The sequence below is a fragment of the Ochotona princeps genome, chromosome 1, assembly GCF_030435755.1.
Source record: "Ochotona princeps isolate mOchPri1 chromosome 1, mOchPri1.hap1, whole genome shotgun sequence".
NCBI lineage: Eukaryota > Metazoa > Chordata > Mammalia > Lagomorpha > Ochotonidae > Ochotona > Ochotona princeps.
Window position 1 is genome coordinate 39,688,886 of NC_080832.1, and position 288,358 is coordinate 39,977,243.

At 36.4% G+C, this 288,358-nt stretch overlaps 1 protein-coding gene and 1 pseudogene across 1 annotated transcript; one reads left to right on the forward strand and one right to left on the reverse strand.

Moving 5' to 3' along the window:
- Positions 1-14,744: 14,744 nt before the first annotated feature.
- Positions 14,745-32,039, reverse strand: LOC131481238 (anion exchange protein 2-like; annotated as a pseudogene).
- A 63,370-nt stretch (positions 32,040-95,409) lies between these two features.
- TRDN (triadin) lies at positions 95,410-210,071 on the forward strand. Its single transcript, XM_004587308.3, has 9 exons — positions 95,410-95,679; positions 137,570-137,779; positions 162,885-163,046; positions 164,156-164,188; positions 177,138-177,197; positions 188,773-188,832; positions 197,221-197,280; positions 202,205-202,384; positions 209,337-210,071. The coding sequence occupies exons 1-9, from the start codon at positions 95,658-95,660 to the stop codon at positions 209,429-209,431; spliced, it is 882 nt and encodes a 293-aa protein (XP_004587365.2). The 5' UTR covers positions 95,410-95,657; the 3' UTR covers positions 209,432-210,071.
- Positions 210,072-288,358: the final 78,287 nt, after the last annotated feature.

The window sequence follows — 288,358 nt, forward strand, 5'->3', positions numbered from 1 at the left end:
TAAGGGAATTGTATCTTAACTCTATCGGTAGGTCTGTAAACTTTTTTATCATAAGGTTGTGTCAGACACATCCCTGTGACCCCTGACACAAATACACACAAAATAAATGAACACAAAAAGTAAAATTTGGGAGCTCCGAGAAAGATTCTTGGATTATATCATTATCAGTATCCTGGTTATAATATTATAACACAGTTTTGGAAAATGTTATACCTGAGGGACGCAGTAAAAGTACGCAGAACATTTTGGTATTGTTTCTTACACGTGCATGTTTGTCCGTAATTATCTCAGTAGAGACTTAAATTAAAAAGAAATGTTTCTTTTAAGGAAATTTGTAGCTGACATGTTGATTTAACATGAAAGACAGGCTCTGGATTTAAAGCGTTGATGGAAACAGTTGAAAAGACATATCTTCAGACTTTTTAACCCCTTCTTTGCAGAGGCCCTGGTGCGAGGTTATTTTCAACTTTCCCTTTTCCCGACTCTGCTTACCTCTATCCTCCAGTAGCTTTTTTTTCTCTTTCTCTAAATGCAAATGGTTCCTTAAACTTCAGATTCTTCTTATTTATATTCATTTTCTACATTGTTTCCCATCAATTGAAACACAACTAATCTCTAGATAATAATTCTAAGAGCTGAACCAGGGACTTTTAAACTTTGTTGCTTTTTTGACATGGCTACTTGAATAATCAATCTTTCACTGCATGATGGTCAATTTTGTTCCCCAGAACTGCTCCTCTGCAGTGATCCCAACAAAAGACATGGTATTATTATTATTATTATTATTATTATTATTATTGATATTAATCTAAGTACAAAACTGAACATTTGACTTTGATTTCTCTTTCATGCTTTTCTGTCATCTAGATTTCTCTTGGTTCCATCTTCAATAAGTACTTCACATTTAACTTTTTGTTACAGTCTTCCTTTTTGTCTGCCCAAGCTGCTGTGATTTGGACAAACATCATCTCATACATTCGAGAGACTAGGAAGTCTGCAAACTATAGCTCAGAGGCGCAAACCTTGCCGATCTCTTGATTTTGAAAATAAAGCAAGATGTCACAGATTCTAAGCTTGGCAAAGGGCCTTTTCTGAGATTGAAAAGGGTCATCTAACTGTATTGTAACATTGGGGAGGTTGGGGAGAGAAAGAAACTCCTGAAATGGCATTACTCCCCTCATACGAGTTGGCTTGCACAGTTTCATCTAAATGTACTTCCACATCAATGGACTCACTTCTCAATGTCATCTTACATGGAATTAAGGCTACAGGTTATGAATTTTGCACGGAGATGCTGGGATAGGGGTCAGGGAGAGGAGAACATAAAAAATTAGTCTACATCACCCTTCTACTACCAACTTATTATAAATTATTTCCAACCTTCCCTAGTCTCAGTATAAATCATCTCCTAACTGGTCCCTTGCTTTCATCCTTGATCCTCTGAAACTGATTCTCCACATGACAGCCAGCGTAACACTTCATCTATATATGTCAGAAAATTTCACTTGAAACCAACCGAGGGAACATGTGGAAATAACCTACTTCGCTTTATTCACATGGTTATCAACACTGGTGGCATATATTATTATTCATGGAACTGATCTTTACATAAAGCAATTAACTCTTCTGCATTATCAGACTCATACTATCTGTGGTATAGAAAGTTGTATGTCATAAAAAAAATCCTCTTTTCTTGGGAACATTGGAGCAGTTGGTCACCAATGGGCAGGGAATGCCTAGACCAAAAAACTGACTCTTCAATTCAGGTGTAAGTCAATTTAAAAAAAAAAATTCTTAGATAATAATGATGTATCACAAAGTTTCAAAAGTGTTGCTTTGAAAGAGGGACGTGCAAACTATAGCTCAAAGGCCCAAACCTTGCCAATCTCTTGTATTTGAAAATTAAAGTGTCATTGAAATTCATTGGGTCCATTTGTTTATGTAATGCCTATGGCTGTTTTCCAACTACAAAAGCAGAACTGAATAATTGTCCACAATTATTTGCTGAAAAACAAGCTGAAATATTTACCCTCTGGTTTCTTACGGGAAAACATTAGTAACCCTTGCCTGAATGATGTAGCTGGTGACTGGCCACTCCCACAAATTCTCTGATGAAATGTTTTTCTGCAGTGACATCTCTTAATGGCCAGATGTGCATTAAATCAAAAATATTTCTCATACTTGTTTCATTTTCTGTTAGTGTCCAAAGTGAAACTATATTTAGATTTCTCCTTTGTTTGTTTCTTCTATTAGGATATAAACTCTGAGGCACTGTAGTTCAATTTACAATACCTAAGATATAGAATTAACCCTGATATCCATCAACTGATGATTAGACAAAGAAAATATTGGCATTATGGAATATTAGTCAGGTATCATAAAGAAAGTAATTAAGCCATTAGCAATAAAATGGATGCCACTGAGCATCATTACGCTTAATGAAATAATTCAGGCTCAAAAGGCAAATATCTGCTTTCTCTAATATAAAGCCATTGATGTAGACTACAAAAAATAAGTGTAGGAATGAAACCGGTAGCTTGTGATATGATCTCTCTCTTTAATTCTTGCTTATATGCCTGTGGAGCAGTGGTCTTTCGCTTCCTATTTATTGATATAATGGTTCGCAGTGAATTAAGTAAAGTCTGTGAATATAGAGTGAATTAAATTCTATTTTGAAAAAAAATTAAAGAGGAAAAAAGGAAAAAGGAAGGGGAAATACTTAAGTTATTGGGGGAAAGAAGAGACATACAGTTATCTTTTTAGAACTGCACCTATGGAATATCTGAAATCTGTTCTCTTTATATTGAGTTAAAGTTAGCATTTTATTATGTTACTATTATCTTTCTATACTAGTTCATGCATTGCAAATTTTCTTTCTCTCTTTTTTATTTTTCATGATACAATTCCCATTTCTTTCTCCCCATCTTCCTTCCCTCCCACTGTTCTCCCCTATATTATTCTTGGGAGTTTCTGGACCAGCAGGCTCCCATGACCACCGAGAAGATGAGGCAATGGTAGTGTTGCTCAGCATGAATCACCAGAGACAGTCTGATTGAGCATGTCCCTTTATTGTAAAGCGAGCACAAACTTCCTTAGACTAAGAAAGGGGAAGGCAGAACAGCATCTCCGGACATCCTTTCTACCCAAGAATGTAGTGCAATTGACTAGAAGGCATGTCTGTTTCTCTAGACCCTCTGAACATGTAAGAGATTATGTATAACGTGCAGAGCTGACAGGAATGCTCACCACGTGTGGCTGTGGGTCAGCTGAAGGTCATGCACATCATATGTGGCTGCAGGCAATGTGGGATGACATGGCTTCTCAGAGTTCCTTATCAAGGAAGTCCCAGCACAGCTCATCCAAGGCAGAGAAGAGAAACTGGGGATCAGCCCACCACCCCCACATGCATGGACAGTGATCAGGCCAAGTTAAAGTCTCAGTGAGCCGAGACCATGGTCAAGGGTTTCCCCCAGGGACACGGCGTGCTGCATGCCTATGACCTCATACATAGGCCAAGAAGGCCGACAGCTGGGGGAATCTCCCACATTTTATATTGGCAGTACAGTCCTTCAACAACAGTCACAAGTCCATCATTCTGCTATCTAAGTGTAAAATGACATTGTAGGTATAGACATTGTTAGAAATTTCAGCTTTCCATTGTCAAGATACATTTAACAGTATCATGATTTAATTTTACTAATTTTTATTTTAATGTCTATAACCAATTAGGAACATGAGTTCTCCAATGGATGAAATTTTAACTGTTTTATTCAATATGATCTTCCTGCATATAAAACAATACCTGATACAAGGTGGTCACATAATATATTCCTCAATATTGAAGGAGTAAGCTTGATATTCTACTTTAGATATTATAAAATTTTAAATGTTTTATATTCAATAAAATATAATTTACTTAGATAGTGTTTCTACACAAACAAACCCAAAATAGTAAATTTTCTTTCCTAACAATGTCTACCTACAAAATTTTCCTGATAGAAACTTGGATATCCAAGCAGAAAATTAGAAAAAAATATTTATAGGGAGAACTTCTTGATCTACTGAAATCCATATGAATAGTAAAACAAGCAATAATTGACAGAACATTTATGAAACCAAAATGCATATCAATTTTAAGTTTTATACTGTTATCATTTATGAAAATTTTACTATTAGTTCTTGCATTTTTAAAAACTAACAATATTAAAATCAACACTTGTAGGAAGTATTCAAGCACATAAACAGAAAACAGGAAAAAAACATTTTAATTTTTCATAGAGGCAAAAGAAAAATATGTTAGTCATCTTTTTCACAGCCAAGAACACGAGTTGAAAAAGAGTTCAAAGACGAAAGTGACAGGTAATGCTGACTCTCATGCGAGCCTACAGGAAAAAAAACAGCAAATTCTTCCTATTTGTATGACATTTCATCAATATTTAGTATAATTTAGTGTGACATGAATACACATCTTCATATTTTCCCTCTCTGAAAAAGCTCTATATTGTTTAAATATCATGTTGAATTAAGCTGTGCAACTCTCTAAATTGGCTAAGCGGCTCTACAATAGTGCAACTGAATCAAGCCTGCCACGCAAGTGCCAACTCAGCATGATATCTGAATTGCTGGAAAATGAAGCCTCAGGATTCTGGGGTTTCAACGAAAGCTATTTCTTCACAAAAATTATGACAGAATCATATGTCTTTCATAAAAACAGTTTTATAAAAAACACTGACATTTGAAAGAGAAAGGGCAAATATTCCATTACTCAATGAATAGGCGTTATTGAATATGTTCAATTAAGATAGAACTCAACTACATCACCTGTTAGGCCAAATACAGAAAAATATATAGAAAGGGATCACAGCGACCCTTTTTCCTTAGCAGTATTCTAAAAATAAACTAAAGCATGGAGAAACTGTTAGGAAGGATCAGGAGAAACTCCTTCATTCAAGTTTTCCACAGTATCAAATTCTGTCAGGAAGCTGTAAAATTCCATTTCATCTGGAAACAAAGTGAACTCATCAAATCATTTAGCGCAAAAAATTTCTTTCTGATAAGTAGTCTTCACTCTTGAAAGTAGGATAAATGGCTTAGTCATGTTGAGTTATTTATGATAAAATCCCTGGGATCGGGTGCTCAATAGTATAAGCCTTAATTGATATAAGCCTGACCTACGTGCTTCAGTAGAGCTTAGCCATCACTGTTCCTTGACAATCAGCAGCTGACTGTGGAGGGGACGGATCATGGTGAGGGAGAGCCAGAATGTGTCTGTTATCACAGCTTAACATACGGGAGTCTCAGAAGGGGAAAAATGGAACTGCTTCAATCATGACAGAAACAAAATAATACTCCATAAATGTACAGTGAAGAGCGAAGTCTGACATATTATAGTGTTGTTGGTGAAAATGTAAGCATGCAAATCTTTCATCTACACACAAACCAGAAACAAAGATAAATCAATAACACCTTCTCTGGAAAGAAATCTGTCACATTAGTGAACATACTGTATTTTAGCATTGCTCCTAACCTTAATACTTATTACTTAATAGGTAATATTTAATGGTTCACAATAGTCAGTTTTTTTATTTAGACTAGGCCAAGTGTGTTCCATATTTTAAAAAGCATAGGTACTGTATATATTCTCACTAAATGGGCAAAAATAAAAGAAGGAACATTTTCGTATTAATCCTTCATTTTAAAATAATGTGAATTACTTAAATACTAGCAATAACCAATGAGGACTGCATAGGCATAACCAACAGTGAATATCCACAAAGCAAATCAAAGCTAAGTAGAAAATTGGTTAATAATGACAAATTGATCATTAAGGGCTTTTAATTGTTACATTAATGAGAACTAAATTGTAAAACGTTTCATAGCAACTGATTGACATTTAGTAACTAGTTAATCTGTTTCTTCACTAATAGGACAATCACAGAACTTTCCAGGGTACTGTGTTTATTATGTAAGCCTTGAAAATATTTTCCATTTGTGGAACTTGGCTTGACGGCTCAATTGGCAAATCCTCCCTTTTTAAGTGTCAGGATCCCATATGGTTGTGATATGGGCTTTGATTCTTGTCCTGGCTGCTCCACTTCCCATTAAGCTTTCTCCCTGGGGACTGGGATGACCCAAAGCCATGGGACCCTGTGCCTACATGACAGAAGTGGAGTAAGCTTCTAGCTCCTGGCTTTGAATCAGCTCAGTTCCAGCTGCAAGCACTCGGGGAGTGAAACAATGGATGGAGGATCTTTCTCTCCTTCTCTCTGTAAATATGCCTTTGCACTGTAAAAATTAATAAAAAATAATATGAAAGTATTTTCCTTTTGGAAATGTTTGTGGAATTGTACTTAATTTGAGATATAGTCACTCAGTACTATTATGTATGTTTTTATAACTTAATTTTATTAAAATGTTGGCTAGTAAGAAAAACCATTTATTAGATTTTATTCTAATTCACTATTTTTTCTTAACTATGGATGAGGCAATTGTATCTTTGGATCCATGCAAATAATTCATAAGCAAAGAATAAACAGATCTTGTTAAAAAATGCTTGGTAAGCTATTGTTGACACAGAGTACTTAGTATGGGAGGCTACTATCATAGTGTGCTCTTTTATAAATTTCTTTAAAAGATTTATTTTTATTTGAAAGGCTGATTTTACAGAGAAGAGAGATAGAGGGAAGGTCTCCCATCCACTGGCTCACTCCCCAAATGACTTCAGTGATTAGAACTGAGCTGATCCAAAGCTGGGAGCCAGAATTTCTTTCTGTGTATCCCACATGGTTGCAGGGGCCCAAAGCCTTACGCCATCCTCTGCTGGCTTTTCAGGCCATAAGCAGTGAGCTGGATTAGAAGTGGAGTAGCTGGGGATGCGAGCATCACAGGACAGAGAATCAGCCACACTGATTCCCACAGGGTCCTCTTCTCCAGGAACATACTTCAGAGTAAAAAACAACTGGCTGCACATAATCGCCTCCTTTTTTAAAAAATTAAATCTCCAAATCACATAGAATTATTTCCTTGTATATATATTTGAAACTTTTCTTCACCAGTCTACATCCAACAGAGTCACAAGGCAACAGTTTTATGAATTTTCTTGTTATCGCCATAAAATATTTTTTCCCCTTTGGCCATCACACTTTGTATCTTTATATTTCTAAAGATTTATTTGTTTACCTGAAAGGTAGAGTTATAGAGAAAGTGAGAGAAGGAGACACAGAGATCCTCTGTCCACTGATTTATTCCCCAAATGGCCTCAACTGCTAGGACTGGGTCAATAGGAAGTCACAAGCCAGGAGCTTCTTCTGGGTCTCTAGTGTTGTTACAGGGTCCCAAGCACCTGGGTCACCCTCCTTTGCTTTCAGAGATCATTAGTAGGTGGTTAGATCAGAAACAGAGCAGCCAGGACTCCAGCAGGTATCTTTAGGGATGCTTTTTCCGCAGGACATGACTTGTTCACTATGCCACATGAAAGTCCCTAATTTGTATCTTATGTAGTCAATTATTCCATAGGATTGAAATGATTTTGTGGATTTTTTTTCTTTTTGAAAAATATAGGTGCTAATTTCAGTTGATCCTATTATATGTATTCATATGCATACACTTACATGTACATATATGTACACACACATGCACACATTCCAAGTTCCAAACTTGTGAGCTACTTTATACATAGGTAGCATCTGTTGGCACATTACAGAGATCTAATTTAGGCACACTAAATTATGCTTTCCTCCTCCTTCTGTCAATCCTATGGAAAGTTAATTTCCCATTCTTCTGAAGCTATTTCACTTATTTTTTCCTTTAATTTAAAAAGAACCGTTTCAATCAAACTGGAAACTTATTTAAGAGACTGACACCATAGGCTTCTTCATTTTTTTTTAAAGAAAGCCCTGGTTCTTCACATTTTTAGTCTCACAAATAGACATGATAAGCTTGTTCTGTACTTTATATTTAATATATGGGAAAAGGGGATTTGATATATGTAAGAGATAGAGTGTAGTTGCTACTACAACTTATATATGCAGTTTCCATTAACTTTGCTTTATTTTCCTCTTGGTCAGTGAAAACAAACACTAATTTTGTATTTTAGCCAAAGAAGACTATGAATTATAAGTGGATGTCACCTAGGTTTAGAATTCAGAGACGCAATTCAGTTCTACTTCTACTATTGGGCAATTGTGTAGCATTAACTTTATTTGGGTTCTTTGTGACTCCATTTTTGGTTTAGAAAGAAATGAAAACAATTCATGTAGGCAAATGGCATTGTATGTTTAACATTGTGGATGCTGGAGCCTGTCACCCTGATTTTGATTTTTGTCACTGATACATATCCTCTGTTCCCATTAATTCAAGACAGTACCATTAATTTGAATAAAGTTATTGTGAAGATTCAAGGAATTACTGTATGTGGCCTAATGTCGCTGTAATATATAAATCCTGAATGAATGGTATTGTTGTATTTAAAATACAGTTTATATAGATAACTATAATAATTAATAAAACATTTTAATAATTCACTGTTTCAGAAAGTAGCTGCTTTCAGCAAAGAAATTTATAGCATATGAGTTATTTTGTATAACTTATGAGAAATCTTTTATTGAGCTTATTTATACAATTTAAATATCACATGTGAATTCTTAAGCAATGTATTATGTTCAACATTTAATTTTCATTCATCTCTGAAAAGTTAAAAAAAGCTTTTCAAGGTATAAAATTTCTGATTTTGGCATAATTTGTCAAAACCTGAAATTAATTCACAAAATTTGGCATTCAACCATGAACTTTTCGAGAATAATTGCAAGGCAAGAACCTTCAGCTGCCTGCAAAATAAATTCAGCTTTCTTCCTAGAGGGGGAAAATTTAAAATAAAATGCTTCCTTTTTATCTTTAAAATAATTTAGAATCATTACAAATTCTGTTTTTTAAGAATCAATCAGACATAATCTGAATTAACTATATATAGAAATTCCAATAAGTAGGGCTGAGTTTTAAAAATTACCATGTTGGTCACCACCAAAAAAGCCTCTCCATAGAATTAGATACGTCTCTGCACAATATTATAGGTTTAAATATACAACTCAAATTCCAGAGCTATTATTACAGACTCGAAGTCTGAGGCTGTAACTGAAAGATGCACTTCAGCTGCAAATATGTAGCAATTATCATGAAATGAACTTCATTTCACATTTTTTGTTAATCACCATGGTAACCAGCATTCAATGGATTCTTTCTGGGAAATATTCCAGACTTGATCAGACATTTTTGGAGTTGAGGTTTAGAATATTTTCACTTACTTATATTGTCATTTTTAGCAATATATAATAGCATTATAAAAAGAATGTTCTAGAATATTGAAGTAGTTTGAAAATCCCAACCAAGAAATATATGTTGTTTCCTGGGTTCAAATGACAAGAATGATTGACTAATGATACTACAAGGATTCACCAAATATTTTGATCAATCCATGAACTTATAGCTTGAAGCAGTTTCTTCTTTATAGGATTTATTTATTTTTGACAGACATCTTCCATCTACTTGTCTGCTCCTGTAGCTGAGATGATCTGAGGTTGGGAGCCAGGAACTTTTTCTGGGACTCTACATGAGAGCAGGTTACCACAGAATGGGACATCATCTGCTGCCTTCCCATGCCATAAGTAGAAAGCTGGATCAGAAGTGGAGCAGGCAAGTCACAGAGCAATGTCATAGGGAGGAGGATTAATGTGCTATGCCATCATGACAGCCTCTGAAACAGTCTCTTCAATGGTTTAAGCTTTAAAATTATTTTGACCACTGTTAATTTATAAAACAACACAACTGATATACTTTCAATTTTTAATAATTAAACATTGTGTGTAACATTGTAGCTAATCAGTAAGCAAAATGAGATTATCGAAATTCTCCTGAAACAGGCTTTTAGCCTATTAAGACACCTATATCTCACTGCAGAGTACCTGGATTTTATTCCCAGCTACAACTTGGGACTCCACCTGTAGGTCAATGCGGACCGTGGCAGGCAGCAGTGATATGCATGGTCATGAAGTTCTTTTCTTTTTTTACATAGCTTGTATTACTTATAAAAAAATGAATAAATTTTAAAATATAGATTTAGCAGCAAAGTCATATTTTCTCACCTTACCCTTCTCTTGTTCATTTTCTTCACTTACTCTCCTTCTTTATTACTTTTCTTCTCAAATTTTTATGACATAGTTCATTTCACCTCACAATCACATATTTAACACTCTTAGGTAAAGATTTCAACACTTAGCAAGTAAAAAAGAAAAACCCTACTCTTCTTCAAGACTATAAGCAAAGACTGCACCCAACCATCAAATCGCAGATTATCAATTTCATTCATAAAGATTTTTTTCTAATCTGCCTATTATTTACACCAATGAGAGGAAACACATTTGCCTTTTGGGGACTGTGTTATTTCATTAAGCATAATGGCTTCCAGTTGATTCCATTTTGTTGCAGAGACAAGATTTCATTCTTTTTCCATGCCTGAGGAATATTCTATAATGTATTTATTTCACATTTGCTTTATCCATTCATTTGTTGATCAACATTTGGGTTGATTACACATCTTAACTATTATGAATTGAACTGTAATATCCAGATACTTCTAAAGTGAGGATTTAGCTATTGAGCCATCACGTTGGTTCCATTTATAGGTGTTTTGCTTGAGATTGTATTGAATCTGTAAATTGCTTTTGATATTGGGGACATTCTAATGACATTAATTCTGCCAATTTCCATAAAAGGATGGTTTTCTCATTTTCTGGTGTCTTCTTTTACTTGTTTAATGTTTTGAAATTTTCTGCATAGATAGCTCTCACATCCTTGGTTAAACTTACTTCAAAATATTTGAAGCTATTTCAAATGGGACTTAGCCTACAAGTTTGTTTTAACCAGGAATTGTTTATGTATATAAAGGCTATTTATTTTTTTTAAAGAGTGTTGATTTTGTTTTCTGCAGCTTTACAAAACTCCCTAATGAGTTCCAGTGGTCTCTCAGTAGAGTCTGTTGGTTCCCCTTTGTAGAGCATCATATCATCTGCAAACAGGGAATAATTTCCTTCTTTTCAATCTGTATCCCTTAATTTCCTTCCGTCACATAATGGTTCTGGCTAAAATCTTGAATATCATAGGTGAGAGTGGGTGTCCTCGTCTGGCTCCAGATCTCAGTAGAAATGCTTCCAACTTTTCCTCCACTCATTGTGATGTCGGATACTGGTTTTATCATGTATTGCTGAGGTTGTGTTGAGTAATGTATCTCCAATCCCCAATTTGCTTGAAACTTCTTTTTTCATTAGCATGAAAGGATGTTACATTTTATCAAATACTTTGTATGAGGTCATGGGCTTTTTTGCCATCCTTTTGAGATGTAGATTGCCCTCCCACTTCCAATATGTAGCTCAAATCCAGCCTCAGCTATTGTGCATATTTGGAATGTGAACAAACGGATGGGAGTACTCCCCCCTTCCTTCTCCTTCTCCTTCCACATCTTCAAAAATATTAAACACTTCCTTTAAAAATAAAAAATGAAGGGTAGGAGTTTGGTTTGGAGGCTTGCATTCCATACAGAAATTGTGGAGTCCAATCTTTGGCTCTCTTGACCTGGCATGGTAGCCTAGCTGCTAAAATCCTCATCTTGCACACCTGGGATCCCATATGGGTGCTGGTTCTAATCCAGGCAGCCCTATTTCCTATTCAGCTCCCTGCATGTGGCCCAGAAAAGCAGTGGATGATGGCCCAAAGCTTTGGGACCCTGCACCCACATGGGAGACCTGAAAGAGGCTCTGGACTCCTGGCTTCAGGTTGGTTCAGCTCCAACCATTCTAGCTGCTTGGGGAGTAAATCAACTAATGGAAGATCTTCCTCTCTGTCTCTCCAACCTCCCTATATGCCTCAGCCTTTCCAATACAAATAAAACACATCTTTAAAAATTTTTTTTGGCTCTTCTTCCCATTTTAACTATTTGCTAATTCAAACCCAGGGAAGCAGAGGGTAACATCCCAAGTATTAGGGTCCCTACTACTCACATAGGAAGCCCAGAATGAATGGTGTGTCTTGGCTTTTTTCCAGGATCACTCTGGGCATTTAGGGGGTAAATCATCTAATGAAAAATTCTTCCCTCTCTCTCCCTCCTCAGCTACAAGATAAATAGTCCATTTTGGCAAGTAAATGTTTTAAGTGTATTATCTTAAGGAGTATTTCAGATGAGTGAGCTTTGGCAGTAGATAAGTATCATTTCTGAGCACTGTGCATATATTCTGTGGAATAACACTTTTGTCTAAATCTGAGAGCAAGGGCATATGCTTACACTTTGGGAAGATGGCCACTAGTGTGATCATGCTGGCATAGTTTCTGAAAAGAATATCACAATGAACTGTTTGCTTTAGGATTAGAAGGAACACTGGGTTATAAAGCAGAAATGAGATTGATGGTCAGGTACCAAAATGATATAGCCATGAACATTTGGAACCCAAAAGTACACCTTCATTCATGTAGTATATCCATGGCACAGAAACATCCTGGACATAAAATTGAAGCACTCAGCCTTGCTTCTAATATTTATTGATATTACCTATAAAGGTTCTTACCCAAATCCTAAGGTGTTTTGCCAAAATACTAGATTTTTAATTTTAATAAGCAACATGGCATACAGGAATGTTTTTGTGGCCTGTTTTCAAGCAACTCAGATCAATGGTATTTTGAGTGTGCATCTGTATCACTGTAAATGGAGGGTTAGTAAGAACTCAGATTCAGTAAGAACTTAGAATTAATTGGAAGATTTTTCTGGAGCACATTTCCTTCTCTCCTAACCAAAATACCTATGACTCCAAATGACAAATCTCATTCATCTTTGAGAATTATGAAATAGAAAAATGAGATACCATACACAACTCTGGAATGACTAAAATCATAAAAAACAAGCAACAATAACTGACAATTCCAGCTGCTGACAAGGATGTGGAACAACATCTGATTACAAGAACTCCAAAACACAGTTAGTCTCCAGCATTCTGAAGGAAAAGTGAATGAAGGATTTTGCAGGCTGAATTGTGTGCCTCCAAGTATATAGTTTGAGTTTTCAGTTCCCCTTTCCTGATTCCAAAGACATTTGGGTTTGGAGTCTTTAGGGGACAGGCCCTATTGGGGAATGGAGTCTTTAAAGAGGTCATTAAAGACAAACGATATCAAAAAAGTAAACCTCAATTCACTACAGCTCCTGTCCTTACGGAAAGAGTAGATTTGGAGCAAAATTCACAGAGGGACAATCGTAGGAACACAGTGGAGAACAGCCATTGATCAACTCAAGACTGAGGCTCTGATGGAATCTAGCCTATTCTCTAACTGCTTTCAGACTTCTACACTCCAGTATTATGGTGCACTACTGGGAAAACAAGCCAGTGCATGATATTTTACTGCAGCAATTTTCTTTTCATTTAAATTTTTTTTATAATACAGTTCCATAGGCTCAGGGTTTCCCCCTACCCTCTCTCCCTGGATTTTCCCTATATTACTACAATAGCATAGTCCTTTAACAACAGTTACAAGTCTGTCAATCTGTAATTTAAGTGTAAGCTGACATTGTAGTTTTAGACAATTGCAGAAAGTCTGGCATCCTACTGCCAATAGGTATTTAATAGTTTCATTGGAAGTCCATCTTTTATTCAGAAGTTGAGATGCGTGCTGCAATGTATCTTAGCATACCTAATTCTTGGGATTTAAACACTGTATCATAGAAGAATTTTCATCCTGTTTCCCCCCTTTAGTGAGAGTAAATGTGAGAGAAAGCTCAACTTTTATTATGATTAGCATTCCCAGGCTAGAAGCCTATTTACTTTAGTTCTTATTACTGCATACACAATGTTAACCTTTTAACATAAAGTTATGAATCTTGAAAAAGAAAAGGGAAACACAGAGAAGTAAGGTAAACATCAGAACCAGAAGCCTACCTGCCAAGACATTAGGCATAATCACACAGGGAAGTAAAAACACCCTCAATGAATGCTTCAGGTGCCCTCAAGAAAAAAATAGAATTCTGCAGGAGTATGTGGGCAATATGAGGTAATATATAGAAATTATAAGAAGAATCAGAATGAAATGCTGGAAATAAAAACTGTAGCATAAGGGAAAATGGTATTGATGAGCCCATTCAAAGAAACAGCATGACTGAGAACTGAATTGGTGAGCTTGATACACAAGAGTTAAGAAAACACTATATCAATAAACAGCATGTGAATGTCAAAACATTTAACAGCTCTCTATTTGAAATACCAGGAAAAAAAGAGAAGGAGCGTTAAAAATGGCCATAAACTTTTAAAAATAGGTGACAGGCACTGAACTATACACTGGAATTCACTGGTGGACTGCCTGGTGCAAGTTCACTCCAAGTTTGGGCTCCTGCAGGAAACTCTCTACCTGTGCGTTGCCATCATGGATCGGTTTTTACAGGTTCAGCCAGTCTCCCGCAAGAAGCTTTAGTTGGTTGGGATAACTGCTCTGCTGTTGGCTTCCAAGTAGACATTGAGGACTTTGTTTATATCACAGGCAATGCTTACTTACACCAGTGCTCAGATCCGAGAGATGGAGACATTGATTCTGAAAGAGCTGAAATTTGAGTTTGGTAGACCTTTGCTTTTACACTTTTTAAGGCGAGCTTACAAGGCGAGCTTAAGGTGCGGGAGGGGGGGAGGCTTGAAATTATTCACTTATATAAAAACAAGGAGGGCCTAGGGGCTGCATCCCACCATCCTCTGTTCCCTCTGTCCCTCTAGGCAGCAGCTACACAGGCAGGGCATCTCGTTGTATTCATCCATACCCTCCCGTTCATCAAACACCGGCTCCGCCTCACTAGCATCCAGACATTTCATCTCTCGTTCAGTGAAGATGCGGGTGAGCACCACCATGCAGAGAGCTCTGTGAGGATGAGGATAAATGGGAAGGCCAGGGACGCAGCTGTGGACATGACTGCCTGGAGCAGGGCCAGGCAGAGCAGCTGCAGGGCTGTGAACAAGTGCATCCTGAGGGTCCGAGCCTTCTTGACATAAGTGACGTCAGGGTGGTGCTTGGGTGGCATAAGCAGCAGGTGCAGCCGCTCATAGAACTGAATCTCATTAAGGTAGGTGACTCCCACATACAGGAAAATTCCAAACAGCACAGCCAGGGGGATCTGCCGGAGCAGGTCCCCAATAACAATGGAGAGGTCTACAAGCATGGCTACCAGCAGCTCAGTCACCCGCTGTTCCTTGACCTCCTGAATCTTGGGCTTGTCCCCAGGCGCCACAGCCTTGCTCATGACAGTGTGTTGGCATGAGTGACGGAGAGGACAGTGGCGGCAGCCAACCGGGGCAGGCCAAAGAGGGCACAGATGCCACCCATTGGTCACTATGAGTAACAGGTTCAGGCGAAAGCCGGAGCCCTTCAGTAGCATGCGCTCCTTCTTGGAAATGATCAACGTGGTGATCTGCGTCTCCACGAAGATGAAGATAAAGACCAGGATGGCGGGCAGCAGACTGGCCAGCATATCCACACGGGGGGCGCTTTTCTCTCCCAGGGGGTTGATGACCCAGCCCCGATTGTTAGGAGCTGTCACTGAAAATCCACTGGGCACACTCAATTTCTGGGGGTACGTGTCCTCAATGCTATAACCCACAAGCACCATGATGAGGATCGTAATGGGCACTCTGATGTCCCCAGTGACTCGCCAGATCCCCAGGGAAGAAGCTGTTGTTCTTGAATTTGCGCAGCAAGAAGGCGATGAAGAGGTGCCAGCCGTTAGCACCAGTGACAGCAGGGCTGTGTTGGGCTGGCCCCGGGGTCTTTTCTGCCCAGACTGTCTGGCTGAGCTCCTGTTGCTTGGCCCCAGGGTGGTTTCCAGCCCAGCTCACGTCACATCCTTGCTGCCATCCACCTCTGAGCTGTTGGAGACCGAACAGCTGTGGAGTGGGTGCTCCTGGAAGATCTTGATGAGCTTGTGTCGATTGACAATAAGGCCAGTTAAAAGTTTCTAAAATTTATGTCTGTAGCAGCTTCTGATCCAGAATATATGCCAAAGCAGCACCAACTCCCATCAATAACATAATACACCTGCATAATGTATTAAAACTCAAAAGAACAAATGCAAGGGCAAATTCCTGAAGGGAAAAAGAGAAAAAGGTTATTATTTGTGGAGGAGTAAAGAACAATAATTATAATAAGCTTCTCAGCAAAAGCTGTGTATGCCGCGACACTACAGAATGAATCATGTGATGTGGTGAGAATCCACCAACCTGGGATACTATAGCCAATGGTCTTCATTTCAGTAATTGTGGGGAAATAAACACTTTCTCAGATAAACAAAAACAAGGACCTCATCATTTTCAGACCTCTTCTGCCCTAAATGTTTAAAGAAATTGTTCAGGTATTCAAAAATAATACAGCTCACAAACTTGGATCTCTGTAAGGAAAGGAATAGTACTCACTGGGAAGTGAATAAATGAAAAATAAATTATTTACATTTCTTCAGATTGTATTTTAAAACTACCTATGCACAGTAATAATATTATTGGATTATAAAAAATGAATAACTGAAATGAAAAAATAATGTCATACAGGATAAGAGGAGTGAATTTGATATAACCAAGATTATAGAGATATTTAAGGATGGATTACATTATATAAAAGCATAGAACAACTATGAGACATTTAAAAAAAGATTTATTTTTATTGAAAAGGAAGATTTATAGAGAGAAGCAGAGACAGAGAGAAAGATCTTCCATCCAATGGTTCACTCTCCAAACAGCCACAATGGCCAGTGTGAGCTAGTTCAAAGCCAGAGGCATGGGGCTTATTCTGGGTCTCCAATTTGGGTGTAGGGTCCCAAGCCTTTGGGACACCCTCCACTGCTCTCTCAGGCCACAAGCAGGGAGTTTGAAGGGAAGTGGCACAGTGGGGACACAAACCAGTACCCATATGAGATGCTGGCACTTGGATGGGATGGATTAGCCAACTGAGTCATTGTACCACCCCTTTTAGTACAGAATTTTTAAAAGAACTCTAATTGATATGATAAAGCTAGGTAGCCCATGAAATATACTCAAACAGATGCATCTGTGGCAGCAAAGACAATTCAGTAGACAAGATAGTCTTTACAACAAATTACACTCAATTCACTAGACTTTTATGCAGAAAAAGAAAATCTAGATACATACTTTATTTTGCAATTAAAATTAATTCAAAATAGATCACAGAGATAAAATTAAAATGTAAAATTATAAAACTTCATTAAGAAACCAGGATAAAATCTGCATTCTCTTACATTTCAAAATGAAAGCCATTGCTAGACTAAAAAAAGAGGGGCTAGTGCGGTGGCATAGTGGATAAAGCTGCTGCCTGGAATGTTGGCATTCCATGTGGGCTTTGATTTGAGTTTTGTTTCCTCCACTTCCAATTCTTCTCCCTGTTAATGCCTGGGGAAAAAAAAGCAGACCACAGCCCAAGGGTCTGGGTTCCTTCCACCCATGTGTTGAGATCTGGATAAAGGCTTGGGTCCTGGCTTTGGCCTGGCCCAGTGCTGGTCATTGCAGCCACCTGGTGAGTTGACCAACAGTTGGTAGTTGGGAGAGCTCTTTCTCTCTTTTTGTGCAAATTTGAATTTCCAAATCAATCAATCAATAAGTATTATAAAGAAAAGTAAAACAGAAGAAGTTACTGAAGGGAAAAATACTAAACATATTACGTGAAAAAGTTATATAATCAAAATATATAAAGTATTTTTTAAATAGGCCAAAGAATTAAGTTTACCTTCCAAATATAATGCAGATTTAACGTGAGTGTAAAGATAAATGATGATTCATTTTTCTTTGGGATTTGCAATATAGAGGAATGAGATATTTCTACTCAACTGTTAGAATGTCTAAAATAAGAAAATCAAGCAATAAAAACCCTTACAGTTCCATCTGCTGACAAGGATGTGGAGCAACAAGATCACGTCCCGTATCTGTTACCTGCGATTGAGTCTCACTTTGCTTCTGCTACAGGTATTTCTGCTAATAACTAGCCTGGGAGTCAGCAAGTGATTGCCCAAGTACTTTGGGTTCCTGCCACGTTTTTTGGGAGATGCCTCTTACAAACACTGCACTCCATATCAGGTTCCCTGGTCCAAACCCTGGCCTGGTAGTCAATTCTAGTTTCCTGTTAGTGTGTGCTGGACTGAAATTGGGGCCCTGTTACCTACCTGGGAGACCTGCCTTGAGCTGTCAGCTAGTGGGTTTGGCCTGGAAGAGCCCAAGCTGTTGCATTTCAGGAGTGAATGCGTATTTGAAATATTTTTCTCTATTTCTTTCTGTTTGCCAGATTGAGGAAGACATACTTAGAGAGAGAGGGAGAGAGAGAAACTGATACTAGGATTCTTAATTGTCAGTTTGCATTAATATTCAAAATAGATGTACAGTTTGGATTTGGACAAAATATTTTTAGTTTGTGTTTTTTACTCAGGGGATACTGTTACGCACTCTGATTATCAACTCTACTAGTTGATTTTTAAAGTAAATTGTGTGGGTTTAATTTCTTTTTTATATTTGAATTAAAAAATAGTATAAATAATGCTTAATTTCTTGTTGATCTAACATAGCATAAAAATGTTATCCTAAGTCAAACAGTGCATAGCGTGATTTCTTTTTCTAAAGAATAACAGTTGGGTAGGTATTTGGAACACAGCTGAGATATTTATATTCCATGATGTAGTTAGTATCTGTTTACACTTCTGCCTCTTCTGTCTCCAATCCACCTTCCTCTTGAAGGCAGCAGATGACTCAAGCACTTGCATCCATGACATCTGCATGGGGAATCTGGGTTGTTTTCACTTCCTGGCTTCAGTCCGGCCCAGCCTGGCTGTTTGCAGGCTTTTAGGGAAGGACCTAGCAGATCGAAGCTCTTTTTCTCCCTGCCTGTAAATAAAATCACAGCATTTTTTTAAAAGCACAATTTATTTATAGAATAGGGAAGGGTGAAATCTGTTGTTTGTTAAAATAACAGCATATCTGAAAAGTGATGATGAAAGGCATATTTTCTTCTTATACAACTCTTGACTTGTTGCTCAGTACAAAGAAAAGACATGACATAAGGTTTGTAGAAAACAGAATTAAAAACAAGTGTAATATATACTATTGTCATAATAAACCATATATATATATATTTAAGTAGACATTTTAAGAAATATGCTTTTATTCAAGAACCAGCAGAGTGTCTATGTGTAAGTGGGACTTGCTTTCTTTACAATTTTGTTTTCATAAATATCACGGGTATCAAGAGAGAATATCTAAAGAAACAATCAAGCAGATTTTAATGCTAGAAATAGAAACTTATTTAAATATTTAGCCAAATATTATTAAATCCAGGGATTTAAGTGTTCTTTGTAAAATTGTTGAATATGGTAAACCAGTAGTTTTCAGGAAATGTAAAGACAATTTTGAGTGAAAATATGTGAATTCATTCTTAAACTGAAATTAAAAAGTAATATTCAATTTTTTTGCTGACATACAGTTAGTAACTGGATTTTCAAAATTTTAAGAAATGAGTAATCAAAATAAAACTGAGAAATCCAAGGATGTGTAAGAAGCAAAATCAACCTCTTTTTTCTCATAGTTGTTCGCTATTTCCTAACTACTAATTTTACATTTTTAATTCTTACACTACAAATGTAAACGAGAAGGACAGAAAGAACTTCCATCCTCTGGAAAAGATGGAAAGAACTTTGCATCCCCAAGTGGTTGCAACCCCTGAAGCTGATCTGATAAGAATCTGGGAGTCAGAAGCTTCTTTCTGATTTCCCACATGGGTGCAGGGTCTCCAGGAGTTGAACTCTCCTCTGCTACTTTCCTAGGCCACCAACAGCACCCCTACAGGATTCTTGCACTTGCAAAGCAAGGATTAGCTAAATGAACCATTGTGCCAGGCCCATAAAATATAATTCTTTCAATAAATAAACCATGACATGATTTTAGCCTTATATTGAATCAGTTCACAATTTATTCCTCCAAATGTATTTACATTAAGATGCTCTTAATACTTTGAGTATCAAGTCATATTGAAACCTGAAACTATTTTCCCATAAGGTACAATAGATTTCCAATATTTTCAGGAAAAGAGATCAATAAATTCGGAATATTCTACATTATGGTTTATATTTTCATATAATAAAATATTTAAGTATTTTGTAGCATTTAAATGAACAATTTATAGTTGCAAAGGGATTATCCTAAGCATAAAACTAACTCACCATTGCTTTTTTTTGTTGTTGTTTACTTGGATATTCTTGCAAACTTTTAGTCTTACAAGCCTTTTTTATCTGAACAATTATATCCAAGCAGTGTAGCATTTCTCACAATTCCCTTTCCAAATATTTTCTTTACAATCTTTTTAAATACTGTGGAAATGAGGAAACATCTTTCTCAGAGTGATAGAATTGATAGAGGACTACTCGTAGATAATTTCAAGTAAAAAAGCATTGATCCTGTACACTAAAGCACTAAATTAATCATTTTATTTTGGCTTAGGTTGAATAATAATTTTCTAACCACAGGTAATATCCTCACACTTCCAAATGATAAATTTATTCTCCTTTTCACTTTTGCATTAGTATGTGAAATTCATTGACTTTTGTAACATTACTCCTTTTATATGCAACTTGGAAATACGCAAAAAAACAACCAATTATGTGTGGGTTTGAAATTAATATTTTTATTTGCTCAGTTATTTTAAAATTAAATATAATTTAATATGATCCTATTTCATTTACCTAAGTATTAACCATATAATTATAGCTCTTACAATATAACGTATGATTAAACATTTGTTTACCACCATTACATTCTTAATCTTCACAACTTGCTCTCAGGGCTTATTATGGTAACTTTTAGCATTTCTGATTTATATATGGGGAAAGTGAAATAGACAGGTAAGATTATTTATTAGTAATAGATATTGACTGAGCTGGGAATAAAGCCAGTACTCTGGAGCCTTTTTCATTCTCCATTTTTGTACTTCAGTCATGGATGTTAATGATTCATTATTCTAATTGAGTTACAATAACATAGCAAATTATCTGACACCTGACATTCTGTCAAATAGAACCATGTGCCTACAGTTTCACGATCAATGGAATTAACACTAGCATCCCTAACACATTTTAAATCTAAGACTTTCTGAATCTAAGCAAAATATATTAAACCAGAGCACTAAATGACAGTGATTGTATATGTAAAATATCCTCAGTTACCCACTCAAGATGTGCACTCAGACAAAGGAAATACAGTCTAAGTGGAATTTCATTACTAGTTTTGCAAGACTTGGTGTCTGCCGAGAAGGCATAACTGCAGCAGTTGCAGCAAGCAGTTTTTTTTTTTTTAAGATTAATTTATTTTTGCATGAAAGGCAGAAGACAGAAGAGGAAAAAAAAAAGAGAGAGTTTTCTATCTACTGGTTCACTACTCAGATGGCCTCAGTGGTCAGAGCTAGGCCAGTCTGAAGATGGAATTCAGAGCTCCCATTTGGGTTCAGCAAGATGACTTGGGTCATCTTTGCTTTCTTGGGCACAGCAGCAGGGAAGCGGATCAGAAATGGAGCAACCAGGATTTGAACTGGCACTTTCAAAGAATGCTGGTGCCACGAGTGGTGACTTTCACTGGTTACACCAAAGCTCAGAGCCACAGAGAGCAGTTCATATCATGGAATATAGGTCTCTTCCTTGGTTTCTGTCTGACTGGGATATGCTGCCTTCCCAGGTATTGCCTAAGTTAAAAACTTATCTTCCTTCTTCCTTCTCTGTAATTAATTTCCTTTTGTGTATTAATTACTTTATAATATCCTGTTCAATTTATGAGTTTTCCTATACCTGCAAGTCAGCTAACAGTAATTTTTGATTACGTGTTGAAAATGGACCACCATTTTTCTACATATGATTGTATACATTTTATTTGATTTAAATAAAATGGAAAATTTATAAAAATAGAATGCCTTGTACAAAGGCCCTTAGTCAAACAAAATTTTTACACTGCAGTGATTGCATGCATGCTAAAATTTCTAAATGCCAAAAGCCATGTTGAATAATAGCAGGCTGGACCAGCATTTTGTACAGCATGCAACTAATTCATTGTGTTAAAGAGTAAGCATCCAGACACAATCAGAAAATGCCAAAACTAGTAGATTTCATTTGATTGCAGTATGTAACAAATATTGGGTTGAGATTAGTAGGTAAGTAGCTCTTCTGTGTCAAATACAAATATGGATACTGGCCATGTGAATAAAACCAATTCAAAATGTATAATGCATTCAGTGTTTCTAAAAGCAGATAGCTATAGAGATAAGTATTAAAATGGGTAAAACAGATACAGTGTTTTTTTTTTTAAGATTTATCTATTTTTATTCCAAAGTCAGATGTATAGAGAGGAGGAGAGACAGAGAGGAGGATCTTCCATCTGATGATTCACTCCCCAAGTGACCTCAAAGGCATTAACTGAGCTGATCCCAAACTAAGAGCCAGGAACTTCTTCTAGTCTCCCACGCAGGTACAGGGTCCCAAGGCTTTGGGCCGTCCTCCACTGCTTTCCCAGGCCACAAGCAGGGAGCTGGATGGGAAGTGGGGCTGCCAGAATAAGAACCGGCACCCATATGGGATCCTGGCACTTTCAAAGCGAAGACTTTAGCTGCTAGGCCACAGCTCCAGGCCCCAGTGTTTCTTATTTTATATGTAAATGCACACATGTTGGTAGGACCCACTTGTTCGAATACTGAGATCAGCTTGCCTGTCCTATGATTCGACTAAATCAGATGATCAGACAAGTTTATATGAATGTGTTCTGAAAGTTATCATCTATTATGGGCTGTCATGTCAGCAGCTTTGAAGCCAAAGCTTATTATATCAAAAGTAAATTTTGTAGAAGTCAAGTTTCTTCACAGAATCAGAACCAACCATATAAATTCGGGAGAAACACAACAAATACATATCTATATTGGTATAAATACATACATGTGTATGTGTATATATGTACATGTATGCCCACACACATATATGTGTGTATGTATATTGTATATTCTGTTCTGTATGGGTGGACTATCAGCACAAGCAAGTGTAACAGCCGTAGTCCTACACAGTAGGCTAGAAACTCTGGCTTGAACTAAGGCTGCATTTAGAGACACGAATTTTTCTTCCTTAGCAAAGCATCAGACTTATCCTTAAGACCTTTCAATTGATTTGAAAAGGCCCACCCAGATAATTAAGGACAATCATCTTTACTTAAAATTAACTGACGACAAATCTTATCCACATCTGTGTATGAAAAGCACACTTACAGCAATATCCACTTCTGTTTTAATGGATAAACTGGAGAGTGTAGGTCACCCAACTTGACACAAAGTTCCTAAATCCAACTGTAAATTTTCTAGTATAAAGAGTATATTCATATGAAATGTTTTCTTTATATTATTATAATTTATTTAGGATCCATGGGAAAGACCTGGGCATATGCTCTGAGAAATAAAACTCTAGTGAGAACAGAATTTTGGGTGGGTTTTGAACAAGAGACTTCCAATTCAGAAACCCAGAGAAATTGTTATAACGTCTGATGGCAGCTGGAGACCAGGCAATAACTGAAGATACTCAACAACTGCATTTCGATGAATGAAATATTTCTTGCAATGAAGGTATTTGTCACTTTTTAAGTATTGTATTTCTATGTTGGAGTTCAAATATTTCATCAGGAATGTTGTACATATTTGTAGTATGAATTACAGTGATGCTAAACTGTGAAAAGAAGATTCATGAATAATTGTCAAGCCAAAGGAGTTTCTTTCCTGACTGCCTGCCTTTGGCTCCCTACTCTTATAGTCCCTCATTTAGTTTCATAATATGTTGATTTGTTTCTGGAGAGTTTATTGGCTAGTTTCTGTAAAAATGAAGTTTAACATAGTGATTCTAATTGATGTATTTATAATGAGACAACTGTCAGGAAAGAGCATTATACAGCAGAGTTGGTCTTTGGGATGTATATTCTCTCCCCAAAGTGAATTATGGGGGAAAGTATACCATAGATTTAATCTTTGGTAAAGTCCTGCTGCAGGAGGCCAGATGGAGATCCCATGCAGCAAATCATTTAGTCTTGGGAAATGTTGCAAGCAGTGGAGCAAATAGGTGTGAATTATTAATGGCTAATATTCATAACAGCTGGTGCATATGTACATCTTTCATATTTGGGCATTAGTATGTGTTATAATCCTTTCCATGTATAACTCAGTTGCACTTGGTAGCCAACATCTAGCTCTTTTAATCTATACACAATTTCTCTAGGATTTCTGGCTTGTCATAGCTTACCAGAAAAGAATTTAAGAGCAGTATTTAGGTCTGTTATATCTTGCTGCAGTTGATACCAACATAATAATGAATACTCAACACAAACTTATCATTATTCCATCAGATTCCTTCTGCCTTTGCCTGGTATTTAGCTCATGTATGTTTCATTATTGGTTGACTAGGACACTTTCGAAATAGTAAGCATGTTTGATTCCTGCTTGCTACGGTGGAGTCAAGTCACAAAGCTTGTAGTTTTAGAGTTGTGCATACAAGTATCACAAATAACACAAATGACTGATAAACTTATTTTTCCTACACCTATACTACGGAAGCAGCACTATATTCTCACAAATACCAGAACTGGCAGGAATAATTGATTTCTCTATATATGAATCTCATCTGTTTGCTTATTATCCTAAACACATACTGAGCATAAATCTAACTAGTAGCAGGTATATTTTTAAATCAGGAGAATATAAATATCTGCCTTGTATTAAGATAAACCTTTCGGGAAAGAATTTCAAACCAACAAAGCCTGGAAATCAAAATCACCAAGAAATTTTCTAAGAATGATAATGAATATAATCCCTCTTAAATCCCTATTATTTTCTGAACCCAGGTCCCCTACCTACAGTGGATCAACATAGCAGGATGCTTGTTGGTATTAAGTGCATCATGCATCTAGAAGATGAGGACCCCATACTTGAAACTCATCTCCATGGAGCCTCAGTTTCATCAACAACAAGTTGTTTCATTGCTCACAGGCCAGCAGTTTTTGACCATGCATGTTTTATATTGCTATAGCCAAATGCCTGAGACAGGTTGTAACTCTTCACTACAGTGAGCATTTGCAAAGGTTATTTCTGTCTGACTCAGTCATTGACAATCTTGGTGTCATATTTCCATGTGTTGATCACAGGTCTTAGGAGATTGTGTCCAGAGCATATTTTCGGTACCTAATAAGTACTCTCAAAATCGGTAATTTTATAGAACAGTCAGTCCAATGAGTATGTTCAACAGTATTCTTCATTCTCACTCCTTCCATGGGTAAATTTCTTTCCATTTCTACTTTCTTGAGACCCCTCTGATCTACTTTCCCATGTGATATAATCAGAGGAGAGAGCCAAACCCTGGAACACAAGGTACACAAGAACAATGTGCTTCTTATCATTCCTAGGTAAGTCTTTAGCAATGTGCCATCATTAATTAATTCACACAGTATATGGATGCTAAACTCTTTATCAACCCATGTTTAAATCTACCTTTTCTGTGTTTATCTGAAAAATAATCATGCAGCAAATGTAGTATAGAAACAGTGACAAAAAAGGAACTATCACTGGTGTTTGTATGCATGTGTGTGTGTGTGTTGCTGTGTGTGTTGAGTTTACTCATTTATTTATGTGAAAGCCATCCATTACTTGCTCTCAAAATCTACAAAACAGCCTGGGTTGGTTCAAGTCAAAGTCAGGAACTCTACTTTGTTCTTTCACATCAGTGGAAGAAATCCAAGTAATATGGTCATCTAATTTTGGCTCCTGGGACACACATTAGCAAAAACTAAAGTGGGAATTGGATCTCAAGCATTCTGATAAATGTCATAGGGCTTAACCCTCTGAACCACATTACCTGCCTCTAAGAGCGGCAGTCCTAATTGGCTCAAAGTCACAAGGGGGCGCTATGTTACACATTTTTTTCCTCCTCAAATTATCCAGTAATAGTATATAGACAGCTGGTAAATAAGCAAGACTTTAATATTTCTTATCAGGATAAAATACATCAGATAATTTCACCCAGTATTGGTCTTTAGTCAAGGTAAAACTGAACATAAATTGGTTCCAGCAACATCTTGCTCTGAGACGTTCTTATGAGAATAATGTGTTCATGTCCTTTCCTAGAGTTGGGATCTGTTAGTGATTCTTTCTCTTTTTCATGATCTTGATGGCTATTTTCACCCCATTTTATCTTGTACATATAGTTATTTAATTTAACCGTACCTCTTATTCTGAACACAGGACTGCCGAGGCCTCTCCCTGGCATACCATGATAAAAGCTGTATTTATCAAAGGTATGCAAACCTCCTCTGAAAGTGACAAGATCTTTCTAAGGACAATACTGTTCTAAATCGTGATCCCCCATGCAGCATCTTCACACTGCTTTCTTCATGCTACGACTTTGTAAACAAATGTTTTAATCTTACCCAGAGCTAAGGCTGCTTGTGTGGGTGCTTAGATTTTCTGCACAGACTTTTCCTGATCTAGGCTCTATTCAGAGTTAAACTCATGTTGCACCATTGGGACATTATTTTGGTTTTCCACCATTGTTTTGGTTATTAATAACCTTTGGGTCACTAATGAAATACTTGACACAGACTACTTATGAAGAAACATGACTCATTTATCCCACAGTGTTGGGGATTCAAAGCCATATGGTGGAACACAGACCTGCAGTGGCTACACCTTTGTGGCATGACTGTGGTGTAGACAACAATGGAAGGAGCAATTGATAACACACCTAACTGATTCCGTTTTGAACCAGGAGCAGAGAGAACATTTTTGACCATGTTTGTTCCTCTGGTAACACTCTACTCACTAGATCTCACAGAGTTTCTCAATGCTCTAAAGCATGACAGAAAGTCCCAGAAGTCTTCATGTCCTATATATCCCATCATCTCAGAGAGGCGATATGCAAGTGCGCAGGGGCATTTGCTGCAACACAGTGAAGCCATATCCAAACCACAGTGAGTCCCTCATGCCAGAACATCTTCAATATTTGTTTAGAAAGAAGATTTAAAACTGAAAGCCCATACTAAATTTCTTAATTACTCTGGTGCTTATCATATCAGACTATTGCTAAAATACTGGTAAAATTTCTAAATTGCCTATGTTGTGAATAATGCTTTATGGTTAGGGTTTAGCATTAGAAATAGAATAAATACTACAACAGAGAGGAATAGATAAGGAAGAAAACTTTACATTCAAACAGGGAGGGGAGCATTTTGGCAGGCTAAGGGAATCTGGTCAATAGCGACCAATTTTCAGTTTTTCCTTGTCTACTTCCTGTATGTATGATACCAGGAAATTTGTCCAACTTTCTCACTTGACTTCAAGTCCAATTTAATCAATCTAAGCATTTTCATTATCTCAAAGACAGGCGTGTGCTAGCCAGTTGTAGGCAGGGTAGGGTATCTTCAGCAGCTAACTGGACAAAGGACTAGAGGAAAGACAGGCAGGCAAAGGGAACACAACCTGCTGACTCAACCCTCCTTGATTGTGTCCTAGGACTCCAATCCACCCATGGCCCACAGGATCAAGTTTCCCCAGAAATCCAGTGGGGAAACAAGGGAGAGTATTTACTGCTGTTCTTTGACCTCTCCTTGCTGTGGACACATTCTGCTGCCTTAGGTATGCCTTTGTTTTACTTTCTTCTTATGTCAGATAGGCAAAGCTGTCTTTGGCATATATTTCTTGGGATTGTATTATGGGTCATTGGGGCTTTTTCAAATCTTGAAGAAAAATGGTAAAATAATTTTACCCGGTTAAAAATGCCAGTTTAGAAAATAACTAGCCCGGGGGGGCCCGGCAGCGTGGCCTAGTGGCTAAAGTCCTCGCCTTCAACGCGCCGGGATCCCATATGGACTCAGGTTCTAATCCCAGCAGCTCCACTTCCCATCCAGCTCCCTGCTTGTGGCCTGGGAAAGCAGGAGAGGACAGCCCAAAGCTTTGGGACCCTGCACCCGCATGGGAGACCCGGAGGAGGTTCCAGGTTCCCAGCTTCGAATCGGCGCAGCACCGGCTGTTGTAGCTCACTTGGGGAGTGAATCATCGGACAGGAGATCTTCCTCTCTGTCTTTCCTCCTCTCTGTATATCTGACTTTGTAATAAAAATAAATAAATCTTAAAAAAAGAAGAAAACAACTAGCTCAAAACAGAGTAATTTCATTCGTGAGTTAAAAGTGAAACCCTAAACTAGTCTGAAATATCCCTAATATACCTGGGTACAACCCTTCATCTTGTTAGAAAGATGGGGGGAAGCACCTGTCAGTGTATGTCCTCATGTCCCCATTTGACAGAGGACTGGCAATGTTGACGGATAAGTGCATTACCAACCAGTGGCAAATATTAGGAGAAAGCTTGCAAAACTGGTTATTGGATCTGACAGTATCTTAGAAAATCTGTTGAGGGTTGTCACTTTGATTCTTTAAAATCAGGACCAGGAGGAGATATAACAATGGGAGAAAATGAGTCAGAAAGCAGTTTGCTGCTCTAATATAGTGGTCTTTTGTGGTCACACCAACCTGAGAGCCTACAGGCATTCACAAAGTGGTCAGGCTGGCTACTTCAAGAAGGAATGTCCACATTCTCATAAGCAGAAGATTCCCACATCCCTATACAATTGACGTTGCAATGCTTATTGTCCCTGGAGACTAAAATATTAGGGATCAGACTAGCTTCCTTAGATGAACTCATGGGACTGAATGGGGCTTCCGGCTCCTCCCACCCAGGCCATCTTCATTCAAGAGCTTCAGGTGGTCCTAACCAATCAAAAAGGAATGAAGTGTTCATTCAGTCATGCATATGGTGAACTCCCATTGAACATTAGCTCAACTACATAATCATTAATAAACATTGTATTTTACTACTGAATTCTATTCTGTTTTTATCTCTTTATTGCTTCACTGATGTTATTCAAATCTTGGTCAGTAGATCTAATGTTTGATGGTCTGTATCAGGAACGGTTCAATTAGCACCAAGCAGCAAACTGACCATGTGCCTTCTTTTGTGAGTTCTATGTAATGTATTGCTTTTGAATCCAGCAGTTTCCAATGAGAGTATTCATGAACTCTTTTTGCAGACAGTTTTAATATTAAGTTAGCATTGGGTTGAAAGCTGTTGGAGAGGGCAGAATTATGGTGCAGTAAATTAATCCATCACCTGGAACACTAGTTGCTCTTGTGAGCCACAGTTCAAGCCTGGGCTACTCCATTTCCAACAATTTCCACACCAACTCTTCCTAATGTGCATAGGAAAGCAGAGGAAATTGGTTTAGGTACTTGGATTCCTGCTTCCATTGCAGAATATTGGGTTGGAGTTCCAAGCTCCTGGCTTTTAGCAGCTTCAATCCTGGACATTACATTCATCTGGGAAGTAATCCTGTAGGTGAAAGCTATTTTTTCCTCCCTTTATCTCTCTCTCTCTCTCTCTCTTTTTCTGTCATTGTAACTTTGATTCTCAAATAAAATCATTTTTAAAAAAAGCAAAAAGAGATTTTAGAAATTATACTTGTAGCACATACATTTATTTACCCTCTAGCCTTTTCTTTTCTTCCTCAGAACATCACCAAAGGGGGAATTCTTAATTTTATGTGTGCTATTCTACTGTCAGGCTCCACATAGGCCGTTAAACAAATTGTCTTGTTTGTAGACCAGATGGGACTATTTTTAAAGGCATTAATGTGAATCAGTTCTTTGGTTTCCTTATTCAAGAGCGTGATCTCTTGCTGCCTTCCTAGAGGTCTATGTGGCTTGATGTTTAGTAATAAGAAGTGTTCAAAAATACAGAGTTCATCATTTGTCATGCACAATTAAAACAAGACAAAGGGCAGATTTTGATGTGTCTTATTTAATAATGAATTAGTAGGTCTGAATATAAACAAGTGAGGATATGTGATGCACATTTAACAAAAACTTTTGCAAAGCACAAGGGTCAAGTCTAGCTTTAAGATGTTCTCTTAATTTCCAAATGTTATTAGAGCGTTATGAGTTCTTTAGTAAAAATTCTTTCAATTTCCCTCTTTTTCCACACTTAAATAGCTTTCTAAAAATGTATCCAACAAAATGAAATAAGCATATAAGATTATTATAAGCATTCAAGGTAATTATTTGTTTACCAGTGTTTATTGCAGCACAGTTTACAGTAGATTAGATAAGAACTCAAAACAGATGTCTAAATAAAGAAAACAAGATACACAATCACCACGGAATACTACTTAGCCATAAAAAATGAAATATTGTTTTTGGCAATGAAACAGAAGCAACAGGAAACCATATGGCTAGCTAAATAAGCAAGCTCCACAAGAAGAAAAGTCATGTTTTCCCTAATCTGTGGTAATACAAACATACAAAAAAAATGTAATCTATATGAGCGAGATAGAGATTTTGCAAGTTGATGATTGTTATATAGCCTTTGTTTATACTGTTGAGGAATAGGCTATTTTTTGGTTTCTACCTTCTATGTGCTGAAATCTTTACCTGATGGAGTGTTAAGCCTATGAAATCAAAGTGAAATGCAAATATGCCATTGTGAAAGTTTAAAGAAAAAGAAAGAAGGAAGGAGGAAGAATATGGGTGGGTTATGTGGACACAAGGAGGGCATGTTGGCAGGTACCACTATTCTCCTAAAACCATATTGTGAAATACATGAAATATGTCCAGTTTATATAAATGAAAGGTTATAAAATAAAAATCTCCCAGTTAGCAGATTATAAATCCGTTTTTCTTTTTGTGATTTTCCTTCTACTTAGTATAGCCTCTTTCTAACAGGACAAACCTTTCCATTATTTAGCATCATCAGTGCCAAATATTTTATTAAATCAGCATGTCAAAGCTTTCTAATATTTTGAAAGCTATGTAAGGAAGCAGAAGGGGGCATGTGGAGAGAGTGAATTACAGACTCACTCTTTTTGCCTTCTGTCAGGATGTTGCTCTGTTGCATCTTCATCTTCTTAGGCTGCTCTTGAGATGCAGACCACTGGCAGCCTTTCCTCAAACCCATTCATTTTAGGAACCACCATCTTGCACTTCTACTCCTATCCAGATAACTGCTGCTGTATTTCATGTGGCTTGACTACATCCCCATTAACTGATACATAAACATTTCTAAAGCAGTTCTCTCATTTAACATTGCTATAGACCCACAGGATCTATTTGCTTTCTCTGTTAATATGCCAGATACCTGATTCTTTGGATCATCTTTGCCCAAAATCATCAGAGGATAAAAACCATTTAATGTTTCTGAGCAGAAGGGAATTCAATTCTAGAATTAGAACTTTAAATACCTCCGGTAGAAGAGAAGTCAGGGATTAAGAAATACTGCTAACACTCACAGTGTGGAAAGTGCTACACCAACACGAAGCTGGCACCTCCCACCCACCCAGGCTTATCTTATTGATGTGTCAAATGGGCTGTTTGAGCAGATAAAACAGCTCCTTGATCCTTCATATCGCTTTTACAGTAAAATACATAATTTCCACTACTTACATTTTCTGAAACTTGAATGAATATATTACATTTGTAGAAGCTCATCTCACTCTGAAGCCAGTTTCAGGAGAACCTGAGAGATGTAGCTTTTTTGTCATATGGTGTCTGTATGGGAAGCATGTAGAATGCGCCACTGATTATCATGTAATACCTGACACATACTCACTCACTAACGTTCCCAGTCAAAGCAGCTCATCTGTAGTCACCATTCTAAGTTTGCACATGATAGGATGCATTGTTTCTGCTTCATCTCAGCATTTCCCCATCATAGCTTTCCAGTAATTCATGTCATTTAAGTAACGGCTTAAACTATATATAATTCTTGAAAATTAATTATTGTAACTTAGTATTTCCAATGCCGGTGGAAGGTTGGAGTTATTACTGAGGCTTTCTGGAGTCATTAACTTCACTGCTGATGATTCCACTGTGAAGTTCAGGTCCCATGCTAGCAGACATGGAATATGTATCTCTTCTACTACTTTGGATTTGTTCAGCACAGGGCATCCATGAAATCTTTTTTTTCTCTGTTCCCATAACAGGATGAGGACACTTTGCTAATAAATATGACAGTGTAAATCACAGAAGTGATACAGTGGGAAGTTTTAGTAATCATGAAAGCTAATGAAATAATTCAGAATTACAGAGAAAGTGACAGAATAATGTGTGCCTATTTACTTTATTAACTATCCAATATGAGAATACTATACAGATGCAACTTTAAGGCAGGGTAATTAGTATATTTGCAAGACTGTTAAGAACTATTTAAAACTGTGTTATTTACCAGACTAATAGATCAACATGAAAAATGTCTGATAATGTCTGTATGAGTAATTTCCTATGAAAAAGTTAAGTATCCTTATACAAATATTGCTCTGTTTATGTTCAAGGCTACGACAACATTTTGTTCAACGATAAGGTCTAAGATATTCTAGTAAGGAATGAGCCACTGTGGTTGTTATTGACTGGCTTTAATTTGGGGAAATCGGATTGTAATGGTCAACTCCAAATATCGTTTTAAAAGTCACATCTTCTTTGTGCCCATACTTAATTCTGTGCATGACACAAATTGCTTCTCGTGTTGTGTTAAATTAATATCTGATGCTTCTATACAATCCTAAGTAAAATGTTAATTATATGGCACATAGATTATATTACCCAGTAAGGATTATATAAAGATTCAGTTGCTACTTGGTCCTACTTGTGCCAAACTGCGTTAATCTCTTTGATAGGTATCATTTCATTTACTTCTTGTTCATGAAAAAACAAGGAACAGTTAATTCCAAATGGATTTCATGACATTAAAATAATGAAAAGTACTCAGAAACATATCATAAAGTGATACAAGATCCTATCAGGAATTGTTGACTAATCTAACAAGAAGCAATCGATTTTGATGAAAGAAGTGCTGTGTCTTTGAGAGGTGTCCCCATGACAAGCAACACTCTGAGTATGTTCATGGTACAGATTGTGGCTGCTATCAATCCCTGAAACTCTTGTTCCTAGGGACCAGTAAAGTAAGACAATTCATTTCCATAGCAACAGAGAAAATTTTGCTGATATTTAGGAAATAGAAGTACTGATCTTAGAATTAAGTAAGAGGATGTATAAACTCTGGTTATTCATTGAGTATACCCTTTCACAGATTTAAAATTCCCCTCAGAACGAGAGTCCCAGGAGAAGCAAAGAGGAGTTTGCCCCGTGTGTGTGGAGAGGTACAAAGGATGGACAGTATGGGAATGGAATAATGTGCCTCCTAGTATCCAAGACCTTACCACAGGAAGCAAAATTTATGGAGCATCTCAGCTGTGTGATCTGAATAGTTACTGAAGGTTGATGGATTTACATCTACTCATGAGTATGGAAGAAAATCAAAGGCAGTTATGTTCCTGGGAGAATCAGGAAATTTGGATCCCAAATGATGTAGCACAAGTATCCTTTCTAACTTCAGGCTAAGGTATTTCCACCCAACCAAGCTTCATTCCTTTCCCCTTTTCAACTTTCAGGGTTGAAACTGAATCTCACTTGGACAGATCTCCCTGTCTCCTTTGGCCCTGCTATTTTCCTCATACCTTGCTTTCTTAGAGCTTAGGCTAACGCACATACTCACTGGGGGAAACTTCAATTACAGGGCAGATTTTTGTGTTGAGTTGATAGCCAAGAAAACATGAGATTGAAAAACCTAATGTGTTCCAGGAACTAACACATTTTCAGGCATGTAAAGAGGTCATTCAGTTTTTGCTACCCCTGCAAATGATTGTCTTATGATTTTGTTAATTTCTTGGTTAAGTTGAATGTGATGTTGATATACAGAATGGGTAGCAAAATGAGGGAAGAAAAAGAGGAAAGCGCTGAGAAAATAAAAAGCTCTCAGGGCCCGGCAGCGTGGCCTAGCGGCTTAAGTCCTCACCTTGAATGCGCCAGGATCCCATATGGGCGCCGGTTCTAATCCCGGCAGCTCCACTTCCCATCCAGCTCCCTGCTTGTGGCCTGGGAAAGCAGGAGAGGACGGCCCAAAGCCTTGGGACCCTGCACCCACGTGGGAAACCTGGAAGAGGTTCCTGGTTCCCGGCATCGGATCGGCACGCACCGGCCCGTTGTGGCTCGCTTGGGGAGTGAAAACATCGGATGGAAGATCTTCCTCTCTGTCACTCCTTCTCTCTGTATATCCGGCTTTCCAATAATAATAATAAAAAAAATCTTTAAAAAAAAAAAGAAAAGAAAAAGCTCTCTTTAATAATGGTTACTGTATTTCAAGTAATAAGTTGCATTTTTTCTCAGTTTTAATTGCCTGACTTCCCATAGTAATTTTCATACACACTTCTGTTTATTTTTTAATTTCTGAAATCTAACCTGTGTTAAGTAATCTCAGTATGATTTTCCCCTCAATTTGTTCTCTTCCCATTTTCAACCCACTTTAAAATGCTTCTTTTTAAAGATTTATATATGTTTACTTGAAAGACAGATATATAGAGAGATGGAGATACAGAGAGAAAGATCTTCTGTCCACTAATTCACTCCTCAAGTGGTCAGTATGACCAGAGCTGAGCCGATCCCATGCAAGGAGCTCAGGGCTTCCTCTGGGTCTCCCATGAGGGTTCAGGGTCTCAAGGCATTGGGCCATCTGCTTTCCCAGGCTGCAAACAGGGAGCTGGACGGGAAGTGCAGCAGCAGGGACACAGACCTGTGTCCATATGGGATCTCTGCAAATGCGTGTGGAGGTTTTAGCTATTAGGCCAAAGCACTGTTTCTAAATACTTCAGTTTTGTATTTAGGATTTGTAGCTTTGCTATGGTTTGGGTGCAAAATTTTCTGTAGACATTTAATCTCAATGTGATACTCCTAGAAGGCAGGAAGTGTGGTAAGTGACTTCAAAGAGGCTGGATGGAATCAGCAGAGTGTGTTTGTTCTGCCCTTACATGGCAGAGTACATGGCAACAAGGCATCAACTTGGAAGTACAGACTGCCCCTCAGCCGAAATCCCACCTGCTGTTGTCTTTGACCTTCCACTTCCTAATCCTCAAATTCTTATAAAAATTATTTACTGTTTTTATATATTACCCACCGTCAGATATTTTGTTATAGCAGCATAATATGTCAACTAATAGGTATTTAACAACTAATAGGTATATAACAAGGATTTTTCTACTGAAAATTAACATTGTACCAACCTCAAAATGTTTTAGAGCATTTTAATAGCAAAGGGACACTTAAGAATTGTGCTACCCAATTTCTTGACAAAGCTCTCATACTGCCACTTTGGGTCCATGTTGTGCTTGGATTCAACTCGTGACCAACTGAAGGACCTACAATCACCTTAAAAGTGTGCAACGTTATGTTACTGATGAAACGCAAAGGGCAATTTATGCAAGTGTTTCACAGAGGTTGCTCTAGTAAGCATATTTTTCCAGTCACTTTTTGGTAATCATAGAAAACTGCTTATTGTGAGCACTTATTACCCAATTGAAACGATTTCTTCTAAGGATGAGTGTGATTGAATTTTACCCAGTTTGAATCTTATTATGCAGCATGATTGCCTATCTTAATGAATTATATACAATCAGAAAATATATGTTCGTTCTGGCAAATTCTGTGCAAGTGTTTATGAACTGCTGAAATGCAGAAGACTTTACACTCAGAATTGATAAAGACATCATCTCAGAGATAAGCTGCAAGGCTGAAAGAGTTTTTAAAATAGATTTGTTTTATTTATTTATTTTACAATTAAAAACCAAGAAACAGACCAGTAGTGAGCTATGTCTGTAATTGTCCCTGTGGGTAACTCCCCTGTTTGTCTTCTACACAGTTTTCATTGTCTTCCAACTAAAGCTCTACCTCAGAATCTGTTTTTCATATTCATCTCCTGGTGATGAGACCCTTTATCACTTGATATGTTCTCCTTGTCTATCTCCTATTGTATCTTTATATAGTTAAATATACTGTTCATCCATTAAAATGTAGATATGTTACCTGTAAATGAAAAAAAATTAAATAAAAAAAAACCCTTAAAAGAAGCAAATAGAAAAACAAATGTGTATGGCATTCTGATGCTGAAATGTTATGCCTGCAACTAACAATCCATCTGGCCTAAGGATCTCTTTTTCAGCATTATCAGGTAAGCAGAATTCAGGCTAACAATAGCCCACACTACTACCAGTAGTGTAAGTAGTGTATTTTTCTCCCCACATCCACATCAGTAGGTGATATCAGTAGATTTTCACATGTAGGCCAATCTTAGATGGGACCTCAGCATGCCTTTTATTTGTGATTTCCTGATAGCTAGGAAACCTGAGCATTTTCTCATATGTCTATTATCCATCTGAATTTGCTCATTTGAAACTCACCTGCTCATTGCCTTCATCTGTTTCTTCACAAGGTTGTTTGATTTGCTATCATTGAGTTTCTGAAGCTCTTTGTAATTCCTGGGCATTAGTCATCTGTCAGTTGTGCGGTATGCAAAGATTGTCTTACATTCTTTTGGTTCCTTTTTCAAGAATGTGGGACTCACTATATTTATTTCCGTGTTCTTGTAGTTGAACCTCATAAATATTACAAATTCTGAAAAGAAGGCTGTAGTAAAAATATCTTAATTTATAGAGCTCATTTCATGGACTATTATTTTATTACATTTAAACTATTACAAATACTCTCTCCTGAATGTCATACCTTCAATATGCATTAGCAGTGGCAGAGAGCAGGGAAAACCTGATTCTATCCTATGGGGAAAAATGTAGGTTGAATGTGCGTGTTGGCGTGTGCACCATCATTCATTGTATTAAAACATGGGAGGCCCGGGGCGGTAGCCTAGCAGTTAAATTCCTCACCTTGCACATGCTGCGATCCCATATGGTCGCTCGTTCTAATCCTGGCAGCCACACTTCCCATCCAGCTCCCTGCTTGTGGCCTGGGAAAGCAGTCGAGGATGGCCCAAAGCCTTGGAAGCTGGCACTGTGTAGAGATTCAGAAGAGACTCCGGACTCCTGGCTTCGGATCGGCTCAGCTCCAACCATAGCAGCTGCTTGGAGAGGGAATCATCAGGTTGAAGATCTTCCTCTCTGTCTCTCTTCCTCTCTGTATATCTGCTTTCCAATCAAAAGAAATAAATCTTTTAAAAAAGTGGATAATTTAACATAAAAATTCAATTTTTGAAAATAATGTCCAATTAACTTTTTCAAAAGGGTTGCATTTTCAGTATTAGGAAGTCAATATTTTTATTTAATACTCTAATGAGTGAATTTAACATTATTTTACTTACTCTCAACAAGGTGAAAATCAATTTGATTTATTTGAATTTATATATTCTTTAAGTATTTTCTCCTTAGAATGGGGTTTTCTTGCCTCAATTTTGTTGGTTTTTCAGAATTGTCTGTGCCTTCTTCATTATTCTGTGTCTAGTAACTTCAACTGATTTAATCGCTTCAACAATATTTCTGCTGTTGAAGGAAAGGACAGTTTTCATATTAGTGACATGTCCTTTTCTGTGCATCCAAATAAAAGTCTGTAAGCCCTCTCTACTTTGCAATGCAAGCTTTCCTAGTTATCAAGTTTTGTTTTGTTTCTGATTATGCTTAATGTAAACCCTTTATGACCTGTCTAGAAAGCCCTCGGGCTTCTGAGTATTTTCAGGAATTCTTCTCATGCTTACTTGTGCTCTTGACATTGGTTTAGTTTGTCCCTATCTTCTCTGAGCTTCAATGTTGATCATTTCAAAGTCTTCATCCATATGCCGGTCACTGCTTCCTTCCTCCTGTGCAGGGTCATTAGGACTTTCTCTTGCTGCACTCTGACTTTTGCGATTTTCCCCTCTTGATTTTAGGAGAGAGATACAGACTCTAATCCCTCCATCTTTTCAGGAGTGGGAAATGCTGAATGCTCCTTTTTCCTCACCTGTTTGTATTCCATCTAAAATACACTTAACTGCACTTAGATTCCCTTATATTTTTTTGAAGCAGATGCTGAGAAAGGAGTGTATTTATTTTAAGCTGATTTCTTTCTCTCAGTTCTGTCGGGTGTTTATTTATCTCTACTTTCCTCTAGATCACTTTGGATAAACCACACTTTACTTTTATGCTATTCTTTTCCTCAGGGCTCCTTTTGACTTGCATCCATTGTTTTTCTTGGAGAAGCAACTTTTTTTTGTCATCATTGTAACATAGGGTTCCACTTCATCAAATCCTGAAGCTCTCAACTCTCACTATGCATTACAATTACATAGAAACTTCACAGAAAATATCCATTTTTGGTGTCATACCCAATCAAGTAAATCTGGATCCCTGGTGGTGCATTTAATGACTTTCTAGAGGATCTTAATGTGGAGTAGGGAAGGATAATTCACAGTCTTATTTTGGGCAGGATTGTTTTCATTAACTTGCCTGCTTCAAGCAAGAAAATTTACAGGAAACATGTTAGATGTGCTGATTTTTTTTTCTGGTGCTAAAACCAGAGAGTATTTACAAACAGTATTGATAATCACCATTAGAATAGATTGTCATATTCCTATTCATTGATGAAAGCTAGGAATGATGGGGAAAATTTGAGACAGAAAAAGGCAAAGAAGATGATGTCATGATACGTTAAGTACCAGAATGTTTGGCTTGGGACTGGTGAAGGAAAATACGATTGTAATAATATGGAATAAAGCAGGGTAAAGAGTAGTGGAATGGTGGAGGGGGGAATCTTTATGACTATGAAAATATATCATAGAAAATAATAAAGAAAAATAGATAATTAAGCGCTGTGATGAGCATGATGAAATGCATGGAGGAAAACGAGGAAGAATAGGGAACACAGATTGCTATTACATAATCAAATTTCTCTTCATTTCTAATGAATTGGATAAAATATTCTTAAGGGGCTTCTGAATTTTTTTAGTTAAATGACTTCTGAGTTGCTTTTGTGTCACCTAAAGTTTGAGAACAACAAGATAAGCCAAAAACGTAACTAATAAATCCTACTAGAAGTGATCATTCTTTTAAAAAATAGATAAATTTCCCTTTACACCGCCAATAAACAATGAATGTGAAAAAAAATCATTGAAACTGATCTCTAGGGCCCAGTGTGGTAGCCTAGTAGCTAAATTCCTGTCCTTGCACATTCAGGGATTCCATATGGGTGCATATTTGTGTCTCAGCAGCCCCGCTTCCCACCTGGCTCCCTGCTTGTGGCCTGAGAAGGCCGCCCAGGACAGCCCAAGGTCTTGGGACCCTGCACTCTCATGGGAGAACCAGAGGAAGTTCTTGGTTCCTGGCTTTAGATCAGCTCAGCCCAGCTGTTTCGGCTACTTGGGGGTGTGAATAAACAGACACATGATCTTTCTCTCTGTCTCTATTCCCTTCTGTATATCTGGTTTTCCATTAAAAAATAAATATTTAATAAATAGATAAGTGACATAAAAAGAAAGTGAACTCTAAAAATGTATAAATACTCTCTATAAGTGTTGAATCAGGTGAATGGATTTATAGCTGTGTTCAATATACACTGTATAGTATTCCCTAAATTTGCAACATCACAGAATTAACTAAATCATTTGTTTAAGATTTAGATCCCCACGTCCCTCAAAAGCTTGCAATTAAGATTTTGATTTACTGTATATTTAGAATGGAAACCTGGAATGAGTATGTATCTGTGTGTTTGTGTGTGTGTGTGTATTTCCTCATCAATTGTGTAAATGATTACTGTTGTTACATGAAATGTATGGGAGACCATTATAGATGACCAGTATCTGTACTAAACCTGTGTACTGGGCCCAGTTTATGAGTCAAGCAATGTGTTATCTAATTACGCTCACCTTCTAGTCTTTCAAAAATTGAAAATTCACAGCGCCCAATCAAGAGACTTCACTTACCTTACCTGCCATGATAAAGAAATAGCCTCTATTTAATCCCACACTGAAATTAACCTTGAAATAATCAAATCAACTGATAATCCCTATTTCTGAAGCTCCTTTTGTTTATAAAGGCCCCTTCCTGCATCCAGCTCATTAGAACACTCATTCTATTCCATTGAATGAGAGTTTGACTGATATGACAATCACCAAAACAAAAGCCACTTACTACAGCTAAATTTGTTATCATTTTGTCCTTTGACGTATGTAAAGGAAATGTAGACAGCAGCAAGTTGGGCATCTTCAGAGAAATTAGGAAGTTCCTTCTGAATGCTAGATTGAGGCTGCTTTCCAAGGTCCTGAAAGATCCCAAGGAGAGGCAACAGAGGCCCTGTGGAAGACTGCTGGAGAAAGGAGACAACCAGGAGTCAACCAACCAATGTGTTTAGTGAGTCGAACAGTGAAGTTTACATACACAGTGATAAACAGAGAGTAACAGTGACCTGATTTGTCCCTCTACCCTCCATATCCACCAAATTAAAGGTCAGCTTCAAATACAGTCCTTCCTGACCAGAGCAATCTTTAAGTCTGATCTGAGCGCAGTGGCTCCTTATTAGTTCCTTCATTTCCCCACTGTAAAATAGGGCCCTTCCAAGCAGAGGAAAGCAGGATATGTGCATCCAGTCCTGGGCCACCTGTCAGCCATCAGGTCAAAGCAGGGTCTCAGTTTGTGCACCTTGTCACTTTTCTGGGAGCACAGTGTGCTGTGCCCTCATGACTTCCTGTGTAGGCCAGGAAGGCCTAGGGCCCATGATGACTACCCAAATAAGGCTGTTACCTGACACCAGAAATATTTTTTACAAATTATTGTTCCTTCAATGGTTAGATATAAAAATGTAAGTACTTTAATGTTTTTCAATTATTTAATTTAATGTAAAACAAAATGGTAAAGGCATAGAGACAATTTACACACATGTTTTAATTTCCTTGGGCAGTTTTATTGGGCTAATTGTAAGTTAAGTATCCACAGTGATATTCTGGTTAAGACGACAGGATTATGAGGTCTGTGTTGTTGCATGAGAAATGTTTAAGATGCGATTTCATTTTCAGACTTTTGTTTCCAGTAAGCATGAAAGCTTATCCCTCCAGTTTTCTTCAGCTTGAAGTTTTCCTCTCTCTGGGGATCTGACATTCTAGTAAGCTCTCTTTTCCTTTTCTTCTATTTTCTTACGTCCTACATGAAAATTGTTTCTAGGAGGCATCATTTTCTTCAGAATGTAGACTGATTTTATTTTATCTTGGAAATAAATGCAAATCATAATAACTAATGTTTCATCTGTGAATAACCAGAGAATCTGTTAGACCAGCCAGCTACGTTTCATGGTTTGTTAACTGCATGGATAATAGCACCTGAAAGCCAAACCTATTTCAGTTTGTGAACTTACAACAAAGAATATTTCTGGTTCTGCTCCTACCCTGGCTTTTCCAATGTTTTCCTACTGATCACGTTTTAAGTTTATGGGCACCTTTATTCATGTTAAGCCAATACAATGTATTGAGGTTTCTTAGGAACTGAATCACATCCTATATGATTTTCAAATCCATTCTGTAATTTTCAGAGACTTTCTTGAAGATGAAAGCAGACAATATGAAACCAATTGGCTGAGGCGGAACATAACAGATATGGAAAAAATCAATTATATAGTTTATTAGTAAGAAAGAAGAAACAAAAATCAATCTCTGATTATTTCTGCTGAAGATCAAAGTCTTGAGAAGATATCAAGAAGCTTTCACGATTGCCCTAAAGCCTGCAGAATCAACTTTAGCCATCTCCATGGCACCCATGCTCCAGAATCAAGAGACTAAGGAAATAAAAAGTAAAATTTTTAGTATCACTTGTGTCTTGTTTGAAATCATTTTTACATTTATTTTAAAGGCAGAATGATAGGGAGAAAGAGAGAGAGAGCCTGCTGTTAAGGCTTGTGCTTGGGCCAGGTTGAAGCCAGAATCAGGAATTCCATCAAGGTCTCCCATAGGTGTGGTGAGGTCCAAGTACCTGAGCCATTTTCTGTCATCAGTAGTTTCCAAAGGCTCTTTCAGTCACCTCTTGCTTCACCTTTCTGCTAACATGACCCTTATTTCCCAGGAATTATCATTCCCTCCTTAAAAATCAATCCGTATTTAATTTTGCATGATTTCAACTTGACAATCTTCAATAGTCAATCACTCTACCATCCATTTTCAAGCTTTATTCCCAAGTTGCCAGACCTTGCTGGATAAGCTTTCAATGTTATACTGATAGGAAATTCATGCTAACTTCATTCCGCGTCATTAATTGGGCTGCTCTCCGTTTGGCCCTCTCTGTTTCTTTTCCCTCAGCCAGATGAGTAGTATCAGCAATGGAGAAAACTTAGCAGCACTATCTGATTTTAATTCTCGTTTATATTACTTGTTAGCTGTGTAATTTAGGGAAGGACTCTTCATTGCACTCTGCCCAGTTTTGTCTGTGACATGGAGTTAATAATACCCAAGGATGTTTGTGATGATTTAAATAGGTGCGATGGTGAGATTTTTCTTAAAAAGTCTAGGTTTCCTTATCATTATCAGTATGCAGTAAAACCAGTGGGTATTTCAACCCTTGACTGATACATTTCTCATGCATGGACTTTTGGTTCCATATCAGTCACCCTGTGATACTACCATCCTGTCTTTTTTTTTTTAAAGGCCAATTGAAGAGTAAAGGATGGTTCAGGATCTCAGGGCCATGAACGAGACAGTTGTTTTACTTCATCCAGTGTTTCTGAACCCTTGCCTATAGGATGCTTTCTTCTACATCCCATTAATCCCAGAATCTAGGCATACAGTGATAATGAGTTTCTCCATCAAAAACTGATTTGTACACAAGAGGTAAATGGCCTGGGATAGTTTCTAATCCCCAGAAGGAATATTCTTTCCCTGGAAGGAAAGGGACATATTTTATCCTTAGAGCTATCACAGATGAGTAATAGTTACAGACATTTCCAGGAATGTTAGGATTTTGTAGAATGCAGATTTAAGTATTTGAGTTAATCACCTTAATCATCAAACTTTTATATGATACTTTAAAGGGTCCGGACACAGACCCACTTTACAAACCCAACACTTTACAAAGATTTAAAGAATTATTATCAGAAGCTCTAGCCATTCACAACCATGTTTATAGCAGAGGAAAAGGGAGTAGCTCTAAGAGTACTGAAAAATTGAGTCCACTTCCATAACCAGTGGCTTACTTTTCTAAGCGGTTAGATTCAGTGGCTGTAGAGCCGCCTGCCTGCTTAAGGCTTTTGGCTGCTGCAGCACTCTTGGGGGAGGAATCCATGAAGCCTTACTTTAATCCTGCCACTTGAAGTTCAAATTCCACACCAGGTGCAAGGTGTTTCAAAATTAAAGCGGCTAACAAGAGGGCCTCTCACAAAATATCAGACTCTGTTGTTAGACTCACCTGAAATAACTTGCAAAGTGTGTTGCCATCTGAGTGTACTGAAGAGTTAGCTCACTCATGTGTAAAAACTATAGAACAAATGTATTCTGACAGACCTGACCTATGAGAGGAGTCTCCAGAGAGTCCAGATGTTGAGTGACTTATTGATGGAAGTGGTACGTGAAAGACATAACAGGCAGAATGTGACATAGTGAATCTTATCCGGGTAATATAATCTCAAGCATTGTCAAATAATAATTCAAAAAGTGAAACTTGACTGCTTCAACTAGAGCTTTGTATTTAGGAAAAGGCCAAAAGTTAATATCTATATAAATTAGACATGCTTTCTCTGTGATACATGCACATGGAGAAAATTAGAGAGAAAAATGCCTATTGACCGCCAAGAATCCCTCCATGAAGTGTGAAAAAGAGATATTAGGTATGCTCCAGGAAGTACTGGAAGCGTTGGAAGCACCTGCTATTCACTGCAAGGAACACTAGAAGGAAAATAGCCACATTAACAAGGAAAATGCACCACCAGGACAGACAGGAAAAAGGGCCAGCTGCGTAAGAGACTATGAAAACACTCTAATATCTCATCCTGTAACGATAACCGACAGGCTTCACTATCCTGAGCCTCCAGTTGAAGTGGTAAGTAGGCTATAGATCCCAAGGTTTGTCTTCCTCTAAGCAGGAAATCCTATCTACTTTGGAAGGAGAGCGTTGATAGAAATAGTTTCCCAAGTAGTTGGAGGGAAGAGACTGCATGCTGTCATAAGAAAAGGAATTTGTTCCTGTCTTTGTTCTGTTAGACCTAGTGGTTCTGTTAGGCCACCCTGTACAAATAAAAGGAACATGCTCAGGTGAAGATTGGTAGATTGATTTTACAAACATGCCTGCAGCAAATGACTACATATGTTTTCTAGTTTTTGCTGATGCTTTCACAGGCTTGTTAGAAATTTTCCCAACATAAATAGGAAATGCATAAGAGGAATCCGAAGCCTTATAAAACGGCATCGTAACACACTTTAGACTTCTAAGGTCACTCCAGAATGACCCTCATCTCTGTCTAAAATAACTCGACTGTAGCTACTATTCTAGGAGTTTCTTATCATCTCCATACCTCTTAGATACCTCAGTTACAAGATAAATTCAAAAAAGCTAATGACAGTCTTAAGAAATGTCTCCCCATGAGACTTAGTTTTATTGAAGTATTGGAAGTAAGGATTTTTCTCAGACCAGCTACATCCTAAATAGAAGGGATCCTATCATGTCCTGCTGAGCATGCGTATCCCAGTGAAATCACAGAACATTCCTAACTGGGTAGGTCTTTGCAGGTGTACACGGAAGATAAATTTTCCTATTCCTATGAACCAATTAAAGAGCTTAAATACTTCTTTAAAAGTCAAAAAGATAAGTAAAACATTTTGCTTTCACATTATTAAGGCGGCTGCACTTCTATCAGACATGTTTTACCTATCTCTTCTCTTGATCCTCTCCGGACACTGCTAGTGGCAGAAAAATTCCACAGTAGTTCTTCCTTTATATCAAAAGATCCTGGTATGTCACATGAAGTTAATTTTCAAAACTTGAGCACCGCTTTAGGTAACTTGGCCTGTGTTTGAGGCCAAATTTTATCTGTTTCAGAATCCAAGAACTTCTAAGAGCATTAATGATGGTCGTGGGGTGGAGGAGATGCGCGTCACAGTCATTGGCTGTGAATGAAAATGCTCTGACCCGTGAGAGGGATTTATTAGTTGAGGCAGGAAAGATTGATGAATGCAGGATAGGCAAGGCATATGCCCCCAGTCAGCAGTAAGTAAATGCAGAAGATATGATGAACCTCCAAGCCACCTCCTTTAGCAACTCCTTACACTGAAAATCAAAACTCTCTGAGGAAGGAATAAGGCATATGCATGTAGCCCGGGTGGGAACAGAAACTGGAAGCCACACCACCCCTGCCTCATGTAGTCCTATCCATCCATTTGTAAATCAAATGATTCTCAAAGGAAGTACATCTTCTGAATTGAACATTGCTATACAACCATTCCCCTTTGGAACTTCTTAGAACCCCACAATGGGGGGAGGGGCTCTCTCTCAGTCCCTGATTGGACAATTCTTGTTACTTGCGTATCTTTAGTATTGGAAGCCATTGTTCATTTCGTTTGTCATGCTTGTAACCACGCTTTGATCCCGAGAAATATACCATGTCTTGTCAGTGTGATGCCACTAGTGAGAAGTTGGAAACCTTATTTTAATGTTCTAACTTGCCACCTGGAATATGGCAAAAACTTTAGGTGGAAGACAAAAATATTAAGAAATTCAGGTTACCTAGTCACTTCATTTACTTTTTTAAATGTTCCAATAAATTTCACAGTTCCAGTAATCATATTTATTAAATTTTGTATTTGTGCAATACATACTATGTTTCCTTCTCAAAGTAGATCATGCATGATTTTATTTGTTTTCTTCATGTAGTTTTTGTCATCTCCATCTTATATTGCTTCAGTCTAACATTAGTGTCTTAAATTAAGGCAGCATCATTTTAAAGAATTCTCTGCTGTTGGATGCTGACTTTTGAGTTTATTTTCAAAAAGCACCCCTGTCCCTCGGCCCCTTGCTTCAGGTTCTAGATTGTGTGATATTTTCTTCCTGAAATCATCTCATTGACTCAGAAAAATGATGATTATAAACCAACTGCAGAAGCAGGATTGCTTTTCTTGTGTTCACAATTGAGAGAAAAAATTCTGCTGCAATGTAATGTTTAGTCTTTTCTCTTGTGAGGGTACAGATGGAGATACAGCTGCTTTCCTCCAAATCAATTTCCTCTCATTGGTGCTCTGTTATCCATTTTCCCAGAGAAATTTCTTATTTTCTAACACTGTATTTTCCCACACAATCTGAATTACTTTTATGCAGTCAATTCTTGAGTTTTAATTTAACACTTCAATAACATCCAAACCTGCCTTTCTTCCACTTCAAATTAATTAAATATTTTCCTTTACCTCAAAACAGTGGATCTGAGATTTCCAGACTATTTGGGGGCAATTATTCTGTAGTAATGAGAATTTGAAATAAAATTACCAGTTTAGAGAATCAGCAGTTTTATTTGCTGTTAGTGCCATGACACAATGAGTCAAGCTGCTCCCTGCAACAATGGCAGTCCGTATCAGGCCACTGGTTTGAATTCTGGCTGCTCTGCTTTTGATCCAACTTCTTGCTAAAGCATCTGGGAAGATGTCCCAAGTTCTTGGGTTCCTGCAAACCCTGTGGGAGATCTGGATGGAGTTACTGGCTCTTGATTTTGACCTGGACTAAATATACCTATTGTAGTCAGCTGCTAAGTGAATCAGCAAATGGAAGATTCTCTCTCTCTCTCTTTCTGTTTTTCTCACGCCCCCTCCTTCTCTGTGTTGCTGTTCTTTCTATGTAACTCTTCCTTTCAAATAAATGTTTAAAATGCATCTGTTTGATAGAGATTCTGATCAGGGATGCAAATATTTAGCACACCTTAATGGATTAGCAAAAACCCTTTGAATGAAGTAATTACAAGTATTTTTATAAAACTGAATTGACGTAATATTGCTTTTCCCAGTTTTTACTTAAGCAAAGTAGCTCAATAATATAGTCTCTAGCTATATATTAGTGTGTGATGCAGTTTTGGTAGAAAATAAGTGTAACGACTTCGATAGTTTGAATTACACATATGTGTACTACCTCAGATATTTGATAATTTTAGTGTACATGCATGGATATTAAACTAGATGAATATTTCTTTTTCTCTAAATATCCCTCAGAAAAAAGAGCAAGTAAATATGGCATTTCTCTATAAGAACATTATATATAGGAATGATTTAGGAAGAATTATTTATCAAATACATATTTTTTTAACAAAGGACTCATATTTACTTTAAAAGGCAGGGCAACAGAAAGAGAGGGAAACAGGCAGAAAAACAGAGGGAACTCTTCTTTCTGCCGAAACACCCCCCAAATGCCCATAACAGCCATGCCAGGGCCACATTGCACCTGGCTCTGCCACAGCAGTTTCAAGGCCCCAAGCACTTAGGCCATCTGCTGCTGCACTCACCAGCAGTTAGCAGGAAGTAGAATTGAAAGAATAGTCGACAGGTTTGGAACTGGCACCTTGATAAGAAATGTTGTCCCATACTGTAGCTTAACCTCATTACAAGAGACACAGTATATTTAAAAATAATAATAATTATTAATTTTTAAAAAATCTGTGAAAAGAGAAAAGATAGCACAGCTTAGCAAAAGCCTAGCCTTCAATGTTGCAATTGAACTATTACTGAAATGGGGTCAACCTCTGTTTTCTGATACCTCTGCGTGGGTCATGAGAGCTACAAACATGCATTCCTTCCAAGTGTTGTGGATAGCCAAGTAGAACATACACAGCCCTCATTCCAAGTAGGTGCACTGCTTGAAGGTAACAAATGGTAAAACTAGAAATAAATAATTGATTTCAGACACTGAAATGTATTATGAAGAAGATGAACAAAATAGGGAATGACACTTTAAGTAAGATGATCATTTGCTGAGAGGGTGTGCTTCAACTGAGATCTGAAAAATGATGATGTAGGGAAAGGTTTCCAAATGTAAAAGTTGTCATTCAAGAAACATCGTTCTATTTTTTTTTTAAGAGTAATCATTAGTCACTGAGGTTTTAAAAAGGTGGTGAAATGACAAAGTATTTACGAAGACCACTCAAACTGCTGAGTGCAAACATCATTAGGGGACAGGATGGATCAGTTCAGTGGTGCCACTGAAATCTACAGAAAGATGACAAAGAATTGGAGCAGAGATACATTCACAAATGGGAAGTGAGTGTTTGAAATGCATTTGGTGAAAGAGATCACAGGTAAAAAACAGGGTGTGCGTAAGAAAGATCACCACCATTCGCCTCACTGTTACTTAATCTCCCCCAGCAATACTGTTTTGTTATAAACACAGAGAAGCAGCCTGTCTGCCCTTCCTCCCCACTTTTAAATTCCTTTTGAACTACCCCTCATTGCCTTTTTTCTTAACATTGCATTTTGCCATCACAGTGCAGAATTCAAAATGAAACAACAAACACACAGCAGCAAGCAATTCCATACTGTCTTGGCAAAGGAAGTTGTGTTTGTCAACATGCTTTCTCTTTGAAAGTCTGTTTTGCTTCTCGTCTTCCCTAATGAATGAATAGTAATGCTTGAGGACATATGGTTATATACGTAGTATCCCCTATCTATGTCCATGTTCTAACATCAGGAATGGAAAGAGGATATTATATTCCTTCTGTAAGTGGAAGCTAATTGCTAGCTTGAAGCTAAGAAAACTACAGGAGAAATAATGGTGGCAATTATTTTTTGTTTGAATACTCACTCTGTGCCTGGTATGGTTCCATATGTATGTTTCGAAATTTTACCACAATCACATGGTGCATTTTAGAGGAGAAAAACTGAAACACTGTGGTACACAAAGTTGCCCAAGTCATAGACAAATGCATTGTAGAGAAGATCTCCGTTCTGGACAGCCAACTCTCCAGCCCGAGCCCTTCACAGTATGTGCTGAATTCTTATCTGCGTGCAGTTTTATCAATAAAAATGCCTGCCAACTTTGCCACCTTTCCTAACCATGAGCAAATAAACCACATAACATCTTTATCTTTAAGACAACAGAAAACAGGGCCCGGCGGCGTGGTCTACCGGCTAAAGTCCTCGCCTTGAAAGCCCCGGGATCCCATTTGGGCGCCGGTTCTAATCCTGGCAGCTCCACTTCCCATCCAGCTCCCTGCTTGTGGCCTGGGAAAGCAGTTGAGGACGGCCCAATGCATTGGGACACTGCACCCGCGTGGGAGACCCGGAAGAGGTTCCAGGTTCCCGGCATCGGATCGGCGCGCATCGGCCCGTTGCGGCTCACTTGGGGAGTGGATCATCGGACGGAAGATCTTCCTCTCTGTCTCTCCTCCTCTGTGTATATCTGGCTGTAATAAAATGAATAAATCTTTAAAAAAAAAAAAAAAAAAAAAAAAAGACAACAGAAAACAACACAAATTTCCGTTGATCTTTTTGATGGGTAACATGGATAGCAACAAATATGATGGTATTCCTAAAGTCTTTATGAATGAACTTAATTACCCAGCATGAAAATTCTTTAAAAGTTTTTATTGAAATTTCAGATGTAGGTAATATGATAATATTTGTTGTACATTTTAGTGTATCAAAATAAAAGTACATACATCTTATAATGTAAATATTATTATGGCTTATGAAAAGGATTCAACAAGATTATGATATTGATCAAGGTCATATGGACAGATATTTTTAGAATAAAATGATTATTTTGTATACCTCTATGCATTTTTCAAAAACATCATATATTAGAGATTTGCAAGAGCCAACAAAACTTCAGCCCAATAATGATATGGAATGGCACCATGGCATAGTAGGCTAGCCTCTTCCCACGGTGCTGGCATCCATATGGGCACCTGTGATCACGCTACTCTGTTTCCGGTCCTGCTCCTCGCTTGTGGCCTGGGAAAGCAGTGGAGGCTGGCTCAAGTCCTTCGGCCCACTCAGAGACCTGGATGAAATTTTTGGCTGCAGTTTTCGCAATGGCCCAGCACTGGTGGTTGTGTTCATTTGAGAGACTCTCTCCCTCTCTCTCTTTCTCTGCTTCTCTCTTTCTCTGGCATTCTCTGTGTGTGTGTATCGGTCTACCTATATTTCCTTATTTTCTGTAGCTCCGCCTTTCCAATAGAATATTTTGAAAATAAATATTTCAACAATACTGTAAAGCTAATAGAACTTTGTTACAAAAAAAAATGAAAATGGGGCCTGGCGGCATGGCCTAGCGGCTAAAGTCCTCCCCTTCAACGCCCTGGGATCCCATATGGGCGCCGGTTCTAATCCCGGCAGCTCCACTTCCCATCCAGCTCCCTGCTTGTGGCCTGGGAAAGCAGTCGAGGACGACCCAAGGCTTTGGGATCCTGCACCCGCGTGGGAGACCTGGAAGAGGTTCCTGGTTCCCGGCTTCGGATCGGCGCAGCACTGGCCGTTGCGGCTCACTTGGGGAGTGAATCATTGGACGGAAGATCTTCCTCTCTGTCTCTCCTCCTCTCTGTGTATCTGACTTTGTAATAAAATAAATCTTAAAAAAAATGAAAATGAGAGGATATTTAGTTTTATTTTCTCGTTTGTAAACTTTGTAATAAATACTTGAGAAATTCTTCCAAAAGCAAAATCACAAATTGAGAACACTAAATACAAGTAGGGGATTAGTGTTGAAGGCCCACAAAAACAATTTGAATTCTATGTTTTGTTGTGGTTTATCAAGAGCTTTATTTAAAAAAATATTTTTTGCCTTTCTACCACTATGATGTGTATATTTCCTGTGCAGAAAACTGATGTCTTTTTCTGTATTTTATCTCATCTTATGGAACTTTCTTGGTTGATTTGGTGTTGTACAGATATATGAGGGTGTGTCTCTTCTCTTTGAAAAGATAGAACCCTGCTGAAACAGCAAACTGATAAACTTAATTGAATCCTACCGAAAATGAAATCTTCCAAAAACATAGACAGAAGCATTAACTCAATACAATGAGTGTTCAGTCTGAACGTGAGCTGACAAAGCTAGGCAGAATAAGTCTACATCAGATAGTAACATGTGAGCTGCACTGCTTATGTCAGAACATGTAGACCATCAGATTTCAGTTGGTCAGTCGATTATGTCTTTATAGCACATAAAGCTGATATCTGATGCCCGGTATGGGAACATATTGATTGGAACAAATCATTTCTAGTTGGGGCTATGACAAATACATCTTTAATAGATGTAAGAGTTTTGTATAGACACTACATTTATACAGTAGACTTATTTTTTATTTTTAAAATAAACTGGAAAAATATTTTCCAACAGATCTGAGCCATTTTGCACTCTAGCCAACATTGTTTCATATTTTCATACTTAGTATGGTCAACATATACACACACATGCATATATACATACACACATGTGTATTACTTATACATACACACGTATATTATTTTACCCCTCTAATTAAGTAGTGTAACAATATTTACTGTGTTTTTTATTTTAATTTTATAGTGACTAAAATTTCTGAAATCTAAAAGTTGGTTAATTCTTTTGATGTAAGTTTAGTTTTAAATTCTTCATTAATTATGTAATTTGATTTTTTCTAGTATTAATATATAAGAGTTCTTTATATATTCTGTTTTGATAATATTTGTGATAAATGTGTTTTGAATATTTCCTCCAAGTTTGCGTTTTCAGCATTTTTTCTAATGGTATCTTTTTTTAAAAAGAGAGTTTCAAATTTTGGTGAAGTCAAATATACTGGTATTATTTTTCCTTAATAGTTCATGTTTGTTTTTGTTGTCCTAAGAAATCAATGTTATACTTATCTTCTGTTATGTTTTCTTCTGGAAACAAACCTTAAAATGTCCATGAATGATGTGAAGTTGGACTGCTGTGTTTTAAAAATGCATGCTTGCATGCCAGGTATTGTTTGTTGATAAGACATGCCTTTTGCTTTAGTTACCAAGGGATAATTGTTTTGATTATTATGGTTTTGTTTTATCTCAAATTTTATGTTGCATTAATATAAAGAGGCACTTCAGTGTATTTGACAAAATCTTAAGAATATTATGATACTTTTCTCCTTACTTTCTTCCTCCTTTCTTCCATCCATTTTCTTTCAATTGCTGCAAGAATATATTTTCATTTTATTTTGTAATCACAGGCTTAATGCTGTACTATATCTACTGTTCAACAAGTAAAGAGTAGAAAGACCACTAATCTTTCCCATTTCTTTATTGTTGATGAATTTCTTGAATTCCTTATCCAGTTTTTCCCAGATACTTTGCTTGCAAATATTTTCTCCCAATTCTATCAGTGCTCTTTCACTTTATTGGGTATTTTCCTTGCTGTGCAGAAGCTTCTCAGGTTGATGTAATTCACATTGAAACTGAAAAGGGGTATCTTCCAATTTTGTTGTTCCTTTGTGTGTTTTAGGTCTGTCTTCTATGCTCTCCCTGTTTGAGGGCATTATATTCTACTATGGCCACAATTCGTAACTGAAAAACTCCAAATATCTTGAACTGTGTCTACAAAATATTTCTCTAGATTCATAATCTCTCGTCCTTAAGTCAGGATTTTACAGTGAGTGGTCTTTACAGTTCTTGTATTTTAAAAATTATACTTAACCCTATTTTTGATCAAGGATGGTGAGTACTATAGATGAACAGAGAATTATTAAGAGATTCAACAACTAGGCAATCACCCTGGGATCTGTGCTGAAAGAATTCCCTAAGAGACTTTGGAGAACACAAGATCAGGCAAAATGGACAAATAAACTTTAGAAGCCAAGATCAGGAATGAAGTGTATTACCAAGGTAGATGGGAGTGGATTAGAGCCTAAGAATTAGGAACTAACATGAACATATCCACAGAAGATAACAAAAGAACAAAACCAGGCAAAGAGGAGAGTGTTGCTCCTACAACAGCCTTTTATTTGTTTCCATTTAGGATAATTATTAGAGTAAACACTGCTTCTAGAATAGCAGTATAGACACTATTGCTTACATTTATCAAATATCCACCAAAAGCCAAAGGATGTTTTAAATACCTTATATAAATTGACTAATTTAATTTTTAGAACAACTAAATAACATCAATTAGCTATGAACTCCATTTTAGAGATAAGAGTATCAAAGCACAGGCAGACATCAAGTAATTCTATCAATTCACAAAACAAGTCCTAAGCCAAGGTTGCTGAGACAGTGGTGTCCACCAGTTAGTCTGTTTCCAAGGTTCCATGTTGTTTTTATCTGCTTTGTTTGACCTCTGCCAGACTGGAAGAAAGCAGCTCTCATGCAGAGGTTCTGCTTTACCGCTACCGATGGTTCTTATATGGACCAATATTCTAGTAGTTTTATAGTGGTGGTTGTGTATTTGAAAATGACACCTCCCAAGAAAAAGAGGTTGTAGAGAGAATCAAGTCACGGAAAAGGTATAACTTTAAACATTTTTTAAGCTGTACATTTCAAGTTAAGCTAACAGCTCTCTGTTTACAAATATTTTGTGAAAACTTCTATACTTCAAGGATTTTATCCTTTTCTTTGCAAGAACATTCATAGAGTTTACAAACACGCATTTATTGCACATCATTTGATAATAATGAAACACAGGAAATGTGAATTTCTGTATTTCATTTGACCTGGGCATAATGTTTTCATTTTTCAACATCAGATAAAGTTTTATATGTTTTCTATGCTATTCCCAAGTTGGAGTCATCCTAAAATTTTATTATTTTTACAGTTTTTACAGCATGTTATATGAATTTTCTCAGCAGGCTTATTTATGATTGAGCTTATTTTCTTGTAACAAAAATATGCTGAAGAAAAAGTGCTTTAGATTTCATTAAAATTTATGAATGCAGAGAAGTTAGAGAAAATAACTTTACTTATAGGATATTATTTGAATTTTTCACTAGGGATATTTATAGTGGTACTTTTCTGGTATTTGGAATTGAGCTTGATTCATGATTTGGGGAGAGACAAAGAGAAAGAGAGACTTTCTGGGAGTTAGTTCAACTTTGAAATTAAATGATTTCACATGTTAACAAAGAAGAGTGCTAAAGTAATGACATTTTCACTCTTAAAGTTTGATGTGCAAGCATTCGTAGAAGATACACTATCACTCAGTTTAAAAACAGTTTGGCAGACTGAGCAATTTGGGAAGGAATCTGTTTTTACTTGTTCTTCATATGGGATAGTTGTCAAATATCCCTTTTTATGATCATGATGATGATAAATAGCTAATAATAATAATAATAATAATAATACCAGTGATGAAGAAATCTACTTCCAATTTTACCTTAGAAGTTCACATAACTAGTACCAAATGAAAATTTTTTTAACCTAGGCACCGCATACTTCCCCTGGGCAAAAAAAAAAAAAAGGAAATTAAGCTCAAAGAGGAAAAGAAAGGGAATCAAAAAATATACCTTTCCCAAACCATTGTAAGCCTTGGAGCAGAGCCAGGATTTGAACTGAGGCTGGCTGACTGTAGCATTTTCTTAACTAAATTGTGCAAGATTGAACATACAATAAAACTCAAAAAGTGGCTTTGTCAACAAGCTAATGATGCTTAAGCCTTAAAATCCTCAATTATGTAGACACTTTCAAACCTCTGTACCTTAACTTATATTTGCATAGTAATATTTTTCTTGTTAATAGCCACACATATTGGTGAGTTTTAAGGTTGACTATACCTGTATTTATCTCAGAAACACAGTTAATAAACATTAGGGTTCATTATTGTAAGTACCCACTTACTATTTTCAATTATAATATTCATAAATGTTGTGTGGCAACTGTACCTTCTCAACTAAACTGTTCCTTATTTGCTGTTTACAGTTGCATGCGTTTGTTGTTGATTATTGTTTACCCGTTCTTTTTAAGCCTAGCTGAGTAATAGGCTAACTCATAAATACATATATTAATCAGGATTTGTCAGCTTTGATGGGCAATATGTGTTTTTGTGTATGTACATGTGTGAGAGAGAAGATAATTTTTATTACCATCGTGATGAGAAACACCATTTTTTTAAAGGATTTTTTTTTCAAGATTTATTTTATTTTTACTACAAAGTCAGATATACTGAGAGGAGGAGAGAGAGAGAGAGGAAGTGGAGCTGCTGGGATTAGAACCAGCGGCCATATGGCATCAAGGCGAGGACCTTAGCCACTAGGCCACACTGCCGAGCCCCAACACCATTTTTTTTGAGAAGTGAAAATATGTTCTGGAGATTATCATTCCCATCCTACCCCGAATTCCCCCGATATACTTTATTTTTTTCCACAGTATACTTTTAATAATGAATAATGTACTAAATATTCTATAAATTCACTATCTTGAAGTATATATACGGGGAATGATAAGCAAGGGGACTTAGCTCCCCAGTTAAGATAGCAGTTTAGGATGCCCTCATTGATATGATGACACCTAGGTGTGGTACTGGGCTGCAGTGCCCAACTCCAGTTTTCTACCTGCAAAGAGCCTGGGAGCAGTGGTAATGGCTGAAATAAACAGGTTCCGGCTACCCAGATGGGGCAACTATACTGAGTTCCAGTCTTAGCTTTGGCTTTGCACAGTCCTAGATTTCACAAGCATTTGGTGGAGTGACCTGGAGAACAAAATTCTTCTTTCCCTTTCCTTGTCCTTATCCGTGTCCCTCTAACTCTCTCTTCCCAGATCCCTTCTTTCCTCCTTTCTTCTTTCCCTCTTTTCTCCATCCCTGCCAGCTTCTCAATAAATACAGTTTGAAGGCACTGATAAAAACATCAGATGTCATATCATTATGTAATAAAAATATTAGAAAATGAGCACTCACCTAATTATGTATTGAATTTGCAACCTATAATTATAAAATGTAATTTAACAATTATACAATTATATGAATTTATTTTTTTTTTCAAATTATAGATAAGGAGAGAAATTCTTGGAGAGACTGACTGACTTGTCCAAGGTCATATGATAGGTTTTTAGGGCACACTGGAACTCAGATCTGCAACCCCAAAGCCCTTTATTCTAACCCACATATCCTGCAGTTTCCCTCTAACTAACATTGTTCAGACCACTATCACCTTGATTCAGCCACATTAAAATGCAGGTAAAAATAGTAAATTGACTTAGGGAGGAGAAAATTTCAAAAAATGAAACTCTGTGTCTGGAGTGATTCAGACCAATCAGACTCACTTACATATTCCAGAATTATGTAAATTATCTTTTCGTTGTGAATTACTCAATGTTAATCACTTGAAAATAGCTTTTAAATTCTTTTTTTCCCTTCCTTTGGAGATACATCAGAGTAGTGGAAATTCTTTCACGGTGGTTGCTGTTTCAGAATTCCAATTTTCCTTGAAAGGTGAAGACTCCTTGAGTTATTTTTGTGTTGAGTAACAGTCACAGCAGGCGATTAAATCAGAGGAACTGTAAAATGCTGAAGAGTTGCCTGGCCTCCATTTTGGAGGATTATGGATCACCAGTAAACGTCTTTGTGTAGCAGGAAGAGATACTAATGTGATCTGCTACTGAGAAAGAAGAGTCAATCAAGAATAGAAATAAAAGTGAATGTGGAAGATATGGTTCATTTGCTTATTTGAATTAGAAAGCAACATATTCTCAGCTCTGATTTTTCAATAAAGTAAATGAAATGAATGGCAATTCTATTTTTTTATCATGAAAAGTAGGCCCAGTAACTCTCCACTAATTTTTTAATAGACTTTGATCTGGTGATGTTGAATGAAGTTCCTGGAGTGCCTCTGTTTACTAAACAGTATTACTTGAGAGAAAGCTCTGAACTCTTCATGCATGGGAGATTAGCCTTCAGTTTCTGGACTTCTTGAGATATTATTATTAATATTTCCAAATATGGTTAGGCATGTATTTTGAATGTATATTTGGCATTAAAAATATATACTTCTCTCCCCAAAATAGTATAACAAAGTGCCTGAAATATAAATTTCACAAAATATTTTTAACATGATCATTCCTAAAATTTATTATCCTTAGGCATCTGATGAAATTTTGAATATCCATGATATTTCCTAAACGTTTCCCAAATTCACATTTGTGGGGGTGGAATGTTCTTAAATGCAATCTGTTTCAGAGCCAGAGTTACGGCACAGTGTGTTAAATATCTGATTGATGTGCTGGCATTCCCCTTGGAGTGCCTGCTTAAATCCTGGCTGTTCTGATTCCGATCCAGTTCCCTAACATTCCTGTGAAAGCACCAAAGCATGGCTTTAGGCCCTGGCTGCCCTGACACCCATACAGGAGACTTAGATAGAGCTAAAGATTCCTGGTTTTGCTTATTTATTTTGTGAGTACCAAGTTCTAACATGGTTTGGCTTCATTACCAGCTATTTCTAACTTGAATGCAACCACGGAATGATTATTTCTGGATTTCACTGAATCATGCTGAAATATATGCAAATGGAGTTTTCCATCTTACAATATAAGAAAGTTCCTTGCTCATAATTGGTCCAGGTTTGCCAGATTTTAGCTGCCAAGTGTTAATTGTTTTAAGAAAATGCTGCAAAAATATATGTGAAGAATTAGGCCTTACACAAATTTTCGAAATAATTTATTAGTGTATTCGTACTCCAGAATGTCTTACATACTGAAGGGACACATATGTATTAAAAATCCAAAGTATGGCATGGGAATTTTGTGTAGTGTAAAATACTCTATGTCCATTATCAGAATGACTGCATCTTTGTCCTGGTTCCACTCAGACTCCAGGAAGGAGCACGTGATAGCCCAAGTGTTTGGGTTCTTGCCAACAGCAGGAGAGACCCAGACTGACCTCTGGCTCCCGTCTTGCCCTGGCTCCATGCTGCTGCTGTGGGCATTTGGGGAGTGAACCAGCAGATAACAACTTGCTTCTCTGACTCTGTTTCTGATCTCTCTGTCTCTCTATCCTCCTCACCACCATTTGTCTCCAAAAAGAAGCCAAAGTCAAGGTTTTAAGACAAAAGCTAATGAAAAATTTAGTTTTGGAACAGATGTGGCTAAATATATCTTTTTCTAATATAATTTTAAAGGATTTATTTATTTTTATTGTAAAGTCACATATACAGAGAGGAGGAGAGACAGAGAGGAAGATCTTCTCTCCCACAATTCACTAGCCAAGTGGCCACAGTGACAGGAAATGAGCCAATCCAAAGACAGGAGCCAGGAGTTTCCTTCAGGTCTCCCACCTGAGTGTAGGGTGCAGAATCCCAAGGCTCTGGGCCGTCCTCGACTGCTTTCCCAGGCCATGAGCAGGGAGCTGGACATGAAGCAGGGCTGCTAGGGTTAGAACCTGAGCCCATATGGGATCCTTGAGCATGCAAGATGAGAACTTTAGCCACTAGACTACCGTGCCGGGCCACTTTTTCTAATATTTAAAATAAGAATGATATTTGGTTATAAAATTACTGAGTCATGCCTGCTTTTTAAAATAGTTTTCTTTTTCAAAATTTTTGAGAACATTTTTTTTTAATTTATTTATCTTTATTGGAAAGTCAGATATACAGAGAGGAGGAGAGACAGAGAGGAAGATATTCCTTCCAAAGATTCACTCCCCAAGTGATTACTTTAGAAGTCTTTTTTTTTTAAGATTTATTTATTTTATTGGAAAGGTAGATGTACAGAGAGGAGGAGAGGCAGAGAGGAAGATCTTCCATCCAATGATTCATTCCCCAAGCGGCCGCAATGGCTGGAGCTGAGCCAATCTAAAGCCAGGAGCCAGGAGCTCATTCGGCTCTCCCATGTGGGTGCAGGGTCCCAAGGCCTTGGGCCGTCCTCGACTGCTTTCCCAGGCCACAAGCAGGGAGCTGGATGGGAAGTGGAGCTGCTGGGATTAGAACCGGAGCCCATATAGGATCCCGGAGCATTCAAGGTGGAGGACGTTAGCCGCTATGCTGCCACAACAGGCCTGAGAAGGTTTTTTTTAGTGTACATTACAATGAAAAGCTTAGTGGTTTACTAAATGAAAAGTTCAACAAGCAAAAAATAAAATTAAAAAAAAGTCAGCACTTCACCAAGAATTTAGCCATTTTTTAAATATGGTTTGTAAAACCTTAAAATTTATATGTGCCCTGTTATTTGACTATCTACTGCGTATTGGATGTAGTGTGATAAATGCTAGTAAGACTGCTATATTTCACATTCCCACATAGTCCCACTCATACTGCAGTCTTTAAATGAATGCCCCTGTATTGTACAAATCTTCCTATCTTTCCATATGATCATTATATTTCAAAAACAAGTGTGTAAAAATAAACTGTAAATGAAATGTTTAAACACAACTGAACTCACTGGAGGAGCGCATTTGATTTGGCACTTAAGATGCTTCTTAGGATACCTACAACTCATATTAAGGTCCTCGTCTGAAAGCCAACTAATCCATCTACCATCCAACTTTCTGATAATATATACATTTAGGAGGCATTAGAAAATGGCTGAGGTACTTAGGTATCACTCTTCTGTATGGGAAATTTAGATTTATTTCACAGCTCATGCTTTTAGCCTTTTGTCATCCCTGATGACCATGGACATTTGTTGCATTAAACCAGAAATAGAATGCCTTTTTGCATGTCTGTTTCATCTCTCTGTTTCTGTCTTTAAGTATAATGAAAACAAAAAATAAAAATTTTTAAACAAAAACTTTTAGGTTACATTTACTTAAGAAGTTGTGCATGTTACACATATAATATATGCAAATTCTCAATCTTTACTCATTAGAGACTTGATGACTGAAATGTACAGAGTAACATAGGAAATCAAATTCCCACATTTTGAGTTCACATAAAAAAGAAGATCCATTCCAATAAACAGGTGTGGACTAGATTTTCCCCAGTCTAGTTAGACTAAGTAATTTCATCTTCTTAGTAGAGTTACTAAGCATGTCAGTTATGCTTCAAATGACTTAAAATTTATCTTAAAACATTACAAGCATACACTGTTTCAATTTCATTTAATTTCTCTTTTAATATTGTTAGCTCACTTTCTTCCATTTTTATGTATTTAATTATTGCTTTGTTTTTGAAATTATGGAATAAAATAAATTAAGATATTATGGTCAAAGATAAGATATGTTCTAATGCCTGAAACTGATTAAGTAGTTTTTTTATATATATGTGTAATAACATAGAAAAAATATAAAATAGATAAAATCATATATATATATATATATGAAATAGAAAACAAGAGGAACTTGGGAATGGAGTAACTTTCAGTGGAGGTATTTACTGAGATTTACTGGCCCCCATAGACTGAGTTTTATGATTCATAACCTGCGTCCTCACTAAATACCTCTGTTTTTCTGCCTGCATGAAACTCCTATGACCTTTTTCCTGTAACCCAAGATGAAAAACCCTGCTTTGGATCATAACTGGTAACTCATAGACAACAGATTCGAATTAGCATTAGACAATAGTAAAACTACAAAGGCATATGGGGGAATCAGGAGTAATCTTAACAACCTCTTAACAGGAGGTCATATGCAAAGAGCAGGGGGAACCCCAGAGTGGAGCAGGCGGACAGGAGGAGGCTATTATCCCAAACCTGAAGACTCCAGAATACTCAACAAGGAATATCAGTACTAAGGAGCACCGAGGACTACATCCCTACTGCCAAGGAGACCACAAGGAAATGGAGTGCCTTCGGAGGCCAAGAACTCTGAGGTCAACCACACCCAATTGGATCTACCACATGGGATAGAAGAAGCTCAAGTCCTGCCTTGCAGGATCCAAGGTCATCGGAACAACAACCAGGAACCCTGAGTGGTCCGCAGAAACAGAAGAACAGTAAACTTCTTTCAGGACTAGGGAGAGGAGCTTTCTCTGGTCCTTGCCTGCTTCCAACTTTGGATCCACACCCCCTCTCGTAATAACCATCAGTAAGCTCCAGAAACCCCTCAAAACAAATAAACAAACAAACAAACAAACCAAACTAGAATAGATAGAGGACAACAAGGAAAGCTTAGAAACAGACAGGAAACGGTCAGCGTGGATGCACTTATAACTCACTGGGTGGGACACAAAGATTAGTTACTCCTCACTGGGGTATGGAAGATTTCTCTGCAGAACCCTCCTAAACATGCTCACCTAAACTGTTGACATATATCCTGTTAGAATTATAGAGTTAGACCACCTGAAAAACAGCCAGGTTCAGCGAAATCATGCTTCAATGCTATAAACTGCTAAAGACTAAAATTAAAATAGGCATGAGACAGCTGAATAGCAATCTAAGCCATTTTAAGGTGTATAGAACACGGTTGAATATAAACCAAAATTGAAATGTCTATGAAGAAGTCACAGGTTGTGGTTGAGAACCTGCATTTTCCTATTAACATATTGGTTAATCAATACCATGTCAATTAATGCCACAATGTTGTAAATGGTTGAAAATATTATGTTGGGGCTTTTAATTGATTGGAATGATACTCTGCCGGCTCTACCTTCAGACCAGAGATGGTCTCACCAAGAAACCATTGAACTTACCAGGACAATAAGATGCTGGACTTTATGCTTGGTAAATATCTCCAATGAAAGAATCTCAACTGAATTTGAACTATGGAAATGCAACAAGGTGGAGCAATCCACTGTGGGGGGAGGGTTTGGGGAGGGGCGGGGGGAATCCCAGCGCATAAAAAGATGTATCACATAATGCAATGTAATTAATTTTAAAGACATGAAATGCAATAAAAATATATGTTTTTTTTTTTAAAAAAGAAAAACCCTGCTTTATCTTTTGCTCACATTATGAATAATCAAATCTAAAAATCCAAAATTGAAGAAAACATTCTCATTATTGGAGTTCATTCTGATTTTCCTAGACCATTCCAGCTTTAGATCATAAAAGATCAATATTTTCAGGGAAAAACTAGAGTTGCTGATCTCTGAAGAATCTCATATTTCCTGCTCATAACTGTAGAACCATAACAGAAAAGATGGATTCTTTTCAAGTTCAAGTTTAGCGGAGTTGGAGGTTGGGGTTTTATTGGACCATTGCCTGTTTCCCTGTGCATGTGGAATTGTCTATTTCCTTCCACAGTTTCTCTTGTAGTTCAATGTAGCCATATGACTTAGTGGGATTGACAGAATGTAAATACAAAGCATGTCATGTCCAGCCTGGTCCTGGAGATGCTGCCGTGTGGCATCTCCCCGGTCCTTCCATTCTCTGGTGAACACAGGCTCCTTGAGGCACACATGTTGAAGATGGTACTGCCTCAAGACGGGAGGAAGACAGGGTCACAGCAACTACTTAGAGAAAACCTTCTTGAAAAAGAAAATCCCTTTCAAAGTATGCTTTCATGAGAAATAAATTTCTATGTCAAACTAGCAATTTTTGGATTTTATCTACACAGTCCCTATATCTTAAACAACGCACTAAGTACTTAAAGACATATTCCAGACCACATCTACTAGGGTTTAAAGCATTCATTTTTTAAGATTTATTTATTTTTTTATTTATTTCAAAATCATATATACAGGGAGGAGGAAAGGCAGAGAGTAAGCTCTTCGGCCTGATGGTTCACTCTCCAAGCAGCCGCAACGGATGGAGGTGAACCAATCCAAAGCCAAGGAGTAGGAGCTTCTTCCGGGTCTCCCAAGAGGGTGCAGAGTCCCGAGGCTTTGGGCCATCCTCCACTGCTTTCCCAGGCTACAGGCAGGGAGCTGGATGGGAAGCAGGGCAGCTGGGATTATATAGGATTCTGGTGCATTCAAGGTGAGGTCTTCAGTCGCTATGCTATTGTGCCAGGCCCCAAAGTATTAATTTTTAATTCTTTTGGTAAGTTTTTGATAATCATATATTTTCTAAGCCTCACTTTTCTTAAAATTAAAGTGAAAATAATAATGACATTAACACAATGCTGCTTCTGATCAAATGAATATTTACATTTAAAGCACTTAGGATGGAGTCTGCTATATGATACTCTCTCAGTATTTTTTAAAAGTTTTAAGTTTAGTTGACAGGTGGAGTTAATGAGAAAGAGAGATTTTCCAACTGTTGATTCATTCCATAAAATAACCAAAATGTCACAGTTGGACCATTCTGAAGCTAGGACCAGGAGCTTCTTCTGGGTTTCCCACAGAGGTCTGTGGTTCTAAGTACTCACCTGGGATGCCAATGAGCAGGTAGAGACTTAGTGTACTATGCCACTGCAACTGGCAGCATTTTTTTGGAATGACCATAATGATTACAAAGTTCTCTTGCAAAGACTGTTTCCTCAGTGATCTTCATTTTTCAGTGCCACTGCGTTTGCTCGTCTTTGAGAGTCAGTTGTACATGTAGTTAATTTTTTTTTCAATCGGACACTTTAACGTGTAATTCTAGAATCCTCTCGTTATTGACTTGACTTTTCCACTTTATGAAAGAACCTTGTTTTGATATCATTCAGAAACCATACAATTCAGTCAGCACCAAGTCTTCTCCTGTGAATGTGGAAGTTAAAAACAGTTGATCTGAAATAAGCGTAGTGGTAACTGACAAAAACCTGAGTCGGTGACAGTTCAGCCATCATTCCTCCCCAGACCAAGTGCCCATTTGTGGAGCACAGCTTGGATAAGGATGTGTGGCAGTGCACTTAAGTTCTATAATTGTCCGTTTTCTCAATTGTGCAGTTGTTTTCGTCCATATTTTCTGATAGACTGAATCCAACTCTTAGTAACATAATCAGAAACTGTGTACCAAGCTGTTATGTTTTCTTTGAATGTTTGTGTAAATAATACAGCAAATAAAACAACTTAAAAATTGTGTTGATTTACTTTGGCAGTGTTATGCAGCTTTGATTCCTCTTTGTTACTGAGCGCCTCTTCTTCATAAACTATAACAATCTGAAAGCTCTGCTATTCTCATGGAAGCATCAATGCTACAAATGCAACTAGTATTTGTGGACATTCTAGCACACTGCTATGACTCTCATGAAAGTCCTGCAGCCAGGGATACTATTACAATGTCCACAAAGCCCTCTCATTTGTAGGGAATTCCTGTAAAAAAAAATGTTATTAATAGCTAATAACTATTGTCTTAGATCAGAAAAATTTCAAATATTTTGAATATACTCTATACGCTGCAGGCATTCTGTGGTAAAGAAACAATGAACTAAAAAAAAAATCTTTAATGTTATAGAGTTAAAAAGCCTAGGAGATCTTTTGCTTTATGTAAAAATGCATTGTATGTTAAAAGATCAATTTTGGATTTTATTACTGTTATCATGATGAAAAATGCCATTAAATATATCATTGAAATTCAGTAATGAAATGATGTGACATATGAAAGAACAATTTTAAATAGTCGTTCTTTTTCCAACTGTCACAACTCACTTAGGTACCAATTGTCTGCAGTTGTGGATCCCTGAATCGGAATGTCAGCAAGAGGCTGTCTGTGGCAGGGAAAGGTGAAGATGAATATTAACTGCTAGAGCTAGATAAAGGAAGAGACTTGTCATTTTTATTTCATTTGTTGGATATAAGTATACACAGACATTGGGGATTTGGATAGAAATAAAAACTCAAATCAAAATCACTCTCAAGAACACTTTAAGTCCTGACCAGGTTGATCATTTGCTCCTGTACCCAAATAATTTCCCTACCTGCTCAAAAAACCTCCCCAATACATTTGTTTCAGGCAGAATTAGATAATTAACTTCTTTTTGTTTTTGCTTTCGCAGTATAGTTTAATACAAGAAAATTACTATCAAAATGTTTGAAAATGATCTTGGAAAATCTTCACAACCTTTTGTAAAGTAAGTTGCAGAGATACCCCAAGATAGCCTTTTGAGAGTTGAATTTGTTGTAATTAAAAATACAGATTTATAAGTTAAACAGAATGTTAAGACTGTTACGTCTATGCATAAACATTCATTCACAAGCAGTTTAAAAATTAGAAAATATCCATATACTCACTAAGTGTAGATAACAGTAAATTCTGTTAGCCATCAATAGTTGCGATCAGGAGTGCAAATAGGGCCCTGTGTGATAGCGTAGTGACTAAATATTCACCTTGCAACAGCCAGGATCCAGTGTGGGTGCTGGTTCATATCGTGGCTGTCCCACCTCTCATGCAGCTCGCTGCCTGTGGCCTGTAATGGCAGCTGGGGACAGCTCAGGGTTTGGGATCCTGCATCCACATGGGAACCTGGAGGAGGCTCTTGGCTCCTGGCTTTGCATTGGCTGAGCTGTGGCTGTGGCCACTTGGGGGGGTGGTGAATCAATGGATGGGAGATCTTTCTATATTTCTTCTCTCTGTAAATCTGACTTCCCAAGGAAAATGAATAAATCTTTAAAATATATGTATAAATAAAACAAGTTTAGCATTAGAATAATGGATAAAGAGTGTGGAATTTGTATACAGTAAAACACTATTCAGCCTTAAAAAAATAATGAAACCTGTTCATTTTTTTGACAAAATGTGGAACCAGAGGGTAGCATGGTATATGAATTAAATTGGACATAGACAAATAACACATATTCTCCATCATTTGTGGGCACCAAAAGAAAATTTGAAGCTCAATTTGTATACAAAATTTTGATTGCCAGAATCTAAAAAATGTGGAAGGAATTGAGGGAGGTTGGATTTTTAAAAATAGATAAAGATATATATGGCTTTTGTGATGACAGATGTATTTACTTATATGAAAATTTACAACAAGGGACTATGGTGATGATTTACAAATTGTGACAGTTATTTCATACTGCTGTAAGACACTAACAGTAGTTAGATGTGGGGTGTTTGGGAGCACATGCTACTTCTAAATTTTTGCTTTACAAATTTACAACTATACCAAAGCAAAATAATTTTGAAAAAATGAAAAGGAGAGATCATTTTGGAAATAATCAAATAATAACTTTTAAAAATGATCAGTGTATATAAAAATGAGATAAAATTGTGTTGCCTTAATGATTGCATCTTGAGTAAGAATTTTATCGCTAATGCTGTGGGTGGACAACTGAAAATGGAAAGAGAAATTGTCCCTCAATTAATGTTCTGGCTTTAATGGTCATATACACATTCATATGTATGAATAAATTTGCATATATTCATATATAAATACATTTATGCAATAGAAATCTGATTATATAAATACTATAGGTAAACTATAGATAAACAATAAATAAGTATTGCATTAAAATAATACAATGTAAATGCATAATTATATGCAATATGTTTATATGCATATTTTCTATTTGTTTATAATATTTATGCAAATATTTATTACACACGCATATATATATATACACATATTGCTGAAAGCATTAATAGCCTCAGATAAATTTAAAACTTTCAATAAAATCCCCTGTTCAGAAAAACTCAGAGAAATAAGCCAGTTCCCAAAAGACAGGTATCATACGTTTTCTCTGATTTTTATGGGTTAATATCGGCTTCTTGAGATTTGACTATGATTTACTGCCTTTGTCTATACATCTGATGAATAAGGCTTTTCTACTGTTTGTTGAATTCTTTATTCAATAGAAAATTATAAAATAAGCTGAAAGTACGTCACTACAACAATTTAAAGACAAATAAGAAAGGAAGGAGGGTGGGAGTGAGAGCTGGTAGGTTAGGGATCACCTCCCCTCCCTTACATCAGAACTACTCTTCACAGTATAAGCCCTTTGAGAACCGTTGGTAGATTCCTTCTTGTTTTGAAGGAGAGTAACTGGATATTTGCATGTATTGTAAGGGCCTTGAAATACTGCTAGAGTAGGCAGAAAGGCAGTTGCCACAGATACCAGATTTTTTTTTCCTCTGGGAACTCGCGTGTGTTAAACTTACATGGCAGAGCTTTTGCAAATGAAGGATTTGAGATGAGACTGGCAGTGGGCTGTGATTTAATCACATGGGTGATTGTGTATGTGAGGCAAAGGAAAATCTGGTGTATATATAAAGGGGAAGGAGATGTGGAGATGGAGGCGGAGAATTGGGTGATGCAGCCACAAGCCAAGGAGCTTTGGCTGCTAATCGATGATGCAAGACAAAAGCAACTGATTGTACCTAGAGAGCCAGGAATAGTATGACCCAGGGAACAGCTGTTGTTGATTTGACGAAATTGCTTTTGGCCTTTATGTACTAGAAGAGTGTGAGAAAAAATTCTATTGTGTTAACCTCCCTGGTTTCTAGTAATTTCTTATTGCATCCTCCGAAAACTCAGAAAATTACCTGTCAAATACAATACAGAAGTTTTTATATAATTTAGTTACTACTATATTTTCGGAAGGCCACCTACTATTACTTAGAATATTTCTTTATTAATCATTCTTTTTCAGTCAGATAAATAACCAAGAAAATTAACATATGATTAATACGTGCCAAAATGGGATTTTTGTGGGAAGCTTTGTTAGCAATGTAGCAGTCACCTTTAAAACAAAGATAGGCCACAATTTGTATTCAAATGTGTAAGTATGATCCAGGCATGCACTAACACTTTAACATGTACAAATCAATACATGTGATACACCACATCAACAAACTAAAAAAATAATTTCAATAGATTCAGAAAATGCATTTAATAAAACACAGCACAATTTCATGCTAAATATCCTAAACAAGATTTGTATAGGAGGAGCAGTTTAATATGACACAATCAAAATAATTTACAAAAATCCACATGCCAATGTCATAATAAATGGGGAAAGAATGGAAGATTTTCCACTAAGAACTGGAAGTGGACATGGATGTTCACTCTCAGTACTGCTCCTTGATAGTATTGGAAGTGCTTGCAGAGGACGGGGGTTGGTCCTTTGTGCATCTGAGGAGTGAAACAACAGACAGAGCTTAAAATAATACACAATAGATAAAATTATTATTTTAGAATTCAATTAAATAAAATAAAAATTCTGGCAAACATATCTTTTAATTTGTAGGAAAAAAAGAGGGGCGTGGAACTTACCGAAATAGAACAATGGATGTAAAGCTTGTTAGGTTGATGAGTTTTTAGGTAGAGTGATGTCAACTATTCTATTCACACTAGATACCGGACAAATGTTCAATATTAGAGGCATTTGTAGAAATGAATCTTTATAATGTTTTTCACAAAGGTAGAATAACTCTTGCAGGTGGAAAACTGTGAATGCGATTTCTTCTAGATCAAGAATATCCACTAAATAAATATACATATTCACACAGTAATGGAGATCAATAGAAAACATTTAAAAATGATTAAGATGTCCCACTTTCAAAGGTAAGTAGATGACTTTCGTTTAGCTTCAAATGTTTTCTTTAAATAGTGTATATTGCTGCTACATAAAGACTCCTAGGAGAAATTCTTTCTGGAACTCCATTATCTACATTGAGACCAGATTCCCAAAACACAACACAATGCAATTCATCTTGGCCTGGTATCTCATCATCCGTCTAGAAACTTATGCAGAGAAATGTAGCCAAATCTGGTTGGAATTTATTCCATCCATTGTGTTTTTCTCAGATAATTTGCCAAGTCAGCTTGCATCATATTTCATACATTTCTATAATAACCACTTGTAACCAATAAAATTCTCATATTGCCTGTCCCCCTCTTTCACTTATGAAGGATACACGTATTGATTATCTCCCCTTCCACTGAACATCTTACTTTGTATATGGCTTCCTTGCTGTGATTTTTTTCCCAGGGAATGGTCATGGATTTGTGTCCTTCTCCTATATAACCATGCTTTTAGTTATTTCATTTCAGAGAGCCTCAGAGTGCCAAAGGTGAATTTTCCTCTGCCTTCATAGATCCGGGGATTCTCATGGGTCATCAACGCTGCTCTGCTCCTTTGGAAGCCAGGACCAAGGGAACGTATAGCCTGACAACCTGGCAAACAGGTGAAAAGAACTCTCAGCAGTCAGACCCTTGCACGTCTCTCTGTGACATCTGGTAGACAAGAAGGTGGAAATCTCTACCTGTCTCTTCCCTTCCTAATTTATAGTTATACAAGAAACTTTCTGATTTGTGTGGAGAGTGTCAACTCTCATGTATTTTCAGCATGAGAATTTATTTGCTTTCCTTTCCTTCCAGAGTAAGTGTGTTTCCCTGCTTCTCCTATTTTTTGTTTTGTTTTGGTATGAAGAGAATTGCAGGAAAGATTTGTTATCATACAAGGTATAGGTACACAAAGATCAACCTGAGATATCTGTATTTTGAGATGACAAAGGCTTTTTGTGAATGGCTGACAGCAATGGTGACAGGACACATAACGCAAATTCATTTCTCTGGCCAAGGGTCTGTGGAAAGTGTTACAGAATAGGAGGGTAAAGCTGGTATACAAAAGTGTTTAGTGAAGCAAGTTTGTAGCAGAGGGGATTGAAATCAAGTCATTCACAATATTTAGTGAAAATGGGCCCTGGTACCAGATTTCTTTCATCAATAAACCTGTCATTTCTAAAAATATTCTGGTTTCTGAATTCTGGCCATGAACCATTCCCTTGAGCTATTTATAGGTAGGTTTTTCTTCTTGCATGTATGTAGGTTGTGTAACTTCCAATTGTTGATTCTGTATTTCTGTGAATAAGCCTTAAACAGTTCCCTTAAGTACATAGGAGCTTTAAAATGTAATCAGAGATCAGACAAAATTGTGAATAATTAAGAAACAAAGAAACTCACATTTCACATTGTAGTAGCTGGGCTCAAGTTTCAGTTCCATTCCCAATTCCAGCTTCCTGCCAAGGAAGACTTTGGGACACTCCGATTGTTGGGTCCCTACCACTTCCAACATTTAGGGAGTAAACAGAAGATATAAGCCATGTCTTGATCTTTCTCTCTTAGTCTCTCAAATAAACAAGAGAAACATGATTAAACTCATTATTAAAGCGTAAAACAAGGGAATATAACAATGTTTTGTTTATTTTGTTTTATTCATTTCTGACCTTGGGAGAGAGGAGGAAGCCGGCGGTTACGACGCATCCACATAAGATACCAGGGTTGTGTTTTCAACTTCTGGCTTTTTCATAGACCCAGTTCTAACTGTTAAGGACATACGTGGGGAAAGGAAATGGGAGTAGAAGGATGGGATCTCTTTCTCATATAAAAACAAAACAGAACTTTGAGTGAAAGTGAATTTAAGTTGAGCAACTAAACTCAGAGTAGGATGCTGTTCAATTCTATAAAAGAAGTAGCTTTAGAAAGCTGGACGTAGACTGAAAAAAGAACTCCAAAATTAAGGTAAATGAACGAACCAAAGAGAATACTAATCTTCCCTTGTTAAGAACCATCACCTAGGGCCCGGCGGCGTGGCCTAGCGGCTAAAGTCCTCGCCTTCAACGTGCCAGGATCCCAGATGGTCGCCGGTTCTAATCCCAGCAGCTCCACTTCCCATCCAGCTCCCTGCTTGTGGCCTGGGAAAGCAGTTGAGGACGGCCCAAAGCTTTGGGACCCTGCGCCCGCGTGGGAGACCCGGAAGAGGTTCCTGGTTCCCGGCATCGGATCGGCGCGCACTGGCCCGTTGCGGCTCACTTGGGGAGTGAATCATCGGACGGAAGATCTTCCTCTCTGTCTCTCCTCCTCTCTGTATATCCGGCTTTCCAATAATAATAGATCTTTACAAAAAAAAAATAAAAAAGAAAGAACCATCACCTAGTTATTAGAGAAGGAAAAAATTTATATCAGAGTCCCACTAAAGGATATTTTTGCCAATTTATTATATTTTAGACTTAGAAGTGAGTGAATTTTATTTATTTATTTATTTATTTATTTATTTATATTGGATGTGTAGATACACAGATAGGAGGAGAGACGGAGAGGAAGATAGTCCATCTCATGATTAGCTCCCCAAGCAGCTGCAACAGCTGGAGCTATGCTGATCCAAAGCCAGAAGCCAGGGACCTCCCCTGGGTTCCCCATGTAAGTGCAGGGTCACAAGATTTTGGGTTGCCCCCGACTGCTTCCTCAGGCCACAAAAAGGGAGTGGATGGGAAACAGTGCCACTGGGGTCAGAACCGGCACACCTGGGATCCCAGTGCATGCAAGGTGAAGACCTAGCTCCTAGGCCGCCACAGCGGGCCCAAAATGAGCATCTTAAAAGCATAAATATATACAATTCTACTTATAAGTTTATGTATACATTGTATATGTATTATATACATGTATCTATTTGCATGTACGAATTTATAACTCACACATCTTCATAATCTCCTTTGATTAAAATAAGGTAAGAATATGGAGTCAATTTTGTTTTACCGATTTTTGAAAGAATTACTTTAAATCTTAATAAAAACTAAAAATTAAAGAAATATTTCGTAACTTGATGGATCTATTAGTAGAACTTCTGGGAATCTGCTTTAATAAGCAACACAGAATTCTTTTGTGCAGTGAGCAGAGAAGATAATTATACCTGATGAGAAAGCATATTATGGCTATTTATTCCTGCATGAAATTTTAAGTGTGAAGTCCAAAATGGCCATCTCTTTTCGCTCTGTGGCTGCACCCTCATTTCATCATGGATGATTTTTGATCTTTATTTTAAAATTTATTTTATTTATTTGAAGGGCAGAGTTACAGGGAGAAACAACAAGAACACACTCTCACACACACACACACACACACATCTTAAAGCACTGGCTCATTCCCAAAACAGATGCAAACCTGGAGGGTTGGGCGGAGCCAACTCCAGGAGTGCAGAACTCCTGCTGAGTCTCCCATGCGGGGAGCTGAATCAGAAGTGGAGCAGCTAGGAGGTGAACTATTCATATGAGATACTGGATTATAGGCAGCAGCTTAATCTGACACAACTCAACTCTGGACCTCAGGAGACATTTCTCTATTTCTTCATGTGTGGTCTTTAGCCACATAGTCTCATTCCAGGATGGTGAACATCAAGCTAGACTCTAAAGGAATTTACATTCTTTTTTTTTTTTTTAAAGATTTATTCATTTTATTACAGCCAGATATACACAGAGGAGGAGAGACAGAGAGGAAGATCTTCCGTCCGATGATTCACTCCCCAAGTGAGCCGCAACGGGCCGATGCGCGCCGATCCGAAGCCAGGAACCTGGAACCTCTTCCAGGTCTCCCACGCGGGTGCAGGGTCCCAATGCATTGGGCCGTCCTCGACTGCTTTCCCAGGCCACAAGCAGGGAGCTGGATGGGAAGTGGAGCTGCCGGGCTTAGAACCGGCGCCCATATGGGATCCCGGGGCTTTCAAGGCGAGGACTTTAGCCGCTAGGCCACGCCGCCGGGCCCAAGGAATTTACATTCTTATGCCTAAATTTTGACAGGAAAGACAGAAGCATGGAAGGAGGGGGTGGAATACCTTCTTGCTAATCACAGCAGAATACAGGAATCATTAGGTCTATCAGACACACACACACACACACACACACACACACACGCCAAACCAAACCAAGCCAAAACAAAAAACACTGATTCCTGCCATCTTGGGTGAGTATAATTCCTCAGCTTGTTTCTTGCTATGTAAGTGAATAAACCAAAATTAAGTAGCTGTCTTTTTCTGCTTGGTTTTGGCAAGTTTGTCTTTTATTGTTTACAACCTAAATATCTTGAATTATTATAACTTTGATAAAGTTTTCATAATGTGTTTGTTGGAAAGCGAAGATTCCAGTCCTAGTTGTAACACTTGTTTTTCATCAATTATGTAAGGCTTTCCTTCTCACGTAACAGCATGCTGAAAACTTGGAACCCAGAATAACCAGATTCCTCTGTGCTACTTCTTGAAATAAATGCTCTCATCAGCTCTCAGGGTTTCCAGTTTGCTTCCAATAACAGTGGCATACAACGCTACAAAGATACTGTCAGAATGAACAGATTTTGTAACACTCTAATGCTGAGTGTGTACTTAGTGCCTCCCCATTAATTAGATAGCCCTCAGGAAAACACACTGTTCAAAGAATGGAGGAACATCACTGGAAAATGGGGTTATAATTAAATCCCAACTTTTAGGACATTTGAAAATGTTAAATGATACCTGCTAATTGACATTTTCCTTAAAATGGTAATATAGAAGCAGAAGATGTGTTTTCTTAGACTCACACAGCTTGTTAATATTAAGGAGAAATTTCAAAATTTTAGTACAACTCTTAAGGTTCCAAGGGCTCTAATCTTGTATTAGAAAATCTTTCAGATAATACTAGATTATTTTTCTGATGGTGATTTTGTGTTTGCTAATATCCGGAAGTCAATACATCCAATGATATAGAATACTCTCAAAATTGTTTGGAGCAGTTACTATAGAACCCACACGCCCCGCCCCCCCCCAAACTGGATCTACATGACCAATGTTCAGAGAGACAATCACATTATATTTGGGTGGTGGAAGAAAGTTATTTTTTGCAACATGCAAAGCAAATGCTGAGCAACTGTTGTTTGATTCCAAGGCTCCAGGAGGGGTTAGTGGCTGAGATTTTCTTTCTTTCTTTTTTTTTTTTTTTTAAGATTTATTCATTTTATTACAGCCAGATACACAGAGGAGGAGAGACAGAGAGGAAGATCTTCCGTCCGATGATTCACTCCCCAAGTGAGCCACAACGGGCCGATGCGCGCCGATCCGAAGCCAGGAACCAGGAACCTCTTCCGGGTCTCCCACGCAGGTGCAGGGTCCCAATGCATTGGGCCGTCCTCGACTGCTTTCCCAGGCCACAAGCAGGGAGCTGGACAGGAAGTGGAGCTGCCGGGCTTAGAACCGGCGCCCATATGGGATCCCGGGGCTTTCAAGGCGAGAATTTTAGCCGCTAGGCCACGCCGCCGGGCCCAATGACTGAGATTTTCATAAATTGAAGTTGGGGCTAGAAATGTAGTTTCAGCTCATTTTCGTGTCCCTAGTTGGTCTCCAATGCTGATGACGCTCCTTTGATGTACAGTCATATCATTCGTTTAGGACATTCTGATGATGATAAAGCAAGTTCTAGTCTGTTTAGGAGCTAGATGCAGGTGGTAGTTACCTTTGCTCAGAGCCTTGGATATCTGCAAAGGAAACCTTTTGCAATAAGTCATCAAGATGTAATCTACAGGCAAAATAAATGACTTTGTGAATCTGATGTTGAGAGACTTTGAAGGGGCAGCTGCACCATTCTTTGAGCTCAGTGGGTTATTTTTATCAAGTGGTTGGTTTGCAGTCATCAACAAAGGTCAAGGAACCTATAAGAGACAGGAGTGTGAGACTAGGGTCTAATGGCATCTTGCATCTAAATGCAAGGCACTGTTTAAGTGGCGTGGTTTCACTGAATATCTGTATAAAGGACTTCAGAGAAAATTAACAAAGTACAATTGTTTTTGCTTTAAAGAAACAAAAGGGTTGCCAGGAGGCAAATGGGATTCATCAATTTAAGCAGCATAGGAAGCCTTCTTCCTCTGGAATATCAAATTCAAAATTGAACTTCTGAATCAGGTCTGTAACATTTCAGGTCAGTCATTTGGTGAATAACTACTATAGGGTCCAGCGGGATGGCTCAGTGGCTAAATCCTCACTTTGCATGCACCAGAATCTGATATGGGTGCTGATTCATGTTCCAGCAGCTTCACTTCCAATCCAGCTTCCTACCTGTGGTGGGAAAACAGTGGAGAATGCCCAAGGGCTTGGGACTCTGCATCCATGTGTGAGACATGGAAAAAGGTCCTGGCGCATGGCTTTGCATTGGCTCAGCTCTGGCCATTGTGGCCAACTGGGTAGTAAACCAAAGGACAGAAGATTTATTTCTCTCTGTGAATCTACCTTGCCAGTAAAAGTAAATAAATCTTATAAAGAGTGAGAGAGAGAGAGAGACAACTAAGAAACATGACCGATAATTCCCTTTGCTTTTCTTAAGACTGCTAGTATTTCATTGCTCAAAGTATTGTGACCATGAAGGTAGCTAGGAAAGAGCGTACTGAGGCCTGGCAGCTCCAGCCAAACTGCAGTTCTTTTTCATTTTCTGTCCATAACCCAAGCCTGCCTTTCCCAGTAGTAGAAATTACAAATTCCACACTGTTGGTAACAGGTGAAAAGCCCTATTTGGACATATCCAACATGGTTGCAGGATGAATTCTGTTCCGACGTAGCTGTGGCTCAGTGGCTAAATCCTTGCCTTGCCGTGCCAGTATCAATGTATGTGTACCAGTTTATGTCCCAGCTGCTCCATTTCCCATCCAGTTTCCTGCTTGTGGCCTGGGAAAATAGTAGAGGATGGTTTAAATCCTTTTGTCCCTGTGTTCCTGTGGAAGACCCAGAGTAAGCTCCTGGCTCCTGGCTTCAGATCTGCTCACCTCTAGCCTTTGAGGCCACTTGGGGAGTTAACCAGCAGATGGAGAATGTTTCCCTCTGTAGCTCCTTCTCTCTGTATGTCTGCCTTTCCAATAAAAATAATTAAAACTAAAAAAATAGCCATGGGAGCATGCTTGCTTGTGTCATGCATCTGATACCATGACAACTTCAACATTTCCTTAAAAAAAATGCAGTGACAGCCAGTGTCCCAAACTCCACCTCCTTTGGAATATTTGATGAGTTCCAATGTGGATGTAACCTGCTAAGTCTCTGAGGGTACGGAGGGAACTTAACCTGGTTGAGTAAGCTTGTTCTTGGTTGGAGATTTTCTTCTTAACTGATGGCTTTTATGCTTTCTGATGTTTTCCTTGGAAAAGAGCTTTTTTTTGTAAGCTTTTGCATTTTGTCTGTTTATTCATACATTACTTGGTTACTCTTAGTACATACTGCTTTCCTAGACATCTTTTTTTAAAGTTTTTATTTTTAATTTTGAATTTTATGATACGATTATGTAGAGTACATCCTAATTCCTTTGATTCTGAATTCTTTAATGCTTGGAGGGAAGAACCTGCAAAAGTCCTAGCCAGAAGCTCCATAGACCAAAACAGAAAGATGTCAATGGCCAAGGTCAAAATAGCAAAGTACATTCTGCCCACCATAAGGGTATGTAAAGTTGAGGATATGAAAAATTAACCAGAATGAGTAAAGAGTTGTGAAATATTATCAAATCTACACCTTCAGTTTAAAAAAACCTGAAATTTATTTTAAATTTTATGTATGATTTAAAATAAGAGCAGTCAATGTTGTAAATAATTGAGGAAAGAATGCATCATGGTTTGGGAACAGCAAATGTGAATATTTCCAAAGAGAGACAAATTGGAAGAAAAACAATTTGTTTATGTATGTGGTACAAATGGGGCAAATGGAAAGAATAGTAATAGAAGATGAAGTTAGTAAGCAGTTAGTGAAAATCATCGTAAACCTTTGAGTTCATTGATTGAATTCTGCATTTTTTGGAAAGATCTGAATAGGAAATATGTGCAACCAAATTTTTCTTTGCAAAAGAACCCATGCTGTTATGTAGGCAATTGATTGTAGGGGTCAAAAATGCAAAAGAGTAATCATTTGGAAATTTCCAGAGATATTAGGAAGAAATGATTAGTGCTAGGTTGCTAATGATTCAAGTGTTAAAAACTGAATTCTGAGAACATATCTTAGCCCAGAATTTTATCATGATATTTTTCATACAGTTGTGGTTGAAAGAAGAATCTAAGATGACTGCTACATTTTTTATTTCAGCAATTGGTAATTGGCATGTCATTTATCAGGTGAAAAAGACTGAAAGAACAATGATTGGGTGGTAAGGATGGAAATTTCTTTTTTTTGCACAAATTAAATCAAATATATTTAATTTAAGATCGATTGTTAGTGATACATTATTGGATATATCAGAAACCAGTGTTAGTATTCTTGAAGTTGTATGAGATCTCAAAATCTCTTTTGGGGAAAAGATGCATGTTTCAATGATTCAACTCTGGATATTTGTGGGTAATTCCAAAATCACCATTTATAAAGGGGAAGCAGAGTGGGAAAATGAGATTAAAGAGTGACTGATATGCCAGAGTAAATACAAAAATGTAGAATGACATGGACCCCAAGTAAACAAATAATTTCAACAGATTAATCTATGATTTCAAATACTGCTAAAGGATCATGAGGATTGAAAATGTTCATTGTTATGTGGAAAAGTAAAAATAGAGTTCTTCTTGCACAGATAGTTTCAATGCAGTGGTGGAGCAGCAGGGTCAGGGCTGTAGGAGTGGGAAATCTTATTGGAAAAAAAAAGTTAAAAAGAAACAATCAGAAGTAAAATAAACCAGAAAACTCCTTGGAGTTTCAATCCCTTGAGTATTTATTTTCTGTTTATACTAGAATGCTCAGTCAGAGTCCAATTTAGTTTCATTACTATCTTGCTTTTTGCACTTAAATATCTAACAAGCCTAGTATTGACCAATGTAACTAGTACCTTTTCTTTTCTATAGTGGATCAATTGAACTCTGACACAATAATCAAAGGATTACACAGACAAGCACCTTGAAAAAAATGATAACATCAATACCAACTGTATTGCATGTATTGCTCTCCATGTGTTCTAGTTATTTGTCCTTTTTCATATATCTGTGATTTACTTGACTTATCTGCATTTCCTTTCATTGTATTATCAAGGAGGGACAAGTGTCTTTTCTTATAATGAACCTTTCTCAGTCCTACATTATCATTCCCTCACTCTCTCAGTAATAATATCCATGAATTCTTTTCCCAGATCCTTAATATCCATGATTCTTTTCCTAGAATCTTCAAAACTGCCTTTCTCAATTTTCCTTTCTGTGTATAACCCAACCTCCCTTTCCCATGCATTGGTCAGTCCGTCTTCACATGCAAAAGCAATCCTCCCGTTTCTGTTTAGAAGAATTGTCAGATTTCACAGTGCTGGAAACAGGCAAAAAGCCTTATCTGAATCATCCAACATGGCTGTGAGGTGTATTTTGTTTCTTCTTCACTTTCCCATAACACTTAGATCACAATAACATTATAATAAAATGGCCATGGGAGCATGGCTACTTGTATCACGTACTTGATACAAAATAATATCAGCATTCCCTACGAAAAAGGAAACAAAAATGGACAGTGTCCCAAAGTGTTCACCTTTTTTGAATATCCATTTTGGCTAATCTGTGGGCATCACTCCCTCGAGCTTCTGAAGGATATAAGGTTTAGTATTCCATCAGCATTTAAACATTCTCAACAACTTTCATTTTAGATTTTTATTTTTGTTGCAAAGTCAGATATATGGAGAGAAGGAGAGACAGAGAGGAAGATCTTTTCGTCTGATGATTCACTCCCCAAGTGAGCAGGCCGATCCAAAGCCAGGAGCCAGGAGTTTCCTCCAGGTCCCAAGGCTTTGGGCCATCCTCGACCACTTCCGCAGGTCACAAGCAGGGAGCTGGATGAAGAAGTGGAGCTGCTGGGATTAGAACCAGCGCCCATTTGGGATTCCAATGCGTACAAGGTGAGGACTTTAGCTGCTAGGCCACTGCGCTAGGAAAAAACTTTCATTTTAAAATTCAATATTTTTATTTCCTTTTCTGCTCCAATTTTCACCTTTATCTTCATTCATAGGGACATATTTTGCTTCTCATTTCCTTTTGGATTTTTGCAGTCTGGAATTCACTTTTACCTTCATCAATCCATTAAAACTTCATTGTGATTATAACCAAAAAATTTTCTAAATTTTAAGGACAATTTGAGAATTGAATTGAACTTGATCTTCCATTCTAGTACTTGACTATTGATTACTCTTACTGAAAGTGCTCTGTTTTTGTTTCATTGTCTTTGGTCTGTTTTTTTCATCTTTCTGTCTTTCCTAGGTAAAAATCTTTGCTGGCTCTTTTTTCCCCCACTCTTAATGAATTATATACAGGTATTTCACAGGATTCCATTTGGGTTTTACCTTCTGTGTTCTATCACTGTATAATCTCTTTACTCTCAACACTGTAGTTGTCATCTATATTCTGACTTGCTAGTGCTTACTTCTATACATGGATCATAAATAAGTTCTTGTGTATCTCCACTAACTGCTTCGATGACTCATAAGTCAAATGTTGTCACAAATTTGTCTATGTCAGTGACTGGAGCCACCATGAATCCAAATGTCTGATAAAGATTTCAAGATGAAAGTCACACACCTTGTTTATATTCCTCCTAATCAATTTAGAATTGTTTTATCCGACTCTACATCTCTTATGAGTTCTACAACGCTATCATCTGTCTCTTAGCTCCCTTCTGTGTCTTCAACAGCTCTCTAACTCAGCTCCACGGTTTCAATCTTCACCTTCCTCAGTCGTATTTCTATAAAAAAATACTATTTCACAATTTTCAGAGCCTTTTGGCTGTTAACCAGTTTTGGTTTTATGGACGTTACATACTTTTTACAGGAACACAGTGGAAGAGCATTTTTCTTCATTCATCTTTTATCATTTTAGTAGTTATCTATTTTCTATTCACTTCTGAGCTTTTGAATAAGATGTTACTACTTCCTGGGAATTTCCTACCTCTCACAAATTCTAACCTTCCCTTTTAACAGTTAACATAATGAATTATGTAATTCTTAGATATATATACAAATTCTCTTCAAGTGAGCATTAATGCATGTCTCCTGTTTCTATGCACCACTTGCACTCTACTGCTTGTTGTCTCATGAAAATTTTGGGAAATCCTTGAAATGAATCAGTGCATCCATCAGCAAGTATTTTTTGAAGGCTCACTGTGATGCCAGACAATATTTCAGTCTCTAGAATGGAGAACTGAGAAAAAAACAGAATGTCCACAGGATTATGAAACTTTAACAACACATCAAGACAATTATGATGCCAAGTACAGAAAAATGCTAAATAAATACTCTCAAACAAACACACAAAAAAGTCTAGGATATGAAGAACCAAGCTGAGGGCCTGAGGGCGAGAGAGCCTTGAGTTCAGAGAATTATGAACTGACTTGAAGGAAGAGGAAAGGGCAACCATGAAATTATCTGGAAAGAGAATTCTAAACCAAAGAGCAGGCTAATGTTCTGACATGAGAAAAAGCTTGGCACTTTTCAAACAGAAATTGAGGCTCCTGTAACAACAGCGTTAGGGAGATGAAAAGCGGACATCAGAGAGCTTGTCTAGGCATACCGGGCTTTGTATGTGTGGATGAAGACATTATTTGGTAATGTGTGATTATAGAGGGGATCAAGTAGACAGAGATCTAGTTTTATCATTGGTTCATTAATTTCTGTGGAGTGAGTGAACTAATATTTTCTTAAAAAGTGTATTCATCCACATTACATTGTCATAATGAAATATCTGAGGCAACTAAGTTATAAAACAATAATGGTTGTTTTGTTCAAAGTTTTAAAGTTTCATAGTTGGTTTGGCCCCTTGTGATGGTGCTCTTGTTGACAGAATCCCAGCAAGGCATGAAATATCTCAAAAAAAAAATGGAGCAATTATATGAGTATGTTTTATATAGCTGCCAGAACTTAGTCGTGGGCTTTGCCCTAGCGACGAAACATACTCTAATCAGCCTACTTGGATTAAATGCACATCCTCCTAACACCATCAACATAAAATTTGGAGAACTACATCCTTGAAGTCCAGAGCTTTGGGAGGAAAACCTATAGCACCAACCTCCCCCAAAAAAGTCAGTGAAAAAGTGAAGCTCTAGGTTTTCTAGAGTCTGCAAATTAAACAGCTAAAAGCTCACATTTACAACCGGTTGCATTTGAGAATCATTTTGCTGTGATTTATTTTCCAGGGGCAATTGAGACACAAGGACACTGAGGCTCTCACTTTGTTTCACCACTTTTCTAGTGAGCTTTTGCACATGACCACTTTGAAGCTACAGTTGAAACATTCCTTCATCGTGTCTTCCTAAGCAGAGCCTTCTGCTGAGTAGGATGCAGAGTTACTTTTTGAAGGCAGGAGCACCTATCAGTTGTAAAATGGAGAATTTGAATACCTTCCCTGTGTGATGATGACTCTTTTGCACGTCATGTGCGTGTCACAGTGACCATTCCTCAGTTCGCTTAAAGAGTCGTCCACAGTTTTCTTCAGTTTTCCTAGATTCAAGGCAGATTACTGGGTCTCTCTAGATTTGTGCATTCATTCCTCGAATGCTGAATAACTGGGAAGACTGTATGTCTTGCATTTCCTTGTATCCTTATGCAGGAAACACACAAACAAGGGCAAGAATACTCTAGTTAGAGTGAACTTGAAAATTTGCACTGAAAAACTGTATTTTTAAAATTTGCTTTTGGAAATTCAAATGATAGGATCTAGAAAACAGTGGTGACTGACAGTAATGAGTAACACCTTAGAAAAGAGAAACATATCGCTGGTCTCACAAGACCTCTGACATTCCAAATATTCTCCTTCTTTTTTTTTTTTTTTTAAAGATTTTATTATTATTGGAAAGCCGGATATACAGAGAGGAGGAGAGACAGACAGGAAGATCTTCCATCCGATGTTTCACTCCCCAAGTGAGCCGCAACGGACCGGTACGCGCCGATCCGAAGCCGGGAACCAGGAACCTCTTCCGGGTCTCCCACGCGGGTGCAGTGTCCCAAAGCATTGGGCCGTCCTCAACTGCTTTCCCAGGCCACAAGCAGGGAGCTGGATGGGAAGTGGAGCTGCCGGGATTAGAACCGGTGCCCATATGGGATCCCGGGGCTTTCAAGGCGAGGACTTTAGCCGCTAGGCCACCCCGCCGGGCCCGCAAATATTCTCCTTCTTTCAAAAATTGGCCCGTTTGGTATTTTTAAAATTTGCCTTAAAAGTTATAGTTGCCATTTTCTTTCTTTCTTTCTTTCTCTCTTTCTTTCTTTCTTTCTTTCTTTCTTTCTTTCTTTCTTTCTTTCTTTCTTTCTTTCTTTCTTTCTCTCTTCCTTCCTTTCTTTTTCTTTCTTTTTTTCTTCACAAATGCTTTAGAAGAAACCAAAACTACAAACACAAGTACTCTACACTTGTATTAAGTGAGACACTGAGATCCCAAACACAGAGGATGTTGACAGTTCTGACAGATCTCTGACTTTAACAGACAAATATGGTTGCATAGAAATACTAACAGTAAAAAATAACTCTTATGAAAAGTAAGTACAAATAGTAATTTAAAGACATTGTGAGCCTAATTGAATATCATAACGAATATTCTAAAGTTACTTGATATTGTCTGATAAATTTAATTCTAAGAAATTCAAAATTATCTGTACAGAAATGTATTCCATAGATTGCTAATATAGAATACAAACTGTGATTTTTCTCATGCTGTCATTTTAAAAGAGTTAATTCAGCTTCTTTCTATTGTGATCGATAATCTGAGTCTTTCTTCACCATGGTCTTTCTTGATGCTATGCTTAGTGTTACACTGCAGCTTTTCTACTACATTCTCGCAATTCTATTGCCATCATTGCCACAACCAGATCCTTCCTTATAGAGAAATTTTAATTTTTTTAATATTTGGTATATAACTGAGAAAAGCAAAGTCAAAAGAGTCAAAAAAATTAAGAGTATGAAATTTTTCATAGAGTAGGAAAGTAGATCAAGAGTTTTGTGAAATATTTTTCCTGGATGAGTGAGACACGCGGGTAGATTACAGCAAGCATTATTTCTCAAAGTCTACAGCAACTACTATTTCTCAAGGTATAAATTTTGAAATTGAAATAGAAAAAGTGGACATTGCCATGTTTTAAGAAGGATTGTAATTCAGCAGGATTTATTTTCCCATCCTTACAAAAAACTTTTTTTTTGGAATTTACCCTCCTGCAAATTCTATTTTCGTTCTGCTTACAAAACTTTTCCTTAAAATTACCTGTCTTTCATTAATATTCACTTGGACTATTTAGTTCCCTAATTTGTTTCTGTGTTTTTCTGTTTACTAAGCATGATGTTGTATCTCAAGGAAACTGAGAACCATTAATTTTAAGCCATCTTTGAAATGTCAGCAGCCTTGTGCACTCTTTATCAGACTGATTCTCCGAACTACTCCTCAGGCCCAGGCTTAGTTTACAGTGTACAATAAATTAATGATGTGAGTCACTTAACAAATTAGTGTTTCAGACGGTGAATAAAACTCAGGCTACACATTCCCTCCATAGTGCATTTTCCTTACCAAATAAAAGTCATCAGGAATTTTTCTGTTGTCTAAGCTATCTTTACAAAGTGTACATGCTCTGTTAAAATGATTGAATTGACAAATATAAATGAACTTTTTATTTAGCTACATTTATCATAAAACTGCTTTTGTATTGAACCTGTCTATCCCTCCTAGAGCTCTAGAGCATATAGGTTACAATCGTGAGGGAGACTCATTTAACCTAAGGAGATTTTCTTGTTTGATGCACATATCCGTATCAATGGAATATGACTTAGATAAATTTTAGACTGCACAGAGGACAGCTACACTGCTGTCTTTCTCTTGAGATTGTTGCTGTTATACAGCTGTGTGTGGATCTCTGCCTTCATGTCTTTATTCTCTTTATACCTGCAGGCCAATTTGAGGATGCACTATGATTGGAGCCTAAACAAGGATAGTCAATACCCTAGGTAGCTAAAGACAAGATGTCACTGTATGGATCTGAAGCTAAAAGTCTACTTTGGATAGCTTTAGGATGGAGAGTTTCACTTCAACAGTAGAAAACAAAGATATACAATAGAAAATTATCATTTTCTTAGATTTGGGGTGAAGGTTAGGTGGTAAAAGGACAGAACCCTCATAAACGTGACTGAAAATAGTTTGCTGGTCACGGCGGTGTGGCCTAGCAGCTAAAATCTTAGCCTTGAATGCCCCGGGATCCCATATGGGCACCGGTTCTAATCCCGGCAGCTCCATTTTCCATCCAGCTCCCTGCTTGTGGCCTGGGAAAGCAGTGGAGGACAGCTCAAAGCCTTGGGACCCTGAACCCGCATGGGAGACCCGGAAGAGGTTCCAGGTTCCAAGCTTCGGATCAGCACCAGCCGTAGTGGTCACTTGGTGAATGGATCATTGGACGGAAGATCTTCCTCTCTGTCTCTCCTCCTCTCTGTATATCTGACTTTGTAATGAAAATAAATGAATCTTAAAAAAATAATAGTTTGCTGTAAGAGGATTCAGATAACTCTCTTGCCCTGTCTACCTTGTAAATGCATAGCCAGGAAGTGCTATTCATGAACAAAGAAGCACAATTTCACCCGAAACGAAATGTGCTCTTAAACTTCACAGCATTTACAATTGTGAAAAGGAAGCTCCTGTAGCTCATACGCTACCCAGTCTATGGAAACTTTTTACAGCAGCTAGATTAGACAAAGACTGTGAGGGCACATGTTTTTCTTTTACATTAGTTTCTAATAAGGCTCAGCAATGAACTTGCAAAAATGTATGACAGAAATGACAGTGGAAAAGAGATGGATTTAGGTACTAAACTTTTCATTGATCATAGGTTTCTGTGGTACAAAAAAGATGTCACTCAATACCATGTCAATTAACTTCATGATGTAAATTGTTGTTGAAGTTGTGTTCATTGGAGGGGATGATATTCTGCCAGCTCTCCTTCAGACCAAAGATGGTCTACCAATGAAAGTGTTGAATTTATCTGGACAACAAGATGCTGGGCTCTCTGCATGGTCCATGCCTTCAATGTAGGAATCATAGCTGGGTATGAACTGTACTACTGTGACAATATGGAGGAATTCAGTATGGGAGGAAGGCTTTTTGGAGGGGTTGGGGGAATCCCGGAGCCTATGAAACTACCTCATTACAAATTGAGTATAGGTTATTTACAATTTCTCTTTTAACTTTACACTTATCATTGAGTTCTAAAACATGTCTATAGCAGATGACAGGTGCTATCTATCCATGAAGGAAACATCGATTGACACTATTTTGTGTTTAGGTCCTTTGAGGAGGAGATGGTCCTGTTTTTCATTGTATTATGAATAGTTGTGTTGGTAATATAGGACATCACACTCTGAAGTATATAGGCTGCTTATATTTGCATGCAATTATGTGTGTGTTTTTTCATATGTGTAGTCAAGAATGTTCTAAAATATACAATTAATATATTTTCACTGTATTCTAAACACTATTGTTTTACTCCTTGGGCTGTTGATCTTTAGTTCCTATTGTCTCCATTTAGTATGATCTTTGGTAAGGCTGCCCAAATCACTTCACTGTGCCTTTTTTTTAAGAAGAATGATATTGGCTTAGGTCAAAGCATTCCCTTTTCCTAGTAAAAAGGTATATTGGGAAATACACTCATGTATGTCAGATTAGTAATATTTATATACAAAAAATGGGAAAGGATAACTTCCTTTAATGGGACCATACTCTTGATCGATCTGAGTCAGTCCCCACCACATATACTACCTACAGTCACGTTCGTATCTTCCACTACCAAATGGAAAATGTCTTTTGAAAGTAGGAGAGAATGGAGCAAATATACAGACAGGAGCAGAGTTAAATAATGGAGTACATACTGATGATATTATTCATGTCCCTGGCTTCAAAGATGTGGAATTCATGCACCTCCTTTTAGGATTTGGGTTGGGATTTATGATAAATGAGGTTTTTACTCACAGACTGGTTAAGGGAAGCAGGGAACAGCAAGGTATAATGTAAGGAGCACTGAACTCAGATTCTAGTTCAGGCTTCTCAATAATTAATGTTACTGTGGGAAAGTCATTTAACCTTCCTGAGTCTTAGTTCTCTATGTAAAATGATAGCTTTAATTACATCTGAAATCCTTAAAGCCACATATTTGTCCTAGCCACTTTGAAAGTAATCACACTTCAGATAAGTGTTCCATCTGTGAACTGCTACATGTATAATATTTTTGACAACATTTTTATCTATTTCCTACGCTTTGCTTTGCTTTTAAGCTTTTCACTTAAAAAAAAAAAAAAGGAACGATGCCGCCAGCTTAATCCAGTGGCATGTAAATGCAATCAGCAGCTACATCAAACATGCCTGTAGCCCACAACATTTCCAAAGCAAAAGCAAAATTAGAGATCCTTCTAATTTGAACCAGCTGAAGGAACTGCTGATTTTTACAGTTCCAGTGAAATAATGAATTGTCAGAGTTGATTGTGTTTGCAGATTATCACACTGGGTGCTTTTGTACATACACAGCAGTCCCTACCTTAATTTAGAGGTGAAAGATTACGTTTGGCTGTACTCCTGTTTCTGGAGGTCTCCAGAGTTCCACTGGATATCAGTGACTTTCTCCAAAGTTCACACAACTTAGGTTCATCCCAGTTCATCCTAGCTCATACCACAGGGTACGCTGCATGCACTGCAGCATTGCGAGATTCCTCAGTTTGCTGTGATGAGCAAGCGCTGTTTACAAGGACACAAGCTTTGAAAATGTGATTTTTGTGTGAACAAGAGCGATCCAGTTGTTAACTTAATTTCATATTTCAATTGCTTTTTGCTTTTAATAGAAAACTGTCAAAATTAGTTTCTAAATTATAGGACAGAGCCTATGCTTTTTACATAACTGGCTTCCCCACTGGACGGTACATTTTGGGTGCATTTAGTCATCTCTTCTACTTGCTGACCATGACAAGAAAGCATGGATTTATATCCCAGGTGTCTTTCACAATGCTAATTTGTTCCCGGTATGAAATGCCACTTACAGTGGTTTGAAATTCTGTTCTAAACTTAAAGCCCATGACTTCTATGTGGGATATAAAGTAGACAAAATATGTCTCTTTTTTTTCCTAATGCAAAACCTCCATGCATTTGCTTTCAGCTAATCAGGCTGACACTGGCAGGGGCTGCTGAAACAGAAAATAGCTCCTGCTGAAAAAAAAAAAAAAAAAACAAAACGAAACGAAACAAACAAACAAAACCAAAAACAAAAATAAAAAACGGTCAAGGAGTAAGTGAATAAAGAGAAGCAGGCTTATTTTGTTAGGCAAATGTTTTAGATAGCTAGAACAAGTGATTCTGTTGTGTGTCAAAAGAGATTAAAAATAAAAATAGAATGTTAAAAAAGAGTAAATACAAATTTAAAGTGAAAAAAGGCTATGATCTGCCAGTTGTGACAACATTTTATAATATCCAAATTAATTATAATATTGCAAATAGAGAATTCTGACTTCAAATGAATAATAAATAGCAAACCCAGACAGCTCTGATGTAAAATGTGATTTTCATAAAGATTGGAACATTTAACATTTATACGGCAGTTCATATTATCAAAGTAATATATCAATGACATCTTTAAAATACTTCTTTAATTTGAATTGATGGAATACTCTTTAGGGCTACATCCAGGTGACAGCAAACTCTTCTCCCCCCAAAAAGGAAAGAAACAGAGATGACACATGAATAAAGGAAATTTTTAACATCTGCTTCTAAATGTGAACGTTAAATACCCTCTAATTCACTAATTGTCAACGGGCTACTTCTTGGTACTGCTGTGTTTGTTCTTCATTCACATGAATACTCAGTGTTTCACAGCTCTTCATTTATTTAGAAGTTAAATGTAATTCATATATTGAATATGTACAGAAAAGAAAATATCTCCTTTACAAACAAGCAAAAACTGAAATGTCTATATGTCTATACTCTTTTTCACATATGTTGCCTCTGCTAGATTTTAACTTTTCTTAAATATTATACTTGCCGAAAATATCTGTCCAATCAACAATTCATACTCCCACAACCAAGTTCTAAGCTATGCTAACACTGATATTGTCTTGTGTAGAAATTTCATACCTGGTATTCAGTTTTCAGTAAGATTGCTATGTTCTCACAGGTCTACCTTCTGGCTTTCATTTATCAGTTATGATGAAGAATCAAGTTTACACTTGCGAATAAAGCAGGCATGATATTTAATGTATATACCCTGTGCTTTTCAGATTTGACCCATGCAGCCGTGTAGAGTATTAGGTTTTTATCAGCTAAGTGGTAACGACCAGGAAAAAAAAAATGAAACTTCTTCAAGCACACAGACCAAACATTATCCTAAATCTCTAATTGATCCCATGGTGGATACTTGTCCAGTCATTTGGAATTCCTCCTTGGACCACCAACAGGAGGGAATTGGTTTGTTATGTTAGTTGGGTGGTATATTTGCAACTCTTTTTGTTTTTTCTCTTTATAATTACCTTAATTAACAAAGTCTGGATTTGTTGAAACTTGGATCTCTATGTGGCATTCTGCTGTCACTCTGAAATTCTTACAACAGTGTCTCTATTTGCAGCGTTCTGAAGCCTTTCTCATCATATTTATTTATTTGAGAGTCAGATTTACACACAGAGAGAATGATAGAGACAAAGAGGGAGGAAGACAAGGAGAGAGGGAGAAGCAGAGGAAGAGGAAGAAGAGAGAGAGAGATTCTACCTCTACTGGCTTCACTCCCCATATGGCCACAATGGGCAGGGCTGGGACAGACTGAAGCCAGGAGCCTGGAGCTTTATTTAGGTCTCCCAAGTGAGTGACAGGGACCCAAAGATTTGGGCCATTTTTGCTGCTTTTCTCAGGGAATCAGCAGGAAGTTGGATCAGAAATGGAGCAGCCAGGACAGGAACTGGTTCCCATATGGGATGCAGGCATCACAGGTCACAATACCATCTCCACTGAAGCCTTTAAAATTCTCCACAAGATGTTATTTGAAACTTAAGACTTCATTTATCAGTAGATGGTGCTGAATCCAAAAACAATGTTAAGCACTAGTTCCTTAAATGCACCTCCATCACAACTAAAAAAAATATTCGTATTGCATCCCACCCTACTTCTTTTATTTTTGCTAAGATTTTATTATTCTTTAAAAGCGTTCCTTATATGAGCTCTAATTTTGCCAACCATCTGCTGCAAGCTTGCTATTATCAATTTTTTTCTCTTATATGATTAATCTCTCCACTGTGTTTCTGTATTTCTTCCCTCAAAGGATAAACATGTTGAAGACTCTGATCTCTTAAAACAAAACAAAAACCTACTAATTAAGCCTGTTCTTCTTTGTTTATCAATAAATATTAAAGTATGTTTCAGGTTCACTGTTTTAATTGTCAGCTGCTCCACAATTTGAAATCTGGTTTTTATTTCTAAGACACCATGGAATTTGCCTTAAGGAAATTTAAAATCATTTTCCTGTTAAAACTAGTGTAGCTAAAAGATTTTTTTTTAAGTTCATGCTCTTTTTAAAAACTTTCTTTAAAGATTTATTTATTTTATTGGAAAGGCAGATATACAGAAAGGAGGAAAGAGAGGAAGATCTTCCGTCCAATGATTCACGCCCCAAGTGGCCGCAACAGCCAATGGTGTGCCGATCCGAAGCCAGGAGCCGGGAACTACTTTTCCAGGTCTCCCACGCGGGTGCAGGGTCCCAAGGATTTGGGCCGTCCTTGAATGCTTTCCCAGGCCACAAGCAGGGAGCTGGATGGGAAGGGGGGCCATTGGGATCAGAACCGGCGACCATATGGGACCCCTGCGCGTTCTAGGCGAGGACCTTAACCACTATGCTATCGCGCTGGGCCGTTTAAAAACATTTTTAAATCATTCAAAATTAAGTCCAAATACCTCAGTTTGAGATAAAAGTCAGAAGAATATATGTCACATTTTCATTCTCTTTTTTCTTTTCATTGGCTTACTAAACAAACACTCTGCAATCAAATTTTAGTGAACTATTTTGGGTTCATGATGTTTAGGCTTCTGTATTTTTCTTTGAGTTTTTCCTCCACTTAGAAATTATGTGCCAAATGGACTCATATTTTCCTTTTATTTCAAGATTTGAAGTTATAGCAATTGTTTTCCTGAAAAATCTTTCCTGTTCTTTTTTTTTTTTTTTAAGTTAATTTTTTTATTTGGAAGCCAGGGAGTGTGATAGAGAAATCTTTGATTTGCTGATTACTCCACAGATGTCCACACGAGGCACAGCTGGGTCAGGCCGAGGCAGGAGCTAGGAACTCTGGAAAAATTTCCTGTCGGAGCGGTTCCTACCTCTCCCCTGAACAGGACACTGGATCTGAGATGGCGGCAGGACTCAATGTGACACATTTGAGTATGGAATTTAAGTATCCCCAGCGACAACTTAGCCTGTTGAACCACATTGTCTGCCTCTCCTGTCCGTTCTGTGGGAATTCTCTTTTGCCTCGCAAATGCATGCAACCATGCGGGTTCCCCTGTTTCAACTCCCTTATCAGAATATGAGACCCTTGAAGACAAAATCCTAGTTAGATTCATCTTGACATCTCTGGAACCTATCCTAGCGCTCTGAGCTGTGAGTTAATATGTATTTTTTTGAGCAATGGAATTAATCGTCGTAAGTCAATTACTTATGGATAGGCAAGCTCACAGAACTGGTGTCTGAAATTTTGTTTTTAGTCATGATAAACCAGGCACAAAGATTGTATTACTGAAAAGATTGTATTACATCAAAACACAAAGAACTGTGCATTTTTATAAGGGTAAATACATATTCGATAAATTCTCTGAAGAAAAATGAGACTTGCATTGAAGAAGTTATCGGATATTTAGTTTTCTATAAGAGGGGTTTTTGTGCTTTTAAAAGGAAAAAAAGAAAGTGTAAGTCATAAATTGCTTTTGAATAAAAATCAGAAATATAGACTGAAGGTTATACTTGATAAACTGGAGAATAGAAAGAATAATCTGAAATGCTAATGTCAAAGGAACCCCCCACTTCAGGATAGTGTAGATATTCATGAATAGGGCTGAGGTAGTGGACAGCCGGCAGCGCTTTAGCAACAGAATCTCTGACAAGGAGGAGCTAGTCACAGCCTTTGTTAACTGAAGACTGGATTGACGCAGGCACATTTCTAAGAGAATGTTTGACAATGTCAAATGTGTGTGAGGAAAGAAGCCTGTTATTGGAGACCAAGCTATTCGTGAGTCAGAGGTAAAGAGAGGAAAGTTTTTAATTGCCCTGGAATGCCTTCTGTCATTTGAAACTATCTGGATTACACAGCTTCTAAGTAATCAGATGGTAAGCCAAACCTATGGAGTGGCTTTCAACCTTAGATAAATGAGCACAGGCCATTTAGAGAAAGCAAGGAGGACAGAAGGGATTTTCCATGACACAAACAGAAAACAAAGCATGTTAAAATGAAGAGAGCAGCAATGATGAGATGAAGTAAGATTAATGGACTAACAGTTCAGTTAAGGCTTTCCTTGGGATTCTTGTGATCCTTGTGAGTTTAGCAAGTATAAACATCAGAGAAAGTTCTAGGTCATGTTTCAAGGTTAAATAAAAACAAGCATCCAATTGTCTTCCCGTCCAATTCCTATATTCCCAGTGTTACCTTATATTTTTTATTTTAAAGTTTAATAAGCCAATATTTCTTCTTTCTAGATCTAACTTTAAATTTTTTTTATAAAAGAGGAACAAGTTAAGTAAATTTCACAATACAAATTGAGGAGCACTGTGATGCCTCCAATCCTACCCTTCCATATACCCTCGTTTCACAATCAGCATCCTTATTCTTATTTCATTTAAGTGTCTATAATGACATGCTTTCAGTTTGTGTCATAATCATAGCCTTAATACTCTATTAGGTAAAAATTCAACAAATAACAGGCAAAAAATAAATGTTCCTCAGGAGAGTAGATCAAGGTTATAAAAATAATCAAATATCAAAATGTCAATTTTGCTCAAATAGAATACATTTTTGTACTCTGAGATCTGTTTTCCATAGTTCAGGGAAAATATGGTATTTCTCCTTTGATGACTAGCTTCGTTTACTAAGCATACTGATTTGCAGTTGCATCCATCTTGTTACAAAAGGTGGGATCTCATTCTCTTTCTTTTTTAACAGCTTCTCTTATATACAAAATGTAAGGTTAAACTTCTACACATTTTTCTCTTGCAAACTAATTCAACTGAGGCACGGAATCAGTAGCTTATACTTTGCTTACAATTATGAGTTTCTCTCAATTCTTTGAACCATTCTGGCTGCTATTTATTTTTATGTCCTATTAAAATTAATCTGAAAACTTTTAAGTGGAAGTTGCACCAATTACTATTATAAGATCCAAGGAAAGAATACTTCTACTCCTCTTGAAAAGCCTGAAAATTTACCTGTGCTGTATTTCAGTGTTCTATATTGTACAAATCTGCATTTACTGTATCATTTATGTGAGGAATTTATGTACATGAATTGAATGAGTAATTTGTATCTAAATATAAGAGACAGAGACATTGAGAAGCAAACCTTAAATTTGTTTTTTTCAAATATACCCATTACTTGAGAAAATATTCATTCCTAATTGTGCCTCTTCTTGCCATACAGCAGTGTATAAACAAACTTGTCACTTAGTAAGAGAATGCCGTGTAATGTTAACAATGTTTATCTTATTTTATTATTATTTAATGTCAACCAAAGTCACCAAAGTTTTCCTGATTAACTCCTGAATACTTACACATGTTGGGTTTCAGGATGGACAAGAATATCCTGTTCATAGTCAAATACAGTAGATATCTTCCCTATTAGTTTATGGTAACAACAGACAGGGAAGCAGGTTAAAAATACTCTAAGGATTAATTTTTTAAATCTGTTTAAAATCAACAGGGATATTTACCCATACAGACAAGGTGTAGAGGCAACTGCACTTGAAAGTAACTTTTAATACAATGAATTTTCCTGGTTTATCACAGACTTATATAGACTAGGTCACCTACTGATGTCCTAGTTTCATAAATGCTCTTGTAGGCAGACCTTTGTTAAGTCTACCAATGCTGATGACAGTAAAATGGAAATTGTGAGATCATATTAGAATTCAGAGGAGAGAGAATTACTCTTTTTAAATCATATTGGAAGAGCCCAGTTTATGCTTAGCATTTCTTTAAAGTGGATACATTTGAAAGAAGAGGGACAAATGTATATTTTGTGATGATTTGAACATTTTTCAAGACCCTGAAGAAGGTCTTCAAGTAACTTATAATGGGGATCATTCTAATTTATTAATGTTTATTAGGATTTATTAATTCTGGAATAATTTTATCCTCTTTCTTCTGGTATGAATGGACTTAGTGATTGGGAACTTAAAAATAACATCAAACACTGCAAATTTAGTATTCTTGTTATGTAAACTCATTTCAAGTTTTTACTGAACATGAGTTTAAACCTGAAATTTCTTTCTCTAAATTAGCTAGATGTTTTTTTTGTTGTTGCTCACTAAATTAGCAGTTTTATTTAGTCCTAGCCCTTTAAATTCCTCGTAAGTATTACAATATGTTACTTCTTCAGTTAATGGGAGTGAATAATTGTGAAAGTCACTGGTGAGAGCAGATATAAAGTGCTTTGATATGTCAAAATTGAAAGCACTGGTAGTTTTCAAACAGAACTGTTTTTTGTTTTTGTTTTGTTTTGTTTTCATTTTTAAATATTATTATGACTTTATGGTACAGTTCCATAGGCCCTGGGATTTCCTCAAGTTCCCCCACATCATTACAACAGTACAGGTCCTCATAAATAGTCGTAAGTCCATCTTTGTGGGCATGAACCATGGCAGAGAGTCCAGCATCTTATTGTTATGCCACATCCAACAGTTTCACTGGGAGTCGATCCCTGATCCAGAAGTAGAGATGCACACTGGGCCATATCCTCACATCTGGACATGACAGTCTCCATCACACAGTCACTATACATACCCTCAAGTGAAAAACTACAAAAGAAGACACCTCTGTTAGTCTCTTCTAGACCTAGCTAGTACTCAATGTAACTGTTTCAAGCTGTTGGACCCATCTTGCAATACTTCCTTTTACCGCAAAAAATGGTATAGTCAACTTTCCATATCTGTGGGTTCTGCCGTCAAAGATTCAACTGACTGGATAAAAATATTTCATAGATTGGTATCGTGGCATAGCAACTTTGGTCATTCACATCCCATGTCAGAAGGCCATTACACTCAGACCTGAGGGCTTCTGACCCAGCTCCGTATCAATGCACCTGACTGCCACAGTGTTTGAAGCCTTGGCACACATGTTGGAGACCCAGATGCATTTGCTGATTCTTCGTTTTTGCCTGGCCCCAGGGCTGGCTGTTGTGTACATCTGATTACTAAACCAGCATATGGAACATCTATCTCTGCCCCATACTCTTTTCTCTGATACTCTGCATTTTTCAAGAAGACAGGCGGAAGGAAGAAAAAAGAAATCTCTTGAAACATTTAAAAATATTTGGTTATATCAAATATGCATATGTCTATCAGCATTGCCTCTAAATAATATAGCATCATAAGCATATGCGTGTTATTTATATTATATTTGGTTTTCTAAGTACACTGAAAGTGAAGTATATGGGAAACTGTGTGTAGATGCTATGCAAAATGATGCCATTGTGGATAAAGCACTGCAGCATCCTGCAGGAACCCTGAACCCAATCCTTTGTGAATAATGGAAAACAACTGTATTTACAATGAAGCCTCACCTCCTGAGAAAGTCATCACTTTTTGTCATAATCACATAGACCCGGTCCAAGTCCAGGAACGTTGTAAAGATCATGCGTGTTGCCTGAAATTATAATCTTTTTGTTAAATTAAGCATACTTACTAATTTATTGATGTAGCTGATAAATGAATACTCTCTACTGAGCCAAGAATTGGGGCAGTAAATAAATACAGAGCTACTGACCAGGAGGTGATCATTGTCGGTGGAAGCAATTTTCCACTTCTCTAGCATCTAATCTTAGAGTAAGAAAAGGGGTTTGCATAATGATCTATCCAAATTCAAGAGATTCTGAAAAACTCCATAAGACTAGAAGATGAAACTACAAGTGTTTATCAGGTTGAATATGAGAATCCCATAAGTTTGTAAATGTAGTCAACCATTGATACTCAGTTAATGGTTGGAGTTTATGAGTTTCAATGTCTTTGATTCTCCTTCTCTTTCCAGCCACTGACTACTAAATATTTTTCTGCTCATTAACACTCGGAGTGGAAAGGTACAATGCTTACCAGCCAGTTTGACTAATTGTTAGTCAGCACTGTGATCTTTTTATTTTTTTAATTTGCGAGGGGGAAAAGTTGCAATCTTTTCCAAAAGGGATAGTTGTGAATAAGCTTCATGCCATTTTTCCATTTTTTCAATTCTATAGCAAATTCAGGAATTTTGTTTTCAGTGAAGTGTTAAAAAAATGAAAAGCATAAAAAATGTATCTATTTCGTGTCACAGCAGAACTTCAAATTACATATTTCTTATTGGCCCTTTTGAGAAAGTCTTAATCTCCTGCAACATGACTACTTGAGAAGCAAGTTTCAATACTTAATAGATATGATTTTAATTATTGTTTATAAAAATTACTGCATCTGCTAAGTGGATCTGGACCAATAGGTAGTCAAGTTTGAGAAAAAATTATTTAGAAGTTCCCTCTGATTTGCCAATTACACATTGCAGGTCCACCCCAAAACCAAATAAGGGAGCAAGGAATGCTCTCCGCACTAGGGCACTAAGAATAAATCTGAGCTATCACGGATAAGATTACTTCCAACTCTTTATTTCACGGTTTCTGACACAGACCTCAAGATCTGTAATTCTCTTTAGAGGAACTGGGGGGGGGGGTCTTAGCATATTTTCTGTTTCAGTTCCTTGGGCTTCCCCCTACCCTATCTATCTGGCAAGTGATAGTACTGCTGGTGGTGGTGGTGGTGCTGTGTGTATGAGAGAGAGGGAGAGAGAGAGAGGGAGAGATTCCCTTGAGTGCCAAAAAAAAAAAAAAAAAAAAAAGTGCTGAAGAGTCCTAGGGAGATGAGGCTATTTTTGCTTGAAGCTGATACTTCTAGCTGAGCCACAAGTGCTGCTTGGAAAGGGCTTAGGTTGTTTCCAGGGGGAGAACTCTGCAGAGAAGAGGCAAAGTTCAACAGGACAACAAAGAAGCTGCAGAAACAGCCAGGAAAAGGAAGAGCCCTCACATTTTATCTCAGAACCTCCAACCAGAGTTCTCTAAAGTAATTCTGCAAAGTACAGCTTGACTGAAATTTTTTACCTGGGTTTTGCTTCCCACCACGACCATGACGGAGATCACTGCTGAAGGTATTGCTGCCGTTAGTCAGTAGTATCAAGTAGGGGGAAAACGTATAAATTGACAGCTGCACTCTACGCCCGTTAAAATGTTGCTGTGGTGTAATTCTGTATTGGAATGGATTTGAGAGCTAAGAGGCGGTGTGAGATGAAAAGAGATTTGTCTAGACTGTTGCATGGGGAAGCTATTTTCTACTATAACCAAGTCCTCCCTAGTTAATAATTGTCTCCCACACCTCTATAAATAGTTATAGAGGTGACTTGATGGCTGGTATCTTATCTAGCAAAAACAGCAAGGTTTATAAGGATGGAGCTCATAATAAGCTAAAAAGTATTACTTTTTAAGTTCAAATAGAAACATGATTTAAGGAATTTTTTTCTTTATGTTAGGTTTAAATGGAGACCTTAAATGTGTGCTTACTTTCAAACTAGAATATATGAATGTACACATATATTTGTAAGTTTTACATATAATTTAAAATGAGATTATTATTGATGCTTACCCAGAGACAGAATTCCACTTTTCTTTAATTCAATGTAATTATTAAAAATAGAATAATTATGTATCAGAATTTCTTCTCATCCACCTGCTTTTCTTTTCCCACTAAGTGATAAATTCCGTCCATTATATTAAAGTATTCTCTTCCTTAACATTTACACTGGAAAACTGCAGCATGAGCTAAAGTCTATAGTATTCATTATTTAACTGTGGTGGCAGATTTTATACATACACTCAAACATACATAATTACTTATATTTTTCTTCTTAGAGGTTTTGTTGGAAATGAAAAGCCCTTAAAGCTACAACATTTTGAAAATGTCTTGTTCTAGTTAGTGTAACAATTTGGGCAGTGTATCTAAAATTTGATCTGACAGCTGAAAGAAAATCAGACAGGTGGTATTCCTGACACTTTCAAGCTTTAATGTGGTGCTGGTTTGTTTTGAATCTAACTACCAAAAAAGCAGAATATGTAGTTTTTGATTTTATGGATGTAGAAATTAGTATGGACACAGGCATTTCTGTTGGAGTTTTCAGCCAAAATTTGTAAGAATTGCTTTACTTGTGCTTTCCAGAGAGAGAGTCTGTCTGGAATCCCAAAGTAACAATACAAATCACAGAGAGGGTTCTTCGTATTAGGTGTTTTTTCAGAAACATCATGTGTATCTGCTCATTTAGATCTTTAACAATTCGATTAAGAAGCATTATTATCTGTGTGTTGTAGAAAATGAAAGCATAATTCAGATTTTCTGTGAGTTGTTCAAGACCACAGAAGTGGCAAGAGTTGAATCTAGCTTTCTTAAATTAGTCTTTTTTCCCCCCTGAAATGGGATATCTGGTTTACTTGATACCAACTTTAGTCCAGCATTTGTTAACTAAATATAAACATTTTTTTTTTCTATTCTGTAGGTACTCTAGCTCTTGTGACCTTTAGTTGTCTTAAAGAGAGCCATGTGTATAAAACTTCCTGCTTAGCTCTGCACAGGCTGTAAGGATCTGCTTGCCTGTGTTCTCTACCCCTGCCCCACATGTGGATTGCCAGCTGAGTCAGGAGGTTGGCCTGCTGAACCATTCTGGCTTGCCTGTGGGGTACACTAACTTTAGGCTTTATTCAAAAAACTCTTTCAGGAAAATCCTGATTTTGAAATAAAAATCTGATTTTCACTGTATCCCTATGGGGAACATAAAAGAATATTGGGAGGCCTCTTAGAGTAATTAATAAAAATAGCTGAATGAGTAATAATCAACCAGTGCCTGACTCCTCTGTGGTGATCATTTGCCACACCCTGGCCTTAACACTCATTGGATCTTGGTCATCTAAATATCACTTAGGCATTTCCTCCTTTTCTAGACTTTTAATAGTAATTCTTAAATGGTAATTAGATTGCTAGCATAAGAATAACTTGAAGATTAGTTTTACATTCATTTTCTGTAGAAATTTTGTCGCATGCTGATTTACTATAAACTTTTATTTTGGCCCCATGACTCACTTTTTTATATCTTTTTGTCCATTTTGTACAGGGACTTTGTATCAGTTATTCTCTGGAATAGTCTTTTCTCATACTTTTTTGCACAGCCACTTTTGGATATGTTACTGAAATCTAAGCACCACCTTAGCAGTCTTCTGCCATCTACAAATTACCTTTTCTATCCACTAACACACACACACACACACACACACACACACACACATTTTAAGAAACAGCTTAACTTGAGCTCTGAGAGAGATCTACTCTACTGTCCTTCACTCAAGTTTTGGGTTAGATGAATTTCCCATAGTTATTAGTAATTTGGGGCAGGTGGTTACGTAAAGGAATGGATGACTCTGTAACTCTGAAATGGTCATTGATAATTAGGGGATGTGAGAGACTATGAGTCACAGTCTATTCATTTTGCTCAGTGTTAACTCAACTACAATACATGGCATATCAATCAACATTACCATGTTCTTCCTGTATAATTCCCTTGCATGCTCCAATGTAGATTATTTCATTTTGTGTGATAAAAGAAACAATGCTATTCATATACTTGATTTTCAAGAACATAATAATAGATAAATTCGAATTTGAATAAAGTTGAATTTCTCCCCCCAAAAAATGAGATGAGAGAAACAACATCTGTGATTGCGATCATGATCAATCAACTAAATATAGTGACAAAAACAATTCAAACTTATTTTGAGGACATAAAATGTCCAGCACTGGATTAAGCTTTTTACATACTGATTTAATCTTCACGGCAACCATATGGGATAAATTATCTTACCATTTCTACTTATGCAATAGGAAGATAAAATTTAGAGGTTTAGAGTGATTATGGCATATGCTCAAATCCACAAGGTTATGTATGTTATGGCTTGTATTCGCATCTAGGTCTGAACACAGGGTCATGTTGAATATTTCCTCTTGTAATGAGACTTGTAGTGAGCTCAATATCAATTCAGTGCTCATTCGAAGTGTTTGCTAGTTCCATGCTACATTGCGTGGGTTGGATATGACCCCAGGCAGGGGTAGGTTCCAATAGCACTTAAGTTTGGGATTATAAATAGCCTAGAACTTTTCTTTCCACAGTACCAGTTATTCCTAGGAAAGTGTCAAAGTTTGTAATGTACACAGAATACTTATAACCTCCCATTTTAACATCTATTAGACAAAAAATACCAATATTCAAAAATATGGTGTGTTTAATTGAAAAGCAAAAAAATGTAAAAAATAAAAATAAAAAATATAAAAAAAAGAATTCACATCAATTAAGCACACTGTTTACATCAGCAAGATGGAGAAATGAGAAGCAGGAGACCAAGCTTGCACTTCCATGCTTACATAAGCGAAGTCAAGAGGAGGCTCACTGAGTAGGTGACGATGCTGGGAAGATGAAGATGTCCCAGGAGTTTCCATTCCTAATCATTCTAGCCCATATTCTCTGCTCTCTTGATTAATAAAAGCAATAGGTCACATGCACTGTATAATTTCAAATTCTAGTGACACTTTTATAACGGATACTGAAAATTCAGTACACTAGGAAGAGGAGGGCTATGACAGATTTTCTAATTAAATGTGGAGATTGCACATTGCTGAACTACACAGGTGATTGTTTCGTTATATGGCACTTGAGAGCAATGGATAAACATTTAGAAACCACAGAAAGAAAATCTTGGAGCAAAAGCTGAACAAAAGGTATCAATAAAAGATATGTAGAACTGATACTTCTGACTCAAGAAATAAGAAGAGAATAAAAATAAAAGAAGGAATAAGAGAAACTAATACTGACCCTAATATTCAAGAAATAGAGAAAAAATGAAAATATAAGAAAACACACTCCACTATGTTGTCAACAAAGTTGAGGCTATCAGTACTGTTACAGTGAAAACATCTCAGATCTTTCAAATGACAGAGATGCACGGGAATCTACAGATTAAAAAAAAAAATGTAGAAGAGCAATCCATCATAATCCATGGTGTTATTTGAAGGTGTTGCAAATCACCTTAAAATATTCCAGTGATTTAATTCAAAATTTGACACAACACTGGAAGATATCAGTGAATTGTTGCTGTATTTTTAATGGGACAGTCAAGTTATGATTATGTTTTAGAGCCTGTTAATATTTAGAGATATTTAGTAAACTATGTATGATTAAGGTGTGTTGATACTTGCAACTTATTTATTTATTTTAAAGACTTATTTGTTTATTTTTATTGGAAAGTCAGACATACAGAGAGGAAGAGAGACAGAACGAACTATCTTTCTTCTGCTGATTCACTCTTCAAGTGGCCGCAAAGGCTGGAGCTGAGCTGATCTGAAGTCAAGAGCCAGAAGCCTCTTCCAGGTCTTCCAAGGCTCTGGGCCAGCCTTGACTGCTTTTCCAGCCACAAGTGGGGAGCTGGGTGGGAAGCAGGGCTGCCGGGATTAAAACTGCTGCCCGTGTGTGATCCAGGTGCATACAAGGCAACCACTTTATCCACTAGGTTACTGCACTGAGCCCAATAATTATTTTTAAACATATAAAAAGGGAAAATGGATAAAATATGTGTAGATTGGTCCCAGCATGGGAACCTCCTGGCTGAATTATTGCCTTGCATCAACTGGGATCTCACATGGGAAATGGTGTGTGTTTAAGTTGCTCCGCTTCCCATCCAGCTCCCTGCTTGTGGCCTGGGAAGTCAATCGAGGATGGCTCAAAGCCTTGGGTTCCTGCATCCATGTGGAGTACCCAGAAGAAGCTCCTGGCTCCTGGCTTCAGCTCAGCTCCTGCTGAAGCGGCCACATGGAGAGTGAACCAGTAGATGGAAGATCTTTTTTTCTCTCTGTTTCTCCTTCTCTATGTCTGTCTTTCCAGTAAAACATTTTAAAAAAATTAAAGTGTGTGTGTGTGTGTGTGTGTGTGTGTGTGTGTGTGATTGGAATGCCTCTTACTTGATTGTTATGGGACTCATGATAAGCACATGGGGTTTCATTATGTTTCTTTTGTAGATATATATAAATTGACTCAATACACAGTTGATAGTTTAGTAAAATAACTTTTAATATAAACCCACTTTTTGTTATTTTTATAATATAATGACAATATATTTTATGTATTTCATAGATACAATTCAAGCAGGATAGCCTGCTTATTTTCTCTCCTCTCTCAATTCCCCTCATTCCTTTATTTTCTTTCAATTAGTTTTTAAGGCATAATTTTAATGCACTCTGTCATCCCTGGCTTACTTCACCATAATCCTAATATTTAACAAGTAAAATGTAAAGCGCATATGGATCAGTGAGTCCACTGGTTACAAAATGTATTGGTACAAATTACTCTGTAAATTGAACAGTCTTCAGTATTAAAAAGGTTATGTTTTCAGTGAACTGATTCAGAGATATATATTTTGCTCCAAACAGCACTTGAGTAAATAATTATTTTTAAAATATTCATTATATGTTAAAGTCTACAGGTGTCATTATGATTTTAAAAATTATTAATGATATTAGAGATACTTATTATCAAGAGTTAATTTTTGTAGTGGTCCTTGTAAAAACCTGAAAACAATTTAAAAACCTGAGAAGTTAATTTAATGGATGGAAAAAAAGTTCAAAAAAAAAGTTTTATGCCCAGGAACATTGTGGTTCTTAACTGGATATTAAGTATCAACTGCACATGAATAGCTTTTAAAAATATCACTCCAATTCCTAAGTGCAGATATTACATAAAAGTGGTCAGGTTGCCTCTAAAATGTTTCAATCTTTTTTACTGTTCATGTCGAATTTACAGAAAGAAAGGAAATGCATATGTAAAAATCAGTGGGACCTATTTTGTTGAAATTCGGGGGAAAACACATTACAAAGCTGAGGGAAGATAGCCTTAACCAAACCTGACAGTCTTGCCATGAAGTAGAGGATGTATGGGTTTCAAATCAGAAGTTGGAGTGCAAGGGCTAGTTCCACACCTAGTGGTCGGGGAAGTGAAAGGACTGTATGTTTATGAGAGGGACCATGAACTACTAGATGAATCATGGTTAATTGTGAAGAATCTGACCAGAGGAATATTTTCAACTTTTCAATATGATAGTTTTTACACACAAATTCAGTTTATGCTTTTTGAGTCAAGTATGCATAGATAACTTTAAAATTGCTTAGTTGCACTGCCTTATGTTTCTATCATATTAAATATTCAGCTATTCTACAACGGTATAGAAATCCATAAAGACTTATTGCTTCCTTGCACTGTTTGCGTTAATTTTTAATCAATTAACAATATTTAATATGATAGAAACATAAGGCAGTGCAACTAAGCAATTTTAAAGTTATCTATGTTGACCTTTGGGTTGGGTGTATCAATCTGAAAATAGAATGCACAGACAATTAAGACTTCCCCCACTAAGCTATTTGTAGTAATGTTTATTTGGAGCTTAAAGCCAATTTTAAAACATTGTTACTACATTTTCTTTGTTCAGAGGGAAAGAAATTCTTCCCAGGCTCGCTAATATGTAAAAATCCATAATGCCTAATGTAACATAATTCAAAATAACAAACGAGAGAAAAATCTGTAGCTGACAAATGTGCGTTCTTGTCAGATAATAATTCCAAATATTTGAAATTTAAGTTCTGTTTAACTTAAAACTATAAAAGATTTGACAAAGTTAAACTTTTTGTCCTTCCCAGTTTCTGTCAGCTCTGGATAATACAAGTGCCCCGCAGTTTCTAATAGGAAATGTTTAAGTGTCGCATAACCATGTATTGCCGCAAATGAAAGTTATGCAGAGAATGATGAAGTTCCTGGCTTGAAAAGATAGTAACTTCCATATTCAAAGGAAATTGAAAAGAGTATCATTAGCAAATGTGAAATGAATAACGTTCTGCTCTCTATATGTTATGGTTTCTAAACATCAAACATCTCCTCATCTCCTTGCCTAAAGTCAAGCTGTCAGATAGAGATTCTTTGGTATGTAAATGAGTTGTTTCCTCATAAACTGTGTAATCCATCTCACAATATATTTCAAGCAATATATTTAACTCTAAATGGTTCAGATATTTTCTAATTTTTTAAACTGATCAGGGGCTAGAGCTTATGGTCATTACCTATACAACTTGAAAGTGCAATCTTTAACCCATAATCTAAAGGGCAACCTATTCAGTACACAGCTGAAACTCATTGTGACGTACTGGTCTTATATCTGCTCATTTGCTGCATCACTTTCTTCCATGAGAATCGGGTGACTGAGAAACTAGGGTCAAAAAAAAAAAAAAAAAAAAAAAAAAACCTTTACTATTTCCACCATGGTTTTAGTAACAAGGGCATTGGTGAGCTTGTGGATGTGAGTCACTTTCTACTTCTTTATGTTCAAAATATAGTTTAAAAAGGTTTTCCTAGAGGATATATTCTTTCATTGTAAAATATTATCATTCTGTGATTAGGAGAATTTTCTGTCAACATTCGATATAATGTCCATGCCAAAGTGACTTACAACTGAAGTGGAACTTCTTTTGATATTCAAAGTTAGAAAAGTTTTATTTTTTTGTGTGTTCGTGTGTGGTTTTTAAGTCTTGCTAAATATATAGCCTTGAGGAAAAGAATTTAGCATAAAAATTTAAGCCACTTGTATGATAAAATATTAATCTATTGAATTTAAATCTGCAGAAATAATAGGCATTATATTTAGAGAAAGGCAACTTAACTTCTATCTGAAATATAACAAAATTTGGGCTGTATGGTACAAATTAGCTGCCTAGATGTGGATTTATAAAAAAGTATGTCATGTCAGAGATCTGGTTGTGTTCAATATTTTAGCACCTATTTTGTCCCAGACTGAAGACCAGATAATGGAAACACACGATGAATCACACAAGGTCTCAGCCAATAATGTAACAGATTGAAAAGCAAGCAGGGAAGAGCAGAAAAGCATGAGAATGAACTAGACACATTAAAAAATATACCATTCCAATTTGGGGTTCTGAATGGTGATGTTTAATTTAGTTGAATGATGTTAATGCAACATATTCATGATTTTATGAAGACGGAATACACGTTGAAACTCGGTGAAATAATTCTGGGCTGAATAAAGACTATTCTATCTTTGATGCAGATAACCGCATAATGCTGCAGAGAGAAAGTAGCTGACAAATGAGTAAAGAGATCAAAAGTTAGTTTGATAAATGTAGAAGTGAAGAAAAACAGACAGCAGGTAGATGAGAATAAGCAAACCATTATTTGAAGTCCTAAGATGCCCATTTTAAAGAGTTATCTGGCTAAAAGTGTCGGTAAAAGCTCTCATTTAAATAGTCTTGATTTTGCTGCACTCTTGTGCTACTCCATTCTGTGGAGAAGCACTTTATTTTCAAATGGCTTGGATTTCAACATTTTTTTTTACTAAAATCAAAATTCTTAAAACTGTTTTTCCACAAACTTTTTAAATTATCTTTTTATTTCTGAGAATTACTAAAATCTTACATTATCCCTTGAATTCAGCAGACCATGTTTAGATACTCTGTTGCTGCTTTGTCCGTTGGGATTTGCATAATATTTTCATCCTGGAGAGAATGGTTAATTTTACACATTACTTTTCATGGAGCCCTGTTTTGAATGCCATGTGCTTTTAATACCACGGTGCTTGGGGACATAGTGTTTTATGACTTTCCTGCTGTCATGTCATTTACCTGTGGATGGAAAAGAGGTGCATCCAGCATCATGAAAGACATTAAAAAATCCACAAAATCACTATCTTGTATATTTTTGTTATTTATTTCTTCTAGTTATTGTATTAAATCTGGTAATGCAATTATATATATATAAATCCTATATTTGTTTTATATATATATATCCTATTTATCTGAGATCAATTTCTTATTTCTCATCACTCAGTTTGATGGTATAAACACTTACACCTACAATTCATATAAAACAAATAGAGGCAAACTGTGACACATTGACCGAGTCACTGTTAAAGATGGTCTCAATTCAAATTGGAGTGTTTATAACTGGGTGTTGCCTTCGTTTTCTGTTCAGCTTCCAGTTAATGCACTTGAGATGCAACAGGTAAGGATTCAAGTATTTGAATTTCTGCCATCCTTGACACTTATGTGAGAGAGTGGGTAGTGTTCTCATCTACAGCCTAGTAAAGTCTGGCTTGTATGGGTATGTGAGTGTGGCAGAGAACAAGCAAATGAAAGATTCCTCTGCTTGTCCCCCTGACTATGATATAAGCAAACAAAACTTCAGTAGAAAAGGATGATTCATTGTCTAGTATGTTTATTAGACAAGTCTAGTATGTAAGAGAAAAAAATGGACTTTGTTGTTTTAAGGATTATCAAAAAGAACTGAAACTCAAAATCTTGAAGGATGTTTCTAAATGGATGAACAGGTATTTGGAGCAGGAGAAACTTTCATGAGCTTTCACAAAATCTCACAAAAGACATTTTTTGGAGGTAAGATTCATTTAATTTGTTTAAAATGCAGAATTACTAACAGAGAGAGAGAGAGAGAGAGAGAGAGGAGAGAGAGAGAAGCTAGAGAGCGCACCTTTCATTCCATTTGCTGGATCATTCCCTAAATGGCCACACCAGCTACGCTAGGGCAGATCTAAACCAGGGACCTGAAACTTCATCTGGTCTTTCACATCCAAGTACTTGGGCCATCTTCTGCCGCTGCCTCAGGTGACATAACAGGGAGCTGCAGTGGAAATGGAGCAACTGGGATTGGAACCGGTGTTCTTTCAGGATGTTAAAGTTTAAAGAAAGTCTAACTTCCTGTACCACAATGCCGATCCCTCTCAAATATTTTCTTATGAGAATGCTAAAATACACCCCAGCTAACTACGAAGAATGTAAGACAAAGGTGAGCATAGGTGCTGGTAAAAGTTTTCAAGGAGCTGTATCAAAGAACATAACTTAGATAAACTCCCAAATTTAGTTGTTATCCAAATTTTATATAAGATTTTTTTAGCTCAAAATGGAGAATTTTAATCTGTGGAAAGATGATTTTTTTAAAGATTTATTTATTTTTATTACAAAGTCAGATATACAGAGAGGAGGAGAGACAGAGAGGAAGATCTTCCATCCGATGATTCACTCCCCAAGTGACCGCAAAGGCCGGTGTTGAGCCAATCCGAAGCAGGGAACCAGGAAACTCTTCCAGGTCTCCCACATGGTTGCGGGGTCCCAAAGCTTTGGGGACATCCTTGACTGCTTTCCCAGGCCACAAGCAGGGAGCTGGATGGGAAGTGGAGCTGCAGGGATTAGAACCGGCGCCCATATGGGATCCCGGGGCATTCAAGGCAAGGACTTTAGCCGCTAGGCCACCGTGTTGGGGCCGTGGAAAGATGATTTTAATTTTATCCATCCGTTACCAATTTAAATTTAGTATACTAAGTATAGTATATCTGCATCAATGATTAGACAGCTATTTAGAGTAGAAGAAAGTTGTTAATGATACATAATTACATTTGTCAACCTTGATTTTCTATTTATAAGTTTGTTGTGGAAAAAAATAATGATGATTTTAAGAGAGTATAACTCAAAGAGATGTGCAGGGTTACATGAATTGCACTCTTCCCCCTTAAGAAAAATCAGTGAAAGACAATGACTTATTTCCTGTGTCTTTAAACAAATGACTTGAGAAGGGATCACATAATTTGATCAGAGGCACACATGGGAGTGGTTCCAATGGGTAAAATGAAAGACAGAACTCTGAAAAATTGCTTCATATGGTTTTACAGAAGTGAAATAACATGCTTCAGGGTGGATTTTATTTCCTTATTTAGTGGTTAGCATATATTGTGAATATTGAACTCCACGTGTCCAATGTTTTTCCAATTTTGGTAATTCTTCTACAGTGGCACATATGTTTTCAGTCATATAGAAATCACTTGAAGTGATTAGTTAACACTGAGATAAAGGCTGAAGTGTAAAATAACTGTATCCAAAAGAGTAAAAGAATTAGAAAATGTGATGATTACTAAACAATTTGAGCATTTGATTTTCAGGAGACTAACCATCATTTTGGTTTAGTTAAAAGGTTTATTTATGAGTCATAAACTTCTATAATTTGTATTTTTTTTTACAAATGATTTGTGTTGTGAGCTTGTGTGTCTGTATGTGTAATATAGACCTTGAAAGGTAAATGAATCACATATCTTTATATATCATTTATTTTTTTACATTTTATTATTATTTTTATCATTTTATGATATAGTTCCATAGGCTCCTGGTATTTTCCTTATCCCAGCCCCAATTCCTGCCCCCCCATCTAGTTCCTCTATATCATTAGTAAAGTATAGTTCTTCATACACAGTCGTATGTCCATCATTGAGGGCATGGACAATAGCAGAGAGTCCAGCATCCTATTGTCAAGATATAGTGAACAGTTTCATTGTAAGTCCATCTTTGGAAGTAGAAATGCATACTGCATTGTATCCTCACATCTGGATGTTAGTCTCTGTTTCACAGCTACTGTACATCCCCTCAAATGAAAAGTCATAACACAAAATCAACAATAGAAAGAAAAGTAGAAATTTACAATGCCATGAAGTTAAATAACATTTTACTACCCATTTCTAAAATGACAGGACCAAAATACGACTCATACATATTAACCCTGAATGTAAATGGCTTAAGCTCAATCAAACGGCATAGATTAGTAGACTGGATTGAAAAACAAAACTCATCTATTTGTGGTCTAGTAGAGATACATTTCACCAACAAAAATCAACAGAAACTATATTGCATGGGATTTGATGTTTTCAGTTAGTTTCATCTCTTCAAAGCAGTTTCTTCTGATTAAATCACTCAGTGACTCATAGATCATAGAGTAGCATCATTTTCTTCAAGAAGGTCCTTGATTTTCATTTCTTCAGCTACACGTTAGTTATTCAGTAGCATGTTATTTAACTTCTTGGTGTTGTTAATTTCTTTTTTCTTCCTGATGTTGATTTTGTTTTGTGGCTCTTCATTTAAGGGGATGTATAGTAGCTGTGTAATGGAGACTGTCATATCTAGTAACATGTTATTTAACTTCATGTATATCATTTATTAAGTAGTAACTGGGATGGTATGCACATAACCAACAGTGAGATCAGGAAACTATTTCTCTTACCTGTGAAGCACTTCACTCTCTCAAACATGCTCAATTTGATGACACTTTTTTTTAGTGACAGAGGGAGAGAGATTTTCCATCAGGTGATTCAGTCCTTAGATGGCTTCAATGGCCAGGACCGAAGCAGGAAGAAACACGAAACCAGGAGCTTCATCAGCGTCTCCCATGTGGGTGGCAAGGACCCAACATTTCAGTCATTTTCTATTGCTTTTCCTGGGCCATTAACAGGGAGATGGCTTGAAAGAGTGACTGTCAGGACACTACCCAGCACTCATACCAAACAGCATTGCAGGAGGCAATTTTACTCACTACCATAATGGAAATCCCCAATGTCATTTTTCAATCAAAGCTCCTTTTTCTCCAAACCTTTCCGCCCAAAGAACAATTTCAAGTTTTTTTTTTGTTTGTTTCTTTTTCTTTTGCTGTGCTCTAGTTTTGCAAGCTGTATATTTATTAAAGATATGGGTTAGTGTTACCAAGTTTTTGTGTGTGTGTTAATGGAACGACACAAGATGCACTTTTCTGTCTTCCAGCTGCATTAATTACACTTTCTGCATGTAAGGATTACCTCTGCTACTATTTCTACAGTTAGTTATTCCTTTTTTTTTTTGAAGATTAGAATTGTCATTTGATTTTTTTTTTTAAAGATTTATTCTATTTTTATTACAAAGTCAGACATACTGAGAGGAGGAGAGACAGAGAGGAAGTGGAGCCGCCGGGACCAGAACCAGTGGCCATATGGGATCAAGGCGAGGACCTTAGCCACTAGGCCACGCCGCCAAGCCCAGAATTTTCATTTGATTTTAATTTTTATTGGAAAGGTAAATTACAAAGAGAAGGAGAGAAAGAGAGATTTTTTTTGTCCCCTGGCTTGCTCTGCATGTGACTCAAGGGCCGGAGCTGAGCCAATCCAAAGCTTCTTATGGATCTTTTATGTGGGTGCAGGTTCCCAAGGTTTGGGGCCATCCTCGATTGCTTTCACAAGCCACAGGTTGGGAACTGGATAGAAGGTGGAGCAGTTGGGACATGAACTGGTGCCCATATGGGATCCTGGCTTTGAAAGGAGAGAATTAGCAAGTGAGTCATTGCATGAGGCCCAATAATTTGCTTTCCTTGGTAAACAATATTTCATTAGGAAAAAACACACACAATTTGTTTATCCATTGGACTTTTTCTTCCAAACTGGGATGCCATTATAAATAGCAGGACTGTGTATGGTCATTTCTCTCGTCTTTAGTTTCACTATCCTATGTCTCTGTGGTGAATGGATTTTTTTGTGATACTGTAGTCTTTATTTTGTGTTCACAGTTGCATTCTGCAGGAAGAAAATACCTAGCTCACTCAAATTGAATATCAATTAAATCGAATTTAAAAGCATGGGGAAAGAGTGACCTTGTCACTATATAGTAGAGATGTCCTGATTGACTTTCACAAAAGAAATTGACCTAGTCCTATGAGATAGATAAAATGAGTATTTAAAGGGGCATAAAGCAAATGAGGGGAATATTGAGATTTCCTAGAGATAATGGAGTAATCCTCTAAAACAGGGACCATTTCTGGGACCATAGAGATGCAAGCATAAAATTTAAAAATTGACAGTGTGCAATTTTATGTCTTTTTATTGGTAAGCACTGTACTTGGACCTGAGTGAAGAGCTTGTGAAGAGCAACAAAAATCCCTACTATGTCAAAATGTATGCTGCTCTTAGAGCACACCTGTCCCATGAGGCAAAGCTCATTGTCACCCCACTTCTGCCCTTTACTACTCCTATAGCATTGGTGAGTGCAGTGCATTTCTCACTTTTGTGTATCTCTTTGTATAGATTTTTGTAGCATCCCTATTCACTGGATATTATTGTTAGGCATGAATGGCATTTATCCTGGTACTGTTGTTGTTCACTTCAGTTAAGATTTATGCTTTTATTCCTATTCTTGATGCTTTTATATTGAAACCTCCTGCTTAAAATGTGACCACTTAAGACAGTTAATTTTACCCATTTCGTATTCATTTTTGCAGCTTAAACTCTCAAATATAACCCTATTGGTTTAGGTTATATGGGGAGGTGGTTTTAACAGGATAGAAAGGTTAACTCTGCCTCAGTGAAAATATGGTTTATGGGAAAATTTGTGTTACCTATATTTAATTACCACTAATGTAAATAGAGAAAAGTTCTACATATTTGTGAAAACCTAAACATCACATATACGATAGACACATGTTTCCTGCTTTTTAACCTGGATGTAGGCCTAAGAATGCAGTCAAGGTTTGTGAACATTGCAATTTGAGAAACCAAATGAGTAACAGAGGATCTCAGACCATGGTCTTTAGAGCAGTAACAATTATAGCATCCGGAAACTTAATAGAAAAGCAAACACAGACTGTCCTCTGTATTTTTAGACTGCATATGCAGATTCAACCAAATGTAAGTTTAAATGATTTCTGAAAAGAATTGCTTCTACAGTGAACGTGTACCATATATACCATATATAGATTTTGTTAGTTTGTTTTGTTTGTTTTTCATTTCTTTTTTTTTTAATGGGGTTGCTTAGCAAGAAAAAAAATCTCCCTAGTAAACAGTGTATTTAGTCACTATTTCTTCACAAATAGATATTTGAAATTTCACCAGAGGGGCTGTGGTGCATAGCATTTACTTTCTAATGTCTCAACATTTAACCATTCTTCATTTGATTTCATGAACTGTGACTGATTCTTTAGTAAACAGTGTTCCTGAAATAGTCCCCTACATACAATACGTTGAACTTAGACCCACACTATCTAGAAGACAATAGAGTAAACATCTTTGCAAGATTCCTCTAGTTCTTCATGCAGGGCATCTTGTCCTTCTTTGGAATAGGTATCATTCACCTTGGTAGGCTTGCACACATCAGGAAAGTATGTGCAATTTTTGCTGGATAAGAGCCTATTAATAGAAAGCTGACACTGCTGCAGTTTAAAAAAAATTCAGGTCAGAGATTAATGTCATGGAACCCACAGTCATGTCAGCTAAACATGATCTGTTTGAGGTCAGTGACAGATGTGTGATCACTCTGCTTGCTCTTCCAAGCAAAATAAATATGTGTCTCCTTTATCTTCCAAACCTGAACATTCTTTTGTCTTGGACTTCTAAAGTGACCTTGCGTAATGTTTAGCTTTTGAAACAGTCTTTGTGCTTAAACAGAATCTTCCAACCAGACCAGTTAGAGAAAAAAAAAATATCAGAAGATGAGATGGAGGAAGAAAATCTAACAAATGCTGCAAATTAAAACTGTTAAAATAACAAATGAAAAGCTTAGAGCTAAATATGTAGATTTACATACAAGCAAAATTAGCTTAGTCTGACCTAAAAACACTGGGGTTCTTCACAAGGAAGAATGCAAGTACACACGCTTTTGTTGATGAGTACTAAAGGAAATAATTCAGAGGAAGAAAACTGCAATGACATAGCAAAATAGTAAGTGATGAGAGATCACGTACAATTTTAGTATTGCACTCACACAGTCAAAATGCATGTGAATATATGTGTATATATTAGAAGATAAATGCTTGATTTGTGATATAAAGAATACATGTGAAATTAAGATTTTTATTTTATTAAACAGTGAATTAATGCATTTCAGACCCTGTGCAAGAAGCACTGAAAGTATCAAATATTGTCATTTTAAAGATTTATTTTAAAAATTTGACCTTGCTACAAAGAGTATTACTATAGAAATTCTTCTTTGTCAAACATTTTTTTCTTTTGAAGTGATACTAAGTTAAAGTCTGTGGTTACTAGTAAAAATGTTGTGCTAGAGTAATTTTGCAAGTGTGTCTTGTTTTCAAAATTCATATTTGTACATCTTTGAATTAGTACTTAAAATGTGAAGTAAAGCATGAGTTTAATATCAAAATCAAAACCCCACACACAGAGTTCAGCCAGAATTCTTGCGTAAGTCTGAAGCGGGAAGCTATTGATATATACTTGGACAAATTTTGAAACTTTCATGTGGGGATGAATCACTGGGGATCCTGTTATCTTTCAAGGCACAAGCATTAGAGCATTTTAAGGGTGATTAGGGTTACCACTGTTTAGTTTTAGTTTTTCAAATGTAATGATTAAAGCAGTGGATATTCTGAGAATGAATCAGGAAGAGAATCTTTTTCTTTGATGTGCTATATTTTTATTTGACTTTTGAAAAAAGTAAGAGACTTTTTATTTGATTTTATATTATTTTATATAACATTTTTGATAATTTTAAAATGGTTGATGAGAGTGATAAGAGTCAAGGCCTACAATAAGGTGGGTGAGACCATTATTTGCACATGCTCTTTTTTTGCTTCCTGTATCTGGGGACAGAGGGGAGATAAGGAGAGAAGCCACATCTAACATTCCAAACATTTCTGCACCCTTAGATGGTGGACAGCTACCCAGTACCAGCCCAGGGTCCCGATGCGGGGCATGCTCTGAGGGTCCTGCTCATGAGGTTTTTATAGTTCAACAGTCCTGAATTACTGTCAATCTCACCACTCCAAGTACAATGAACTCTCTCCAGAATCCACTGGTTGACATAGTCCACCTTAGAGTCTCTGTTTGCCCAGATATTCATTGCCAACACTTGGCTGGAGTAGTTGATCAATTTGTTCTGTGGCCTGTCCTCTGTTGTGGTATTACGTGTCCTCTGCACACTTCAATGTACTACCACATATCCATGTGCACCTGGATATGCTGTCCAATGATCCATCTAAGGCATTGATGAGGCCCAGCTCTGACACATATACTCCACAATCGGACTATGGAACCTGCAATTCTCTCCATGGTTGGGGTTCTGAATTCAACAGTTCATTTGGGGGGAATCCTCAAAGAAACTTCATCTGAGGTGATCCCAGACCTGATTCTTATGTGTGCATGCCAGTTCAGGATCTGGCACAGTATATTGCCCAAATCGGCCTTCGTGAACACACTTAGTTGCAATTCTTGGGTCTTCAGCCCTGTCTTCTACACGAACCAATGGGTGTTGCAATCCAGCCTGATCCTGCCCACCACACACTAGGCCCTCAAGCAAATCAATGGGAGCTGTAGCCTAGTCAGAGTGACCCACAATAACCCCCACCAGGCCTGATCCCTGCTCTGGTTCCCATACTTGCCAGTATGTACAGCAGACTGGTCTCATCTGTCCCATATCCCATTAAGCTCTCACACATGACAGTGGGCATTGAAGCCTACTTCAACCCAACCAGCCCCACTATCCAGCTCACATACATGCCTGTGGATGCCTTTCTCTGTCTAGCTATGCCTGCTCCCATCCTAGTTCTCATGTTCACCAGTCAGAGTGGCAATCCAAGAGGGAGGTGCCCATTGGTGCCCTCCTGGGCCCACTCCCACTCCTGGATCTTGCACTCTTCAGGTGGTTCTGCAGTTTAACTTGACATAATTTACTGTCATGCCAGCAGCTTTCAGCTGATGCTGCAGCAAAGCCCAGCCAACCCACACCCACTCCAGCTTATACATGCACCAGAAGGAACAGTCAACTCAGCCTGGCTTTCCCCTATTCTAGCTCACATGAGGCCAACAAGTGTTATAGCCCTGTCTGGCCTGGGCTGCTCACATCGCAACTCTCACACTCTCAGTGGGAGTTGCAGTCCAGCAGGGGAGCCCCCTTACTCAATTTTCCCCCTCCTCACTGGGTTTCATGTGTGCCAGTTGGGTGCTGCAGTCTGGCATGGCCCACCTCACCTCAGCATTTGTCAGTGGGTGCTGTAGTCTGTCCGGGCGCTACCCATACCCAGTTCCAGCTCAGGCTGGTGGGGACTACAGCCTAGCTCAACCCAGCTTTCCCGCAGTCCTGGCCCTCATGTAAACTGGCTTGTGTTGCGGCCCAACCCGGCCTGACCCACACTTCATTCTGGTGCTTGGATTTGCCAGAAGGTGATATGAACTGGCCCAGCCTGGTTCGCCCCCGACCTGCACCAAACGTATGCCAGTGGGTACCTTTATCTGGCCTGAAATGGGCTTTGCCTTATTGTGGTTTTTGCACTCATACGCAGGGACCATGTTCCGACAAGAGGAGTTCTTATTTCTAATTTTTATTTTAATGAAATTCTTTCATTGGCTCAGAGATTTCTGCTTTTCGACCATCTGTATTCCCCTCCTCCTCACTGTTTTCTCCCATATTATTACAATAATGGAGTCTCTCATCAACAGTCACAGGTACACCATTCTACTATTTAAATATATAATGGCTCTGTAGATGTAGACAATGGCAAAAAGTCCAGCATCCTATTGTCAAGATATATTTAATAGTTTTATTGGGAGGCCTTCTTTTATTCGGGACTACAGATGCATATTGAAATATATCTTCACTGCTTGGTATGCTGTTAGAGCCTTTTTAAGAAGAAATATTTACAATGTTGGATTACTTGGATGCCAGTTAGCTCCTATTCACTATCAGATAGTTTCAGTTTTCCAAATATTAAACTAAACATTTTTATTATTTATTTATACCTTCATTATTATCTATGACAGATTAAATTTGTCAAGGGGATAAACTGTGTAATTTTATTGATACTTACAATAAACAAATTAATTGTCTTGTAATGTGAATTTATTAAAATTGCTAGATATCCTGAGTTAAGTTTGATGATCTACATTTGGATATGTTTGTCTCTTGTGCACTCTAAGTCCCTATGCATGACTTACAAATAGTTTTGGGGACTGTTATTGTAGTTCAGAGGGTGATTCTGCCATGTGGGAGATCGCTATTCCCTATTGGATTAACTGATGGTTAGACTTGACCATCTTTCCCAAGCTATAATCCAGCTTTCTGCTAATGTACCTAGGATGAAAGAAATAATAGCCAAAGTACCTAAACTCCTGCCTCCTGCATGGGAGATGTGCATTGAATTAGTGGCATTTAAAGGATGAATCACAGACGAAAGATTTCTCTCTCACTCTGTCTCTGTTGCAGTAAGCTTCACATAAATACATATATGAAAAATATTTCAACAAAACTGTCAATAATCAAGTTTCTTCAGCATGATAGTTGATTTTTCCATAACACTGATGACATTCAATTAATTAATGTTGTAAGAGCTTATGATGTAAAGGTTATGATGCATTTTGAATTCCATGTAATCAAAAACTGTACGTCTGTAAGTACATACATAAGGCATGCTCGTTAAGCTCTACAAAGTCTGTAAATTTATTACAATCCAATTAGAACTGCAAATGTTACTTGATATTTTGGTACATTTGGGTCTTACTCAGGGAAGTGCTGCATCATTCTGAAGTCATGAGTTTTTGTTGTTGTTTATTTGTTTAATAGTGTGTATTCTGGCACATCATGACTCCTAAGATTCTTCAGTGTGTGATATTTTCCAATGCCTTGGCAAGTGAATGATGATGCAACTGACTTTCAAATTTATTTTAGGTTATTATTCACCAAAGCATTGCCTTTTCTTGTTTTTAATTATGTAACTTTTATCTTCATTACATATTGCTACTGAATTTTTTGCGTGTGATAAGGAAGACATAAGATAACCAGCTATGTGGAATCATGGGATTATAGAGTTAGGCTCAAGGTCATTCAACCAATTGATGCTAAGATTTAAAATGTAAGAGCTATTCATGTTATAAAATTTTATCCCTGTAAACTACTTCCAGTTTTTCTCCAGTTTCTTAATAGTAGTATTCTAACAATGGAAGAAGTGCCAAAGAAAATGAATTATCTGTTGTGCAGGTGAATATTTCTATACACCTGTACTTCAACACTTGCCTTAAAGAGTTATTTGTGTCTAACCATGCTTATGTCAAGATGTTGTCACCTTAATCTCTCCTGTTAAGATTTAACACAATTTTTTCTTTTATTTCTAAACTTGAAAGCAGCAGGTCAGTACTCTATAGTGAATCTTTGTTTGCTAGAACATCAATCTTACATCATTTCAGATTTTTACTTAAGTTGAAAGAACTGAGAAAAAAAATGTTCCAGTGTTTGGTACATTATTTTCAGTCTTTTAGTCCTATTAAAGTCTTACTGAAAATCTTACCAGAACTTACCAGAACTTGCAGATGGGATATTTTCAAATTAATTAACAGGGAAGAGACTGAATATCAGAATATCAGCCTTGACTGTGTTCTTGTGGTTACTGACAAAATCTCAGATCTGAGTATCTGGATTGTTTTTGTAGAAAATTATATAAAGCCACAGAGTAATGACTTTAGTAAGTTTGCATGTGCGCATCTACAATGTGACATTATATCATCTCTAATATCAGTTAATAATGCATAAAATAGCTACTTGTATGTAATCATATGTAAAGATCTAGTATTTCTCTTATTTCGAGTAAGAAGGAGCAACTATTTCACTATTTGTCTTTCTCCCTTCACATCTTGTGAATATGGAGTGTAATTTATTCTTCCCAATCCAGTTCTTTTAATGATTCTGAAATTAAATTTTTATTTATTGTAAATTTTACAATAAAATTTTATTTTATACATATTTTTAATTTTTTTAGTTTTGTATCATGTGGTATTTTTTTTTTTAGCAATGATGCCATCCCTAAGTAAATTAATTCTTTCAGGTCTAGGAACTTATAGAAATAACTAAGATAAAACACCCTCCCAAGGTTAATTTAGCATGGTGGATTCATGTATTATCATTTTTTTGTTATTATATAACATTTTTATTATCAATTCAGTGACTTAAAATGTCAGGCATTGATTTGCTGTTTAAAGCAATTAAGTATTTATTGAAAGGGAGATATGCAGGCAGCACAGTTGCCTAGCAAGCTAATAAATTTCCTGTGAGCCATCATCCCATGTGAACCCCAGTTCATGTCTCCACTGCTCCACTTTCCATCCAGCTCCCTGCTTATGGCCAGGGAAAGCAGTGGAGGATGGTGCAAAGCACTGAAACCTTGCATCTCTGCATGGGAGACTCAGAAGTGGCTCCAGCCTCCCAGCTTTGGACTAGTCCCGCTCTAGCCATTGTAATCCATTTGGGAAGTTAATCAGCAAATGAAAGGTCGCTCTCTGTTTCTCTCTCTCTCTCTCTCTCTCACTTTTCTTTCAAGTAAAAATAAATAAATAAATCAGAGAGAGAAAGAGAGAGAGATAGGGAGAGGGAGAGACTGAGAAATGAATCTCCTATGCATTGGTTCACTCCCCAAATGTCTACAACACCTGGGGCTGGCCCATGCAGGATGCCAGAACCAACAATTCAATTTAAGCCTACCACATGGGAGGCAGGAATGATACCACTTAAGACATTACCTGCTGCCTACCATGATACAGGTTATCACATAGCTGGAATTGATACTAGAATTGGGACTCCAGTGCAGACACTGTGATTTTGGATGTAAGCATCTTTTTTTGTAATTTTTAAAAAGATTCATTTTTAATTTTATTGGAAAGTCAATTTTACAGAGAGGAGGAGATACAGAGAGGAAGGTCTTTCATCTGATGATTCACTCCCAAAGTGGCCACAACAGCTAGAGCTGATCTGATCCGAAGCCAGGAGCCCAGATCCTCTTTTGGTTTTTCCACATGGGTACAGGGTCCCAAAGCACTGCTTTCCCAGGCGACAAGCAAAGAGCTAGATGGGAAGTGGGTCTGCCGGGATTAGAACTGGCCCCATATGGGATCCTGGAACCTGCAAGGTGAGGACCTTAGCCACTAGGCTACAGTGCCTGGCCTCGGATATAGGCATCTAAAGAAGTGTCAATACCACTGTGCCAAATTCCTGTCCCCAATTGTCACATACAGTTATTTCATAGTTGCTGTGTGTCACTAGGCTAGGGATGACTTAGGTATATAACTCCAAGGTCCTCAAATGGAAATGGAAATAATTCCATTTCAAGGTTTGATTTGTTTTCCTAGCTTTATTTTGATGTTCAGGTGTAAAACTAAACATACATTAATGATTTCCCAGATAGAATGATGGGAACTCTTTCTGTGAATCTTGAATAAGGCATAATGTTTTACATTTTTTTTTATATTACACTTGATGAGATTCTGCAAAATTCTTCACAGCAATTCACATTTGCATGCTTGATGTAAGCATTTGGTAGCTGATTGTTTTATGATCAAATAAAAATAAGTTGTATTACAGAAAGAGGCAGTATAGAAAATAATTGCTGTTTTGTTCCTGAACATTCCTCCTCCATGAATAGCTAGAATTAAGAAAACAGAAATAAAGAGTCTGCTCTTCCCTAAGCATTTGAACCATACACGGCACCATTATCCCCACCTCTGACAGCTCACTGCCAAGCAGTGCTCCCTCACTGACTCCCGGTTAGTTCTTGATGACAATTAATGGTATATATTTTTACAGTATTCCAGAACCTAAAACTCCTTTTCTTACTTACAGTATATTAGAAAGATAGAATAGGTGTTTTTGATTTGCCTTTTTTCAGACAAGGAAATTGTGGCTCGATCTATAGTTATTAATGTCTTCATACACGCACTTTTTTATTTCTATTAGTCACTTTTAAGGTTTCCATCAATAAGCAGTCTTTTTTTTTCTATTTTTTTTTTAAGATTTATTTATTTTAGTACAAAGTTAGATCTACAGAGAGGAGGAAAGACAGAGAGGAAGATCTTCCGTCTGATGATTCACTCCCCAAATGACTGCAATGGCCGGTGCTGCGCTGATCCGAAGTCAGGATCCAGTAACTTCTTCCAGGTCTCCCACGCGGGTGCAGGGTCCCAAGGCTTTGGGCCTGGGCCGTCCTCGACTGCTCTCCCAGGCCACAAGCAGGGAGCTGGATGGGAAGTGGAGCTGCTGGGATTAGAACCGGCGCCCATATGGGATCCCCGGGGCATGTTCAAGGCGAGGACTTTAGCCTCTAGGTCACGCCGCCGGGCCCAATAGACAGTCTTGAATCACATTAACAGTCAACTGTGTAGCTTTGATACAAATAATTATTAAAGTCTTTATTTTAATAGTCATTTGGAATAAAATAAAATTAGAAAAAATATCACCGGAATTTTCTTAGAAGGGGTGCCCAAACACTAAGTCCATTCTTTGATGATCCCAGGCACATTAGTTGGCAGCTGGGTTTTAATTAGAGGAACCAGAACTTGAACTGGCACCTAAATAAGATGCCAAATCTGCAGACGACTGGCTTAATACACCAAGCTCTGACCTGTAATTTGATATATATAATCTTCCTTTTATTAAACTTTTAATTTATTTGAAAGACAACATGAAAGGGAGAAAGAGAGACAGAAAGAGGAAGAAGAGAGATCTTCCATCCACTGTTTCATGTCCCAAATGGCCGCAATGGCCAGAGCTTAGTGGATTCAAAGTCAGGAGGCAGGAGATGCTTCCGGGTCTCCCATGTGGGTTCACAGGCCCAAGCACACAAATTATCCTGTGCTGTTCCCCCAGGCTGTAAACAGGAAAAACAAGAAATTACATCAGAACTGGAGCATCTAGGACATGAACCAGAACTCATATGAAACACTGGTACCACACACAGAGGCTTTGTTTAGTATGCCTTGGTGCTGGCCCCTGTCTCCTGCGTCTCCTGGGATTTTACATAGTTCTTTTTTTTTTTTTAATCAGATCAATTGAATGAGGTAAAATTGATTATAATCCAGTGGTTTGTTTAGCAATCTTTGAGAGTTCATTGATTTATTTTAGATAGGTGCAATGTTCTAATTTTTTTTCTCACTCATATAGATTACATTTATTATTATCAGTACAGTGGTATTAACATAAGTGTTAATAGCTAAGAGAATAATAAGCAGTTTTGCAGGCATATCCATGAGCATTATTTGACCCTAACATTTAAGCATAAATGCTGATCAATGAGGAGTCAGCCAACTCCAGTTATACATTCAAATCAGTAAATGGAGGAAGGTGGCAAATAAATACCTGTTTTCAAAAATACCCCAAGTACCTCCTCAAATGTCAACATAAAGTCTCTTTCTGCCTTTGTTTTTAACATCTTCTGTCATGGTCTTGAAAATCAATATTATTTTGAAATACATAACCTATTTTTTAAAAGGTGATAGAATCCACGTGCTTACCTAACCAAGTGCACAGATGAAAGTTCTTTTAAAGGCAGAGAGATAGGTGGGGGTGAGGAGAGAGTGAGAGAGAGAGAGTGAGAGAGAGAAAGAGAGAGAAAGAAATCTACATGTTGGTTCAGTCCTCCAAATGGTTTGACAAGTTTGGTATGGGCAAAGTAGAAGACAGAAGTCAAGAATTCTAATCTGATGTACTACCTGGTGGACAAAGTTCCTAGAGTTGGACTTTTTTCCTGCTCTCCCAATTACGTTGGCAGAGAGCTGTATTGGAAATGGATTTTTGTGATTTGAACTGGCTCTGCAATGTGGGATCAGCATTCCAAGTGATGGAATAGTGCTAGTCTTAGGTCCAACTCATTTTTAACTTTTTGTAATGTCTTTCTACTCTTTTCTGGCACACAAAATACATATTTTAGATTAAGCATATTCATTTTTCTCCAGAAAGAACTCATTTAAGACTAAGCTTAAGCATAGCATAATGACCCAGATCTGAAATTCTGTATTTCTTTTTATTAACAATATTTCCATTCCTATTTTTTTAAAAATTTGTTTTGTCTTTATCTCTATTGGAAAAATAGATCAGATTTATGGAGAGAAAGAGAAACATAGAGAAAGATTCTCCATCTGCATGCACACTCAACAAATGGCCCCAATGGCTGGAGCTGAGCTGATCTGAGACCAGGAGCCAGGAGCTTCTTCTGAGTCTCCCAAATAGGTGCAGGGTCCTGAGGCTTATGCCTTCCTCTACCGCTTTCCCAGACCACAAACAGGGGGCTGGGTGGGAAGTGAAGCAGCTAGGACAGGAACTGGTGCCCATAAGAGATCCTGGCACTTTCAAGATGAACATTTAGCTATAGAGCCATTGTGCTGCGCCCTCCATTTTCATTTTCTTTAGCAAAATATAGGAGAATAGCATCTGGGGTGTCTACATTGTAGTGACAGTTACACTTGAGAAAAGTAGAATACCAAGTGGATCTGAAATGATAATACTAATTTATCTGATATGCTTTAAGGTAAATATTTCTGGAGTTAAGTTTTAGAAAGAGCTATAAAATACATTTTCACATATGTTAATAAATGATTCAGGATTGGTACAAATGAACAATGATAGCAAAATCAAACTAAAACTATCTCAAATTTCCAAAAATCAGGGAGAGAAGAGTCCATCTCTCATTCTTAAAATACCTAACAATGCCTGTAACATCATAAGGATTTTGCAGACATATCACAACATACGAATGTATACATTCATTAACATTGGAATGATAATTGAATAAATAGAAACATTAATGTGTAAATCCTGTATTATAAGATTAAACTACAAGGCAAAATAGCAATGCATATCAGAATTTGTTGTCTTAAAAATTCTTCCTGGAACTCAAGAAAGAAAGACAACAGGCTTTATAGAAAGAAGGAAACTTCGGAAAGAAAGGAAATAATTGTGGACATAATTTACAATTTTTATTCAATTCTATTTGTTAACCCCTTCTCAAGTTGTGTTTCTTTTGGATTGTTTCCAGTTTGGAGCTATTTTGTTTAATACTGTTAAAAATATGTGTACTTAAGCTTACAAATCTTAGTGTAAGCGTAAGTATACATTTCCCTTGGAAAAATTCCTAGGGGTGTGGTTGCTAAGTCACTGTGAAGGTAATTGTCTAACTTTATAAAAACAAAAACAAAAACCTATTCTCTTCTATTCCAATGTTCCTGTTTTATTTTACTAACATCAGGAAAGAACATGCATTAAGTTCAGTTATAAAGACAAATAAAATATTTACATTTCTCTCAATATCCTTGTAGATAAGATTAAATCCAGCCATTTACTTCTAGTTTCAGTAGTGTACCTATGATGTTTGTTTTGGTTATGTTTGTAATTCATGAAAAAGCTAACTTGAAGGGAAATACAAGCATAATTTTTTTCTATAATGCCTTCCAAATTTGCTTTGTGCTGATTAGTTTAGAAAATCTTGATACATGAAAAGAAGACCAAAAGAATAGATTTTTTAAAGAAGTATATTTATTTGGAAGTAAGTGAGAGAGAAAAAGAGAACAGAGAATGCAGGTATCTTCAGTCTACTGCCTAATTCTCCAAAGAGAATTAACAAGAGCCAGGACTGGGAAATCCTAAACACAGTTTAGAGATGTATCCAGGTCTCCCACACAGGTGGCAGAGATCCAGGTACTTGAATCGTAATTTTCTAACAGGAGCAGTGGTGATAAACTAGATAGGAACTGGGAAAACTGGGAAGATATTCTAAGTGCTTGTGCCCCTGCATCCACGTGGGAAACCCAGAATGAGTTCTCATCTTCTAGTTTTGGCCCAGCCCAGCTCTGGGTGTTATAGCTATTTAGAGTGTGAACCAATGGATGGACAATCTCTCCCTCTCTCTCTCTCATATAAATGTGTGTGTATATATATATATACACACACATTACATATACATTATATACACATATACATTATATACGTAATATATATTTATTCTTTCTTTCTTTATGTCTTTATTTATTTATTTCACTCTCCACAGCTCTGCCTTTTAAATGTATTTGTGTGTCTGTATGTGTGAGTTGGTGGAAATGGGTGGATAGATGGTGTATGTACAGGCAAGGGGGGAGAGAGAGACAGAGACAGAGAGAGAGAGAGAAATTATTAGTGTCTTTTATGGAGTTATTTATATGGATGAATAACATGACTCAGTTGGCATGCCTTTATGTAATTTTGACACTTTTTATGGGACTCTGAATGCTGGTTCATGGCCACAAGGAAATATTAAGAGAGTTCCATTTTGCAGCCTTTTTTTCCCCCTCAAATGCAACCAGTATGAACACACAGAGAGGGAAATACACTGTATGAACTATGATTTCTGTGCAGTTCAGTTCCTCTCTGCTGCTCTCGTTCCCTCTCTTTCATTTAACAAAAGATTGACAGAAGTTGTGTTAATGAAGGCAAAGTGCAGTCAAATTCTTCCCTAATATGCAGACTCATAGCTCACTAAAATGTACATTATGAATGCAAACATTGTATTAGCAGATATTAGATAGTTGCTTCCATTGTTAACACTCAACAGGTACTAATGATTGTTCTTTTTATTTGGATTTATTTATTTATTTAAAAGGCAGAGTGACAGAAAGGAAGAAATGAAAGATAATCCTGAGGTCAGATGTAATGACCAAATAAATAGATTGGCACCAGGATCCTCACAGTCGCCAAAATACCGTATGGGTACCAGTTTGTGTTCTGCTTCTCTGTTTTCAATCCAGCTCCTTTTCTGTAGCCTGGAGGGGCAGTGGAAGATGGTCTGGGGTCTGCGGACCTGCTCCTGTGTTGGAGACCTGGAGGAGGCTCCTGGCTTCTGGTTTCAAATAGGCTCAACTCTGACTGTTGCAGCCAATTGAGAAGTGAACCAGTGAATGGATGATCTTTCTCTCTGTCTCTTCTCTCTGTAAAATCTACATTTCCAATAAAAAATTAATATAAACCTTGAAAAAGGGAAATAGTCATTCAGCTGCTGCATATTTTCCACATGGCCCCAACAGCTGGGCTAGGGCCAGGTCAATACCAGGAGCCAGGAACTCCTTGCTCATTTCCCAGATGGGTTCCAGAATTTCAAGCCAGGTCAATACCAGGAGCCAGGAACTCCTTCCTCGTTTCCCAGATGGATTCCAGAACTTCAAGCCAGGTCAATACCAGGAGCCAGGAACTCCTTCCTCGTTTCCCAGATGGGTTCCAGAACTTCAAGCCAGGTCAATAACAGGAGCCAGGAACTCCTTCCTCATTTCCCAGATGGATTCCAGAACTTCAAGCCAGGTCAATACCAGGAGCCAGGAACTCCTTCCTCGTTTCCCAGATGGGTTCCAGAACTTCAAACCAGGTCAATACCAGGAGCCAGGAACTCCTTCCTCATTTCCCAGATGGGTTCCAGAACTTCAAGCCAGGTCAATACCAGGAGCCAGGGACTCCTTCCTCGTTTCCCAGATGGGTTCCAGAACTTGACACATTTGGATCATCTTTCACACTCTTGCCAGACACATTAGCATGGACCTGGATCAGAAACAGAGCAGCGGGCATGGATGTCGCTACACTGTCCCCTAGTGTTTGTTCTTGATGTTCTAATTCCAGTTGACAGAATTGACAAGGCCTAGCTGTTTTGTTCTATTCTTGGCTCCACTGTTTCCAGTAATTATCACATCACCTTTCTGAGTACCAGTCTGCTCTAAAGTGAGAGTGAGGTGAGCTGTCAGTCTTTTGCAGGCAAATCCGTTTATATTTGTATGAAATGCATTACTAACTCTGAAGTATTATACAAATGTAGAATGTTTTTCACTTAACAAGAACTTTTGAACTGATTTTGTGTACCTGCCAACACACAGCACACAGTTAGGCAGAATACATAGATGTCTAATCAAGGAGTGAGAAAGTGTTGAAATCTAGCAAGTTCTGTATGCAACAATCCTTGAGCAAGGGTGTAGCATCTCTGATGATTAGAAGAGACACTTCTTATTAATTGTCACAAAACAAGGAATTTGGAGTAACTGGAACCCCAGCCCATGCCAGTTTTTTTTTTTTTTTTAATTCTCTGTTAGACTTGATTTAGTATTGAAGAAATGTGGTTTTTGGCCTGATAAAACCTGCTTTTCAAAGTACAAAAAGACTTAACTTTATTCTTCTGAAATCCCTCTAGAAGGCATACAGTCGTAGCACATCACTGAGTTTAACATGTTTCAATGGAAAACATTGTGGTTCATTAAAGAGTTGGTACTTTCTAGCCACCAGAAGTCATCGTCAATAGAAGATATTTTAATATTCACAAATTGAAAAATTGTATTTCTGTATGTTGAGGAAAATAAAACTTTAAGTATCTAGATGAATATATGGTATCTAATATTTATTGCTTCATATTTAATTATGGAGTGTTTCAAATTATCTTACTGGCATAGTCTTTCATACCAACACAGATAAACTATGAAATATTCCTGGGAATGGAAGGTATGGATAAAAAAACAAGTTGAAAATAAAAAACATAATTTTATTTTATTTTTATTTTATGAAGTAAGAAATGAAAGATTTTCCATAATGGATTGGTTTATTTGCTCCCCAAGCTAACAAAATACTGGGTTGAATCAAGCTGAAGCTAGTAGTCTGGATCTCAATTTGTTATCCTGAGTAGGTGGCAGAGACCTAAGCACTTGAGCCTTCAAATGCTTCCTCCCAGTGTGTATAGTAGCAGTTAGATGGATTCTAAACACAGTAGCTGGACATGAAGCACACATTTAAATATGGATGTAGGCTACCCAAATGGTGGCTTAACTGCTATTCCTAATGTCTGCTTTTCTTTTATTTTGAAAATAGTATGTTGACATTTATAACTTTTCAGTTGAGTTCAGCTATGCTACTGTTCAATATAGTATAAATAAGAAATTATTTTAGTCTTTTGAAACATTTACCAACAGCATAAATACACACAATACTACTCAGTAGATATAATTGTGCTGAACTAAGAAAAATCCTATTCCCTACAGCATAAAAAGTGGAACGTAAAAAGGGTCACAGAGATCTATACTTAGGAGTATGTCTCAGTAGTTCTTGTAATTATCTGTGAATTTGAATAACCACTGCTATTCTTCCTTGGTCTTCTTTTTCTACCTTATACAATCAGATTTGTTAATATGTTTGAGCAAAAAATTCAAGATTTTCCTTCTCTTGTATATCTATTGGGTCAAAACTTTGGGGCTCAAAAAATGTGAAAACAAGTGTTACCGCTTCTGTACCACCAATCTGCATCCAAAATTATATTATCTTTACATAGCCAGAGCCTCTTGCTCCTCTCTGTAGCCGCACCAGCAAAATTTTTATTCCTTTGTTGAGCTATTCAGCTGCTTTGTCATTGTCAAAAGTTAAATCATGCCCCTACCTGCTTCCAACTCACTTGTCATTCTTAGAGGAACACCCCATTTTCTTGACCAACTCCTCTCTGATATGTAATTACACAGGTTGAGAATCACTGGTGTTTCAATGGTCAGATTCTGTGGGGGATTATGGTAACAGATAAATCCTCTTGCTTTCATGGAAGCCAGGTCTCAGGCTCTGTGATCATCCAGTCACATGGAGTCAGACGCAAAATTTGCCCAAGAATCAGTCAACAACAGAGTAACCCTATCACAGCATGTGTTATTGGAACTTAAACAACACAAAAAGTACCAGTATACATTCACTATTAATTCAGCTCACAAAACCAATATTTACTATTGCCAATTGCTCTGCCTGCCACCAGAATTATAAATATCAATATGGATATTTTGAAAAACATGTATTTAAAACATGTATTTAAAAGAGCCAGAAATATGTGCAGATGACTGAAATATAATATGAAACATCTAGAATGCATTTACCAAATAGGGTAGGAGTAACATTTAACTCACTCAGGCTGGAACTGACATATGTTTGTTCCTACCTGTTGGTTATTCAGAAAATAATAGAAACATATTTAGAAGAGTGAATATGTCTAGTTTTATTTGCATAGCAATTCAGCTGAATAAAATTTAAAAAGATTTTGATAGGCATACTGAGGCCATAACCAACCTTCATACATTTTTTAATTAAAATGGGAAGTATGTTTGGGCTCCATATAACAACATAACAAAGAAATCCTCTGGGGCTTAACCCTGTTTAGAATAAAGAATAGCATGAAATTACAAAGGGGCTTAACAAAAATGGCAATCCTGTGATTTTTTTTTGTAATTGGTGGAAAATTTATTAAAAACTTCATGAGTTTCGCATGAACGAAAATGTGTGATTTTCCCTAATATGAACTTTGAACATTGACTAGAGAAATGCGTTACTGAATTGGCTACATTTTCTTGGCTTCATTATATTGGTGGTAATGACTGACTTTAGCATTAGTTGTGTACTTCTCAATGTAAAGTTTATTCAAAGAAAGGAACCTTCAGGTCTCTAGGGCTTAAATTCCCAGATACATAACCTCAATTATGGTATACATGAGAAGGTGGTTGAATCTTAGCCCTTCAGAATTCTATGGATAAAGCAGAAAAGAATGAATGGATGGAGCTAAATAATTATCTCCCTCCCAGAAAGACATTTTTTAAAAGTCATATTTGCATGAAAAACTACTTAACACAACTATAAATTAATAAAATGAGAAAAATTGCGAACAGGGGGACACAATGTTAGCTGTTGTTACCTGTTAGCAAATGTGCCTAATGCTTTGCCAAATACTGAAACTGTTCCTTACGACCATCCTATATGCTGGGTTAATTATCTCAGTTATATGGATGAACATGGAATTGCAATTGGTAGTAAGGAACAAAGTCAGGATTCAAACTCAACATGTTCATTTCTATTTCCCTGTGCCGCATGTCTCCCCTCTGTCAGATTACTGTTGGTGATATATTAGCTTAAATGATTATTTCCAAATTTTGAATATAATAAAATATAGTATAATAGCGATACTTTAAATTCCTTCTGTGCCATGGTTCCTGTAATGTCAAAAAGCAGGCATTAACAAACTTACTCTGTTAAGTGCTAGTTAGTAAATATTTTTAGTTTTGTAGGCCACGAAGACTGTATTGTTACTACTCAATTTCGCTACTGCAGCAGGGAAATACAATCAATAGGCTAAGTCAAAACACATGGATGGATACAGCCTTGTTCCCATAAAAATAAATCCCGAAGAGGGATTATGCGTCTGTGTGGATAATTGAGTGAATTCGTTTGACTTAGATTGTAGGCTGCTCACATTCAAGGAGGGATGGTAGAATACAATGTGTCACAGAAATCGTAGTGATGTGAGGTTTGCTTTGCATAATTTGAAGGAGCTAAGATGGCTAATAACTGGTGAGTAGAATTCTTCATGCTATTTTGTGGTTCTTTAATTATTGTGGTTCAATCTTGTTAGGGTCAAGATTCAAAGGTGAAGTGATAGTTTGCTGTATGTTGGTTTTATGTCACCTGTAGTATAGTTACTTGTTGCATTTAGGATTTTGCTCTGTGTTGTAATTTCTTAACATGACTTACTGAGCACCTTGAAAACATTATTATGTGTTTTCACTCTAGTTGACAGTGGCCATTGTAGAAAGAGAAAGATAGTCCCGTGGACCACAATCAGCACTGCTACACATCCCAGATTATAGTTCTGTCTCAAAATTTTTGCTATTGAACCACAGTTCATCTTAATGGTTTTTAATAATAAAGGTTAACTGATGGCTCTTTAGTTTCAAAAGAACCACAGTCCTTTGAAAATTAGAAAAAAAAACTTCAGTATTTCAGAAATTATTATATTGACAAATCTCTTTATGGAAAGTACACTTGCTAACTATTTAGTCTTTGATCACATCTCACTGTTGAGCAAACTGATTTTTGTCCCACTTGTTATTAGGGAATTTGTTTTAGGTCTTAGAATCTGTGGCAAATATGATTGTAGGAAGTATTATGAGAAAAATGATAAAACCATATTTCATAGGGACATAACTAGAATAAGCCTTAAAAAGACTCTTTTTAATAATATCTATGAAAATGAATAATAGAATAAATTAATAAGTGATTTCATTAAAATGTTCTGCTTTGCATAATTAAGACAAGTTCTGTAGACTATCCTCAATTTAAATTTCAGGAGAAAGGATTTGCAAGATACCCAAAACTGTTGATATGTGGCTAAAGACTGGATTTTATTCCAAAGATTCAGGAGTTATTAATTTTGCATAAGGAATTGCGGTTCTCACAAACTCTATAATTTAATGCTGTTTATGTACCCAAAGACACGTTGCAGACTGGAGCTATATTCTAAAGTAATTATTAGTTGTTTGTCTTGGGGGTTTTGTTTCTATTGTCACGGCTCATCATTTCACAATTTAGACACCTTGGGAATGATTGATGTGCTGTATAAATTTGGCCTTCTAACACTTTCCAGTCATTTATTAACCCTAAGACAATCTCTATGTGACAACTGCTGTGGCAGTTGATTTTGCTGAGCTAATTTTCTCTGATCAATTGACAGATATTGTTGCCACTATTTTATTCTATTATATAACTCACCTTTCAAACATTTTGTAATCATTACAATTTTTCTATTTCTGGGATAAGCAAACAAAGTGAGTCTTTCCAGCATTTTTTGAAGATTGCTTTATTCGAGACTCAGAGTTAAAGGAGGGAGGGGAATTTTCTGTCTGCAGAATCACTTTCAAATGGCCACAAGGGCTAGGGCTGAGTGAGGCCAAAGGCCAAATCTGGGAACCAGGAATTCCACCCAGGTATCTCACATGAGTGACGGGGCACAAGCATTTGGGCCATCTTCTGTTGCTTTTCTTGCCATTAGCAAGAACTTGGGCAAAAAGTGGAGCGACTGAGGTGTGAACCGACGCTCTTATGGGATGTCAGCAAGGCAGCTGTATTTGCTTTACCGTAACACCAATGTCCAGATGTTTTATTTTTTAATATTTTAATGAGAATTCTAAAGTACAATGATATAATTAAATCACAAAAGTTTAAACCTAGCATTATGTTTAGATTTCTATTATAGATTCTTTTCTATATCTATATCTATCTATCTATATATACATACATATATATAGAAATTTCATTGGGCATAGAGATTTTTAATTTCCTTGGGATAAAGTTGCAATATAGCTATGGTCAGCTTAGGTACCATATTAATCAGGTTGATTTCTACATGGAAATCGCCTAAGGAAAACTTGTAAGGATCTGACTCTTACTTTCGGTGGAAACTTTTAAAGGAGGAAGATTCCACCAGGAACAAATTGTGGGAAATGAATTTATGCCATTTTTGAAACAACAGATTTTGGGCATTCAGATATGATATTTAATGTTTCCATTGTGTTATAAAATTAAAAATAAAGTGACTATGTAAAAAGTGATTATTTTGCCATTTCCCATTTTTCTCCCCTGCCCCTAAGGCACTGGCATTAGATGGTAAACATCTTGCAGAACATAAGGCTAGAGTTGTGTTACTTAAGGGAAGATCTCTAATACCTTTTAAACACACATGCTATGAGGCAGCCATGATTCTGTAAAGCTCCTTTTACTGGATCGGCTATGCTTTGGTAATACTAATGCAGTTGTAATGCTTGAATAAGCTTAGTCAAATAAAGCTTATAAAAATGCTCACACCATAGAAATAACCACTCTGAGTGAATTAAATGTCAGAAACAGGGTCTGTCATTTTTCCCCTAGTAAAATCCTATTCAGATAAGCTATTTGAAATGCTATGATGTGGAATTTGTTGTTCCTTATAAAACTGACAGTCCCAAAGCTTATGATCAACCCTGGATTGAATCTGAAAAAGTGGCATGCTCTCTGAATCTCTTGTAATAATGACAAGCTAAGTCCACCTGTCAGTAAACATCAAGTAGGTTCTTAGAAGATAAGGGCCTGTTTTTCCATTTGTTTCTGACATTTTGGAATGCCTGGGATATAATTTTATTCCTGAAATTTTTGTTCCATAATATGACTACTCTGTGCAGGGAAAATATTGACATTTTCAGGAGTATGGAGGGGCAAGATAGAAAAAGTCTAATCACTCATCATTGTGTTTATATCTTTACTTTTAAAAATTATTTTGAATCAGAACTGCAATTTCCCAGGGGAAAGAAAAAGTCAATGGCAACTTTAAAAAAGGGGTGGGCGGAGTGGCAGTGACATGTTTACATAAAATGAAAGCCAAACCTTAAGTCTGTTTGGACATTGATGAAAGCATCATACGCTGCGGAATGCACAATTGTTTGAAAAACTCTCATAATACATCAGATTTAGAATATTTGTTCTCTTGAACTTTTCTATATCGGTGCCTTTCCATCAAAAAGAATACTTGTCCCTCTATCTCGTAGATAAAACTTTCTGAATTTCCTAGGAAAAAAAAAAAAGCTCTGTGTTATTTGTATTTAATGATCGATTGTACTTTCAAATGTAGGTGAGACTACCTAATTCTTTTCAGAAATACATAAAGCACCTTCCAGCTTATCTAGAAGTCCTTTGAAAAGCTCAGGTCACTGTTTATTACTCATACATTCTACATGATCACAAATATACACACTCATAAAAAACATCTCTAAACTTCTAAGCTTCATTTACCTCAGGAGATATGTGGAATTAAGCTAGAAAACTAAAATTTTGGGCTAGACTATTCTGATCTGTTGTAAGTGTTTTAAGCAGTTTAACGAAAATTTTGGTTCTATATATTAAACAACAAAAAAAATATTTCCCCATTAGAGATTAGCAGAATCTATGGATCTATTTTCAATGTGATTGTGCAAATAGTATTCTTTCTAGAGAAAGTATAAAGTGTCTATTATTAACAACAAACTTGTATTGCTCATAATTAAAGATGCATGAAAATAGATGTAGTTCATTATTATTAATATTTTAATAGCTTCTGACTGCAATAAGACTACTCATATACCTGTTTAATGGTTATATATTCTAAAATATCATTAAAATACACATTTAAAAAATGTGCAAGTTTTCCTTTATTCTTGTTACCCAAACAAACACTGGTTTCCTTTGTTTATATTTAAACCTATCAAAAAGGATATATGATTACTTTAGGTCATTGGCCTTATGAATCAATCAAAGATGTAGGCTATTAAATGTGGTTGGTCTTAGCTTGCATTTTCTTAAACTTCCCGAAGCAACAAATGGCAATGAGAGGAACTGGCTATTTAATATGAATATAGTTTAAAGAATCTTCATGTAAAGACTTTATTATTACTACTGAATGCCTTAGCTTTTGTGCAAAAAGTATGAGTACGTTCTGGCAGTTGCATTCATTTCCTAGAAATAAACTATAAATTATTGTGACATTACAATGGTGTGATTATGACTCCATAGCACTAACAGCAGGCTAAGACAATTATTTCTTAAGAAAGTGTTGATTTCCATGAAAATATCTTGAGGAAAGAAAAGTAGAAGATACATACTGGGGCAAAAAATATCATGAAAAACTAACACTTATGAATAATTTAGTTTAGTTTTTATTTTGTATTGTTTTTCCAAGTACTGTGAAAGTGTGAACAATTTTTTCCAAACCCTGAGCCTTATTGGAGAAACATAATTTTGTTTGTGTCATTTTATTTATCATAAAAAGCTATACCTTTACAAGTAAGAAAAACTGACTATGTCAAAAGATAAAGGACATTTTTGTTTCAAAAAATTCTGGTTATGTACCCTACCTTACATTTTGAATTTAAATTTAGTTTACTATTTGTAGAAAACAATTAATATTCTGCTAAATTGAAAATCATAAATGCAAAATTCATAGGAAAATGGTATCATAGAAGCCAAAACAAGAAGAAACATCTACTGTTTTGTGGCAAGGATTACAGAAAAGTAGGCTGGCAGAGCACAACAAGTCTCTTCCTGCACTGGAGCTCCTACCGTAAAATTCTCAAAACAAGGTGACATAAACAACAGCAATGTAGTTCCTAGAGTTATGGAAAGTAGGAAACTCAAGATGAAGACAGACTTTGCATCTAAAACAGGCTCACTTTCCCTACAGTCAGTCTTTCTCGTCTAATGTCATCTGGAAGATGGGACAACGATGTCTCCTTCAAGTCTCTCTCATAGGCACACTAACCCCATTCCTAAAGGCTCCATTCTCATGACCTAGTCATTTTGCAAAGGCTCTACTTCCATATGCCGTCACTTTGGGAGTAAGGCTATCACCACATATTTGTGGCAGACTTCTACACCCAAGGGAATAACAATCAGGAACTACTGCTAGACACAAAGGAAAGCTACCACATAGAGCAAGTGAACTTTTGCTTAGGAAGTCCTCCACAACCTAAGATAAATTGCAAAGTCCGAAAGATTGATTTTCAATTCATCACTTGGATGACAGATCTAATCAAGAAACAAGAGACCTCAGATTTTCATTCAAAAATAGTATTAAAATAAACAAAGCTGCATATTTAGTTGCCATACTTTCATTTCTCATGGCACAACCACAAAATGGAAGGTAATTGTATGGACCTAAAGTGCTAACAGAAACATTACAAAAATCAAATTTCTAGTCTTATATCACTGGAAACCACAGAAATACATCAAATTCAATGAGCCCAAAACTAGCACAGAGTACTTTCAGTCTCACCTTGCAGCTAAAATTTCAAATGGTAGAATACTGGCATCTTTCAGATCCCTCTCAAATCATAACAACCAGGTAACCTCATTGGAAAGAAAATACCTTTTCAATGCTATACAACCACAAATGCTATACAACCACAAATACATATATGCGCGCACACACACACACACAAACACAATATATAGAACTCTGTTTTACCCTATTCACACTCAAGGTCAAGGGAGAATGTTCTTAATGGTCAGACTTGGATTATAGTTCCTTTCCTATACCTGGAAACTAGCCAAAAAATTTCCAGTCCCCATTTCGAAGAATATGTAGTTGTTTTAATAAAATATTAAGAAGATTCTTATTTACATTTATGTTTTAGAAATGCACAAAGAATATAATAGAGGTACTTTTAACATGTGATTGCAAACTTTATTCTTGATGTAAATTAAGAATAACAGAATGTCATAAATTTCTACTTTCCCTCCTTTAGCACTAATTCTTCTTTTAAAAGATGTGTTTATCAAAGATTCATTTGTTTCGAAAGACAAAGCAACAGAGACAGAGGAGAGATCTCCCCCCTGCTGGATAACTTCCCAAATATCCACAACAGTCAGGGCTGGACCAGGATGAAGTCATGAGCCTCAAACTCCTATAGGATCTCCCCTGTGTGTGGAAAGGTTCCAGGTGTTTCTACCATCCCCTGCTCTTTTCTCAGGTTTATTAGTAGAACATTGACCTGAAGTGATACTGCCAGGCCTAGAACCTTTGCTTGTAATAGATATTAACATTGCAAGTCGTGGCATAGCTTGTTGTGCCACAATGATGACCTATATTTTATTTATTTGAAAGGCAAAGTGACTGAGTCATAAACAGAGAGATTGTTGGCTTGCTCCGCAAATGGCTGGAAAGTCCAGACCTAGGCCAGATTGAAGTCAGGTGCTCTGGGTTTCCTACAGAGTGACCTAGTACCAGGTTGTCATCTTCTTTTTTTAAAAAAAGATTTATTTATTTTTATTACAAAGTCAGATATACAGAGAGGAGGAGAGACAGAGAGGAAGATCTTCCGTCCGATGATTCACTCCCCAAGTGAACACAACGGCCGGTGCTGCGCCAATCCGAAGCAGGGAACCAGGAACCTCTTCGGGTCTCCCATGCGGATAGAGGGTCCCAATGCTTTGGGCTGTCCTCAACTACTTTCCCAGGCCACAAGCAGGGAGCTGGATGGGAAGTGGAGTGCTGGGATTAGAACTGGCACCCATATGGGATCCTGGGACGTTCAAGGCGAGGACTTTAGCTGCTATGCCGCCGCCAGGCCATAGGTTGTCATCTTCTTCCCTGTATTAGAAACAGAGTAGTTGGGACTGAAACTGGAACTCCCACATAGATAAATGGTATGATAAGCACTGGCTTAACCTGCACAGTTCCCAGACCTGCTCTCTAACTCTTGAATGTGAGTTATAGCATAAGCATAAGACACAAACCACATCGCGTATAGAATTTCAGTACTTATGATTAGGCTTTTACATGATAAAGATGAAATATTTTATAAATTTCCTGCTGCAGATTGCATTGCCAGTGCACTGTAGGGATGGACAAATGCACTTGGCAGTTTCTTCATCGGATCAATAAGATGTTATGAGGTCAAGTGACTTCTTTCAGAAGACTTATGGCTTATTCTCCGTGCCTGACCTCACCAAGAGGCCAGTCTTTGTATCAGTTTTAGAAGCCTTTCACTTTACTTTGCAAGACACGGTCATATGACCACTCAGATGTCCACTTCTTCTGAACTTGACTGCAGTCAGATCTCCACTTCTTTTGACAATCTTCAGTCAAAATAATTCATATTTAATCAAAAAGAGTAGAATTCAGATGTAGGTATGGAAAGCACCGTCTCTATCCTGGCCTCTCTCATGGAAGTCTGAGATGTCAGTTTTGAAGAAGCAGAGCCTATGCCAAATTGCACAGGAATATTTACCACTTATTTCCCTCATAATATCAGTGGCTAGTACTTGTCATCTTTAAAACACTTTTTAAACGTTAAATAATCTCAGGTGCGTTTATCTTGACCAGCTGTCAGAGAAAACAGTTTATTTTCCGCCCACAGATTTATTCTTCTTGGCACTATATAACTTCTACAGTAAATTTTAATGGAAAATGAAAGGTACAACTTAATGCACTTGATAACGAAGGCAACATATAATTTCCTTTAAGCAGAATAACCTTCAAATTACTTTCAAACTGCTGATGGCTTTGTGGTTGTATCCTCAGGGTACACTTCCTTTGTCTTTGATTCCTGGTCTTAAGTGGAAATTCTGAAGATATGTAGTCAAAGAAAATGAAAGAAATTTAGTTTTTACTTTATTGTTTTGATTTATGTTAAAATTGTATCATAATTGTCCTGGAAGAATCTTAAAGTGACTCCAAATTTGGGATTCATATTATGTTACTTATTCAAAAGCCTACAATATTCAAATTTGGAATTTGAACTATATTATATCCTAATTCATATGGCTTATCCTTTTTCTGATACAAAAGGAACGACATAAATCAAGAATTCATGTTAGATGGGAAATGTTATGACTTCTCCAAAATCTTATCAGGATTCAGTTAATTGGTATCAGCTAGGAAACCTCTTCACTTTCTTGACACCAAGCAGATACGTGTGGCACTGTTTTGGAAAGACGTTAAGGCAGAACCCACTAGAGTGAATCTGAAGTACAAGACACAATTCTTCAGATGTTCTCACTTGGTAATAGCAAGCTTTTCAGAGGCTAAAAACCTGGAGATTAGCAGCATATCAATTTACAGGTGAGCCATACTTAAACACTTACAGCTCCTTTAGTGTCCCTCAAACCATTATCTCAAAGGCTTGATTCACTTGTAGCCCCACTTGAGTTTTAAATCACATTTCAAAGCACTCCTGTCATTCATCCATTTTCAGAACTACCATTAGTTGAAGAATCAATGAAAGGATATGATATCAATTCTTCCCATTTTCCTTCTCTGAGCACCACCTTATGAACAGAATGTGGAAACTTTTTTATTTCCTTAATCCTGTTACAATTTTAACTAAATTGAGTTTATGAAATTTTAGTATGTAATTCTGTAGTTTTTTTGGGGGGGGGGGAAGAAAAGAGATTTGTTTTCTTTATTTTGATTTTTGAAGTTACGTTTAAATCTTCACTAAATATTTTTATCATAGATATCCATTATTAGGTTTTGTAATATTTTGAAGACAAGAATGTAAACTTTCAATTATATTATAAGAATCATCACATTAGATATGGTTTGCTGCTATTACAAATGTTCAATCATGAGCATATTTGATTTTATTTTCATAGAGTAGTCATGTATTTTATGTTGTTTATCTTAGTTAAGAGCAAGACAGCACTATTTTTGTGCTTACAGAACTAAAAATAATGAATTTTTATTGAGAAGTGTACCTATTTTTTGCTTGTAAAGTTTTCAATTTTCTACCCAATACCTAAAATTTTTCTTATGAACTGCATTTATACTATATAAGGATTCTGCATATTCAGTCACAAGTCCTTCACGTGCAGAGTTACATGATCATCTTACACCTTTATTTGCTGTAGATCATCTTTGTAACTTTGCTAATGGAGCAAAATACCTCTTGCTTTTGTGAATAAACAACAGTCTATGCTCCTCTTTTTCTGTGTTACAAGAAGTGAATTAATTCGTTGTAGTGAGTACTGAAGGAGTAATGAAATCCTTTTTGGGGGGGAGGGTGGTCCCTGTGCTCATTAAATGAAAACAAATGCCTATGAATCTGACATATTGAAATTTAATAGAAATATATGTATGTTTAATATTGGTATTTTTGTGTTTGTTTTATATACATGTAAATGTCTGTATATGTATATATACGCAATAATACACATGTAATATATATATAATTACATAAGGCACCCCAAAGAGTTTTAAGAAATGTGGACAAAATTTTTATAAGATTTTTATATAATGCAAAGAAACCAGCATATTAATAGTTGTTTCTGGGTTGTGGTGGGTGGTGGTGGTGAGTTTTAAAATGGTGTTTAGCTATTTATCTCAATACAGTTCCGCTCATGAATATATAAAATCTTAAAATTAGACTTAAAAATGTCAAAATCATAAAATGTTAAAAAAAATTACTGGCTACGAGGTTGTCCAAATTTTATCTTAGATATCCTATGTCCTTTCCCTCAAAATATATAACCTCAATGGCAGGCTCAATTATGTACCCAAGTGAGAATGCTCAGGAGTTTTACCCATTTGAACTATTTTGATCACTGATTTCGATTTTCTCAAGATTTTTTTTTTTTTGTCTTCAAAACTAGCATGTGACCCTAAGTAAATGAAAAGTTGCTAAAAGAGAACCTCAGCTATAAAACCTGCTGCCCCGGAAGATAATAGATATAGAAAGCTGTAAGGGAGAAGCACAAAGGAATTGACAAGGATGACAAGGTTTGTGGCCTAGATGGCAGCATATGAGGAAGTTGGGGGGTGAGAAATGCTGATTAAATGAACATATGGGCTTAGTGTGAAAGGATTGCTGAGGAGGAGAAAATGCAGTAACGGGCATGGAAGTATGATCCTGCCAATAAACAGATGTGTTCTGCCGTAAAAGAAGGATGCAAATAGCTCACAAAAACTCATGGAGTCTGTGTTTTATTGCCATCAGGACTTGATTGAAATTTTAAAATTATGTTTTCGTTTTTGAACATTTGTTTAGCAAATGCATCTACAACTACAACTGTGATAGACAGCAAAAATGGATCTCTGCCCAAATCCCCTGGAAAAGTCCTGAAGAGGACAGTCACGGAAGATATCGTAACAACATTCAGCTCTCCCGCAGCCTGGCTCCTCGTCATTGCTCTGATTATCACATGGTCAGCAGTTGCCATCGTTATGTTTGATTTGGTGGATTACAAGAACTTTTCAGGTGAGAACCAAAACGTATAACTTTCAAATGTGCAGAAACTGCTCTCTCCGGCTACAGCTTTGTGTCTCATGACCTTTTTTAGCGTGAGAAATAAAATACCCCATGAATGTGCTGAAAGTCTCAGTCAGTTTCCTTTTGCCTTCTGCTCCCTTTCTTGGTATTTTGCTCTTACTGATCAAAAAATGAAATTGATACTTGTATTTTTATGGTTGAGTAAAGACCTAAGGTCACAGTTTTATAATAATGATTTCAAAAAGCTTGAGTGGAGATTCAGTTTCATAACTGATATTTTACCAAGCGATAACAAAGATTATTTGTATTGCCATACTGAATTCTAGTGGGCTTAAGTTAAAACAAACAAAACCTTTTGGACAAATGGTTCAAAAGTGGTTTGGTCACAAGCTTCTTTCTAGATACACTTTTTGTTATTCCTACGAAGCCTTATCCTATTGTGAATACCTGAGGATAGTATTTAAAGATTTTCCCAATACTTACCTGAATTGTGATGCTAAATATTGAGTGTCCGTGTGTCCTTGCAAATTTGGAGTGAAACAGAAATGATAGGAGCGAACTTCAGAAATACTATAGATAAATTGAGAAGTTTATTCTGATGGCAAAATATTGGAAGTTTGTATGTATTTTTTTTTTTTTTTTTTGCAAAACATGTATTACTTGTACAAGTTAGGGAAGATAGATTTTGAGAATCTCCCTATTCAACCAGAGTACATTGTTCATCTCTTTGTTTAAATACTTTCAATATTTGCAGAATTATATTTATATATTTCTTAATCTAACACCCTCTATTGACTGTGATTTCCTAAATGAAAGAATCATTTGGGTGTTCTGGAGATATTGCATGAATATGTTCTTCATTTTTTATCATAAACAAAAAATTTCATTAAGCTCTTAATGCAAGCTTTTAAATATGAATCTCTCGCATCTTCATTTGCTTTCTCTAGTAGGACTAAATATCAACAGGACCTAGATGATACAAATAGTATAACTTGTCTCTTATGAATTCAGTAATACTGTATTTACTCAATAATTAATCATCAAATTCTTACTATATGTGCCATAAAGCAGCAATGCCAGTTATCAAAACAAATATCATGAAGCCATAAAAATCTCCTCCTTGGGCTTATTGACATGGAGGTGAAACTATGACAGCTTGGTCAGCTGTCCAGTCACCTGCACTGTAATGATCATCATCTCATAGGCTAAGTCCAAGGACGTCAAAGAAATCAGAACAGCTGCTCAACCACAGTCAAATGTGTCTGCTCCAAATAGGTAATGTGTTTAGTATCTCATGTAACAGAGGCTCTAAAAACATAGAGTTCAATGCTGATATTTCACAATTACCACAGAGTTTTAAATAAAAACAGTTCTATTGCTCCAGGAAACTTTATTTCCAGTAGACCTACATTTACTCTAGACTTAATCTGCCTTTCTTATTTTTATCATTTTATTTATTTTAATTGTGGAAAAAGTGATCATTAAATAAAAATAAATATATCAATATTATGTAATATGGATATTTTAGGAAATACATGTAGATCTAATATTCTGAAAGTTAAGAATTTCATAACAGATCTGCAGAAATTACTCTTAGAAGATACTTGTTCTTTTAAAAATATATATATATGTATATATATATATATATATATATATACAGTACCCTACAATGAGATTGTCAGGTTAGATTACTTAAGTATCACACACTCTGATAATCCGTACCAGAGCTTTCACTCAACTCTATTTAGGTGCTATGGAAAGCAACTTTCACTGGCATTTCACTTGATAAGGAGAAAAACAGTTTAGACATTATTGCTGCTTCCTCTTTCTCTCAGTATATGTTTATTCAGCACATCATCCCTGTGATTCTTCCTCTCCAGTTGCCTAACAATTTAGGCATCTATCTGTTGCCTGAAAAAAACTAACTAGCGTGTCAATTTTAAGTGTCTTCGGTACTTGAGTCGTCACTATAATTCTTTACTTGCTGAGTTTCACATGTTGCACCTTTCTAATACTTTTTAATACTTTCCATTGGTAATGATCTAAATAGACTTTCATCAAAAATTGATAAAGTACCTAATATTTTTTAAGTACTATGAACTCTTTGGCATGAGATTCGTGTTTGTATAAGTTCTTCAAGTTTCATCTTCTAGCAATAAACCTTCCTGTTTTCCATTTATGCTTATGATTGCTTTCCCCTCTAGTTCTAGGAAAATGCTTATCGGCGTTTCTTGCTGCTTCTGTTCATGAAAGTCTCTTCTACCCCTAGCCCAGTTCCCAAGACAACGGAAGGAATAAATAGCTGTATAGCTGAGAATGTGAGCCTTGATACTTGATTTTTTTTTCACATTACAGGTACTCCAGACCTTACTGTTTTCTAATAGTAAGGTGTTCTCTAGTAGTAAGACATTTACCCTCTGTGCATCAGTTTCGTTATCTAAGAAAGAGAGAATATAATGCTAATGCAATAATATTGTTAAAAGACTCGTACAGCAATGTATTTTAAGTGCTTAGAATAGAAATTGTTATATCACAAGAAATTCATTCTTTAATTTTCTATCTTGAGAAGGCTTATTCATGGTTATGACCTACCCTTGCTTTTGTGAAGTATCATTTGATTTCATAAAAAGATGTTACTATACCATACTCTTAATTATTCATTTATGTGAAAAGCAAAGTGAAGCAAGAGGGGAAGAGAGAGGGAGTGAGCGAATGGAAGACTTTTCTTGCACTGACACATTAGCTAGGCCTGAGTCAGGCTGAAGCCAGGAGCCGGAAACTTGACATTCCTCACGTGAATTAAAGATGTTCAAGTAATCTCACAATGGTCCATATCCCACCAAGCACGTTATCCCACCAAGTACATTTAGAGAAAACTGGTTCAGAAATGGATTGCCCAAAGCTCAAACTAGCACTCTGATAGGGAATGTCAGTGTTACTGGCTTAATGTGATGTGTCCACAATGCTGGCCCCAAGCACACGTTTTTAAAACATTAACTCATTAAATTTCAACACTTGTTGTTTGGCCCATTCCATTTAGTGGGGAATACTTATTAAAGGACAGGACTGCCTCATTAACTTTGGCAGTTTTGAGATATCTTAAATTTACATTGCATTAAAAAGGTTTAATAATTCATCAAAAAGCTTAACGAGTAAAAAAACACACAAAAATCATTAGTTTATTTGAAACACAGGCAGTGCATATAAACAATAATTCAGTGGAAAAACAACTATTTTACTCACATAGAGACTTTTAAAGTAATCACAGATCAAACGAGATTGGGTACGTTCAGGGTGATAGGGCCTTAGATAATAATCACAGATCATTAAAACCGTCTTAATCATTGATTCTGCAAAGGTATAAAGCAAAGTTTTACAAAGCTCTATTTGCAGCAATATTGAAATAGAGAGACTTTTTTTTTAGTAGCTCCCACATGTAAGGGTGAACATTCCGTAGTTCTCTTCTGGGATCTGGCTTATTTTACTCAATGTTACGTCCTTCAGATGAATCCATTTTGCTGCAAATGGTAGAATTTAATGTTTTATGACTGAATAACATTCCACTGGTATTTATACCATAGTTTCTTTATCCGTTCATTTGATGACAGACAGCTTTTTGAACTCTCTACAGTTTCCCACAGTAGCTGCAATAGCTTGCATTCCCACCAACAGTACGTGTAGGTGTTCTTTTTCCACATTGTTGCTAACAGTTTTAGTCTGTAGTCTGGATTTTAGCCACTCTGACAGGGTGAGATGATGCCTCATTATAGCCTTAATTTGCATTTCCATGATAGTTAGTGATGTTAAGCATTTTTTCATGTATTTATTAGACATTCATATTTCTCCTTTTGACAAATGTCCATTAAAGCCCTCTGTTATTAGTTGTTGAATTTTTAAGTTGATAATATATTCAAGGTAGCAATCATCTATTAAGAAGACATATTCAAAATATATGATATACTATTAATCTATTGTCTGATAGATGATTTGCAAATGTATATATTTGCAATCTGTTGGATTTCTCTTACTCCGCTGATCATTTTCTTTGCTGTATAAAGCTTTTGATTTTGGTACAATCTCGTTTCTCTAGTTTTGCTTTTGTTCCTGTGCTTTGAGGGTTTTATCCAATAAGTTATCCCTTATACAAATGTCTTCCTTGCACTTTTTCCAGTAACTCCACAGTCTTGAGTCTTAAATTCAGGTGTTTGATCCGTGTGACTTTCATATATGATGAGGGGTGTGGGTCTAATTTTGTTCCTCCACATATATCAAATCCAGTTTTGTCAGCACCATTGGTTAAAGAGATTATCCTTACTCTGTTATGGGGTTTGAGCATTTTTTTCAAAAGTAGTTAGTTGTATACAAATAGATTAATTTCTTGGCTGTAGTTTGTTCCACTTGTACTGGGGTTTATATTATTAGAATGGATCTTCTGCAGTATATAATCATCTTTGAAATGTTCAATTACATCCAAGAAACAAGGCTAGAAGTGAATGTAGCTGTCATTGGGTCTTAAATGACTCTATGACACTTTAGAAAATCATTTAAGCACTTTGAAATCATTTAAAGTTGTTACTAGAGGAAAAACTATTTTATAAATATGTGCTGAGTTGAGAAGAATGATTCTACTGTGGGCAATTTCACAGTTGCTTATTTTCAGAATTTATTGTGATGTACCAATATATTATCTACATGTGGGACACAGAAAAATATTGACCTTAATGTACTTTTTTTTTGTAAGAAAATGTGGTTTCACTCTGCAACCTTTAGAGTACAAGCTAGAAGCCAATTTGCATAAGAACTTAAATTTTCTTTTCTATGAAAAAGAAATATTCCCGTATTTTCTCTTCTAGAAATTTTTAAGTTGTTCTTCTTCTCAAAGAAGTTAAACGTTTGAGTATTGAAGAAAGACTAGAAAACAGATTTCATCATTCCTTTCTAATTATAAACACCAAACAATATTGAAGCATAGTAAGACATACTATCATACTTTGACCAAAGAGACAGCATCACCTAGATGATAGAAAATAGATGATTTAATATGTGCTCACTAATTCATGCTACCTGAATGAGGAATCTAAGATTTTGGCTATGTGGATGGGGCTAAGTTTAAAGCATCCCTTTGGCAATTGAGAAGGCAAATGGACACATAGACAAGACTGAGGACAAGGTAGAACTGATGGTGGCTTTTCAGGAAGCTCATCTCTTGCTCATAACCTCAAATTATGATGATGTGGCTCAATCTCACAAAAGTATTCATATATCTGGCCAGAATTTGGAGATGCTGAAAGATCCTGCCAACTCCTTTAACACACCCAGGAAAGCCTATAAATCTGTGATGATGGTCATAAGGTGTAAAGGCACCTACCCTATTGTAACGTCCAGAGAGTAAGGACTGGTTTCAGTAGATCTTGATTTTTTTCATTGCAGTATTCATAGAAATTTTTCTACTGCACAGTTGTTAACTGAAAACACACATGAATGAAAATTCTGGAAAATGGAGTTCTCATTTGTCAGTTTGACAGCATACAGAGCCACCATATGAGACAACTCTATAATTTATCATCCCAATCAGGCCAGTTGTGAGATGAAATGAAACATTATTTATATTTATATAAGTATAATAATCACAAACCAACTTGTATAATCAACTTGTATTACCCATACTGCTTTTGGTTCCCTAATGGAAGATAAATGCTGTCAGGAACCTCAAGGAAGCAGAACAACCAGCCTTCACAAGAGCTGTAGGAGGTCTTTTCCCATGCTGGACACTCAGCAGGGAAGTCTTTCAACAAATGGAGGAGTGTTCTAATAATGCAAAACTTTCATGTGGATGGGGCTAAGTTCAATTTGTGAACTTTGATTGAAATTCCTCAGTTTTTAAAATTTTATTTATAAACAGACACGTTTATCACCAAAGAGTGAAAAATGCAACAAAAAGAATTTCTAGCAAAATGACTAGTAACTGAGGTATTAGTGAATGCTAACAATTCTCTTCTGGGCCAAAGTGTATTGAAACACTTTTTATGTTGAATTATATGTTATTTATTACAAATATGAAACAATACCATAATCTTTATCTCTTTACGTCTTTAATTACATACACGTTTTTAAATATTTTTTGCCAACCTGCAGATTTTATGGGACTTGACTCAAACAGGAGGTGTAAATAAGCTAAGGAATGGCAACCAATTGGTAACTGTAGAACTGAGGCTAAGTATCCTCATAGCCCTAGTTTCTTTTTTAATATATTTTTTATTAATTACATTGCATTATGTGACACAGTTTCATAGGCCCTGGGATTCCCCAAACCCCTCCCCGTACCCTCCCCCCATGGTGGATTCCTCCACCTTGTTGCTGTATTACATTTCAATTTCAGTCAAGATTCTTTCATTGCAAGGGTATACCAAGCATAGAGTCCAGCATCTTATTGTCCAGATAAATTCCACAGGTTCTTGGGGAGACCATCTCTGGTCTGAAGGTAGAGCTGGCAGAAAATCATCCCGATCAATTTAAAGCCACAACATATCGTCAGCAGCAATTTACAACATTATGGAATTAATTGATATGGTATTGAGTAATCAATATGTTAAAAAATACAAGTTCTTAACCACCTCCTGTGACTACTTCACTGACATTTCAGTTTTAGTTTATATACTACTGGCTTCTATACACCTTAAAATGGCTATAGGGTACTATTCAGCTGTCTCATGTCTATTTTCCTTTTTGTATTTAGCAGTTTCCAGTGTTGAAGCATAATTTTGCTGAACTTGGCCGATTTTAGGATAGTCAAAACTGGCTTATAACTGTAACAAGGCATATGTCAACAAATGAGGTGCAGAACAGTTTTAGGAGGGGTGTGCAGAGAAATCTTCAATACCTTAGCGAGGAGTAACTAATCTTTGTGTCCTACCTAGTAAGGTATGTGTGTGTCCACGCTGACCGTTTCCTGTCTGGTTCTAAGCTTTCCTTGTTGTTTTCTGTGTATCTATTCTAATGTGTGTGTGTGTGTGTGTGTGTGTGTGTGTGTGTGTGTGTGTGTGTGTTTAAGGGGGTGCTCCGGAGCTACCCTGGTGGTCATTGCAAGAGAGGGTGTGGATCCAAATTTGGAACTAAGTAAGGACCAGAGAAAGCTCCTCTCCCTAGTCCTGAAAGAAGTTTACTGTTCTTCTGTTTCTGCGGATCGCTCAGGGTTCCTGGTTGTTGTTCCGATGACCTTGGATCCTGCGAGGAAGGATTTGGGCCTCTTCCATCCCATGTGGTAGATCCAAACGGGGGTGGATGACCTCAGAGTTCTCGGCCTCCGAAGGCACTCCAATTCCCCCTAGTCTTTTGGCTGTTGTGATATAGTCTTTGGTACCCGTACTGATAGTCCTTGGTGAGGATCCAAGAGTCTCCAGGGTTGGGATATAAGCCTTCTCCTGTCCCCCTGCTCCACTCTGGGGTCTCACCCTGCTCTGTGCATATGACCTCCTATTAAGAGGTTGTCAGGATTGCTCTTGATTCCCCCTGTATGTCTTTTAGTTTTACTATTGTCTAATGCTGATTTGAATCTGTTGTCTATAAGTTATCTGTTATATTCCTGATGGGTTATACTTCATATCTTCCTCACATTCTAAGGAGATGGAAGATTTTTCTGCTCTCCCGCCCCTTTTCCGAGTAGCATAGGGTCTTAGAAGTATATTAGGTTTTACAATTTTTGATGTAGATCATAAGCAGTCTGACTCACATTGATTGTTGGTTCATTGGTTACATCACAATATCTTATTGCGTGAGATACAGGTTGTTTGGGGTTGAAATAATATTACACTTTACAGGTACTGTTTTTCAGATTGACATCATTTTATGTTACATTAAGGCAAACATGTGTTATCTAACCTTTTGGGATTGGCTTATTTCCCTTAGCATAATGGTTTCCAGTTGGACCCATTTGGCCACAAAGAGCTGCATTTTGTTTTGTTTTCTTTTTTCTTTTTTTTTTTAATAGCTGAGTAGTAGTCCATGGAGTAAATGAACCATTGCTTTCTTATCCAGTCTTCTGCTGATGGACATTTTGGTTGCTTCCAAGTTTTTGCAATTATTGATTCTACACATGTCCAACAGTTTCATTGGGAATCCATATTTTGTCTGGATGCAGGGATGCATGTTCCATTGTACCCCAATGTCTGTATATGATAAACTCTAGTACTCCATCACTCGACATTACCAGAAGTGAGAGGCCATGAAATGAGGTCAACAACCAGCATGAGTTAGGAACAGCCATATCAACAACAACAACAACAACTTCAAAAACAAAACACTTTTTAGTGAGTTTTTCTTGCTCAAGTGTCATAATTTATCGGCATCCATATCCATAAGGGAGAAAAGTGATTAGGTGATTGTACCAGAAAATTTCACAGCACTTGGTAATTTTCATGAGCATTCTAAAAATATATATTATTCCAGAGCAATTTTATTAGAATCACATAAGAAAAACTCTGAAACATACATCTTCAACAAATAGGAGTCATTAAATGTAGATTGAATTGGAATCTTATTACCCAGAACTGAGAATAGAATCAGTAAGGACATATTGGTAGGAAGCATCAATTTCTTATGAAAGTCTTGCAGACATCTCCTGATGTACCTTTTAAATAGGTTTCTTAATGATGTGCACCATTTATCTACTGCTCTTGAAAATTAATATTCCTGACTACTTTTTCTCTTCTTGGCACTTAGCCCAGTTAAGCAGGTGTGCTGTTTTGGCAGGCTATGGATTTAACAGAATAAAATCTTTTACAGAATGCTAAAAGTCAATCAGAAAGTACAAATTTAAATATAGTAATATATGAGTATATATTACTGTGTTCAAAATTATGCATATATGTGTGCGTACCTGTATGGAGGTGTGTGTATTTGTATGTATGTATTAATAGGTTATCACAGTTTAGGAGATGTGAAAGACATACACTACATGCAACATTATCACTTCTCATGTATACAGAATGCTTAGGAATGGTTGACATGTATTTCTTATTCTAATTCAAGCTTTTCATTAAAACTATTTATTTATTTATTTATTTATTTGCTGTTCAATGTCCCAATCTAGTTGATTCTTTTGACTACTATACCTAAAATGATGCATTTCATTATGCAGTTCTGGTTGGTCTATGAGTGCTACATGAAAATAAGGGAATTCTAAAGTCCAGTGATTTCTATTTCATAATAAAAGTTTATTGATCCCTCATAAGACAGGGAAAAATAAAGAAAAACTCATTTTGTTTTTATAAATTTTTGAATTAATATAAAGAGAATAAATGTATTTTATACAGTTTTTTTTAACATACATATTCCCTCCTCTTCTCTCCATCAATTCCCCTGCTTCCATCATTTATTTTGTTTACTTTTTGCAGACGTAATTTCCATCTACAGTAGAACCATAGGCTTAATTCACCGTTAACCATAACATTCAGTAAGTAAAAAGTAGGAAGACCACTGTTCCTCAATCATATCACAAAATAAAACAGTTTTTGTTGGCAGTAGATTTCAGACTCAGAAAATACAATACTGTAAACCAATCCTCATTTGAGCCTTAGCAAGTGACATTGAGATTTATATTTTTTGTAGAGATACACATATATTTTCTGAGCCAACACTGACAATTGACAAAGAATATATAGATATGGTAAATAAAAATTTAAACCTTGGCTTGATGAAACACATGTTTATTAAATAAACTGGAGATGTTGGTTGATGTTTTTTGTCCCCAAATTCAGTATATCTCTTCTCCACTGACTTCTTAAGTGTAACATGGAGTGATACAGATGAATCATCCATCCGGAGTTCTGCGGTATTTTGATTGTGTCTGTGCTACCACAAAATTAATTCTGTCAAGTCTTACCTTGGGAAAAAGCTTATAGAAATTAAAAAGTCCATATAAAATGTGTTTTTGTATTCATTATTTGAACACAAAATACATTTGAAAAGTATTTAAATTTCATTTATATTTAGCATCAGTTCTTATAATCCATAGAAAGTTTATTTCTTCTTCCACATTTTCTTAATATTTAGCATCATCTCTTTTATAAGAGGGAATTCGTTTTTCATATATCCAAATCCCTTATACTTACTTATTAATAAAAGTACATTTTGATTGCCTAATTTTCATGCTGATTCATGACGTGGGTAAAAGAAACAAGTGGTTATTTTTGATGTTCTTTTGGAATATAAAGTGCCCTTGTTTGACTCGGTTCTAGCTACAGTGAACTAGAAATTTTCCAAGTTTAAACATCTGCAACACAATTTTGTCAGTGAATAATGGGTTGATTATGGTTACATTAAGAAACAGAGGTGAAAGCTATATCCAATGTCCAATAAAGTTTCTTATTGCCTCAAAATGGAACAGTTGAGCAACAGCATAAAACAATTTGGAAATATTGTCATGAAAACATTAATTGCATATTACTGTATTTTTTAACCAAACATGCCTGTGTTTAATTTCATTGGGTTTCACACAAGTACACTTTTCTAACCCCCTGAAATAAGCTAATAGTTAAGTTGGGTATGAGAAATTTTAATTCAAAAGGTCTTCAACAGCAGAGAAAGTGCTCCTGCCTCACCTAAGATGTGAAAGGCAAGGACTGGAGCTACAGTATGGCTATTGAAATGTAGATTAGGAAAGTGACAGCCCACTTCATTTGGCAGCCAACAAAACAATTACCTCACCAAAAGTGCTTTTAAAACAGTATCCTAGTTTTTGTTTGGTTTGAAAGCTTCTAAATATTCAACATCTGCAAGTCTTTTTTTTTTTTTTCAAAAATCGCACATCAAATGGAGTTTATTTTTCCTTTCTTGCATACTTCAGGAACTTTATAAAACACCTTTTATTTTGTGCATAATTCTCACTTTTGTAGTTTGCTTGGCTTGCTGTAAGAGATTTCCTTTCACTGAGTTTTCCAAGCAAGAGAAAATAATATTTGACAGTTCTCAAGGAGTCCAAGACCCATTTGGGTGGGTGAGGCTGGGTGAGGCCCCACTTTCTGGGTTATAGGTGAAGACTTCTGGCTGTGTCTTCACGTGGTGGAAGAGGTGAATGAGCTCCTTTAAAAAGGAACAAATTCAACCGCTGGGTTCTGGCTTTGTGATCTAATCATTTCACCAAGGTCCAACTTCAAATGTCATCACCTCACAGAAGACAATTACATCCCAGTGATTTTGTGTGAATGCAAACATTCACACCATTTACTAAAGTGGGGGAAGGATTGATTATATTAATTCAGTATGAGTAATATCCATGAGTCTGTGTAAAAGTAAAGGCAAGTAAAGGCAAGAGAGACCAAGCGAAAGATAAGAGAGGGAGACAACGGTATGACAATTCATGTTTACCCAGAGACAAGATGTTAGGGGTTTGGTAAGACAAGGCTTTTTTTATATATTTTTATTAATATTTTGCATTATGTGACAGTTTCATAGGCTCTGGGAATCCCCCCACCCCCCTCCCCTCCCCCCTGGTGGATTCCTCCACCTTGATGCAGTATTACAGTTCAAATTCAATCAAGATTCTTTCCTTGCAAACATATACTAAGCATGGAGTCCAGCTACTTATTGTCCAGATGGGTTGAACAGTTTCTTGGGGAGACCATTTCTGGTCCGAAGTCAGAGCTGGTATAATATCATCACAGTCAATTAAGAGTCCCAATATAACATCAACAGCAATTTGCAATATTATGGAATTGACATGGTTTTGAGTAACCAGTATGTTAAAAAAAAAAAAAAAAAAAACAAGTCCTAACCACAACCTATGATTAGCTCATTGACATCTCAATTTTAGTTTATATACAGGACCGGACCGGCTGCTATATACCTTAAAATGGCTATAGGGTACCATGCAGCTGTCTCATGTCCATTTCATTTTAGTATTTAGCCATTTGTTGTGTTGAAGTATAATTTTGTTGATCTTGGCAGATTTTGGGATAATCTAGACTGGCTTGTAACTCTAACAAGATATTTGTTGACATTTAAGGTGCAGAACATTTTTTTTTTTTTTGGGGGGGGGTGCAGGAAAATCCTCAGCACCATGGTGAGGAGTGACTAATCTTTGTGTCCCACCAAGCAAGGCATGAGCCAATCCATGCCAGCTCTTTCCTGTCAGATTTCAAGCTCTACTTTCTGTTGTTTGTCTATTTATTTTAGGTTTTTTCTTTTTTTCTTTTTTTTAGTTTGTATGATTGTTTGTTTGCTGTGAGGGGTTTTTGAAGCTATCCCGATGGTCACTGCGAGGGAGGGCGGGGGTCCAGAGGTGGAGCCAGGCTCAGACCAGAGAAAACTCTTCTCCCTGGTCCCAATGGACATTTATTGTTCTTCTGTGTCTGCGGACCGCTCAGGGCTTCTGGTTGTCTTTCCGATGACGTTGGTTTCTGCGCGGTAGTGTTTGGACTTCTTCCATCCCCTGGGGAAGCTCCGGTTGGGGGTGGGTGACCTCAGAGTACTCAGCCTCCCAGGGCATCCAATTCCCTGTGGCCTCCTTGGCACTTGGGGTATAGTCCTTGTTGCTCGTATTAATAGTTTGTGGTGAAGGTCTGGGAGTCTTCGTGGTTGGGATCCGAGCTTCCTCTTTACCACCTGCTCCACTCTGGAGTGCCCCCCTGCTCCACGCACATGACCTCAGTCTGTTTCTCTCCTTTGCTTCTTTACTCCTAACATGCTTATCTGTTTCCTAAGTTGGTAAACCAAATACATCTCTTTCATCTGCTATGTCTCTTTTTGGCTAAAGCTCTTTCGGTATGTCTCTGTAGCCAACTCCTATGATGAGTCACTGTTCTTGGCCTCTGCCACCATCTCAAACACCCGTTACACAAATGCGGTAAACAAATAACATCTTTCTTTGTACTGTATTTCACAACATTAGAACCGTTGTTTACTACTTCCTTCTCAAAACGGTACCATTTTAAAATTGTGAGTTTCAGAACCACCTTTGTGGCCTAGTTTGTTTCTTGCCTTGCCCTTGTTAAACATCGCCTGTTCCATTGCTGTGGCTGTGTGACTTTGCATTCTGAAAGCAAGTGATGAGCAAGATGCCATCATAGCAGACTATATTTAGCCTGTTTAATCTATGACTCTCAATCTAACAGCAGGATCAGGTTTTTTTTTTTTCCTATGGCAAGATATCAAGATTTTAAAGGAAAAGGCAGTCAAAGTTCCAAACAAATCAAATTTGCAATTTAAATTTAAAGAATACATATTTTTGTGTTATAAGAGTCAGTGAAGTTATTTTTTGTTTTTGAAGGACTCATAAGCATTTTTATAATGGGCTACTTGTCAAGAAGTATACTTCAAATTGACTCTCTCATATAATGTTTTCCATACCTGCATGCTTATTGTCAGTATCTTTCTATTATTCAGATGCTTAAGGACGTTTTAGTAGAAATATCGAATACAAAACTCCTAAATGAAATAATTATATGTTTCTAAGGGCTACATTCTACGTTTCAAATCCATATATTCTGATTTTTCATTTTTTCTTTCTCTAAAGATTATTTTTGTGGTAGAAAACACAACATGAACTCCTAACAATTTTTAAAGTGTACAATATAGTGTTGCCAGCTGTTGGTGCCGTATTGTCTACATGAAGTCTAAAACTTATCTTGCCTAACTGAAGCTCTCTATTACTTCACAACACTGCATATTTACATCACCACAGTGTACAGCAATGGCTATTCCATTCTTGATTCTATGAATTTTATTGTTTTGGGCTCAATATATATGGTCATCATTCAGGATTGTCTTTACAAAATTAGTTTCTTAAATTAAAAGCATGCCAATCTTTGTATGCTTCTCAGTTCTGTATCTATTTTCCTCTCTTTTTGTCTCTGAAATAATTAATAAATGATATTTAAATGATTCAGAATCATGAATATCTGAGAAGATAGATGTTAAATGCAAAAGCAAATAAGATGACAGGAAGTCCTCTGTTCTTAAATTTCATTTGTTATTATTAGTTCGAACATACTTCTTTTTACAATTTTCCATTTATTGGCTGTACCATTCTTGACTCAACTGTAAAGCTTAGATACAATGACATTCTAATACAATAAACACACCTGCTAAGTATTGGTTTCAAAAATACCATTTTCCAGTAAAAGTAACTAGAATTCCTTGAAGGATTGTCTGCTTTCATATTGGGGGAAAAAAGTTGCATTATTTACTTTGGACACATTTTGTGCAACAATAAAAAAATATATGAAGTAGTCAGGTATACTGCTGACCTTGGGAAAGTTCTAGACTCATATTCAACAAGAGTTCAGAGAGTGTATGGATTTGTACTGAAATATAGAGAGCTCAGATTTCTGGATGAAGAAGAATTGGAAAGAAAGATGGAAAAGCAAAAGAAGAGCGGGCATTGCCAACATCCCATGTGATCTCTTGTTCAGTTCAGCTAGTCCGCTTCTGATTCAGCTCCCAGCTATAATGTGCCTGGGAAAGCAGTGAAAAATAGACCAAGTTCTTAAACCCAGAAAAAGCTCCTGGCTCCTGACTTTAAACCAGTCAGCTCCGGAGTTGCAGGTATTTGGGGGAGTAAACCAGAGGATGGCAGATTTCAATCTCTCTCTCTCTCTCTCTGTAAATATGGCATTCAAATAAAGATTAATAAATAATCTTTTAAAAAGGGGGAATGGTGTCAAGGAAAAATTCTGCTGTTGAGAAAATTGAGGATAACTAAAATCGCTTTCTGGATAAGTGTGTGTCTGTGTGTATATGCGTGTTGCTTGTGTGTTTGTTCCTTCTGTCGGTGGAAACTTTAATTGATGTGAAAACCTGTGACAACAGAATGTGCAATAAAAAGTGCATATACCCAAAATGGTAGGTATATTGTTATCAGTGCCAATATTTCTATTAGTGTAGAAAAATTAAGAACAATGTATGGACATGTGCAAAGACACAGAAAGAAGCACGGAACCATGGTTCTTAACACCTATTAAATATTTTGATGTTACCATTGAAAAAATATTTCACAACCTGGATACAAGAAAAGAAAAAAAAATGTGGGAGAAGGAAAAGCAATGAGAACCAATGGCAAATTATAGATATTTCTTACAATCAGATGTGGCAGGGTTGTACTGTCTCATTTACTAAGATGATATTTCATTATCAAAATCTCTTGATATACTGCAGGGTTAGTGTGAGCAAGTGAAATTTTAGCATGTTAAAATTAGAAGACGGAACACATGAAAGACCATATTTGGCAGATGCTTAAAAGGACATTGCCGGAGACCAAGTGGAAATACACGTGCATGTTGTTACTAATCTCTCGGCTCACCTTACTGGAATCAGCCAGCAGTTGGCCCTGCAGCAATGCCAGTTCTTGCCAGATCCATCTTCTGTTTTTTGTATGCCACCGTCTACATTTATAATGTAGGATTTATAATGAAAGATGACAATTTCTCTTAAAAGTCATTATCATCATTGAATTTACAGATTTGGAAGTTATTGGAGTATGTAAAAAAGTTTGTTCTCATGAATTTCAGCCTGTACTTTGAAGGTTGTAAAATGTCTTGCTTCCTCTGTTTTCCATGCAGTTTTCCTAGCCCAGATTCCTATATGCAGCCTTCAAACTCAACTCCACGTGGATAAGCTGAACCCTTCAAAGCCGTAATCAGTGGTGTAAGGTCAAATCCATATATGAGATACTGTGTCCTTTATTTTATCATCCATAATCACTCTGCTTTTGTAGTCAAGACCTGAATGATTTCCTGAGAAACATGAGGATTCCCACTATCATAACATTTACTGTCTTATATAGTTGAACATTTTGTTGATAAACACTCAAAAATAAAGATCTTGAAACATACAGCCTTTAAAGTTCTAGTCTTACTTAACCCATACCCCTCCTCTTTTCTTTTAACTCATCTTCTTGATTTCTTAATGTTTAGTTACTTCTTTGCCTCCAATGTAAATCAGACTCTCCAAAACTTACTTCAACCTAGTACCAACAAGACTTCACCAACCCAAAACAAAGTAAGATAAAAAATGTAGTTTCAGTTATGACCATTGTGACCAGCTCAGCTTCAGCCATTGCGGCCACTTGGGGAGTGAACCAGCGGATGGAAGATCTTCCTCTCTGTCTCTGCTCCTCTCTGTATAGCTGACTTTCCAATAAAGATAAATAAATCTTTTAAAAATTTTAAAAATTGGGCCCTGTGGCTTGGCCTAGTGGCTAAAGTCCTCACCTTGAATGGCCCGGGATCCCATATGGTCTCTGGTTCAAACCCCGGCGGCCCCACTTCCCATCCAGCTCCCTGCCTGTGGCCTGAGAAAGCAGTCTAGGCCGGCCCAAAGCTTTGGGACCCTGCAACCGCGTGGGAGACCTGGAAGAAGTTCCTGGATCCTGGCTTTGGATCAGCGCAGCACCGGCAGTTGCAGTCACTTGGGGAGTGACTCATCGGATGGAAGATCTTCCTCTCTGTCTCTACTCCTCTCTGTATATCTGACTTTGTAATAAAAAAAATCTTAAAAAAAAAAAAAATAAAAATTTTAAAAACCAAAAATATTAAATGGTTGCTTTAGCATTATTCTGCTATGCTTGACTTTCTCGGATGATTCATTTTTTTTTTTTTTTCCTCACTGGTGTTAAAAAAAAAGAGGCAGTTTTAAAATCATTGAATTGAACTGAGCATGCTCAAGACTAGTTCTGTAATCTTGGGATGTTGGAAGTTACTTCAGAATGCACCTACAGAGCTACAAAACGCAATGTCTTGGGTAAACCTCACTGTGATAATGATGTTGAATACTACAACAAATATTAAAGTACATACTTTTGTACATTGCCTTTCACATATTTGTACCTGATATTGTCATTGCTGAAAACTCCAGGGCTCAAAGTCTTCGAGGATCATTAAGTTCCCTAGGAGTGTTTTTCATTTCAAATGTGTTATGCTTAGAAAATAATTAAATTAAATTAGCATTTCTAACATTTATCCTCAGGACATAGTTGACAGTTATAAATGATAACAAACCCCAAGATCGAACAGTTTTGTAAGCATTGTATTTCCTCTGGTACACTTTTCAGCATAAAAAAACCTATTAACTCAACAGAGAGTATCACTTCCTTATGCACACAGTGACACAGCCTTTAGATTTTAACAAATCTTTAATTTTGGATTTCCTACCTGCAATTTCCTTCTTCTCATCCTAAGGTGTCAGATAATTGTGGATGCTGCTTGATGCAAGTAAACTTCTAAGGAAATCTATTTGTTGTCTAAGATGAAGCAATTTTATAGTAAGTCAGGCAAGGATTGTTATGTGACTCAGGGCATATTAAATGATGCACAGTATGCTAAATAAATCTGCATTTCACCCACAGAAGAAAGAACATTCATTCATAGATTTAACTGCCACGTTGTGATGCAGGCATCCCATGTGAGTGTTGGTTGTGTCCCAGCTGCTCCACTTGCAATGGACTGGAAAAAGCAGTGGAATATGGTCCAAGTGTTTGGACCTTTGCCATCCACATAGGAGACCTGAAAGAAACTCAGCTCCTGACATTGGCATGGCTCAGTCTGGTCATTGTTGCCATCTGAGGAGTGAGCCAATGGATGGAAGACCCCGCTATGCTTTTCCCTCTGTCTCTGTAGTTCTTGCAAATAAATTAAAAATTCAATTGTTTAATGTTAAAATTTTATGTAAATATTATTTAACTAGAAGTTTTATTGGCGGCTCATTAAGTTTTGCACTCATGGGCAGTGCTTCAAGTTCCTTTCTCTAGACTTGTTCTTCCTTCACCTACTGACTTTGTAATGTTGACACGATTGACTCTCACACAACCATAACATTTATCTACATTTCTGATTTTCCTAAGACACCGTTGTAAATCAAGTTCTCAGCTCATCTTGCCTGTTATCCCAGTGCTCAGTTGTTTCATAGTACATCCATTTCTGACAAATAGTATTACTTTGTGTAAATGAAATACTCTATGGTTCTGTTTACTGAATGAGAACCGTAACAACAATAATAGTAATACCAGGATAAAGTTGATATGAGTACTAAATGATATATTCAAACTTACATAATATGTTGATATAACAATTGCATGCCAATGTGAAAAAATAAGCAAGGTTTCTCTGTTAAACAATGAAGAGGCCCTTTCCCATGGCTTTACAGGACCCTTTGGGAAACCTCAGCAGGAGCCTTATGTGCAGTTTCAACCCCTTTCGAACTCTTTGAACAATGCAAGGCTTATGTGCAGCCTTCAAACCCAACTCCACATGGAGAAGCTGAACACTTCAAAGCCTTTATCAGTTGTGTAAGGTCAAATCCATATGATATACATATCCATATTCCCAGTGTTCCTTTGTGTTCGTGTTACCTAAATTCTGATTTCCTGGCACCAATATCTTGACACTTAAACTACCAACCATAGTGCTACTCCTCATGCTTTCTTGTTTTTCATTATTTTCAATATTTTTTATTAATTACATTGCATTATGTGACACAGTTTCATAGGCCCTGGGATTCCCCAAACCCCTCCCCCGTACCCTCCCCCCATGGTGGATTCCTCCACCTTGTTGCTGTATTACATTTCAATTTCAGTCAAGATTCTTTCATTGCAAGGGTATACCAAGCATAGAGTCCAGATAAATTCAATGGTATTTTTGGGGAGACCATCTCTGGTCTGAAGGTAGAGCTGGCAGAAAATCATCCCGATCAATTTAAAGCCACAACATATCGTCAGCAGCAATTTACAACATTATGGAATTAATTGATATGGTATTGAGTAATCAATATGTTAAAAAATGCAAGTTCTTAACCACCTCCTGTGACTACTTCACTGACATTTCAGTTTTAGTTTATATACTACTGGCTTCTTCTATACACCTTAAAATGGCTATAGGGTACTATTCAGCTGTCTCATGTCTATTTTCCTTTTCGTATTTAGCAGTTTCCAGTGTTGAAGCATAATTTTGCTGAACTTGGCCGATTTTAGGATAGTCAAAACTGGCTTATAACTGTAACAAGGCATATGTCAACAATTGAGGTGCAGAACAGTTTTAGGAGGGGTGTGCAGAGAAATCTTCATGCTTTCTTTATCAAGAGAAAAAGCAACCAGGTGAGGTCTCTAGACTTCTGCTTTTTCTTCTGCTAAAGTCATTTCACTGGATGGAGAAAGCACATGGCAGCAGTCCATTCATATATGATGATAAACATATTATCCTGTGATGACTTAGTCATATGTGTTCACAGAAACACTTTGCAAAGTCGGTGGACCCCAAACACTAGTTTCATGAGAACTCCTGAAATTACTTATTCTTATCCCTTACTTCCCCCAAAAGATTTAGAAATAAACAACACAAAGGGGAGAATTTTTAGGTTATGCAATAAATTCTACTTAGTAGGAACAATTATATGTGAATACATTAATTGTTATACCCTGCGCATATTAATAATAAATATGACTAGCAAAAACTAGATTCTTTCAAGACAGTTATTTTTCACGGATTATCTCTAATATCCTCTCTTAAATGTAAGATAATTAAGAAAATTTTCTGCAGTTCCTACCAAGTTCCGATTTGGATATGTAAAGAACATCTGAAAACAGACACAGAGGATTTTTCTGGACACCCTCAGAATTAAAAGTTGAAGTGAGTAATTTCATGGCTTGTGTTGCAGTATAACGGGTTAGGACCTCCTGCAGCACTGGCATCCCAGATGGGCATCAGAGCTTGTGCTCGTTGTTCTGCTTCTGATGTTTCCTGCTAATGCACCTGGTAAAGCAATGGGAGATGGCTGAGGACCTGGGGCCTTCACCTGTTTAGGAGAGCTAGAGGAGGCCTTGGCTCCAGGCTTCAGCCTAACTCAGCCTAGGTTACGGCAACCATTTGGGGAGGGAATTGAATACTTTCCCACTCTTGTTACAGTTAGGTATACAAATACTTTCACTTCTGTGGGTGAAATATTAATTAATTCTATCACATTATACCATCACATAATATGCCCTGAGTCACAGGAAGATCTTTGCCTGACTTACTATGAAAATTCTCAGCCTTTGCGGCTGCTCCTTAAATTTTTATAATTAATGCATACGTCTGAGGAACACAATACCCACATTTTCGATTATAGATGAACTTAGACGAAAATCATCACTTTTATCTCTGAATCCAGTATGGGTTAGCACAGTACTAGGAAAGAAAGTTAAAGCTGCCTGTGATCATTCTGAATGGAGAGTGCAAGCTTTTTGATATTTTTTAAGATATGAGAGTTAAAAAAAGAATCAAATAAAATGGAGCTTTATGAAGCTCACAGAAAAATGGAATTGAGAGTCAAGTTGATTTTTGATGCAATGCATTTTTGAATTTCATGCATAATTTTAAATAGATATGTTTCTGTGAACTTTTGAAAGACCCTTCAGATAACTTAAAAATATATGACCAGTGGTCAAAGATAATAGTGAGTGAACGCATTTGATTCTTTAGGTGGAAATCACAAAACTGCCTAATTTCCTGTGCTGTCTGATTTAGAAATTTAATTATGTATATCATATGGCTTCAAAAACAGAGAAATAAATAAAAACTTTATTTAACGTTAAACTCCTCTTGACCTCTTTTTCTCCTCTTGCAATTCTTTCATCTGCAGCAAGATTCCAATTATTGACCATAGATAGCCTAAAGCAGTTCCCCTTGCATGCAGTGATGTAATTTTCTCTAAGAAAAATATGATGCAATTAAAAGTTATGTGAACAGTGAGAAACATGTCTTATCTCACTCAGTAGCAATGCTAGAAAAGAAGTGATTGTAAGATTGGATATTTAAATGCATCAGTAGAGCCATCACAGATTCAAATTTTTCGGTTTCATCTTTCTCAGTAAATTAGCTATTATCCTCACGAATGTAGGATAACTTTGGCAGCTCTAGCCTTTATATTCTAATGCTTTCAGGACTTTTCTCTCTGTTGTTAGAGTTAAAAAAAAAAAGGCCTTCTGTAGCCTACACATTTAAAACCTTAACTGAAAAAATGTACTGGATTGTTATTTTTGCTTGTTTGTCAAAATGTATCATAACAATTATGATCTGAAGGCCTAAACATACATAAAAATCCTGGCACCACTATTTCTTGGCAATACCGATAACTTTAATTAATTCATTGTGCCCCAGTTTCCTATACTTATAAGGTGATAAAATAACACTTTGCCGGCTTATTGAAAAAAACTGACATCATATTTTTGAGATCAAAGAATGGTGTCTGGCTTCTGCTATCTTAGATTGATCCTAATTGTTATGTGTGTAGTTGAGCATATGGAAACAGTAGGAAAAAGAAAGTACAAACTGATTTCAAAACATTTGTGGGGAGAAGGATTTAGAAAAATTGTGTTGGGAGCAGCATGGTGGCTTCTCTTGCTAATCTTCTTCCTTCAAGTGACATCGTGTTCTGGCTGCCTCACTTTCCACCCAGCTCCGTGCTTGTGCCCTGGAAAGCAGTGGAAGATGGCCCAATGCTTGTGGACCCTGCACTTACAAGGGAGACCTAGAAGAAGGTTCTGGCTCCTGCCCTCTGAGCTGCCAAGCTCCAGCTGTTGCTGTCATTTAGGGAATGAACCAGCAGATGGAACATCTTCTGTCTTCCCTCTCTGTAAATCTGTCTTTTGAACAACAAAAACACAGTATTTTAAAGAAGGTTTATTTTAGTGAAAAAATTTTTTGAAATCATGGTTTTTTTTTTTCATAATATGCCTTGTCTATGAACTTTTGGAAGAGTCGTTGTACAACTGTGTTATCTTTTAAGAATAAGCAGCATTACTTGGGTTATATTGCATAATATCCTTCTCTTGGATGTGATTTGTGTGTTATATGTGGAAGATGGGATTGGGAAAACTTCTGGACCATTAGCCTATTTAAGTCTCTGTGTGTGTGTGTGTGTGTGTGTGTGGTTTCTGTCCAGCAGCACTGATTTCAGGAAAATAGCCTGATTTAACTATTTTGGAGCCAAGTAGTGTTCATCTGTCTGAAAAGTGCATTGATTTCAAATAAGCATAGAAAGGATTGAACTGGGATTTTTTGGGCATTTTATTTTTAAGTTCTCAATAGAAAGGAGAAAGAGGAAATATTCTCAATATATTCCAACCATAAAACTCCCATTTGCAGTATTTTCATTAAACATAAAATATTCCAATGTTAAAAATGTCATTAAGGTGACAGTACAATCCAGTTATTTACATACGATGCTTTCAAAATTTTTTAAAGATGTATTTGTATTTAGTGCAAAGTCAGATGTACAGAGAGGAGAACAACAGCCAAAGCTGAGCCGATCCTAAACCAGGAGCCAGGAACCTCTTCCAGGTCTCCCACTCGCAGGTGCAGGGTCCCAAAGCTTTTGGCCATCCTTGACTGCTTTCCCAGGCCACAAGCAGGAAGCTGGATGGGAAGCAGGGCCACTAGGATTGAACAGGCGCACATATGGAATCCCGGTGCAGGCTAAGTGAGGACTTCAGTCGCTAGGTCATCTCTCCAGGTACTGCCATTTAAATTTTCAATTGCAAATATAAAGTCCCATTTCGTTTTCTTTCCTCAAGGATCAATCCTGCTCTAGGCTATTTCTTTTTCACATGTAACTGTGGAATTCACTAAAATAAGGAAGAGTGAAGACACATCAAGGAATCCTGGTGATAGTCTGCCTGAAATCTGTATTTTGTAACTTGAATCTGGAATAATGTGTGTATTCCTTGACACCCCAAAAGAAGAAATGAGATGAAAAAAACGTCCCAACCATCCTTTCTCATATCAGATATTTTTTTCTCTTTAGGAACGTAACCTCTCTCTGTGAATTTTGGAATATTCTTCCTATCTAAACAATGTTATTGCCACCAATAAAAAATCTACTGTAACTCAGGCTCTTAAATATTACTTCATTTGTATCATTTAGAATAATTTGTATTCACCATCTCCATTTTTTTTCCTTTTAGTTGTAGATTGCCTATAAAAACACTGCTGTTCAAAGGTCACGGATGTCATCCTCATCATTAAAACCAAATTTCCATTCTTGGGTTCCATCCTACCTGACCCACGAAAAAGCATCAGCCAGTTGATCAGTACTCACCTTGCAAGGATTTCTTTACTGAATGTTTCGTGTACTACACTTGGCACCCTCTTGTTCTTTTTTCTTAGTCTTCTTCCTCTGAATTAATAGCTGGTTTTTAATTTTTCTGACTTATCTTTCTTTTCATCTATATGTTTAAATATTCTTGTATCTCATCCCTTGGTGTAATTTTTTGGCATCATTGCTTTGAATATCTTCCTCTTTTATTAGACTCCCAATAAAACTATTTTGTACATTAGTTTGAGCAACACAAATATTGACAACTCCATGTAGATAATAGTCAAGTTAAGTCTGAAAAGTCTAAGATCAACTACTTTTCCATTATACTACTCCAATAAAATTGTTTTGCTCTTCACTTCCAACTGCCCCTCTCAGTAAACGTCATTCCCATTGCTCCAACTTCTCACATCCAAAATCCTGAATTTTTCCAGGATTGTTCTATGTTCTCACATCCCATAAGCATGCTCTAAGCAGTTAATATGAGTTATTAACTGGTTAGAGACTCTGGCAGAAATCACTGTCATCTTTCTTCTGGTTTATTACAGTTGGCTCCTGATTGTCTCCTTGTTTCATGCCTGGCATTCTTTTAACCCTCAACACAGCAAAAGAAGTTTCATAAATCAAATTACTTCATCCCCCTGCTCAAACCTTCCAATAACTTCCTCTCTCAATCGAGTAAAAGCCTAATTTTGCAATAGTTAACCTTTAGAAAATACAATGCACTACTATAATTCTTGTCTCTTAAATACATCAAAGGGAAAAAGTCAGTGAAATGCTGAAACAGTTTCTAAAATTAAGAAAAAAAACATAACTCTGAAATTTAATTACAGATTGGTGAGGAATCAAGTGTAATTTATACCATGTTTCTAGATATATTATTCTGTCAACAAGATCATAAAACTATTATTTCTTAGGAGCATTTTCATGTATTTAGAAGAAAACAGTTTGGAAAACTATTTTTTCTTAGATTTTATTATTTCATCTCTCTTTCCACAAATATTTTATGTTTTTTGGAATAAGACAGAAAGATGTGTAGATTTCATGAAATAGGTTTTCACAATTCTAGCCATTGAAATTACTGGAAGTTCAAATAAGTTTTATTTGTAGGTTCTAGAATACCTACTAAGGATAAATCTAATTAAATATAACTTGAACTTGATATGGTCTTTAATTATTACAGGTTTTTTTTCTGATACATCACAAATTATAACATGCTTCTAAATCTTAATTTTACCGCAGCTGCTTTAGTCAACTTAGAAATTTAAAGTCCTCAAACTTATAGAACCATCTTTTCCAAGATGCTGTTCAATAAAATACTAGTCAAAATTATTTTTTCATTCTTTCTTTAAAGGTTTATATTTATTGGAAAGACAGATTTATAGAGAGAAGGAGAGACAGAAAGATCTTCCATCTGCTGTTTCACTCCCCCAATGGCTGTAACTGATAAAGCAGAACCATGCAAAGCCAGGAGTCAGGAGCCTCTTCTGGGTGTACTAAGCAGGTGCAGGGTCCCAAAGCACTGGGCCATAACCTACTGCTTCCCAGCTAGGATCAGGGAGCTGGAAGGAAAATGAAGCAACGAGGACATGAACTACTACCCAAATGGAATGCCAGGAATTGAAGGCAAAGGATTAGTCAGTTGTACCATCGAACTGGCCCCTCGTTTTTCTTTTATTCTTTTTGAAGATTCTTTTCCATTCTTGAACACCCATACCATTATATACAAAAGCTGGGTATATGCATAAAATATTTTAATTACTTCCTCATTTTTTCATGTACTGAAGTCTCACTTGGATTTCAAACTTCTCACAATGTTTGGGACCAGAGCTATCCCATAATTTCAATTTTTAATGGAACATAATGCAAGGCATGACAAGATATGCTTTGTGCAAAAGAATCACAATGAATTGATACTTCAATTTTTGATATTGACATATTCATTTTGCCTGAAAACAAATAAGGAAAATGATCTTTTCTTGGGCTCTTTGAAAATTGTTGCAATAACTTTTGTTTTGTTTTCAATTACATTTAGCGAGCTCTATTGCCAAGATTGGTTCAGACCCTTTAAAACTTGTTCATGATGCTGTGGAGGAAACCACGGACTGGATCTATGGCTTCTTCTCTTTGTTGTCTGACATCATCTCATCTGAAGGTGATGAGGAAGATGATGAAGGGGACGAGGACATTGATAAAGGTGGAGTATAAAAATACAACTGAGTCTAAGAACTAATATTAAATATCTATTACAATGACTGTTTAAATATCCAGATGATTACCAGAATGAAGAAACTTCTGCATGCTAAAAGCATATTAACAGGACACCAAAGGCAGTGATTTGATCTGTTTGGTTTTCATCTTGTAACTTATCAGCCATAACAGCAAATATGTCAAAATTAAATGCTACTGTTAGTGTAACATTAAAGTAGAAAGAGTCCTAATATATACTAACATAAACCCACACTAGAAATCCTCATTTATATTCTTCATCAGGCAATAGTAACTATTTTCTCTCTCATTCCAATTTTAATATATATGCTTTCAAAGGAAGCACAGTAGTAACTATTTTTCAAATTTCTCTCTAAGAAAATTGAAATAAAACAGTAGAACAAGAAATACATGTCCAAGTTTTATATGCATAAGTAGCAATCATAATCAAATAGTAGGAAGCAAACTTACTAAAACTATAATCAAGAGGGATGATATATTAAACTAAACGCATAAGTAGAAGGAAGGGATAAGATTCTGAATGATGAAATAATTACCCAGCCATGTGATATATCATATTTATTAATTAATAGAAGAAAACTGCAGATTCAAGCAACATTAATACTCCCATTGAATGAATGTGACAAGAACAAAATGTTATTCAGTTTGTCACATGACATTTGTTAGGGTCAGTGTTAATCATCAGAATCGTGTAGTCAGCATTGGCTACCAGGAAAGCACTTATTAGTAAAGCCCCTTTAAATCTTTGTCAAACTTATATTTGTTTTGACCCCAGGGAGAGGTCAAGATGAACAATAAAGAACTTAGATGAACATGATGTATGACCTCTAATGTAGAATTTGGATCATGGCCACGATTTTATTGAACTCATAAAAATGAAACCATCTTAAATAAATGTACATAAACAAAGTTTATATTTTACAACTAGAATTCAGGAAGCAAATTAACATAAGAAAGTGATTGATTGTGAAATTTAATAGGTTTTTGTAAGATGAATAACAAGAAATATGAAAATAGTGAAGCCATTATGTATTACATCAAAAACTTTTCTAATTTATTGCTTTTATCATTGTCTAGGGGAAATAGAAGAGCCTCCCTTAAAACGAAAAGGTTGGTAATTTTCACTTTGGAAATGAAGTATTAATTTTTTGCATGACTCATATATTTCATCTCAACTACAGTCTTGTGTTTTTATATATATATACTTATGTATTACAAAATACTTATAATGTAAATATAATGTGTATATATGAATACTATATATATATAAGGATGAAATCAAGTAAAACACAAAACAAAGGAAAAGCCTTCCATTCTTTGTTGAGGTTAATGTCACCATTTTTCAGTACATTGTTTAACAAACAACAGTGTGTGTGAATCCATCCATTCTCACGTTAATCTGAGCTGCGATTTCAGGAATCAGAGCAGAATTCGGCAGCATTCTAACATGCCCCAGAAGAAGATGGCGGTCGTGATCGTTATGTCCTTGCCAGCTTTATAAAGTTGACAAGTTTTCTTGTCTCTTTTTTCTTTCCTTTGTGTGTGTGTTTTTTAGATATTCATTGGTTAAAAAGATGGAATGTGAGAGATGGAATCTCACCAACTTTATGGTGTCTGGAGTCTATTCGTAACTGGTGTAGTAATTTTAATTAATCATCCACATTAATAAGAACGTATTTATCATTGGCCACTTTTTAGTCTATAAAAAAGGCTAGATATTATCTTCAACATGTTAAACGAGATGCCTAGATTTTCAAAATTTTCCTAGGAAATTAAAATGAAATTGAGTGTAATTGGAAATGAACATTTTGCTTTCTGGATGAATGTAGGTTTCTGGAAACAGAGAACAGAGGCCTAGTTTCTACAGTAGAACAATGTATACCCATACAGATCCACTAGTACAGAACACTGGCATGCTGCATACTCTTTGGCATTTATATTTATAATATTTAGATTTATATTTCAGTTAGTTCCTAAATATTTTGTGTGTCAATAAAAAAAAAATAACCAGCAGAATTGCCAATTAATAAAATATTAGCCTAAATGGTAAAGTTCACTGAATAGGCCATGTTACAGTCCATGAGAAATCAGAAGCCACAAAAGAAAATTAAAAACATATATACAAGAGCAGCATGGCCAGTGGATTAAATCTCCACCTAAACCGCCAGCATCCCATTGGAGCTGTGGTTCAAGTGCCGGCTGCTCCAGTTCTATTCGAACTCCTAACTAATGCCCATGGGAAAGCAATGGAAAAGCACTGAGCTCTTGCCACCCATTCGTGAAACTCAGCTAGAGTTCCAGACTTGATGCCATCCACTGAGGTTCTTTAGAATGAGAAAAGTAAATGGAATCTCTCTCTTTTTCTGTCCCTTTCATCCTGTCTCATTCTCTCTCTCTCACCTCCCTTTCTCTGCAACTCTGGCTTTTGAGCAAATAAATACATCTTTATAAAGTCCAATTAGCCTAGTTATTTTAGTATTTAATTACTTATATATACTGTGCAGCTCTATATGTGCATAATTGAAAATAAAATAATGTTGTCATTCCATTGCAAAAAATTAAGTTGGCACATGGGACAAACATATTCTACATTGGAATGCCTGGAATGACGTTTCTTTCCCACTTTGAATTCACTTTTCCATGAATGCACCTAGGAAATAGGCAATAACAGCTTAATTAGACCTGGAAAACTTAGACCCAATAAACCACATGGAACATGCAGGTGGATTTCCAAGCTGCGGGTCCAGCTGCTGTTGCAGGCATGTGGGATATGAACCAGCAGGCAAAACATGGAATATAACCTTCTTTATCTCACTCTTTCAAATAAATAAAATGATATAAAACATTTTAAAACATAACATTGGCTTATTAAAAATCTAATGTGATTTTTCTTTCATTTTCCTATACTAACATTTATGTTAAACTGATTTGTCTGATAGGAAAATGTTTAAGCAGAAGATAATTTTTAGCAGGGATATAACTTTTTAATACTTTTTGTACTAGCACTTTTAGGTACAATATAACTCAAGTATTTATCTCCCTTTTTTGTTTAAACTTACTCTAGTCTCCTTCTAGATTAATTCTGTATATGAGAATAATCATTACAGTATTTACGTCCTTTGGAATAAGTAATTTTAGAAGGTGATAATGCTCTCCTCACAAGAAATTATGTTTTATACTTCCTTTTTCTAAAACGCAATTGTAAAGAAAGAATAATTATAGTCATTCAGAAATACATATATGGTTTATTGGACAGGAAAACTCCAAATTTATAGGATCATGGGGACCTTATGGGTTTTGACTCTATCTATATATTTTTTTCACATTTATGCTTTCCACTATTCACTCCTGTTAAGAAGCAACTCTTATGTGCAAGTAGAACCCAAATGTAAAGGTTGATGTTCTAGAAGATTATAGTGGCTACATGTCAACGACACAGAAGCAAACTCCCTTACTTAGAGCAAAATGAAGTACATTCTTTCTACAGTCTCATTTTTGAACTATCCTGTTACTCTACAAGACAAAAAGATAGCCCTAGTAAATTGAAACGTAGTTCTTTCGCTTGATTTTTTCTTTCAGTTTCACTGAAATCCACAATAGCTCTTTGCAGCTGCAGTGAATAAGGAAGAACCAGGATATTTTAGCATCATAAATATTCAAGGATTTGGGATTAGGCCATTCAGAAGGCTGTGACGCGTCGTTGGGAGTAAGATAGATGGACATGTTTGTGTGCCAGAGTTCCAACACATCCGTCTTTGCTGGCAGCTTCAACAGTTCGCACCAGACTGAACATTAAGTCTGAGCAACACAGTCCATGGAAAAAAAAAGTGACTAAACCTGTTAACATCCATAGCCTCAGAATACTGGTTACTGGGTAGACCCTGGTAACACTATCAAGCAGATGCATTTATTTGGATTCTTCCTCTGTATAAGCCTACATCAAAATTCAGTTACATATCAGAATTATTGTATATTACTTTAAGGCATAGTGAGGAACATACTGCCTGCTATCTGATCAGATAGGGAGACAAGTTTTCAAGGAAATAGACAGTGGAGGGGGGTGTCAATTTTCAATGATGGAAAAGGCTGAGAAAGGTGAGGACAAGGAGATATGGTGAATGATCCTGAGAATCACCTTCCCAGGCCATTGCAATTGTGGTTAACTCTGGGCCCAGAGTCACACAACTTTGATATTTTGTGTTACTAAAAGTTTATCTCTCTCAGTGCAAGAAAATTAAAACCAGGGTGACAATAAAATCATTGTAAGTAAAATCACATTTTGAAGTAAGTGGCAATAGAAAGCAACACTTCAGGTTTTAATGCTGATATTAAGAATTAAAAGACCCCATTAGGCCATTCACTAGAGAGCAAACAATTTCATATAGTTGGTTTTTTGAAATAAGAATTCTCTCATTGACATAATAAATATGAGTAATATTGAATAATTAATTGGAAAGCATATGACTGGGAGATCATAGTCTTATAAAATTCTTAATTTTTTCCCTAAAATTTTAAATGTTCCTTATTTGGGTATGATAACTATTAGACCATCAAATCTACTAACTGAATGGATCTGACTTAAGTTTAGATTACATATTTCCATTTAGAAAGAGTCTGTTGAAAACCAAAACATAAAATGACTATCAGAACACAAAAATTTCTGAGTCTCAACTCTGTGTCATTCATTAAAATTATTTTGCTCTCAAGAGATAAAAATAAAGTCAATGTAGGCTTGATGGAAAAGATAAATAATGGACTGCGAAGATGAAAAGAAAAGTAAATCTGGCCTCAGGGACAGCTTCATGCAACTTCTTATATAATGTTGTACATAATACCATCGTTTCCAGGCCCTGCTTTCTTTCTTCTGTTTCATTTACTCTGTTTTTAGTAGACTTATCTTTCTTATGTTATTTATGATCACCAGAAACCTGATGTTAAAGTTATTTTATCTTGGTGATTCTGTAGTGATACTTGTGCCCTTTCCCAAATGTTTCTGTGAAGGCGTTGTGACTAACAGTCATTGATCTAGACGGAGTATTGTATCATTTTGTAAAACATATCAGTTGGACAAAGAACTGTATCATGCATTTTTTGGTAGGAATAGTGAAGGGATACCCTAGGAACTAAAGAAGGGCTGACATCATTACCTAAACTACTTGTTGAGATTGGAAAAGGAGTGACTCTTGGAACTGGATGGGTAGTGTTAAAGGAATAGAAATTCTGGCGGGGATGACACAGATGTTCCAATGTCTCATTTTTCTTTTTAATTCAGAACACAAGATTACTTCCTATCACACTCAAATTTATTGAATTTGAGATTTAAAACAGTGGAATTTTTAAATCTCCACGGTGTATTTTTAACTCACAAATAGGATGAGAGCCACTATAATTCAAATATATAATTCTATAAGTCTGGTATTCTATGCGTTGTGAGGCCAGGAAGGAGGACAGTTGAGGTCTGTTTGCAGATGATGAGTGCTGTAAAAAAATTACTAAGCAAAAACAAAACAAAGCATGATTAAATACAGATGAGGCTACTATCACTGTGACATTGACTTGGATTATTGGTAACAGATATTCAGTCATAAACTTGTCCAAATTTTAAATAGGACTGAAACATACTTCAACAACAGAATAAAGAGATATTTTATTGATTTCCTACCATCACTGATCTGCTATTAGTCATTATTAGCTCCAACAGATCTCAGTTTCCACATCTGTGAAGCATGGATGCTTGTTTTCCCAATGTGCATTTCCAGTACTTTAATTGTGATATCATATATTAATAATTTATTAAGAGTTTTATCTGGAGTCTACCATTGCAATGCAAAGTGTGGCCCTTGGACCAGCCACTTTAGCACCATCTGAAAACTATTTAGAAATGTAGAATGTAGTCTCCATCTAAATTAATCAGACCCTACAGTTTAAGAATATTCTGGGTAATAGGCACAGACATTTAAAGTTGAGAAACATTTTTCTGCACAGCAACTCCCACCCTGACCATGGTTTTGAACTTACTTGAGAGTGCATTGGAGGTGTAGCTTGCTAGAAGCTTCCTCGCCATGAGAAACTAATTGATTATGTTTGGGCTGCAAATCAAAACTATATTTTAAAAGCATCCCAATGTGACGTGCAACCACATTGATTGTATCTGGCATATCACCAACTAAGAAAAGCACACAATCAAACCTCATTCAAATCTATAAATTCCACCAGCAATTATAAAAATGATTTTTTTGGTCTTTCCCACCTGCCCATTGCATCTAAATGTGGAAAACGATATTTTATAGATGGATTAAATAAAGGTCAAAGAGAGAAACTGCATTAATCAAGCTTTTGATTTTTACAACAAAATATTAGATTTGGTGGAAATCGTCTTAGTGTACTTATCTTGAGTTTGTTTCAGGGTTCACTAATATGCAATGTTGAGACTGTTATTTTTGCTGAAGAGCCTTAGTTTGTCTTACCATAGAACAAAACAGAAGAAAATAAGGATTCAAAAAATTTTTTTGAATATATGGTCTCTGATGCTCCTGAAGAATATTGTCCTCGATACCTGCTTGCCAGTGTGTTTGGAATACACTGCTTATTCTCAGACACCCAGTTTTATTAAACAAAAATATATTTCCTTTTTTATATTATATAGTTTACTCATTAATGCCCTCTCAGGTTTTTTTTTTTAAGAAATGTATTTATTTGCTTGAGAGATAGAGGCAGACACCCAGAGAAGGATAGATAGAAGTAGACAGCTCCCAACTGCTGGTTCACTCCACACAGATGTCCACAATGGCTGGTGCTGAGACAGACTTCAGCTGGACTCAGGGAATCCCATCACCCACATGGATAACAAGAAGTCAAGGACAGGAACCATACTAATGTTTCCCGTGATCCTTATCAGTAAGAGTTGAAGTTAGGAGCTGGAACTGCAAATCAACCCCAGTTCCTGCAATGGGAGCTATAGGCCTCTGAACAGGTATACCTTCTCTATAAATATGCTTCATTACTGATGAGTAGTGAATGTTCCTCAAAATATTTTAAAATAAAATCAGCAGAAAATGATCAAAACATTCAAATAACTACACATAATTTAGCTTAAATTATTGAAAACTCAGTAAAATATTTTTCCCTGAGCCTTACTTAATTAGCCACTAAATAACTGCATTTGCTTATCCAGTTACAATAATTAATCTTTTGTGTTCTGATAATAATTGTCAGAATCTTGTCAATAGACATTATATGTTCAAAAGAATACATAATTTAAATTTTTGTATTATCTGGCTTTTGTGAGGTATCTAGAGAAAAGAATTTGATAAGGTATTCTTTAAAATCTACAACTCTCATAATAATTTAATAAACTGGATTGTCATCTTGAATCAGGATTGTTGCCTTGGTAACAGATGTTATCCTTTTAACTTATTGAGTCTGTCATTTAAAAATCCAGAATTTATAACATTTTGAATTATTGAGTGTGCAATATTAGTAGAGAAAGGTTATATACTTTAACTTGACCATGTAAATCTAGGCAAACTTATCAACTATCTGCTTAACAATAAGCTTTATTATTAAGTAGATAGTTTCTCACAAACAAAATAAAAGTAATAAAAAGAACTTATAAGAATCACAGTACAAAATAAAGTCTTTCTTAGGAATCTACTTTTCACTTTTTGTCCCACTGCTTTTTAAAGGATTTTTTTTTTTTAAAGATTTATTATTATTGGAAAGCCGGATATACACAGAGGAGGAGAGACAGAGAGGAAGATCTTCCATCCAATGTTTCACTCCCCAACTGAGCCGCAACGGGCTGGTGTTGAGCCGATCTGAAGCCGGGAACCAGGAACCTCTTCCAGGTTTCCCATGCGGGTGCAGGGTCCCAAAGCTTTGGGCTGTCCTCGACTGCTTTCCCAGGCCACAAGCAGGGAGCTGGATTGTCCCACTGCTTTTTGATAATACCAGTGTTTGCTTTTGGCACTCACAGCAAACCTCTGCTTACAAATAGTCTATTAGGATTGAGCTCATACTTTTTTTTAAGATTTTTTTTTAAAGATTTATTCATTTTTATTACAAAGTCAGATATATAGAGAGAAGAGAGACAGAGAGGAAGATCTTCTGTCCGATGATTCACTCCCCAAGTGAGCCCAGCGGCCGGTGCGCGCCAATCCGAAGCCGGGAACCTGGAACCTCTTCTGGGTCTCCCACGCGGGTGCAGGGTACCAAAGCTTTGGGCCATCCTCGACTGCTTTCCCAGGCCACAAGCAGGGAGCTGGATGGGAAGTTGAGCTTCTGGGATTAGAACCAGCGCCCATATGGGATCCTGGCGCGGTCAAGGCGAGGACTTTAGCTGCTAGGCCACGCTGCCGGGCCCTAAGATTTTTTTTTTTTAATTGCAAAGTCAGATACATAGAGAGGAGGAGAGACAGAGAGGACGATCTTTCATCCACTGATTCATTCCCCAGGTGGCCTCAATGGCTGGAGCTGAGCTGTTAAGAAGCCAGGACCCTCCTCCGAGTCTCCCAAGTGGGTGCAGAGTCCCAAAGCTTTGGGCTGTTCTCAACTGCCTTCCAAGGAGGAAACTAAGGAGCTGAATGGGAAGTAGGGCCACTGAGACACAAAATAAGCCCATATGGGATCCTGGCATGTGTAAGGCAAGCACTTAAGCCACTAGGCTATCACCCTGGGCCCAAGCTCATAGGCTCTTGAAAAATATCATTGACATTGTGGTATGCTTAGTGCTTAAATAACCTTTATTATACTTTAGATTATTTAGTTAAATATAGTGGAGCAACTTCACATACTTCACAATGCAGATTTTGGAGGTCAGTGATATTTCCATTCCACCCTCCCTCCAGGTTACGTTCTGCCGGAGTCCAGCTCCAGCCGAGGTTCGGAACTCGGGAAGGGTGCGTGGATGAGGCGTGAAGAGAGAAAGAAAGGAGACGGACCACCAGATTCCTTGATCGTAGTGGACCCAGCGAGAAAGCTGTCCGCTTTATTTATACAGAAGCAGTACAAAGTTTTTTCTTAGGGGCATATTAACATAGCTTCAGGGGGGCACAATTTACAACTTCTTGAGAAATGATTGAGGAAGGATTCCACATTCCTTGCTTATCTTGGCTTGCCAGTCTTCATCTGCTCTCCTCAGGTCTGGGCTATAACCTAGGCGCCATCTGTGTCAACCAGACCCCTACCTTGAATTAAGTATGAGTTAAAAGGACTGGGGCCTTGGTCTGTGGGGATCAGGGTTATTGACATTAGTTGGCCATAGGTCTGTAAGCTCACAGTTTGTTAACCAAACAAGTAAAGCAAGGGTAAAAACGGCGGAAAGAATTGCAGTTAGCAATGAGCTAAGTTACTCTATTTAAGTTTCAACTCTACAATGGATGAGCGAGTGTTTCCAAAGACAATTCTACAAATTGTTTCAGTATTAGGCAAGGCATTATCCATTCCAACGTTGCAACCAAGAGTTTTTCAGTAGACCACACATCTTATGCAGTAATACACTCCTAATACAATTCTTGTTCTACAACTTATCTATCACTAAATGGGAGAAATACATCAAAAGAGAAAAAACATGAAGATCTAAGACAAAAAGTTATAAACATTACATTCCTCCACAACTGCAGGCTCTACAACTTCATAAGTGATCCAACAATAATCAAAAATATCTCTTTATGATGTTAGTGAAATCACCCTGTATTTCCTCTAGCTAAAAATTTATGAAAACAACTAAAACAGCTACATTTTCTATATTCTAAAGAATTGCAAGGACAGGCTAACCTTTAAGACCACAGTAACTATATTTTTTGCCTTACCAGGATAGGCTTCATGGTTACAGTAGCTATATTCTTCGTCATAGCAGGATGGCCTTTAGGGTCACAGTAACTATATTCTTTGTCATAGCAGAATGACCTTTAGGGTCACAGTAACAGGATAACTTTTAGGGTTCCTCTTATCAAGCCATTCCCCAGAAAGCATGATAAATATCTGGGCCAGATTTTATGGCAATGGGTAAACAGCACAGACTTAATTATACTCCTGTGTGTAGTTAAAGGCCCACTCACCAGGACATCCTCAGTAACATTAACTCTTAAGCTCACATTGGTTGTAAAAGCCATCTCACAGGGGCAGACAATGCCTCAATAGATTACATAGTGGGGTGGTTGAGTGCCCATGCGAAGGGGAGTGAAAACTGCGTCAAGGTGGTCAGAGATGAATCCACTTAGCCCTGCTAAGCAGCTGGTAGCTCCCCGGGCCCTGCCAGTCAGGGAGCTGTTCTCTTCACACCTTCGTGTTATACACACCTACTGCATGGCCTGCATCAACGTTCCTCTTCCATCATTCTTTTATATGTAGTTTTAAATTTTTACAATGGTGTACTTTCAGTTTACTTCACATTCACAGGCTCAACACTCATTTAGGTAAATATTCAAGAAAGAGCAAGTAACGTTTTTGACAGAATCAGTCTAATGAAGAACAAGGTGAACCAGGAGATCAAAGTGAACATTAGTGCAAGATTCCATTTACTGAGTAATTGTAGGTTTCAGTGGAATGTGTAGCAAACACCATTAAAACTAGAAATTTCCTATTACATCTGCAATCCCCCCTTTCATGTCTATTCAGATATCCAGCATTGATATAGCTATTAAATGTCTTCATTCTACACATCCAATGCCATAAATATTAAGTGTTATTAAATCAAATAAGTTATTGCTGAACCACCAGAGTTATTTATAGGAAATGTAAAAAATGTATAATTAACAAATTTATAGAACAAAAGGTACAGAAAGTATGAATCCTTCCTTTAAACTAGGTTAGTAACTTGCTTCATTTCTGTTTTGTCCAAATGTTTGTCTATTATAGTGAATGTGATATTTGATTGTCAACATTCACAATTTAACATTTTCTCTGTATAGGCATCAATGAAAAATTTTAGGAACAACAAAATGTATTTAACACATACCTAATGCCTTCATTATTTAACTTCAATGCCTCAGGAAAATAGTGTGAATATAAATCTATATGACAAGAAACTTTTCACCTAATATTGTGGTTGGCACATATTTTTCACATACATTATTTTATTTCCATTAGTAGTAAAATTCTGCAACTTTTTGCAGCACTTCTACTTGAAAGTAAAATTATTTGGAAATGTTTTGCTATAGTCATATTTGTACTTTGAATTAAATTATCATAAAGAACATTATCATTATCACTTTCTTTAAATTGCAAAGTTTGATAATACACAAGTATGCCTAAATATGGGCTTTTTCAAACAGTTGGTATTTTCAAGTGACTGGTTTATGCCAATTTTCATTTTGGTATGGGAAATTTAATATGAACTAAAATAGAAATAATTCATAGTTTCATCAAATGTAAAATGCAGTGTAGAAGAGATGAATAATAAAAATAAAAGATAATAGTCAATATTCACATGATGCTTACTTGGTCCCAAGTGCTGTTCTAAATCCTTTTTATTTCTAACTTGCTTCAGTAATCCTATATGGTAATTATTTTTATTAACCTCATTTTATGGATGAGAAAATGAAATTCACACAGCTACTAAGAACAGGAATCAGATTTGATTTGGACAGATTGATTCTACCATTAATTATCTTCAACACTACACTGCATTTTAATGCATGTCAGAGATGAAACCATGTTATACAGAACTTTTAGTAGCTTATCTGTATCTACATTTTTGCTATCAAAATGTATGATGTTTTAATTATATTAGAATACTAAAGATTTATAACATCCTTCATGGGAATTATTTAAATAATCATTTAATATCATTATTATCTAGAAATAATGAATTATCTAATAACATGACTGATTTACATTTATTCTCAGCACTATAATCAATCATTCTATCTGTTCCTCTATTTCCCAGCAATTTCACAACTCTCATGTTATTTGACATCATGCTTTACAAAAGCAGTCTGATTAATGAGGACATATTTTATTGTCATTTCCATTGAATAATAAAGCATAAAAGCCAGAGTTCAAGTTATCTGAGTTCATAAAGTGCAATAAAATTATAGTAAAACCTGGCATGACCATGGTTTCTGGGAACATAATAAGTTTCAGAGTGAGACAGCGGTACAAATTAACAAACAGACATCTACTCTTTACTCCATTTCTCATATTTATTGACAGCTCTCCACAATAAGTAAGTTTGAGGGGGAAATCAGGAGTAGTGAAAGAAGTGACAATATACTTCCCACATTCTGGGGAAGCAAATTAACCTCTTAAATCCATGAATGCAGTGATACCATTATGGAGAGTAAACACTAGGAAAGGGCTGCATCTGTCTTAATATATCAGGCTAGCAATGAATTCATAAAACTGAAAGATCTTCACTACCTTGAAATACTTGTTATGCTTTTATTGTTATCCTTTTCTTCTTCAAATCTCAAAATGCAAATCCACTTTTAAGATCATGGGCAGCTTCCTAATGAATCTAGGCAGTTTAGCCTAATTAGTCTAAAATTGTTGACGTACAGCACACTTCAGTTCAATGATCGCTTATCATATGCTTAATGTGCACGCATATCCATCAGCCATTGTTATGGGTATTATGGGTCTAGATAGTGATGCATGAGTGGGTGCTTATTATGCTCCTTTACAGTTGTAATTCTCAACTGGGATTCATTTTGCCCTATTGGGGGCACTTGGCAACATTTGAAATCATTTTTCATTGTCTTGATTGGAGATGGACATTCAGGCTACTGACATCTTAATATTTAGGGATCAAGAATGCTGCTAAATACTCCCTTCCAATTGCATTGAACATCCATAATTCATTCCTATATATTGTGATTCATCCAACCAAATTTATTTAATGCTAAGGTGGGAAACTGTATAATTTAGAGATATCAGAGTTAAGTAACATGGTGACAAAGTAGGAATATGCAAATTTCCTGTGTCTTTGAGCTTTCTTTGCATCTGAAAATTTTCTTCAGTGATGGAAACATGTATGTCCCCTCCTTCACATCTCTGATATTATTCACAGTAAAAATGTGACAAGGCAGGGGAATGGACCTCTAAACCGTGCAGTGACTGATAGATGGGGCAAAGGAAGTAACAAAGCCTTCACAGTGGCACATATCATCCTAGTGCATGAATGGAAATCCTGTCAATAGTTGTCTGTTCTGAAGCTCTTTAGTGTTTGCTTATGATTGATCTTTATTCAGTAGACTTTTGGAAAAATTACAAAAAATGCAAATGCTGATTTACTAATGAAGAATTGGAAATGTGTACAGTAATTAACAGTATCTTCTGCCATCTGTGGAATAAAAAATAAATAAGCAAACCTCATTAGCATTTTTGCTAAGCAAAACTATGATATGTAAGTTTAAATCACTTTTCAGAGGTAGTAATCATATTTATAAACTCTAATCTTAAATTTTCCTTCCAAATTAACTGTAGATTCAAAATTAACTTCATTTTCTAAGCCTTGGCAATGTCTGCATACTGAATATAGTAGCAAATTGAATATGCTTCTTAAAACCTGATATTTAGGAAAAAATTGTACAACTAACTTATTCAATGAAATGTGTGAGATGTAGTTGCAGCAATTATTGGTTAAATCAGTGTCATATACTGACTATAAACATAGCCTACCGTCAACACTTGTGAGAAATATTTCTTACTAGGCAGTTCTTACAGTTCATTTCACATATTCTTAATTTAATAAGTAAATCTTCCTCAATCTAAAGGATATTCTTATTAAAGATTCCTAATTTGTAATAAGAGTAATAAAAATAAAATGCAATTGTAGTTTGTGATCAATTTTAGTACAGAAATTGATAACAACATCTCTATCACTGAGCATTTTTAAGTCTTCAAATAACTTTTATTTGAGATGACTCTAATTTTCCCTTATTGCAATAAATAATGATTTGTGTAACAACATATTACCCAGACTCCTTCCTTTTGGAAATTAATGTGTTTTTTACACACAGTCTTTTAGATTTTTGGTGCAATGATGAAGTTTGTATCACAACTATGATTAAATTCCGTATTCTGAGTTTTTCAATCATAATTTGTATATTTTCCACAGAAATACACAAAGAAAAGACTGAAAAGCAGGAAAAACCTGAAAGAAAAATACAAACTAAAGGTAAATGTTTTGTTTTTATAGCTATTATTAATAATTAAGACATATATGTAAATATATGTATGTGTATATGTGCATATTAGTTGTCTGTTCATGTAGGAGAAAGAACATTCGAGGGTTTTTTTTTTAAATTTTGATATTGTGAGTTGCCCAAGAAAAAAAAATTGATAATGCTGAAAGAAGTAACTTTTTCTCAGTGAACCTCTCATATAAATATAAAAATAATATTTACTGATTGGACTTAAAGTAACTTTAAAAAATTTGATAATCTTCAAATCAGTTATAATCCATTTTTACTTACTAAAGAAGAACATAGATGCATTATTTTTGACTTAGTGAGAAAAATAAAGTTATCTGCTTTAATTAGTATTATATAATTCAGGGTTAGTTTTTGTTTTTTTAATCTGAAAATCTTCCGTGATGCAGTTCTTTCACAATCTTCACTGTGAAAGTGCCACGCCATACTGTCTGGCTGCAGATTGCTGTGCCCAACAGCTCTGTGACATTAACTCCTGCGGTAGATGGACAGTGACAATGTGATGATTAATATTCTTATCAACTGTGAACTGAATCCAGTAACTGCCATCTTGCATGAGAGAGCACATTAATAATGGTCAGCTTGTCCTGTTTATCTTGCAACATCACTTTTCTGAGGGTGACCCATGCAGTCATAAAACTTCAAAGAAACTTACAGGAAACAAAGATGTTCAAAAGGACACAAGGTTCCCAAGGGTCGAGTGCATCTATTCTCCTAGCCAAACTTATGTAATAGAAAGACAATTTCCTGAGATTAAAGTGAAAAGTGTTCAACACTTGTTCAACAAAAACTGCTAGTTTGTAATTACAGAGAATATCATTGTTGCAAATTGCAAAATTTTCAATAATGAAGTTTTGAGTAAGTTTCACCAGCACAAGCATTTATATTAAAATGGCTAAAATGGCAGGTTGTTGTTTAAATAGTTTGCACATGTTATGTCTTGTAATCCTTGTGTTTGAGTTTGTTCCAGATATGTCTGCCAATCCTTAAACAATCAAGACATTGAAGGTCATTCAATCGAAACGTATTTGTATTTTTGTATTTGTACTTAGGGACCTAATTTTTTTTTTTTCTTCTTAATTCCTTTGGTCAGGAAAATTGGACACAGTGCTCTTGGGCATGGATTGACTAAGGGAAGCATGGCTGAACTGGCTGTGTGTTTCTCGTGCTTTGAGGTTAAAGAGAAGCTCAAGACAAGTTTCACATGACTGGAGTCTTTGCTGTTTTATCTTGCAGACTATACTGTTAATTTAACAGCAGTGTGCTGGAGTGGATGTGGTGATGCAGATGGTAACATTTGCATTTTGGGCTCAGTTATATTAGAGTCTTCCTGTGAAAGGCTTTGAGCAGCGGACTGTAGAGTTGGTTTATTAAACTAATGAAACTTCCATAATTAAAATAGTGAATTTGGCTGAAGTCTGAAATAAATTTCTCAGAGCCTGGACTGGAGATTAGTAACCTGAATATATTTTCTGAATATACCAAATGTATTTTTTGAAAGCTGAATATTTTGAAAGAAGGTACTATATTTAGAGTAATAACAGAAAAATACTAGTGTTGCCATAAAGGCTTTTAAATTCAGTCATTACAATTGCAAAACTAGAACTGTTTCTTTCAGAGAGCTCAAGTGCGTAAAAAATTATTTTATATTTGTGGGACAATAATTGGAATTGTTATAATTATTGTTTTTTCTTAGGAGCCATTTTTGTTATCTGTTTGCTTTGTTATCACATAGGAAGAGCTTCTTCACAAGTTTTTGTATGGCAAAGAGAATGCCATGGTTCCCAAATACATGATTACCATCTCATAAATTAATACTTAAGATATATAGAAAGATATTATTCATATACATATCCATTGAAGAACTTGAGAATGTGTTGATTTTTTTTCTCTTCCCAATTTTAATTGGGAAAACCCTTCAAATTTCATTTGAAATATCAGCCCACATTGTTTATTCTTTTTGATACTTGAAAAAGCTGAAGGAATAGACTATAATAATCTCTGAGTCCTAATACACAATTGATCTGTGGCTTAACATAATACTGAAAATATTTTTCGTTCTATGTATTCATATTTCACAGTTACATCTGTTGCGTTAAATGGAACCACCTCTCTATATTCTTTGTTCTAATGACTGACTTCACTGTCCATACAAGCTACACAAAGACAAAATCTATGAGTTACTGTTGCCAGTGCTGATTTTCATCTCTAACTGCACTTCAAATTCACCAAGAAAAGTTTTGGAAAATTAATCCGTGTTTACACTTTATACTGGAGTCCTTACTACTGGAGAAGCAAGGTTAGACTTCAGCCTAGCTTGAGTAGCCAGGTTTAGCATCTTTAATCCTGAGCAACAGGAAGACTCAAAATAACACATTTAAATATGCCTTGACAGTATAATATTAGTTTTTCTACCTTTGCCTATACACACAATGCCATTTTATGTTTGAATGGCAGAAAGCTAAACTTGTGTCATTAAAGAACTATACTGCTGTAATACTGGGGGGCGCGGGCGGAATTGTAGGAGAGAAAAATGGAGAGTGAGGAAAGAAGAGGGAGGGAGGAATTCTTATACCTACCAAACCGTGTCATGGAAATTAATAATAACAGTAAAAATACTAAAAATTTAAAAACAATCATTGTCAATTGAACTTACGGTTTAGAGTTAAAGTACATCTCAAAATTGTTTTCGTTGAAAATCCAGTATTTTAAAAACAAACCTGCTAGTAGGTATTTTTAGATGAAAACTAAACCCTCCAATTTTGATTCTGATCTTTAATACCCTGGACACATTTATTTACCCACCTCAGCTTTGAAGGCATTCAAATCTATCCCTGTCTTTCTTTTCTCACTGTTTTCAGCTTCACAATTATTTCACCTTCATTATGACAATTTCCTCTAAGTTAATTTCCATATATTTATCTTCATGATCCATGCAACTCATGTCACCTGCCAGTTTAAAGCTATTTGCTGTCATGTTAGAGTGTGAAAGATCAAGGGCATATACTATGGTTTGGCCTATGAGACCTTCCTCACAGACTATCTGATACCACTGCTTACATGTTTTCAGTATTGAGATCTTGAGCATACATCTTGCTTGGTCCACAACCTCCTTATTATACCCCTCCCACCAACAATTACGCCTCTCTCTTATTTCTTTCACTCTTCAGCATGTTGGATGGTCCTCAGGCAAGCACTGCTACTGTGTCATAACTCTATGCTTTTGAGTGCACATTTCTCTCAGGTGCTCAGGTCCTTCTTTGTATCATGTGACAGGGTGTTCATTGTCTGGTTCTTAGCTGAATGTCAGTTCCTTTAAAAGACTTCATCTCCTTAAAGTAGTTAGGCATTTACTATAAAGTGCAATTTTGTATCTGTCTTTTCCTTTAAAACAAATTATAACAACAAATTCTGATTATTATTACTCTGCTCTAACTCTCTGGAGGCAGGCTCTGTGTTTGTTTTTGCATTTTTCTGTTTGTTTCTACATTATTCAGCTTAGCATTTTTGCATGGACTTTTGTGATGGTATGTGTTTTTATACTTGAACAAAAAAAGTTAAGCTTAATGATGTCCCAGAATCCTACTGTCTCCAAATTTCTGTACTTATATTGAATTGAAAATTACTGTAATTCTAACAAAGTACTTAACACACTCACTGAATATGGAGATAATGAATAAATTAATGCATGGAGAAATAATTTCCTCTATTTACATGTCTACTTGATTCCTGTGCAGCTCTATCATTTGATATTTTGTGTATATAATTAAGTTTTAATTAGCCATTGTAATGTCATGTTTATCTTGTCAGTAGCAATGACAAATTTGATGTAAAATGAAAACTAATTTGAAAACACTTTTGAAACAAAATTACAAAAATACAGATAAAAGTAATACAGATCAATCCAGTTAATTTGGAAAGCATGCATATATACACACACACACATACACACAAAAGAGCAGTGGGCTGGGGATGGGAATACAGTGCAACTATCCAAAGTTAAATCATGGTTTACGATTTCTCTGACATTTTCCTTCATGTATATTTTTAAAAATTTTTTACTTGTTTCTCTTTAAACAGAAATTTTACTATTTATTTCAGAAAACGTAAAGCCTCTGCTAAACTTTTGATCATGTCCATTTACTACTCATGGAAAACACAAGCCAGAAAAGGGAAGAAGATAATAGTTAGTATAAAATCAGGAAAGGCTCCCAAAACAGGCAATTGGGCCAAGGGGTTTCTGATGCATCCATGTGGGTTTTGAAATGGTCAGGTAAAAGGGTAATCTCAGGAAACAGAGGGCAATTCACAAGGCCAAAGTGCTGACTGAAAAATGGTATGTGGTTGGCCCAGATGAGGCAGGTTGGTGGAGTTGAAGAGTTCTACATGAAAGCTGACAGTGTAATGAAAAAACTAGCCACAGCTGTCCTGTTTTGAAGTAAATTATTTACAGTACTTTGTGTCAAACACCATTCTTGTCACTAAATACCAGATGATTGACATAAATACCAGATGATGGACATAAAAGATATTACCCAGAGTAATATCATTGTTGTAAGCACTGAGCATAGATGTCCTGGAGGAATGATCGTGCTACCTAAGTCATTATGCAGCTCTGACCACAATTCTCCAGCAGTCCATTAGGGTTCAGGTATATAGTCTAGAACCTAAAGTGGAAGACATAAAATCTAAGTCAGGGCTCAATCCTTTGGAACCAGGTGGGAACTTGGTTGAAGGGGCATTGTCAACATTGTTAGTGTTACCTTACGAGGGTTACTCTTGGCAGTCTTCTGTTCATAAGGTTCCAAGACCACTGGGGGCTGAGGTGAGAGTATCCTTCTGCAGCAGAAATACTGGAGACAAACTGGTGGTGATGGATGTCCATTTATTTGAGAGAAGTCACAAACTTATATAGGATAGGAAAAGGGGCAGGCAGAAGGCAGTCCCAACAGTACTTCCACCCAACAACAACATTGTGACTGGCTAACAGATATGTCTATCTCCTGGACCTTCCAATGAAGTTAAAGGTTAGAAAGTACAGGAAGCACAAAAAGCACAGGAAGCTGTGTCGTGGGGGAAACTCCTCACCTGCAGAAAAGCAGGATGAATGGAACATTTGACTTTCTAGAGTTGTTTACAAAGGAAGTACTAGCACAGTTCATTAAAGAGGCAAAGAAGAGAGACTGGGGTTCAGCCCCTTGCTCTTGCTGCATGCTCAGTGAACCGGTCACATTCGGGTCTCAGCCAACCAAGACTCCTGTCAGGAGTTCCCTTTGGGGACACAGTGTGCCATGTCCCTATGGCCTTCCCCATGGGCAAGGCAGGCAGAGATCCAGGGGTGATTTCTCCCCAGTTACCATAATAAAGTACATACAAAAAGAAGGATGCTTATTGCCTCAATCAAAGCTGGTTCAACATTAAGGTTTTTGCATGACTAGTTTCTGCTGAAAGCAGTATCAGATCTGTGCCTCTTTCCTAGCCCTTGGCGCTGGACAACAATCTTTGGAGTGAAGGGTAATCATTCTCTTCTGGTCTTCATCTACCAATGGGGCTATCCATGAGTTCTCACACATTGTGCTCCTCCTGTGTGTGTCTGTCTCTCAGTCTAAATTTCTCCTTTCTAAAAGGACATCAGTCACATTGGGTTAAGGAGAAGCTGGTGAGCTCATTTTAACTTGATTAATTACTTCTATAAGGACTTTATCTCCAAAAATATCACATCCTAAGATACTGGGGGTCAGGTCTTGAATACATCTTTTTAAGGGAACAGAATTTACTTCTAAAGGTTTTACATGCACAAAACAGGAATGCTTTTATAAAGGGAGATTTAGGACTGTGACACTGATTGACCTGAGAAGGTCTCCTTAAGTTTCTGGGAAGCAATTGCAGGACAAGAATCTTAAATTGAAAAGGAATTTACCTGGAAGTGATTCTGAAAAGAGAATAAAACATTAAAATATGCTGAGATTTCTAAATATGATTGAATCCTTTATAAAAAATGCTTTTAAAGCCTGTACATTAGCCATATTGCATAATCTTTTATTTTTATCTTCTTCCAGCTATACTTAGTTGGCTACCTAAAGCACAAAATGTATTCCCCCACCCTTTATCAGCTGTAAAAGATAAGCCTGGGAATTGAGGACAGAGGCTCTACATAGCCGTACCTCATGGCCTTTCCAGTTAGGGTTCACGTATGAGGAAGTAATTGCAGCTCTTATTGTGACTATGCAGCCTCAGATAAAGAGAAATTATTTATACAGTTAAATAAAATTTGGGATTAAAATTAGCAGTTATTTGTTACTGTATTAAAGAAGGTAGGAGAGAAGAAAGACAAAGAGATTTCTTGTCTGTTTTTCACTTCCCATGCCTGCAATGTTTGGGGCTGGGGCAACCAAAGCCAAGAGTCAGGGTTTAGGCTGAGTTTCCTATGTGAGTAACAGAGATCCAGTCACTTAGGTACTACCAGCTGCCTCCTGTGTGCATTAGCGTGGAGCTTGAGTTCAGAGTGGAGTCTGTGGTTGAATCAAAGAATTCCAAATGGGATACAGAGGCTGTAAGTGATGTATAAATCACTATGCCAATGGCATGCTGCAAAATTAATATTTTAGAGACACAGAATATATTTTGTGGTTTAAAGGATATGAGAAGGCTTTGAAAAGTTCACAGAAATTCTTAGTAATTTTTTTGAGGGACAGATATACCAAAGTACAGGAGTTACAGAGATTAGAGGAAGAAAGAAGGAAAGGAGAAGTGAGAAGGAGAAGAAGGGGAATGAGAGGAAAGAAGGGAGGAAGGGAGGGAGGGAGGGAGAAAGACAGGGAAGGGAAGGAGAAAGAGAGAGAGAGAGAGAGAGAGAGAGAGAGACAGAGAGAGAGAGACAGAGAGACAGAGAGAATATCTTAATTGCTGGCTTACTTTCCAAAATGAATGCCAGCCATGAAGAAGGGAACTTAATCCAGTTCTCCCTAGTGCGTGGCAGGAACCCAAGCACTGCAGCCACTACTGTTGTCTCCCAGGGTGTACATTAGCAGGGAGCTGCAACTGGAATCAAAGTTAGGACTTGAGCATAGGTGTTATTCTCATTTGGGATGCAAGAGGCTTCTTAATTACTATGCAAAATGTCTGTACCCTTACTATATTTCAAATCCATTTCTATTAACTTTGCTAATCCTTGCTGTGGATCAAATCTCTGTTTTAAATATAACATCGGGCCTGGTGCCCTGGGTCAACAGGCTAATATTCTACCCTGTGGTGCCACAGTTCCATATGGACTGCTCTACGTCTGATGCAGCTTCCTGCTAATGACCTAGGGCATGCGCAGAAGAGGCACAAGTTCTTGAGTACCTACACCCATGTGGGAGACCCAGAAAAGGCTCCTGGCTACAAGCTTCTGGTCAGCTCAGCTCCCACTGTCGCGGCCATTTGTGGGGAGTGAACCAGGGATAGAAGATCTCTTTATTTCTGCTTTCTGTGAATCTGCCTTTCAAATAAAAATCAGTACATCTTAAAAATAAAATAAAAATAAAGTGTGTTTACTTTTCAATGATAAACAATGGTGGAATGTTTAGAGAGCCCAATCATCGGACTATGGCTCATAAGAATAGGGTTATAGTATATGCAGTACCTATACAGACATGACAGGATAGAGTTGGGGAAGAGTGTTGCGTTAATAATCAGGTAACTGTGGAAAAATCATTTCTTACTCTGTCTTGGGCATTTGGAATCTGTGTTTTCATTTTCGGACAAAGATGCTCAGGCTAGTTAAACTCTAAAACTTTCTGTTTATATTCAAAATCAAGTGATTCAATACCCCTTTGAGAAGAATGAAGATAGAAGATTTAAGAAATTTTCCCTGTTCATGATCCTTTCTCTACTGAGTTCATCATGGACTCTTAACAAACCTTTAGATCACTTTGCTTTAGCACAGAATTGAAATTTTATGAAGTAGTTAAAAAATGAAATTCATAAATGAAAATAGACACTATGCAAGAATACATTTGACATTTATTTAGAGGTAGTTGAAATATAGACTTGTTTTCTTCACAAGATTTTAAACAAATGCATATTGTGTTCTTTTGTAATAAAATGAAGAAAGAAAACAGAGATGCCACATTATTTTCATGAAACCTTGCTTACCTCCTTAGAATTAATTCATTACTTTGGTACTATAGTGCCTCATAAGCCAAGCAGCAGAACTCTGAAAAATAGATTAATTAAAATGAAATCTCTTAGAGGTAAATGCTCCCTGTATTTTTGCAATGGGAAGATTTAATGCTTGCTTACTTATCTATTTTCTTTCGGTTCAGGCCCTTAAGATTAGCCGCCTTGTGCTGTTTGGAAGTCAAGTATGTATTCCAAGGTTTTAGTTAATTTTTTTCCTAACCACAAATCAAAGAATAACATAGCTTATACAAATCAGCACTTGAATTATTTTGGCATTAAAACTTCTGATTTTCAAACCAAGGGCTGAATCATCAAGCAGAGACCTCTGAAAAACTGGCTACCTGTTCTTTTGTCCTTTGGGAGTGTTTTGACCCACTGAAAGCTTAGAGTCAAAGGTATTGTGCCTCTGATAACTTCAGAAAAAGGCAGAGTTGGCCCGAAGAGCACTGCTCAGAGTGTTGGAGAGGTGCCATATTTTAAGAGCTGTGCCTTAAAGTGGAGTTGAGCTGAATGTTCTGCCCAGAGAAAGGTCAGAACCTGGACAAATACAGGAACAGTGGAACCTTGCCAATTCAAATGCCAACATCAGGGTTATTCCAACTGGTGGATTCCATTTGTTTTTCATTATCAGCACACCAAAGGGACTTTTGTTTCTTGTAAATAAGGATGACAAACAAATTAAGCTCTAGCAGGTGCAAAGAGCTTATTTTGTCCTGAGCTAAAACTGTCTTGGCTAACTTGCCAAACAGGGCTTATGACAAAGAGCTACTACTCTTTCTTATTCCATATGAGCATTTTAGTTATGGGGTTCAAAGCAAAGAGACTCAAAATCAAATGCAGTATTTGTGGCAAACCATTTTTATTTTAGGGTGATTATTAATGCAGTTACTGATAGTGGTGTCTTTGTGATGAAAATAATTTCAAAATTTGGTATTTGAAATGCAGTCTTGTCTGAGTTTACAGTTTGGGTCCAAACGGCTTTAGTGGCTGCCTGCCATTCTGAAAAGCTCCCAGGAGTCCTTGGGTCCAGCTGCTAACCTAAGCTGTATTATGGTGCTGTGTCAGAGGGGGGATAATGAAATTCCAGCATACGTACTGTGTGTGAGTCAAAATTTTGATTGGGAAAAGCCAGATTTTTCCCCAGGGAAACAGGAAGGAAACATTAATATGCTAATTTGAGTCTGAATTCAGCCCCAAACTCTTTCCTTTTTTATTTTGTATTAATTCTTCCATTTATGTCTGTGCACACGTCAATCTGAAAATCCTTTAGTGGAATGGACAACCAGCTGTCTCAGTGGGTCAGGCCTATCCGTGATAAACACAGCCCACTGATTAGGTGTTCCCAGGAGATTCTTCTCAACCATGTCTCTGCAAGCCCAGTTTATCACATGCAAACTTGGCTTACTCTTAGGTAAACATTCGAAGATGCTTTGTTCTCGCCAAGAATTTCTTTCGGCTTTCAGCTTAATTATTAGGAATCCAAAGGAACCCGAATAAATTACATGTGGTCAACATAAATGATTTTCTTCCATTATATAGTGAAATATATGTTTGCACTTAGTAGTCTACAAGCATCTAAAATAACTTTAAATATAGAATGAAAAATAATATTTCTATATTGCATTAGAATTCAATTATTTAAGGTTTTGCTTAATAAAGATTAAAAATTATTGAAAGGAAATGATGATTAAATCTCTATCAATTTTCTATAAGGAGAGTTACTCTAGATGAACTACTTAATTTTTTAGTATTTTAGAATTTAATTTAATCCAAATATATTGGGTCTATCAAATGACAGCTAGCAAATGATGAGCCAAGGGTACCAGAATAGATTCCTTTGTCACAGCCTGTAAAGATTTAACCCACTGGCTAATAAGAAAAATGAACATTTTAGTATTATTTTTAAATGAAAAATGAATATATGAAACACAGAAGTGCTATAACGAAGAGGGAAAGAAAAATGAAGAAATAAGGAAGGGGGAACTCTGGGTGGAAAATACAATCTGGTAGAAGATCAGAATCATTGTGGTCCACGTAGTGTGCCTGTACGATTACACACAGTTAGCAATAACCTGAAACCCTGGTATATAAAATCGCATTGGCAAACTAATGCTATATTTTTGAGGTATTAAAAATATTTGATTTTTTAACAGGCGGCAAATGCGAAACTAGTGTTGGAGTGAGACACTAATATCTGTTTACAGGTGAATTATGTAGTAAGATTTTCCTGTTAGCAATGTTACTATGAGAAAAACATGAAAAGTAAAGTTTTTAGAAGCTCTTTAGTGTAGTTTGACAATAGAAAGTCGAGTAATCATATACCTACTATGGACTTCCTGCTGCAATGTTCTGAAATGCTCTCTTTTCCATTCTGTTGACAAGGCTCTTTCCTTCTCAGTTCTAACATCGTGAAATATTACTTCCACTGGATGGCTTTCCCATCAGAGGGTGATATTGTTTCCTGTTTTACACAGCAGCATGGCACCTTGAATGCTTTTTACATCAGTTTTAACTGCAATTATTTGTTTAGCATCCATCATTATTCATTAGCTTGTTGACATCATGATGACAAGGATGGACTCTGTCTTGCTTGGCATATGTTTTAAAATATGGTGGCAATATTTACACTTTTGTACTATTTGATAAAAGAAGTAAAATAAAAAGAATATTGGAAATAAAAGATACACAAAGCTTGGCAAATCAAGAGAACTGGAAAATAAGTGGAAACAAACTCATCAGAGATGAGCTACAGTTCTATAACTTGGGAAATTAGTAAGAAATATGAATAAAGTGTGAGCTAAGATTACAAATTAAATTCAATCATGTTGTAATAATACATTGAATTATAGCTCATATTAGCCATTTTTTAATCTTTGGAAGGTTTGATGCTATTATAGTTGTATTCCAGTATGCTGGAAAAAAATAGAGTAGAAAATTCCTATAGGCAATTAATACAAAACTTTAGGTTGATTGTTTGCTTCAGATGTAAAAGGACATGCATGTCTCTATATATTAATACTTATATTCTACATTTCATCTCATATCAGAATTAGGCTACTTTAGGGTATGTTATGTTAATTTTGATAGCTTTGATTCTGCAATTCATAGAGCAAAAATATTTGAAAAGTTGAAGGCATATTGCTACATTTGCAATCAGAACTAAATTTTGTGCTAGACCTGGATTTGGCTTGACTATGTACAAAACATAGACATAAGTTATAAATCTATCATCTTGAAGTTTAAGCCTATGAGTAATGGCAGTTAAAGATTCATACCAGTAAAATATTTCTAAGTTGCAAATGAATTACCAACACAAAAACTGCTAATTATTATTTTTATTTAAAGGAAGATGTTACCTGATTATCTGTTTTCTTCCAGTGACACACAGAGAAAAAGAAAGAGAAAAAATAAAGGAGAAAGAAAAAACTGAAAAGAAAGGTATGGTGTTTTTTCCTCTGGAAGACATTAACCTAAACTCTCCCCTTTGATAACCGCTTCTTTATATTCAAATCTTAGATAACCACACATATCTTTTCAAAATGTTAGTGTGATTATTTCTTTAAAATGTAATCAGAAAAGAGGATTTCTGAATGGAAGAGAACAAAACACTTCACATCCTTACATTTTGTAACCACTTTATTTTCTAAAGAATTTGGAGCAACTTTTCTTCTGAGGGTTGTGAGACTGCCTTAACCCAATGCTGAGGATATCATTTCAGAAATATCAGGCAGATTGATGTAAAAAAGCAAAAACAAAACAAAACAAAACAAAAAACAGGTGTCATTATTTTACTTTTCTTATTTTAATTACCTGTTGGACTTTATCTTTTGATTATTTATGTTGTTTGACAGATAGGCAGTACCTGTGCGAGTTTAGTTAGTAAACTATATTATCAGTATTTTTGCTGATGAACAGATTGTTATTAATGTTAGTATGACTTACAATTAATGTTACAAGATAATATATTCTATTTATACGTAATAACTGTGTTTTATACAAAATCTGTATGTTCAATAGTCTGATTTTTAAGGTCCAAAAACATATCCAGGAGATATTTCCATATCAATCAGTGATCATTTTACTCATTCTTCCAAGAATTATTACATAAAACTAAAATCAGTAGTTTTTCTTATACTATGTCTTCTAGCTGTTAGTTCCAGGCTAAATGATTTTAATAACAATTTTTAATGATGCATATCTCTTGTGTATTCCCTATGATTTTGCATTGCTCCTAGTGACAGCCTTGAATGTAATTAATTTGAAACTGTGTATTTCTAGGACTATCATGTTTCTTTTAATGTTTCTCTCTGTTTATTTTGAAGCTAATGTTGCATTTCTGTGTGAATGGAGATGTGTGAATTCATATGTGTGCATTGTGTGTATGTGTTTAAGTCAAAAATACATATTTTATATAAAACACATATTTTATCAAAAACACATATTTTATATAATTTTATATATAACTAGATATGCTTTTTTGTGATATTGCTGCTTTCACATCTTCAGACAACAAGTAGTTTAAAAGTCATTAATAATGCTGTTTTCCTCAGATTTAAAAAGATTAATTTCCTATTTTTGTCTGTTTAAATATTTATGTTATTTTCCATGATACAATTTTACGGGTATAAAGATTCTTCACTCTACCTTCAGTACCACCCTTCCTAAATCCCCCCCCCATCTGTTTTCACCTTTATTATTACGGTTGTATAGTCCTTTATCAACAGTCATAAGTCTAACATTCTGCTGTTTAAATATATCATGGCATTGTAAGTGTATGTGATGGTAGAAAGTCTAGTATCCCATTGTTAAAGGTATGTTTCACCTCTTTATTAGATAGTTCAGATGCATACTAAAACATACCTTCACTTCCCAGTATACTAGTCCATTAAACAGTCCATCATATTCATCTATCAAAGCATATGCATATGCATGTTTACCCATATTGATCATGTATTTTGCATAAAGATTGTCTTAACATGATATTTTTCCTTTTGGGAATGGCTTATTTCACTGAATGTAATGGTCAAGTTAGGATCATTTTGTTGTGAATAATAAAATTTCATTCTTTTTCATGCTGGGTATTATTGCATGGAAAAAAATGCACCACCATTTCTTTATCAATTCCTCTTTCTCTGGGAATCTGGGTCATTTCTATGTCTTCACTGCTGTGGATTGTGCTGCTATAAAAATAGGTTTGCAGGTCAATTTCTTAGAAGCAGATATGTTCCCACAAGTGGGATAGCTGGGTCAGACAGTAGATCAGTGTTTAGTTGTCTTAGCACTCTCCAATTGACATCCACCAGCCTACACTCCCACCAACAATGGAAAAGGGTGACTTTTATCACTCATCTATGCTGGCAGGTATTGTTAGGCAGAGTTCTAAATGTAGCTAAATCTCACTGGAGTTAGGTGGAATCTCAGTTTGGTTTTTCTTTGTATTTCTTTGATAATTAGGGAGCCTGAGTACTTTTGTTTTTTCAAATGTCTAGTAGCCATTTGAAACATATCTGCTCATTTCCTTCACCCATTTCTTCACAGGGTTGTTTTGTTGTCACTGAGTTTCTGAAGCTCTATGTAAATTCTGTATGTTAATCCCCTATCAATTATTTAGTGTGTGAAGATTTTCTCTCACTCTGTTGGTTTCTTTTTCAATTTATGCATCATTCCCTTTGCTATACAAAACTTTCTTAGCTTTGGGAAATTCCATTTGTTTGTTTTGGCTTGACTGCCTGTTGTTTGGGTGACTTTTCTAAGAAGTCTTTACCAATATCTGTATCTTGTAGTGCTTCCTTATTTTTCCAATAATAGTTTGATGGCTTCTGAGTGTGGATTTAGGTCCTTGATCCATTTGGAGCTGATTTTTGTATAAAGGGAAAGGCAGGGTCTTGATTGTTACTTCTGCAGGCTGCTGTCAAGTTCTCCAAGCAGCATTTGCTGAAGAGACCAAGCTTTATCCCTGGGTTGTTTTCAGTTCTGTTGTTGAAGATTAGTTGGCTATTCATATGTGGGCTCCCTTCTGGGATTTCAATTTTTTTACATTGATTTTCTTCAATGTAAAATGATATTCTTCAATGTAGAGTGTTTTGATGGCTACTGCCCTGTAGTATGTCTTGAGGTATGGAATTGTGATACCTTCAGTTTCATTTTTATTCTTCATGGTAGTTTTGGTTATTCATGGCCTCTTGTGTCTCCAGATGAGTTTTTCTTTTTTTTTTTTTATTGTTAATTATTTTGCATTATGTGACAGTTTCATAGGCTCTGGGAATCCCCCCCTCCCTCCCCCCGGTGGATTCCTCCACCTTGATGCAGTATTACAGTTCAAATTCAATCAAGATTCTTTCATTGCAAACATATACCAAGCATAGAGTCCAGCTACTTATTGTCCAGATTGGTTGAACAGTTTCTTGGGGAGACCTTTTCTGGTCTGAAGTTTGAGCTGGCAGAATATCATCACAGTCAATTAAGAGTCCCAATATAACATCAACAGCAATTTGCAATGTTATGGAATTGACATGGTTTTGAGTAACCAGTGTATTAAAAAGAAAAAAAAAAAAAGGAAAACAAGTCCTAGCCACAACCTATGATTAGCTCATTGACATTTCAATTTTAGTTCATATACAGGACCAGCTGCTCTATACCTTAAAATGGCCTTTTCTATTTCTGAGATGAATATTGCTGGGATTTAACTGGGTTTGCATTGAATCTGTGTAGCACTTTTGGTAATACGGGTATGATAATGATATTGATCCTCTCAATCCAGCAACTTGGTAAATTCCTTCATATTCTAAAGTCTTCTTCTAGTTTCTTTCTTAATGTTTTGCAATTTCCACCTTTGCTTAGGTTTATTCCAAGGTATTTAAGATTCTTGTCTATTATTGTAAAAGGAACTGTACTTACAAGTTCTTTTTCAGCTATGGAGTTATGTGTATACTGTTATCCTGCCGAACTTTCTTATGAGTTCTGATAGTCTCTTGATTGGGTCTTGTGTTTCTCCTATCTCTAGAATCATGTTGTCTGTGAACAGGGATTAATTTAATTTTTTGTTTCCAATTTGAATTCCTTTAAATTCTTATTCTTGTCTAATGGCTCAAGCAAGGACTTCTAATACTATATGGAATAGCAGTGGTGAAAGTGGCGATCTTTGTCTAGTTCCAGATCTCAGTGGAAATGTTTCAGTCTTTTCCTGTTCATTGTGATGTTGCCATTAGATTTTTCATATATTACTTTGATTGTGTTGTTGAATGTTACATCTGCGTCTATCTTATTTAGGATTTTTAGCATGAAGTTGTCTTGCATTTTATCAAATGCCTGTCTCCAGCTATTGCAACACTCTTATGGCTTTTATTTTGCAATTTGTCGATGTTAGGTATCTCATTTATTGATTTGCATGGGCTGAGCCATCCCTGCATGCCAGGGATTAGTCCTGTTTGGTCCAGGAGAATGATGTGTCTGATGTGTTGTTGAAACTCCTGGCTATTATTTTATTGAGAAATTTTGCAACTGTGTTTATCAGGGATATCAGTTTGTATTTCCCTTTTCTGGCTTTGGTATTAAGATATTGTTGGTTTCATAGAAAGAGCTTGGAAGGATGGGATGATTGTGTAAGTTCTTGAAGAGTTTGGTATAATTTAGCAGTGAAGCCATGCAGTCCAGGACTTGGTTAGGTGAGGATAGAGTGAGGGGATGTGGAGGAGGGAGAGGTAGAGGAGAATTTAATTTCTGATTCAATCTCTGTGCTGGTCATGGTTCATTTAGATTAATAATTGGCTCATGATTCAATTTTGTTAGTTTGTATCTGTCTAAACAGCTGTTTCTTCTGATTTGTTGTCATAGTTTCTTGTCATAGTTCCTTATTTCTTGTAAGTCTGAAGTATCCAATGTTATATTTCCTTTTTAATCTGTTTCTGTTTATTTGCATTTTCTCCCTCTCTGATTAGTTGTACTAGTGGCTATTGTATTTTGTTGATTTTCTCAAAGAATCAGTTCTTTGGTTTTTTGATTGTATGATTTTATGTATTATTCTTTTGGTCTCTATTCGGTTTATTTCATCACTTATTGGATTATTTCATTTTTAATACCATTCTTTGGATTATTTCTGTGCCTTCAGATATATGATTAGTTGATTTAGCTGGTGCCTTTCTAGTTTCTTGACACAGGCACAAATTGAAATGAACTTTCCTCTTAGCAATACCTTGATTGTGTGCCAGAAGTTTTGATGTGTTGTGCTGATGCCTTCACTTATTTCAAGCATTTTTCCTTTAATTTCTTATATAATCCATTATTTATCCAGCATCATATTATTCAGTCTCCAAGTATTTGCATAGCGTAGGGGGTAGTTTGACTTTTTGGTCTCCAGTCTCACTCCACGATGGTTTGAGAAGGTGTGTGGTATGCTTTATATTTTTTTTTTCCTTAAAAATGTGCTGAGGCTTGCTTTGTGGTCTACAATATGACCAATTCTGAAGAAGTTTCTATGTACTTGCGAAAAATAAAGTGTATTCTGTGTCTGTAGGATGCAAGATTCTAACGTGATTGATATCTGTAGATATCAACTAAATGCATTTTTTTTCTATTCTCTGGGTGAACTCTGTTTTTCCTTGCTGAGTTTTTTTTTTCAGTCTGTTCATTGAAGTTAACTAGGTGTTAAGGTCCCACATTGTTATTGTATTGGACACTATTTCTCCCTTTAAATCCATTAATATTTGTTTCACATAGCTAGTTGCCCTGGTATTTAGTACTTAACCATTTATTAGTGTGGTACTTTTCTTGATGAATAAGTTCCTTAATCATTTTGTGGTGTTCTCCTGAATCTCTTTTAGTGCTTTTCGCATTGAAGTCTGTATTATCTGATGTTAGGATGGCTATACAAGTTAGTTTTTCCTTTGCATTAGCCTGGAATATTCTTTTTCATACTTTCAATTTCAGCTTCTCTGTATCTCTGTGAGATGTGTAGGCAACATGTAGATGGGCCCTGTTTTACTATCCAGGTTGCTAATCTATGTCATTTGATCGATAAATCTACATTCAGGGTTAATATTAATAGGTAGTTATTTGGTCCTGCTATTTTAGCCTTGAGTTTCTCACTGATTTAATATTGTTTTGTGGGTTTATTGAGCTGTGCTGCACGTTTTCCTTTCAGTTTTGTAGGCGTTAATCTTTTCCTCTGTAGCACATCTTTGGGCAACATTTGTAGGGCAGGTCTGGTAGAAACATATTTTTTCATTGTTTTTTTTTCTATGTAAGTATTTTATTTTACTTTCAAAAGCAAAGGAAAGGCTTGCTTGGTATGTCAATATGGGCTGCCTTTTTTTAAATTACTTTCAGAATCTGGAATTTGTCACTCCCTTCTCATCCGGCCTATGACATTTCCTCTAAGAATTCACCTTTGAGTGTGATTGACATTCCTATATGAGTTAATTGACTTTTCTCACATGGATATGTAAGTGTCTTTTCTTTACATTCATGCAGAGAGCTTGGTTAGGATGTGTCAACGTGAGGATCACTTCTGGTTAAGTCCATTCAGGTTCTGTCCTCTTCCTGTATTTGGCTTCCCGTTTCTTTCTTCGCATTAGGGAAATTCTCATTTATGATTTCATTAAATAAATCTTTGGACCTAGTTTCCCCTTCCATGCCTTCAGGAACTTCCATAACCATTTTTGGATCTTTTGATGATGTTACTAAATTCTTGGATGTTTTTCTTAACTTAATCCAGCTCTACTTCCAGCTTTCTGACATTTTCAGCATTATTTCCAAAAGTGTCTTCTAGTTCTGAGATTGCTTATTCTGCCCTTCCCATTTTATTATTATTTCAATTGACTTTTTAATTTGCTGTGGTATATTGTTCAGTTCTAATAATTTGGTATGATTTTGTTTCAATGTTGCTATTTTCTGTATCATATTCCTTAAATTCCTTCAACTTCTATATGTGCTTCTCATTGTTTAAGGAGCTTTATAGTACTTTTTAAAATAATTCCTTATCTGTCAGTTCTTTGATGTCTTCCTCAGCTAATTCTGGTTGACATAGTCCTTTGCTCCTTTTTAGGAGAGGCATCTGTAACCTCATTCATTTTGTTTGTGCATCTTTAATTGTCTTTGGCCATTGCAATTCAGATTAGTAGATTCTTATCTTTGGGGCAAAACTTTAAGCTGTGTCATCAACAGGTCTATAGGTTGATTTTACTCATTTCATTCAGTACCTGGTTTTCTATTTGCAGTCATTTGAGCCACTCCCTCCAATGTGTTTCAGTCCCAGGTTCTCAGGCTGCACTTCTGCCATGACCTACACAGCCAAAACTCCCAGGTTGCCACTTTCCACACAACACTGTCATCCCCTGTTGTTTGTAGCATTGTCTGCTCAGCCTTCCTCCTTCTTGTGGCTCAAGCAATACCTGGAGCCAGGGAGACGCCAGCTGTGACTTTGGTCTAGGTCACAGCATTATTCATGGTGCCTGCTGCAGTAGATGAGCCTAGCAGAGTGCTCCTTCACCTACTGTTTTCTAGCTATCACCAGTACTTCACAATGGAAGTATGGGAGGCCTGGTAAAGAGACGGGATCCCTGGTGGAGGAGAAGGTACTGGCTAGTTAGCTACAGTGTATCTGCCAGGAATACTTGGTCTGCAGTTAGACATCATGTTTTCAACTTCCACCCAGGCTCATAGATCTCATGCAGATTCTGGAGGAGAGCATTCATAGATTGAATTTATCTATGTAGTGATCAATATCTTTATAAACACAATTAGGTAAAGATTATAATTTAAAAATAAATATATATTATTTAGAAACTATTTTATCTAGCCTTTAATATGTATCTAGAAACTCAAAACATAAGTAGCTTAACAAATAAATGCACTTACTGCTTTGTCAAAATTGTATGTGCACATCCTCTTAGAACTAAGAATTAGAGTAGCAAATTGTAGATATACAATTGTTTATGCTTATTGGAATACTAATAATAAGATACTGAGTGGACAGTTGGCAAAAATGAAGTATCAGAGTCATATTAATTTAATTTATTATTTGTGTAATCATCTCTGATGATGCAATTTTAAGCTACATCGGACTTTGACAAGTCATTCAAGTTATTTCTTAATTCCTTCCTACTAAGAAAAACATCCTTTATTGGTCCTAATTAAATCTTTAGCCATGATTTAAGCATTTCTTATTAGTAATTCTAAAAAAAGTGTTTCATCTTGGCATAACTATATATATATATATATATATATATATATATATATATATATATACTTCAATAAATTCTAATGTAATTTTTCTCTTGGAATTTCTTCCTTAAAAGCTTCATCTATTTGGAATAGTGGTTTGAGGAAGAGGTTCTTTCTTGGTCTTAATGCTAGGCTTTTAACGTTAAATTTTCTCTTACAATGGTAATTCTTTATTCTTGAAAAAGGCCATTGTAAGACTGGAGGGGAGAGCAGAGCAGAAGGGAGGGAGAGTGGGAGAGGAGAAAGGGAGACCCCAGGTCAACTAAACTGTATCAAAAAAATTAAAATTAAAAGTGGTTTGATTCTAAATACCTTTAATATTGAGTTGAGTGAGAAACCAGCTTGGATTAATATAACAAATGTTAAAAGGAATTTTCCCTGGGGGTGCAGGCTGAATTGTGCTTTTGGGATTTTAGGTAATAAACATTTGCCTAAATTAAAATCTCCTATATTTTCTAAGGAAAAAAAAGGAAAGGAAAAGGCACACTAATGTCATAAGTCTTTAAAATATTTAATGATTTTAGTAACTATGGAACTGGGTTCATAAGTTAACTGGCTATGAAATATATTAAAATAATGTACTAATGTGAATTTTTTCTATTTTAGCAACTCACAAGGAAAAAATTGAGAAAAAAGAAAAACCAGAAACAAAGTTATTAACAAAAGGTAACTTTTGTCTTTATTATTTCTCTATTTTTTAACTAAGCAATTACATGTTGTGTAAGAGCTATATATTTGTAAGCATTCAGTATTTCATTATATAAAAAAGAGATTTTATCTTATTTTTAAAAATTAAAATGTAAAATAATAATAAAACTAAAAACTTAATAACTACTCTCAAAATGTTACAGAAAATAAAAACTTTCATCATGTTTGGCTCAATTTCAGCCTCTGTGATCTTTTACCTCTTGATGTAGTCCTTCTGGTTGTGTTACATTAATAAAAAATTAATAATTTTACAAGGGCTAAAAGAGTTGCTTTGATAATCAGATTTTATCCTGGTTTATCTCAGTGGTTTCAATGTAGTATAAAAAGTGTAACACTTTTTATAAAAATGTAGTATAAAAAGTGTTTGCAACAGAAAGGAAAATGAGATTTGAAGTGTGAGGGCGTGTTCCCTTCGACTGACATAAAACTGAGGAGGACACAGTGAGGACACGAAGGAAACAGATTCTGCCCCCGTGTTAATAGGCATGGAAGCCAGTTGTCCTGGGGGACTACAGGTAGAAATTTAATTGGAGCCAGGCAAAAATTCAGGTATGCTAATATAAATTAAGCTTTTTTCCCAAAGATAATTCTAAAAAGGTTTCATTTGTTTCAGCAGTTATATATTTCATATATATTAGTTATCTGTTGCTTTTTAAAAAAGTAATCATAGACTTTAAGACTTAAGTCAATTTAGAATATCTTTTTCACTGCATCTGTAGTTCAGGGAATCTGTGTACTCTTTAGATCAATCATGCTTTTAGCAATCACTCATGAGACTGCAAGTGGTCTGTTAACCAGGGATGCTCTCTAAGTTGAATGCTCAATGCAGGAGAAATTATATCCAAATCACATGTGTTGTTGGCACAATTCAGTTTCTCCAGGGCTGTTTAAATGAAAGCTTAAGTTCCTTGCTAGTTGGTAGCTTGTGAACACTCACATGATAGTTGTCTCATCCAAAACTAGCAAGAGAATGTGTTAGTAAGACAAAAATCACAATCTATGTTGTCAGCGTGTAACCTACACCTGATCACTTCGGCCACATGAGTTGCAAGGCTAACCCATATTTACAGAAATAAAATTACAATAGCATGCAAATATCAGAAAGTGAAGATCATTGAAAGCAATCTTAAATGTGTTTCCTACATTTTCTTTTTGTTACATCTATATAAGAGAGATATGTATGTGCGCATGCACACACACATGCATTCAGGCATATGTGTAAATGTGCATTCACATAGCTTTCATTTTTATTTAATGCATGTGTATATGTTAGGTTAGTAACAACAAGTACATGATTGGTGGGCTTCTGAGAAAACAATATATGATTTAAAAGGCATATGGCATAATATGTGACATTTGGAATAAATTTCTTTTGAAATATGAGTCAAAGGAGAATCTATGTCTGGAAACCTTTGGTTTGCAGAAATACTGCTGTGGAACAAAGTGTGCTCTGCTCTATTTCAAGGACTGCTGGGCCACAGACAGCAACTGATAGCTTGACTTCCCTTTGAGGAATGATTGGCTTTTTAATATCCACCATGGTACAAATACAGAACTATATATCCACTGTGAAATCCAGCCTGCTTCTGTTGTTTAAAAAAGATTTATCTATTTTTATTAAAAAGCCAGACTTTAAACACAGAGAGAAGGAGAGATAGAAAAAAGGGGGAGGAGGTTCTGTCCTCTAGTTCACTCATAAAATAGTCATAACAGCCAGAGCTGATGATCCGAACCTGGGGGCCAGGAGCTACAGAGCTTATTTCAGGTCTCCCCCATGGGTATAAGTTCTCAAGGACTTGGGCTGTCTTCAGCTGCTATCCCAGGTCTTAAGCGAAGAGCAGGATTGGAAGTGAAACAGCTGGGTCTGGAACTAGCATCCAAATGGGATGCCAGCGCCAAACAGCAGAGGATTAGCTTGCTGTGGCACTGCACCTGCTCCTATTGTTATAGTTTTAAAGAAGGAAAGAACAAGACATTGATAGAAAGATAAGCTGAGCAAAAGAGAGGCAAGTTTGATTTTAGAATATGTGCTGCCGAAGCGAGCACAAGAGGGAAGTTTGGATCAAGCTATGTAATGTGTTCAGAAATAGCCATCTCTCTTTTTTTTAAACTTTATAAAGTGTGGTGGATGACAACTACTGATTCAAACGTGGACAGGAAGGCATTTACTGTCTATACTTGGCCCATGTGTATTTTGGTTCTTATATGGTATGTCTTAAAACATATTTTCTGGTTCATGCAAAGGGTTAATTAATATTATGTAATTTGGTATACTTGGGCAATGATGTAGATGCTCTGGTTTTGCTATTTCTATTCCTGAGACTGAGAGAGAGTGTGTGACAGAAAAATATCTTTCATCTCCTTGTTCACTCTCCAAATGGTTCCAATGGCTAGAGAAGGGCCAGGATGAAGCAGACCCAAGCTCTTGGGCAATCTGCCTTTGCCTGTCCTAGCATATCCTAAAACGGATCACAAATGCAACAGCCAGAACTGAAGCCAGGACTAACCAGCATCAAAGGTGAAGTTTCCCTGCTGTGTCACAACAATGTCCACGGTGACTGTCTGTCCCTTTGACTCTTACAATCCTCATCTGTAAAATGAGCACAGTATGGCAACTTTTGCACATTGACTGGTTAATAATTTCTAGGGAAATTCTAAAGAGGTCTGGGATGTAGATTCTAGGATCTTTTTATCACAAAGTTTTATGTTGTTATAAAGTTCAAAGTCATTTTACTCACGCTATTTGTTTTTTGTGATTGATTTATTTCACTGAGCATAATGGTCCCTATTTGGGACTATCTAGTTTCAGATGGTATAATTTCATTCTTTTTTATGACTGAGTAATATTCCATGGAGTTGATGTACCACTGTTAAATTTATTTTGACAACAGTAGATTGTATTTTTTTCTGTTTATACCTACCATATTAGGATACATTTAAATTGCAGAATGATGGACTTAATGACTGTTTTTTGAAGGACTATACTGTTGTAATAGTATAGGGGAAATCAGAGAGGAGGAGAATTGGGAATGGAGAGAGAGGAAATCCCTGAGCCTATGGAATTGTATTATTTTAAAAAAATTTAAAAAATAAGAATAAATGGAAACACGGAGATGTTGCACTTTCATTCTCAGAATCAATGATAATGATGAGTTTGTCAATGTGATTTTGTCTCTAAAAATCAACTTTTTCTGTTTCTAAATTATGATTATGTTAGGAATAGATGAAGCTAGGGTTAAATCAGTTGAAAGCATAGGTAATCAAAAGTAATATTTCCATCCAAAATAAACAGTCAAAAAATAGTTAACAAAATTCCCACGTTTGGGTAAGTTTATTTCTAAACATATGTAAACATATGTAATGTCCATCGCTATACTGTACATAGTTTACACCACCCTCAATCAAATCTTCTAATCCAGTATTTATTTGTTTGCAACGTGAAAGCAATGTAGTAGAAGCTATAATGACACAAAAATCAATAATAGAGTTCCTATCATTAAATTGCTGTCAATTTGACAAGTGGGAAAACATCTGATATACAATAAGAATAAAATGCATGTTTTAAATAAAATTCAGGCAAAGCGAAGCTAAGAGGAAGAAGTAGTTAAAACCACTAATAGAGGACCTGGCACGGTAGCCTAGTGGCTAACATCCTCACCTTGAATGCACCAGGATCCCAAATGGGTGCCGGTTCTAATCCCGGCAGCCCAGCTTCCCATCCAGCTCCCTGCTTGTGGCCTGGGAAAGCAGTCGAGGACGGCCCAAAGATTTGGGACCCTGAACCCGCGTGGGAAACCCGAAAGAGCTCCTGGCTCCCGGCTTCATATTGGCGCAGTACCAGCCGTTGCAGTCACTTGGGGAGTGAATCATTGGACAGAAGATCTTCCTCTCTGTCTCTCCTCCTCACTGTATATCTGACTTTGTGATAAAACAAAAATAAATCTTAAAGAAAAAATGCACATTGAAATGGCAAATGATGACTGACTACAATATACTATGGTGCCTCTTTTGCTGTTGTTTTTATAATAAATGATGTCCCTATAATAAGTAATATTCATAATGCAATGGACATTATAAATGTTTGCAGAATTGCATACTATATTACTATTATTGCTTTTGAAAAGTAATAGCATGAAAGACTGATTAATCTTTCCATTTACTCTACCAGATGCATATAGTATCAAATCACTATGTGTGTATATAATGTATAAACTGTAATACGTTAATTACATTCATGATACTCTAATTTCTAGCACTTTCTTCTTCTTCAGACATACTTCAGGTCTTACAAGCCCTGGGAGTCAGGATCTCAGTTCTTCACTCTCAGTATATTTAAGCCAAATAGTTACAGACTATACAACCAAGTTATCTTCTAATAGATTTAATTGCTTTATTTTTATTAGTCAATAACTGGGCAATTAATCATATATATGCATTCCTGATATTTACATTTTTGAAATAGTGTGTTGCATTTCTGCTTCTTGGATAATCCTGTGATTGTTCCGTTGTGGAATGAAATCCTCATATTATCTTTAAGAGATTAATTCCCTTAACTCTTGGATATGGAAACGGCCTTTCGTTGGACACGCTTGCATGTTCATCTCCTGCATGTTTTGAATGTCTCTGTGTTGACATGCTAAGATTCTGATTACTTTAAAATATTTTAACTTTTGAATTCTGAAAGATTCCCATCTTGCAAGTGAGCTATGATAGTTCAATATAGTTTTGCTTAAAAATACACAAATCTATAAAAATGGTCAAAAATACTTATGCCAAGAGCACTACTCATTTATTTTTTTTAAATATGCAGTAACCATTTGCAGATGAAGCATTATGTTTAGAAAAAAACTATAATAATCCAATTATTCCCGACTCCCTACAGAGGAGAAGAAAGCTAAAACTAGAGAAAAGACTGAAGAAAAGACCAAGAAGGAAGTGAAAGTTGGAAAACAGGAGAAAGCGAAGCAAACAGCTGCAAAAGCAAAAGAAGTGGAGAAAACACCACGATCGAAGGAGAAGGATGCCAAAGAAGCCGCAGCTGCTGCAAAACATGAACAGAAAGGTAAACATCCAGAGGAGGAGGAAGCTGGAGATCCTAAGAGAATAATGGGAAAGAGGCAGATGCAGAGGAATTAAAACTGCCTGAAGGTTAAGGTCAGAAATCAAATGGAGGTGAAAGGTGATCTATGTGCATATATATGCATATATACATACATTTTGTATATGTTTTTATATATGCAAAAACTCGAGGTACCACAAATTGGAAATTAATATTTCTTTATACGCATAGTAAAATGTGTTCGTACATCCGAAATATATCTTTTAAAATGTTTTTATGGGGATTTTTAGTTAGCATCTGGATTTATTCAGAGTCTAGATAAATACTGACTTTTTGATCTAAACAAATTCAAATAAGAAATGGAATAATGATTATATTTATCCTATGTGTACAAAAAGCAGTCTGGAAAGAATGATAGCATTCTCAAGAAGTTTCTGGGGGAAACAATATTAAAATGAAGTTCACATTATTATGAAAACTATCCAGACATTCTTGATTCCACTGAGGGAATACTTTGTTTAAAACATACATTAAATATTCACATTAATTTAAAAAGAAAAGACTATTGATAAAATAACTTGAGATTACTTACTAATTTCCATTGACTGTATATGGTTTCAGAACATGTACTTCTGGTGTATTGAGCCCCTCTTCACCACAGAAATGCCAGGCTTACATCCTGTTTTCTACAGAGCAGCATGTGAATGGGGGCAGAGTTTTAGCCAGAAGTTCTTTATGGAAGGTGCTAGGATGAACACGAAATTGGCAAACATTAAGAGGGGCCTGAAGGGCTCCTGTCTTGGCATAACAGGCAATGCTGCTGCAACATCTTACGTGGGTGGCAGTAGCAGACCTGGTTGCTGTGATTCTAATCCAGTACTTGATCATGTGTGAGGGAGAGAGCTTTAACAGGTGGCTGACCAGGACCTTGCATGCATGTGGAAGGTTCGAGGAACCTCCTGTCTCCAGGCTTCAGCCTGGATCAGCTTTGGCCATAGTGGTCATTTGGGGGGAGACAATCAATTCTCTCTGAAAGTTATTCAAATAAATCATTTTTTAAAAAATGAAACAAGTAGGAGGATGCCTGAGACATGTTCATAGCTTCTCATTTCACTCTCAATGTAAAATATTAGAGTTTGATCTGTGGTGATGATACTTATAAATTATATAATTTGCATATAATTTTAAATTATATACAATTTTCCTTTAGTGATAATCTTATCTCAGTGCCAAACTAAAAGAATCTAAAAGATTCTAAACTAAAAGATTCTAATAGATTCTGCTTCAAAAATCTTTAAAGCTCATTGAAGAGTAAGTTATTTGGATACTGAATCTGAAACTGTTTCCTTACTGTGAGTGATAAGATATGAAATTTGCAATACACTGTATTTTATTCATTCTTTGTTTGGTCTTTTTTACTTCAATTTAATTATTCATAAACTGTAATTTATAAGCACTTGTAAACTTTGCTTTGCAAGACAAGTAATACATGCTTTCAAAAAACATTTCAGAAAGGAAAGGAAAAATTAAAGTGGTGATCTGTTTTTAATTATTTCCCTTTTCTGATTCTCAGACATTTTAACTTAGATAAATTTCATTTAGTGCAGTGTAATCTTGTAAGAAATGAATGGAATTAAAAGTCTGGAGCACTAGGCGATTATGTTCTTTTGCAAAATTTAAAATTATTTGATCTTTAGAAGCATTATCATATAGAAATTATTTGGATAGAAAATGAACATAGTAAATAAACTGGAGATATTTTTAATAGAGTATTTTGGCATATAGGAAATTGTATATATATAATTATATAGATATAGATATAGATGTAGATTTAGATATAGATATAGGGGCTGAAACAATGGTGTACAGATCAAGCTCCCAGCATCACTGGCATCCCATAATTCATATCCCTGGCACTTCACTTGTAATCCAGCTTTCTGCTTGTTACCTGGAAAAGCAACTGAGGGTGGCTCAAGTTCCTGGGTCTCTGCACCCAAGTAGGAAACCCAGATAAAGTTCCTGGCTTCTGGCTTCAGACATTGGCTCAGTTGCAGGTATTGTGGCCACCTGGGGAGTGAATCAGCAGAAAGAATCTTTCTCCTTTAAATAAATCTGCCTTTCAAATAAAAAAAAAAGAAAAACACCTTAAACTGCATTTCTCAGATTTACCAATAGATCTACTTAGAGCTTAAAATGTTTCTGCATTTTAAGTTCTTCACTTAAAAGAGAAAAATAAACACATGGAAGCAATGGAAACATATCAAACATACTTTAATCTTTTATCCACAAATACAGTATGCCAAAATTTATTTCACTTTAAATTGAATGCTATAATACTTATTTAGCAACTAGAAATAGGAGCATATATTTTGAAGCTCATGTTTCAATCTTTGAGATTTCTGAGTTACATATTTTACATTGCCAAAACACATTTCTGTAAAATTTATTTTCCAGGTCACAATCACTATATTTTTTATGTCAGTAATTACATTTATTAAATAGCGTTATGTCATTTTTCACTTGCATTGTATGGTTCTTGATTTTAATGTGGAAAGCTACTATCTATTACAAACACATTCAAACATCACTTACATATAAAAATAAAACTATTGTTTTATCAGTTAAATAAATACTTTTAGTAAAACAAGGCTCCCTGTTGAGAACAAGTACCATCAATTAAATAAATCTTTCATTAAGTAAACATTCAAATGTTTGTCTCTAATGACTAGTAAGAGATATAAAAATGCAAATTTATTCTTTTATTAAGAAAAATATTCAAGAGCATTTGTTTATAAATACCTAATCACATCACGATTTCAACGAAAACGATAAATCAAGGCTTGGTAATTTAAAAAAAACCTAGTGTGTTATGAGAAGATTTTATAAAAAAAAAAAAAAAACAGTTACAGAGAAAGTAAGGGAGTCACATATCTTCCATCTGGTAGTTCACCACCAAAATGCCCACGAGTACCAGAGTCTGGCTAGGCCGTAGCTTGGAATCAGGAGCTTCAATGTGTCTCATAACGGGACACAGGAACCCGAGTCACAGACCATCTTCCTGGCACATTAGCCACAAAGTTGGGTCAGAAGTGGAGCAGCCAGGATTTGAATCAGCAAATACATGGGCTTCTGCCGTTACAGGCGGTTCTTAACCAGTTGTACAACACTAGGACCAAGAAAAACAATTTTGATTTTTGGAATGTTCTAGTGACGGCTTTGTAATTTTGTTGAATTAATTATCTTTTAGGCAAGAGATTGTCTAGTCACTTAGCAGATGTTTGATCTACCAAGTATGAGGTACTTTCATATAGATATTCAAGTAATTTTATTAATAAATAGAGCACACATCTATGTTAGTTACTGGGAAACAGATTTTTATATGGAGCACACAGTTTTTTTGAAGTTGCACATATAAAGGTTTTCAATGTGATTATTTGCTACTGTATTGATTAATTCCATTATTCTGTTGAACTACTGAGCATACAATTTTTGTGTATGTCACGCCTGTCAAATAAATTTACACATTTATCTATCATATAGCTTCCTGATAATGGACTAATCTACCCAAAGTACGACAAGAGAGGCTGGCATAATCAGATATTGCTTCTTAAATTTCCAAAATTTCTGATAGTCTCTAGACAGTGTGGAAGAAAGAAAAATCATATCCTAGCTTCTACACACTTTTCTCATTCTTTTTGTCTTTCTAATATTTCAACATCTGAGTCAAAAAAATGTATAGCTATTGTGATTCTGCAATTAGAACAACAGGCCCTGAGAGCCTCTTCCTCACTGTAGCTTTTGTTAACGCCCTTTCTGTCGATACCCTGTATCCAGAATACATTTTTTTTTCCTCTCAGCTGCACTGCACAAAAAAAGGCAGTAGCTGAGTGATAGCCATCACTGCTCCCTAAGGAACAGGAAAGAGACATAGAAAACCTGCATGTTGCCAAGAAAGGAGTTCCTGTGGGTAAAAAATACTCAGTGATGTTGGCGAAATATGAAATTCTCTCATGAAAATTACTGTCCTGTATCTGTGAAAATTGGAATAAGAAAATCCATGTTTTGTTCAGGATACATTTCCTGTACTAACATTTTTGTTGTTTTTGTTTTGCTTTTGGAAAAAAAAAAAGTCTACAAAATAACCATTTCAAATCAGGAAGGGTTGATTTTGCTTTGTTCTTTGATACATGAGGCAGACACCCTACGGACTCCCCAACAAACCCCCTTTGGAGTTCATTTATGCTGTTAGGATCAACTCTGAGCACATGTAACAATTGGTACTCTAACTTAAGAGTACCTCAAATTTCACAATATATTTTGGAAAAAAAATTCTTCTTGGATTCTTAGTGATATGTCAGTGCCATTCCATTATAGTCCAAAAGCACATCATTGAATGGTTAGAAACTCTAGTTTTTTTTAGCTGAAGTAGTCATTTTGTTAAGATTTATTTATTTTTATTGGAAAGTCAGATATACAGAGAGGAGGAGAGACAGAAAGGAAGATCTTCCGTCTGATGATTCACTCCCAAAGAGGCTGCTATGGCTGGAGCTGAGCCAATCCAAAGCCCGGAGCCAGGAACTTCTTCCGGATCTCCCATGCAGGTGCAGGAGCCCAAGGCTTTGGGCCGTCCTCGACTGCCTTCCCAGGCCACAAGCAGGGAGCTGAATGGGAAACTGGGCTGCCGGAAATAGAACGGGCGTCCATATGGGATCCCACACGTTCAAGGCAAGGACTTGAACCACTACGCTATCGCGCCGGGCCTGCTTAAGTTGTAATTTTATACTAAAAACAGTTCTTTGAATTCGGAAGTATTTTCCTTTCAAATTAGAAACCCATTCCAATGTTGGGAAATTAATTAAATGAATAATTTTGAATTAACAAAATATTGCATAATAGACACAAACATATTTTGGTAATCATCCGGTTTAGCAGACCAAAACATTTCATTACTGTATCAACATGCAGTGAAACAGAACACTGTGTCGAGTGAATTTTTCATTTAATTCTTGAGAGTATTCAACATTATATGTATTTAACGAACGCACCCCAACTTGAAGCAGAGAAAAAAATTTATTTAGGAGATTATGGAAATCTATCATATGATAAATAAACACTCCGTTCTAAACTTTCAATGTACATAGAAACAAAACTCCGCCCCTGCTGCCCCTTTGCTGCACAGAGTTTTAAACCAGTGGTAGTGATTCTGCAAACACCTCCATCAGATCTACCTGGGAAGTCTGTCACTTCTGCCTATTCTTTACCTATAGATCCATGGCATTTTACTCCATTGGATATTGGATAGAATATTGGATAGAATTATATTTCAACAAATTGCACCATCTTTCTGATGTTTAAGTTGCCATTTGAAAACCATCTTCAAATTATTGGGAGAAAAATCTAAGAAGAGTACAGTAACAGAGCTTCTGGAAGGAGAGGAACGAGTCTCCGTTTCAGAAAGCATTTCTTGGTCAAAGTTCACATTTTCCATTTAGGGAAAATGGATTTTTTATTTTGCTTTATTTTGCAGATTAATTTTTCATTCTACATTTTTTTCTCAAAAAAAAAAAAAAGATCTTTTCCTCAGGAAAGGGAAAGCAATATCTAAGTATATACTACTTATCTCTTATACTACGGGGTTCTAAAATCCTGGGAAAAGAAACCCCAGTTAGTACCCTCAGCACCATGAAAGTACAAACAAAAAACTGGCACGGGGAATGGAAAATTCCCCATCTCACTGGTGGGAAAAGTGTGCTCCAATATCATAAAGACCAAAATAGAAGAAATATCTAAGAATTTTTATGACTGTTCAGTTATTAAAAATCAGGTTTTAATGCAAAGATTATGTTTTTGCATCTACTGAATTAGTCACGTTTCTTTTTTCAAAGACATGGTAGAGCTTTGCAATGAACGTGAGTTACTCTACAAATACTGGTAAAACTCTACAAATGCGGTTTACAAGTATACTTGACTATGTATTTATGTGGTAAAATATTTTGTTATATCATGTTTGATATACCTAATTTGAAATAATTGTCTCATGTTGCATAAATTCAATAAACTTTCAGTTTTAAAGTCGCCTTTGGATTTTATGAGTTAATAAAATGATAATCCTCGCAATGTTAAAGTGTGAATCTTTTTGTACGAAATTTATTTCCTAATATGTGAACTTTCAATGAAGATATAGGAAAAACAAATTAATTTATTAAATAAATATTGCATTCTATTGGATTATAATGGATTGGATTGGATGGGATGGGACTGCTCTCAGGAGGCTCTACAGTTGTATCAGAATTTAGAATCGGAACAATGGCCTTACAGGAAAAGCCAGATCATCTCCTGAAATCATTTTTTACTAGGAGTCAAATGTGCAGATACTATGTTTCTTTTTGCTGGTTTTGTATACCATGTGCTAGTGAAGATCTGAAAACGATCTTACAAAGATTACTTCATTGATTATCTTAACTGTAGGATTACTCAGGACTATTACTCTGTTCTGCCTTGTTTATTCTTCTAATGAGAGCATTCCAGTCCCACATTCCCTAGGAAACTCTATAAAAACAAGCCCTCATGCTGTCTGCCTCACAACTTCATTTAGTCAGGCAGCAGAAGGGCTGCGAGGGAATGTTTGGTAAAACATTCCAAATTGGAAACAACTTTCTTTTGTAAAACTCTTCCTTCATTATTGAAGGGAAAATAACAGAATTTGCTTTGACAAAACTACTTTGATTTTTTTTTCCCTAAACAACCTCTATTACATTACCCCCCAAAGCACATGTTTCAAGCTTTGAGATTAATGCTATACCAAATAAAATCAACATTATATTTACTATGTATGCTTCCCCTAAAGAAAGTATTTACTTACATAGAATTTTTGTCTTGTTAAAGCATTTGTCTCAAGAATTAGGAAATTGCTAATGACAATTTTTAACTCTTTTTTTCCTTTCTACTCTGTCAGATCAGTATGCATTCTGTCGATATATGATTGACATGTTTGTCCATGGGGATTTAAGACCAGGTATTGAAAACAACTCTTGTAATTGTCTGCTTTAATAGTCTTTGTTTGTAAGATTGTTGGCTTTTTTATGCATTAAACTGTATTTTCATTTAAAAGTTGCATAATGCATGTGTAAATCTAGAATAAAAACAACAAAAGCTGAAGTAATAACTGGCATTAGGGCCTTTCATTTTACTTTCAATCGCTGCATGGCCTATTGCAAATTAAATCAGCTGTGAGCAAAAAACATGCTAATATTTATATATATATGCTAATATCTTTAATACTATCTTTGAGCAAAGCAGCGGATGATTTTATTTTTGATGAAAGTGGAAGAAGAGAACTATTCGATAAAAGTTATTCTTGTCTGGGTAATGAACAAAATTCACATTGATGTTCATCACAGTTTAAATGCTCATTTTTTCCCCAAACTTTTAGATCTTTTCTACTTAGCTACTTGAGAATTACTAAAGGAAGAGCCAACGATGGAGTTATGGCTACAGCAATGTATCTATAATCTCCCATGTCTTTAATTGAGACCTGGAGGATACTAGATATTTTTTATTAACATTTTAGTTCAGAATGAGTAACGTAATGACCTGGACTGTGATAATTATAACACACTTAAAATCCTAGAAAATCAGAAATTCATAAGAACTTGGTCATCTGGAAATTTTTGTAACCAGTTAAATTTCATTTTCCTTTCTACATTTTTAATGAATTAAAAAAGTGGGGATGAAAACTCAGAAATTTAGGAGTCATTTGACTGAAATAATTGCTGTTGAAATTTACATAATGCAGCACAGAAAATTCATATGGCAGCATTCAGAAAGGTAATGTGATATGACAGGAAAAGGATTTTGGACACAGTTGAAGCAATGATTTTCAATTGCATCCTTTTTTAACTTTGGAGTGCGACAAAATCACTGAATTCCACCTCAGTGTCAGTGTTTTCATATTTCAAACCAAGATTTCAGCAAGAATTTTACAGTGCTGACCAAGTATCTAAGGGATGCTCAACAGGTTATTATAAGGTCACTCTTTAATTCAGTCATTTAAAGCCAGTTTGATAATACACTTGATTTTAGGCAAATGGCCGAGAAGCAATAAAATCCAGTTGACTGTGGAACACCACACATGAGAGAGAATTAGGGTGTGGCATTTACTCCCAGACATTACTGTATGGGATAGTTAAGCCTACAACACTCACACTATAAATTCATTTGAAAGCAAAAGGTTTGCTGCTCAGTTTGTTCTACTGTGATGATTTAGACAGAACCCTTCTAAGTCCTTTCAGCTATTTATGTGCAACTGTTAATTCTGTGTGATATTGATCCATATTGTTACTGAGAACAGATTCAAAAAATGAAAAATATGTATTTTAAAAATTCCACTAATTTTAATGTTGAATTATCTAAGGAAAATATTATGTTCTTTTTGCCACTAAAATTTCTCATAACATTTATTAATAAGATCACAAGAAACAGAGTGTCAGGAATTATATGAGTCAGTGAACAATGTTAGTTGTTTAACAGCCACAATATTAATCATTAATTTCTGGATAATCTAAAGTAAATTAACATCATAAATAATAGCAAAACCATCCCTGCAAAGAGGATTTTATTTATGGCCATAGGGAGTGCGGCATTGAATATATCCAAAAAGTCAACGATTTCAGTTGCAAAAGAAGTAGTGCCCTCTACTCCTGAAAATAATCCCCCAATTCGATAGAATTTATTTTCTTTCACCTGTCCTTATTGATTATGATGAAAGTTTAAGGAATGAAAGGATATTTAGATCAGGATTTCTTGCCCAGGTGCTTGGAAGGAGGAAGCCTGAGAAAGGGGGGCTGTGTGGTGTGTCTGTTTTATCACTTAACAGCTGTATGACATTTCTCAATGTACTAAAGCAGCATTCAAGAATATTTGTCAGTGAAGCCAGGGATATAGTGGAGTAATGGAGCACTAAATGCATTTTTAGAAACAAGGAGTGAGAAATAAGGACTTCATCTGTGTGTGTACATTTAGATAAAATATTGACTCTGACAATTGGAAAATAAGTTCCTGCCAAGTTTAGTGCTCTATATGTATCTACTATTTAGAAAACATTTGTGCTTCCATCTGTTTCTGTTTAGAATTAGTGCAGCACCTGGCATTGTTTACCTGAAGTCCATTATTAATTATTGGCAATGAATTTGTAAAACTATGATTTTATATTTCCCTTGGAGACACAGCATTTCCTTCGAAAAATACTGTCACACTCTCAAAAGTAGACAACCTGAAGTTCAAAACAGAAACACCTTGTTGATGAAATGTGCAGACAGCCAATCTTGCTTATTAAATCCCCATTTCTACTTTTTAGCCCATAAAATTAAACACTTTTGAGATGTCTTCAAACTTTTTAAAGTAATATTTCATCCATACACCTGAAGATGAGTTAAATTGCTCTTTCTGATGTCTGTTGAAAATTGAAGGGTGTGGTGCAACAGCCTAGGGCTAAATTCTCACCTTGAGTGCACCAGAATCCTATACGGACGTTGGTTCATGCTCCAGATGCCCTACTTTCCATCCAGCTCCTGCTTGTGGCTTGGGAATGCAGTAGAGGATGACCCAACCTCTTGGGACCCCGCACCTATGTGAGAGCCTGGAGGAGGCTCCTGGTTCCTGGTTTCAGATGGGCTCGGCTCTGGCTGTTGCTGTCACTTGGGGAGTAAATTAGCAGATGGAAGATCTTTCTGTCTCTCTTCCTCTCTATAAATCTGTCTTTCCAATAAAACATAATAACAGTAATAAACAAATCTTCATAAAAAGAAAATTGGAAATATTTGATACACTATTGTAAATAGTAAACTGTGTCTTAGTTGTAAGATTCGTCATAAGCTATTTTAAACTGAGAAGAGATGCCTTTGTTTTATCAAAATAAAATTACACTGTACTGGTGCACTCTGTTAAACTAAAAATTAAGGAAATTCTTAGTTAACCTAAGAAGTGAACAGGTACTCAGGATTGTCCCTATGGGAAACAAGAGTAAACATGTATCAGCATTTTGTAATTGTTGCATATTAGGAACCTGGAGGATCTCCCCTCCACAAAAATACTGGCTGCTGCCTTTAATGATCTGAAAGATAGCTTGATTGTGTGACTGATGCACATTTATTAAGTGTGTTTTAATGCCCTATTTACTGCCCATGGGGACGAGAAACAGAGACAAAAATAGAGATGATAGAGTTCCAAAGACATGGCTGCCTTATATCTGTCACAAAACTGTAAACTCTGATTTTTCCTCTACAGCTGAAAATCATCTACCTTTCATTTTCCACGATAGGTTTACTCAGTCTGATCAAGACAGAAATCTGCAACATTGTCAATTCTTAATTTATGGTGTTTTTCATTTCCTTAGAAATTGATAATATAGAAGGCAAAGTTGAATTCTTTAGATTTATCTATTTTAAGCTTCCAGTAATCCCTATTCCTTTTTTATCCTTAAATCTGTGTGTGTGTGTGTGTGTGTGTGTGTGTGTGTGTGTGTTTAAAGCAGCAGTGGCAGCTATGCAAATAAGATAACACATTTGGTAGACAGAATGTAGATGAGCTCTCACGGTCTTGCTTGACATTTTCATATTCCTCTTGATCAGATGCTTCCTGGGATTAATGAATCCTGTGGATTTCTGAGCAGTCATCCAAACTCTAGAAACCTGGCTCCGAGGCCTCGTTACATTCACTGTAGATAAAGAAACTAATTTCAATGTCCAGGACAAGGACCAGGGGTAGTGTGCTTTTCTGGTGATTTTAGTGTTTTTTTCCAGCTTTTATCTTTCTGGCCATTATGATTAAAGCTTCATAGAGTTTTTCCCTTAAAAGTCATCTTGCCATTAAAATTCCAGCAACTGTCCAACTTTCACTTAACCCCACAGTTTATGTTAAGGTAATTTAATCCATTTTTGGTGTCACTTGTTCTCTTAAAGTTGTGGCTACACACTTATCAGAATCTTCTCTGACTATAGCAAGGTTCCCCTCCCCCTCACCAACTATATTCTAATCCATGAGTCCTAAGTTTGTATCTGGGAAAAACTCGAGGAATAAATTCATACTATCATTTTTCTCCTTCTTTTTAACTTTAGTGGTGCTTAACTATATTTTTGGTTTAATACCACTTAGAAGAGATCAAATTAATTACACCTTAGCTATGAATATTTAAACATCGAATCTAGCATATTATAGAACTCATTTAGATCTGCAAAAGTGATTAGGTGAAATTCAGCCATGTTTACATATCACAAAAATTTTAGTTCAAGATAAGCATAGTTACATAAACATATCTTACCTTAGATCCTAAACACCAAATTGTTTTTCCATAACAAAAACTTTGAGACTTTCATGTTTCAAAAAAAGAGATATTATGGAATATTAGTCATTGTATACCTAAGATAATTTGGTAAGTAAGAAACACAAATTCAGAAAATGTCCATGTTAATTTTAGGATACCAGGATAAAACAGTATGTCAAGTGATCATCTACACTTTTCAATTGTTTTTAAGATTACCTCAATATTTTTATTGGAGCAAGAACAAAGGAATTGTGACAAAATGAAATAACATACAAAAGCAGAAATTTTAGATATTCTTTTTGCACATTCTCAGGAGAAAAATAGATGCGTACATGCTTTCAGGAACATAGACAAGAAAGGGCAATTTGCTCATTAACTTTCATCTAGGAGATTGCTCTTCATCCTGCTTGTGACTGTTGATTCCAGATTTCAAACATATTTTTTTAGATGTCTGCATATTCTCCCTTATGTGTCTTCTAGAACTTGTCTGATCATTGTGTAATTCTTGAGTTTTGAAAATCATCTCTGGCTCATAGATTTGCTGAAAAGAAAATGTCATCATTTTCATTCTATTTGAAAAATAACATCTTTTGACATTTATACATATCACTATTGTTAACTTATTTATTTTTATTTATACATTGTCTATTTCTTTTTCTATACTGTTGGCCTTTATTCAGTATTTGTGCACTTTAAAACCCTACAGTTTGGCACATTTTTAAATGAAAAAAGCACTACCGGAAATGCATTTAACAAAATGGGAAGCACTAGGCTCTTGTGATAAAATACAGCATGACAAAGTCTTTCCTGTTAAATGGCTAGCTAAATGAAGAATGCCATGGCTAGCTAAATAAAAATGTCATCTCTTTTCTTCCCCTTAAAATGTACTGTTTCCTTCATTGCTTCATGCATTTGAAATGCCATTGTCTTCAAAGATTCATAGTCTGAGATTTCATATGTTCAATCAATTTCAATTTCACTCTAATCATCAGTCTAGCACACTGCTGTATCTTCTTGCATTCATCTTCAGATTCATGGAGTAATTGTGAAATATCTTCCTTTGTCATCTTCTTTCTCTTTGCAGTTGTTGTTGGAAAGTAAAATTTCTGAATTGCAAATAGTGCTTAATAGCTTGATTGTCATATGACTTAAATACATACACATTAAGCTACAAAAGACAATTTTAATGTTAATAGCATGAAATAATGGCAAATTTTCACATATTTATGTATTTCTTGACTTGAAGATTGCATGTGAATATATAAATATATATTCAGACATTCCATGGTTCCTATAAATATGTCCAATTTTTATGACTTAGAGAGTTTAAAAATACATGATCAAAATGGTGTCTTGAAGCTTCACTTATACTTTCTTGAATGATTATATAATGTTTTTGTCAGTTCAACATGAAACCTGAGTAAGGATACAGTAATGATGACATACAATATATTATGTTTTTAAATGATTTTATTCTTCAACATCATTGTGAAGAGTGATGAACAATAATGAAATATTTCCTAAGTTGATAAAATGGAAATTGCTTGACAGAAAAATAATGAAGGCATAATAGTTTGCCTAGACTTTTCAAATGTCCCAGTGATGTCAAATGGTAATTATAAAACGCAATGTGTATTATTCAATTAAAACATAGATTTTCCCTTCAATCCTTGAAATAGCTACAAGTGAAAAAACTGTGAAACATTATTTCCTTCAAATAGAATATCTTAAAAAGAGATAAAAAGAGGAAGGAAGGAAGAAAGGAACGAAAGAAGAAAATGAGGAAGAGAGGAAAATAAGGAGAAAGGAAGGTGAGAGAAAGGCAGGCTTCAACACATTGGCTGAAATCAACCTTGAGAATTTACTGAGAATCCCTGGAGAACATGCAACCTTGGTGGCTTCATAGGCTAGCTTAAAATATTTCTCTGTTTTAATTATTTTGAATCTCTGTTTCTTTATAATGTAAGGTGGCTTCTTACGCTTGTTAAAAATAAGTGCATGAAATAATGTATGGACTTTTTCTCCTTCTCCATTTTGTGCTTTTTACCTGTATTGTTTTTCCAAAAAGATAGTATTTTTATTGTGAAAGAGCAGAGATCATCTTATGAAAGGCATGACAATTAAAATAGAACTTATGCATTGGTAGGATGTGTCTATGTAAAACTGACAATGAAGACATACAACGCAAAAATGCAATTGTATGCAAAGTGCATCTTTTGTGAATGCAAGTTGCTGAGCATTTATTTTCTGCCAGAATACTGAAATATCTTCCAAACCTAATAAAATCTTGAGAGAATAACATTACTCTTTACTCTTTTATGGATGACATATGGAGTTTCGAAGTATTTAATTGATTTATCCAGGTCTTTTGACACACTAAAGATTCAAATGTAAGGTTATCTTTCTGAAATCCTGATGTCTAACACCAAATCTTCTGGCCATGCCAAGGCAGGAAGCTACAAGTAGTCCACTTCAGTTGGTTCTCAGTGAATCTAGAAAGAGAAAGAAGATTATAAATCTTCCATGAACTAGCTCAAAGTGAACGCAATTCACTTTAATTCTAAAAGTCCAAGGAAGGGAAGTGAAGTTTGATCTCTCAAAGGGCAATAGAGACTGTTTGAATTATTGTAAAAAAAAAAAAAAAAAAGACAAAACAAACAAACCAAAAACAACAACAAAAAAACAAAAAAACTAAACACCAAAAACTAAAAATTTCCATTATAAGCATAGAACCATTGGACTTATAAGAAAAAATGGGAAGGAGAATAGAAAATTATGCATATGTTATTGATCTGAATAACCAAATTAATGTCCTGAATAAAATGGACAGGAAGAGAATGAGATCAAAGTCCACACATTTGGACAGATTTTGAGAAGTTGGACACTGAGTTTACCAAAAATTATTTTCCTTCCTTTCTTCCTTTTATTTTTAAAAGAGAGTTATCTATTCAAAAGTCAGAGAGAGAGAGAGAGGGAGAGAGAGAGAAAGAGAGAGAGAGAGAGAGAGAGAGAGAGAGAGAGATTCATTTTCTCAGATGAGAACAGTGGCCAGGATTTTGCCAAGCTGGATCCAGAACCAGGAGTTTTACCAGGGTCCGTCACATGCGTGGCAGGGACACAAAAACTTGTGTTGTCTTCCACTGTTTCAATTAGCAGAATCTGGATCAGGAGTGGAATAGCTGGAGCAGAAACTGGCACCAATGTGCCAGTACCAGCACAGGTAATATCCAGTAGTGAAGAGACATTGTGTAGATTCCAACAGAAACATCATGTCATTAGTAGCTGCTAAATACTAGGGGTCATTACAGCTGTCTTCCCATACCTTATCATATTTAATTTTTTCACAAACCTGTGAAGTAAGCAAGTTCTCGAAAATGGCATTTCAGAGAGAACAGAGGCAGAACAACAGAGACCAGAAGTGCCCCTAGCACAAGTCAAAGAATGAATTTTGAATGTCTTGTATTTGCTCAGTAGTCCCCAAATGACCACAGTACAGAATGTTGAATAAGAAAAGGAAATCCGTTACTATAACAAGTAGAAAAGAAAGAGCAAAGAGACTAATAATACTAGAAAAACTTTAGGCTTTAGGAGTTATATTTACATATCTTAGCCTTTTTACATAGCATAGCCTTCATGTGTTGGAAGTTTCAAGAGAGCAGCATCTGAGAATCCTGCTGTCTGCAAAGATAATGTGTATCAAAAGCTCGAACAGTGAATGCTACTTCACCAAATGCTAAGAAATAGGCAGAGTCGGCATTGTTTGTTTATGAATGAAAGAGAAAATGAACAGGATTGTTGGCAGTGCTTGAGGCAGTCATCTGCTTTTATAAAACAATCAGGATATCAAACTGGCATGAGTGCAAACCAGATCAGAAAACAGCAAGAAATGAGGAGTGATTTGTGTTTGGAAGCAGATTACATAATACTTGATCAATCATATAGAGCTTGATATTTGGCAGTGGAGAGAATTGTTAGAAGGTTTTAACTGGAATACTGACAGGGAATTAACATCTTGTGCAGCATGATCAGACAGCAATCTTACTCAGCAAAATGTGTGGGGCATTGGTAAAGCTGGTGGCTAAACAGTTTTGAAGCAAGCAAGGACAAACCTTAGGAAACCATTAACAATGGGCTAGGGATAATGCAGTAGTGGGAACTATATATAAGGGCTGTATGGTATTCATGTTGCAGCTCAAACTGCTACAAACTATCTTAACCAATTGTGTTTATACATGTGGAAATGGAGGGCTAGACATCAGTGAAGACACGTAATGATGTCTGCAAAGCTATACACTAGGAAGATGGTGTAATAAGGAAAGCAATAGAAGCGATGGAACAATAATTTCCTTTCCTTCTTTGATTGAGTTTTGCCTATTGTTTCATTTTAATTTTATTCATTAGAGGTGAGCATTCCAAGATGTGAAAATCCTAGGAGTCTGAGCAATCCAGAACAGACTGTATGAGTTCAACCAGGGCCTACCACTGCCTCCAAACATGATGGAATCAGATACTCAATCTTTTTTTTAAATTAGTGGAGTATTCTGAACTGTTTCAGAGACTGCTCAGAGTTGAAAACATGTAGTTTTTTTTCATAAGTTATTTTAAAGTCCTGCTTACCTATAAACAACATGACTAGTGGTGCAAAATTCCCAAATTTAACTGCAGGAAAATTGCAGAACAAGTGAGAGAGAGTTAATGATAAGAGCCAGGTAATGCAACCAAGAACCCAGATTTAGACAGAAGTGAGACTTTAGATTAAGACACTCATGTGCCACATCCGAGAACTTGAGCTTAACTCCCAGCTCTGTCTCCTGCCTTGGGTTTCCTGTCAGCGCAAACAGTGGGAAGCAGTTTTGATGGCTCAAGTGATTGCTTGCACTACTGCCACCCACATGCGGTGCTGAAATAGCATCCTTTGCTTCTTAATTCAGTTCTATTCCAGATCTGTTCATTTAAGGGAGTCATGGAGTGAGAAATGGACAGGAGCTCTTTTTCTCACCCTTTGTTGCTATTTTGCCAATGAGAAAAATATTTTTTTGAAAAATATTTGATATAAAGAGTTAAAAATAACTACTGCCATAAAATGAATTATTTTAATTTTAAAAATTCTAATGATCTCAGTAAAGTTACTTAACTTTCTTCAGGTTCTTTCCTTATTTGTGAGATAGTAAAGTTTATGGGATAAAGGTATTAGGTTTAATTTATCAACATAAAATAGTGTTTAAGCATACTTGGCTATATACTCATGAAAACAAGCTTTTTTGAAATAGTGGGATAGTGGTTTCTAAATAAAACTAAATTGTAATTTTCCACATACAACTTCTTATGTATTTCAAGTTTAATCATTTTCTGTAATTTGTCATTTTCCCCTAGTAAATATTTTTATTGCCTTATATACACATCTTCAGGGAACATTTATCCTTAAATCCACACTGTCTCATACCTTGCTAGAAGCACAGCATGTTTGTTGAATTGAATTCATGATGTGTAGTATTTGTCTCAACAAAAATATATATTGGTGATCATCCCAGAAAAGCCCTGCTTATTCATTCGTGGAAACAATTTTGTTATTTTAAATGATGGCAGGTTTCTAAGCATTGCAAACGGGCCTGTGTAAACATTTCTAAGAGGAGTTATTGATAGTATCACAGACACAGAAGCTCAGAATTCGCAAAGAATGGTTTGCTGCATGTGTCAGTAAGCCATAAGCACCACAAAAACAGTGAGGAGAAAATGGCACAGAAGCTATGCTTAAATATGGGAGTGGATCAACCCTGGATTTGGCCTAGCCATGTGGGAATTGCCCTCTGATTATTTGTTGTCTGAAGAAGCTCTTCAAAATAAATATATCAGATTGTCTCATTTGTTCAAATCAGTCCGTTACAGATTCTAGTCACTATAAATAGTGGGAATGTACACAGAAATAGCTTCAAGTCCTCTGACTGGATGTACTTCACTGATATCTCCACCACTCAGTTTCCTGATTGTGCAGTGCTTTAGGTTGTAGATGACGACTAGTTAAAAAGATCTCTGTTTTGGGAAGAACATATAGATAACTTTCTTTGGGTCCAGAAAAGAACATAAAATAGGACTGATGTTTATATGTCTCACATTTCTCACACATTCTCAGAATTTTGTCTCCAACTCTTCTGAAAAGGTGTCAGGCTGTACAAGATTATTTTTGAAGGGAAGGAACTTTCATAACAGTGTCTTTTGGGTCTGGTCCCTTCACTATTAATGGCATGGACCTCCTGTCAGACAAGAATATTTTTCCTTCTCAGGTTACCTACTGGGACTATTCAAAACATGTTCTAAAATAGTCTGAACAGGAATGAATAATACAGAGCAATTTGAATTGCTTCCTGAGAAGCAAGGAAAATTAAGGCTCAATCAAAGAATTATCAAACTAATTGGGTGTTATTTATTAATGTGTCATGCTTGTAATAATCTTAGCTTTCAGTTTATACACAAGAGTGAGTATTAAAGATGAGTTCTAGATATTTACGTGAACATATTCTCCCAGTGCTAGTGTAAGAGTCATTATGTGGCTTCAGATACTCCGGAAAAAAAGAGACAATCTAAGGCTTTTTGTGATGATTCCAACAGCTGTATAGTTCTTTTTTATTCATTTTTTTATTGTAAAGTCAGATTTACAGAGAGGATAGACAGAAAGATCTTCCATCTGCTGGTTCACTCCCCAAGTGGCTGCAACAGCTGAAGCTGAACCAATCCAAACCCAGGACTCAGGAGCCTGCTCTGGGTATCCCACCCAGATACAGGTTCCCAAAGCTTTGGGCCATTCTCTACTGCTTTCCCAGGCCATGAGCTAAATGGGAAAAATGGCAGCTTGGATATGAATTGGCACCTACATGGGATACTGGCATGTGCAAGGTGAGGACTTCAGCACCAGGAGTTGTTTAGTTCTTATCCTTAGTCTTTAAGTATGTCTATTTTAAATATGAAAATATGTTGGTTGCATAATTATTTAGATAAAACAAACTGACTATTTGTTTTCACAGAGATTTATTTGATATACAAATATTCCTCTTTGCTATTAGTCAAGGCTTTCTAGAGATACAGAATCAGCAGCGTACATGTATGGATATTTAAAGGGGATTTTAGGGTAACTATCCAATGATAACTGGTAATTGATAACTCCCTAGTAGGATCATCTTCAGGAAGAAAGACCAGGGTGCCTGTGGCATGGCTCAGTACAATTCCCAGGGTTTTAGAACCAGGCTTACTGAATAGCCAAGTTGGAACACAAAAGTGTGTAACACCAACCAACCAGCAAGCAAGCCACTGATTAAATGCTGGCACGCAAAATTCAAATTACGTAAGTGGGACAGAATTCCTTTAAATATTTTACTAGAATTTTACATATGTATGGGTTATAGTGTGGCATCTGTGCATAGTATACACTGACAAAAACAGGAATTGAACATTTCATTCCCGTTGATGGCTATAAAGAACATTATAAATATGCATATATGTGTGCATACATATGCATATATGACATATGTATGGATGTGTTGGTTGACTCCACTCCATGCCTTTTATGAGCAAAGCACATAGTGAAGCAATTCTCCCATTAATCCAATGGCATCATATCTTGATTATGTACTCAGGAATGGGATTGTTGGATCACATGGAAGTTCTATTGCTTGTTTTCTTAGCAAATCTCCATGTTGTTTTCCATACTGGCTCCCTTAGCTGACATTTGTACAACAGTGTGTAATAGTCCTCCTCTCTTTACATCCTTATATCATTTGCTGTTCTGTTATTTTGACAGTAGCCATTCTAGCAGGGGAGAATCCACATATCATTGTGCTTTTAATTCACTTTTCTTTCATTGATGGCTAGCAATATTGAACTTTTGTTCACCCATGAGTCAGTTATCTGCATTCCTTCCTTTGAAAAATATCTGTTCAGGCCCTTCCGCATTTCTTGCTTGGGCTGTTTCACTTTTTGGTATACTATGGACATCAATTCTGTTTCAGAGAAGCACCTTGCAATTTTTTCTGTCCTTTGGTCGTTTTTCTTCACTTTACAACAGTATCCTTGCTGTGCAGAAGCGTCTGACTTTATCATAATATTTTAATATATTTTTGTTCCACGTGCTTTTGGAGTCATATCCAAAATATTGCGGCCTGTACACATGTCTTGGAGTGTTTTCCCTGTATTTTTGTTCTAGCATTTTCACAGCTTCTGGTCTTAAATTTAGGTCTCTGATTCAACCTGAGTTGATTTTTTTTTATGTGATATGAATTAGAGTTCTAATTGGCTTCTTCTACAAATGTGTATTTAGTTTTACCACTAGCGTTTTTAATATGTTAAATTATTTCACTTCTGTAAGGTGAATCAATTTTGTGTATTTCACAATACATATTCAGGAGCAAGGGATACATTCTACCCATCCCTCCCTCCAGTCTGAATTCCTCATACACTCTCCTTTTGAAACTTTTTGTATTGTTTTAATTTTCACACTGACATACTTTCAATTCATTTCACAATTACTATACACTCCATTAGGTTTAAGAATTCAATGAATAAGAAATTAGTGCCCAAAAGTGTAGACAAAGGCTGTAAACAATAATTAAATCTCCAAATGTCAAATTCACTCACAAAAGATTAGATTTTTATATTCAAGGTATTAGTTTCAATAGATGAAGGATGTCACAGTAAACACTCTAGATATCTGATAACAGAACTGCATTCATGATTATTCGTTTGTTTATGATTTCTTCAGATCTTCATTTTCTCAATAATTCCTTTTTTCCTTTATTAAATATGCTTTGGTTATCTTATTGGTTTCAGATTCTGCTCTCAAATTATTGTAAGAGGCCCAAAAAGAACTTAAAAAAAGTGGAACCCAGAAAACCAAAGACTAAAATGAACTCTGACTTACCTGGGAACATACAGGGTTATCAAGAGAATAGGCCAAAGGCACTGAAGAAAACTCTAAAGGAGCTAATTTCTATGCAATGACTGCCACAAATGTGTTCCAAGTAGTTACATCACTGAGACTTTGAAATCCCACAGATACGCAATGTTTCATTTGATGACAATGATGACATCTGAATTTTGAATACATGATTATTTGATTATAAATATTGCAACTGTAACAGTGAACCACAACCCTGTCTTATTAATCTTTTCCATATTAATATTGGTCAGTGTATTAAAAAGAGAAAAACAATTTATGTTTACAAGTTTACATGTTTATCTCTGTTATCATGACTACTCTCCTTTAATGCAAATATGACTTGCTATAGTACGGTAAGGGAGACATCCAACAGCTAGGCATAAGAAAAGATTTCAGAGTAATTCTGAAAGTGTTAAAACTATCCAAGGTGGCAGGCTGTCCAGAATTGTGGAAACAGAGTTAGGCAACATGGATGTTAGCTTTTAAAATATTGGCTCTTTTTGATGTGATACTTCAAGTTTAATTCAATGTCTAACTAAGATTAAGCAGACCATGACCACTGAAGAAAATACCAATTTTTACATTAAGAAATAAATGTTTGCAACATCTCTCAAATGTAGTGAGTCACTTGTTTTAACAGATAAATTAATTGGCTTTTATTTTGGCTTTTTACATAAACAGATCAATAAATACAAAAATAACATTTATTAAAAATATTTACATCTTAGGATGGGTTTATCCTCTATGCATGATTTTATGATTTTGCTTAAGCTAATAATCCTTCCAAAGACCTTTTTCAGATCTGTTTTGAAAATTAATGTGCTGGAAAAATTTATTTAAATAGTCTATTAACATCCACTATGTCTATTTTATGATTCTAGGCATCTATGAACTTGTTTTTTTTCTGTCTAATGACCAGATATTCTTTTAAAATCAAGGAGTTAGAACAAATGAAACAGTTATATAATCTTAAAATCAATCTCGCTTCCTTTCTTTAGTTGGCTCTTCCAAGGAAAATCATTTCTACTTCATACGTTGGAAATGAGGAATAAAAACATTCATAATACCTTTATCATTTTTAATCAAAAGACTGTATAAAATATGTATTTGACTACTATCCCATCAAAGTGAATATGCAAATATATAGTAACACATGGAAATATCATAGAAGATTTCTATCAGGTTGCAAAGAGACTATTCTAGGAGAAGCATTTTGACTGGAGGATACTTTTTGATCGAAGAAGTTGAAGCTTTTGGTGTTTTATATACCTTAGAGTAGGATCATGTTGCCACTACATATTATATACTCTACTTTTTCAAGCTGATATAAAAATTTAAAAGAAACCTTGAGATTTAATTACCAATAAGATGTATTATTAACATAACAGTAAACTAGCTATGGCTTTTACATTTGTGCCATTATATTACAAAACTGGAAGCTGTATAATGTAAGTGAAAGTAACAACTAAGCAATCAATTCAGAAATAGCGAAATATTGGGTACCAGGGAAATGTGCAACCCTTACTGGGTACTATACTTGTTCACAGATGCTAACCTTAACCTTAGTTTATATTTCTCACTTAAGACATCAAACTTAGGAAATAGCCTTATTAAGCACACTTCAAAATACAGAGGGAACCTGAGGAACCAACCTACTTCTCTGCTACTTCTGTCTTTCTTTCTACATGGACTTACTAGAGTCCCTATATTTTGAAAAGTGTAAATTATAGCCCAACTGTAATCAGTTTGACAAGAAATAAATTATTTTGATTTTTTGTTTACTTACATTTTGTGTCTCTGACCACTGGACTCCCAGCTATATAAAAGTACCTAGTGCTAAATGGACACTGAATCTCCACAATTCAACTCATCTGAGTCAGCATCCCCTTATCTGGGAAAGTGCAATCTTGTCGGAGTAGTCTGCTACTTTTTCTTTCCTTTTTTGGACAAACATTATTTTTGTCTACAAAAAAATCCAAAGATCTTTTCCTAAATTCTCCACAATCCCTCAATACCTGAAAAGTGTGCGGTTGCCCTTGATAGAATTGGGGGACATCCAAACTCTCAGAAAGATCCTGGAATGTTATTTGTGAACTTGTCTAGTTTGCAGAAAATTCCATAAAGGTTGGTAGGCCTCTGCTCAGTTGTAGCCATGCACTTCCTTTCCCGTCGTTTTCTCCCTCATCACTCTACTTTAATTGCCCTGTATTAGGAGTTCTTGATTCTCAATTTCCTGATTCCCCGTAAAATATGCTCCATGACAACATGAATTTAGTGACAAAAGTCTTATTCATAAATATTCACAGTGGAACTCTTAATTTTGATTTTACCACAGAGTAATGAGATACAAGTGGAGTGATAATTGCCTGTTTACTGGCTGTCGCTTCCTCCAGACCAAGTCACTGCAAAGCACTCGTGTTGTTCCATTTGCCATATACATCATGTGTCTTCAATGCTAACTCTATGCATGTGATGTGATAACTTTTTAAGACCTTTACAGGATGAGAGTTAATGAAAAAGAACACTGAACTAGACACCTAAAATCTCAATCTTTAGACTTGTGTAACATATCAAATCTAAAACAGTTTATTGCAATAATTAGAGCATAGACTGTAAAAGTAATTTCTAGTCTTGAGGATGAAATACTTGTCTAATCCTTTACCAAAGGGTGAAGAAACAGAGTTTTAGTTTTTAAAGGTTAGGTCAAAAACCTTCTATCGCATTGCTCTTGACCAAGACAAGGCAGAAGTTGTAATTGTAGAAAAAAATTTTTTTTTGCTTCTGTTTTTTTTCCCCTCACTTTCTCATTGGATCACGCTTGTTATGTCTATCCTTTCTGAGTCTTTTACTCACTGCCTCTGAGTCTCCATCTGAGTTCCTGCATCTCTTCTGTCTCCCTTTCTCTCGGGTATTTCCCCTGCAGGACTCTTTTGTACTGAAAAAGTACCTTTCAGAACACTTAACTGCACAACGCTTACTTTTCTCTGAGTAGAGATACTCTTGAGAGCATAAAATTTATGGGAAGTACAATTGTGAAATTTAACTATACAAAAGTGTGAGAAATAAATATCTGCTTGAAGAGAAAAGCCGTAAACATGCACAGCTCGAACAAACGCCTGTACTCAAGAGGATTCTCAATTGGAGGAGTCCCTTTTACCAGTCAAATTTGAAAGTATTATGGTGTGTAGGGGTGGGCAAGAAGACCCTTCAGTTTTTCTCAATAGATGGAATAGAAAGTGGAAAAATAACCTATTACTCCATTTTCCTGTGGCTTGTTGTCCCCATTTTTAAGTAGTTACAAATATGAGGCAATAGGAAGTGAAAGCAGAAGGTCAAAATGCAACTATTAATACAGGACTCTAGCACAATCCTATGCCTCAGACTAAAATATGAAATCATGCTTCCCTTTCATTATAATGTTTGTCCAATTATTATCTTTAAAAATACTACTTCATATGCTACAAAAATTAACTAGGTAACCTGTTCTAGTGTGATAAAACTACTATGTTAATAATCTTGACTCTCATTTTCTTACCAAAGAGTTATCTTCACACTTTATTTTTACATATCCTTACACATGCTGTGTATAAACCTTGAAAACGAATTGGGGTAGAACTGTATAATGATTTTGAAACTTACATTTTTCTTTTATTGCAAAGTTAGATATACATAGAGGAGGAGAGACAGAGAGGAGGATCGGTCCTATGATTCACTCTCCAAGCAGCTGCTATGACTGGAGTTGAGCCGATCCAAAGCCAGGAGCCCAGAGCCTCTTCTTGGCTTCCCACACGGGTGCAGGGTCCCGATGCTTTGGCCTATCCTCGACTGCTTTTCCAGGCCACAAGCAGGGAGTTAGATGGGAAACTGGGCCTGTGGGATTAGAACTGGTGCCAGTATGGGATCCTGGTGCATGCAAGGTGAGTATTTTTGCCACTTGGCTACCGCACCAGACCTAAAACTTGTATTGTTTTTGTCGGTGAAATTTAGTTCTGGTTTCCTGGAACACCTTTCCATTGTCAAAATCTACTATCATTGAGTGTTTGCAACCTTGGGAATCCTTCCAAAGTGTGATTAACTCTGAATACTTCCCGGAAAACGTAATGAAGGCCCATGAAATGAATTCACTACCAGTCATTATAGGAAAGAATAGCCTCAATATTTGTTGCAAACATTAAAAGTAGGATTATCTACAAGTATTTTTCAAACAGAATCTCTTTCAGAAAAAACTGGACAAACTATAGTGAACCATTTTGTTTTGTTTTGTTTTTTGCAATTCGCATTCAGCTCATAGTCTCATACTTGACTTGTGATTCCGAGTAATGCCATTCATCATTTCTAGAAAAATAACAAAAATGTCAGGAACTTAGATCATCAGGATAAATGTGCATCCTATTCTATCCCCAGTAGAATTTGACTAAGCCAAAACCAGCAAAACTGGTTTGTATGAGAAATAAACTCAGAACAATGAAATACTAGAAACTTACAAATATGCAGTTCAGGTATTATGGAAATCAGCCAACCGCAATGGTTCAAGGAACAAAAGTAAAGCCAACTGACTGTATATTTGAATGTCAGAGGGATAATAGCTCATAAAATAAAGGGCACCTTAAGTGTTCTAATGTAAATTTCAACTACCCAAATCTTTCCTTCAGAGAGTAACAATCCTGAAGAATTCCAAAGGAATATATTCCTGGTAAACCATAAGCCTTTTTCTTTTAAATGAGTTCTACTGTTCCTGTCATGTTCAATTCTATCTTTGTTTTTATTTTCTTACTTCAAAAGCCTGCTTCAAATCCTCTTGTGTAATTACATGGAATTTAAATTGTAAATACATTATGGGGAAAATTAATAATTTGACTATCTGCCATGCATTAGATGTTTCATTACTTAATTCTCATAACATCCCTAAAAACTAGCTTCATTTTATAAATACCACAACTGAGGCTTGGCTACATCATGAGATTTTCAGAATAACATAGCTAATAAATGGTGGAGCTGAAAGTTCCCTGTTAAATCCATCTGGCTCCTAAACATGCCATCCACACACTAAACTGCCTTGCTTTTATTATAAAAACTATGACAGTAACATTATATTTATTAACTTAATATTTATAATATAATATTTATAAACCTAATTATGTTTTGCCTTGTGTATGATATAATGAAGACATTCTCACAGAAAATTTATTTCCATACGATGAGTTGCCATTATCTGAATCTAAAAGAGAACTTGTGTTAAAATTGTGTGCCATGAACAATATGACTTGTCAGATTTGTTTTGTCCCTAACTGGACAGACACTTAGCCTGGGTTAATAATTTCCTGATTCAGACAGCCAGACATATGGTTTCCTCTTAGTTTTTCCTTGTGGTTTTAATTCCTCATTGTGTCCTCTTAATCACAACTGTGCAGTCAGGTGTTTTAGAGAGCAATGCAGTCAACTATGATGGTAGAAGATGTCTTATTGGAAGTGGGCATTGTACTTTTTACTGCAGGAGCACCCATTTGTCTTAATAGTTCATATTTTTTCTCAGGTCTTACTTTCATCACACACCTTCCACCTCGAGTTCCCACATTTCCTCCACCTTTCTTTCTCTGGAACATGTTTTTCAGGACTTTAATCTCTAGGAATTGTCTAGCTACAGCCACTCAGTATATATCAATGCTTTTATGTTAATAGAATAGTGATTTTTTTTGTTCCCCCAGGTAAATCCAAGAATACTCTATAGAGAAAATTATGTGTTACTGCCCAGGGAAAGAAATTCTGTATTTTATACTAAATTCATGAAAAACTCATCAAGTCTGTAAAGGACCATGATTACGCATCTATTACTGTTCACAGAAGTATTTGAGAAAGTACAAAGCAGCTTAGATTTAATAAGCACCATTCTGCAAATGTACTTTGGAAAATCTTAGTATTACGAAAAAATTGATTTCTATTCATGACCATTAGTATAAAGGGTTGTCAAAATGTTGATGGAAAATATTTTTATGATTAGACTATGAATGGATTTCAATTTTTTATGCCAAAATAACTTTATCCTTTAATTCTGCTTTCTATAGTCATTTTGGAATCTCAGCATACTTTAAACTTTGGTCACTTGAGTGACTCCTTAAATGTAAATTTCGCTAAAATTTTAAAAGCTAAAAAATGCAATTATATTTTAGAAATATTTTTTCAGGAGCAGATTTCAAGGAACAAAAAATGATCTAGTGTTCCATCTTCCCTCATCTGAGCTATGAGTATCTTAAAAAAAAGATTTTTTTATTAGAAAGGCAGATTAACAGGGAGAAGGAAAAACACACAGAGAAAACTTTCACATTCAATGGTTCATGCCCCAAATGGTCACATCCGCCAGAGCTGAGTTGATCCTAAACCAGGAGCCCGAAGCTTCTTCTAGATCATCCACATGGGTACAGGGTCCCGAGATGCTGGGTTATTCTTTACCACTTTCCCAGGTCACAAACAGGGAACTTGATAGGAAGTGGGGCAGCCGGTACACAAAGGAGCCCATATGAGATGTCAGTGCCTGCAGGTGGAGAATTAGCCAGTGAAGCCATCATGCTAGCTCCTTGCAGTTATGTATATCTTACAGAAGACTAAGTTTCAGCCACTTTGGGGCAGTCTGAGAGGATCATCAGGAGTAGCAATTTTTTTTAAAGATTTATTTAATTTTTTTTATTGTAAAGTCAGATATATATAGAGAGAGGTAGAGAGACAGACAGGAAGTTATTCCATCCATTAATTCACTGCCGAAGCGGCCACTATTATCAGAGCTGAGCCAAACCGAAGCCAGGAGCCCAGAGCATCTTCCAGGCCCCCAACGTGGGTGCAGGGTCCCAAGGCCCTGGGCCATCATCCACTGTTTTCCCAGGCCACAAGCAGGGAACTGGATGGAAAGCACGGTTCCGGGATTAGAAGCAGCGCCCATATAGGGTCCTGGTGTGTATAAGGTGAGGACTTTAACTGCTTGGCCACTGCACTGAGCTCTAGGTCCAACAATTCTGACACCCTCATGGAAATCCAACTCCACTTTTTTAAGAATTGGGTTGCCTGATGCCTTGTTCACACAACTTTTCAAAGCTCTGAACCAAGAATTTTATCTACAACCTAATGATATTATGATGACTGAATGACTCTTTACATGAAAAGTTTGGATGATTCTTGGCACACAGTGAGCATTATATGAAGTGTTGGTTAAATCACACTATTGTGAATCTAGCCATTTTATTACATCTTTTTCACTAGATAAAAATGCTGCTTCCACATTATACTCGTGTTATGTGTCTTTCAAATATTTGCTCCTATAAAGAAAATCTTCATGGTCTGGAATATATGGTTTGTTATCATGCATATTGGAATACACTGCTCAGGAACAAACCTATATAAATTTAGTATCAAAAGAAAGTTCCATGTTGAGTGAAGACTGAGCACTGCAAGGAAAGAGGAGGCTAAGCCTGGAAAATTGCAAATACAACTCTGATTGTCCTGCGTGGTAAACCACACAGCATTAGAAAAGGGAAATTTCTAGTTAGCAGGCAGATCTGTTGACATTTGAACATCTCTAGTAGTCAGTGTCATTACAAAAAGCACACATACTCAAGTTGATTCCTGGAGAAAAAACACTCGACAGAGTCCACTGAATGAGAAATAATGATAAAGCATTTTACAAGCATTTCATATTGGATCACATGATGGTTCAAGGTCTGGCCCAGATAGCATTGGCTACTTAAAAAAATTGCTGGAGTTCAGAAAGTGCTTGAAAGTGACCGTGCTGTTTTTTGCATTGTTGTTGTTGTTGTTGTTGTTGTTACTTTTCCATCTCATAATAAGTTCGGGGACTTGAGGGGACCTTTAGAGGTTATATAAAACTAAATATGTTTTTCCATTGGCTCATTATGTACTTAAGTGTAAGTCTCTTGTTTTGGCAGGAGAAAAATAAACCTGTTTAGTATGAAAAGGATTATGAATTTCAAACTTCTCTTATTGTGCCATTATGTCATTTAAGAATGTTTTGTCATATGCAACAAAAAGATTTTTCTCTGCATTAGGATTCCTCTTAACCTCTGCAATTTAGTTTCCATAATTTAGAGAGCACATATTCAAAATAAATTGATTTATTTGATCTTGTGTAGCTTTTCCACTAATGAAGTCCAATAGATATATTGAGCATTGCATATATTTTTATATGGATAATATATTCAAAAATAGCTCTGAGGATAACTGAATCTCTGAATATATCCTCTTAAAGATCTTACCTAAGAGCAGTTTTCTTATTGTATAATGGTGTGAATATGTACTCAGAAGTATGAATTATGCATGTGCAGGGCAGATCTAGCTATTTAATTTGCTTATACTTTAAAAAAAATTATACTTAAATTTGTGCATACTCTTTTTCAACATCTACTCCTTCTTTTTTTTTACAGGACAAAGTCCAGCCATACCCCCTCCATCACTGACAGAGCAAGTTTCAAGACCCACTCCAGAATCACCTACTCTTGAAGGCAAGTACTGTATTTGTGCCTGTGTATGTAAAAATCTTCATCATACGTTAAGTAGAATGTAGAGAAGCCAAACCAAATAGTAGGAAATCAACAACAAAATCATAATTTGAAATATTTCTTCCTTTATTTAAAAAAACCCATTCTATTTATTTGAAGAAGAGAGTCATAGACACCAAGGAAACAGGATGAAGGGGTGAAGAGAAAGATCTCCTGTTTGCTGCTTCACTCACCAAATGTTCACAGTGGCCAACAAGGGTTAGCTCTAAGCCAGGATCTGGATGCTTGCCTGGAACTGCCCCAGCGGAGTCCAGGTCTAACCATGTGAGCCTCATTTGGGTCTCTCCAGGATGTGCATTAACGGAATGCTGGACTGGGGAACAGAGCCTGCACTCAAACCTCGGAGCTATGATATGGGGTCCACACATCCCAAGGGATGTTTCGACTGCTGCACAGGATGTTTCCCTAGCATCCTGTCCCCAATATCAGCTCTTGTACTTTTATCATATGAAAACTACAATTTATTTTCTGATATTAAAATTCTTCCCACTTTTAGAAAACTAATGAATTTCTCTAGGATTGTTTATTGGCAACATTCAAAATGTTCACCTTAGGATGTTGAGAATCAAACCAGTGATTATAGGGGCATACAGATGAGAATATGCTTTCCAGTTCTTGGCCAAATGTCTGAAAACTCAGGTGCCAGAGTTTGTTTGGATATGAGCTCATTATTTTAGTGGAATTGTAATCTTTAGAAACAACTTATATTTACTGTCCGTGATTTTCTTTTATCTCTAAAATGACATGAGATTACAAAGAGCATTGCCCTCTTGGTATTATTGTGAAAATGAGATTCTGCTGAGTTCAAGTCAACGTTACTAATGTGAAGAACCATTAATTCTTCAAACATAAAGTTGTTTCAAAATCACAAAAATAATAAACTAGTGGCGTGTTAATAGATTTTTGTGGAACTATTGTTTTTTTCGTCTTCCCTACTGAAACACTTCAACTATTATTTACTAAATCCTAATCCTGTTGTGATGAACGAATAGTGCCCAAAACACTGGCAATTTAGGGTTGAATAGCAAATAGTTCCTTTGCTCATTGCACTCAAGTTAGAGATGTGAAAACCACCATTACAACTCAGTGCACTGTTAACTCTTTGCAAGAACACAAATGGAAATCTCCAATTCATAATTCTCCTATGACTGCTGACTGTCTCACGCTGAATGGACAAGCACCTTCTGTGGGTACATATGAGCATCACAGCCTGCTTCTAACATTCTAGCCATTCCTACTAACACTTAGTCATTGGCTTTGGCCACCCTTGAGAATAGGGATAGTCACTCTGACTATTCTGCCTTGATAGCCTTGAATTTCATGTTTACATATTTTCAGATTCTTTGATATTAATGTCAAGGAGTACAGAGTGGTGTTATAAACTTAGAATAAAACAATAGGGCCCGGCGGCGTGGCCTACCGGCTAAAGTCCTCGCCTTGAATGCCCCGGGATCCCATATGGACGCCGGTTCTAATCCCGGCAGTTCCACTTCCCATCCAGCTCCCTGCTTGTGGCCTGGGAAAGCAGTTGAGGACGGCCCAATGCTTTGGGATCCTGCACCCGTGTGGGAGACCCGGAAGAGGTTCCTGGTTCCTGGCTTCGGATAGGCGTGCACCGACTGTTGTGGCTCACTTGGGGAGTGAATCATCGGACGGAAGATCTTCCTCTCTGTCTCTCCTCCTCTCTGTATATCTGACTTTGTAATAAAATAAAAAAAAAGAATAAAACAATAACAGTTGTTGATTTATCATTGCATTTCAATGCCTTGAAATACAGCCTATGACTGCATTTATTGACTTAGTACTTTTCACAAATAACTTATAGATCGCAATAATGAAAAGCAACTGCAGTTCTAGTTTTAAAAAGATCCGTGGTCCTTTGATCCAGTAAATGAGATTCTCTGGAAATTTACAGAAGGAAAATATGTGCTTTTAACAAGTACCTCTAGCTGAGTCTCAGATATTAAATTTTTTACAATTATTGATTTGTGTTGATAAACAACACATCTTTAAGATTAAGCCAATTATTTTATGCCAAATATTGGATCCAGGTATGTTATTGTAAGTCAAGTAGACTTTTTGAATTTTATTCAAATTAATCCTGAATGACCCGGAGAAGCAGGAATTTTCTACCTGACCACAGAGCCAAGTGATCTTTGTTAGCTCCATTTTTATGTTTCATCAGGAAATTGTCTGAGTAGCTGAGCATGCGTAGCTCCCCCAGGGTTGTCTTCTGACATCAAAATTGTCTATGAGCTTCCCTAGTAGGACGCTGAATGGAGTCAGGTATGTGGTTTCGATAGCAACGCAGGTTTATTCTGAATGTTATTCTTTTTCAATTACATATATTTCACAACTGATATTCCCAAGCCCTATGAAATGGACATGATTATTGATATTAAAAAGGGATGCATATTTTTTTCTCCCAGCTGCAGGAAACTGTCTAGGTTGCCTTATACCTTAGCAAATGTTATACTAATGGGTGAAAAGAAGCTATTAGTTGAAGGCATTCTGGGCTTGATTAATGCCATATTTGTGTTAACTATACCACTATGTCAGGATAGTGGCTTATACCTAATTTATTTATTCATTTATTTATTTATTTATTTAAGATTTATTTTATTTTTTTATTCCTAACCCCATAATCAGAGTCCCATATGAGCATGCATCCCTCTCAGTTATGTAAACAATTTAAAAAAGAAAATTAGTATTAAAAACAAACAAGTAAATAAGAAGAAAATTTACAGATTTTTTTCCTTCCCAAAAAACAAAAATTAGATCCAAAATTGCTCCCTTGGGTTTCTGCTTCCATGCCAAGCAATGAATTTTATTATCTGGCAGACTGAGGAGTTTGAGGATACTCCCCTCTTCTTCTGAGGTGTCTGTGATTTTTGAAACATGAAAACATAAAGAAAAACATAAAACTTTAGCTTTATGCATTTCTGTGACAGAAATATTCTGGTGGCAGCCAAAAATTCCTTAGCACTAATGTTGAAGTTCAAGGTCAACATGAATTTCTTAGTGATTTAATGAAAACAAGGATTTTGGTAGGTCTGAGATGGGGCCTGCAATTCTGCCTTTAAAACAAAAATACTTATTTGTAATGCAGACATACTGAGGGAACAGGCAGCCATCTGTTATTAACTGGTTCACTCATCAAATGCCTGTAATATTAGGGCTGAGTCAGGCCAAAGCCAGAACTGAACTGAATCTGTATCTGTCCACAGTATTTAGATCATTATCTGACATCTCCCATAGTGTTCTCTAGCTATAAGCTGGATCGAAATCAAGGGAACTAGGACTGGAATATGGTATTTCAAATGTGATATAGGCTGTGCTAAATACCAAACCCCTGAACTTCTGTGTTTTGATAAAGTTGATGCTCTGGGTCCAGGACCACATTTGAGTAGCAAATTTTTAGATGATCTAGTGAGGTGGGAGGCAGTTGATTATCTTTTTTAAAAGATGTTTCTGATTTAGTATTGGCTATACAAATAACTGTTATTGGCCGAATGTTCTTCAGAATGATTGGAATGCCACACCAATGGAAAATTCTCTTCTCATTGTGTGTAGAAATATATAGTAACTTTGTCCAAGTACACAGTCCAAATGACTCATAAGGTAACAAACGGAATGTCAATATGAGCAAGGAAGAGGATAATTTTACTTACACAGAATAACAGATAAAAGGTGGAATATTTTGTGTTTTGCCATCCACAAAAAAATGGATGAAAAAGCAGTTTAAAAACATCTCTTGCCCCCCATGACCCAGTCTGAGTATTACATTAATATAATCCCATAAAAAATGAATGCTTTCATTGGTCTTGGAATCCATTATAAAGTTTAAGAGCTTCTTTTTCAGATTCCGCATCAGTAGTGCTTCCTGAGTACTTAGAAAATCAACTAGATCAGTCCAGGAGGTGAAGCTCTGGTCTCCCATTCAGTGCAACTAATGTTTATTTGGCCTTTTGAGGTCTTTTATTTTTAAATGTAAATATGCTGGGTGAGATAAGCCATGTGTGACCACCATTGACTTTCCAGCCTTCACTCCACCCATTCACTTACTTAGTCCAAAGTCCTAGGTTCATGCGAGTGATTTATGCGAAGACAATTTCTTCTTCATATATAATTTCTCTAATTCCCCGTTGACCTTGGTGTTTTAGCATAGGTTGCAACAGCAAAATATGATAGACTGTGTGGTTTAAACAATTGTTTTTTTCCAAAACAGATATGGAGGTTGTAAGTTCAAGATCAGAGTATTATATTGGTCAATTACTTCTTTTTCTTGCAATTTGATGAGGGCAATTCTGGTGCCTCTTGTTTTTAGAATTAGTTCAGTGGGATCAAAGATCCATGTTTATTACTTCATTTAATTGTAATCACTTTGATAAACTCTGCATGTCCAATAAGACATAAGACAGTACCAAGATTTTAACATACTTTCTTAGAGGGTAACAGTTGGCACCGTGCAGGCCAAAGCACTTTGGTAAATTTCAAGCATAACTAAACAGTACATGAAGCAGCTTAAATATGAACCTCATACAATTATTTTTGTCAGTAATCAGTGATTTACTTTTTCCATTTTTATCATATGTGGCTTTGAAACAACATAAACTGTCACTTGATATCATCCTCTTTTTTTAAGTGACGAGAATTGAATTATTTTTAAGCATTTAACTGAACACAAATATAACTGAACTTTTACTGAAGATAGTAAAACAACAAAAACTTTGAGTAATGTACACAGACTGCATTTTCATTTTATTTAAGTAGAGAATAAGCAAATGACCTATCAGACTTTATAGAACTGTTGAATAGAGAAATAGGTGGAAAAAAATCAAAGCTCTATTTTTTTTAGGATTTTTACTATACTAGCTTATGAAACTTAGATAATTTGACATAAACTGACAAGTGACTGACTTCTCACAAGATGGCCTATAAATAATAGTGTTACCTTAAATTTCATCAGAATCCAATTCAGCTGTCACAAGAAAGAAATAAATCAAGAAATTTAGATTTCTCAACTTAAAACAGACTTTAATAGTAAAATTATTCAAATGTCTGTTTCCAGCTTATCTTTTAGCAGAGGTTCATAAAACACCAAGTAGCAAATGTTTGGCCTGTCAATCTGTCATTCAGAAAAGGCTGCATCATTTGGGTGGAGTATAATAGGATTTGTTGCTATATTTACAGAACAACTTAATTAGAAATTTTAGCTTAGAATCTAGGGTAGTGATGAAGTGAATAAAATAAAGAATGTTTGTGGATTATTAGTCTTTTGCCCTATGTACTTATTTTTTTTTAATGGCGTGTAATGATCATATATTTATGTTACCATGTGACATTTTGACAAGTGCATTGGTAAATGTTTAGGTTGGGGTAAACAAATAAAACAAATGGATCTTCTCCAAAATTTGTTATTCTGTTGCACTTTCAAAGTGCAGAAGTGCGGAGTCCCTGCACAGCTATTAGGAATGAGCAACTTCCCAGGGATCCACATTATCAGGCAACACTGACATCACGAGCTTTGTCCGGGATTGCAGAGCTACTGCCTGAGACTGCATTACCATAATTGATTAGGACTAGGACGTATTTAGTATTAATCAAGCTGTTTTTAGTGAGGATGATTATGCCAGTCCTCCTGATGCTATTTTAGTCCTTAACTTCCTTAGGACTAAGTTTCAGAAAAACAGCTTAATGTAAAAAGCAGGCACTCACAGATGGCTTAAGAGCCTATTATCTGATTTGTGAATACAGTTATAATAGGTCAAAATGTAGGAACAGAAACATATTTCACTGTAAAGGCTTAAAATTAGTTTATAGACTGGATTATTAAATTTGCTTAAGATTTGAAAACAATTTAAAATCTTATCAGCAAAAATGTGAAAAACTGTGGACCATCTCATGGGTTTACACATCTCGAGCTCCTTTAAAAGCCTACTTGCCCTCTCACGGCAAAAGCAGTTTCTTACAAAATTACAGCTGTACAGGTTAGTATTGATGTGTCTTAGTAACTTATTCAGTGCCTTAAAGGAATACCTTGCCTCTTTTGGATTTCACTGTTCTCCTACATCACACATTTTGTTCACAATAATGAAATTGCTAAGGCTTTGATTCCTTGGCTTTTAAAAATTTACTTTTATGCTAAGTCACACCTTCACTTTGTCTCCAACTATATTTTTTAGAATGCGTTTGGTCAGAAAAAATTGGGAGTAAAACTTCTGAAGCTTACATAGTAATACTTTAAGTAGCAATTTTGATCATCATTATTAATTTGCATTCAACTATAGACATACCCCAGTCTAACTGAAGTTAGATGTAATATAAATGTAATATAAAGCTAAATGTAATGTAAAATGTAATATAAGCTAAATGTAATATAAAAATGTTACTTAAAAATACTAAATTTGTGACAAAATTAATTTCCTTTTTTTGTTGGAAGCACTCACAGGGATATAAAGCCTACAAATTCAAAGAGCAACAGTAGCTATCTATAGTATAAATTCAGTAGATTTATATGGCCTTCTTCTCCCTTTCCAATAGTGCTTTGCACTATTTACAGAACAGGTGGATTTAACTGTTAATAGGAAAACTCACTTCTCATCAAGTATTTGTCAGTATTTCTGCTAATCTCTTACCTCTAAAACTATTTTTAGGAAGAAATTGGCCTTCTATTTCTCTCAGAATTCCCAAGTTTTTTAAACAAGACAGCTTTGAAAAACTTGTTGTTCTTGGGGAGGTCTCATACTGTTTCTTTTAGAATTTCACATTTTACCCTCAAAAAAGTTTCGAGCACTGAATATGACTTACATACATTTACAAAGAAGATCAGATAAATGGCCTGAGATAACACCACTCTAAAAATGGGATAATTGCAATTGAAACTTAGGTATATTCTACCAAAACTTAGTATTTTTTCATCATGTTAGAAAGGCAATTAAGTGGTAGGGCTGAGTATAATTGCTAAAGTTCTTATCTCATTTGAACAAATGAATGGTATTAATACCAAGAACACGTTTTGCAAGGTGATAACGATTTTTGCTCTAGGTTTGTTGACTATTATCAGGGTCTTTGGAACAGTCCTCATGCATGTGATTAAGATAATTCAATGAATATAGTATTCATTAAGAGTTGAGAAGGGTTATACTGGGTCACTCTGTACTAATCATAGCAGGAACCTTTCTTTACTCCTTCTAGGTTTGCAAAGACAGGTCCTGAAGTGCTTTACAAGCCTAAAGGCTTGTCACTTCATGAAAGAGATGCCCCAATCAGAGAATCTCAACGCCTTGCCATTTTTTGTAGGGAAACCTGACAACCACCACTGTTAAATGGCATTTGTTATATACTCTGAGAGCCAGTCTGAAAACTAGGGAATAAACATTCAGATTTTGATATCTATTCTTGTTCTACAATGCTTCAGTGTGGCTCTTGTAGGTAAAGTAGTCAAATTTGGGGAATGTGAAATGTGCTTAACAAAAGGTATTATTGTTAGGGTGAGGACTAGGCCTGAAAAAAAAGAAGACCAAATACTCTTCATTAGGATGCAAACATGATTCACACAAATGCTTGTCTTCAGGAGACTATTGAATATCATGGTCTGTAATTTACAATAAAAAGTGTATCAAATTTGGAGTCTTAAGCACATTATTTCTGAAGTGTATTTGGGGAACTCCACATCCTTATCTTTGGTGGCAAAACAACTTCTAATGGCAAATTATGTTCAACAAATATAATAAGTTTTATTTCCTTCCTACATATTAAGGTGCATTTAACTTTTTTTAGTCTATTAATTTCCACGTTTTAAATCATGGAAACGCTTTTGATCCCAACAATAATTATCAATCTTCCAAGGAAAAAGGGATCCCCAAAACTCTCTTATCATACAAAATTTATTTATAAATACAATCGAAGTGTAAATTAATAATGAATATAAATTGTCTGCATAAGGGAACTGGAGAAATGCATTGATTTAATCAGAGTTCTCCAAAAGAAACAGAACCACAAATGCATTAATGTTTGAAAAATTGCCTCATACAGCTATGGACATTGGCAAGTTTGAAGTCTGTGAGTATGGCAGGCTTGGTGAGGACACAGGAAAGCTTTTATGTTACAGTCTTGAATCTGAAGCTAGTCTAGCCTGGGAACACCATTTCTTCTTCCTTTGGGGGCTACCGTGGTTTTTCATAAGACTTTCAGTTGATTAGATGAGGCCCACCTACATTATGTGGTAGGGTAAATAATTTGTTTTACTACAAGTCTACTGATTTAAGTTTTAACCATATGTTTAAAATACCTTTAACAGTAATCCATTCTTGGATCAAATAACTTTTCATAGCTTATTTGTTATATCTGTGATATATGAAATTAAGAGTCACCAACAATACTGGAAGATAGCCCAAATGCAGAAGACGAAAGTCTTCCTCTTGTATTGACAGGCAGAGCCCGGAACTCCAGAGCTCTACGGAGGAGCAAGACTGAGCACCTTTAAAGTTATCTGTTAGGAATTCATAAAAAACTTCCTCTGCTTCTGTATTTTCCTTTTGTCACATATAAAATAGGATATAGCGGGAAGTGTTTAAACTAAGGTCCCGCTATAGGAAACATAGGTTCTTTAACCTCACAAAGATTGAATTTTTATTGCAAGTTAGTTTTCAGAAATAATTTCACTAAACTGTTTACCTGCAAAATGTAAGCATGCAAGTTTATGTTGTCCGTTCTTTTTTTTTTTTTTCCCCAAATTCTTTTCTGGTTTCACATCACTTATGTTGTAAGTTGATTGAAAAATACTCCCCAGTAAAAACTAATTATGTCTCCATCTTTCCCAAACTTTTTTTGAGCTTTCTATTTAAAAATGTTTTCGCAGTTAAAGAAGAGTTGCAAAGACAGCAGTAAATTCCTGTACAATCTTCAAAAATCATCTAATGTTAACAGCTTATATAACCATGGCTCATCAGTGAAATTACAAAACACAATTAACTGAACTACAGATATTTTTGGTTTGTATACTAAGTTAATTAATTTTAAAAATACTCTAAATTATTTATTAGATGTGTGATGGATACACACAATTTAACATTCACAACTTTTCTTTTTACTCTAATTTCTATGAAACATTCTTGGTTTATTGTCAGTTCCAAATTATTTTTTTTCTCAGAGTATAGCTAGATGAGCAGACCACTTGGACGATACTGAAAGAATTAATCAAGTAATTTTTGAACTTGAATACACAGGTTTCACAATTCTCAGAAAAACACAGGATCCGGGTAGTGATGATATTATTATTAAAAGATCAAGAGAAAGGAAGAAAAGAAACTGTTAATAAATGAATGAAAACAAAACAATAAAGGAATTGAAAATTATTATGATCTTAAAATATTTGCATGCCTTAAGTTAGAATTGAACATTACCAATATACTACTAGCTTTTGGTAATTTTATAGTCTAGTCATACTCGAATATAGATATTATGGCTAATTTATTTAGACAATCAGATCTCAAATGTTCAAAGATTTTATATAAAGGTAAATGTCTTTGGAAAGATACTTTGAAATGTAACTTTTTTGGTTTTTGAATTATAAATACTGATAATTTAGTCATGATTAGTAAAAGCTCACTTTAATAATGTCTGCAGGTATTCTTGACATTTTAAGTTCAATGTAGTACTTTTGCAATTCATATTTCACTACATAAAAATGCAGAAAACTATAGACAAGTACTTTTATGTAAATAACATGATACCAAAATGAAAAGGTGCCATGTAAGTATGTATGTATGTCTGTGATACACACACATACATATATATATACATACATATTTCTACCTTTTAGAAAGACACGTTTGTAGTTTACAATACAGTATCTCAAATAATGATTCCACATAGAGATTCTAAAAAGTTAAAAATATTTTACAAGCATCTGTAACTAATAGGACTAATACCAAACAAACATACATACAAAATGTGACTGCACTTTACCCACTTATCCAAAAAGGCAGATAATTTCAATTAAGAGCCTTTTGGAATACAGCTCAACAAAGCTTAATTGAACATTTTTTTTCTTAAATGAGAAAGTAAAATCCAATGTGTACCTCCTCCTACACCCCCAGAAGTAACCCACGCCACAGCACATTACTATATAAACTGAAAAAAAAAACACATGTGGCAAACATAGCCTATGCAAAATGGGCTCAATTACTTGGCTAGAGTTTGAATCATTTTAAAATGGTTTGGGAAGTCTATGTTTTTCATTTTTAAATTTTAAATTTGATGAAATAAAAACTTTTTTGCACTTTGAAATATATCAAATGATCTTGCTCTTTGCATTCCTGTTTTGCCATAGAAAAATTTAGAAACAAGAAAAAATAATTGGTTGAAAAAAGCCTAAAAATGTTTGACAATGATGATGCAGAAAGTATAACTCCTCTTTTGGCCATGCCTTCTTTAGCTTGCAAATTTGTGATAGAATACATAATTAACGCAATACCTATATTGAATGTAAGAAAACAGAATTTGCAGTCATCCTTGCTTAGGTCCTTGTATAGCACGTATGTGACTTGTGAGGTTGAACAAGTTAATACAGTTTTCCTTAGCCCATCTTCTCATATTAGGAATTTTACATGAGAAGTATATGCTGATGCATAGAGCCTGTGTTTTCTTCTATGAATAATTTGGAAAACATCTTTGGATCATTGTGGTTTCAACCAAAAATATCGTTGACATTACAATGACTGTATCAAATAATGACTGAGATTCTTGCAACACAATCTTGTTGAGATTTACAGATCTCTAGAACGGCATCATGAAACAGTCTGGGTTTAAGCTGACAACATTTGGAGTCTCTTAACACAGTTTTTAAAAAATAAATGGTATGGCATTATTTAGAATTCTCAGGTTGTGATTTGCAAGACATGGGCTGTCATTCTTATGTCACTTCTTTAACAGGCACTGCTGATAATGCTGGCCATACTTGGTTTAGAACCATGTTAGATTCACCTTGCTATTACTTCCCCCAGGTATAGTTTTCTCAATTCAAGCTTAGTCCCTCTGGAGTTAGGACTCTTTGTTGGCTCCCAGACATTCTACTATAACTGGGGCTCCAAGTTTTTATTGGTATTTGGCCTTTTCAGCTTACTTTCGCACTTGAAGTACCTGAAAGGCATGTTTTCCGAGCTCCAGACTCTGGAGACGTTGAAAGCAAGGTTAAATAAATAGGTGGACATTTAAATGCACATGGTATATCAAAAAGTCTCTAAATTTCTGAAAGTGCCATAGGATGGTCAGTTGTTTATTGTTAATAGTACATAATGAAAAGAACTGGCAATTCAAAGTTATTCAGTTAGTGCTAGTTAAACTTAAGACAAAGAAAATAGACCCAGGTCCTGAAATTCTGTTTCAGGTATGTGGTATAACTTGAGTGAAGTCATTGCTTCAGACCTTTGTTGTCATACTAACTTAATTGCATACAATATGAATATAGACAGTCTTCCACATTTTTAATGTTACATTTCAAATAAATATCTGAGGAATTTTGGGGGACAACAAAGAAGAAGCATAATGTGGTACATATGGCTTTTGAGATGTGGTTTGAGATGCTCATGTCCCTTAATAGAATCCCTGGGTTCTATTTGATTCTACTCCCAGGCCCAGCTTCCTGCTGATTCACATATTGAGAGGTATCAGGTGATTGCTCAAATTCCTGGGTCCCTATCATTCTTATGGGAGAACTGGAGTGATGGCTGGGATTCTAGCTTCTGGTGGGCCCGCATCTGAATGTGTGGGTGTTTGAGAAGTAAACCAGTAAAATGAAATAGAAAAACTGTGATGATTTCTCCTCCACCAAATCATTCTAAAATAGGATCAGAAAATCCAGAGAGACTTTTAATGCCACCAAGGAACAGCCAATTATTCAGAATCACATAACTTGTTTTAAGCCTTTCAGTGGTCTACTGTGTTAACAGTGAGACGATGAGTTTGTATCATGAACCACACAATTCTACATGTGGGACTCCTGTCACATCTTAGGTGACACTTCTTAGCAGTTGCCTCCCGAGTCCTCTGCCCCAGCAACATTGGGGGATGCTGTCTTTCAGGAATAAATCTCATCATTCCCACTGCAGAGATATGGCAGATACATTCCTTCCTTAAAAGCCATCACCCCGACCTTCAGGACACAGCTCTACCACCATGTCCAACAGCTTTTTCAACTGTTAGTCTTGCAGAAATATTTACTGTCATTCATTTTCAAAGTTTATTAATCTCCCTCACCTTCTCATTATGATAATCTTCTAAAATTTTAAATTACTTATTAGTTATTTGTGAGAGTTACAGAGACTCTCTCTCCCTCTCTCTCTCTCTCTGTCACACACACACACACACACACACACACACACACAGAGGAGGAAAGGGGAGAGAGAATATTTGTGCTCTGAGCTAGGCCAAAGCCAGAAGCCAGTACTTCCAAGTGTCCAATGTGGGCCACTTCCTGTTGATTTGCTCAGGGCTGTTAGAAGGGAGCTAGATTGGAAGTGAAGCAACAGAAACAGAAGCTGATGCCCCAGTGGCATACTGGCATTACAGCCTGTGGCATTTCTCACTGTGCCACAGTGCTGGTCCCAAAAGATTTGTTTTTTATGACGCTATGGATACCTGACATTATATATTTATGTGGACTCTAAAAAGCCTCATGGAAAACATGGTTTTAAAGAACATATTTGTTTTGTTTTAAAAATATTGAAATTGATACAGTTTGTTTTACAAGTATTTTCCATGAACTTATTGAAGATTCTCTATTTTCACTTTAGGCGCATAAAAATTGATTTACTTTTACTTTAGATTTAAGTCATTTGGGGATGGCAGGTGACATAGCAGGCTCTGGGCTTGGTATCCCATAAGGACAATGGTTTTTGTCTTGGCTGCTCCACTTTTTTTCCTAGCTCTTTACTTAAAACCTGGGAAAGCATTGAAAGATGGCTGAAGACATTGGGACCCTGTACCCACATGGGAGCCTGGCTCAGACTCAGCATTTATTGCCATTTGGGGAGTGAACCAGAGGGTGAAAGATGTCTCTCTCTCTGGTTCTCCTTCATATCAAGTAAGAATAAATAAATCCGAAACAATTCTAAGTCATTTGATTACCTGAGCCAAACAAAACTAGAAAATGAGTTCAAAGTGGTAGTAATATTTCACTTGGGAAATATGGAATAAGTAGGTGATGGGGAATCAAAAATCATTTAACTCATTACCCAGGTTTTTACGGTTGAACATAGAAGATTCATTACATATTTTCAGTTGTATAATTTAAATGACTACTAACTACCGCAAAGCTAAGCCAGATATACACTTCTTTTTCATTGTAGTATGACTTGGCATCATAGCATGTTTATTCTTATATCTGGACTTTTTTTCTTTTTTTTTTTTGTAAAGATTTTATTGTTACTGGAAAGCCGGAAATACAGAGAGGAGGAGAGACAGAGAGGAAGATCTTCCATCCGACGTTTCACTTCCCAAGTGAGCCGCAATGGGCCGGTACGCACCAATCCGAAGCCGGGACCAGGAACCTCTTCCGGGTCTCTCACGCAGGTGCAGGGTCCCAAAGCTTTGGGCCGTGCTCGACTGCTTTCCCAGGCCACAAGCAGGGAGCTGGATGGGAAGTGGAGCAGCTGGGATTAGAACCGGCGTCCATATGGGATCCCGGAGCTTTCAAGGCGAGGACTTTAGCCGCTAGGCCACGCCGCCAGGCCCTGGACTTGTTTTCTTGAAGCTGTTTAATAAAAAATATCCCAGAAGTAGTATCTTTAAATAAGAAATGAATTTGCATTTACTCAAATAAATAAGTCAATGGCATACCAATAATAATACCCAAAACAATCACGGAAGGTTATTTATAGTCATGATCTTACTTTTTGCAAGCTGTACTAATATCTCACCATAATAATCATTTGTTTATGAACAACTCTACTACAGATGTTAACTCACTTAATTACACTCTTCACAAGTCAGAATCACAAATTTTTAACATCCTTACTTTCCAGATGATAAAAATGAAATTCCGAATATCATAGCACATTATCCCATGGTCTACCACAGAAAGAATGAAGACCACGGTCACTGATAATAACACCTGTGCTTTGTCGAGTGCCTCAAATTCCTCTGTAGATAACAATGGGAAAACTAATCATCACTTTGTAATTGATCTTAGCTTTTTTCCATGTGATTTTCCATGGACATACTGTGAGCTGGGGTCATGGCTAACTTTGCCGCTCTACAATGGCATGGCATGGAATGTAGGAATGCATGGTTATGTAGCAACACATTCTTATCTACTGGGCTAGAACTAAGAAACCACCAGTTTCAACCACAGTGCGTTAGAAGAAAAGCGTTCACCTGACCTGAATAATTTGAATAAATTTCAAAATTAAAAAGGCAAAAAAAAGAGGAACAAAACCTAAAACAAAAAAGAGCCAATATACATTTATTCCTGTTTTTAGGAACCAATATCTTAGAACAGTTTACGACTATAATTAACTATTGTGCATTTTCTTACTTTGATATGGCATAATAAATGTTTTAAAGCAGAAGAAAAGCCCATTGTAATGTCTTAGATAGTAAAAAGCAAGTCATTTTTCTTTCATCTAATAATTTATGCAAAAACTGATAACATATGTGTTCATTCTGTTTATTGTAGAAAGAAATTGTTTCTCAGCCAGGGTTTCCTATGATCCCTACCAGAAGGAGTTATCATTTAGGGGCTGATGATACTTTTAACAAGAAATGGTGTTAAATTCCCATCCTATTGACCCATTTAATTGCTAGCTCTCTGAAAATTGGTGTTAGATTCTTTAATCCTCTCTAGTTGCCACAAGTGAGTTTGTGGCAAACTAATCGGAAGACAGGGCAGGAGAAGAAATTGGATATGCAAAATTGAGTGGAAAGAGGAGAGTGTTGTTGACTTTTGAGGGAAAAAAGTCAGTGGAAGGAGAATTCTCATAAACAAAATATAAGTTATTTTGTTCATTTAAATGTTATGTATGTATAAATGAAAAATGAAATTCACCATGAGTAAGTTGCATGACGCAGTTTAAATGTTTAATTAATAAAATGTTATTAAGGTACATTATCTATTCCTGCTTTGTGAGGACTTCTGCTCTTGCTCATGATCGTCACAATGTACAGCTAGAATCAGCAGCAGAGTGCGTATCGGAAGCCCAGTTCAGTCCATGCCAAGGCAGAAGCTGTAGCGCCACAATAAAATGCCAGCTATATTAAGGTAAAGGGCAGAATTTATTAAACAGAGAATCTCTTTTCATAAAAATTGAAACAGATGTCTTCTGTCTTATCACCTCAACTGTGTAACTTTCACTCAACCTTAGCCAAAAGGCGGAGGAGCAATGGATGTCTAATTTTCATTTTGAAGCTTAGTGTGAGATTGTTTAGTTGGTGTGGACTTTTTAATGAAATATTTACGTACTGAGTTGTGATCTTATGGTGTTTATTGCATTGACGCGTAGTGTATTTAGGTGTATGAATATTTACAGGCAATTTGTGCGATGCATGACTTTAGCACACGTCTATTTACTTGTAAGGCATATACACTTATTTAGAAAGGAAAGAAAATGCTCTGCTCTAAGTAACTTTCTCTAAGAGAAGCTGAATGTAATGTTACATGAACTGATCTTCACTCGGGTTTTAAATATGATTTAACTTTTTAATATGTATACATTTTCAGGAAAAGGCAGGGTGGGTCTTGATCAGTTTATCTGTAACTCCAGAGTTATCAAAATTTACTTCTCAACTTTCTGCTTCTTATTAGATGATCTGCAGTTGTTCAGTGTAGACCCATTTAGACAAAGTGAGAATATATTTCTCCCTAAGACACTAAATAATCTAGAAGTTGTGGAAAGGGGTTCTTTATAAATTATACTTCTAACACTGACAAAAAGTGTTGTCTTTGATCTTGCAGGTAAAAAGCTCTATACCCAAGGGAATGAATTAATTCCTATATTTAATAAGATGCAATCATTAGCAGACAACTTAAGAATTCATCCTAGTGCTGCACAGCAAGTCTATTCAGCATACTAATAATTCTACAGTGGTGCTGCTTAAAGGAATTTTTATTTTATCTCTATATAAAATAGGAGAAAAATGATATTTCAAATATAAGGTAAATAACACCACTAAATGGAGATTTCCATTTCAATTTCCAACGTATAGTATACTTATAACTGTCTCACCAAAAATTGCTTAACATTTAACTTTAATAAATCCATATAATACATGGCTTAATATTTGAAAAGATTTTGCTTACCGGAAAAGCATCCGAAGAAAATTCAGCTGTTACATGGTTATGACTGGCAGTACCAAGATTTTCTGATTGCTTTCATGAAATCCAGAGATACCACAAATAATTTTCTAGATGTTGAGACTTAATGCAAACTCTGAGTGCAGAGATTGTCTAAGCACTCTCCCTGATAAAATACTCAGAGAGGGAAATGAAAGTTATGTCCCCTGACCCACTGCCAGGCAAATGTCATTTGGATGTAAGTGACCAGTGACATAAGCCAGATTCAAAAATGAGCTAAAGGTAGATGCTGTTAATGACCCACTATATTTTTACATATGGAAATGAAACAAAAATTGACTTTTAGGTTGTCCACAATATGTTTCTATTGAAATTACACTTTGGTCTTATATTAATATATTACCTCAAGCACCATACGGATAACTGCCACAGAAAGTTCTATCTTGTTTATGATTTACAAATAATACTAGCAACTTTCCAGTTTGAGCATTTACTGTGAGTCAGCCACTATGGGGATGATTTTATAAACATAATCTAACTTTTGGGCTTGTGCTATTATTTTACCAAAAAAGGAAAGCAAGGCTTAGTGAAGATTCAATCACTTGTTGAAAGTCACAGTTATCTGATAGCAGAATGGATTTATCAATAATCCATCATCCCAAACTTGGCATCCATTTGTGTGAAATGTTTCCCAATATTTCAAATTTATCCTCTAGAAAAAGAAGGAGAAAAGAAGAAAGCTGAGAAGAAAGTTACCACAGAAACGAAAAAGAAAGGTAAGTTAGGCTAACACATAAACTAATCGGTATCACATAAAATGCTGCTGATAAAGTTGTTTTTAAGTGAAGAGAGGGACGGAGGGTGAAGGGGAAGAACCGCATTTTTATAATTCTATCTATGAGCTACATTGAATCTTTTCTCATCATTGCATTAATTTAAGAAAGCACAAACTGAATCAAATCTAAACAAAATATTTTATTGACCTTTCATTTATGAGCATTCTTGAGATTTCCAAGTATTCCGAAGTTGAAAGTTACTAAAAGTCAAATGAAAATTCAAGTCTATAGACTTTCGAAACATTGCTACTGTTTTTTTCTTAAGCTGCTCATTTCTGCCCTATTACTTTTCTCGACTGTATTTGTGAATGTGAATATGACTATTAAACTAATTCAGTTCATCAAAAGCAAATTCCATTATATAAAGATAACAAAATGGTTGATGGCTTTGCTGTATTTTTTTAAGTTGACTGTACAAGTAGTATTTCTGAAGCCCCCAATTGAATCTCAGAGATTTTTGAGCTTTGCCATGTTTGTAATGATCTGACAGCCTAGAGGACACTCAGTATATTTCTTTTAATATACTATGGGGAGATGTTAAATTCATAATTAATAATAGCATTGAATATTTTTCCCTTCTTGTTTTGCCTTAGCAAGAAATGTTCTTTTCTTGAAGAGAGCACTCCTACACCAATAGTTTGTCTTAAAGATGCTGCTCCATTCATGCTTGACATGACTTATGGCTCTGATGTAGGAATTCTCCACACAAGATGAATTAGATGCCTTCAAGCCAGTCATGCATGCCCTGAAATATGTAAGAATTAAACAGGTAGTGGCTTATAATTTTCTTATTTTTTTTCCAGCTGAAAAAGAAGATGCCAAAAAGAAAAGTGAGAAGGAAACTGTTGGTGATGTGAAAAAAAAAGGTATCATCCTTTCTTTGTGGCGTTGATCATATTATGTTTAGGATACTTGCTTCGTTAATGTATGTATACATATTATATATATATTCATATGTATATGAATGACATGCACAAATTGTTTATGAGTGCTCAAATTCACTGATGAATTGATCGTTGAAGCAAAATGTGTAGTAAACAAAATAAAACAGGCAGGAGCAGGCATTTATCTTTGCAGGAAAGGCGCTCTTGTCTTGCAGTGAAGTACCTGAATCTGAGTCTCAATTCTGGTTCCTGAACATGAGATTCCCAACAATACAGATGATGGGAGGCAATGGTTGTGACTTAAATCACTGATCTTTGCCACTCACGTAAGAAACATGGATTGAACTCTGATTTTCAGCCTTGGTCCATTTCAAGCCATTGCAGGCACGTTGGTATCAAAGCAGTATGTGAGAGTTCTCTGTAGCTCCTTCCTTCCCTTGCCTTCCTTGCTTTCCCTTGCTTTGCCTTTTCTCCTTTCTGACTTTCACTCCCTTAACCTCCTTCCCTTGTTCTTCTCTGTTGTGCTGTTTATCTCCCTGTGTCTCATAGATAAATTAACACTAATAAAATCTAAAGAGCGAGATATCAATTATACAATGAATGGGAAACCAGACTCAGTCCAAATTCAACTGCAATGTTACAGGAGGCGGGGAGTTTCTAAGAGCTAAGATGAAGATCAAAACTAAGGGTGAACTTTCTTGTCCTAAGGCTCATGGCAGGGCACAGATTTACAACCAATCTGGAGCAAGAATGCCAAGGAAATTTGACTCCTGTCCTCCAGTAGCAATGGGGAGAAAAAGCAGTGTCTTTCTTGATAACTAAGTTTCAGGGGTAGTTCTTATGTCTTTGAGAAAGGGACTTCAGAATTAAAAACCTTCAAAGTGGTTCTTAGGGTTTATATAGCAGACAGGGAAAAGATTCACAGTAAAAGATTTCTAAAATAAATGAACTGAAAAAAGGGGAGCTTAAATTCAGTAAGTCTAAGGTTTAGCAAGCTTAAGGCCCACCCAATGGAACTGAGAAAGAGTAAACCAACACCATTTTGCAAAGAGAAAACTAAGACAAAAAAACAGAACCCCATGGAGAATCATTTAGAAAAGGGGTGATTCAACTTTTTAATTGTTTAGACTTTTGCCTTAAATTAAATTTTACTTTCACTTTTGTCCAAACACAAATACTGACTTCTATTCAGATGAGCGTTAAGTCTATGTGGAAAAGATATTCATTTCAATATTACGGTTTGAATACAAGCATTCTCACCCAATAAGCTCTCTGCCTGTATCAGCAGTGCTTGAAACGACACCATAAAGGTCACTGGCTTCCTAAAATTGTGAAAGAATTTTGTTCACTCTGAAAATGTGGATCTCATACTCTTTCTGTTTTTCACACACTCTCTCATCCTTTGTCCATTTCAGCAATTAACCACCTAAAGTAAGATTTTTAGATCTTCCTATATAATGGTAGTTGGAAATGAAGCCCTTGGAAATGGAGCCCTTGGAAATGAAGCCCTAGAAAAAACAAGCAGTGTGTGATGTAGGAGAAAGAAGTTGTAGGTAAAGCTTCAAAATATGACGTTTCTAGGGAATGCAGGCTGGGCTCTGGAGGAGATGACATAGGAAGTAATAATAGAGCAGGGTAGCACTCAACAAAAAAAGATACCTTGGGATGCTAAACTATATAGGGATCATCTTTTAACAGATAACAAGTAGAAATGAAAAGAAATCCCATATAATATGCTGCCAATGGGGTAAAAAGTAAACATTAAAAATTTCCTATATATGTGGCCTATGAAATGAGAAACAAGAGACAATTAGACATTCTGTGGGCCTGGGAGTTTGCTTCTAACTATTCCACATCTAAAGATTCATCATTAAAGTGCACTATAGCAGGATTTATTACCCTGTTGAATATTTATCGGTTTTATGTGAAAACATTCTTATTTTCTTGATGAAATATACACTTTATAATAATATAGGAAAAACACAGTTTTAACTGTTTAAAGATACTGAGAAACTTGTTGCTTGGGGTAGTGGATTTATAAGAGTTGTTTGAATGCGTAGTAATGATAAATTACTTCTGTAACCATCAGGTTAACTAAATCATTGCAGAAGAAAATGTGAAATGGCAGTCTGCCAAGTGTCATATGCATACAAATGTAGAATCAGAATAAAAAAAAACCTCATTGATTGTGCTTGTGTGTGTGTGTGTGTGTGTGTGTGTGTTTATTTTGATGTGGTTTTATATCTTTGGACAGAAAAGTATATTTATATACAGTGAATGTTAGGACTATCTGAAACATGCATGCAAATAGGAGACTTGTATTCTTAGCCCAAAATCAAGCTAAAGACGTTATGTACCACTGGCAAGAGAACAGATGATGCCAGCTTCCCCTATTGCAAGGCCAGTGCTTAGCCACTGAAGCAGGCGTGGAGAGAACGGTCATGCAGAACATCTGGGGATGGCTCTCAGCTTGTGTTGCAGAGCAATCATGTGCTCCTTGAAACCAGTTTACTGCTTGCAGGTTTGTCATTTTTACTTCTGATTATGCAAAATACCATTGGTTCTACCAAACCAATTCAGCTTCCAAATGAGAATATACGTAACTGAATTATTCACTTATAAGCACGTAAGCCCCAGAAACTCAAAATTGCATATATGTGTGCATGAGAGATGGATATAATTAGTGCTTTCTTAAAAAAACTTTTGTTTCTTCTTAGAGATTGATAATTTTTCAACTGTATTTTTACGTGACAATATGGTTTAAAGCTGCTAATTTCAAACCTATAATGAAAAATAGTATAATTTATAGAGATAACAAGGGAAATTCACAATGACCAGAAATCTTGAAGAACTGTAGTACATTTGTCATTTCTTTCATTTTTTAAAAGATTTATTTTATTTTTATTGGAAAGTCAGATATACTGAGAGGGGGAGAGACAGAGAGAAAGATCTTCTATTTGTTGATTTACTCCTCAAGCGGTGTAAAGGCCGGAGCTGAGCCAATCCAAAGCCAGGAACCCAGAGCCTCTTCTGGGTCTCCCACTTAGGTGCAGGGTCCCAAGGCCTTGGACCATCCCAGGCCACAGACAGGGAGCTGGATGGGAAGCAAGGCTGCCAGGAAAAGAACCTGTGCCCATGTGGGATCCCAGTGCATGCAAGGCGAGGACTTTAGCCACTAGGCTACTGTGCAGGACATAATTTCTTCCTAAAACAACATATATAATACCCTTCCTGTAGCTTGCAACAATAGCAATTTGATAAGATATTAAGTTTGCTTGCACATATGATGGATGATTTTAGGAAATTTTATTATACTAAACTTTATAGAATTTATCTGATCTTCATAAAATGCTTCGTTATTTTATTTGGTTATATTTATATATGCATTTGTACAGATGCAAATGAACATAAGGCTAAAGTTCTATCAAGTGATAAGTTTTTCTGCATGAAGCTAAGCAGATCATACTTAAAAAAGTATTTATTTTTATTGCAAAGTCAGATATACAGAGAGGAGGAGAGGCAGAGAGGTAGATGTTCCCTCCACTGATTCGCTCCCCAATTGACCGCAATCGGCAAAACTGAGCAGATCCGATGCCAGGAGCCCAGAGCTTCCCCTGGGTCTCCCACATGAGTGCAGGGTTCCAAGGCCCTGGGCCATCCTCTACTGCCTTCCCAGGCCACAAGCAGGGAGCTGGATAAGAAGAGAGGTTGCCAGTGCCAATATGGGATCCTGGTGTGTACAAGGCGAGGACTCTAGCCGCTAGGCTGCTGTGCTGTGCCTATGGATCACACTTTCTAATGATCAACATTATGGAACATTTGGAAGTTTTATATGAGTCAAATTGTCAGCCCATCAATTAACAGTATTTTTAAAATCTGTAATTGGCACATCAGGCTAATTCTAATAATCTCCTGTTTAGTGTATATTCCAAACATTTCATGATAAAATTAAACAATTATCTGTCACTTAACATTTAAATTTTTAAAAGAGAAATGATCAGGAAAAATTGTAATGTTAAAAGGTACTTTTCCATCATGAAGTATAGTAACCATAAAAGGAAATAAAAATCGTTGGAAAAAAGTCTTTCCGAACACCAGACTTTTGTGTTAGACATACTACATACTCTAATTAGCATGAATGGCACTTCTCAAAGGGAACTGGACATCTACAAAATTATTGGAGGGACTGGAAAAATTAAATCTAGGATATGCTAGTGAGTTAGCACATATTAGGGCAAGTGAATGGGTCAAGATCTACTCCATCATCAAAGCTGCCTTTTCCCATCCAGAGAATAAATACTAGAAATGATAAGGTCTCAGTGGCTTGCTGACATCTTCATTGACCAAGTCATTTATCTGATTTGTCAAGTCACTTTTGCTTTGCAGTCTCAGCCAGGTGTCTCTAATGGCAAAATTTATTATGCCTCTAAAATTCACAGCAAAAGTGAGTCTGGAAGATGAAGATTTTCAGTATTTCAATTTTCTAACTAGAAGGAAGAAGGTAAGGAAATTGACAGAGCTATCCATGGTATCTGTAATAATAATGATGCAATAACAATGTTTTCAAATCTGTAAAAGAGAAAATTAAAATCACCTAAAAACAGAGTAGTAACTACATATATCTAATGCCACCTCTGAAAATCTCAAAAATGTGATTTAATAAGCACTTACAGCCTGGAAAAAATATAGATACAAAGAAGCAGGCAAAAGGCCAAGCTTATCCATCTTGCTCAGGTGAAATGCTTTTTGGAATTTAAGTCATACACCTTAAAGTCAAATATGTAAGCATTCTTTATCAATATAAAATAATTATGGCACAATGACACATGAATGATTATGCCATAGATTGATATTTAATTTACCACACATGTATTTTTGAGAAGCATTTGGATAAATGTATGCATTATATGAAGGGTTCTTAAAAAAAACTCCCTGGCTTTCACTAGGACAAGACAAATTCATTTGTTCATGCATTCCTGTGGAATTCTTTGTTGAAGCTGTTGGCTAGATGCGCACTACATGGCAAACATTACAGTCAGTGATGGTTACTCAGAGATAATGAGTCATATGATCTGCCATAGACCAGACATCCTGGCATGGCAGTCGAAGCTTCTGCCTGCATCTCTGGCATCCCATATGGGCACTGCTTCATGACCCAGCTGCCCTACTTGCAATTCAACTTTCTGCTTAGGGACTGGGAAAGCTACAGAAGGGAGCCCAAGTCCTTGGGCCCCTGTATCCAAGTGGAAGATCTGAAGGAAGCTCCTAACAAAATGAGAAACACCTAAATATATGTACTTATAGATTCATGCACACACACACACACACTGTGCACACACTCCCAAATGCTTGGTTGCCTTTGAAAATGCCCATGATCCACTCAGGCAGGAATGGATAGGCTGACAATGGGAGCCATGACCTTGGATCATGTCTCCCTTATGAGTGGCTGAAATTCAACTACAAAGTCCGTCTCCAGCTGAGTCAACAGGGTCTGCATTGCAAGATGCTGGAGTCCCCCACCTGAGCAGGGAACTGATCCCAAGGGATTGATAGATCTGAACTGATTTCTTAACTTGTATCCCTGAAGTTTTCTGTTTGTTTTTTGTTTGTTTTAATATGAAGCTTGTACTAAACCATTTTAAAATAATAATTATTTATTTATATGAACAGCAGAAAAGAAAATCCCATTATAATTGGAGAAAGAAAGAAACAGAGAGAGAGACAGAGAGAGAGAATAATTTACTCACTGACTTACATACCCAATGGCTGCAGCAAACATGGCAGGGCAGGCTGAAGCCAGGATTCAAGAACTCTACCAGAGTCTCCCATGTGGGTGCAGGCCCAGGAGCTTGTGCTGTCATCTGCTGCTGTATCTTCCCATGCATGTTGGCAAGAAACGAAGTCAGTAGTGGTCTAGTTGGTACTCAAAGTGGGACTCTGTTGCAAGCTGTATTTTAACTCACTGTACCTCAACTCCAGTTGCACTCAGAACATTCTGTGACTATATGGGACAAATAATTTTAAATTCAGCACGAACTAAAGTCTCTGGCTGCCTGATTTCTTAAAATTCTATTTTTGTCTTTGAAAAAAATCACAGAGAATCTTTTATAGAAGTTTATCATATTGAATATCTTATTTAATTTATGCCTGCAACAGAGTAGAATATATATCACTTTGAGTCATCTATAGTAGTTTTAGCAGCTTCCTTGAGTTCAAAACAGACAGATAACAGATATCAATGATTTTCACATTTAAACGTAATTAAAGAAAATTTCCTTGAAATATTTATGTTTATATATCCAATATATAAATCTAATCTAATCTAAAAATTTCAATAAGTGTTCATATTACATTTCAGCTTAAGGAAACGCTACTCTATTTTAGAGATAATTTTGAGAATATCATAGCCTTTTCTATTCACCCTGCATCTTTTTGTTTGAAAATCACTTAGTTTTAGAAAGGATTTTTATCAGTTTGCTGTAACAAGGCAGTTGAGGCAAGAAAGAAAGAATTCTTATTTAGTTTTTAGTTTTCAGTGCTGGTAGTTCTTGCATCACAGTGCAGGCTCTTGTGAATTTCTCGCGCAGGTGTTACAATTATGTATTGCAGCAAAGACCACCTTTCCACGAAAGAGGCCAGGGAACTGGGGAGGGCCAGCCAAGGTTGGGATTGCCTAATAAAGCTCTTGGGAATGTTTACCTTAATCACTTTCAAGAGCAGCCGCCTGGTAGACAAAGGATTCTCCCACTAGTGACCTTCCATTTCCTCTCAACATTTCTACATCTAAACTTCAGCCCACTAAACTTCAAGTACCCAATATACTTTGTGGTGATAAACAACATCCAAACTGCAGCAGACATGTGTCTCCTCGTTAGATTTTGTATTTTGCAAATTGTATTTGGAACAAAGTTTACAAAACCTGACAACCTCTTAATGGGAGGTCATATGCACAGAGCAGGGGGAACCCCAGAGCGGAGCAGGAGAACAGGAGGAGGCTTGTATCCCAACCCTGGAGACTCCCAGATCCTCACCTAGGACTATCAGTACAGGTATCAAGGGCTGTATCCCAACTGCCAAGGAGACTACGGGGAACTGGAGTGCGCTCATAGACCAGAATTCTGTCATTCACTCCCTTTTGGATCTCCCACATGAGGTGGAAGAAGCCCAGATCCTTCCTCACAGGATCTAATGTCATCGGAACAACAGCCAGGAGTGGTCCTCAGAAACAGAATAGTAAACTTCCTTCGGGACTCAGGAGAGGAGCTTTCGGACTCAGGACAGGAGCTTTCTCTGGCCGTTACTTAGTTCCAACATTGGCTCCCCACCCTTTCTTGCAATGAATAAAGGGTCGCTCTGGAGCCCCCCCTCAAAAAAAATAGATCAGATAGGCAGAGACCAAAAACGAAAGCTTAGAACAGACATGAAACAGTCAGTTTGGACTCACATATATCTTAGTAGGTAAGACACAAAGATTAGTTACTCCTCACTAAGGCATTGAAGATTTCTCTGCACACCCCTCCTAAAACTGTTCTGCACCTCAGCTGTTGACATATGCCTTGTTAAAGTCATAAGCCTGTTTGTGTATAAACTAAAATAGAGATCTCAATGAAGTAGTCACAGGATATGGTTAAGAACTTGCATTTTCTAACATACTTAATACCATGTCAATTAACTCCATGGTGTTGTGAAGTGTTGTGGATGTTATGTTGTGGCTTTTCATTGGAGGGGATGATATTCTGCCAGCTCTACTTTCAGACCAGGGATGGTCTCCCAAGGAAACTTTTGAATTTATCTGGACAATAAGATGCTGGACTCTATGCATGGTCATGCTCACAATGAAGGAATCAGGACTGGATATGAACTGTACTATTGCAACAATGTGGAGGAATCCACCATGCGGGGAGGGCATGGGGAGTGCTTGGGGGAATCCCAGAGCTTATAAAACTCTGATATAAAACAAAATTTTAAAAAAGCATTTGATAAGCACTGTTAGGCATATTAAAGTATAATTATATTTTGATGATACTTTACAATTAATGTGCCAGTTAACTCTAAATTATACAATAGGACAGTTTGAACACATTTGGGGACACTGAGGCAATTATATTAATGTGTGTTCTACACAAATATTTTATCAAAATTGTTCAGACAAGTAAGTAACTGGAAATGCAGCAGTAATAAGACCTGATCTAATAAATTTCTAGACTTGACTTAGTTCGGCTAAATAATTGCAAGGCCATAGCAGAATCATTTCAGTTAAGTTTTATGATTTCACGTAGAATGAGTTGCAAGTGTGAGTTCTGAGGATGGAAATTTGCCTCAAGTACAAACTTTTACCATACCTGCATTGCTTTGAAGACAAAAGAATACATTTTCAGATGTAACACAACAGTTGCTTATTCTCTGAAGGGTAGGAGATTTAGAGAAGGATGCAAAGCAGTCTTCTGATTTGTTATACACCGAGTAACATATCGTTGATGCTTCTGATATTACCCCTGGATCAGTTAGAGGGAATCTGAAGTTGGTAGTGAAATCAGGATGGAACTGCTATCTACATTTTCACTTTTGGTTTGAAAAAAAAATATTTTTTTTTGTCTTGGACCCCAAAACAATGTAAAGCCTTTTTGACTTTAAAAGAGATTTTAAATACACTTTAAATCTTTCAATGAGAAGTGTGTCCATTTAAAGCCGCTAAGGCCTACAATAAAAGGACCAGACAAGTGGCTGCTGTTCCTTTTTTTTTCATGCTTAGTTTGGAGAATAAAGATGACCTTCCTATTGAAGACAAACAAAACCAACCCCAAACCAGAGACTGAGAGAGCTGTGTTATCCTTCAACAGAATTGTGCTTTCAATACAGAGAATTGAAATATATATATAAGAAAGGATTAATAATTACATGATGACTATTTGTTCTCTGTATGCACAGATATGTCAGTATTTTATACATTTTCTGTTCATACCATGGTTAAATTATGTTTGACTTTGACTTCTGTTTATCATAAAATCTGTTTTTAAACAAATTTTAAAGACAAAATAACAAAACGTTAAAACAAATTGTCTCTGTAATCATACATTACCTTTTCCCAACCACCCTATGGAGTGGTATTAATGAAACTACAGAGTGAGTTTCTTTTGATCTCTGTATCAGTATGGTGAGCTTTCCATCACTCTGTTGGGGAAATATATGGCCTGAATTTTCTTTGTGATGTGAAATTTACATTTAAGAATACACACGTGACAGATTTAAAATTTTGGTGTTAAATAAATAAATCTTATAGGAATGTTTTCTGTGAAAGTAAACATAAAAAACCTCAACATCATATGTTCTTCATTTTCAGCTACCCAAATATACCAAAAGCATCTTCTCAAAATAACAGAAAATTCTATAAATATGCACTCCTTTTATTAGTAAAGAGTATTTTATAGTAACAAATTGCTCATTCAGCATTCTCTGTAATTACACCATGTAAATATCAATTTTCATTTATAAAATGGGTAGCCATAGTTAGAGCAGTTACACAATGCTTCCAGTAAGCACACACACAGTTCCCAGTACATGTTGGAGCCATGAACGGAGCTTCACGGTGCTTTCAACCTGCAAGCATTTTCTGTTTGCTTATTTGTTTCTAACTCTAGGAAAAACTGGTATAGACTACTTCATCAGAATGTTTATTTTCTTTTGCTTTTCTTATGTTTGTAAAATTCATGTGAATTATTTTTATTCCCCATGGTAAGCATGGAGGAAGGAAATTCAGAAGACACAGGTCTCATTTTTCTTTCACTCACTCAATATAAATGTGACAAACCCATAATATGCACAAAGCAATCTGTCAACTATTAGAGATAATTCAGTGTACAAACCTTGGTACTTGTTTCTAAGGACTTTAGTAAACAGACAAGTGAAAGGACAATCGTATCAGGAGCATTACCACCATGGGAGCAGATATGGGGCTCATAGCAACATGATGGCACGATACAGAATATATCTATCTTTTGCGGTAGATTAATGACTGTCAGAAATTTAGAGAAAGAATGCTATAGACTTACATAATAAGGAATATGCTCAAAACAAAGAATGTTTACTCTTAAACAGAATGGAGACTGGCACATACAACATTTTGACAGCTGTTTATCTCTGAAATGCTGATTTGTACAAGTGTCAGACCATTTAAAGCAGGGGATTTATTTATAGGCTGAGAATAAACAGACTTTGAGTTGAGCCTGATGCAGAGGTCATATGATACTAGCAGAGTGAAGTTCTACTTCCATTGCTTTTAAATTCTTCCTCCTTGGTCTGGGTACAAGCTGCTTATAGGTAATTCTGTATAGGCCCTCTTGTTCTTGACTTATGATGGAAGGGGATGGGAGTAGAACAAATTAGTTTCCTGAGAGGAAACTGAAAATGTTAACTAAGTCACGTAAATCCTGCCTGGGTCCATTCCTGAACAAAGTACGCATTCTTTGAGGGTGAAGGAGTTATCTGATCATTTAAATTAGGCTCTGTATTCTACTCTTTCCAGCAGAATAATTATATCAACTATGTCTGAAATATTTGGTCTTACATTACATTGAAGGATGGCCCTAAGATAAGGTAATGAAATCACAATAAAAAGAGTAGCTGCTATATTGGAAAAGAAATGTGTTGTCTTCAAGAAATTATTTCTATCTAACGGGAATGTGGCTGCTTTTTTCTTTTTATTCATCTACAAAAGTAAATTAGGTAGAATTCTTTGTTTCCTTTAGAATTTCTCTTCATATAAGCAACTAAACATCCGATAATATGATATGAGCAACAGCAGCCAAAAAAAAAAAAAAAAAAAAAAAGGTATCAATTTGAGTTCTAATTGCTCTACTCCTCATCCAGCTGTCTTGATTATTTGCCCAAGAAAGAAGCAGAAGATGGCCCAAATGCTCAGACCCCTGCCAACCAAGTGGGAGACCTAGATGTGCCTAGCACCTGGCTTTGGTGTGGCCCAAATTCGTTTGAGGAATGAACAAGCTAATGGAAGATTTTTCTGTGTCTTTATAACTCTGGGTTTTTTTAGATAAGTATAAACTATTTAAAATATCAAAAGAAATTACTAGTTTCACTAATGAACATGTTATGTGAAGAGTGTTGTAGTATTAAAATCACACTCTAGAAACCGATTTTATGAAGGGCCAATGAAACAAACCATATTATATTCAGAAGAGAGTACTTTAGAAATGAGGATATTTAATTTGAAATTGGAAGCAGGGAGGACATCAAAGTCAAGTTTACAACTTTTAAAGACTTATTTCATTGTTTATTTTAAAAGGCCAAGTTAGAAAGAGTGGGAGAGGGGAAAAGTGGGGGATAAAAAGGGAGAAAGAAAGAGAGGGACAAAAAGAGGGAGAGAGAGAAGGAAAACAGAAAGGAGAGAGAGATCCTCCATCCACTGAGTAGTTCCCCAAACGGCAGCAACAGCCAGGACTAGGCTTACCCAAAGCCACGAGCTCATACGTGTCATTCAGCTCTCCTACATGGGTACAAGTGTTGTGGACTTGGGCCATCTTTTGCTGCTTTCCAAGATGCCTTAGCAGGGACCTGAATTGGAAATAGAGCAGGTGGGTCACAAACATCTGTATGAGATGCTTGCATTGCAGTCAGAGCTTTGCTCACAACACCATAATGCTGACTCCTCACTCTGTCACACAGGTACAAATAGGATTCCAGAAGAAAACCACAGAGGGTGTTCAAGATTGTTCTAAGTAAAATTTATCTTTGGAAATGTTGATACAGAGAAAAATCAGTCTCCATTCATGGATATAAATATTGTAAGAAGAAGGATTGTATTGATTGTGAAGAGACTTAAAAGATTGTACCTTTCAAAAGAAAATATGTTGCTTCATGAAAGTGATGTTTGCACATATTAGGCTTTGAACTAGAATTTTAGTTTTATGTTTATTTCCTTAAATTTGACCATCTCTCTGTTTTTAAAGATTTATTTTTATTTTTACTGGAAAGGCAAATTTAGAGAGAGAGGAACAAAAAGATCCTCTGTCTTCTGGTTCACTCCTCAAGTGACCACAGGGGCTGGAGTTGAACCGGTTTGAAGCCAGGAGCCAGAGGCCTCCTTCAGGTCTCCTGTGCTGATGCAGGTTCCCAAGGCCTTGGGCCATCCTTACTGCTTTCTCCAGCCACAAGCATGGAGCTGGATGGGAAGTGGAGCAGCTAGGACACAAACCAGCGCCCACATGGAATCCCAATGCTTGTAAGATGAGGATGTAGCCATAGGCCCAGCCATTTACTCTTTCAACAGGTTAGTTTTTGTTTTAAAAAATATTTTTAAAACAACTTTTTAGATTATCTGATACAAGTAATTGATGCATAGATAGTTCTATAATTATAAGCAGGCAAGAAAGCATTCTGAGCCAATAAAAAAAAGTAGCAATTATGTTAGTTGTTGCCCAAATCCTGTTAGTGATGTTAATTTTAGGATATACTGTCCAAAATATAAAAAAATGAAAAAGTTAATGCCAAGTTATCAGAGCAGAGACCAACAAAAATAATTGTTTTGGAACATTATGCTGATGCAAAGATAGGTATACACTCAAGTTTACAAATTGGAGTTTATACAAGTTATTAAAAATGGGATTGGTATGAGAAAAAGTGCAGCAATAAAATACAATAAAACAGTTCTGCCTTCTTTCGCTTAAAATGTCTATAGACACTAAAGTCCCCAGGAGTGCATATAACTTACTAATTTTGCTCCTCTACACTTCTCATGAAGCAGGTGTTAGACTAGTATTTGTGAAGTTAGTGCTGAGTGAGTCTTTGGAGATGTTGTTGATTGGTGATTCCATTATCTTTGAGAAATGGAGATCTAATCATTCATTCAATCCATTATGAGACTACTATCTTCAGACTCTTCTGGTTTCAATTCTTGTTCAGCTTTTTACCCTTCTCTCCCAACAGAAGATCCTGTTTCGTATTTAACTAAAGACAATTAAAGATTAGTAGAGCACTCGTGTGAGTCCTGACCATTGAATTCTCTAACAAACTATATCTTTCATTCTTTGACAACTTGGTTGAATATGGTCCAGAACTTGTACAAAAGTTAAAATGTCATAATTTCAGGAAATACTTGTATTTGTGCATGCTATAGTACCCTAATTTTTTCACTCAAGAATGCCACTTCAGGAATTCTCCCCTTCACAAATTATTTTTAATTTTTACTGGTCATTTCTAGCAGCATACAGTGTGATGGAGATAGATAGATAGATAGATAGATAGATAGATAGATAGATAGATAGATGCTAAATAGTTACAGATGCAAATGTTGAACTGTTGACAGCATTTTCTTCTCAGGTTACTGTAGCATGTCTCAGATTTCCTTAAGGGCTAAATTACTCCGAAGAGTTGTCCACACTCTCCTACTCTGGTATCTCTGTATTCAACCTTTCATCTTTATTACAACTCTGGTTAGTTCTCTATGTCACCAATGCAAAATGTGAATTCTCAGTTCTCAAGAACCATTAGAAGTTTATCAGCCATTATCCACTCAGCCTCTTAGACTATAGTTACCTGTTAACCTCCTGGTCTCTTTTGTTTGCTCTCTGTCTTCTTGGGGTCTAAAACTCACAACACCCCAGGTTTGACTCTGTATCTCTTCTCTTTCTCTGTACTCAACTCCTAGGAGATTGCATGAAGTCGCATGGGTTCAACACAATCATTATGAAAATGACTGTTCAATATATGACTACAGTTCTGATATCTCAATAAAGTTCACACTTCTTCATACAATTAGCTAGTTGCTATTTCTACTTAGATATCTATTGGATATTCCAAAATTGATATGGTAAACTCTCTTCAAAAATCTTCCCACATACACAGCAATGTGGCAACACAAAAGGCCTATTCTTATTTCTATCATTAGATTATCACAAAAATCTCCTTCTCCTGCAGTTCAACTCTCTTTAATCCTCCTTGACCCATTTTTCTTCATCATCCTTTGGTGAGTCCTTTTACCTTCACTTTGGCACCTGACTACCAGCTGCATCTCCCACTACCTTTGAGAATTACCTAAACAGACATCATCAGCTCTAACCTCTAAAGGCAAGGTTATACTGTGACAACTATTAGACACTCGAAACAGGTTGACAGCTTTAAAACGGGCCCAGCTGATTTCCTCTTTTTACTTTGCAGCAGAATATTTGCTGTGCTCAGTGCTCTCTGGGCACCCAGGCTGGTGGCATGTACTCTTTCACCTGCTTCTGCTTAATTCTCATTCAGGAAAAATTCTAAGCTCTCCACACAATGGTGTGAAAGGTTATTTATGAATTAATAACTTGAAGACAACATGAGAGCAGCAATTATCACACAGCAAGGATAATAACTGAGATTCCAATCCTGCATAATTTCCATTTACAACTATTGTCTGGACATTTTATCCATCCTCCATTGAACCCCAAGTTTTACCGTCTGGATTTAATTTAACATTAATATTTAGTAATATTGATTGCCATTTCAACTGAATTCTAGCTTCATTCAATTTTCATCAAAATGACATAACCAATGTGAATTATATAATAGTTTTTTAATCACAGAGAAAAGGTAATTATTCTGTGAGGTCCTTTTGTATTGTTGTACAGTCCGTGAAAACACAAAACAAAACAAAACAAAATACCAAACTAATACATGAAAAAAAGCCACTATTCCAAGTTTGTTATGAAATGAACCCTATGAAAGAAAATAAAAATATGATAAGGAATCATAAATATGTGTGTGTGTGTCAGCATGAAACAAGTAGGGCAGAAAACCTGATCTGAAATGGGAGAGGGAAGTTACGTAAAGAAGAGTTGAAGACCTGGGCTTGGAGGCAGCTTTGCTTCAAACTGATGCGTTAGGACTACTGCACACAAAGCTTCCATCCATGCCATTGAAGACAGATACTTGGGTAAATATATATGGTAGAATAAAAATTCTAACACTCTTGTTCAGTGGGAGAGTAATGACTAAAAGTTAATGGCTAACGACTCAGTGAAAGTTGATAGTGCTCAATGCAATTTTTTTCTCCCTTCTTCTGTGTTTCTTTTCTTCTCATTCTATTTGCTTGACAGCAGACTTTTCATCCAAATTCCCAACATGAAGCTCAAATGGGTTAGGGGGCTATTACACTTGATCTCCCTGTGATTCTACCCATGAATGTGGGCACATGACTCAAAGTTGTGCAATGTCCTATCTAGTAAATGTGCAAAATGAACATTAAGGAGTGGGGTTTACCAGATTCAATTGCTGTATGGGTATCTGCAACTCAAATTGGCATACCTGTTTCCAAGCCTGGCTACTGCAATATTCTCCAATGTTACAATTCAGCTTCTTGGAAACACGCCTGAAGGTGATGGGTGACTGGCTCCAGTTCTTAGATTCTTGTTGGCCAATTGGATAGCCCAAATGGACTTTTAAGTTCCTGGGTTTGGGCTGCTGTACTGCTGGTGATAGTGGAAAGTTGGAGCATGAACCAACTGGCGGAAGATTTCTCCCTGTGTGCCTTGGTCTGTCTGATACTCTACCTTTCAAATAGGCCTTGAATTATCAAAAATAAGAAAAGGACAAAGAGAACATGGTCCCTTATGTGGCAAAATTTAGTCACTTCAAGAAATGCCACTTGTCATTTTTGCACACTTATTGACATTCTCAAAAGCAATATCTAGAACTTACATGGAAGAGAGAAAAACACTATTATATAGAAGAAAGAAAGATAGCAGGACAAAGTAGAGTTTTTTTTTCTTAAAGATTTATTTACTTTATTACAAAGTCAGATATACAGAGAGGAGGAGAGACAGAGAGGAAGATCTTCCATCCGATGATTCACTCCCCAAGTGAGCCACAACGGGCCAGTGTGCGCTGATCTGAAGCCGGGAACCAGGAACCTCTTCCGGGTCTCGCATGCGGGTGCAGTGTCCCAATGCATTGGGCCGTCCTCGACTGCTTTCCCAGGCCACAAGCAGGGAGCTGGATGGGAAGTGGAGCTGCCGGGATTAGAACCGGCGCCCATATGGGATCCCGACGTGTTCAAGGCGAGGACTTTAGCCGCTAGGCCACAGCACCGGGCCCCAAAGTAGAGTTTTTAAAGTTATTTTAGCCTAAAACCCAGATAGAGCTAGAAACTGCTATCCCTGACCTTCTTCAATATGTTGTGATTTAAGGAACCCCTGTTGTTTAAATTAGTTTAAATTTGGATTTTATAATTTCCAATTTGAATGTGCGTGTATACAGTTTATTTATAACTACTTAGAATAGTTCTATAATTTAAAAAAACTAGTAAATGAGGAAAGATGAATGGCAAACTAGAACAAGGATTTTACGTTTGATGTGCCTTGCTTTTTTTTGCACAATATCATGTGTAAGTAAAACGTTCCCCTGATATTTGTTCACAGATGTTATTACATAGTATCGTGCTTTAGAGAATTAACATATATTCATTTGCTCAGATCTAGAACGAACAAGGTATTTTATTTCAGCTGTTGCTTACAAGAAGGCATTCTGTTAATGTAATTAAAATTACAAGCAAAGCAGAAGTGACTGTCACTGGTTTCATTTTTTAAATAGGATAGAAACAGGAATCTGAATTTTCTTGTACTTTATTTTGAGTTTAAACTTTCATTATGTTCAATGTGAAAAGATGGGATTTTATAACTGGAATATAAAATTCATATCAGGCAATCTCTCCAAACTATTAATAAGCTTAGTAAATGTTGCGAAGAAAAATTAGATACTCATAAGATGCTGTTATAATTGGTAGCTTTAACCCGTTATGACCAGACAGACCCCACTATCCTTCTGATTACATGCTTATCTGTGATTTACTCCTGCTGCATATTCCTGCTAATTTGTTCTTAATTACCTTTTAGAAACAAATAACCACTCTATTTACATCTTTCTGTTTCTATCAGGGAAGTTGTATAACCAGTGACCATTGTTACTGAAGTAAATGGAAGGTAAAGAGGGGAAAGTGATATAGGACTTCAATACTGAAGACATCTCCTGTTTCTGCTCTCAGACCTGAGTCATGATTTTGTCTTAAATAACTCATTGCCTAACTCGTGAGCAATGGGGATTTTACTCACTTATTTTAAAAGTGTTTCAAATGCCCACTAGTGCATGCGGGAGCATTTTCAGTTTCTGGATATCATGATAAATTCTATTCTAATTAGCTTAAAATGTGTTGTGCCATTTTCTATCAGGGAAGTTTAACAGAGCAATCACAGTGGGATTAAGGCCATAAGGCATATTTTCAGGGCTCTGTCTTTTTTTTTTTAAGATTTATTTATTCTTATTGGAAAGTCAGATATACAGAGAGGTGGAGAGCCAGAGAGGAAGATCTTCCATCCCATGATTCACTCCCCAAACAGCCGCAACAGCTGGAGCTGAGCCAATCCAAAGCCAGGATCCAGGAGATTCTTCTGGGTCTCCCCCGCAGGTGCAGGGTTCCAAGGCTTTGGGCTGTCCTAAATTGCTTTCCCAGGCCACAAGCAGGGAGCTGGATGGGAAGCAGGGCCGCCGGGATTAGAACCCGCAGCCATGTGGAATCCCAGCGCGTGCAAGGTGAGAACCTTAACCACTACGCTATCGTGTTAGGCCCATTGCTCTGTCTTGATTTCAGTTTTCCCATATTTTATTTGCTTCTTTGAAATCTCAGCTAAACTATTTTTTGTCTTGCAGCAAGTTTACTTCTGTAGGTTTCAGGAAAACACTGCAGGTAAACATAGATTCCGAAGAGAAAGCATGAAACTTAGAATGACCAGCATTTATTCTGATATATAAACGTATATCAGAAAAACATATAACAGAAAAATGTAGCTTGTTTGTTCAGTGTGTGTGAAACCCTGAGTAATATATCTATTCCTGTAAGCAGACACTCTTGATAAAAGCAAAAGAAAGTTAGATAGAAAGAAGGAGGAGACATTTCGGCTCAAGTATGAAGAACAGCATAGCAGTGTCGGGTAGCAAAGGTGGAAGTCAGATTCTGATGGAAAAAGAAGCTGATGCAATTGACTTTGAAGGTATTCTTGGGTAAATGCATTTTGGTAGGTAATTCACAACCATTGAAAAAGTCAAGTTAAGCAAATGATTTGCTCATGTCAGTACTTAAAAAATATTGGGACTGATAGCAAGCACTGAGACGATGAAATGATCTACTTAACTGAGATTTTCAGTGGTTTTGGATTACTTGCCAAAGTTTATTTTTAGGGGGATTTGCACAGAGGAGAGGCAGAGAAGTATCTTCCACCTGATGGATAAAGGGTTCCTGCACATCCTTGCATGAAAGTGCACGAATTAAGGTCTTGCTTGAAATGCTTACAGCCTATATAGGAGTGCATCACTTGAGTGCCCGTTTTGTTATTTTGTTTTCACTTTGGATCCAATTCCCTGATAAAATACATCCTGGAAGGCAGGAGATGATGCCTCGAGTCATGGAGTTCCTTCCACTCGTATGGGAGACCCAGGCAAAGCTCCTGAACCCTGATTTTGGCCTGGTTGACTCCCAGATTTAACAATCATTTAAGGAGTAACTTAGCCAATGGATCATGTCTTTCCATCTTTGACCGTCTCTCCTGCTCCCTTCTCTCCACTGTTCCTTTTGTCTCTCTTTCAAACTACATGTACATAATAATAAGTAATACATAAAACAATAAAATAAATAAAGATAATACAAAACACATTGTCAATACTTTGTCAAGAACAAGGCATCAAGAGGACTAGAAGAAATTCAACAGTTTTGAAAGCTATCTTTATAAAGATGACATAGTTGAAATTTATTAAAACAATGTTGGGGAGGGGAATGGGGTCTTGATTCAGCCTAGCAAAATCGCCATAGCATATACTAACAAAATGTAGGACAGTGCAGGTACATAGAAAGGGAGATGAATTATGCATTGGTATTTCCTGAAATTGGTGTTTAGCAGATAAACTTCCCCAGAGAATTGGGAGAATTCTGCTTTCAAATCTAGCACTTAGCACAATGCCAATGGAAAGAAGCTTCTGAATAGATTTGGTGAATAAATAAAGAAAGTGTCTTCCGGAGCAGATGATGTATTTTCAGTTCCATTTATTTTAAAAGATTCGTTTCCTGTTCTGGAAGTTTCCACATTCACTTTGTCTTGCTTTATTCCCTTTTGCTGACCCTCGGCATGTAGAGAAAAACTAACTACTGTATTCCCAGTCTTCTCTGCTGTATGCGGAGTCTTAATTAGCTTTTCAAACACATTGCGGATAAAGCCTATTAATCCTCTGACCTTCACTGAATTCAAAAGTTTTTGTGTTAATTGTTTTGAGAGAATAATAGACAGTTTTTCTGTTTAAAAAGTCATTGCATCTCCTCCAGAAAAATATTAGAATAAGGATGAGCACTTCAAAGAGTGTTTCTATTTGAGCTGCCATGTTTTACCATTATTACAAGACAGGGGAGGGAGAGTCACTCTAAGCTATGGAGACCATGTGTTCTGAGACCTATAAAACCAGCCTTGGAAATGGTTTCTAATAAGAAGCAGCAAAAAATAGTAATTAGATCATTTGAAATAGCTGATTTTTTATTAAAGTTGAAGATGGAAAGGAATGAATTTTCCAACTATCATGTGCCAAGCACTTTCTGGTATTTTTTTCTTAAAGTTCCAGAACTTACTTATGTATTAGAATATTAATTTCTTTTTCTTTTACTGCTCTAATTTATTTATGATGGAGTCAAAGAGAGTGAGATAGAGGAGAAGAGGGAAAGAGAGAGCTCTCACATTTGCTCATTTCCCAGATGTTGAACTCAGGGAATTCAATCGAGATCTCCAGTGTGGATGATGGACACTTAACCACAGGTACCTTTACTGCTGCCATCTGGGGTCTGTGTTAGCTGGAAGCTGGAATCAGGAGATTTGAATCAAGCACTCATGTGAGTTAAGAATATCTTAAAAAGACTTCCGTACTAGTAGCTGGACCAAACTCCCACCTGTAAATGATGTTTGGAAATTGAGGCCAACATTCATTTCTATCTAAAATGTTCACTTAGTTTGACACATTTTACCAAAGAGCAAAGAAATCTTACATCCATTTTTCTTGAAGGGTGAAAATGTCTAATGCTGCTACAAGAAGCATTGGAAAAGGAATTGTTTGTTCCACTCCAAAACCAGAGTCAAAGCCTCCCTGAACCTCAGCAACCTCAATCAGAGGTTAGCGCTGGGCTCACCCAGGCCCAGTGTGACCCTCACAAACGTCTGCTCTGCTTTCATGATCTAATTACTAATCACTCCAGTTTGGTTTAAAAGAGGACTGGTATGGGTGACTGCATTCCACTGAAGAGGCAGTTTTTAAAAATCTTGCATCTACTGAAGATTCAGATAGGTAAATTCCTCTTGCCTTTTCTGAGTTGGGGTTAGTTGCTGGTGATATGGAGACAATGTTCAGCCTTTCTTAGTTATCCCTGAATGATTGTGTTCTGTCCAACAAACAAAATATTCATCAAGGTTCATAGACGAAGAAGTTATGCATAGTCAAAAACTATTTTGATGGGAATAAGGACCCTGGATAGGGGGTCGTGTCCTGCAGTTTTTACAACCTTCAGCAGTCTGCAGTCACTACAGGATTTTTCTTCTTCTCTAATATCTGAAGGATTGGAATGAATCTAGAGGCTTTGTGTTGAGATTGGAAATTAACTGTGGGAAAGGTGTATTTGGTGAGAAATAGACTTTATCAAGCTATGGGCATTCTGATTCTGATGTCCCCGTACCAGTCTGCATGCTAGTTATCATGAAATGAAGATTGTTTCTCTTTGGCAATCACTACTTTTAAAATTATACTGTGTGTGATGGGAATGTGTGTTATATGTACCTATCATTGCTTATATAAGAATAAGAGAAAAGATTAGAATCTTGGGTAGGTGATCTTTAATCTCTCTCTCAATGTAAACCATTAAATTATTGAATTTAGCTATTTTTGATTAAATAACTTGTCTAGGGTTTGTCTGTCATCCTTTTATTTTCTACACACACACACACACACACACACACTACAAAACACTGGCTGAGGACTGACTGACGTGAGCTCAGCTTGTTTCTTGGTCTCGTTCCTGCTGAGAGGCTGGGGGACAGGGATGTGAACATCTACCCTCCATTGCCAGCTGGCTTATATTCCTAAAGCAGGGAAATAACTGTCACACTTTCCCTACCTATGATGAAAAGCTGCCTCTGGGCAAAATTAGTATAACACTTCCTTATGAGCATCTGAATGCCACTTTCATTTGTGAATTACACCTGCCTGTTTCTGGATGAGTAATTTTACTTGTGAGCAAAGTGCACAAAATATGGAATTAGCCCTTGACAAAAATAGCTGCTGTTCCAACAGGATTGAAGGGTTGCATGGGTCCAGGCATCATCCCAGTGCCTTTCCTGAACAAAGGCAGCAAGAGGGGTTATGAGTCTCTGAGGTGGAATATGGCTGTAACGTTTAGGCTCCTGCATCGCAGTTCATTGGAAAATCCTGGGATCGGAGAGCAGAGGGTGAGATGATTGGCTGGCAGATGGTGCTGAAAGCAGTAGGGCAATATATTGCTCCTTTCTGCCCCTTGCCAGCTGGCTTTGTGCACAGGTTGAATGCAAGTGCTTTGACTTTGACACTGAGCATTTAAATGCCAGGCTGTGCAATTTACAGTACAAAAGGGCAAAGATACATGGGGGAATGAGGGAAAAAAGCCTCCCTTCTTCTCATTGGTTGACCTTTTGCTTTATATGGACACTGAAAGAACCCTATGACCATATTCCCCATCTTCAAAACAATCAGTAAAATAATCACTCATATAATGTTGCTTGGCTGTACTACTCCTCACCACTCAAGCATTAAAATACAAAGATAATTCACACTCACGGGTCTGAACATTTCAAAGCTTTCCCATGTCATTTAGTTGAAAGCAAAACCAAATTTCATTGTGTGGTTTCGGTCACAAGTGTCAAAATCTGAAGAAGTACATAAAAATAGAATAATTTCAGACGTAGAAATTTGGCTAGCAATACTTGAATCTGAAAGGTGAACTTAATACATTTACCTCAAGTCCATTAAACAAATGTCAAAGCTAAATATGTCACAATGTAATAATCTTGTTAAGCAGGTATAAAAGGAAATGAAGAAATGCAAATGATTATAGTACCATGCAAGTCTTCATTGTTAACAGAAGATTAATGTTGAGTTAATGATTCGTTGATCCTTAGTAGTGATCCATTCATCATTCAGTTGTTCATGTACCACACTTGCTGAGAGAAGTTCTATTTTAGGTGCTAAACAACAAGATGACAAGACAGTCCTTGAATTTATGGAACTTTTTTAGCTAGTGGAAGAAAGTGATAGGAAAAGCTATGGATCCATACTATGAAGGAATCTGAGGGTAATGGACGGCGAATAAGGAAGGGGCTAGTCTCTGCAGGGTGCCCTGGGGAAGCTTCTCTGAGAAGATGCCAGCTGAGCCAAGACTGCAGTAAACAGAGTGAGCTGTACCCGAGTCTGTGGAATCATTCCTTACAAATGAACTTCTGACACAGGAAAGAAACACGCCCTCAAGGACAGGCAACCCTACAAGACACAATGGAGTGCAATGACAAGAGTTAGCAGTGAGTGATAAAAGAGGAGATGATGGAGTTGTGGTCATCTGGAGCATCCAGGGCTTTGTCTCCAGAGGCAGGCATTCAAAAACACCTGAGCAAGATCATTCAAACTACAGCAGTGAAGAAAAGAGAAAAGGGAACAGTAAGAAATCCCTGTATGTCTTACGTGCTTTGTTAACTAGAAAGTTGCTTAATTGTCTCTGTCACCTTAACTGCAGCTACTCTCTAGTTCCTGAATTTTGCCTGAAATTTTTTTCTGATGAAAAAGGGAAAGGCTAGTGCCATCTGGTGGCCATACAGGGGTACTATATTTTAGAAAGTAAAAACACTTGCAAGTGTAATAGTGATGAGGCTTTCAGTGTTCATACCTCGAGAAAAATGTGTCCTCTAAGACCATGAAAAACTAGAATCAGTTTATACACTAGCTGATGCCATTCTCTGCTTTGAGCTATCTTTATACTTAGTCCAACAACTAGGTAGCTTTATCTATTATGCAATATAAATCATGTAAAATGTAATAGACACTCTGTTGAAAGCTAATATATGCAAGAGCTTCAATAAGTGTGGTGAGTGCATTTATAAAAAAACTATATTAATATCAGGCTTTTTAAAATTAAGATTAGAAAAAGAGAGAGAGGAAAGAGAGAGAGAGATTGGGGTGGAATGGGAGAAAAAGAGGTTCCATTTGCTGATTTATTACTAAGTGTCCAAATAACCGACAATAACGAGTTGAAGTTGAAGCCTGGACCTGGATCTTAGTATGGGTCATTACTGTGGTTATTTCCCAGAGTCTGTCCTAACTGGACCCATGAACCAGAACTCAGAAATCGAACCTAGACACTCTGAGGCAGGGCAAGGGCGTCTTAAGCCTAGCACAGCTCACGGGCCACACTGAAACTTATCTTTCAAGACCATTTTCATAAATTTTGGAAACACCTTTGTTGGTTCACCATTGAGGTACAATTTGCCTTACGTGAGTACACACTTTCGACAAGTAGGTAGATCACAATGAGTAGGTTACAACAACGGGAAGATTCGAAAAGCAAAAAATTTAGTCCTGGTCTCCATTGAATACAGATGTGTCACCTAAGCCATAAGCTGCTGCCTACAAGGGTACACCTTTGTAGAACGCAGGATTCAGGAACAGAGCTGATATCCCACATCCCAGGAGCTCGGATAGGGATTCAGGGAGGCTCGGGTATTTGTAACTTTTATCACTGTGACAAACGTCCATGCCTGATCTTAATTATATGTCAGATAGTGAACTGGAAGATCAGAGAGAGTTGTTGACTTGATGTGTAGCAAAGCTTTTAACATTCCTTGGGATGAGTCATTCAAAACAAGGGGCCAGTTCAACAGACAAGCAGTAACTCTCAGTGTCTGCTTACCATCACCCGGAAATGGACAATTTTCAACCTTGTTAAACGATAGGTTTTATTATTCCCTGAGGGTGCCTGGATTAAGATTTGGAAAAAAAATACATTTGCCACCGTTTGCCATTTCTGTATATGTAGGAAGGAAATTATGATTCCTAAGTGGTTTTTAACATTTTCTGTAATAATATCCAACCACATCTTCAGTCAATGATATACATGTATGATGTGTGTATATGTAATGCACATACATATACATTTATATATGCAAATTACAACTTTGTAAAAACACATTTAAGAACACTTGCTGGTTTTTGTTTCATAGGAACACTTAATGTTAATTTCCATGAAATGCATTCACATGAATCATTTGCACAAAGCAAAAAGTTTCATGAAACAAAGTCTGTGGCTGTTTTGATGTGCGTGTGTGCAGTCTCACTAACTGCAATGCATACAAATACAGACTACGTATTGGAAAGCTCTTCGCTTTAGTATCACCTGGCCACCCACTGCCCTTTCCTACCCTCTCATCAGCTCTATCTGCTCTCTCTCTTGTTCTTCCCCTATCATTGGTTCTCATTTGCTCATTTTTTGATTACTTCTAGAAACTTCCAAAGCTTGACTCAGTCACTCAAAGAAACTCAGTTCTCTCCAGTGTGTAATTCTTTATCCTGCTTTTATAAATCTCTGAACCACCCAGTTGCTTAAAAGACTATATCTGACAGGATCTTCCCACCTTAGAAGTCAGATATTCATAAATCCATTTATATCTATTGAATACAGTCTGCATGCAAAATTCTCTGATGACTGCAGTTACCATTTTTTGACCTGAAATTACAAAGGATTGACTAAAATAGTCAAAATCCATAAGACAGTGCTAAAATACATTGACAGTTAATATTCTTTTAATATATATTTTGAAGGAAAGTTTACAAAAGCATAAACAACATTATGAGAAAGAAATACAGGCTGCAATTTACAGAAATACAAACCTGTCACCTTGTGAGGCAAAACTCTAATCATACCTCCTTGTTGACTCCTAAACCTGCCTCTTCAGTCCTGATGTTTAGAATCATCAGATAAACATAAATAATGAAACAAACCACTATTTTAGCAAAATAATGCATAAATCATAATGTTTTTAATTACCAAACGAATACATTTTATAATTTTGTAGTTGTTATTGTCATTAATTTCTTCAAGGTTTATTATGGACATGTACTATAAATATGTACTTAACATACTTTGTTTCCACAAACACGGAGAAAAACGCTGAGTGTCATAGTTGTGCTTAATAATATTTGGGCTCATTTTGTTCCCTTTTTAAGTATTCGTTTTCATTTTTGTGGTGATTGCTTTCTTCAGTTTTGTGTGTCCTGTGGGCCACATTCTGTTCCCTTGATACTCAATGTTTACAGTGAGGAGAAAATACAGTTTATCTGCCACTCCATGCGCTTGAGCCTAGGCATGCCTTGTCCATTCTGTCTCTTCTACGCCCGCTGCCCTGGGGCTCCTCAGCCTGTGTTGTAGGCCAGGCCTTCATTCCTGTAAACCAGAACACAGCCTGGTCGCTTGTGCTTGTTCTTCCAAAACTACAGCTCTCGCCACCTGTCATACCACATGATTGTCAAAACTTTACTTGGTCTGCAGGGTAAAAATCAGAACTTAATAGCCTCAGTGCCTTCGCTGTCTCTCACTTCACCTCTTGATTGCTTTTAAGATCACCTCTTGTGATCTAGCCAAACAAAATTCTGTGCAAGATATAATTTTTTTTTTAAAGATTTATTTTATTTTCATTACAAAGTCAGATATACTGAGAGGAGGAGAGATAGAGAGGAAGTAGAGCTGCCGGGATTAGAACCAGCGGCCATATGGGATCAAGGCGAGGACCTTAGCCACCAGGCCACGCTGCCAAGCCCAGATATAATTTAAAAGTGGTTTAAAGTTATTTCATTCCCTCTTCTATTTTGAGTGTTTTCGACACTCCTTTTTCTTGAGACTCTTACCTTCCCTTTCCCTTTCCTCATTGTTTCAATAATTTTATGCATATTATAGCATCCAGTATCCATTCCATACAATTTCATACTCACTGTGCCTTTGCATGACTAGGTCTTCCATTTCAGGAATTCTCATAATAAAATTGACATTATCTTTAATGACAGGTACTACATTTATTTAGTACATAAATGGTGTCTATACTGGCTTTTGTTAGTATTATTCTTATTAAATCACACTGATTTTTGTTATCTGAAATAGTGAGGTAGAAAAGAGAGAGCGACAAAGAGACAAACTGAGAGAGATCCTTCAATTGCTGATTCACTTTCCACATGCCTGCAGTACCTAGAGACAAGCATATCGTCTATGAGGGCTAGCACTCAATGGATTGCATTATAAAGTGATGTGAACAACTTAGCGATTTGTTCACCAGACATTTCTTGTATTCTCTGTTGTGTAAATTCAAAGAAGCAGTGTGGATGACTACTAATGGAACTGTGAGTTACAGAAGTTATCGATGGAAAACAACTCTTTGTCATTACTCCGCTAAGACATAGGTACAGCAGTTTTGTACGTAATACTGGAAGATACAGAATATGATTTTATTTGAGTGTTTCATTAGTATTATGCATCAATCCAAGAGATTTGGTAGCTGAATATTGGGCATATGTTATTATAATGAATAAGATGTTTATTAGTAAAAGCATGGGATTCAATACTGTTTCCCAATGTCTCCTGTAAGCAAGTTCAATATATTTATTCATCTGCTAACAGTGTGAAAACAGGTACCATTGCTAATACATTTTATAGATGAGGAAAGAGATGAATTCAGCTGTTGAATTATTTACCAATGTCACAGAATCAGACCTTGTTTAAGGTGAAATTTACATGTAGGTCATGTGCGTTTAGAGCTTAGGTTCTTTTCACTATTGCCACTTCCAAGGTGATTTGTTTTGGTAAGATCCTTTCAAGTTTTACCGAAATTTTAAATTAAGTAATTACAAAAGACAGTAAATTTACTTTTGCTTACCCTAAGATAAATTTGTGAAAAATCATTTTACTATTTTTCCTATGGCTTATGACCCTGTAACAAATATTTTCTGTTCAATTGTTTTATTGTTTCATTTCATCAGTTGAACAAAGAAAGGGAAAGGCAGAATGAATGGTGAGCAGCTACAGAGACTGGCATGGATTGAAAATGGGACGTACGGAAACTTTATCCTCATGGAATTGCGTAATAGGAGGGAAACCTATGCGTTCTCCACTAAAGAATGAATAGAAAGGAGTGTCCTTCAGGGAACGTCTAGTGAAACCCTAAGTAGTTGCCTAATGAAGGAGAGAACAGGTATTTCAGGGATCAGGGTCATTTTTAGGAAATGATGTCAGTTAACATTGAATGGTAAAAGGGACTGGATGTGACGATGAAAAGTAGAAGAAGACACATTAAGGCAAGAGAAAGGAGCTCAGGCCCTGTCTTCACCTGAGCAGTTAACACACGCTGCCCAGATAGTATACTGAGAGCCTGTATTCTTCCTACTACTATCTTGAAACCTACCCAGGAAACTTGCTTCACTCAATCTCTTGGATGAAATCAGGAACATTACCATTTGTCTGGTCTTGCTCAGATCAGATAATAAAACATTACAAACATCTGATCAAGTGGGTCGATGCTCCCAATTGTCACCCTAATTGAAAAGTATGCCTTCTTTCAAGCTGAATTTCTTAACTTTCTGATCTTGGAAATCTGCAAGTGGGTGGCATTGTGGGTCCTTTATTTGTTTTCTTTAATCTACCAACCTGCCATTGATTGCTTCCCACACACCTTCTCCCTAATTGAGGCTGGACAAAGAAGAGGAAGATAAGCAACATCTTACTTAGCTGTTTCAGGTGTGACCCAGGTTGCTGCTGAGTTGTCTCCATGTTAGATGTCTGAAAGAGATTGTGTTAGTGTAACACCATATGAGATTTTATTAACTGTATGCTAAATGATCCTCTTTAAGAAAATGCTGGTCCTATGACTGAGATATATTAGAACGCACACAGATAATGTGAAATAAAATAAATATAGGCACTATCAAAGACAAGTAATTCACAATAATAATTTGAATATTAAATATTTTCCTATTTACCTCCATTAGCATCTTTTATAATTTTCTTCCTATCTCCAATATTTTTTTCCTTTTTAATCCCTGTCCCTAACTCCCAGAGCTTTGTTTTCAATGATATTGAGTTTGTTGTGGTTTTGGAGCTGTTACCTGTGGTATACTTGCTTTGTCCTCATTGATACCTCCTTTCAAGATGCTTGAGCACTCTTCTTTGGACATGTGCGGCTAACTGCTTAGGAAACCTCACCCTAGTAAGAATGCTCCATTACAGTCAGTTAAATATATACTTACACACATATATATTAATTATTACAATAGACCCTCAAGCAACAGCATTTAAACACTTCTTACCTTAAGACTTTTCTAGATGTGTGTTAAGTACTCCTTTCTCTCCCCAAACCCTCTATTTCAGGAGACAGTGAGCAAAAAAATTTTTAAGTTGTCCATTTGCCTTAAAGGAGAAACATCATCCTTTCTCTCTCTCTCCTTCTCTCTGTGTGTGTGTGTGTGTGTGTGTCTGCATAAAATATGAAAACTACAAATGTTTACATCTTCTCAGCTGTCTTGGTTTTTCTGTGTTGCCTAGACAAAATACTGCAAAATGAGTCATTCATAAACAAAAATGTTTCATCAGTGTGTACAGATTTATGAATCTTAAGTTCATCTTACAATGACTGGCGATAATAACAGTGTGCTGTGTATTTTATCCATCCTCACAATTACAAATTTCATTTCTTTTGAAAAAACAATGGCTGTTGTTTAAAATCAAGTGAAGTAAAAGAGATGAAAGAAGGGAATAAATCATCAAAGCTGCTCGGTATTACTTGATGAATGCATATTTAAGCTTCTTTCCCAAAAGCAAGATTTTGCATATTATTCCCCAGGGTTGCTGGAAAATTTAGATTAGATTAACAATAACATACCACCATCCAGTGTTCAGTGCATTGAAGTGAAGAAACAGAAGAGTACGCAGTAAAACTTCAGGTAAACATAGTATGACAGGATACTCTTGCAAAATTTGTAATAATTGCAATAAGTTTTGACATCGTGCTCCAATGCCATTGACCCAAAATAGAGAAAAAACTTGCTATGCTCACTCACCATGAAATATTCTGGCATGGGTCACTTCCAGTCTTCAGGATGTTATCAATTTTATTATATATTCAGACATTAAACATTTTGCTCCTAAATTTGCACAGTAAATACTCGAGAATTTATGTATTTAACTTAATAAAACTGACATTAAAATTTCAGCATGAAGTGTTCAGGTATAAAAACAAATGCACTTGGGTGGGGGATTGGGTCCTTTACATTATATCTCTGTATATATAGATAGATAGCATAGTATATAGTATATATTATATAATAATATATATATATTTGTTCATGCAAATATATTTCATTGTAGTAGACATATATTTTACTTTACAATAATCAGGGACAGAGATGTTAGCCACCATTCTAAGACTAAGCGCAATTTGATTTTTGGAGATGAATACCATTGCTTGCTTCATTGAAACTGTGAATACCATTGCTTGCTTCATTGAATGCCAAATATATGTTACGATTTCAGATGTATTTTCTTTTTTTCTTTTTTTTTTTTTTGAAGATTTATTTTATTTTTATTGCAAAGTCAGATATACAGAGAGGAGGAGAGAGACAGAAGATCTTCCACCCGCGGAGTCACTCCCCAAGTGAACACAACGGCCAGTGCTATGCCGAACCGAAGCCAGGAGCCAGGAACTTCTTCCTGGTCTCCCACGCAGGTGCAGGGTCCCAAGGCTTCGGGCTGTCCTCGACTGCTTTCTCAGGCCACATGCAGGGAGCTGGATGGGAAGTAGAGCTGCCAGGATTAGAACCGGCGCCCATATGGGATCCCTGGGCATTCAAGGTGACTCTAGCTTTTAGGCCACGCCGCCGGGCCCCAGATATATTTTCAACCTAAACCACATAGTGAGAGAATTTCATATCAACTATATGGACACAATTGTAAGGCAATATGAGCATTTGTGTACTTAATATGGTATTTCCCTGTGCATGTTTTAATTCTTTTTTTTTTAATCAGAAGAAAGTGTTTTATTTATTTTTTTTCTTTAATATTCATTTATTCATTAATTACATTGCATTACATGACACAATTTCATAGGTACTGGGATTCCCCCCCTTTCACCCCAAACCCTTCCCCCATCATGAATTCCTTCACCTTGATGCATAACCACAGCTCAAGTTCCGTTGAGATTCCCTAATTAAAAGTTTACACCATGCAGAGTCCAGCATCCCTCTTGTCCAGTTCAAGTTCAACGGCCTCTTAGGGAGGCCCTCTCAGGTTTGTAGGCAGAGCCAGCAGAGCGTCACCTCGATCAATTAGAAGCTCCAACATATCATCAGCAACAGTCCAGGTATGATGAGGCTGGTGCAGAGTCCACTGATTGACATAGTCCATCTTAGGGTTTCCCCTTGTCCAGTTTTCCGCTGCAAGCATAAAGCTGAGGTGGTTGATTCATCTACTCCATTTTCCATCTTTTTTTGATTAATGCTTTGATTCCTCCATTTTGTTCAGGGGAATCCCCCTAAAAAAAACTTTGAGGCATTCCCAGTCCAGGCTCCTACATGTACTACTAGTAAGCACAGTGCCCGCCACCGTCCATCACTCCGATCAGCTGATGGTTTTAACCCCTGGGTTGGTTCTCTTCTGAGCCCCGACCTCTATTGGAACCAATGAGTATCGCATCTCTCCCCGGCTCTGCCCATCACACTCTCGTCCCTCACCTAAACCAGTGGGAGGAGTGCTGGTCGGGTGTTGCATTCCCTACTAGCACAGGCCATTTCACCTTGGCATTTTGTGTTTTGTACTGTTTTTTTTTTTTTTTTTTTTTTTTTTTTTTTATCGCAACCAAACCCGGCCAGGCCCCCACACAGTTTCAGCACTTGGGCTTGCCAGTGGATGTTTTAATTCTTATATTTATTTAATTCAGATAACCCACTTTCTATAACAACCCCCAACTCTGTTTCAAACATTTCTTGAGGATTGGATGTTAGGAGAAATGTAAAGATTATATTATGTTCCTAATAAATTCCTTTTGACTGAATCAATGGTTCATAATTAAATATGAATAACATGAAGTGAATTTCTGAGAATAGATTAATTTATTTGGCTTTTCTGACCATATTATAATATATAACAAAACATACAGGGTTATTTTCTTTTCATTTTATTTAGCCAATTAAATTGCCAAATTTCAGGCCCAACACGATAGCCTAGTGCTAAAGTCCTCGCCTCACACCTGCCGCGATCCCATATGGAGGCCAGTTCATATCCTGGTGACCCTGCTTCTCATCTGGTTCCCTGCTTGTGGCCTGAGAAAGTTATTGAGGTCAGCCTAAAACCTTGGGACCCTGCACTGATGTGGGAGACCTGGAAGAAGCTCTTGGAATCAGATTGGCTCAGGTCCAGATATTTTGGCTGTTTGGGGAGTGACTCCGTCGGTAGAAGATCTTCTGTCTCTCTCCTCCTCTCTGTGTATCTGACTTTCCAATAAAAATAAAATAAATCTTAAAAAATCCCCAAATTTCCGAAAGTACATTCCGGATTAGAAGTGATAAAAAGATACCTGAAGAAATTTAAGGAAGAGATTTATATCCATGTGACTAAAAATAAAAGCAAATGTGAATCGGCGGTTAGTCACACTAAAGACTAAAACTGGGTTTTATTTTTCTATTTTATTAATATATGTCTTGCTAATATTTGAATATTTTCATAAGCTACAGTATTTAAGCTATTCGAACTACTTATGGATAAGAGGGCTTCTCCTGTATCATTATCTTTTATTTTATTTATAATTATTTTCAAGAAAATACTGCAATTTACCTTGATGCTGTGATAGAAATGCTGTATCTGCAATCATTAGGCTAAGTAACATAAAGCACAGACTATGCAACAATTAGGAAGCAAAGGTAAAATATCTTATTGAATTTTTTAGGGCCATGGTACTATTACTTTGAAAATCTTCCATTTTTTCATTTGACAGTGGATTTTTAAAGAACGTTTTTGCTGTATTATGAATTCAATAGACAAAATAACTAAACTGAAATTGTTTTTTCTTTAAGAAATGAGGATGTGGTGTAGTGAAATAATAATAACAATAATGATAATAATAACATACAAGGTAATACAGGCAAAAGGTCTATCATGCAGAAAACCTAGGAAATTAGACAAAATTCAGGAAGGGATACCTGTGTCCGACTTGGCGGTTCTCGGAAGGCTTTTTGGAGTTACCAACATCCAAACTGGACCTGAAGGAATGGGGCTCCTTAGCTCTGGTTTGGATGCCTGGCAGTGTAAGAAGGGGTCAACAATACTTGGTTGGCAGGACGGAATTCAGATTCTGGACTCATTCTGTCACTAGCTCTGAGACTTCTGTAAATTTTTAAATTCTTTTTTGTTTGTTTTGCAGTTTTCCTACTTTGTAAAATGTGCATAGTTGTGATGATAACTGCTTTTGGGGGGAAGTTTCCATTACTGCTAAACAGAGAACCGAGAACTGGGTGCTGCTGCTTCCCGTGACGTCTCTCTGATGGTGATGGTGAGGCCTGGATTTTCTGCAATTAATGAGCTGGAAGCCGTCCTCCATTTTACAGAATGCAGGCCTTTGAGCAACAAGCTTGCTTGAGTTGATCAGCCTCAGCACCTTGCTGTTTGAGTTCCTTGTATGTGAAATGATATGTTTCCATCATGTTGAAATCAAACAGTGTGTGCTTTTCTGTAAATCCTCTGCTTATACATTAGTCTTAGTATTACTAGTGTTGTTATTTTTCAAATCAGAACACTTTGCATTAAAATAACTTGCCCATTTTTATATGTCGCTATCAAGATGAAAATACAAAATAGAAAATAAATATGTATGAAATACAGTATACTGTATCATATACAAGTTTTGACATTGAAGAAATATATGTAATTTGCAACTGCAGTGAGAGTATGATGTTAGTTGGGAAAAGAGGTAAAATATATTTGGATGAGAATCAGAATACTTGTGGTCTAATCGAACATTAAGAACTTACATATTTAAAATACAGTTTCAGGGATATATCTTACACAAATAACTTTGGAAACTCTGCACATGCCAGTTAAAATTTTTATTCAAATATGAAATAATCTAGAAAAATATTTTCAATACATTGGAGAATACTTTGTAGAACTTACCATGTTTTGTAATCTTGTTATTTCTGTATTTGTGAAACATGATATTCAGGATGTCTATAGAATTTGAGTATTTTGGGTCTTACATTATCCTGCTTTGGCATTTGTGTGGCTTAAAAGTGTTTTTATCTTATATTTCCAAGTGTACCATTGTGTTTATCTGCTTAACTAGTGAATGTACTAAATGAAAGATGAAATTTCAATGCCGTTTTTAAAGATTTCAGTAGAGATATTTGTGTGTTCAAGAGACCATCAAATATGATCCCAGGATAAATCAAAAACCAACCATGAAACATTTCAGCACAAAATACTGAGGGACAGTCACTAAGCTCCTGATAACTTTTCAAAAGATAGAATAACCTTCTTGGTGTGAGGATTCTAATGCATGTTCTCTGCTTAGTCTTTGAAGTCGGGTTAGGTAGCCATGAGGATTGCAATTAGCACAAGGGCACTGGTAAAAGGTGCTCCCCTCCTTTGATGAAGAACATTCCTCAGCTTGCCTGGCACAGATCTCTGCCTTCTGATTGAACTGACTTGTGTAATTATGTGAGCATGGTTGAGAGATCGACAGCAATGATTAAGATTTTGGTCTAAGGATTTATCACTGTGACCTCTGCTGTGTCCTTACATTTAGCCTCTCCTACTCCTTCATACACTACAAAACTTCACTGCATTTAGTTTTCACATAGTTCATCAAAGTTGGATAAGTTAAAAATGACTCACAACCCACAAAACTAATATAATATCTTCTTTTTAAGCATTGTATTTCAGAATAGCTTCAAATTTACAAAAAATATATTAGATAGTAATACAAGCAGTGCCAATCTCAAGTGCAAGTTCCAAAGCGAGAGATACAGTTCATATATACAAGATTTCTGTTGTCTTAAAATGCGTTGCTTGAAATCAAGACCATGTGTGGACTGCTTGGGTTGGGCTACTTAGAAGTTACTGAGCTGTGAGGGTAGATTCAGATGAGTCGCTTGTTTGAAAACTAATACTTTTTCCGAGATCAGACGAGATCAGGCACGTGCTGACCTACGGATTGTATTTTGATTGAATGAATGTTAAAATTTTTCATAACCTTTGTTTATTTTTTCTTTTGTGGACTCTCCCTTTGATAAATTCAAGAAATCACAGTCTAATCTAGTGTCATGAAAAAAATCAAAAAAAGAAAACTAATACTTTTTACCACAGCAAATAGGAAATTGTTTTTATATCGTTAGAGTCAGCCTCTTGCTTTCAACTGCTTCTGTGCTCTTGGCTCCAGTAAATGAATATTAACTGCCCAATTTGGCTGCATAAGTATACACTTTGAATATTCAAAGTTAGAGGTGAGTTGTTGATCAACTGTGTTTCAATGTATAACCCTCAAGAAAAAGTGGCACTTTTGCTGTAAAACGTGAACCTGTAAACTCCAGAAGCAATGTCAATCCTGTATGATCTTAACATGTCGCTTTAATATTAACAGAATACTAGGCTGCCAGTTTAACATCATTTTTATTTTTAATCTTCATGCCTGACCTTGGAGACTGTAGTACCCAAGAGAAGTCCGCAGATGCAAAGGAGAGAATGAAATAGTGTAACACTCTTTCCTGTGTAGAAGTGAACTCCGAGAAGTTCATTTTTTTTGGTAGACATTACTGTGTGAGAAGGCAGTTAAAGCATTTGAAAAACTAGCACCTTATACAAATGTCTGCTGAAAGATAGATTAGCACACTTTATAAAAGGACCACAGTTTCTCAAGCTGGAAATAAGCATGGATGGTTTCTGAATGACTGTCATTTAGTGGCATTTTACTTTAGGCACCAATATATTTTTTTCCCACAATTATACACAAGAACTTAAAACCACTCCCATACTTACAAAAATAACTAAGTGAATATTTCCATTTCTTAGGTTTAAAGAAGAATCTCAAATATGTGCCATCTATCATTCTATATATTTTCACAATTAATGCTTTTTCCAGCTATTTTGATATTACTTATTGTTGATAATAAATAGTTATTAATTGATTGCTCAAAGAAAGCTTTGGGATTCTGATAACATAAAGAAGAAAATCAAGTATTGTAAATCTATCTTTCAAATCTATGTTCTACCTTCATCTCTTTTAAGAAGAAAATGTGTCCCCATAATCTTGACATATTACAAAACCCACAGATAATGTGGAATAACATAAATGTATGCACTATAAAAGCTGAATCACAGCAATAACAACTTAAATATAAAATATTTTCCCACTTCCTGTCCCTCGATTACTGCCTTTTATCTCATAATTTCCCATTTATGTTAACTCATTTTTCAATTCTTGTCTGCAGTATTTTGTCTGATTTCCAAACCTCTGTTTCTGTAGTGCAATTTCACTGTCAGTTGTGCTGGGTCTGTGTTGTTGTTGAGGCTCTTTCCTGGCTCTGCATGTTTTGTAAATATGAATCATAACACTGTCATTTTAGGAAACAAATACACATTATAAGATTTCAGTAGGGGGATTTTGATTTCCAGATAGAGGGATATGCTTTCTCTGCAGATACAAACATTTACTTGTGCCCTTTCTTATTCTTTTCCTCTTAGTCTGGGACCTTGCCTCCTCAGCTGTATTTCTGCTACCCAGATCTTTCTGTTTCTCCTTCCATTTTGGTATATTCTGCCTTCAAGCTAATTTGCATTCTTCTCTTTTCTTCTGTTAACCTATGTCATATTTCTCAAGTGAGTGACTGAACCCTATGGCTTCCATTATCACCCTTAATGGTTGCCAGGGATCTCTCAGGCATGAAAATAAATTTTATTCTTTTTTGATCTTGACATTTATGGTCTAATTTTTAAAATTACTCTTCCCAAGTCTTATTGAAAATCAGCATTTTGGCTTTTTTTAAGATTTATTTACTTTTATTGGAAAGGCAGGTATACAAAAAGGAGGGGAGGGGCCCGGCGGCGTGGCCTAGTGGCTAAAGTCCTCGCCTTGAACGCCCCGGGATCCCATATGGGCGCCGGTTCTAATCCTGGCAGCTCCACTTCCCATCCAGCTCCCTGCTTGTGGCCTGGGAAAGCAGTCGAGGACGGCCCAATGCATTGGGACCTTGCACCCATGTGGGAGACCCGGAAGAGGTTCCTGGTTCCCGGCATTGGATAGGCGCGCATTGGCCCGTTGCGGCTCACTTGGGGAGTGAATCATCGGATGGAAGACCTTCCTCTCTGTCTCTCCTCCTCTGTATATATCTGACTTTGTAATAAAAATAAATCTTTAAAAAGAAAAAGAAAAAGGAAGAGAGACAGAAATTAATATTTTCCATCTGTTGATTCACTCCCCAATTGGCTGCAATGGCCAGAGCTCTGCCAATTCTAAGCCAAGAGTCCAGACCATCTTCCAGGTCTCTAAAGCCAGTGTAGGGTCCCAAGGCTTTGGAACTTCCTCAATTACTTTCCCAGGCCACAAGCAGGAAGCTGGATGGGAAATGTGGGGTATCCAGGACACGAACCAGAGCCCATATGGGATCCCAGAGCGTGCAAGTTGAGGGCGACCAAAGACCTGGGACCCTTCACCCGTGTGGGAGACTTGGAAGAGGCGCCTGGCTTCGGATCAGTTCACTCTGGCAGTCATCAGTTAAGGGGTGAATCAATGGATGGAAAGATCTTTCTCCCTGTCTCTCCTACTCTCTAAATGCCCGACTTTCTAAAAAAAATACATATATGTGTATATGATTTAATGTTTTTTAAGGATTCCTTCTCTCATAAAATCTTTCCTTTTTATCAGTATAGTCAGTATATATTTTATACACTTGCAAATATTTTTAAAATATTCGTTTATTTTTATTTAAAAATAAGAATTTGATGATATGATGTTATGTATAACATGTTATGTTTTGAATGTTATATGTTGTGTATAAACTAAAATTGAAGTATAGGTGAGGTGGTCACAGAAGGTGGCTGGGAACTCGCATTTACTTTTAACATATTGGTTACTCATTACTATGTCAATTAATTCCATAATGATGTAAATTTTTGCTGATGGTATGTTGGAGCTTTCAATTGACTGGGATGATACTCTGCTGGCTCTGTCTTCAGACCAGAGAGGGTATACCTAAGAAGCCGTTGAACTTGACGGGACAATAAGATACTGGACTCTATGTTTGGTATATGCTTGCAATGGGGAAATCTCAACTGAACTTGAGCTGTGGTTATGCAACAAGGTGGAGGAATCCACCATGGTGGGAGGGTTTGGGGAGGGGTGGGGAGAACCCAAGTATCTATGTAACTGTGTCACATAATACAATGTAATTACTGAAGTTAAATAATAAATAATTAAAAAAAAAAAGAAGAAAAAAAAAATAAGAATTTGAGAGGGAAGGAGGGACAGAGAGAGGCCGTCCCTCCATGGCTCACAACCCAAATGGCCACAACTACAGAGACTTGGCAGATCCAAATCCAGTGTGTTCTTCTGGGTCTCCCATGTGTGTGCAGCGACCCAAGGACTTAAGTCATTTTCCACAGTCCTAGGCTATAAACAGAAAGCTGAATTGAAGGTGGATCCAACAGGCACAACTGGAGCCCATTTAAATCACTGGCTCCTTAGGCAAAAGGGTTAGTCCACTACACTATTACACTAGCGCACAAATGTAGGTTTTTTTTTTTTAATCTGGCTGTAATATCTCCAGATTTTGACATCTATGAACTATAGGGAGAAAAAAGTAAGACTTGAGAAGTCCAAGTAATTTTCTAAGGATAATTGCTACTCATATGGCATAAATTTCAGGTATATGACTAATTTATTAAACACCTTGTCTACTAGTGATTATTCACTTATTCATATGAGAACATTTCTGGATGTCTGCTCCATGCCAAAAGGTGTGTTAAATATTGAGAATGGAAGCTAAGATTTAGCAGGCTACAAGAATTATTTAAGAGATATTCATCAGCCTTTTTTTTCTGAATTAAACCATTGTATTAGGCTAATAAATTAAATATACTTAGATCTTAAAACAAAAAAACAGTTTGATGTAGTGAGGATATTTTGGCAAAAAAAAGAGCTAAGCTAAATTATGCTGCCTATTGTAAATAATGCTGCTAGCTTAAGTAGCTTTTTAAAAACCTCTAGCAGTAACAGATTATTTTGATAAATTATTCATATTTCTGCATTGTGCACATTTTTCAATTTGCATTTCTAACAGCAAATAGGTCCTTCTTTCAGGCGTCAGTCCCCTTGGTCAGACAGGATGGACAAAGGCTGGTTCATGATTAATTTTGTCTCAATGGGGTAATTATACTGAACTGAGGGAATGCACCTGGATCATGCTTTCCTGGAGCGAAAATGACCAGCGGCTTAGCCCAAGAGCTTTTGAGGAGTATGGCTACTTTTAAATATTAACTTTCCCCTATGTTGAGAGTGTATAAATTTAAAACTAATGACGGGATTTATATGAATAGGAAATAATAACTTAAAGTTTGGCTTAACAGCTCATTGGAGTGCAGGACAATTTGGCATTATTTCCTAATGTCTTATTTGTAAAAATGCATATATTTTGCTTCACCCATTTAAGTTTTTTATCTAATGGCATTGAAATATCTGGAAATATGAAATTATTAGCAAGATACTACTATAAATACTTCAATTTATTTTTTTGAAAAATTAATGCAATAACATTAGATTTGTAATTTAAGTCCCAAATAAATGTTTAATTCATGGATCTTTCTTTAACAAAACCCATGTATTTTCAACACAACTAAACTGAAAATTTATTTGAAATAGAAATCTGAAAAATTTCCGATTTCAGTGAATGGCCTAGAATGCTTTATCGAAAAAGAGGTTCAAAAATTTAAAACAAACAAAAAAATTCTTTATATTATATATGTCTTCCTTTTTTTAAGTTTTATTTATTTTTATTGGA

What these genes read in the sequence shown, in the direction of transcription:
- TRDN (XM_004587308.3), top strand. Translation starts at nt 95,658, where the DNA reads ATGACGGAGATCACTGCTGAAG. An exon ending in AGAAAAAACTGAAAAGAAAG is followed by an intron (nt 188,833 to 197,220) that starts GTATGGTGTTTT and finishes TTTCTATTTTAG; the next exon opens with CAACTCACAAGGAAAAAATT. An exon ending in TGCAAAACATGAACAGAAAG is followed by an intron (nt 202,385 to 209,336) that starts GTAAACATCCAG and finishes CTACTCTGTCAG; the next exon opens with ATCAGTATGCATTCTGTCGA.